At 53.2% G+C, this 249917-nt stretch overlaps 9 protein-coding genes and 3 long non-coding RNA genes across 59 annotated transcripts; 6 read left to right on the top strand and 6 right to left on the bottom strand.

Moving 5' to 3' along the window:
• Positions 1–25444: 25444 nt before the first annotated feature.
• Positions 25445–31644, bottom strand: LOC147650204 (maestro heat-like repeat-containing protein family member 7). Its single transcript, XM_086853046.1, has 15 exons — positions 30536–31644; positions 30179–30243; positions 29920–30069; positions 29598–29746; positions 29166–29313; positions 28732–28919; positions 28505–28642; positions 28120–28234; positions 27829–27966; positions 27450–27626; positions 27170–27325; positions 26910–27011; positions 26415–26517; positions 26095–26151; positions 25445–25803 (listed from the first exon to the last, which is right to left on the bottom strand). The coding sequence occupies exons 1-15, from the start codon at positions 30672–30674 to the stop codon at positions 25613–25615; spliced, it is 2016 nt and encodes a 671-aa protein (XP_086709172.1). The 5' UTR covers positions 30675–31644; the 3' UTR covers positions 25445–25612.
• Positions 31645–32745: 1101 nt separating this feature from the next.
• Positions 32746–38933, bottom strand: LOC147650203 (maestro heat-like repeat-containing protein family member 7). Of its 2 annotated transcripts, none has more exons than XR_015277060.1 (15): positions 37843–38432; positions 37481–37545; positions 37222–37371; positions 36900–37048; positions 36468–36615; positions 36034–36221; positions 35807–35944; positions 35422–35536; positions 35131–35268; positions 34752–34928; positions 34472–34627; positions 34212–34313; positions 33645–33819; positions 33397–33594; positions 32746–33105 (listed from the first exon to the last, which is right to left on the bottom strand). XR_015277060.1 is itself a non-coding variant. In XM_086853045.1 (15 exons), the coding sequence occupies exons 1-15, from the start codon at positions 37979–37981 to the stop codon at positions 32915–32917; spliced, it is 2016 nt and encodes a 671-aa protein (XP_086709171.1). In that variant the 5' UTR covers positions 37982–38933; the 3' UTR covers positions 32746–32914. The 2 variants fall into 2 exon arrangements, 1 of the variants encoding a protein (XP_086709171.1); XM_086853045.1 differs by having other exon boundaries at positions 33397–33453; positions 33717–33819; positions 37843–38933.
• A 13902-nt stretch (positions 38934–52835) lies between these two features.
• CHMP4B (charged multivesicular body protein 4B) lies at positions 52836–71936 on the bottom strand. Its single transcript, XM_023939970.2, has 5 exons — positions 71611–71936; positions 57843–58020; positions 56999–57113; positions 56376–56502; positions 52836–53660 (listed from the first exon to the last, which is right to left on the bottom strand). The coding sequence occupies exons 1-5, from the start codon at positions 71804–71806 to the stop codon at positions 53593–53595; spliced, it is 684 nt and encodes a 227-aa protein (XP_023795738.1). The 5' UTR covers positions 71807–71936; the 3' UTR covers positions 52836–53592.
• Positions 71937–76399: 4463 nt separating this feature from the next.
• ZNF341 (zinc finger protein 341) lies at positions 76400–96236 on the bottom strand. Of its 3 annotated transcripts, none has more exons than XM_086853040.1 (15): positions 95861–96236; positions 91868–91978; positions 90636–90823; positions 89408–89560; positions 88274–88507; positions 86806–87001; positions 86224–86308; positions 85024–85214; positions 83917–84110; positions 82756–82964; positions 81420–81516; positions 80404–80536; positions 79546–79657; positions 78702–78772; positions 76400–77487 (listed from the first exon to the last, which is right to left on the bottom strand). In XM_086853040.1, the coding sequence occupies exons 1-15, from the start codon at positions 95889–95891 to the stop codon at positions 76976–76978; spliced, it is 2517 nt and encodes an 838-aa protein (XP_086709166.1). In that variant the 5' UTR covers positions 95892–96236; the 3' UTR covers positions 76400–76975. The 3 variants fall into 3 exon arrangements, with proteins under 3 accessions (XP_086709166.1, XP_086709169.1, XP_086709167.1); XM_086853043.1 differs by lacking the exon at positions 95861–96236 and adding an exon at positions 94049–94417; XM_086853041.1 differs by lacking the exon at positions 95861–96236 and adding an exon at positions 92231–92548.
• PXMP4 (peroxisomal membrane protein 4) lies at positions 96168–103430 on the top strand. Of its 2 annotated transcripts, none has more exons than XM_086853044.1 (4): positions 96168–96505; positions 96800–96862; positions 97384–97582; positions 98476–103430. In XM_086853044.1, exons 1-4 carry the CDS (start codon positions 96240–96242, stop codon positions 98737–98739), a joined length of 792 nt encoding a protein of 263 aa, XP_086709170.1. In that variant the 5' UTR covers positions 96168–96239; the 3' UTR covers positions 98740–103430. The 2 variants fall into 2 exon arrangements, with proteins under 2 accessions (XP_086709170.1, XP_023795740.2); XM_023939972.2 differs by having other exon boundaries at positions 96222–96485.
• A 4101-nt stretch (positions 103431–107531) lies between these two features.
• E2F1 (E2F transcription factor 1) lies at positions 107532–111898 on the top strand. The gene is made up of 7 exons (XM_086853039.1): positions 107532–107895; positions 108529–108619; positions 109156–109375; positions 109741–109893; positions 110010–110124; positions 110229–110433; positions 110644–111898. Exons 1-7 carry the CDS (start codon positions 107701–107703, stop codon positions 110892–110894), a joined length of 1230 nt encoding a protein of 409 aa, XP_086709165.1. The 5' UTR covers positions 107532–107700; the 3' UTR covers positions 110895–111898.
• A 4579-nt stretch (positions 111899–116477) lies between these two features.
• Positions 116478–141793, top strand: NECAB3 (N-terminal EF-hand calcium binding protein 3). Of its 3 annotated transcripts, XM_086853038.1 has the most exons (14): positions 116478–117111; positions 117251–117587; positions 121577–121601; positions 122441–122549; positions 128068–128093; positions 128391–128488; positions 137056–137192; positions 137358–137479; positions 137895–137974; positions 138311–138364; positions 138804–138916; positions 140304–140381; positions 140634–140725; positions 141572–141793. In XM_086853038.1, exons 2-14 carry the CDS (start codon positions 117495–117497, stop codon positions 141598–141600), a joined length of 1056 nt encoding a protein of 351 aa, XP_086709164.1. In that variant the 5' UTR covers positions 116478–117111; positions 117251–117494; the 3' UTR covers positions 141601–141793. The 3 variants fall into 3 exon arrangements, with proteins under 3 accessions (XP_086709164.1, XP_086709162.1, XP_086709163.1); XM_086853036.1 differs by having other exon boundaries at positions 116483–117587; XM_086853037.1 differs by lacking the exons at positions 116478–117111; positions 117251–117587; positions 121577–121601; ... (1 more) ...; positions 128068–128093; positions 128391–128488 and adding an exon at positions 129543–135083.
• A 1866-nt stretch (positions 141794–143659) lies between these two features.
• On the bottom strand, positions 143660–201185 carry CBFA2T2 (CBFA2/RUNX1 partner transcriptional co-repressor 2). 41 transcript variants are annotated; one of them, XM_086853015.1, is made up of 15 exons: positions 189506–189532; positions 189174–189324; positions 187522–187599; positions 187189–187371; positions 179781–179984; positions 158905–159048; positions 155580–155821; positions 153943–154032; positions 153035–153216; positions 152156–152409; positions 151416–151501; positions 150341–150536; positions 148954–149025; positions 148441–148631; positions 143660–146092 (listed from the first exon to the last, which is right to left on the bottom strand). In XM_086853015.1, exons 6-15 carry the CDS (start codon positions 159020–159022, stop codon positions 145805–145807), a joined length of 1719 nt encoding a protein of 572 aa, XP_086709141.1. In that variant the 5' UTR covers positions 159023–159048; positions 179781–179984; positions 187189–187371; positions 187522–187599; positions 189174–189324; positions 189506–189532; the 3' UTR covers positions 143660–145804. The 41 variants fall into 41 exon arrangements, with proteins under 41 accessions (XP_086709141.1, XP_086709151.1, XP_086709148.1 ...); XM_086853025.1 differs by lacking the exons at positions 179781–179984; positions 189174–189324 and adding an exon at positions 172991–173067 and having other exon boundaries at positions 148954–149022; positions 189506–189622; XM_086853022.1 differs by lacking the exon at positions 179781–179984 and having other exon boundaries at positions 148954–149022; positions 189506–189588.
• LOC147650202 (uncharacterized) lies at positions 189808–192073 on the top strand. Its single transcript, XR_015277059.1, has 2 exons — positions 189808–190418; positions 190948–192073. It is a non-coding gene; the product is annotated as an uncharacterized LOC147650202 (long non-coding RNA).
• Positions 201186–209889: 8704 nt separating the features above from the next.
• LOC111938318 (uncharacterized) lies at positions 209890–216266 on the bottom strand. The gene is made up of 2 exons (XR_002868938.2): positions 214720–216266; positions 209890–210829 (listed from the first exon to the last, which is right to left on the bottom strand). It is a non-coding gene; the product is annotated as an uncharacterized LOC111938318 (long non-coding RNA).
• Positions 216267–216288: 22 nt separating this feature from the next.
• LOC147650201 (uncharacterized) lies at positions 216289–220198 on the top strand. 2 transcript variants are annotated; one of them, XR_015277055.1, is made up of 2 exons: positions 216289–216421; positions 219946–220198. It is a non-coding gene; the product is annotated as an uncharacterized LOC147650201 (long non-coding RNA). The 2 variants fall into 2 exon arrangements; XR_015277056.1 differs by having other exon boundaries at positions 216324–216499.
• Positions 220199–224419: 4221 nt separating this feature from the next.
• SNTA1 (syntrophin alpha 1) lies at positions 224420–237918 on the top strand. The gene is made up of 8 exons (XM_086852995.1): positions 224420–224738; positions 227028–227213; positions 234279–234477; positions 234569–234776; positions 234845–234975; positions 236315–236511; positions 236586–236773; positions 237045–237918. Exons 1-8 carry the CDS (start codon positions 224474–224476, stop codon positions 237135–237137), a joined length of 1467 nt encoding a protein of 488 aa, XP_086709121.1. The 5' UTR covers positions 224420–224473; the 3' UTR covers positions 237138–237918.
• Positions 237919–249917: the final 11999 nt, after the last annotated feature.

Below are 249917 nucleotides of genomic sequence, written 5' to 3'. Positions count from 1 at the left end.
TCATGCCAGCTCCAGTAAAGAGAACAGAGAAAGACTGAGCAGCATCCTTCCTTCTGACAACCTCCAGAGCATAACTGTGGCCCTCATCTGAAACCTTGCAGTGGCTCCTCAGAACATTTTTGAAAGACAAGGCAGTGTATTTTTCAATCTCTGTCTCAAGCAGGAAACTCAAAAGAGTTCCTTCTGCTGTGAAAAAATAAATGTTCCTCTATAAAAGAAGTAAATCCACATTTTTCAAACCCAGCCTCAACTCTGGCCATGAAGTTGGGAATACACAGAATAATGCCTTCTAAAGTTTTGCTCTGAGGCATTGGTGAGCTGGACTCAGTTTCTCCCTTTTTCCTTGGGAATGCTTTCACTTCCTTCCAGCACCTGCCAGGACGCAACAGGCTCCTCTGGGATGGGTCTTTGTAGGATAATGATGGGTTGCCATCATTAGGATGTCAGAGAAGTGGGGAGTGGCCTTTCCTCACTCAGCCTGGGTGTCCCTGCCCCAGTGAAGTGTCCCAACCTCCAATTTACCTGTGATGATGAAGAGAGCAGGAGGAAGAGAAGATCCCCTTGTAGTGATCCCACCTTTGGCTCTGTGCAGTGTCAGGTGCTCACAGGAGAGCGGATGGTTCAGGCCAACAGGAATTCCTCCACACTTGCACTGCACACACCAGGAATGGATTTTGTGTCCATCCAAACCATTGTCTTTGTTGCATCGTGGCAGCTGAGCTGTAAAGGGAGAACAAATGCCCAAAGTGCAGCCCTGCCCTGGGGAATCAGCTCCTAAATGCCCTGGATGCAGGTGTTTGGGGAAGGCTGGGGGGTCTGCAGTTTGCCCCTGTGGGACAGAGGGATGGAGTTCCCATGCCTGGGCAGTCCAGGGGAGGATGATCCAGAGCCTCATGGCTCTTGTCAAGTCTCTGTGTGAGGCGGATTTCCCCCAAGACCTCACTCCAGCCTTCCAGAAAGCAAATAGTTCTGTGTTCTACTTCCCCAAACCTGTGTCTCCTCATCTGCTCCACCCTCTGAGTGCACTCACAGCCTGGCCAAAAAGAATTAAAAGTTTTTTGTGGCTGGCAATTCAAAAACTATGAAAGCTCACAGACAAATTCTGTGGGGTTGGTTGGAAAGACAGAGTGAGTTTTGGAGGGTCTTTGTTCTCTTTGCTCTTCATCTGCACAAGTCTTCACACTTTCCATTACAAGTCCCAGCCAGAGCTCCTGCTGGGGGAAGGAAAAGCTCCATAGCCATGAAGTGGAGCATTCCCTTCATTCCAGCAGCCCCTCATTGACCAGGAACTCCACAGGTCACCGTGAGGCAGTTCATTGCCAGATTTCAGCAGGAGTAATTCATAACCAGGAAAAGGCATCCCTGGGACTCCCAGAACTCCTGAATAGTTCATTATCCAAGGCACAATGCCTTCTGAGCATCCTCCTAGCAGGGAGGCTCCCATGTGGATACACCAAAATCCTCTCCAGCATTCCCCAGCAAGGAATCCCTCAGCTGGCATCTGCTCATTGCTGCAATAGCTGAAATTTAATTTGACCTTAATAATTGAACCTCCAAATAACAGCTTTCACATGCCAGCTGAACCATTAAATTCCAGGAGTGGATACAAGCCTTTTTGCAGTGAGTGGAGTTTACTCATGTGGAAATTTCCTGGTGTGCTACTGGACTTGTTATTGATGCAAATTTTGTGGCACTGAATAAAAATGTTTCTTTTCCCTTTCAGACGACGATAGAATCCGTGAGTTGTTTGGTTGGGTTGGTTTGGGTATTTTTAATGCACTTGGCACAAAGAAACTCCTCGTTGTTTGAGCTGTGCCTCAGTGCTGATGCACAGGACCTTTTCCAGAGCTGGTTTTAGAACTGGAGTCACTTTGCAGCAGCCTCAGCTGGAATCTGTGGGGGTAAAAATCAACAGTGGTGCCTCCAGAACCCCTCTGAGAGTCTTCTGCAGGGCCTTGTCCTGAGCCTCACCCTCCAGGACACACCAGCCAAGAAATGCAGTGGGACCACCATGGCACCAGCACTCCCTGATAGACTCAACCACAGGAAATTACACCAGAGGGTGTGAAATATCAGATTTTCTCTTGTCCCTTGCTCTACTCAGTGCCCGTGGCTGTACAACACAGCCAAACATCCATCCCTGAGCTTGGCTCAGGAATCCTGGCAGCTTTGGAAAAAACCACTTTGCCACCACACGTGTAAGGCCAGCAGAAAGGCTTCCCCCGAGCAGCTCCTCCTGGATTCCAACCACAGACCTCTTCTTAAACCTAAATAATTTAAAAGGCACAAGCAAGACCTCTCTAGCTGCTCACACACCCATATCTGAGTATCTTTACTCACCGAAAAAGTGCACTAATGAAATTGTAATGTACATGTTAATTAATGTACATATTTTCTCTGTAAATTTTGCACAGCTGTAAGTGGCCAAATAAATAATGAATGCCGTGGAATAATTTATGTGAGCTCTGTTTCTTACTGTACATGTTTTAATTACCGATATGGACGCATCTCGATGAATTATTGAAAGTCAAAGAATAAATAATATTAAAATTAAAAAGTACACGAGAAGCAAAGTTCAAATAGATATTTAATTCTACTAACACGCTGTGATGTAATCCTTGCCCCATAATTGGCAGCAGGAGAGGAAATGTTCCTCCTGGCCAGCTTGAGCTCCGTTTCTTCTGGGGTTTTTTGTGCCTTTCAGTGTTGAAATTCATCAGCTGAAGCTACAGAGATGCTTTTCACCATTGGACCTTCAGAAGGAACTATGTTAGTTACATTAATTATGTCAATTCTTCCCTGTGAGGCTGCTGAGGCCCTGGCACAGGTTTCCTGTGGCTGCCCCTGGATGCCTGGAAATGTCCAAGGCCAGGCTGGATGGGGCTTGGAGCAGCCTGGGATAGGGGAAGGTGTCCAGGCTCCTTTGTGATGCCCCAGCACCAACTCAGGCAATATCAGCAGCTTGTCACACTCAGATCCTCCAGCAGAGAATCCCACAGCACTCAGGGGTTAATTGGGGAAGCTCCAAAATTCCCACGTGGAGCTACAAATTGTCATCCAACTTTTACACAGTCAGCCAAAGGCCAGGGCTGTTCTGGGCCTCCAAATGCAGCTGTTGCACACTGTGAGCTGGTTTTGCAGCTGGGACCAGAGGTGAGGAACAGCTGGGGGAAGTGGCCAGTAATTAACGCTGCTGGTCATTAGCATGCTTGATTACTTACTGCTTATGCACTGCAGAGTAATTGTGTGCAATTTGCTGTCAACTGTGGGTTCCTCAAAGGTGCTGCCTTTGCAAGAACTGCCCTGGATGCTTTGCCCAGGGAGATGTTGGCAAAACTTGGGCAGAAGCTGTGCCTAAGGGGCTCCCTCAGGAGGTGTTGGACACACACTGATGTTTCCTGAGTGGATGGGCGCAGCCACTGCCCTCAGCCCAGCAGGAATCCTCCAGCCAGAACTGCTGCTGGCCTGTCCATCCTCCCCTCACTCAGTGCACCAGGATGGGTGTCACTGCTGGACACAAAATGAGTCACAGGGACACAGCTCGAGGTGTGGTGAAACAGAGTCCTTTATTTATTCTCTCAGTATTTACAGGTTTTTGACCACCACCAGAGATTGGATAGCCAGGTTAACACCTTCCCATCCACACTGGCTGTGAGAGACATCCATCAAAAGGTAAATCTTTAATGGATTGTATAAACACCTGTGTTTATAGTTACTTTCCTGGGAAAGGGGCTGGAACTTGTAGGAAAACAATATGGAAGGCCTGATTCTCAGTGCACCAGGATGGGAACTCTTCATTCCAGCCCACTGCCTTTCCCTCCCCAGCAAACCCATGGAGTGTTTCACCCCAGCCCCTCCTGGCTGCTCAGTCTCTCCTGATCCCTGGTCAGGGAGAGAATGGGAAGGGTGAAGGCTGGAAAGCACCTGGGTTGAGATAAAGTCACTTTAGCAGTGGAAACAAAAGCCATGCATGCAAGGAGAACAAAATAAGGAATTCATTCACTGCCCCCATGGCTGAGCAAGTGTTCAGCACCTCCAGAAGAGCAGGGTCCCATCTCACAGTGACTGGGGAAGACAAAAACATCACTCCAAATGTCCTTCACTTGCACTTTCTTCTCCCCACTCTACATACTGAGAATGATGTCCTGAGGTCTGGAATATCCCTGGGGTCAGTTGTGGTCACCTGTCCTGGCTGTGTCCCCACACACCCCCAGCGTGTCCATACGAGGAGCAGGAAAGCCCTTGGCTCTGTGCAATCCCTGCTCAGCAATAACAAAAACATCTCCATTATCAACCCTGTGTTCAGCACAGACCCAAACCCCAGCCCCAAAGCAACCTCTGGGATAGGACTTAACCCCACCCCGGCCCAAAGCAGCTCTCCATGGCACCCTGAATGATGGATTAATCCACAAGATCCATCCTAGGTGGGATGTTCATGGTGGCACTGCCTTCCCCAGCCAGGAAATTTCCACTGGGCACTGCAACCAAGGCTCATTCATTTCCCCATGAGGAGCTCCAGGGCCACATCCCACAGCTCCCCCTGCTCCAAGGCGAGCACCCATGCTGAGCTTGGGCTGCCCCAGGTGCCTGGCAGGCACAGCTCAGCTCTGCAGAGCAGCTTTTCCTATCAGGAGCTGCTCCGTGATTGAATCATTTATTAAACTATTGGCACCTGTGGAAAACATCAATGAGCAGATGCTGGCTTGGAGATGCCAAGTCCAGATCCCTGCACTTGTGGGTGCATCCATGGGGATCAGGAGCTGCTTGCCCAGAAGGAGCTGGCCACCAAGCCCAGTCTCTTCTGAGGGACAAAATTCCCTCTCCCTGCTCACGGAGCCATCCCAGCCCAGCACAGGATGGGAGGCACAAACACCAGGGCAATGAGACCGACTGGAAGTGACATTCTTAAATGGTGTCACTTCCAATTAGTCTTTGTGCCTGCAGAACGAGAAGAACTATTTTTAAGTTATGTTGGAGATTTGTTTTCGAGCTTTTCCAAGGTATAGCAAGCATTTTTCTCTCCAAGATGTCACAGCTTGCGCTTTTGAGCCTTTTTATGACTTGTCTTTGCTTCTTTTCCTTTTTTCTCTCTCCTGTCATATCCCAAACATTCACCAATTTTCCCCACAAAGACAGTATCCACTTGTGCTTTTTTATAAAGGGGTTTTCTATGGAACTTCTCAGTGAACAATTAATTCTTTGGCCAGCTCTGCAAATGGAAAATACTTGATTGAAGAGCAGCAATATGTGGACAACTCAAGAAACACACAAAATATCTTTAAGACAAATTAATTTTCAAACAAAGATGCAAAAATAAATTGCAATTTGTAAATACGCTGAAGGTAAAATTCCCCCCCAGAATGGGTTGGGTTGGAAGGGACCTTAGAGATCATCTCATTCCTCCCCCAGCCATGGGCAGGGACACCTCCCACTATCCCAGGCTGCTCCAAACCCTGTCCAGCCTGGCCTTGGGCACTTCCAGGGATCCAGGGGCAGCCCCAGCTGCTCTGGGCACCCTGTGCCAGGGCCTGCCCACCCTCACAGGGGAGAATTTCTTGTGTATTTCTGACTTAAATTTCCCCTCTTTCAGTTTGATCCCATTCCCCCTTGTCCTGTCACTGCAGCTCCTGAGGAAGAGTCACTCTCCCACTTCCCTGCAGCCCCTTCACACCCTGGGAAGGAGCTCTGAGGTCTCCTCACAACCTTCTCTTCTCCAGGTTCAGCTTTCCCAGCCTGTCCCCACAGGGAAGGAGCTCCAGTTCCCTTGCCAGCATCTCCTCCTGGTTCCTCGTGGGACACAACTGATGGAACTGCTCAGGCTGAGCTCGTGGGCAAGATCCCAGCAGCCCCAAACCAGGACAACCCCAGACACTGCAATTCAGACCCAAAATGCTCGGGATGGTGAGGCTGAACATGGGGCAGCACAGCCCACATCTCAGTCAATATCCAGCATTTTATTCTGGCCTAGATCCTCCACTGCTGACATCCCCTTTCTCACGTGTCCACCTGCAGGACTGAACAAATCCTCTCTCCTGGCTGAGATTTCCTTGGCTTCCCCAGAGGGGAAGGAGATGGAAAACCAAAGCCCTGGAGAAGAGGGAGGTGGGAAACCATCCCTTTTTCACCACCTGGGAGCAACACAAAATTCTGCTGTTCCAAACAACACCTGGGGCTGTTTGCTGAAAAGGACGAGCACAACTCGGGGGCTGCTTAGCTCCAGACCAAAAATAAAGTCAAAAAAGCAAAGTCAAAATCCTTTCCAGGCTGTCCCCTGCCCCCTGGCCAGCCAGGTGACTGTCACTCAATACTGAATTTGTGCATCTCACAGGAACTTTGCCTCAAATGATAAATCAAGCAGGTTTTTTTAAAGCCCCACCTTATCACAGTCTCTCCTCCAGCACTTCCATGGGAAGGAATAATTATTTTGTGCTCACTGCATGTATAATGAATTTTCAGGCATACTTGTTTGATCTATAGCCTTGAAAATAAAAATCCCATTAGTCTAACAAGCTCACCAATTATTTCCTGGGATCACTGAGCCTATTCCAGCAGAGAAAGTTGCATAAAATTGAAAGTGAACAGGGAACAGTGCAATATGTTGTTTTACAGGGTAAAACATTCTAAAGCAGTGTTTCACATCGTGTTTGGGGGCAGAGGAAAGAGAACTGGAAAGAGCAGCAAGCTTGGGTCTGCCTTAGCTGGGTGGAAATACCTGGGCAGGGAAGAAACATTTAAAGTTGCCTGAATTTAGATATTAACTCCTCTTGTAGTTAACTGCTCTGTCCAAGCCAGCTTTTGCAGGTTCCATGTTTTAAAAAAAGGCTTTTCCAGGACACCCATTCTCACTCATTTCAGATATTGAAACCCAGGCTGGTGAATGGCACTCCAGAAAAATCAGTGTCTCTCTCTCAGCTCCAAAGAAAGCCTGAATAACTTGCTCAGACACTGGAGGTACACAAAGTTGGATGATGCAGATTTCCTCTCCCCACCCAACCTCCCTCAGTCCCCATGAGCTCCTGGGGGCTGTGGGGACACCACCGAGCTCTCTCCAACCTCCAAATTAGTCCTGCTGCCCTCTGGGGTCACCACCTCTCTCCACTGCCGTGGCCAAAATAAAAAATAATTCAAATTGCTCCCAGGAGCTGCCTCAGCTTCAGCTGGAAGCTGAACCCAGCACACAAAGGGATTCATTCACTGAAGGCAGCAAGGGGCCAAATCCAAGGCAAAGATTCCCAAGTAAGTCTGCAGCTTGGAATAAGCTGGGGGTTGGCATGGACAGGACACAGCTTCAGTTTGAGCATCTGTGTCAAAGCAGCAGTAAAACCCCCAAAGTTGGTTATTGCTGGGGGTTTCCATCAGGATTACACCCAAATCTTGCTCCACATTTGGCAGCTCACAGATCAACACACTGAGGAAGCACCAGGAAAGAGGCTGGACGTGGCAGGGGTGGCTGCAGGGTTTCATCAGCCCTTTCCCTGCCACTCTGAGTGTTGGAAGGAGAACATATCTGAATTCAAAGCACAATTTAAATCTTGTTTGCTCTTTAGGGATGTTGAGAGATGTTTTTGCTGTGGTTCTGGAGGGGCGGCAGCAGCAAAGGCAGGCAGTGATTAGAGAAATGCCTAAAATTAACAATGTTATACACACTGGCATTCCTGACTTCCAGCACTCCACACTGCACCCAGAAAGGTGGAAGTGGCTGCTCAAACACCCATGAAAATTACAAATTAGACAGAGCATGAAAACAGAACCATTTTGTGCTGGGGGATGGGGTCAGCAGCAAAAATGGACCTTCATGGACAGAGAGGATGATTTGACTTAATCTAACAGGATAATTGCAGGCCTGAAGAGTTTGGGGACTGAGAATGAAGAGTTTTGAGGGTTCCATGGCACCAAACCAAGCCCAGGGTTGTCCCCAACCAGCCCAGCCCTGGGAGAAGCCAGGGCCAGAGGCTGCAGGATCTTGTCTGGGTTCACCCAAACTGCTCCCTTCTCTTTCAGCACCAGCACATCCCCTTTTCCTGGGCCTTGGAGTATCCATCTGTGTTCCTGCCCCTCACCCTGTGCCTCCCTGCAGGTCACAGCTGCTCTTCTGCTCCTTGCAGCCTCCTCCTCCTCCTCCTCCTCCTCACAGCACTGACACGGAGAGGTGTCCCCAGGTGGAACAGGACGTGCTGAAGTGCTCTGGCTGAACAGATCCCACCAGGAATCAGGGGCTGCAGAGCAACACCAGCACAAATGGGCTCTCTGGGGGCTGGTGCCATCCCTGCCCAGGTAAATGACCATGTGCAGAGTCAGACAAGTTTATTTCTATTACAAAAGGCTAAAAAACCTACCACCACCAAAAATCCCACACATTTTCTCCCTGTTCCTGTCTCTGGAAAAAGATCCACAGCTAAAAACAGAACAAGGGAGTCTTCAAAACAACCAGGAATGATGAGAGAAAGGGCACAAGTGGAGTAACTGAGGCATGAAAATGGAGTTTTAGCTTGTCACATTCAGTACTGCCTAGAGGGCCCTGGAAATACTGAACCCCCTGTCACCTATGTAAACTTTAGAGATCCATCCCAGCAGGGCCATGAGCCACTTCTGGCTAAGCTGAGGTCTGTCAAGCACTCCTCAGGCACACAGGAGGACACCAGTGAAGGGTTTGGGCACCTCTGGTCACATCTGCTGAGGTGCAGGGTACCCCACTCTTCCCAGCTGATTCCCAGCACCAGCAGCACATCACAACCTCCCAGCTCCGAGCCACAGGTGAGCAGGGCTGGAGTCTGCCTGCTCCAAGGAAAGGTTTTTCCCAGCTGCAGGAGACCCCAAGCCCAGCCTGTGTTTGCCAGCCCTCCTGGCCGTGAGTGAAGTGCTTTCCCTGGGGGAGCAGCACAGTTTGATTCTCCCTCCAGCTGCCTTGGCTGTCTCTTACTGACCCCTTCAGCCGCAGGGCTCTTCCTGGAGCACGTCCTGTGCATCAGGATTGTCTCCCCACACCTCCTGGCCAGCACTCCTCAAAGCCTGGCCACCCAGCAGCTCTCCTGTCCTCCAGGACACAGCCTGCTGGGAACTGAGGGAGCTTCACCTGCTCACGTGGGATGGTCCAAATGGGATTTGTCCTGGACCCAAATCAGCCCAGGACTTTGCCCACATGGAAATTTCACTCCTTTGCAAAACAGAAGCACACTCTGACACTGAAGAGAAAATTTTGGCAGCCAAGCCTGCTTCTGCCAGGGATTAGCACTGGAGACCCTCGCACTGGGGATGGACACCTCCTTCATCCAGGAGCTTCAGATCAGGCCTCACCAGGGTCCAGAAGGTCACACAAGGACAAAACCCTGAAGTGGAAGCAGAATTCCTGGGCACAGCCCTTCCCTGGGGACCCTGGGGGTGCTGGCTCAATAAAGCAGAAGGATTTTGGAAAAGTCTGCTACTGGCCCTGAAACTGGGCTGGCTGCTAAGGCTGGGAGCAGAGCAGGGTCACCAAGAAAAGGGGGCTGGAATGTTCTGAGGCAGGAAACTGCTCAGTGAAGCTGGGACAGGGAGGTGGGACACAGCCTGACACAGCCTGACACAGCCACGCAGCTCCTCTGCCCAGGCAAGGGCTACACAGGGAATTTGGGAATTGCACACCGTGTGATCCCGCTGTGATGCTCCCAGGAGCCTCAGCCTGGGCTCCAAAGGAAAACTGCTGCTCCTGAGGAGCTCTTCAAGGACAGTCAGCAGTGGATGAAGGAGGCTCAGAGAACAGAGGGCAGCTGAGAGGCAGGGCCAGGGCTGGGGCTCATGGTGTGTCCTCAGAAAAAAAGGGAGACAAGATTTTCTCTCAGAGCTCAGGACCACTGGGAGCCTCTAAGGCATCACTTTTTAGGGACATCACAGAGAAGGAAAGGAACAGAGCTCTGGAAATTGGTCCACTTGGTCTTCACTTAAAAAAACAACACTGACAATAACTGGGGCTGAAGAGGAAAAATTATCACAGAAATGTTTGTGGTGGAAGGGACCTTAAAGTTCGTATTGTTCCTCCCCCAGCCATGGCAGGGACACCTTCCACTGTCCCAGGCTGCTCCAAGCCCCATCCAGCCTGGCCTTGGACACTTCCAGGGATCCAGGGGCAGCCCCAGCTGCTCTGGGCACCCTGTGCCAGGGCCTGCCCACCCTGCCAAGGAACAATTCCTGCCCAATACCCCATCCAACCCACTCTCTGGCACTGGGAGCCATTCCCTGTGTCCTGTCCCTCCATCCCTTGTCCCCAGTCCCTCTCCAGCTCTCCTGGAGCCCCTTTAAGCACTGGAAGGGGCTCTGAGCTCTCCCTGGATCCTTCTCTTCATTTCTCCTGGCCCAAGCAGTTGCTCTGCCCACAGAAACTCCCAGAGCTCCTGCCTGGTCTCCAAGAAACACAGCTTTTCACCTTTCTTTCCCCTTTAAAAGCCTGTTTATCATTTGCTGTCTATTAGGCTGTCTTCCATCATCCAGCTTTATTCCTGCCTGTGAGTCCAGCTGGAAATCTCCACATTTACTCTTGCCCACCCAAGACCAGAACCCCAAAACCAGAGAGCCCAGCCCAGCCCTCCCGAGCTCTGCAGCAGACTTGGTTTAAATGCCAAGGTGAGGCTGTTGAATTCTGTCCCAGTTTCAGATATATTATCCCAAACCCAAAAGGTTTCTTGAATGAAACATGAAAATCCAGAATGCCATCTGTGCAATATCATTGGGCTAATTAAGTTGATATTAAATACAATTTGTTTTACCCAACTCCTACATTTTTAATTTTAAGCGAGTTACAGAATATTCTGGGTGAAATAAGTGTTAGAGAAACTGGTACTGGAAGCTCCAGCAGCTGAGCTGGAAACACCTGGGCTGCACATGAAGGGGGAGTCTCAGCAGAATCTTCCTGGAGCTCTTGTTAGCAAAAGAAAAATGACAAAGCATCCCTGGTAAAAGTGACCCTGCCCCCGTGGGGCTCTGTTTGGGAAGAGCCCTTTGGAGCCAAAAGAAAATGATGTTTTTCCAGGAGCAGCCCTGGGGTCTGACTGAGGGAAAGCTGCCTCAGCATCCCCACCAGCCTGTCCAGCCTCTGCCACTTTCCTGGGGGAAAAAATAAATAAATCTTGTAATCCAGAGGCAGAGCAAGCAGCCCTGGGCAGGTGACCCCAGCAGCTCTGCCCTGTGCCTTGCAAACCTCAATGAGAAACATCTCCATGGGCTGCCCAGCCACCCCCCAGCCCCATGGGGAGAGGTGCCAGCCCCCAGATCCACGCTGTCCCCAGATCCACGCTGTCCCCAGATCCACGCTGTCCCCAGATCCACGCTGTCCACAGATCCATGCTGTCCCCAGATCCATGCTGTCCCCAGATCCACGCTGTCCCCAGATCCACGCTGTCCCCAGATCCACGCTGTCCCCAGATCCACGCTGTCCCCAGATCCACGCTGTCCCCAAATCCACGCTGTCCCCAGATCCATGCTGTCCCCAGATCCATGCTGTCCCCAGATCCATGCTGTCCCCAGATCCATGCTGCCCTGGGGAATTCCGTGCCAGGAGGGCACCAAGGGATGGCTGGGAGCTGCTGAGAGGGGACAGGACTGGTGGAATAACAATCTGTTGGTTTAAGGACCTGCACACATACCCAGAGCTGTGCAAAGGCAATTCCTACAGCCTGGGCCAGCAGCAGGAGGTCTGAGTGCCCCCAGGTCACCTTTCCAGGGCCAGCCAGCCCATCCAGACACCAGCTGCCCTTTCAGGAGAGGGAATATATCAATCATGCCCTTTGCTCTGACACAGGGGATGTGACATTCCTGCAAAGCACTCGCAGGTGAAGAGACTCTGGAAGCAACAGGCTGGAAAATCCTGCTTCTGCCAGAGACACCAACCCCTGCCCCTCTCACAGCTCTCTGGGGGAGAGAGATCTGCACCTCTCCATCAGCAGGGACACATGGAACACCTGCCCTAGCAGTCTCCATCCTCCCACTTCCCAGCCTGCATCCACAGGACTCATTGAAACTCGTGCAGGAGATGCAGCAGTGCAACTGCCTGCTGCTTAACTTGAGGTGAGCAGTGGGATTTGCATCAAATGTATCCCAGTAAACCCCTGCCACAGGCTAAGGCTGCAGGCAGCCCTGAGCAGATGGTGATTTTCCCAGTGCCACCTCTGTATCCCAAGGGCCACACAATGGGTGTATCACATATCCCAAGGGTATCACAATGGATGTGCTCAGTGCAGGGAATGCCTGCAGGATGCAGCTCTCCTGCTAAAATCCAGGACAGCTCTAGGAAATACTGGACAAGCCAGAGTGCTGTGCTCTCACAACTTCATGGGAGGATGGAATTTTCCATGGTTTTGGACAAACACTGAAAATGCTGAGAACTCGATATTCCCACCTAAAAAAACCCCAACCAAACAAAAACCCCTCACCCAAAAACAACAACAACAACAACAACAATTCAGCTCTGCAGAACAAGTTGATTTGTTACAGCAATGGCAATTACTGTACACATTCCTGTGCACAGGCAGGTTCTGAGCAGGGTGAGTTTAACCTGCAGTGCTGCAGGACCTGCAGGAAAAGCCTCCCTGGTTATGCAGGGCTGGGACACACCTCCTCACCTTCTCCTTGTGGATCTAACAGGATTCAGGCTCCCAGCTGCCATCCCAGCCCCAGCTCTGTGTGCTGAGCCCATCCCAAGGATCCAGCCGGGATGTGATGGAGCCCAGCAGAGCCAGGAGGCAGCAGCACCTCTGGAGGCAGCGCCAGCTGTGCTGCCCTGCACGTGTCCCCAGGCTGTGCCCGGCTCCAGGGCACACAGCAGAGCTCCTGGAGCCACCACAGCTCCGTGGCACTGGTGTCTGCCCGGCTCTGCCGCGTGGGATCGCTGACAGGGACAGCAGGAAGGGTCCCTGCTCCTCGGCCACCACCCCTGCACAGTGGCTGGGAAGGGACCTGGGCTGCTAGACACGAGCCCAGGTGGGCAAGGAGAACAATCCTGGCTTGTATCCAAAACAGAGTGAGCAGGAGCAGCAGGACAGTGATTGTCCCCTGTGCTGGCACTGCTGGGGCACCCCCAGAGCTGGGCCCAGTTCTGGGCCCCTCACGAGAAAGGCACCGAGGGGCTGGAATGTCCAGAGGTGGGAATGGAGCTGGGGAAGGGTCTGGAGCCCCAGGAGGGGCTGAGGGAGCTGGAAAGGGGCTCAGCCTGGAGCAAAGGAGGCTCAGGGGGCCCTTCTGGCTCTGCACAATCCCTGCCAGGAGGGGACAGCCGGGGAGGTCGGGCTCTGCTCCCAGGGAACAGCCACAGGAGGAGAGGGAACGGCCTCAGGCTGGGCCAGGGGAGGCTCAGGGGGGAGATCTGGAAGGATTTCTTCATGGAAGAAACTGATTTCTTCATTGTCAGGCACTGGCAGGGGCTGCCCAGTGCAGTGGTGGAGTCCCCATCCCTGGAGGTGTCCAAGGAAGGTCTGGATGTGGCACTCAGAGCTCTGGGCTGGGGACAAGGTGGGCATTGGGCACAGGTTGGGCTCAGTGACCTTGGGGATCTTTTCCAGCCTCAGTGATCCTGGGATTCTGTGAAGGGGTGCTCACGTCAGGTACCTCAAACACAACCAGTGTTGGTTTCACCTGTGCTTTCCCTCCCTCCCAACACACCTCTGCTCCTGTGGCCTCTGGGAAGAGCAGGGATGTGCCTCAACTCCAGCAAATCCCAGCTGTCAAATGGATCTGGGGCAGCAGGGAGGCGGCACAAAGAGAACCCCAAGTCCAGCCACTCACAGCCAGGCCTGCCATGACTGCAGCTGGTGAGATGGGCACTCCTGGACACACAGCAGCCACTGGGACACTCCTCACCCCTCCATCCTACACAGAACTCCAAGTTCTTGCTGTCAAAGGGCTTTCTTTGCTATGGATAGAGGGGAAAAATGCAGAAAAACAATAAAAGAATAAAAGCCAACCTGAGGATGTCCAAGCAAGGGTTGATCTGACTGAGGCTCAGGACACTCTTGTCCCCCATGATTCCTCCCAAAACCTGCTGAGCTTTAAAAAGGACACTGAAATAGGCTCAGTTTTGTGCCAAAGTCTCTCACAGCCTCTCCAGCACCAAGTTTTAGTGGATCAGCCATCAGGATCCCCACCAGGCTGAGTGAGAACTCCTGCATTCCCTGGCACCCTGAATTCCAAGGCCAAAGCCAAACAAAACAAGCAGAGCAAACCCTGCTCCTTCCCCTTCCCCCTCCCAGCCAGGTGGGCAAGGCAAACCATTCCTGCTGAAATACAGCTCTCAATTGGAAAGGGCTCCAAGATTGATGTGTCCCCTGAACGAGAAAGCTGACAAGAGGGGGAAAATATTATTAAAAATAAAATACATCAATCACTCCACAAATTATACTCCAATACGTCCTTCAGGCAGGAAGGTCCCTGCTTGGTGCTGTATTCTCTTTCTTTGGGATTTGCTTTCTTTAGGGAACACACGGATTGCAGCAGCTGAGTGGATCATTTAAGTGGATCCTGCACATAACAGACACAAAATGTGTGTGGGGCATCGCTGTGAGGTGTTCTGGGAGGGATGGGATCGTTCCAGAGCATCTCTGGGCTCATTTCTGCAGCACAACACACTGAGAACACCAGCAAGGGCTGGGGAGCACTGGGAGAAACCCCTGAGCCACTTTCCTTCCTCCTCCCTCCCTGCAGAGGATGCTCCTTCCTCATCCTCTGAGCCACAGGGCTTTTCCCTCCATTGTCATTCCTTCTCTTCAGCTGCATCCCAGTGCTTGTGTTTGGATTTGATACTGGGAATGAAAAATCAAAGCTTTCCTGGTGTTCCAGGAAAGGGATCCTCACAGGGATCAGCCAGGTCTGACACAGCATCCTCAAGTTAAAGCTCCAAATAAGATCTGTTCTTACCTCTGCTTTTTACATCCAGGTAACTTTTCCTTTTCCATTTCCAACTTTTACTATTTAAAGGTGAAACCTTCTGTGGTTTGTGTCTGCCTGAACTGTTTGAGAAGGAAAATGGTTTGAAGAATATTGTGTCTTTTTTGGGGATTTTTTGGGAAGTGAAAGATGCTTTCCCCAGTGATTTGAAAGGAAAATAAGCATAGATGCATTTTTCAGAACTGGAATAACACCAGTTTAAGAAAAAAAAAACAAAAAAAGCACAATCAACAGTTTCAAGTGAAACACTTGAAAATCAGATTAATAAATCAGGTCACTTCTGAGCAGGAGCAGCTGATCTCTGTCCCTTCAGTCAGCTTCTGTGTGATGCTTTGCTTTGCTTCTTTCTGTAGAGGAGCCAAACTAATTCCTTTCCCCTCCACTCCCCTTCTGGCACCGGTGGAAAATCTTCTCCCATCCCTGCTGGAGTGCTCTGCAGGAGGCTGGTGTGGCTTTGTCAGGGGTAAAAGCAGTCTGAGGAAGGTGCAAAGTGGGAGCCTGGGAAAGGATGGAAGGTCTGCAGCCTCTGTGCTGTGTAAAATGCTGCAAAAACTGCCCTGAAGACTGGCCAAAACCCCCCTCCCCTCTGTTAAACACAGATTTCTGTCAGGAATGAGGGCTCTGCCCTCAGCTCAGCACTTGGGGACTCCCCATGGAGCCACCCCAAGCATGCAGAGGGCACTGGCACTCCATGGGATGAGGTTTGTGTGGATACAGACCCCAACAACAGCAACCAGAGCTCCCTTCTTGGGTTCCATAAAGCAGATTTAGCTCCTAACCCATCTCTAATATGTCTGCTCCTCGTAGCCAGATGAATAATGAACAAATATAAATCACAAGGAATTTATCTGATGATGGCAAGGAGAGAAAGGGATGAATAATTTATTTGATGGATATTATTCATCCATCCATGGAGCCAGCCAAGTAATGAAAACATTTATTCACAAATCACTCTGTTGACAATCGAAAACTTTGTACAAGAAGTAATTCATATGTATGATTTGACTCCTGGAAAACCCAAACTAGAGAGCTGACCTTGCTGAGGAGCAAGAAGTGCTAAAGCTGGGCTTATCTTAGACCCACCCCACGATTTCCATCTCTTTCCCATCTCTGGGACTACACAAAACAGATTTCCAGCTCTGAACTATGGAAAACCTGACTTTCATCCACAGCCACCACCAAAAATCATTAAAACATGGCACATGACTTTCCCATGAAGGCAGAGATGCTCTTCCCACCAACCAAGCCCCACTCCAGACTGCAGGAGCTCCCTCCATAAATAAACCACTAGAAAAGCCTAAAAATAACTGTTTATTTTTCTTCCAGAGGACATTCAGCTGCTTTCCAAGCTCTGGGCAGTTTATTCCATTATCAGAACTCCTTCCTCCATCCCATCTTAGAGCTTCCAGACTGTTTAAATAACCCAAAGTGTCCATATTCCCTCTAAGTAACAGGAACAACAGTCAAGCAAAGTCAGAGCTGCCACAGATGGAAATATGCTATTTATGGCCCCCTGAATTTCAGTCACTAGTATATGGCCTCAGCTCCTCTAAAAAGGATCACAAATCTACACAAAGTCCCCACGTGCAGCTCTGTGCTTTTGGGTCCTCCAAGATATTTAAAATCCCATGGAGATGGAGTGCTCCCTATTGACCATCCAAACACAAAGAAACTATCCCAACATGACTATGGAATAAATCACCATCTGCTTCCAAGAAGGTGAGGAGGAAGAATTCCTGCAGCCACAGCTCTGGAGCTGGTGAAGCAGAAAACTCGTCATGGTTCAATTAATCTCACAAAAAGAATCAAAATCATGGCTGCCTCTCTGAAATAGATGCAAATCTCCATTCCCCTCTGGTGAGTGAGGCAGGGCTGGCAATCCTGTCTGAGCAGGTTGCTTATGAGATTTTAGTGCTTGTGGGAAAGCACAAGGGCACAATCCTGGGCATCTGGCATTTGCAAGGTGCTGTCTCCTCCCAGCTGAGGGCAGGAGAATGAACAGAAAAGCTCAGGCAGGGCAGACAGCTGGGGGCTCTTTGTAACAGACCCTGAAGACCTAAATTTGGGGGGAGAAAGGTGGGAGGGATTAGAGAAGCCTGGGATGATTTAGGACACAGAGCCAAGCTTCACACTTAATTCCCAGCAAAAGCTCAATAAAGGCAGATGTGCTCACAATTAAGAAACTGCTCTTGGAATCTCAGACTGGTTTGGGCTGGGAGGGACCTTAAAGGTCACCCAGTGCCACCCCTGCCATGGCAGGGACACCTTCCACTGTCCCAGCTGCTCCAAGCCCTGTCCAGACTGGCCTTGGACACTTCCAGGGATCCAGGGGCAGCCCCAGCTGCTCTGGGCACCCTGTGCCAGGGCCTGCCCACCCAGAGTAAAAGATTTCTTTGCCATTATCCAATCTAAGTTTGTCCTCCTTCAGTTTAGAACCATTCCCCTTGTCCTGACACTGTCTGCCCATATGAAAAGCCTCTCTTCCTCTGTTTCATAGGCCACTTCAGGCATGGGAAGTGGCTCTGAGGACTCCCCAAAACCTTCTCTTCTCCAGGCTGAACCTCCCCAGCTCTCCAGGTCTGTCTCTACACATCAGAGGTGCTCCAGCCCTCCCTCATCCCTACCTCCACCTGCAGCAGGATGGGATCTGAGCAGCAGGACCTCAGCCAAAGTCCCAGCCCAGGCACTCAGCTTTTGGTCCAAATTCAAAAACCCCTCTGTCTCTTGCTCCCCAGCAGCCAAAGGGAGATCACCCGGAGGGACCATCCCCTGCTCAGAGCCAGCTCCAGGGGTGACCAGCCCTCACCCCAAAGAGCAGCTCCCTCCTCCCCCATCCTCAGCCAGGGCATAGTTCCCATGAAAGTTTTCAGTGGCCCACAAAAACAGCCACAAAATCAGCAAAGTTTCATCTAAAAAATAACCCAGAGCTGGGCTTGGAGCCTTCCCTGGAAGCAGAGCTTTGGTTGAGACACAATTCCCTGTGGAATTCCCATGGGGAGTCTCTGATCAATTAGAGAACAAAAGCTGCTTTATCCAGCCCTGCTCTCCTGCTGAGGGGCCATACTGAATACCAGACAGTATCTCCTTAAACCAGAGAGATTCCCCATTCCAGCAGCAGATATCTGGGCAGCCTCTGTACAGCGCAACACCTTTCCCTAATATATAATGCTTCCATTTCTAGAGCCCTTCAGTAGCACTGTACTCAGAAGAGCTACTAAAATAATCACAGTCAATATTCTGGAGTCTTAACAGAGGCTTTAGTACCATTTATAAGTGGAATTTGTAGTAAACCACTCCTGCCTGGAGAGCAGGATCTCACTGAGAGCCCAAGAACTTCAGAAGTATTGAAAAGCTCCACCACAACCATTCACCTGCTGCATTTTAAATTTTGAATTTTCATTCATTCTCCCCTAATTACCAAACCCAGCCCTTCCTCTTAGCTCCAATTAAACCTCCATAGGCGTCTTCTAAGCCAGATTTAAGGGAAATGTGAACCACAAGAATTTGCCAGCAAATTTTATTTAAAGAAGCAGAGAAGTCTCTACCCTCAAGTAAATGTCTCCAGATTCAGCCAGCAGCAGGAGAGCTGAGGGCAAGGTCTGCTAGCACTTCTCTGTCCTCATTCCCAGGAGGATGGGATGGGATGCTCCTGCCTCAAGCATGGGGCTGACCAAAGGGATGGAAGAGGAAAAGAGGAGTTGGTATTTCACATTTTTGAGACTTTTTTTTTTGTTTTGCAGGCAGCCAAGCCAGCCTGGAGGCACCAAACAACATCAGCTAAAGGCATCCTGAGGGTTTTGCTGGGATGGGCAGGGTGGTCACTGATGTGCAGGTCACGTCCAGCAGCTCCCTGTGTCCAGTGCTGGGCAGGAGCAGGAGCTGGGCACTGAGGAGAGCCAGCTGTCCTGGAGCTCCATCTAGTGCAAGGCACCCTGGATTTATCCTGTCTCCACATCTGGGGAAGCTCCTGGAGCCACAGGATTTCCAGAGACTTTGCACTTCACGATTCCCCCCATTTGCAGCTGTTGCTGCTGCTGGTGACACCATAAAAACACAGTTCAGGTGCATTTACAGCCAGGAAGGTACCAAAAGGACAGGGATTCTCTCTTCTTTTAAATCCTCTGGTTAGTTTTCAACTTGGAAGTACTTGGGGCTGCAAAAAGTGTTGTTCACAAGCTCTGCAACCTCTGAAAGAGCAGAGCAGCAGCAGGGCTCAGGTGGCTCAAACACAGCTCTGGTTTTCAGAAGGATTCCGACTTTTCACGTCTTGACTCCTCCATTGTCTTTGAAAGCCTTCACCACACCAGAAGGGCTCAGAGCTTCAGAAAAAGGTGGTTTCCCCTGAAAATCTTGCTGGGAGCTGCCAGCAAACAGGGAACCACACCATGAGCGTGAGAGGGTGAGCTCCTGGTTTTATTTTAAACACCAGTATCAAAAAGGGGGGAGAAAAAATAAAAATAAAGAGGCCTATTTGGAAAAACAGAAATGTTAATTTTCAAAGGAATTACAGAAAAAATGGGATAAGATCCTTCTCATTGCTTTTTCGCCAGATACACTGAGCTGGACACAGAGACTGAGGATTTCTCTCCCCAGTGAAAATCCTTTTCCTAAAGCCCCTCTGCCATCCATGGCCACCACAACAGCCCCAGATCCCAGTGTTCTCCCCTCCTCCTGCACAGCTGCTCCTCAGGGAAGCCAAGACTTTGTGCACCTCATTATATTTTTAACCACACCCGCTATTCAGGCACTTTCAACTCCTGAGAGGGAGGGGAGATTTAAACAAAGAGAGATGTGTAAATACCTGAATAAGGACATGAATGATTAAGAGAAATAACTGTTAATAACTGTTAATTGTTTCCATGCCAATTGCCAAGATGCAGTAGAGGCTACAAGGGATTTCCAGCTATTAACAGGTGAGGAGGCAGTGGTGTTCAATGAAGGTCAAAGAGTGATTTATACAATGTGCTACAACACTTCTGCTCACTTTTTTATTAAATGTCTCTGCAGTGCTATTCCCTGGGAATTCCTGTTTTACACAACTTAAAACTGCTCAGCTTTCCATGACATCACAGGATCATTAAGGTTGGAAAAGCCCTCTAAGATCATCAAGTCCAATTTTTAACCAAACACCAGCATTCCCACTAAACTGTATTGCCACGTGCCACGAATACTTGGCTTTTGAACACTTCCAGGGATGGTGACAACAACATCTGTGGCCAAAATGTGATGGTTTGGAGCCAACAGTGGGATATCCCCTAATGCACAACTCCTGCTGGAGAAATCTCAGGGAAACTCCATGCTGCCAGGCTTGGGAGTTTGAAAACTCTCAAAACCAAAAAAGAAATCAAAGCACAAATGTGTTTGTTCCTTGGAATAAAATACCTGTGGTTTCCCATGCTGGCTGCAGCCCCCCATCCCAGGGGATTCTCCGTTTTGTGTGGGCCCATCAGCTGCTGGTTTAATTTGGCCATGAGTTCCACATGTCTCACAAAACCCTCTTTAAACAACTTCCAGAAATGCTTTTATTCCGAGGATGTTCTGACTTCATCCCCCTCCCTAAATGACCCTTTTACAGCACAGCCTGAGCAGCTGAAGGGAAGCAGAGTTGTTCTCTCCCTGCTATCACAATCAAGTTGTTTGGTATAAAATGTGGCTGAGGAGTGAATCCATAATGTTCCTGGCCATGTAAGGAAACTGCTATTACCAGGAGGAAAATGCAGGTAGTAACTCTGCGGGTTTTTCTCCACTGGAACTGTAATTAATGTGGATGCTGTGCACTAAGTACAGGGAGAAATACAGACTTCAGAGCAGTGAAAATGCATCTCATTAACACCGGAACTACTGTATCGTCCAAATGCATTATGTTCAGCAAGGAAAAGCTGGGTAATTGAATTCCCACCAAAGCACAGTTCATCTGCATCAAACAGCACCATGCTCATCGTGCAGCTCCTTCGGGCTGCTGCTGGAAATGAGGATTAATTAGGATACCTGCTCGTTACTCACAGAGCAGGCACACACACTGTGGTCAGGCTTGGGGCTGTAGTGAGAGGCTCTGCTCAAACCCCAGCCAGGCAGAGCAAGGCAACTCCAAAACTTTGGATCTTCTTGCACTCAAGATGCACCAAGAGTCAACATTTTTTTTTTTGTCCGTGAAGAAAAAGCTGGCAAAAAACCCCAACAATTCACAGGAAGACACCTCTGCTGCATAAATATTTCAGTAATAACTAATAAGTGATTTATGGAATTGGTTTTGAATTATTCTAGGCTGGATTGGCTCGAGTGGCAGGGATGTGCATAAATCATTCCATGCACAGCACCCCCCAATCCCAACATGCAGCTAATGAACCCTCCGGAGCCAAACACACTCCTCCTTCAGGAAGAACCCACTGATCTGCAGCATTTTAATGGGTAAATTATTATTAATTTAAATAAATACATGAAAAACTCCCAAATACATCAGAGGAGAGAGTTTGGGAAGGGGAAGGAGGCATCCAGACAGAAACAGCAGAGAGGGTTTGGAGGTTTGGAGCTGGAAATCTGTGCTTTGAGCAGTCTTTCAGTCAGATCCAAGTGGGACTAATCCATCCCTTTGCTGCAGAACCTCCCATCCATGAGCCCCAGCACTGGGGTGTGTAAGGGCAGCAGGAGCTCGTTAAATGCATTTTAACTCATTATCATCATGTATTCTCCCTTTTCCTCCCCTGTCACATGTTCACCAGAGCCCCAGCACACGGCTCTCTGGTATCCCACCGACACAACTTCCAGGCTGAGAAACCCCTGCAAAGCCAAACCCCAGAGTTATTCTGGGCAGAGGCATCTTGGAGTAAAGCAGCACACGGAGAGGAGGTCACCCCATCTCATCTTGGGGTCCTGGTATGATTTTCCTCCACATTCACCCCAGACCCTGATCCCCCCCAAAGCCCCCCACAGTGAGAAGGGGCCAGCCCCCTCAGCATGCCCTTTGGGTGTCATTTTGGGCTGTAGGGGAGGCAGTGGGAGCAATCCATCACCCTCAACCTTTGGAAAACCGGTGACTGCTGGGATATCATTTTAAGCTGCCACTTGGGTGAATTTTACTCCCTAGAGGTGCAAAGGATGCTGAGCTCTGGCTCATTCTGGCTCCCTAAGGTGGGACATGATCCCATCACTCCCAAGACCTCACTGTGCTCACCAGTGCCTCAGCTCCCATGCAGCCTGGCACACCCCATTACTTCAGTGCTTCAAATCCCATTATTCAGCTCTAACGAGGAAATCATTTTAATTAAGGAAATTAAAAATGTATTTGCTTTGGAATTTTAAGTAGGTGTTAATTTGAAGGGATGAAAAAGAGCCATGCAGCCTGTTTGTGTGAGGAGCAGCAGGGGATGGGGATGGAGGAGGGGAAGGGCCCTCTGCAGCACCTGGGGTCCCTGGGGAGCAGGGGCAGGGCACTAAGGCAGGAGCAGCAAAAGGCAGAGCCACCCCCCAGCTAAGGAGGGCTCCTGCTGATTCCATTCCTGCAGGAGAGTGGAGCCAGGTGGGAGTCAGGCTTTTCTCCCAACAAGTGACAAAAGGAGTAGGGCCTCCAGTTACACCAGGGGAAGTTTAGATTGGATGTTAGGGAAAATTTCTTCATGGAAAGGGCTGTCAAACACTGGAACAGCTGCCCAGGGCAGTGGTGGATCCTCCATCCCTGGAGGAATTTCAAACCCCTGTTGATGTGGCACTTGGGAACATGGTTTAGTTTAGCAGTGCTGGGAGAACAGCTGGCAGTCAATGATCATAAAGCACTTTTCCAACCTTAATGATTCCACAGATCTATGAAATACAGCAAAAAAGGTGTTGGAAAATCCTTCAGAGAAGCTCTGAAGCCGTGAGGCCACAAGGAGGGACAAGAATATTCCCAAAGTGGCCCTGGGTCCCCATGGGCTGCAGTGTCCTCTCGTGTCCCCTGGTCCCCAAGGGCTGAGGTTCACCTGGAGGTGCCAGGTCCTGCTTCCATTCCCTCCTTCACTTGTTGCTAGTCTCCAACACCACAAGACTCCATCAGCAGTGTCCCAGGCTTTCCACAGGTGCCACCAACCCACTGGGAGCTCAGCTGAGTGCCAGTGCCACGGGGGGTGGGGGGGGTGGCTTTTGGCCAGAAGGAAGGAGATGCTTCTCACTTTGTGTCCTTGCAGCAGAGACAGCCCAGAGAAGGCTGCAATGCAAGGCTCAGCTTAATGCAGCAGGGTAAGAGTCCTATCAAAAACAGCAGCTAATTAGTTAAGCAATACCCAGTGTTATTAATGCTGCAGCTCTGCCATCACCCATGTATTTATAATAATAGTGTTCCCACTGTAATAGCATTAATCATAATGGATTTACTAAGAAATTAAGGGGGAAGGGATATTATCTCTCTCGGGAACAGCACTTGACAGCAGCCCTATTTACTGTGTGGATTTGGATTGGTTTAATTCTCAATGTCTCGCTCATTAATCTGCTTTTCCAACAGCCCCTCACAAACACCCCTCTGGAAGCACAACCACAGGAGGAGGGAGGCAGGACAAGCACAGCCGGCTGAGGGGGGCTCAGGCAGAGCAGCCCCAGCGAATCCTGGCACAGGGTCAGCACAACCACCAGGGCTGTCTCATGGGGTGTGAGGGCACGGTCCTCTCCTGCCTTGGTGGGCAGTGTGCACGTCTGGGCATCACCCTCTTCTCCAGCCAATCTGCTATTCTCAGCTCCATGCTTAAAAACTCCTTAGCTTTACCTGGTGAGCAAGGAATAGTCAGCATCTCTTCCCAACATTTATAACAAGAGCTCAAAGGTTTTATTGAAACTTGTTTTCCCATATGCCTTTCTCCTCATCAGGCTTCTGGCTCGGGACACTTGGACCAAGAGCAGCTTGTCCAAGCCAGGGAATGCAGTGAGACACCCACAAAGCTCAGGCCCACCAGCCTAACCAGAACCCATTGAGCTTTCACCAACAGCTCCTGTCTGATGAAAATGAAAGATTAATGTATGTCCTGAAAGTCAGATGATCTGAGTAAAGTTAAATCCTGATGAAAATCAAAGCTTGGTAAAAATTAAAGCCTGAAGTCCAAAGTGATCCAGTGATTTTTACCAGGAGTACGGCTTTCCTTGGTTAGTTTATAGCTGTGAGGAAAGACAGAGACATTTTATCACAGCTTGCATTATGATGCCTTGCCTGGGAGAGTGGAAGTGGCCTGGAAGCTGTGCACCTGTCAGCAGGAAAACAAGCTGGAGGAAAAAGGCTCCCAAATCCCAGAAAGCCCTGGAGCCTCCTGGGCTGGTGTCCCCAACAGGGGCAGCTGGCTGTCCTCAGTGCTGGCCTCCAAGGAAACACTGGGATTCCACTGGATTTATTGTACCTATCCATTGCATCACACAAAGGATCTGAGGACACCTGGCTAATTTTTTCACCCCAAGTTCTTGATACACAAATAAACACACTTCCCCCTTTTCTTTGTCCATTTAATATTTTTTTCTTTCTATTTTCTGCTTGAGGAGAGGGCTGGGCTGAGATTCATGAGTGTTCAGGAACACCCCCATGTCCAGCCCCCAGCCAGGGAGGCCGCAGTGAAGCCTCCTCAAGGTCTTCTCTCCTCCTGGCTGAGCAGCCCCTGCTCTCTCAGCCTTTCCTCAGAGCAGAGGGGCTCCAGCCTGCGGCATCTCTGGGGCCTCCACTGCCTTGCCTCCAACAGCTCCAGCTCCTTCTGTGCTCAGGACCCCAGAGCTGGGGCAGGGGTGAGCCCGGGAGGGGCTGCAGCTTCATGGGCACCAGCAGGGAATTTTGTGTTATCCCTGGAGAGGAACTAAATGCACTCTGGTGTTGAGGGATAAAATGAAAGGAATCAAGCCTGCCCTGGGCAGGGTTGCCACCAGCACCAGCATTTCCTTGTGCAGTCTGAAGGGATCTGTCAGGGGCAGATCCCAGGGCTCCCCTTGCTCCGGCCCCCAGCCCAAAGCAGCTGCAAGGATGGCAGGGCTGGGCTGTGGGTCCGTGCCCAGCTCAGTTTGGAGCTCCCTGTGCCACCACAAGCACAGGCTCCAAAGCAAACCCTGCCCATGGGGACACAGCAGCCGTGCAACGCTGGCACCCTGCAGCTGAGGCCGAGCCTGCAGCACCTTGGGGTACCCACACAGCCCAGACTGTCCCCAAGGCTTCCTGGAGCCTGAGCCCGGGCTCAGAGGCCCCAGGGCTCCCTTCTGGGGAGCTCCAGAGGAACCGAATAGAGAGAGCCTCGGAGCCCTCAGCAATCCCGCCAGGAACCCACGGGCTGCAGGACACAGACGGTGCTTCCTGGCTGGGAGAAGCCTCGTGCCCATCTCCAGGCACCACAATCACAGCGATCCCCACAGCTCCAGCCCCTGCCCAGCTCCTCTGTGGGCAGCGTTAAGGCTTCAGCAGAACCACCCAAGGCCGAGGGCCTTCTGGCCATTTTCCCTTCCCCACTGCACGCCTGGGCGGCTTGCTGAGCACAAGCACCCTTTTCCCCTCTCCCCCTATGCCCTGCGCACACTGGACACCAGAGAAAGCACCTGAGACACTGGGTATGAGAACACATTCTATATTTCTATATATAATTCTATACCTATATTCTATATATTTCTAATTCTATATTTCTATACTATAAAGAACAACAAAGAAGGAAAAAAAAAAAAACCAAAAGAAAAATCCTGCCCGGCTCAGATGGCCCCGGCAGACAGAGAGCCTCTCAATTCAGCTCTCCTCAGAGCTCCAGCAGCACAGCCAGCCACGGGCCCACAGACAAGGGCGGTTCTTGCGTGCCCTGCGGAATCCATCTTGCCACCTCTGCCAGATGGAGCCTGGAGCTGCCCGGAGGACAAAGGCTGTTTCCAGAGCCAGACTTCTGATGGCAGGGCTGATGTCCTGTGCCTTGTCATCAAGGGCTGCAAGAGAGAGGAACAGAGGCACGGTCAGATCTGGATCTGTGGGGACCCGAGGAGAGCCCTGTGCAAGGGCCAACCCAGGTGGCTCTGGCCATGGCCAGGAGGGAGCAGGGACCAAAGGGATCAGCCCAAAGCCACTGGACACTATTGGCACTCGTGCCCCTGAAATCTCTGTGTGTGCCCTGGCCACACCAGGCCTGGTCCGCACAGGGAGCAGAGCCCTGGGCAGCCGGGGCAGGGATTGCAGCTCCCCTTGGCAGCCGGGGCTGGCAGCCCGCTGCCCTCACTCACCCTGACAGATGCTCTGGAGCTCTCGTTTGTTCCCCCGGAGGTGCTGCCCGGCCATCCCTGAGAACACAGAGCCTGTCAGGGTCCCAGCAGCACAGCTCCCTGCCAGCGGCGCTGCCAGCCCTGGGGCCACACGGCCTCCTGCCCCGGCAGGGCTCAGCCCCGGCCCTTGCCGCATCCTGACTCAGCCCAAGGGCCCGGCTGCCAGAGGCCGGCAGCAGCAGCCCCGAGGGCAGCCGGGGCTCCAGGGCCGGGGCAGCAGCCGGGGCTGGGGCCGAGCTGTGGCGGGGCAGGGAGGGAGCCCAGCCCGGTTCGTGGCTCACCAATGAACCTGATGGCCGCCGCTCGCAGGGGCTCCTGCGGGCTGTCCAGGTACAGCAGGGCCCGGTGCAGGTGCTCAGCCGCTCGGCTCCTGTCCTGTGCCAGCTGCAGAGAGCGGCGGGAGGGAAGGGTTGGTGCGGGCTCTGCCCCTCGGCCGGGCACTGCTGCCTGCGGCCAGCCCCGGCCTCCCGTGCCCGCCCAGCCCTGAGGCACCGGGCAGCAGCCGCTGGCGCCGGGCTCTGGAGGGGGCAGAGGGCCGGCTGCTGCCCGGGGAGCCGCGGTGCTGCCCTGCCCGACAGAGCAGCGGTGCCGGGGCTCCATGGGCACACGGCTCGGGGCCACAGGGGGCTGGAGTAGAGCCCGCGGGGCCCAGGGAAGGGAGCAGCGTGTGGGGCACAGGCTGGCGGCCCTGGGTGCGGCACTGGGCAGGGCACAGCTGCCAGCCGCACACACTGAGCTTCTCCAGCCTGGGGCTGGGGCTTCCAGCCCGCCCTTACCAGGCCCTCGCCGAACCTCCAGGTCTGATCCACCCGCAGCATCTTCTGGAGATCCTTCCTCTTCAGGAATCGGGCGGAACAGAGCAGCGTTTCCCGGGAGGCCTGGAGAGCAGCAGAGACCCAGAGATGGCACCACAGCCCAGGGCACAGGACCCACGTCCCTGGGCCAAGACCAGGAGGGAGCTGCAGCCTGCGAGGCAGCAGAGCAGGAGGCAGCCGAGTGCCCTGCCAGGGAGCCACGGCAGCTGCCGAGTCCTCACATCAACCACGCGCTGGTTCTCGTTGTGGCAGTGCAAGGAGAGTGGGAGCAGGCTCTGCTGCACGTGGGACTTCAGGGCCTTTTTTCCCTCCTTTGGTAGAAAATCCATCATCTCTCGAAAGATGAACATGGAGCACAGCTGCACCTGGCTATCGTCCTGTACGAAAGGAAGAAATAAAGACCTCAGCATCAGCTGCTTCAGGCCCACCTGGGCACAGGCCTGCAAATGCCCAGGGCACAGTGCCCAGGCAGCAGCCATGGCTGGAGACACAGAGCCTTACATTGTCAAAGAGCGGCAGGAGCGCCTCAGCCAGCTGCAGGCCCAGGGGGATGGTTATCGGGCCACCATTGTAGAGGAACAAACGGCTGAGGAGAGCGATGCTCATCCCAAGCACATGGCTGTCGTTTTCCCCCAGGAGCTCCACGAGCCTTTCATGCAGGCCCCACATTCTTTTGGCCTGTGTGGAACACAAGTGTGTGAAATGCCACCCTGCTGCCACAGGGCCCAGAGGCCAAAGGCCTGTGCCAAAGGCCTGGGGCAGGAGGCAAGAGGCAGGAGGCAGGAGAGCTGGCAGCAGCTGCCTCAGTGCCCAAAGGCCAGCCAAGCGCAAGCCACTGCCTTCCCCAGCCCCACGCCGGCAGCCGCTGCCCCCTTCTCACCATGGAGGAATTCTTGCCGAGCACCACAAGGCCTCTGAGTGCCAAGCGACGCCTCTCCCTGCACTCGCTCTGCAGTTTGTTTGATGCGATCTCCAGGACTCTGTCACGGTATTCACTCGAGTCCAGGCACTCCAACATCTGAAGGGCACAGGCCGGTGATGGGGCAGCAGCGCACAGGGCTGGGCCCAGGCAGCAGCACAGGGCGTGGGCACCGTCCCGGGCGGCTGCGGCACCGAGAGGGCAGAGAGCTGGGAGACAGCTCAGCGAGACAGCGCTGCCCTTCAGGCTCACCTCCACAAGGAACGCCATGGCGGCCAAATCCCCGCGTGCCGTGTCTTTGCTGAGCAGCCCGAGCAGGTAGAACGCAATCGCAGAACACAAGGGTAGGGACACGTGACGCATTGCTCTGACGGGAGGAAAAAGGAACCAAGACCCTGAGCCAGCGGGACAAACCTCTCCATGGACTGACTCCCAGGAGGAGCTTGGCCCTTCTCCACCACCCTGCAAGGGGACCCGGGCCCTTTGGGGGCCAAGCTGCTCTTGGGCACCCTCCTCTCCCTGGCTTGTGCAGTGTCCTTGGCCATCCCTTGGTGACAAGGCCCTCTGGCCCCTGACCACGGGGACTGTGTGGGGCACCCCAGGCACGGGGCACAAACGCTGTTTGGGGGCAGCTCACCTGGCCAGCACACCCACAGCACAGTGGTGCGTGCCAGCACACAGCAGCGTGTCCCAGCCACACTCGTCTTCCACTGCCGCCACCACATCCTCATAGTGCAGTCGGCAGAGCAGGGCCTTCAGGGTCTGCACTGCAAACCTGTGTGCACAGCAAAGCCCAGGTGATGCTGGGAGCACGGGCTGCTGCCCTGGGGACATGGCAGGGACAGGAGGACTGGCATGGAGCACCTGTTGGGGCTGATGGCAAGGCCGTGTTGCTGCTGGCATCTCTTCCAGAAAGTATCGACCTTCTCTGGCAGATCCAATGTGCTGAAGAGCACTTGCAAGAGCAGATGCACCAAGAGACGGGGGAAATACACTGTCACTGCATGTGGGACACAGGGCAGCTGGAGTATCTTCCATATCACCACAGTTGCCTGCGAAGGACAGAGCAGCCTGAGTCAGTGCTCAGTGCCCAGGTGTCCATGTGGCAGGGCCCGAGCGTGGCAGGGAGAGGCCAGTGGAGATGTAGGGACAGCAGCCGGCCTGGTGGCCCTGGAGCTGCTCCTAGGCCAGGTTGGAGCCCAGTGCCTGAGGCAGGGAGATGCCATGGGAGGAGGGAGGATGGAGACCTGAGGGAGAGGTGACCTTGGGGTGAGCAAAGGTCAGCTGCAGAAACTCACAGCCAGGGCCAGGACAGCCGTGTGGTCCCCGTCGGAGGTGCACATGCTGAGCTCTGGCCAGGTGCCCAGCACATCCAGGAGTATCAGCATGGCCGGCTCTGCAGCCCTGCACGAGCACATGATGCTCTTCCACATGGTGGTAGCAGCTCTGTGGGGACAGAGTTCTGTGTCAGGGGGGTCTGGGACACATCACTGTGGCCTGGGCAGCAGCAGGGAGCTGAGCTGGCTGCCAGCCCTGCCTCTGCCCACTGCCCCTCTGTGGCAGCCCAGCCCTGTGGGGACTGGCCCCTGAGGGCAGCAGGCTCGGGGGCTGCTGTGCCAGGGCTGACAAAGGGAGGAGCCACAGGGCCCTGGAATCCTCTGTTTGTCAGACACCTGGGCCAGGCTGTGCAGGGGGATGCCCTGAGCCCTCTGGGCACGTGGGCCCTGTACCTGTCACACCATGGGGCCACACGCAGGAGAGCCATCACCACGTCAGCAGGCTGTGCCTCTGTCAGATCCAGAAGGGGCCTGTACAGATTGTACTCAGGAAACTCATTAGCCTTGAGCCACTGGTGGATGAACCTCACCATGGGGAGCACCTGGAGAAGGCACAGGGAAACTTGGAAAGCTGCCAGCAGGAGTAATGTGCCCAGCTTCCCAGAGAAGTGCTTCCCTTCCCACCGCACTGCCGCGGCCTCAAAGGCTCGCAGTGAGCAGCTGGCGTGGCCAAGCAAATCCTGGGAGGATCGAAGCCAGGCCACAGGCTGCTTACTTGCTTTGGACTGGAAGGACCCTCCTCCACAAGCATGTCCAGCAGGGCAGCACTGGTCTTGGTTTTGAAGATGGGAGAGTATGCTCTGACCACAGTGCCTATGGCACTGGTCTCTTCCTCCCGAATTCTCTTCATGAATTTGCAAATCATCTGCAGCAGAAGGGCAAGAAATGAGGGACATTGCATGGAGTGCTCCAAGCGTGGTGCTGGGCTGAGCAGGGACAGCAGGCCCAGCCCAGGGGGGGATGGCTGCAGGTACCTGCGCTGTTGCGCGGAAGAGGCCACGGCTGCGTTCCTGCTCTCGAGTGCGCTCCATGGCTGCTCCTGGCAAAGAGCGAGCGCAGCTTGAGCTGAGGGGCTGCGGGAGAGGCCGGAGAACACAGCCCAGCCCTGCACTCCCCAGGCAGGGACAGCCCCGGGATGCCCCAGGGCACAGAGTACAGCTCCAGGGTGTCTGCCCCAGCCCCACTTCTGTCCTGTCCATGGGCGTGTCCCCAGGGGATGGGATGGGATGGGATGGGATGGGATGGGATGGGATGGGATGGGATGGGATGGGATGGGATGGGATGGGATGGGACGAGGCCAAGCTGGCTGCAGGCCCAGGTCTGCCGCTCACCCTCCTGAGGTGGCTGAAATTGCTCCAGCTCTCCAGGCTGCTGTGCTGGGGCAGTCCCAGGGCCTTCTTTCTCCTCCTTCACCCAGGTCAGCTTGGGGACACTCGGAGGTCTCTGCTCAACATCACTGCCTGGATTCATGGCTACTCGCAGCAGAGGTGGCTCAGAAAAGGTCTTAGTTGGCAAGTCCTGCAGCTGTGCCTGGAAGGCACCTGCAGGAGTGAAGTCTTGGCAAGGCTGCAGGACAGCCAGTCCTGCACTTGGGTCTCAGGGGCTCGTGCCACAAGGACAGGAGACTCGTCGTCAAGGACCGCGGTGAGGAAATGCCACGGTCTGGGCTCGAGCACACCTGAGAAGTGTGGTGCTTCACCTCACCAGAAGTGAAGCCTCGGGAAGGCTGCAGGTCACCGAGTGCTGTGGTCTGGCCTCGAGGTGACCTGCAGGAGTAACGCCTCAGAAAGGCTCTGGGTCAGCAAGGAATGAGTGCGCCGTGCGGGGGCTCCTCACAGCACCACTCTGTCCCGTCCTGCCCTGTCACGTGCACCAGGCACTGTGGTGTGGCTGTGTCACCGCCAACACTAATGTCACCCCATGTCACAAAGGGCCCTTGGACACCCTGTCCCGTTCCATTCCACGGTTACCATGCTGCACCGTGTCACCAAGGGCCGTTGCACACGCTGCCCCCTGCCCTGGGGCTCCACCCAGCCCGGCCAAAGTGGCCCAGCTTGGAAGCAATGCCTTGGCCCAAGTGTCTCAGACAGCCCAACAGGATCTTTAGGAACAGCTCAAACCTGTGGCTGCAGCAGGAAGGGTGGCAGAAGGTTTCCTGCCTGCTTTGCATTGCTGCAGGGGCTGCTCCTGTCAGAGCCCCCTCTCTGCTGGTGACAGCTTTGCTCTTGGGGACACCGCTCTGCAGCAGCCCAGGAACACGAGCGGTGCCCAGTGCCGGGAGCGCCACCAGTGGTTCCCCCCTGTGCACGGGGACCCCAGCCCCAGGGTGGCTGTGCCAGCACCCCCAGGGACCTCCAGCCTCAGGAACCCAGGGCAAGGGGAAACCACAGCTGTGCAAATGCTGCCTGTGCCCAAAGCAAATGCAAAGACAGCCTGTGACAAACAAGGACAATTTATTTACACAACAGCACCGCCACCAACAATGAACTACAGAATGTATTTATGTTATAAGAATCTTCATAGCAACAATCTATAAAATGTATTTACAATGAAAGGACCTCTATAGCAATTGCAATAAAGAACCTAACTACAGCCTATAGAACATATATACTGAAGGGACTGTGTCCATCATCTCTGTTATTCCTGCAAGAGAAGGAGGCATCTTGGCCACTCCAGCCCAGCCCTGAGGGCTGTTCCTGTGCACGCTCTGGTGCCGTTTCTGCTCTGTCCAGAGCCGCTTCAGCAGCAGCGACTCAGCAGCGCTGCTCGAGGAGACATCACCACCCTCCCCATGGAGGCAGAAGCTGTGCAGACACAGAGCTCTGTGTCAGGGGAGCCTCGGTCTCAGCACCGTGGCCTGGGCAGGTGCGGGGGCCCGGGCTGGCCGCCAGCCCTGCCTCTGCCCGCTGCCCTGGCAGCACCCAGTGGCTGTGCCCTGCCAGGGCCTCCTTGCCCTCCTTGTCGCCAGCCAGCCCAGCCTGGGCACCTCGGGGCTGCTGAGGCCCAGCCTCGAGGGCTTCTGCTGCAGGCATGGCAGTCTCTCAGGGGAAGCACCAGAGCAGCGGGTGACAGGAACAAGGCAACTGCCTGGGGGCTGCTCGTGGCCTCTGACACCCAATTTCCTCAGGGCTTCCACCACCCCGGCCCCTCTGCTCTCCCCCAGCCCGGCCAACCTGCCCGGCAGCGGCGCAGCCCCGATGGAGCTCCAGAGGAGCCGGATTGAGAGAGCCTCAGAGCCCTCAGCAATCCCGCCAGCAACCCACGGGCTGCAGGACACAGACGGCGCTTCCTGGCTGGGAGAAGCCTCGTGCCCATCTCCAGGCACCACAATCACAGCGATCCCCACAGCTCCAGCCCCTGCCCAGCTCCTCTGTGGGCAGCGTTAAGGCTTCAGCAGAACCACCCAAGGCCGAGGGCCTTCTGGCCATTTTCCCTTCCCCACTGCACGCCTGGGCGGCTTGCTGAGCACAAGCACCCTTTTCCCCTCTCCCCCTATGCCCTGCGCACACTGGACACCAGAGAAAGCACCTGAGACACTGGGTATGAGAACACATTCTATATTTCTATATATAATTCTATACCTATATTCTATATATTTCTAATTCTATATTTCTATACTATAAAGAACAACAAAGAAGGAATAAAAAAAACATCCTAAAGAAAAATCCTGCCCGGCTCAGATGGCCCCGGCAGACAGAGAGCCTCTCAATTCAGCTCTCCTCAGAGCTCCAGCAGCACAGCCAGCCACGGGCCCACAGACAAGGGCGGTTCTTGCGTGCCCTGCGGAATCCATCTCGCCAATTCTGCAAGATGGAGCCTGGAGCTGCCCGGAGGACAAAGGCTGTTTCCAGAGCCAGACTTCTGATGGCAGGGCTGATGTCCTGTGCCTTGTCATCAAGGGCTGCAAGAGAGAGGAACAGAGGCACGGTCAGATCTGGATCTGCGCGGACCTGAGGAGAGCCCCGTGCAAGGGCCAACCCAGGTGGCTCTGGCCATGGCCAGGAGGGAGCAGGGACCAAAGGGATCAGCCCAAAGCCACTGGACACTATTGGCACTCGTGCCCCTGAAATCTCTGTGTGTGCCCTGGCCACACCAGGCCTGGTCCGCACAGGGAGCAGAGCCCTGGGCAGCCGGGGCAGGGATTGCAGCTCCCCTTGGCAGCCGGGGCTGGCAGCCCGCTGCCCTCACTCACCCTGACAGATGCTCTGGAGCTCTCGTTTGTTCCCCCGGAGGTGCTGCCCGGCCATCCCTGGGAACACAGAGCCTGTCAGGGTCCCAGCAGCACAGCTCCCTGCCAGCGGCGCTGCCAGCCCTGGGGCCACACGGCCTCCTGCCCCGGCAGGGCTCAGCCCCGGCCCTTGCCGCATCCTGACTCAGCCCAAGGGCCCGGCTGCCAGAGGCCGGCAGCAGCAGCCCCGAGGGCAGCCGGGGCTCCAGGGCCGGGGCAGCAGCCGGGGCTGGGGCCGAGCTGCGGCGGGGCAGGGAGGGAGCCCAGCCCGGTTCGTGGCTCACCAATGAACCTGATGGCCGCCGCTCGCAGGGACTCCTGCGGGCTGTCCAGGTAGAGCAGGGCCCTGTGCAGGTGCTCAGCCGCTCGGCTCCTGTCCTGTGCCAGCTGCAGAGAGCGGCGGGAGGGAAGGGTTGGTGCGGGCTCTGCCCCTCGGCCGGGCACTGCTGCCTGCGGCCAGCCCCGGCCTCCCGTGCCCGCCCAGCCCTGAGGCACCGGGCAGCAGCCGCTGGCGCCGGGCTCTGGAGGGGGCAGAGGGCCGGGGGCTGCCCGGGGAGCCGCGCTGCTGCCCTGCCCGACAGAGCAGCGGTGCCGGGGCTCCATGGGCACACGGCTCGGGGCCACAGGGGGCTGGAGTAGAGCCCGCGGGGCCCAGGGAAGGGAGCAGCGTGTGGGGCACAGGCTGGCGGCCCTGGGTGCGGCACTGGGCAGGGCACAGCTGCCAGCCGCACACACTGAGCTTCTCCAGCCTGGGGCTGAGGCTTCCAGCCCGCCCTTACCAAGCCCTCGCCGAACCTCCAGGTCTGATCCACCCGCAGCATCTTCTGGAGATCCTTCCTCTTCAGGAATCGGGCGGAACAGAGCAGCGTTTCCCGGGAGGCCTGGAGAGCAGCAGAGACCCAGAGATGGCACCACAGCCCAGGGCACAGGACCCACGTCCCTGGGCCAAGACCGGGAGGGAGCTGCAGCCTGCGAGGCAGCAGAGCAGGAGGCAGCCGAGCGCCCTGCCAGGGAGCCACGGCAGCTGCCGAGTCCTCACATCAACCACGCGCTGGTTCTCGTCATGGCAGTGCAAGGAGAGTGGGAGCAGGCTCTGCTGCACGTGGGACTTCAGGGCCTTTTTTCCCTCCTTTGGTAGAAAATCCATCATCTCTCGAAAGATGAACATGGAGCACAGCTGCACCTGGCTATCGTCCTGTACAAAAGGAAGAAATAAAGACCTCAGCATCAGCTGCTTCAGGCCCACCTGGGCACAGGCCTGCAAATGCCCAGGGCACAGTGCCCAGGCAGCAGCCATGGCTGGAGACACAGAGCCTTACATTGTCAAAGAGCGGCAGGAGCGCCTCAGCCAGCTGCAGGCCGAGGGGGATGGTTATCGGGCCACCATTGTAGAGGAACAAACGGCTGAGGAGAGCGATGCTCATCCCAAGCACATGGCTGTCGTTTTCCCCCAGGAGCTCCACGAGCCTTTCATGCAGGCCCCACATTCTTTTGGCCTGTGTGGAACACAAGTGTGTGAAATGCCACCCTGCTGCCACAGGGCCCAGAGGCCAAAGGCCTGTGCCAAAGGCCTGGGGCAGGAGGCAAGAGGCAGGAGGCAGGAGAGCTGGCAGCAGCTGCCTCAGTGCCCAAAGGCCAGCCAAGCGCAAGCCACTGCCTTCCCCAGCCCCACGCCGGCAGCCGCTGCCCCCTTCTCACCATGGAGGAATTCTTGCCGAGCACCACAAGGCCTCTGAGTGCCAAGCGACGCCTCTCCCTGCACTCGCTCTGCAGTTTGTTTGATGCGATCTCCAGGACGCTGTCACGGTATTCACTCGAGTCCAGGCACTCCAACATCTGAAGGGCACAGGCCGGTGATGGGGCAGCAGCGCACAGGGCTGGGCCCAGGCAGCAGCACAGGGCGTGGGCACCGTCCCGGGCGGCTGCGGCACCGAGAGGGCAGAGAGCTGGGAGACAGCTCAGCGAGACAGCGCTGCCCTTCAGGCTCACCTCCACAAGGAACGCCATGGCGGCCAAATCCCCGCGTGCCGTGTCTTTGCTGAGCAGCCCGAGCAGGTAGAACGCAATCGCAGAACACAAGGGTAGGGACACGTGACGCATTGCTCTGACGGGAGGAAAAAGGAACCAAGACCCTGAGCCAGCGGGACAAACCTCTCCATGGACTGACTCCCAGGAGGAGCTTGGCCCTTCTCCACCACCCTGCAAGGGGACCCGGGCCCTTTGGGGGCCAAGCTGCTCTTGGGCACCCTCCTCTCCCTGGCTTGTGCAGTGTCCTTGGCCATCCCTTGGTGACAAGGCCCTCTGGCCCCTGACCACGGGGACTGTGTGGGGCACCCCAGGCACGGGGCACAAACGCTGTTTGGGGGCAGCTCACCTGGCCAGCACACCCACAGCACAGTGGTGCGTGCCAGCACACAGCAGCGTGTCCCAGCCACACTCGTCTTCCACTGCCGCCACCACATCCTCATAGTGCAGTCGGCAGAGCAGGGCCTTCAGGGTCTGCACTGCAAACCTGTGTGCACAGCAAAGCCCAGGTGATGCTGGGAGCACGGGCTGCTGCCCTGGGGACATGGCAGGGACAGGAGGACTGGCATGGAGCACCTGTTGGGGCTGATGGCAAGGCCGTGTTGCTGCTGGCATCTCTTCCAGAAAGTATCGACCTTCTCTGGCAGATCCAATGTGCTGAAGAGCACTTGCAAGAGCAGATGCACCAAGAGACGGGGGAAATACACTGTCACTGCATGTGGGACACAGGGCAGCTGGAGTATCTTCCATATCACCACAGTTGCCTGCGAAGGACAGAGCAGCCTGAGTCAGTGCTCAGTGCCCAGGTGTCCATGTGGCAGGGCCCGAGCGTGGCAGGGAGAGGCCAGTGGAGATGTAGGGACAGCAGCCGGCCTGGTGGCCCTGGAGCTGCTCCTAGGCCAGGTTGGAGCCCAGTGCCTGAGGCAGGGAGATGCCATGGGAGGAGGGAGGATGGAGACCTGAGGGAGAGGTGACCTTGGGGTGAGCAAAGGTCAGCTGCAGAAACTCACAGCCAGGGCCAGGACAGCCGTGTGGTCCCCGTCGGAGGTGCACATGCTGAGCTCTGGCCAGGTGCCCAGCACATCCAGGAGTATCAGCATGGCCGGCTCTGCAGCCCTGCACGAGCACATGATGCTCTTCCACATGGTGGTAGCAGCTCTGTGGGGACAGAGTTCTGTGTCAGGGGGGTCTGGGACACATCCCCGTGGCCTGGGCAGCAGCAGGGAGCTGAGCTGGCTGCCAGCCCTGCCTCTGCCCACTGCCCCTCTGTGGCAGCCCAGCCCTGTGGGGACTGGCCCCTGAGGGCAGCAGGCTCGGGGGCTGCTGTGCCAGGGCTGACAAAGGGAGGAGCCACAGGGCCCTGGAATCCTCTGTTTGTCAGACACCTGGGCCAGGCTGTGCAGGGGGATGCCCTGAGCCCTCTGGGCACGTGGGCCCTGTACCTGTCACACCATGGGGCCACACGCAGGAGAGCCATCACCACGTCAGCAGGCTGTGCCTCTGTCAGATCCAGAAGGGGCCTGTACAGATTGTACTCAGGAAACTCATTAGCCTTGAGCCACTGGTGGATGAACCTCACCATGGGGAGCACCTGGAGAAGGCACAGGGAAACTTGGAAAGCTGCCAGCAGGAGTAATGTGCCCAGCTTCCCAGAGAAGTGCTTCCCTTCCCACCGCACTGCCGCGGCCTCAAAGGCTCGCAGTGAGCAGCTGGCGTGGCCAAGCAAATCCTGGGAGGATCGAAGCCAGGCCACAGGCTGCTTACTTGCTTTGGACTGGAAGGACCCTCCTCCACAAGCATGTCCAGCAGGGCAGCACTGGTCTTGGTTTTGAAGATGGGAGAGTATGCTCTGACCACAGTGCCTATGGCACTGGTCTCTTCCTCCCGAATTCTCTTCATGAATTTGCAAATCATCTGCAGCAGAAGGGCAAGAAATGAGGGACATTGCATGGAGTGCTCCAAGCGTGGTGCTGGGCTGAGCAGGGACAGCAGGCCCAGCCCAGGGGGGGATGGCTGCAGGTACCTGCGCTGTTGCGCGGAAGAGGCCACGGCTGCGTTCCTGCTCTCGAGTGCGCTCCATGGCTGCTCCTGGCAAAGAGCGAGCGCAGCTTGAGCTGAGGGGCTGCGGGAGAGGCCGGAGAACACAGCCCAGCCCTGCACTCCCCAGGCAGGGACAGCCCCGGGATGCCCCAGGGCACAGAGTACAGCTCCAGGGTGTCTGCCCCAGCCCCACTTCTGTCCTGTCCATGGGCGTGTCCCCAGGGGATGGGATGGGATGGGATGGGATGGGATGGGATGGGATGGGATGGGATGGGATGGGATGGGATGGGATGGGATGGGATGGGACGAGGCCAAGCTGGCTGCAGGCCCAGGTCTGCCGCTCACCCTGCTGCGGTGGCTGGAATTGCTCCAGCTCTCCAGGCTGCTGTGCTGGGGCAGTCCCAGGGCCTTCTTTCTCCTCCTTCCCCCAGGTCAGCTTGGGGACACTTGGAGGTCTCTGCTCAACATCACTGCCTGGATTCATGGCTACTCGCAGCAGAGGTGGCTCAGAAAAGGTCTGAGTTGGCAAGTCCTGCAGCTGTGCCTGGAAGGCACCTGCAGGAGTGAAGTCTTGGCAAGGCTGCAGGACAGCCAGTCCTGCACTTGGGTCTCAGGGGCTCGTGCCACAAGGACAGGAGACTCGTCGTCAAGGACCGTGGTGAGGAAATGCCACGGTCTGGGCTCGAGCACACCTGAGAAGTGTGGTGCTTCACCTCACCAGAAGTGAAGCCTCGGGAAGGCCGCAGGTCACCGAGTGCTGTGGTCTGGCCTCGAGGTGACCTGCAGGAGTAACGCCTCAGAAAGGCTCTGGGTCAGCAAGGAATGAGTGCGCCGTGCGGGGGCTCCTCACAGCACCACTCTGTCCCGTCCTGCCCTGTCACGTGCACCAGGCACTGTGGTGTGGCTGTGTCACCACCAACACTAATGTCACCCCATGTCACAAAGGGCTCTTGGACACCCTGTCCCGTTCCATTCCACGGTTACCATGCTGCACCGTGTCACCAAGGGCCGTTGCACACGCTGCCCCCTGCCCTGGGGCTCCACCCAGCCCGGCCAAAGTGGCCCAGCTTGGAAGCAATGCCTTGGCCCAAGTGTCTCAGACAGCCCAACAGGATCTTTAGGAACAGCTCAAACCTGTGGCTGCAGCAGGAAGGGTGGCAGAAGGTTTCCTGCCTGCTTTGCATTGCTGCAGGGGCTGCTCCTGTCAGAGCCCCCTCTCTGCTGGTGACAGCTTTGCTCTTGGGGACACCGCTCTGCAGCAGCCCAGGAACACGAGCGGTGCCCAGTGCCGGGAGCGCCACCAGTGGTTCCCCCCTGTGCACGGGGACCCCAGCCCCAGGGTGGCTGTGCCAGCACCCCCAGGGACCTCCAGCCTCAGGAACCCAGGGCAAGGGGAAACCACAGCTGTGCAAATGCTGCCTGTGCCCAAAGCAAATGCAAAGACAGACAGCCTGTGACAAACAAGGACAATTTATTTACAGAAGAGCAGAAACAATAATAAATTATGGAAAGTATGTACAATATAAGAATTTTTGTAACAACAACAATCTATAAAAATAATTAAAGATCTATCTAAAAACAGTAACATAACGAACACATTTACAGAATAAAAGACATATATAAAATCAGCAACTTCAAAAATATATTTACAGTATAAGGGCCCTATAGAACACCTGGAATCTAATATACATATTTATAGAAGAACCTGATAATTCAAGTATCTGAATACAGAATACATCCCTGTTATTCCTGAAAGAGAGGAGGCATCATGGCCCCTCCAGCCCAGCCCTGAGGGCTCTTCCCTGTGCCCCCAGGCTGGCACACACTGGCACAGTGGGACTCTGCCACCAGCACTGAGCCCAGCTGGGGTGGGAGCCAGGCCCCAGGCGCTGGCACGGGGCTTGCGTGGGACAAAACAAGTGCAGGGCAGGACAGGGGTGGTGCTTGTGCCACCACAATCCAGGGACCCCCTGGGCAGCACCGTGTCCCTGAGCGGGGCCACCCAGCCCAGCCCCAGCCTGGCAGCAGGGGACCCACTCTGCCTGTGGGCAGGGCATGGCCAGCACCTGCCTGTCCTGTGCTGGGCTCGGTCTTCATCCCAGGATCATGGGCTCCTCCTCGACTTGTTCGCCATTTCCATCTCCGCAGTGTCATCCTCCATATCAACCTCCAGCTCCTCAACAAACTCTTCAACATCCACCTCCATCATTTCTTCATCATCTACCAACATAACTACTTCTATTTCTTCTTGATCTCTGTCAGACTCTGTGAGGCAGCCCGATCTCACGGTGGGATCCCTGTCCCACACCATCCCCACAGAGCTCCAGCCTGCCTGGGCAGTCAGGGGGTGCCCCCTCCCTGGAATGGCACTGTGCCTTCACTGGGACAGGAGTGCACATCCTGCTGGGATTTGTGCTTCAGTCCAGACAGCAGGAAAATTCCAGAAGGCAGGAACAGCTCAGGACTGATGGGCACATCAGGGAGCAGGTGACAAATGAGCACTGGTAGCAGGTGAAGGGCATGCTGTGCTCATTTCCAGCTGCTGGCAGTGCCATCTGGAGCACTCTGAATTATGAATGCCATCTGATACCACCAGAATTCCAGGGCTGCTCTGCAGTGGTGGATAGGGATCGTAGAATGATCAAACCCTTGAATGATTTCACTTGGAAGGGTCCTAAAGATCATCTCATTCCAACCTAAGCAACCTCCCACCAGACCAGGTTGCTCAGGCCCCACCAAAGCTGGCCTTGAATGTTCCCAGGGACGGGGCATTCACAGCCTGTGCCAGGGCCCAGCAGCCTCACAGGAAACAATTTCCTCCCATCATCAAATCTGAACCTACTCTCTCTCAGTTTGATCCCTTTCCCCCTTGTCCTGTCACTGCAGTTCCTGACAAAGATCCCTCTCCCACTTCCCTGTAGCCCTTTCACAGACTGGGAAGGTGCTGGGAGGTCTCCACACAACCTTCTCCAGCCTCAACAGCCCCAACTTTCTCAGCCTTTCCCCACAAGGAAGGTGCTCCAGTGACCTCAGCAACTTGTGGCTTTGTCTGGCACTCAACATCTTCCCTGGGAACAAGAGGGGTATCAGCTATGGGGGGTCCAACAACCCATGGAAGGCACTGGCCTTGAGATTGCAAATGCCTGGGAGCTGTGTGCTTCCCAAAGGTTTGGAGAGAGGGGACAACAGGAGCAGTGCAGGGGAGGCTGGTAATCCTGGTTGCCTGTGGAGTGTTTGTAGAGGGTGTAATGATGTCCCTGGTATCTCTTCCAGGCCCGTGAGGATGTTTCTGGTGGAGGAAATCCTGGCCAACATTTTTAATCAGGAAATGAGCTTTGGAAGAGGCAGAGATTGAATTGTTCTGGGATGGGAAAGGCAGGAGATGGTTCTGTTTCAGGAAAGGGAAGCTGAACAAATTGCTGCCCCATCGTGGTGCTCTGGGCAGCTTGTGGGGAAAGTGCAGCTCTGCAGCACGCAGAGCGTGGTGTTGGGAGCACAGGAGCAGGCCAGGCAAAGAGGGAGGTGAGCAGAATCCCTTGGCTTTTGACTTTATCTCCCATTCAAGGGAAAAGGAGAAAGACTTTTTGTTTTCTGGGGCTGTGAGAGACCCTGTCTCGGTGTGGAACAGGGCAGCCTCTCTCCAGGACTTTTGACTGTCCCTGTATCAAAAATAAGGTCTGGACTCTTGTGAGATGGTAAAAACAAGAGGCCAAATCCTTTATTTGATGAGAAAAGAAGTACACCAACAGAACCGGGAGCCAATCTAGCCCGAACCCTGCACAGACAGCCCAAGCAGGACGAGCTCCCCACCCCCGTTCCGCAGTCTCTTTTATAAGTGCTCTCCAGCCACCATTGGTCCATTTCCAATCCGCTCCCCCATTGGTTCGTGTTCGGGGCTCTCATTGGCCCTTCCCATGGTGCATCCTGGGCCAATCATTCCCTCAGCGCGTCCAATGATTGGTCCTTCTCTCCACCAATAGCTGTCCTTGCTGTGTCCGCCATCCTCTGGGAGCCTGTCTTCCAGAATGTTCTTTGCTTTATTGACTCCTTCGCCAGCCGACATCTCATCAACTTCCAACTGTTTCCATCCCTTCTCAGGATCCCCAACATCCCAATCACAAGTGAACAGCCTTCAACTCCCAGCTCAACACCATTCGTTAACTCATTAAAGTATTTATAACACTCATATATAATAAATATGTCATATATTAATAAATATATATTATATATAAATATATAATAAATATACAATAAATATTTATATTATATTATATTATATTATATTATATTATATTATATTATATTATATTATGTTATGTTATGTTATGTTATGTTATATTATATTATATTATATTATATTATATTATATTATATTATATTATATTATATTATATTATATTATATTATATTATATTATATTATATTTATTTTATTTATTATATTATATTATATATAATAAATATATATCATAACATATATAATATGTATCTATTTTTTTTAATTTGATATTTTTGTAAACTCTCATTAACGAAGCTGCAAGCCCGCTGTGGAAGCTGTGCCGAGTGCTGGGGGCTGTCCGGGCTGGATCCGCGGGGCGAGCAGCGGCTGTGGAGCAGCGGCCGGAGCGCAGGAGGCACCGGGAGCTCCCCGGGCTCTGGCGGAGCGGAGCCCGTGCGGGGCCGCTCGGGAGGGCCGCGGGGCAGCGCGGGGCGGGCGGGGCCGGCGCTGCCGCAGCCCCGGAGCCTCCGGCCGGGCCGGGCCGAGCCCCCGCAGCTCCGCCAGAGCCCCGGGGATGCTCGGGGAGAAGCCGCCCGGGAAGGGCTGGCCGGCTCCGGGCACCTGTTGGGCCACGGGCTTGCTGCGGAGCGGCCTCGGCTGCTGCGGGAGCCCCGGGCCCTGCGGGGGCAGCGCCGCGGTCCCGCAGCCCCGGCCGTGCCGGCATCGCCTCCCGCCGGGGCTCTGTGGCAGCCGGCACAGCTCTCCCAGCGACCCCGCAGCACCTGCGGCACCCACGGGGCACAAAGGGCCCGGCCGGCACAGCCAGAGCTGCCCCTGCACGGAACTCCTGGAGCCACTCCACTCCCGTTCCATCTTGAGCAACCTCCCAACAGACCAGGTTGCTCAGGATCCCGTCCAGCCTGATGCTGAATGTTCCCAGGGACAGGGCATCCACAGTTTGTGCCAAGGTCTCACTTTTCCAGCCACGCTGGAAAAATCATCTTCCTCTGACGGAACCTAAATTGCCCTCCCTCTGTTTTCAGCTGTGCTCTCTTCTCCTCTCCCCACAGGTCCTGCTGAATACTCTGTCCCCACCTTTCTTTTGGGCTCCTCCAAGTCCTCCTCAGCTGCTGTGAGGCCTCCCAGGCTCCCTCATCTCATCATTGCTGCTGCTCCTTTCCCAGAAGCCGCCTTCCTCCAAGAGTCCTTATGGCTTTCCTCTCCCAGGCTGGTATCACCCTTACATCTCCACAGCAGCTCCTCTCCATGTTTCTATAACCATGCAATAACACAGCCCATCTCCACCAGGCTGCTGGGTGTTAAATACAGAGCTGCCTCCATAAATAAATTCCAAAGTACTCCCTCAGTACTGTTTTTTACTGGTTTTTTGGACCTTGTTAGAAGAGAACATCACCTGTGGGATGGGAGGGTTTGTGGGGTGTAGGAGCAGTGGGTGACACCCCAATAGGTGGGAGAAGGTCACAGACAGATTGAGGGAAGCTTTTAAAGGAATTTAAGGAGAAGATTTAAATGAGACCTTAAACTGAGAGTGAACATCTGGAGATGAAGCCTCAGCTGCAGGGTCAGTGTTTGTGCCCATGCTGAGACCACCACGGATTGTGGATCAGGGATGGGAGGGGTGAAGGGTGGAGAAATAGAATTGATTGAGCAGGGATCGGCAAGATTAGCAGGAATGAAGGATTAAACTATGTAGAATGTATAGATGATACGTAAACTGTATAGATGCCACTTGTCCCCAGTGTTTGAGCATGGAACAGGCTGATGTGGGTTCCAGGTTAGGATTTAATGCTACCTGGAAGAGTTATCCCTCCATCAGGACTGGGGCATGGCATAGGTGAAGTACATGGAGCATGGATGGGATGCAGGGAAGACAGAGATGTGAATCAAACTGAGCTTTTTTTCCCACAGCTGCTTACTGAGTTCTGAATTTGTGAATTTGGGGCTGAGCACTGCGGTTCTGCTACTAAAAATGAACTGCCAGGTGCCACCAACAGGTCACTGACTTGATGAAGTCCTTAACCAGTCGATTGACACCGCCTTTGCTTTCCACTGCCATCCTCCTGCCAACTGCACATCCATCCATCCATCCATCCATCCATCATCCATCCATCCATCCATCCATCCATCCATCATCCATCCATCATCCATCCATCCCTCATCCATCCATCCATCCATCCATCCATCCATCCATCATCCATCCATCCATCCATCATCCATCCATCCCTCATCCATCCATCCATCATCCATCCATCATCCATCCATCATCCATCCATCCATCCATCATCCATCCATCCATCATCCATCCATCCATCATGCATCCATCCATCATCCATCCATCCATCCATCATCCATCCATCCATCCATCCATCCATCCATCATCCATCCATCCATCCATCCATCCATCATCCATCCATCCATCATCCATCCATCCATCCATCATCCATCTATCCATCCATCCATCCATCATCCATCCATCCATCCATCCATCCATCCATCCATCCATCCATCATCCATCCATCATCCATCATCCATCCATCATCCATCCATCCATCCATCCATCCATCCATCCATCCATCCATCCATCATCCATCATCCATCCATCCATCATCCATCATCCATCCATCCATCCATCCATCCATCCATCCATCCATCATCCATCCATCCATCATCCATCCATCCATCCATCCATCATCCATCATCCATCCATCCATCATCCATCATCCATCCATCCATCCATCCATCCATCCATCCGTCATCCATCCATCCATCCATCCATCATCCATCCATCCCTCATCCATCCATCCATCCATCCATCCATCCATCCATCCATCCATCATCCATCCATCATCCATCTATCCATCATCCATCCATCATCCATCCATCCATCCATCCATCCATCCATCATCCATCCATCCATCCATCCATCCATCATCCATCCATCCATCCATCCATCATCCATCCACCCATCCATCCATCCATCCATCCATCCATCATCCATCCATCCATCCATCCATCCATCCATCCATCATCCATCCATCCATCATCCATCCATCCATCCATCCTCCATCCATCCATCCGTCCATCCATCCATCATCCATCCATCCATCCATCCATCCATCATCCATCATCCATCCATCCATCATCCATCCATCCATCCATCATCCATCTATCCATCATCCATCCATCATCCATCCATCCATCCATCCATCCATCCATCATCCATCCATCCATCCATCCATCCATCCATCATCCATCCATCCATCCATCCATCATCCATCCACCCATCCATCCATCCATCCATCATCCATCCATCCATCCATCCATCATCCATCCATCCATCCTCCATCCATCCATCCATCCATCCATCCATCCATCCATCCATCATCCATCTATCCATCATCCATCCATCATCCATCCATCCATCCATCCATCCATCATCCATCCATCCATCCATCCATCATCCATCCACCCATCCATCCATCCATCCATCATCCATCCATCCATCATCCATCCATCCATCCTCCATCCATCCATCCATCCATCCATCCATCCATCCATCCATCATCCATCCATCCATCCATTAATCCCAGCTCCACACATCCATTGGCACACATCCCCCAGGCGCACCCTGCAGGAGGATTTGGGCAGAGTGAAGGTGCTGTGGGTGCCATCTGAGAGAAGTTCTGTTGCCTGGCTGCATGAGGAGCACATTTTTTGATGGAGAGGGGCCACTGGAGCACTCATGGTGCTGACAAATGAGCAGCACTGGCTGGGCCTGGTGGAGTTGAGGCTGGGGCAGGCCCTGCCCCTCTGCAGTTCCCCTGAGGCACACGGATGTGAGAGCAGCTCCACCACGGTCACCTTTGCTGTGGTGAGATGTACTGGAGCAGAACGGAGGAGTTGCAAATCCTCTCCTGCACGGGAAGCAAGGCAGTTGGTGACACCAAGCAGCCACCCCAGGAAAGAATGTCCCTTTCCTTGCAGTGATGCTGTGACACCCTGGGGACCCTCTTTGCCGTGAGATCCCGAGGATCCTGGCTGTGCCGTGCACCCAGCAGACTCCAGACTCCCGTGGAGCAGAACCACACCAGGTGCTTCCCAGTCGGGTGTTGGGGTTTCACCTGCAAGGTTCGATGCTAGCCCAGCTCTGCCCATTGGGTGCAGCCTTTGAGGTACAGAGAGTCCCAAGGAAGGACTCAGCCATTCCTGGTGCATCTGGAGCCCCAGGGTTGAGTAGCAGAGCCTGGATGCTGCTTTGCCCTGAGCTTGGCTGAACCAGACACCGGCTCGGCACCAACTGGTGCCAGCCATCAGCTTGGTTGGGATGAGATAACCTTGAAGGTCTTTTCCAACCCAAAGCATCCTGTGATTCCATGGTTCTGTAAAGCACTGAGCATCCATGACATCCATGAGGATAAGCAGAAAACAGAGGAGGCCTTCACCCTGCCTAAGCCAAAACCTTTGGTTCTTGTTCAAGGCAAGAGATTGGAGCCAGTTGATGCCCACAGTGTCACCAAACCCCAGAGCCCCAGCAGGAACAGCCCCCAGCTCCTCGCTGGCCACACAGAAGTAGTGGGAACCCTGTCAGCACGTGTCCAGGAGAAGCTGCAGCGCTCCCTCGTTCTTTATCCCGACGCTTCCATCGCTCTCCCTGAGCTGGAATTGTGGCTTGGCGGATTGGTAAAATAAAAACACCCCAAACTTTCCAAGCAATAACGTGAGCCCTGGTGCTGAGGAGCTGAGTTAGGACCTCCTGGCCTTGCTCAGGGATGGTTTGACAGGGGAGAATTGTGTCAGGTGAGGAATGGAAGAGGTGGGTGAGGGAAGATTTGTCACATTCTCTGATAGCAAATGTGTCCCGGAGGGTTTTGCAGCTGGACCGGGGCACTGGAGTGAGTCCCTGGGCACAGGGGATACCCCCACAGCCACCCTGTTGTGGGCAGACATGTGGGGAGAGCATCCCTGGTCCCCACAAGCCCTCCCAGCAAACCACACGCACACACAGCCCCTCTGCCCTCGTCCTTTTGCTCTTGCAATTGAAGTCTGTGCTCGTGTCCCTTGGCTCCTGGCCAGGGGATTTGGAGGTGCCGAGCTCCCTGCAAACAAAAGGAAGTTCTCCAGGATTGCTCGTGGGATTATGTGAGATTTGTCAATATTTGCTCAGGATTGAGGTGAAACTGAACTGAATGAGGCTGAAGAATGATGTCAGATATTGGATTAGGAAGTGCTGTGACAACCCATGGAGGTGGCTACTGAGGCATCACCAACAACTAAAAATGCTCTTTTCCTTTTTCTCCTTCTTTGTATTTTAACTTTAATTTTGTATTTTAACTTACATGCCAGGCAGAGCTGCTCCCTGTTGCAATAAAAAGGAGTGTTTTGCATTTTATCTCTGTGTCATTGCTGGTCAGGTGGAGCTGTTACCACACCATCCCTGGCACAAGTGAGGACAAGAGCCAGGAGAGGCCGTGCCTGACCCCAGGGATTCTGGCACTGGGGATCACAGAATTCCTTAGGTTGGGAAAGACCCCCAAAATCACCGAATCCAACCGTTAACCTGGCACTGGCAAACCCAGCCCTAGGCAGAAAGCCCCAGCCTTGATCTGTGTGAGCTGTCCCAACACTCAGCATCAGCCAGGATCTGCCCCAGCTTGGTTTGGGGTACCCCAACCCCGCTGCCCGTGACAGGAGGGTGGCAGCTCCCGGTGTCACCTCCAGCCCTCCCCGCGGGGACAGGGACAGGGATGGGATGGGATGGGCAGGTCCCCCCCGGCCAGGACTGAGGCACTTTCGGGGGCTGCAATCCCAGTATCTGTCACCTTCCTCCTCCCACGCTGGAGCTGTTTCAACACCCTGAACTGCGCAGGGAGGGAAACTCATCCCGGCATTGCCCTCTGCTGGCAAATCCCTCTCGGATAAGCTTTTTCTCCGCTGTGTTCTCCCAAAATATCCTGGGGACCAACTGCACTGGCTCTGGATGCGCACCTGGGCACCCACAGCATCCCCAAATCCCGGCGGCACCAGCAGCCTCAGCCGGAGGGGCTGGGCCAGGAGAAGGTTCCTTGAGGCTTGGTGCAGGCTCTGGGTGCCCAGGAAAACAGCTGAGTGACTGGAAACGGGGACTGGAGCCGTTCAGGGGCTGGGATTTCTCTCGGGGAAAAGGGAGCTGAACATTAAAGCGGGGAAAATGTTTTTATTAAAAGGCAGCAGGCAGTGACCCCGTGAGAGCAGGGAAATATTGGTCTCGAATTTGCAGAGGTTTGGTGGTGCTCAGGAGAGAGACACAAAGTGGTTTGTTGGGAGATGGTTTTCCAGAGAAGCAGGATGCTGGTGGTGAGCCGCTGTTATTTAGGGTGTGGGTGGCCTTGTCACAGCGGCCTCAGCAGTGTCACCTGTGCCCCAGCACCTTGGGCCCCCTGGGCAGAGCTGCCCGGGCCAGGCCCTGCATTCAGGACAAGTGGCTTGTGCCCAGGAGCTGTGGCCAGTGACCCCCGATCTCAGGGGAAGGGAGGGCAGGAGCCTCTGCTGTGGCACCAGAGCAGGGAGACATCCCGGTGTCCCACGTCTGTCTGTCCTGTTTTGCCTCCAAGTGTTGGAATGGGAAATTGCAGGGACCGTCCGGTGCTCCAGCCTGGCTTGGGGCGGTGTTTGTGTCCCTGCAGAGGCTGAGCTGGCCCGGGGAGGGGATACTGGGCAGGAATCCTTCCTGGGAGGGTGTGAGGCCCTGGCACAGGGTGCCCAGAGCAGCTGGGGCTGCCCCTGGATCCCTGGCAGTGCCCAAGGCCAGGTTGGACGGGGCTTGGAGCAGCCTGGGACAGTGGGAGGTGTCCCTGCCATGGCAGGGGGTGGAATGGGATGGGATTTAAGGTCCCTTCCCAAACAAATCTGAGGATTCTCCAAGCACAGCAGAGGTGATGGGCCAAGGCAGGGCAGCAGGACAAGCTTTTAGGGTGGGTCTCTGCTGGACAGCCCAGTGTAAACCCCACTGGTGCCTGGGACATTTGGGATCCTGACACCAGGGTGCTGCCAGCCCAGCACCCTAGAAAGCCCTAGAAGCCTCAGTTCTATCTCATCCCAAAGCCATTTCGGCCCTAATGCCCCACAGGGGAGTCCCAGGAGCTGCAGAAGTTTTGGAAAACTCACTGTGAATGGGGAAGATCTCCCCAAGCCCTGCACGTCATGTCCCTGTTTCCTGCTGACCAAACCCCTCCTGAACCTCCTCCCATCACACACGGAGCCTGTTACAGAGCAGGATGGGGCCAGGAGCAGGGGAACAGTTCAGCAGAGGGCAGGAGAACCCCAAGGACAGCAGGAGGTGACATGAGCCAGCCCCAGCTGGATCAAGCCCTCCCTCACTCCCAAGGGACAGCCAGCGAGGGAAGCTCTGGGCCACAGCTCTGAGGTGACACAGGGGAGGTCACCAAGTTCCCTTAGCACAGACAAGGAAAGGGAAACCTCTGATAATGCCCTAAAACACGGCCTCAGAACACTGCCAGCTGAGCAGACTGGGAGATGTCCAGCTGAGCTGAAGGCATGGAGCCAGGAGAGGGAGGGAGAGAGGGAAGAATGGGGCTGGGCCACCGAGAGCCACAAGATTTGGAAAGCATCACTTTGATTTAATGGACCTTGATGTTTGAAAATTGAGAGCTCTTTTCTTTGCCACAGGGCTGAACAGCAAGCAGGATTTAGAAGGGCAAGAACTTTCCAGATGGGCAGTGCAATTTTGTCAGAAGAACCAAAATAATGATAAAAATAATGAGCAGGGGAGGGAGGGAGTGCTGGGCTCACATTGAAATATTAACCTTAGGGTCCTCTCAGCAGAGCCCTAGTAAAGGGATTAACCTGTTCTCTCAATTAGTGGTGTTACATCTCCTGAGTGGGAATAAACTCATCCTTACAGACTAATTCCATAAACACGCTGCATTCGGGGCCTTCAGAGTGCTTTTAATGAAAGGAATGAGATTTCAACACACATCTGCAAAGGGATTAGAGAGTTGCCACTGGTGTTGGCATCTCTGCAGCTGGAGCCACGTTACCACAGTAACCCAACAGGGATGGCGAGTGCATCCCAGGGGAGCTGTGGGGGATGGAACCACCCTGGAGACCCCACAGCCAGGCAGCCCCAGTGCAGCCAAGGGGGCCCCCAGCCCCCTCTGCTCTTTGGATGTCCTGAGCTGTCAAGCCCTTACCTGGCAGCAGCAGCCCAGAGTGACAGAGGTGTCCCCAGCACCCCAGGATGTGGCACTGGGGTTGTGCCTGGGCACGGAGGAGCTGCAGCATCACCAGAGTGCCCAGTGGGATTCCTTGGGGGGGTTTAGCAGAGGGGGCAGGTCCGAGGTACGGAGAGCAGGAAGAGAGAAGCACAAGCAGCTTAGCCCAGGCTGTGACCTCCAGGCCACCAGTTCTGTCCTTCAGCCTCCCTGCAGAGCTGGAGACTCCAGCTGGGGCACAGCACATCCCACAGCCACCCACCGTGGCACCACCAGCCCTGCAGGACAGCCCAGCACTGGGACCCTGCAGGAAAACTGGGAGCAGCTGGAACCAGACTTGGGTGAGACAGAGTTGGGCAGAGCCAGGGGGCTGGGATGTGCTGCTGGGAGAGCTGCAGCAGGGCTGGGCTGGCACTGAACCCAGGTCAGCTGGCCCCAGAGCAGGACCAAGTCCCGAGGGTGAGATGTCACAGGAAGGGGGAATGTGGAAGGCACCTGATTTATGGCACTGGCAGCCACGACCTCTCACTGCTAAGGAAATGCCACGTCCTGTGTGTTGCTCCAGGGGACACTTCCCTGCAGGCAGAGCAGACAGGGAGCTGATGGCATTTTCTGGAGAAGCTGTGCTTTCCCTCCAATGCTTCAAGTACCAAATTGCAGATGATGGATTTTAGTGAGGACATTCCCTTCAGTGCATCCCGAGAGACCCCCTGGCACGTTCCTGTACCCACCTGCTTCCATGTGAGGCCAAAGGCCCTCCAGAGAGCTCTCAGCACCAAGCACCTTCTAACCCACACACACATTAACAACTCACCAGAGGGAAGCAAGTCAATAACAATGTTCCTCCCCAGTGGCTGATGGAGCCCCCCATTCCCTGCCTCTTTAACACTGCACTGAACTTTAATGTCCGTGTCTTAGGACAGTCCCAGAAGAGCAGGACAGGCCCACAGGAGAGCCATTTATGCTCCTGGAGATCAGTCTGACAGAGGGCAGTACTGGGCAGAGCTCTGGATTCCCATTATTCCTGGAGGGAACAGCCCCCCAGCTGCTGCACAACACAAAGGCTCTCCAGCCCCAGGGGTGAAGTCTCCTCAGGTTTATTTATCCTTGGTTTGTCCACCTCACCTCAGCCTCTCTGGCCCAGCTTTTCCAAGTGCTCTGTGAGTGTTCACCCTGCTCCCAGAGTACAAACACAGATCCTCGGTGTCAGTGGACTCTGAGCCTTGAGCAGCCACCAAGGAGGGATCTCCTTCCCAATTCCCCCGACCCAAATGTGCAGCTCAAACACCAAACACTTCCCTGTCCCTCCCAGGGTTGTGCTTCCCTTGGATCCCACTACAAATGCCATGTCCTGGCTTCTCCACCTGCACTACAGCCCCTCTCTCTGTCCTGAAAGTATTCCAAGGGAAAAGCAGGGATGAGACCCTTCAGCCCAGTCTGTATTTTCACAGATTCCCAGAATGGTTTGGGTTGGAAGGGACCTTGAAGTGCCACCCCTGCCACAGCCAGGGACACCTTCCACTATCCCAGGGTGCTCCAAGCCCTGTCCAGCCTGGCCTTGGGCACTGCCAGGGATCCAGGGGCAGCCCCAGCTGCTCTGGGCTGCTGCTCACCCTGCTTCAAGTGAATCATTCTGATACACACATACAACAGGGACAATGCTTTCCACCTTCCCCAGAGGAAAAAAAACAAGAATTTTCCATGAACTGAGAACACCTGGATCCCAGATTTCTGCTTGCCTCCTTTAACAGCTCCACAAGAAAACACTGGCACAGCTGCTACTTGAGTTTTTGAGGGCAAGTTAATTAAGCTGAGTTTCCCAACAGGAACTGGAGTGGCTTTCCCAGGAAAAGGGACTGAGTGGCAGCTACAGCAACTTCTCACAGGCACAGCTGCTCCCTCCTCCACTGCCCTGTGGGGCTCTGGACAGGGAAGTCCTGCCCTCAGAACCACTCTGAGCAAGGCAACAAAATGTTCACTGTAAACATTCCAGCTGGACATGGAATGGATAAGGAACTCGGTGATATCCAAAGCAGAAAGGTGATCAGTCCTCAGACACAGTGTTAAACTGAAGGATTAAGGAACCACCCCTTCACCACTGATTAAAAGGTTGAAGAAAGAAGGGGGGCTGGAGTTGCCATGGCTCAGAGCACACAGGCTCTGTGCTTGGGTCAGGCTGAGAGAAGAGCAAACCCAGCTCCCCAGGCACAGCTGGGCTGCCAGGGGCTGCCTCTGCCACAGCTCCCACACCAGGACCCTGCACAGCGTGAGTGCTGCTGATGGGCTTGGGACTTCAGTGCATCTCAGATGCTCCCCTGTAATTCCTAGAATAAAACAAAGCTGCTTTAACAACATCCATTAGCACAGAGCACAGCAGAGATCATTTCCATGATGGAAAACCAAGGGCCCCAGCTCTGTCCCTAAACCTCTTGCTTTGAACTTAATTCAGCTGATTTCTCTTTAGTGTGGGGATTTTCACATGGAACAGAATTCCAGGATCACTGAGGCTGGAAAAGATCCCCAAGGTCACTGAGCCCAACCTGTGCCCAATGCCCACCTTGTCCCCAGCCCAAAGCTCTGAGTGCCACGTCCAGACCTTCCTTGGACACCTCCAGGGATGGGGACTCCACCACTGCCCTGGGCAGCCCCTGCCAGTGCCTGACAGCTCCTTCCGTGAAGAAATTCCTCCTGCTGTCCAACCTGAACCTCCCCTGGCATAGCTTGAGGGTCTCTCCTCATGTCCTGCCCCTTGTTCACTGCGAGCAGAGCCCAACCATAGCTCAGCAGGTTTTAGAGTGGATGTCCCTCAAGTAGAAAGAGGCCAAACTACACCTAAAGCACAGCCACATCACTTAAACAGGACACAGAATCGAGCACAGCAGCCACAGGTGAAAATTAATCGAGATATTTAATACAGTGCAATCCATAGTAGTTTCTTAATTAAAATAATTGTGTGCATGTATCTGAATGGGTTATCAATTATCACAAAAAAGCAATAAACATTGTAGTGCTATGTAGAAAAATGTACAACTGAACTTGAAACCTTCCCTACTTCCAAGAGAGCGTGGATCAACTGCAGATCATTCTCACCAATTAAAATGGGCACAGTGACTACGTTGTTGCGGTGACAGACACAGGGCTGGCCACACAGCAGTCAAGGGATATAAATAGAACTGGCAAAGAACTAAAAACCTAAAGCATTCTTGCACCTAAAACACAATAAAGAAGCCGATGGGGGCTTACGACTTTTCCTGGTTTTTAAATGCCTTACAAGACTCCTAGACACACTTAAACTGACTTAAAATTACAGAGTGTTTTTCAGCTTATTTCAATTCAATATATGGCCCAAATTGAAGATGAAGATCCAGCAGTGGCAGGAGCACAGTCCCAAAGCTGAATGTTTGATTTTGCAAATACCTTTTCTACAGAAATTCAACCGTATCGACAGCAGGAAATTCCCCTGCTCCCCCTTCTCTCCTCTGGGCAGACTTTTTTCCATGCTATGCAGAAAACAGCAATGCAGTTCCCACTGCTCTGGGTTAAAATTAAAGATAAAGACATTTTGCTTATGCTTTCTCCTCAACAAAACACATTTGCACCCAGAATAGGTAACCAAAGTCTTTTTTCCAGCCAGGGGCTGCTGTGGTTACATGTTTCCTGCCCAAGCTTCCAGCTCTTTCATGTCATCATCCTCTTCTTCCTCTTTCTTCTTGGCTGCAAAATCACAAAAGAGAACAAGTGAGTGGGAATCCTGACAGAACCCAGTGGCCTCTGTGCCACTGACAAACCAGTAAATGAAGCACCTAAAGCCAGCTGTGGGCAAAAATTATACAAAAGCTTTTTGAACTATTTTTTTTTTTTTTTTTTTAAGTAAAAGGTGCTTTGCTGAAAGAAGCCTAAACTTCCTGACAGTCCAGCTCTGAGTGGAAGACACAGCTCCCACTTCTCTTCCCAGGAAGAAGGCAGTGGGCAGGAAAGTTAAAGTGTGGTATTTTTTCATAATTTTCAAGCCTCTTTCAGAGGAATACAGTTTCTTACAGAAACTCATCTGATGTCTCCAGTATTAATCTGTTCCCCATCAAAAATTAATTCCTTATTCCATCACTGAGTACTGTAAATGCAAGAAATGAGGTGTTTGGGTCAGGTATGGAATGTGGGAGGGCTGGGGAGCCCCAGGAACATCCCAGTCCCTTCTCCTGTGCTCCCTGGCAGCTGGGTGGATGTGGATGGGAGGGAGCAGCCTGGACACTGCACTCTCCTCACTCCTGGTTGTTCCAGGGCAGAAAATGCTGCTCTTTGACATAACCTGACATGTCCAGTTTCCATTAACTCAGCGAAAAAAGGTTGGAACCCACAAATACCTGCAATAATTTTAGAAAATGTCAAAAGAAAAAAAAAAGTGTGAAACAATTCCTGGTCCAAGTGGTTCGTGTCATTCCAAAAGAAACATTTACATCAGGAAAACTGAGTCAGCTCCAAGCTCCAGACCCTTCATTTGTACAAGGCTGGAATTTGGTTTTCTAGATTAAGCTGCTCCAGCCTCCATTAAACACAAACAGCTTCTGCCTGAATTTCTGCTGACACCACCAAAATTCCTCATTCAAAGCCAAAATCCAGACAGCTCCTGAGAACTGGAAAAGCAGGAAAGCTCGTGGTCATCTTTCCTTCAATGGATAAAAAGGAGGCAACAGAGTCAGCTCTACCTCAAGAGACACATTATTATTCCCAAAAGAGAATTACACATGAACCTGAACCGTTATGGACAGTATTCCCTTTGGAAGTCTGACCATGATAATCACAAGCAAACTTTTAATCAAGTTTTAAGTCAGTTTTAAGTGAAAAACAATTTAGGTTCAAAAAATAAACCCACACAAAATCTCCACCCAACACCACCCCAGAATCCAAATTTTTCCCCAAGTGCCAGCCTTGGAGGCAGCTTTATTGAAGCAAAAGGTGCTATTCAAATACATTAATGGAATTCATGGAATTCTCATTTCCATCCAAAAGCAGCTTAGCATAAATCCTGTGAAACACTGAGCTTTATGCCTGAAGCTTTTACTATCAAAATTGTACACAATTTCTATTACTTTAGGGAGTTTCCCTAAGTTTTATGCTGTGTAAATATGTCCACAATTACACCACCTCTTACTTGTGTGCAGTCACAAAATGCAGAGTAGATCTGGGTCCAAGACATTCTGTTTTAAGACTATTTAGGGAACAAACCTCATTGAACCAGCCAGACAATATAAAGGCAGTGCACTGCTTTGTGTAATCTATTTCTCCTTAATTTGATAAAGTCTCAGATTTCAGATGTTCTGATAGAACTCCCTCCCCAACTCTGGTCAGCAGTTCTGCCTGGCAAAACACAGCCAGGAACACACAAAATCAGTGGTGTCAATAAAAGCAGAGTAACAAACAAGGAGCAGTGGCACAAAGCAGAACCTGTTCTGGCAGTGCTGCTGCTTCCCACACCCATCCAAGCCTAGAAAGGCAGCAGGAGAATTACAGATACACTGACTAGTTGAGATTATTTTCATCCACTGCTTTTTTGGACTTTTTTTTTTTTCCCTTTTCCAAGTAAGGACATGGAATAGAGCTGCAAAGTCTACAAATTATTCATCATAGTCAGGCAGATTCAGCAAAATGGGTTTGTAAAGCTTCATATCCCATTAGTGCTGCCAGAGGTGTCCCAACTCAGCTGAATTCCATGGGGAATGTTCATACAAGAGGGACCAGTTCAGATTTAAGAGCAGCTTTTGAACCATGTGTAAATACAAACATTTCTTGTCCATCCTCCAGGTAAAATCCTCACACCAGCTAAAATTCCCTGGATATGTGTGCTGCAGGACTGGGATGACCCTGAGTTTGGGACTGCCTGGCCTGGGTGCTGCAGAGGAGCCCCCAGGAAGATCCTCCCAAAGGGCAGAAAAGCAGGGATCAAATGAAAACCCAAAGCAGCAGCAAGGAAGCATGGATCCATAGGGGAATCTGAGCCTGCCTGGGACTGGATGACCCTGAAGGTCTTTCCCAACTTCAATGACTTCATGAGTTAATTTACTCTGCCCTCCCTTTTACAACCTCAGGGTATCTTATTGAGATTTCTTCCTTGTTGGCCCAGCAGCACCTGGAAAAAGGCTCCCTTCTCCCACACCTCCACTGCACCCTGAGCATCATCCAGGCTGCAGGTTACCTGGATGAACTGAAGCAGAAAACAGCTGCTGCTGTGGCAGGGAGTGATTTTTGTGCTTCTTCTGAAAGGCAGGTGCACCTCATAGAGAAGTGGCACTGGGTGTGATTTGGGATTCAGGAAGCAATTTCAAGCAAAATGTCTGTGCTGCCTGCAGCCAGATCCCCAAAATCCAAGGAACTGGCAGATTAAAAAGCACACTTTTAATGATCCAGGATGTTTCAGTAAAGGTTGATCCATACCTGGCTTGGAGGGTATTGATATTGAGGGCACATTTGGTAGTGGTACTGTCTCCGGACCACTGATTTCCAGCAAGTTTTTGTCTAGTTCTTCTTGTTCTAGTTCCTCTAATTCTGCCATGAGCTCATCCTAGGAATTCAAGGAGAAAAAAGAAGGAACTTTAAGTCATATTTATTAACAATCAGATATAGCTGATCATACTATTAAAGAAAATAGCACTAATGCACAGGATGAGAGCAAAGTGAGGAGATGAGAAGTCTGATTCTGATGTGATTCCTGTACTTGATCTCCAGGAGGGTAAGGAAAGCAGAGGAGGGAAGGAGAAATCCAAATATTCTCTCAGGTCAGGCCATCCAGACCGTTCTAAGCATAAAGTCCAGGCCACAGACACCAACAGTTCCAGGAGAGATTTCACAGCCCAGTCCTGCACCCAGGCACACACAACATGCAGATCTCCTGAGAAAGATCTCCCAGGGGTCACAATTCCTGGAGGGATTTCAAAGCCATGCAGATTTGGTGCTCAGGGTTAGAGATGGGGCTGGGAGTGCTGGGTCAGTGGTTGGACTCCCAACCCAGAGGATTCCATGACTCACTGGTACAAACAGAAGCAGGTTGAAAGCCATACCTCATCAAATTCCTCCCCAAATCCTACTGGCTTGGAGATGGCTGTGGAGATCTCATCTGCCAGCTCTTGCTGTTCTGCAATGTCCTGCATTAATTCATCTACTTTATCAATGTCCCTGGAAAAGAAAGGAAAGAATTCAGTATCAGCAGGCACCTTCCCAATCAACACTATTTCCTGGCTTCTGCAGCAATGCCACACCACAGTTACATTTCCAAGGCCCTTTCCCAAAATATAATTTGCATGCAAGTCTGGGCTTTACCCCCCTGGTCCCAACACAATTAGAGATGTGTTTTTATAAAAACACAGTTATAGATGTGTTTTTAACTCCTCCCTGCAAGCTTAGTTCCCAGCAGTTACAGAGACACCAGGGAGAGGTTTTGTTCTGCACCACTGATATTAATAATAATCTGCTCTTTTCCCTGATTCAGCATTATTACATCCACAATATTTGCTTGTGGAGCAAGCACAACATTCCCATAATGCAGTTTTACCTTTAATTATTGCTACATACACCAGCTCTACTGCAGAACAACAAGTTTCAAAACCCCCCTTGAGACTTAAAATTCTTGCTGCTACGAGATGGATCTGTAACTGCCACAGGTTCCCATTTTCTTTAGACCACAGTGGTGATACCCAGCTTTTGGATAAATGTAGAAAATAAAACAGTAGTAAACTGAGGAAGGATCGACATTTGTGTATTTAGTTCAATTTTAGTTTAAGAGCCTTTCATAAGGAAGTTTTGCTGCTCCAGCTTTTCCTTTGGTTTGAAACACCTGGCATTCAGCAGCTCTAACAAATGCCAAACTACAGATCTCATGGAAAGATGCAGGAGGGAGTAACTTACATGTTGTCATGAGCAGCTTTCATAGCCTTAGCAGCAAAACCCATGTTCTTAAGCACTTCAGTGTTGGTGTTGGCATTCTCCAGGGCTTCCCTCTGGAATTCAATTGTTGATAACGTGCCATCTATCTGTGCCAGCTGCTTCTCATACCTCTTCTTGCGCTTCAGGGCCTGCAGGGCAGCTGTACAGCAAAGGACAGGGTAGGATTGATGAGATTTGTGCCCAAAACACAAATTCACACTTTGCAGTCACACTTTGCACCAAGTGCCACTCAGCACAGAGAAATATTTAGCATCTTCTAGTATTTGTTGTCCATTCTTCACAACTAAACTATGATGCCCAACCCTTGATTTGTCTCCTTCAACAAAGTTGTTCTGAGGTGGCTGCTGCCCTGTGGCCATCACCTGTCACAGCAGGATGCCAGCCCAGACAGAGACCATGCTACAACAAACAGAAAGCTTCAATATCCAAGCTCATTTCCAAAACCACCCTTGTTCACACACACCCCATCACAGGAAGGCAGCACTGCTGGTGCAGCTCCTGCCAGATGAGGTCTTTGTGCTGCTGCAGGTCCCCACCTCCTGCTGAACCCCTGGGAGAAGCAGCTTGTTCAAATCCAAGGAGAAATATTCCCTCAGCTTTGTGCTTAAATGTGAAATACACGTTCTAGAAATGCTGGTATTTATGGATGTTTTGTCTTACTCCTCCAAGGTGTCCACACAGCAGCCTGAGCTGAGAGAAGCCCTCACTGAAGGTGGTTTGAGCAATTTGCTGCTTGTGAGCACTGGTACAATGTGTGCTGTGCAGGAGGAGCCCACCCAGGACAGCTCCCACCCCTGAGGATCAGTGTGGGAGGACTGGTCCAGCCTGCTCTACCCACCCCACCCACACAGCAGAGCAGCCAGCAGGTGACAACAGCCCACAGTCAGCTCTTCCCAAAGCACCTGGACAGAAATCATGGGCAAGGCCACTCCTGAAACACTGACAGGGAACATGAGCTACCTTCACACAGAGCTCTACCAGATGTGGTCAATGCCACATCCCTGGAAGTGTCCAAGGCCAGGCTGGATGGGACTTGGAGCAACAAACACCTCGTGTCACATGGAGTAAGACACAAATACAGCTTCCCTTCGTGGCACTGCCACTCCCCCCTGCTCTGGACTGACCTGTCCTCTCCATGACAGCCCAGGTCATACAATAATACCCTGTGTACTTTAAACCTCACCTCAGGCCTGCTCCAGCAGCCTCGCCCTCAGCTCCTCACACACACACACTTCATTTCTTCAGTGCTCTGATCTCTGAGAGTCTCACAGCAGAAACCACTTCATGTGACACAGGATTGGCTCTGCTAAAAATCAGGCTTGGCCCTCCCAAAAGCTCAGTCACACACACCAAGAACAGTAGTAAATATAAGCTTTAAATCTTTAAATCTCTGAGAGATGTTATTTCCAAGCAGAATTTTTTGAGGAGAGCAGGAAACAAGGAGTAGGAAATCCTGACAAGAGACAGCTTCCCTTATCTCCCCTTCCAGAGGGTGCTAACTCAGGGATGTGATATTCCTGCAGCACACACACAGAGGCTGCTCTCCTAAAAACTGGAGCCCACAGGCACCCCAGGTGTTCTGGCAGGTGCCATCCTGAGATGCTGACAGTCCTGCAAGATAAAGTCCTAAATAGAGTTCCAGCTCTGCAACTGGTTATAAATATGCTGTATTTGGTTAATTTCAAATTAACTAGTGTGTTAGAGAAGAAATAAAGCACTTTTTTTATGGCAAGGCCCAGCTAAGGATGCCAAGTACATGAAGTAGCTCAGGATTATTTAGGAGAAGCCAGTAAAAACCTCCACTGTTCCAAGAGGAGCCCAGGACACAAAACAAACCTCTGCACTGACTTTCCCTCTAGTGGCCAGCAAATCTCCCCTGTTTTGGGACCAGTCCAACATCCACGTGTCTGACAGGAGTGAGAACAGGGGGTTTTTCAAAGGACAATGTTTGCTCTGCAGAATGAGGCACAACACAAATATCCCAAACATTCCAGCTTTATGCCAGATCATAAAGTGATGAGCAACACATTGCTGGGATATTTAGGCTGGTTCATTCTGCACTAATGGTTTAATTATGGATATAAGAAGTTTTCTTACTCAGAAAGATAAAAACTGTTAATAGCTGTGTTTATATAGTGACAGATGCTGGGGAAATGCCTGACAAGGGGATGTTCTTCATTGAGAATTTTGTGCCTCACGGAGAATTACTGGCAAAACCAGAGATTTTATAGAATTATAGAACATTATACAAAGCCAAGGAAAATGCTACAATTTATGTACAGCTCCCCACTCCAGCTTTCTCTGAGAACAATTACAGTTTGTCTGCATTTCATGTTTGTGTTTAAAACAAGCTCCTCAGACACCAAACATTGCAAGAATCATCGTGAACGATCACAAGTTCTTATCAGAATTGTTGGGTAACCCTGTCCCTGCCATTCCCACCCACACCACAACTGCACTGCCCTTAAACTTATCATGGATTTGTGGTGTTTTCTGTTCCCCTCCCCTTTAGCCCAAGGAAAATAAACTTTCTCCTCTCCGTCCTAAGGCCAAAGATCAGGAACCTACTGAAATATGAATTGCCAGAGTAACACGTATTTGTGTAGTTTTTATTAAAATCAAAGCCATAAAAACTTAATCTTAAGGGAATTACATTGGCTCTTTTTCTCAAAAAAAAAACCTTCCAAAATCAGAAATAAATAAGAACCAGAGACAGTGGGGTACAAATGTCCTTATGCTTTATGCACGTGCAAGAATTGGGTGTGTTGGAAATCAGAGTGGGACAGGGCCTCTCTCTGTCCTTCTCAGAGGCATCTATCACATCAAACAGCCAAGGCAAAGGCTCTCCACAGCACCCACACCCCGAATTATGCCTTTACTGCTTCCAAGACAGCAATTACAGAGGCAGAAATGCAATCTCTAGCCAGCTTTAATTGCTGTAGAACTGCTTCAGCAGGACCTGTGACCATACACTAAGTGAAAAGCATTTATCCCCTGGCCAGCCAGAGTTCACTCAAGCCCTAGAAGGTTTTGTAGAGATCACCCAGCAAAATTTTCTAGAAACAGCTGACCTCAGCTTTCCAGCAGTGGGACAAACTCCTTATCTTGGAGCCAAAAGCCAGGCAAGATTTGCAGATGGCTGGGCCAGCCTCTCCCAGCAGCTCCTGCACAGGGCCTGATATCCAGAGGTTCAGTGCCTGAGCTCACCCTCGAATATCCCTGTGACATAAAAACCAGCTCAGCAGCAGCTGCTGTAAGGGGGATTTAACATTTAATACAACCCCCAACAACAGCAAAAATATTTGATCATTCCAAGGGAAGTTTTCACAAGACACGAGCAAGAACCTGCCAATAAAGAGAGTTTTAGACAACCTTTACAACCCACACTTCCTTACCAGGCACAGTGGGTGTTTTAACTTGCAAGTCCAATGTGCAACATGAATTGCAAGCACTTAAAAGATCCTCTAAAAAAAAAAAAAAAAAACAGCAGATAACAAACCTTAGCTGCACTTTATCTGAATTGTAATAAAGCTTTCAGATAATACATATGACTGGGGGGTAACAGATATATTCATATATAATTATTATTATAATTAAATTAAATGTAATACATTTAAAACTACCTGGTGACTCCTGCTATCCATCAGGAGACAGTGAATAGGCTCAAAATGCCCTTCTCCATATGACATTTTGATATATTAATTGTCTTTATTACCAGCTATGACACGATGTTGGAGCCAGGTTTATTCATAAGTATTGCCCCCCAGAGCTCTGACCAGTTAAAATAGATATCAGTAGTTTATTACTTCTTTTTCACTGGCAAAGGAATGTAAAATTTCTCTGTGTTAATGAGCATCAGACTGTGAGCTCTGCAGTTCCTTTTTACAGAGAAAAGAAAACACCAGATTCCAGAGAGGAATAAAACTGCAGCTCAGTCCAGTGAGATCTGGGCTGGCTGCTTCCATTTCTTGAATGCAAAACATGCCTAAAACTACATTCAAACAACGTTTTTTCAAACTTCTTAACACATAAAAAAAAATTATTCCTTCCTCTGATTTTTGGTTTGGGATTTTTTGGGGGATGGTTTGTCATTGTTGGTTGGTTGGTTGGATTTTTTATTTCCAGTCTTTGACTGAACTAAAAAAATACAGTTTTAATTATCTATATAGTTGAATTTCTGTGGTAAATACTATTTTAATTGTCTATTTGAGTATCTGTGGTAACCCCCACTGCTAGAAATTCCAGCAGAAATTCTACACCTCCTGTTTGTCCATGGTGATTCCCAAGAATCCCACTGGGATGTCACCATGACAGGACCCAGCCCTCCAGCACAAGTGAGGAGCAGGAACTCGTGTCACGGTTTTCAGTCACTGCTCCTGATTAATGAACACCCAGAAATGAAAAGAGCAGAGTCATTCAGCCACACTCTCCTCCTCTGCCAGCAGATCAATCAGAAAAACATGATTGCTCACCCAGATCATTTCACTTTGTCCTCCACAAATGCTATCTGTAAGAATTGGATGTTTTAACCTGTGTATAGGCAAATTATTATTATTATTAAATGAACTGTTGTTAAGTCTAATGATTTTCTCTGCAATATTTATAGCAGTTTGTTAGTCAAATGAGAGGAAAATTCACTGTGATAAGCAGCTTGCAGGATAATAAAAATATAATTTCACTACATGGTATTGCATTGAGAGAGGAAGAGTTGACTGTGACTGTCAGTGGTTTTGTTAAAAATCAACAGCCCTCCTGCAAATAAATATTCCTTACACACTGGCAGGACAGGCAGTGTTCCTGGGATATTTGTGTACACAGCAATGCTGTGGAATTAATGCTTTTAAACATCATTAGTAGAAAAGAGAAGATCAGCAGATAAAAACCTGGGTGAGCAAGGCTTTCTCTACTTAATTGGAACTTCAAGTTTTGCTGGCAAAAACACATTTCAGCTTGAGAGGAGCAAAGAGCACTGGGAATAGAACTCAGGAGTTTCACTGAATTCAAAAACACCCCTGACTGAGGTTGAAGTGTTGATGACACCACAGGATTTGGCCCCACACAGTGCAGGTGTCTCCTGCCTCTTCAAAACCCTCCCAAAACTCACACTGCCACCTAAAATAAAGAGGCTTCTTCCCCAGGGGAAGACACTGCAGTTCACAGCTCTGATTACTCCAATTGAGGGGAAAAATAATTTCATCTCACAGCTAATTCTTGCATTCTCTCTGGCAGAAATGGCAGCAGCAGAGATGCCAGGGCACAGGGACAGCAGCAATATTCATATGGCATGAGAAAATTCCACAGCAGCCTCAGAAAATTATGTGCACCAAATGTCAGCCACGCCAAAATAATAGAGAGTGCAAGAGCTGCAGAGGAGCTGCTCAAATTGGGGTGCCTTGGCCCCTGGAGCTGCAAGCCCAGGCACTAAATGGGATTGAGATAATCAATTTAATAGTGTTAGAGCATTCCACGTTACCCTGTGCATCCATCTATAATTTGCTGCGCAGAAAGAAGCAGCATTATTTTTGCTGCTTCTGAAAATACCATTCCATCTTCCTGGCACTCGCCTCAGCATCAAATTTAATCAGGAACAACATCCTGGCTGTCCTTGGAATGGGATAAACAAGGGGCACTGGGAGGTGGAAGCAGTAATTGCCTGCCTTGCCTGCAGTGAGGAGCTTTATCCTGGGCAGCAACTGCTCATCTCTCACTACTGAGGACCAGCAAACTGCCTACAACATCTCAAAAAAAAACCCTAAGAAGGGAATTTAATGCCATTGACAAATTATCCCCCAATGCTACGAGCAGATAAAAAGACTGGTCACTACAGACTGAGCAAACTTTGAGTTTTGCCTTGAGTAAGAACCTTTCTGCACAGGTGTGATGGCTCCAGGAACTGTTAAACCGGGATTTGGTTCAATCCAAGGGCATCCAGGCCATACCAAGGAAGGCTCATCCCAGGTGAGTCTCAGAACACAAAATGTCACAGGTCCAAAAAGCCAGGTGTGATTTTAAGCACTGTGGTGTCTAAGTGGCTGGGACACAGAGGTACCAAATGATGGTTATAAATAAATCCTCATCAATTCCAGCGCTGATCCTGTGCACAGCACAGGAGTTCCTTCCCCGTGGGGATCACCTCCTGAGAGCTCTGCTGTCTCAGGGATATATTCAGATCTAAAAGTCATGATCCACATTTCTCCCTGTCTGCAGCAGCCTCCTGTGCCTTGCTTTTGGGAAATGGGCACTTTTAGCAGGGAATTGTGAGCAGTTAAGACTTGGTCTTTCCTTTGTCTTTCTCTGCCTGTTGATTAAATCTCTAATAAAGTTTCCAAACTCTGCCCTCAAAGGAAGGCAACTATTCCCAGCTCAGAGATTGTGACTGATTAAAACTACCTCAATAAAGTACCCAAACCCAGACACAGAACACAAGAAGGTTTCTGCCTAATCTTTTAAAATACGAGATTACAACTTCCTCTTGAGCAAAGCAGTGCCGGAACATTTAGTCTATTGTGCAAGAGATGAAACAAAACAATAAACACTCCTGCTCTAAAGATATATAAATGCCCAAAAGAAAAAACCCAAAGAGATAAAGAAAAAACTATCTGTAGAGGAGCAGTCAGGGCTGTGATACAGGAACACCCAAACACAGGAGGAAACACCATCTTCACAGCACCCTGGCTCTGTCAGAGCATCAGCTCTACCCTGCACCAGGGACTGCTGATGTTGTCCCATATCCACACCTCCAGCCTTGGAAGGTGATTCCTCTGTCCTTTGAATGTCAAGGCAATACTCCTCTGGTCAATAATCCTCTGTAAAATCATCTCCAGGCAACTCTGGGACAGTTCTGACAAAAAAAAAAAAAAAAAAAAAAAATCATCTACAGTGAGCCTTGAAGTTCAAATGAGAAAACCAGGAACAAGAAATCCCAGTTACAGAGACAGCTTTGTTCCACCCAGGAGCTGGAACGAGTCTAAGAAATGCTGCTTCAGCCAAAAACATCCAGGCCTGAAGCTTCAAACCATTCCTTGAAATGTGATCCATGCTCTGGAAGCAAAGCTTGCACTGCATTTCCCAGTTTTCAGTGTCTCACTGCTCAGGGTCCTGCATGTCTCTGGATGATGGCAGGGGATTGCAAAGCATCTGCAAAGCTGATCTACCCAAAACACATTCCTTCTTTCCAAATTAAATTACGGATTTTCTAAGGCTGCCTGAGTAAATTATCCTCTCTTACTCTTTCCAACTGCCACTAAATTTGCCAGTTAAAAATCTGCAGCTTCTCTGATACACACATAAAATTTTGATGTGAAATGAGATAATTATTCAGTATTCAACCAAAGTTTAAACTTTTAGGGTGAGAAACGTATGTTCCCTAAGGTGTCCCTGAGATTCTCACAGCCTCCAAATACTCTTTATGGGTTTTCTTCTTTAGCTTGTGGTTGCTGAAGGTACCTTGTTAAAGAGAATTCCAGTGAAAACTCAATATTCCTTTGAATCCCTGCCAGAAAGGCAATCAGGTTCAGCTTTGCAGGAACAGAAGTAGCTCTTAAGTATCTCAAAATGCTGTTTTTTCACAGGAATAAAACCAAACAACCCAGTTCCCTAAGCCGAACAGTGTTTTTGTAATTAATTTACAAAACTCAGAAGATCCCACCCTGAAGTGGCACACTTCAAGACCTTTTCTTGCTGGGGAATTAAAAGAGTGGCTGCCTGGGAATCCATCAGGCATTTTTCAGTCTTGGACTATTATTATTAGAGTGTTGCCAAGTCTAAAAATTTCGTTGATGCTGTCATAATATTTAGCATTTCTCTTAACAGCCTAACTTCCCCAGATGAGATATTTTGGGATGTGAAAAAGCACTTTTTTTGTGAATGCCAAAATTCTAATGCTGATGACTACAGGGGAAAAGTTCAGAACACAAGCCTTTAGAAAGCCAAAAGTTATAAAGCAAATAAGTCAAATAAAGCAAAGAAGTCAAACTTCTTGACTCAACCTCCAAACACTCCAGTGGCAACACTGCAGTACATTTTGAGGCTGAATTACAGTTTTTAATAGCAATCCCATGCTCTGAGGCTGGGATCAGCTCCAGAGCCACAATAAGCAATAAACTCTGTTCCTGCTCATGGGGCTGCCAGGGAAGCACTCACAAAAAATCCTTTCTGCCTCTCACTGTCCTCCCAGGACAGGGCTTGTGCAGAGCCCACCATGGAGAGGCTGCCAAGGCATTTTCAGGAGGTACCACCTTCACTGGAGATGCAGTGACTGCACACAGTTCCCAGGGAGCCCACAATGAAGTTTGCTTTCTATTAATTTGTATTATTTCATAACCAACCAAAATCACCTCCAAATGTTTGAATACCACTGATGTTCCTGTCACTCTGACATTTCTCTTTTCAGTTCCACTACATCTGAGCAATTAGTAATTAGGCCTGGAATTTAATGAGATACTATAATCCAATACCTAATACATTTTGAGAGAAAAAGTAACAAACACAGTTAGTAGCTGCAAACATGCCAGGTTTCCCTCCTGACAGAGAACAGGACCAGAGGAAGGATGTATTGCATCAAATACAGTTACCAAATCATATCTGCCAGAATCACAGGGTTTGGGGTTTTTTTTGGGCCACTTTTTAAAGCAGTTTTTAAAAAGGTGTTAGAAATCCCACCACTGCTCCCAAACTGTTTTATACCAGAAAGTCTTATCTCCAAAAACCTCTGCTAAACATAGGTGAGGTAGAGTCCAAAGGAGAATGTTCCTCTTGTTTTTTAGGATCTAATTAAAAAGAGCAATTATCACTTTTCCCAAGCCAGGTGGTGAATGTCCATCTAATTAACCTCGGGGGAAGATGAAGGACTCAGGCCTGCACTGCCATCAATAGCCCTGGGTTCTGGGGAAGCACCTGCAACTCAAATATCAATTTTACATTAGACTGTGACTTAAAACACAGAGGGGGCAGGCTAAGGGGCTAAAAATGGGCTGGAAATGCTTCAGGACTTGAGCTTCCCTGCAGCAGCACCTGATGATTCACAGAAACAAAACCAGGGTCACATGTGATTCTGGGAGGAGAATCACTTCTCTTGGCAAGCAGGATCTCTAAAGCATGCTCACAATCCACGGCTGAGGCCCTCTGAATCTCTGTCTGCGCCCAGAGCTGAGGCTGCAGCTTTCCCCCCCCTCCCTGCCAGGTCTGAACCACCCAGTGCTCCAAATGAAACCATCCTGGCCATCCTGCAGGCATTGCTGCCGTGCCTTAATTAAAGATTAATGATCCCTGTGTCCCTCGCTGGGAGATCCCACGTCACCCTCAGATGTTAAGATGTTATCACAGGTAGAGCCTGTGAGCAGAACTGCCCTCCCTCCTCCTTCCCATCAAATTCCTGCCTCCCTCTCCCAGCCAGCTCCAGCATTTGTGTGGTTAAGTGTAGAAAACAACTTTCTTTTTTTTTTTTTTTTTTTTTTTCTGTAAGACTTGGGTTTTGTCTGGCTCAGCAACCTAATCCAAGTCATGCCCTGCCCACACAAACACCAACAGCAGCACAGAGGAACAGGCAGGGCCTCTCCTGGGCAGCCTCAGTCAGTCCCAGCTGCACATTCCAGGCAGGTTCCCTGACAGGGGCAGTTCTGACACCAGAACCCTCCAGCTGCAGGGAAATCAGACCAACAGACTGATGGGACACCTTAAAAAACATAACGGGATGTAAGCAGTTAATTTCCATCACACACCATCACCCTGAGGCAGCACTGAGAGCCCAAGGTGGGCTTAAAGGACTTCAGCCTACGCCCAACCTCCTGGCTTGTTTGGTTTTGGTGTTGGGTGGAGAATAGGAGTGTTCTCTTTCCAGGAAAAGCCTGAATTATACAGCAGGAATCTAGCAGTAGGTTTGCATCTATTTTGTGTACTCAGTGCTGGGAAAAAACCCCAACACTGTATTTATGTACAGTGAAAAGGCATACTTTGACATCATGAAAGAAAAACTGCTCACTAACAGAAACCAGAGCGGAGGAAATCCATGAAATGTCACTCTCCTGCTAAAGCCTGAATGTATTTGGGCACAATATTGTCTTTTCACCCATTCCACTATTTGTGGCCCTAGTGCTAACTAACAGAAAGGTAACACCAGCAGCAGGCAGGCACAAAACTGCATCCACTCACTCCGGATCTGAACTCAAGCTGCTTTTGACACTGGCACTCTAAGGCAGCACCGAGTTTCTCTCCCTGCTCTAATCTTCACACCGAGACATAACGTGAGCTTTTGGGTTCCAGGAAAAACAGACTGTGGAAGTGTTATACCCAAGGTAGTCAGAGCTCAAGGAATTAACCCCTTGTTCCTCTGTGTGCCCGTGCTTTTCCTCTGGCAGCTCGGCTTGCGTGACCAGGCACAGCCACAGGAACAGAAACACCAGAGCAGCAATGATTAGGATCAGCTTAAACTCCCCTGAAACTGAGAACTGAACCCCAGAGCTCCAGAACCCTCGGAATAGATGGAACAGCTTAGTTTGTATCACGAGGTTTGAGCACTGAGGAAACATCCCAGATGAAATAACGCCGCGGACAAACTGGAGCGGAATAAAAGGAGGCAGCAGCAGCACGGGGCTCCCAGAGCATCAGGCTCACAGCTGTACTCTGCTTTTGTTAGAGCAAAGTTGATTTTCAGGGCAGATGTAAAATGCAGCAAGATACTGGCTCAAATTAGTCAGTATTGCTACCTCTTCTAGAAGTTCATTGAGAGGAGTAAATCCACCACTCGTGAGGTAGAGCTGAAGTGTGGGAAGGCTTCTCAGAGGGGTGGGGACAAACCCCAGAACACTGTTTTCAAAAGGTGGAACATTTCCATGAGAACACAAAACAAAGCACAAGCATAACCCAAGTTCCTCCCAGAAGAGGGAAGAGTAATTTGCTTGTTTTCAAAAAACCCTTCTAATGATGATTAATCTTGATAGTTTTTCATTCCATGGACAAAACACAGCAAGCACATTAAAGCCATCACTGCTGCTCTCCCCAGCACACTCAGAACTTTTCATATAACGTGAAAAACTCCCATGCCAAGAAACAACACAGACTGAGGAAATTCATACTACAAAGTTCCTTATTATAACCTCAGAATTTCCTGAGTTGTCTGGTTACACAGCCTGGATATCTTAAATGTGGACTACGAAAAATACACACGTAAAATAAGTTCATAAATTAACAAAACCCTGCATGTGCTTGGGGCAGGCACAGGAACCAGAAGCCTCTAAATTTCTTAGATTAAGCCTTCCTTAGACTCCAGAGGTGCTTCAGGAATGAGTGAATGAGCCTTTGGAAAGCTGCTCACTTGGCACCTGAACAATCACCCAGTGTGCTGGGGAGCAGAGAATGTTTCCTTTTGTTTCCTCAAGTGTGCCAAACACCCGGCTTTCCTCTGGGACAATAAAAACACCATTCCAGATTTTCCCAAGGTGGCTTTAAGCTTCCAGGTAAGCTCCCTGCCCCACTGTATCACCTTCTTTTGGCTGTCCCACAGCAGCTTCCAGGACCATCAGCAACACTGCCCAGCTGAGATCACAAATGTGCACCATCCACAGGAGATCCTCCAGGAACAGCAGGGATTCCAGAGTGAAGTGATTAATCTTGGAGAACTAAGCCTAAGGATTCTTCAAATTTAATTGTTTAAAAGTTGACCCAACACTTAAAATAATCTCTAGCTAACTTTCTTTAGTTCAGTTTTACTTGAAAGCATTTTAATTATATCAAAGTATTTCCATTAAAATAACACTTTCACATATAAAAGCAATATATTTTTATTTTTAGTTAAAATATGGATTTAAGTAACTTTGCATTAAAATCGCATAGATTATGGATTATAAACCAGCCTGAAGTCAGACAGGGGAAAATCCAGTATCTGTAGATAAAAAAAAAAAATGCTATTTGTAGGAGCTCAGCTGATGAATGACAACTTGAACTCAGAAAAACTGAGTGTGTCCTGAGGGGGATTCACTTCCCAGCCAGGCACAGACAATCAGCTGCCTTAACTCACAGCCCAGTAAGAACAGTTAGCCTCTCAGTTCCAGAAATGGAAAAAAAGTGGTTTAGTTTTCCAGCAGAAACCCATCCCTACCCTTCTCCTATTCACAGCTCTTTAATTACTCCTCAGGCTCCTGTGCTGCTGCAAGCCCTCAATTACTCTGACCCAGAACCCTGCCGGTAAATGGGCAGGTTTTCCTCCTTCCTCCACCTCCAAGGAAATTTAATCCCTCCCCTACTCGAGGTTCTGAAGCAGAGAGAGAGATGGCTTTACAGCAGGGCGACACAAAGACCTGAACAGAAAGTTTAGAAGTTCAAGAGGCCCAGTGTGACCGAGAAGATGACGAAACTGCAGACAGACACATTTTAGTTCTCCTTTTGAGCTCATTACCAAACTAGGCCAAAAAGCACAGCACAATCTCGCTTATTAGAACTGTTGCAATGCATCTGATTTAGAACAGACTTGGTTAAGCCTGAAGTCGGGCTTTGCTGAAGTCCTCTGATGCATCCCTGAGCCCTCGTGCGCCAGCTCCATCCACGTCACCCACACACAGGGAAGTTCTGGAATCTGGAAGGAGACTAAAAGTGCTGACTGAAGGAGCGACATGAAACTCCTAAGGGTAATTACTGCCAATTAACCCTTGCCAGATGTGTGTTTGCAGCTCCCTGTGCCACAGGCAGATCTACTCCTGCTCCTGCACACAGAAATCAAGATGTGCTTTCCTGAAAACTTTTAATGACCAAGCTAAAACAAGCAAGAAGTTTGTTTTCAGAGCACTGGAACACATAAGGTGACAACTGCCTTATCTCCAGACACACAGACACATCAAGCACTGCCTGGAAAACACAGCCAGGCCTGCCAGGGAAGCAAAGTTCCACCTGGGAAACACCAATTCCATTTATAAGCTTAAGGAGTGTGTGGGGAAGAGCCTCTTGGCAGGGGCTGAGGAGTGGGAATAAACTCCAGAACAAACACCGTTTCTAAAAGAATGAATATTTCCATGAGAACATAAAAAAAAGAACGAGCATAACCCATGTTATTCCCGGGAGAGAGAATATTAGCTTGTTTATTGTAAGGGTTTATTCCAGAAACTCTTTTAATGCTGGCCAGTTTTCTCCCTGGAAGTTCTTCATCCCACGGATAACACACACATTAAAGCTGTAACTCCTGCTCTCCCCAACACGCTCAGAACTTTTGGTAAAAGCTGACAAAAACGAACATAGATTTAACCAAAGTCTCACATCAAGCGGGTTTTGGTGAAGACTTTTGTTGGTCAGAAGAAACGCCAGCAGGGCAAACCAAGGCCTGACTGCACGGTGCTGCCCGGCTCTTCAGAGCTGGGATATTTCCCTGACCTCTCCCCGGAGTGAGAGGGCAGGGGACGGGGAGGGATCGCCACGGAGGAGCCGAGCACTATCGCGACATGGGAATGGCGAGGGAGGGACGGACAGCCGGACGGGGCAGCCCGCGGGGGAAGGGGAGCTGTCCTTCCCCTCAGAGTGAGGAAACACGGCTGGGGCGGGAATGCCGCCGGGAAGGGCGGCACGGCCGCGGGGAGGGCGCTGAGGGACAGAATAATGGCACTAGGTACGAAAGAAAAGCACTGAGGTATAAAAATAAAGGCTCCAGGTATAAAATACAGCAGCACAGACGCGGCTGCGCTGTCCAAGGGCCCTCCCGACCTGTTGCCCGGGTTCGGGGCGGCGCGGCCCGGCTCCTCCCGCTTACCGCGCTTGTTTTTGGTGCCGTGCTTGCGAGCGGCCGCCAGCTCCTGCTCGATCTTCTTTTCCAGGAACTCCTGCTTCTTGCTGAGCATCTCCTCCGTGTCGCGGAGCCGCTGGATCGCCTCCTGCGGGGACGGGCCCTTCCCGCCGCCCTTCCCGCCGGCGCCCGTCCCGAACAGCTTCCCCAGGAGCCCCGACATGGCTGCGCGGGGCCGGGCCGAGGCCGTTCAGCTGCAGTGCCCGCTCCCCTCACTCCGCTCCCCGCACACACCGACCCGAGGCCCGAGGCCGCCGCCGCCGCCGCCCGACTCCGCCCGCCCGCCTCGCCCCGCCGCCCCCGCGTCGCCTACAAGTCCCGGCGTGCCTTGCGCCTCAGCGCCGCGCGCGCCGGCAGGCTCTGTGCGCGAGAGCTGCTGGGAGATGGAGGCGCGGCCGCAGCGAGGCGCGGGGAACGCCGGGAAGGCGGTGTCTCCCGAGCGGAACGCGGCCGTGGCGCTGGGGCGCGCTGACGTCACGGCCCCGAAACGTCACGAGGTGATATGACGTCACGGGGCGGTTTCGGGCAGGGAAGGCGGGGCTGGGCTGCGGCCGGGGCTGGAGCGGGAGGAGCGGGGGGCGGCTGCGGCCGGGGCCCGGCCCAAGGAGGGGCTCAGGCGGGCAGGGCTTGGGCATGAAGGAGGCAAGAGCCGCGGATGAAGGGTCACAGAGTCACTGAAGCTGGAAAAGCCGGGCGGGGTCATTGAGGGGTTAACCTGTGCCCGATCCCCTCCGCCCAGAGCCCTGAGCGCCACGGCCAGTCCTTCCTTGGACACCTCCAGGGATGGGGACTCCAAACCTCCCTGGGCAGCCCCTGCCAAGGCCTGACAACTTTTTCCATCAATAAATTCTTCCCAATATCCACCCTGGGCCTCCCCTGGCCCAGCCTGAGGCCGTTCCCTCTCCTCCTGTGGCTGTTCCCTGGGAGCAGAGCCCGACCCCCCCGGCTGTCCCCTCCTGGCAGGGATTGTGCAGAGCCAGAAGGGCCCCCTGAGCCTCCTTTGCTCCAGGCTGAGCCCCTTTCCCAGCTGCTCCAGCCCCTTCCCCAGCTCCATTCCCTTCTCTGGATATGCTTGAAGTGACCAAGAAGTGGCCACAGGAGCCTGCCCAGGACCAGCCTGCTGTCCCTGCCAGTCGCCTCCTCCTCCAGCACCCATCCCCACTGCTGGGGTGACTCCCCTTGAGGTACCCTTCAAGCCTGCTCTGCTGCTGAGATAACGTGTTGGGAGAATTTATTCTTTCAAACTTCTCTTTCTAACGTGGCAACTGTACAAAAGTAAGTCTTTAAACCCACAGGCAGGGTTGTTAAATGGGTGGTGACTCGCTGTGAGCTCATTTCCTGGACACTTGAGTCACATACTCTGAACTGTGGGGATAGCATGGACATAATTCCATGATGTAATCCATAATTTCACAGTACCTATGTTCAAAATCCCATGAGGAAATTGAGACTTGAGTACCTAAGCCTGGTGCCAACCAGGTACTTTTGATTTCTTTTTCTTTGTGCTTGGCCTCAACCACCTGTAAAAGTGACAAACTCCTATCTTTAGTCACAGCACAAAGTTGTGACAGTTAATTAATAACAGACAATAATAATGTTTGTCATTGGAAATCACACAGGAAAATTAATCACTGCTTTGGAGCAGGGCTGGGATACCACACACCACATGGAAAAGAGGAAGAATGACCCAAACAAATGCTTGTTGGGTAAGAGAGCTTTTTTTGTGCCCTGAGTGAGAGGGAAAAGCAGTGTTCTGGAAAACACAAAGAACATCCTGCCTAGCAGGTGGGAGTTCAGCAACTGTAATGGCTCCTGCCCTGTTCCATCTCCAAAACACTGCAGGTAGGTGGGAAAGGCAAATATACAGGAAAAATCACTGAGGCTGATGGAAACACTGCCAGGGCAGGAAAGCTCCAGCTGACAGCACAGGAGGCTGAGGAGAACAGGGGCACATTTTACATGCCCTTTTCTTCCTCACGCACAAGTATCTGCTGTCACTGAGCACCACAGACCTTTGCTTTGATCCAGTTCTTCCAGGACACAGCTCTGGTTTTTGGAACTTCCAGAAAATGCCAAGACACTTCTGGAGCTGGGTTTGTAAAGAAAACAGCAGTGCCCAGGACACAGGATGGAACCAGGGAGAAAATCAGTGCCCTGAGCACCTCCAATCCACCCCAGCCAGTGTGCAGGGCTCTGCCAGGGAAACAGAAACAGAGGGAACTCAGGCAGAAATCTCCCCTGAAGGAAATGGGAGAGCTTGTAGACATGTGAGTTTGCAGGAGGTGAGGCAGCTGGACAAGAGTGGGGCAGGGACAACAATCATTCCAAGGTTTACTCTAAGAAGACAATCATTCTGCTCAGGATAAAACTTGCTCTGGTTCAACACTGCCCCATATGTAAACACTTATCAAACATCCAGGGTGGTATCTCTGCCCCACACTTATGTTAGGAGAAGTTGCCAGCCTTGTATCCCTCAGCAGTCACACTCGAGGCAGCTGTGTGGCTGTGCTCCCACTCCCCGAGTTACACCCAGTGTTGCCAGCTGGGTTCCAGCATCCCACTGAGCCGGGGGAAATCAGGATTTGGGAAGGGCAGGCCAGGTCTCCAGACAGGGCTTCTGAGCTCAAGGAGCTGCACCCACACATCATCACCTCAAAATAGACCTGACTGCATAGACCATGTAATGACACCTACAGTGTGGGACAGAGGGGAGGGAAACAGGAAAGGTATATTTAGCCAACTACTTCCTGATCTGATTCCACTCCTGGGAAAGCAGAGTAAAATAAACACTGTGGGTAAATAACAAAACTTACAGGTAAATAAACTCTGCCCTTCAAAGCAGACAGGAGCTTGCACTGAAGCACAGACATACCTAAGGAGGAAGGACCACTGGGATGTCCCTGGCCCTGTCAGCTCATGCCAAGCACATCCACTCAGGGCAGGATGTTCTGTGCAAATTGGTAGTGAGATCTCAGGACCACTCTCTGCAGCTTTCTTCCTTACACTGAGTCAGAATCACGGAATCAGAGTGGTTGGGATTGGAAGGGACCCCAAAAATCATCTCATTTCATCCCCTACCATGGCAGGGACACCTTCCACTGTCCCAGGTTGCTCCAAGTCCTGTCCAGCCTGGCCTGGGACACTTCTAGGGATCCAGGGGCAGCCACAGCTTCTCTGGATAACCTGTGCCAGGGCCTGCCCACTCTCACAGGGAAGAATTTCTTCCTCATATCACATTTAAATCTTCCAGCAGCTTGAGGCTGTTCCCCCTTGTCCTGTCACTCCAGGCCCTTGTGCAAAGTCTCTCTCCAGCCTTCTCACAAGCCCTTTTAAATACGGGAAGTTGCCATGTTTCAACACGTCCCTGTCACCTCTCTTGCCATCCCTGTGCACCTCTGGAGCCTGGCTCCACCTTCTCCACCCCTTCTATGAGGCGGGGCAAGACTTCTGCATAACCTGAGATAAGCCCTCAACAACCCCTTCTCCCAGCCTCCCCTGGAAGCCCTGAGCTCCATTTGGAGCTGGGGAACCCAACAGTCTGAGGTGCACAAACATCACCAAAAACATGAAATGAGCAGAAAGTAATTTAGGAAGTGAGTGAGCAAAGTGAACTGGTGGCAGGACTCATCCAGACTGGAACTGTGTGTCCCAGGAGTGACAGTGTAACCCATCATTACCTGGCACAGCCGGGGAGCACAGCATGCAGCCCTCTGCCAGCTGCTGTTTTTAAGATTTTAAAGGAAGGAGACAAAAAGAACATCTTGAGGTCAAACAATGAGCTGGGTCAGACCAGTCATGCTGGGCTGACTGCTGCAGTAGCTAGAACAGCCAGAGTCCCAGACACAGCCAGGATTTCCATACCCAGGACTGACTGAACCCTGCACTCCCTCTGGATAAACAGGCTGGGAATGCAGCACTTTGCACCCACAGACACCTTAGCAGCTCATCACACAAACTCACCTGGGAAAGCCCAGCTTGGCTTGCTCTACACTTGGAGCAGGGAGAAAGTGTGGGAGAGCAGAGCACAGGGACACTCATCCCAGGAGGACCTGCAGGCAGCAGGGATGTGCAACTCCCAGTCCAGATCCTTCCCCAAAAGCCAGTGCATCCTGTGGCAGTGGGAAACAAGAGGCTGAGGGCAGTACAAGAAGGAAGGAGCCTGGCAGGGCATTGGAGCAGGCAGCAGCACCCCTCAGCTGCCTGGGCTCCAGACCCACCCATGCACCTCCCTCACCAACACTGCACAATGGGAATTTTCACTTTCTGGGTTTGGTGCTCCTGTGCTGGCTTTGGGACTCCTGCTTAGGAAATCAGAGAAGCCAAGAGGACAACAAATGTCCCAGTCACAGCAGACTTCCTTGCTGCTCAGTGACACCAACTCCCCACTAAACCACTGACAAGAACTGAACTGAGGGAACACAGAGGCTGGGAAGCAGCTACCCGAGCTTCTCTGCAGCACCTGGCCCAGAGCTGACACTGGAACATTGGCTCCTGGATGCCTCACAGGTTTCCTGTGCTACCCTGGCCAGGTGACCTCACCCAGCCCTTAGTGCCCTTGCTGAACACAGGGGTCACATTTAACTGTTCCCAGGGATTGACTCATTGATGTCTAAGGCACTCAGAAATCCCTGGATTTGGGAAAATCCAATCCCTGGATGGGGAAAAACCATGAACAAACACTGTGGAGAGAACAGCACCCAGACAGAAGAGCCCCCCCCCACCACATACACAGGTTCCCACACCCTGACTCCACACATGAGGTCCAGGGTGTTTATAACGTGTAGTACAGACACGGTGATCTTTCTACTGAGACAGACAGAGAGAAGATACCAGACAGAAGTCTATCAGGGTATTTCTGAACAGTGTTCCCAAAGGATCTCAGGATGAACTTGCTTCCACTAGGAAGGATGTTTGCTCTCAGAAGGGCCACCCAAATACTGGGCAATACAGCTTTTAGGCCAGAAAAACCACAGATGGGACAGGCTGTGATTTGCAAAGCCACCTGATTTCAGCAGCTCTATTTGTTCCAAGTTTGCATGGTCCTTCTTCTTGCCCTGATTCAGGGATCTTTGTCTTTCTTGCCCTAAGCTGACCCGTGGTGCAGAGGGACAAGAAATAACGGAGCCACTCTCTTCAGTGCCTTGTAGGCATCAGTGGCCTCCAAGCAGTCCTCTGGCCAAGGATGGGAAGAACCAGTGGAGACGGAAGCCATTCTCTCCCATATCCATCCACCTCCCCAGAAGAGCTTTGGTCTTTTCCACGGGGATAAATTTGAGCACCAAGTTGGACAGTGCCAGCAGCACCCCCAGCCACACAGTGGCTCTGGGCATTGTCACTCCGAGGTCTGAATGTACACGGGGACAGCCAGCATGGTGCAGGGCCCGTCCGAGGCCGTCTGCAGCTCTGCCAGGGCCAGGTTGGAGGCCATGCTGTTGGGCTGCCCAGGGACCAGCTCCGAGTCAGCAGCTCCTGACCCGCCAACCACGATGGACAAGACGGCGTCTGACTCCTGGAAGGGCTCTTTGTTGGGGCCCCCCTCGGGTGGGCTCTCCCCGGCAGCGCTGTCCTTGAGCTCTGGCAGCCCCAGCGCTCCGGGCAGTGCCAGCCCTGCCTTGCGCCCCCGCGCCACCCGCTTCTTCTGGGCCTTCCTGAGCTGCAGCTCCTTGTCCTTGGGCGAGCCCAGGCGGCACTTGTGGTCCCTCATGTACTTGTGGCGTGTGAAGCCCTTGCTGCACGTGGGGCAGCGGTATTTGTAGTTGCCGGTGTGCGAGCGCTGGTGCTCCACCATGTGGGCGCGGCGGCTGAAGGACTTGTTACAGTACTGGCACTTGTGGATCTTCATCCCTGCACACAGAGGGAGAGCTCAGTGAGACCCAGCCATCCCCCACCAGGGAGAGCAGGACAGCTTCTCCTCCTCCTCCTCCAGGGAGCAGGAGGTGCTCCCTGATCAAAGGGAGGACACACTGTGCCACACACAGTAAAGGGTGGGTGGCTACAGCTTCGATGTCTCTGTTTAACCATTGTTTTAATCCTTTGTAAAGTCATAAAATGTCCTGAGGTAGAAGAGACCCACAGGATCAGCCAGTCCAGCTCCTGGCCCTGCCCAGACCCCCCAACAACCCCACCCTGGGCATCCCTGGCAGCGCTGTCCAAACGCTCCTGGAGCTCTGGCAGCCTCGGGGCCGTGCCCATTCCCTGGGGAGCCTGGGCAGTGCCAGCACCTCTGGGGAAGAACCTTGCCCTGACATCCAGCCTGAGCCTCCCTGGCACAGCTCCAGCCATTCCCTGGGATCCCATCTCCTGCTCACAGAGAGAGCAAAGATCAGTGCCTGTCCTTCCACTGCCCTTCAGGAGGAAACTGCAGACTGCAAATAAATATTCTTGCCCCAAGTAAGAGCATTAAAATATCACCAGAAAAACATGTCAGGTAATTGTGATGAAAATGCAAAACAAACTTGAAGTATTGTTTTTTTCAAGTGTATCTAGTAAATGAAAAAATTGTCACTTTTTTTCCCCTCCAAAATATGGGAATGTACAGTCTGAAAGAACCCATGACTGCACCATCAGCCCATCCCATCTAATTCCACTTCATAGGGCTTTGGGCACAAGGAAAGATGTCCAGTTTTACCCCAAGAAATAAAAGTCTGATTGTTCCCTGGGGCATGGGAATAAATTGTCCTTATCAGAATTGGGAGTATCATTTTTGGAACACAGGAAAGGAGTCTAATCCCATGAGATTTTCTTTTGCCTATGAGATGGGACTGGGGAGAAGTGGACAGAGCACTCTGGATATTCACTTGGTAGCAAACAGACCACATAATCCAGCTCAGCTCCCGAGTCTCACCAGCAGGCCCTGCCTACAGATTATATTGTCTTAGAAACCAGCCCAAAGCTTAGACATAATACTGAAGAGACACTCACTTAAACAGGCCTGCAGCAAAACAAAGACAAAAAAATCTACTGCTAGTAAATGATTCTTATTTCTCAGGCTTAGTCCTTCTATCACATCCCCTGCAGCACCCCAGGGAATCCCAGTCACTGCATTCCCAAACACTCACCTGAATGGGACAGAATGTGAGCCTTCAGCTTGTCAGGCCTGTTGAATTCTTTATTGCAGCCTGTGTGGCTTCTGCAACAACAACAAATGCTGGTGAGATGTGGGAATCAGCTGAGGAACAAGGTAAAGGCAGATCTCAGATCATGAAGAGATCCATGATCCTTCTCTTTAGCAGCACCTAGATGTTTCTCTGGGTGCAGCCTTGGCTGGAGTGGAACTCAGCAGGAGTTCTGGGGAGGGGCAAGGACTAAACAGGCTGCCACAGGGATATGTGGCTTTTCCTAAATTACTCATGGTCTGTGTCTCACTATGTCTGAAATGCAGCAGGTTCAAGATCCCAGCTGGAGACAGAAGTATTTTGGAAGGAGGTATGAGGCTGGTTGGAGCAGGGAGAAGCCAGTCAGCCTTGGCTATCTCAGAAAGTCCATGGTTGTGCCATGGATCTGGGACTGCACCTTCCAAAACTCAGTTCCTCTGGCTCATACATGAGGTCCTATGTTGTCACATGCTTTTGGAGACACGGCAGTGAGTGAGAGCCCATCATCCAGGGAACTTCTGTAGTCAAATAATGCCCCTTCTCTTTCTAGTGCTCCCCCAAGCCTCCCATGAAGGCAGGAGTTATTTTACAGGGCTGATGAAACGATGAAATGTGTGAAATGTGGCCTTACAGGAAGTCAGTAACAAAGAATTGGGACTCTTTGGTTGCCAGTTCAACAGCACACAGCATTCCAATCTCCCCAGGCAGCCTGGTAGGAGCCACAGCATCCCCTAGGATCCCTGCAGGGGACATTCCTCCCATCCCAACCCTGTTCAGATATATGGTCATGTACAGACACACTACATACGAGAAGGGGCATTTGTATTTCTTGAAGGGCTCGTGGATGAGCATGTGGCGCTTGAGCTTGTCCTTGCGATTGAATGCTGCGTCACACACCGAGCACTTGAAGGGCTTCTCACCTGGGGAGGAGAGAGACCAGGGCTCAGGGACAGTCCAGCCACACAGGCTGCTCTGGCCATGGACAGGGCACCAGGCCAGCTGTGCCACACTATAAAATTCCTTGCCCTATGGATAAATCACACAGAATTAGGCTGGAAAAAACGTTTGAAATCATCCAGTCCAACCTATACCCTAACACCACCTGGTCAACCAGACCATGGTACTGAGTGCCACATCCAGGCTTTTCTTAAACACCTCCAGGGATGGTGACTCCACCATTTCCCTGAACAGCCCATTCCAGTGCCCTTTCTGTGAAATTATCCTTGATGTCCAGCCTAAACTTCCCCTGATTAAGGTGGCACAGCTTAAGGCTGTGTCCTCTTGTCCTGTTGCTGGTTGCCTGGGAGAAGAGACCAATCCCTACCTGGCTACAGCCTCCTGTCAGGGATTTATAGAGAGCCTCCTTTTGTCCAGGCCAAACAACCCAACCCCATCAGCCACTTCTCAATAAAATAATAAATGGATGGGCATAACCCGTGCTGCACACTGCTCCTGCTCTCCAGGGCCAAATTCCTTAGCTCTGCCACCACAGCAAGTGGGGAAACCACCTGTGCCCCCCCATTTCTAACTAGTGCAGTGCCAGGCACGAGGCCGAACCAAACCCATCCATCTGAAACCACGTTACTACAAATGACTCAGAGCCAACTCTGTCATTCCTGCTGCCAGGGCACAGAGGTGACGAGCACTGGGAGCAGGGGACATGTACCCGAGTGGATGTGGGCGTGCAGCTTGAGGTAGTGCTCCCGCCGGAAGAACTTCTTGCAGATCTGGCACTTGAACTTGCTGCCCCCGCCGTGCGTGGGGATGTGGCGGCGCAGGTACCGCTCGCAGGGGAACACCTGCAACACACAACCACAGGCTCACAGGGGAATGAACACCTGCAACACACAGCCACAGGCTCACAGGGGAATGAACACCTGCAACACACAGCCACAGGCTCACAGGGGAATGAACACCTGCAACACACAGCCACAGGCTCACAGGGGAATGAACACCTGCAACACACAACCACAGGCTCACAGGAACACCTGCAACACACAGCCACAGGCTCACAGGGGAATGAACACCTGCAACACACAACCACAGACTCAGAGCCAGCACCACACATGGGACATCACAGAGCTCGCACGGGGGGTGTAGCTGGGATAGAAAACATAAGAATCATGGAATGGTTTGGGTTGGAAGGGACCTTAAAGACCATCCAGTCCCAACACCCCTGCTGTGAACCTTCCACTATCCCAGGTTGCTCCAACCTGGCCTTGGACACTTCCAGGGATGGTGCAGCCACAGCTTCTCTGGGCAGCCTGAGCAAGAAGCTCAGTCACTGTTTTCCCAGTAAGGAAGCACTGTGAAAACCTTCAGGATTGTATAAAGAAAGTACATATAGAGTTTTAAATACAAGCTAACAAAAATTCCAAACAGAAGAAGTGCCAAAAGTTTCTTAAGAAACACATAAACTGAAACCTTGCTGTCAATTGTGTAATGCCACAGTGCTGAGGAGCAGCATCCCAGAAGGATGCACAGTCTCCCACCAATGCCAGCAGTAGGATGGGCTGGACAGGGATCCCCAGGAGTTCCTACCCTCCCCACAAGTTAACTTCACTTTCTGCTTCCTCATAATCTGTTATCCAAGGCTCCTACTCGTGGAGCTGAGGGTTCCTGTTCCCCCTCAGAGCCCTTGCCAGGTGTCCAGGCCTCGCTCAGGCCGTGGTCAGCACTCACCTTCTGGCAGTGAGGGCAGGGGAAGTTGTGCGTTGCTGTCTGCAGATGGTGCTCCAGGGCTTCTGGGGTGGAGTATTTATTGACACACTTCACACACCTGAATGTGGAGGGAAAGGACAGAACCTGTGAGCAAGGCTACTGCAGCAAACCTCACACCACAGGCAGACCTGCCCAGCCCAGCCACCTTCCAGGGTGATCTTTGACAGGACCGATACAGAAAATAACCACTCAGGTGCTCTAAAACCTCAGCAACCCACGTGCCAGCTCACACTCACACTCAGCATCCTTCAGAGAGGGAGATGCTGGAAAACTGTGTGGAGGAGTCTTTAAATACTAGTGCACTTGCCACAGGCTGCCATGGGAGCACCCAGACCTGAGCACATACTCCACACTGCTTCCTCGTGGAGACAAGCCTTAGCTAAGGACTTCACTTCAAAAACCTCCTTCCATCTTCATTGTTTGAAGACATCAGCACCCAGAGAAGGAGCTGAGAGTGAGGACACAGCATGGCAGGGGTCACACATCCCAGCAGTGTTTCCCAGAGCTGATTGACAGCAGGCCCTGGGGACAGGCACTATCAGCAGTGAGGACAGAGGCACTCACACCCTGTTCCTGCTGGGAAACCCCTTTTCCCTAGGTCAGACTAAAACTTCCTCACACTCCAGCAGGGCTCTGATCTCAGGGATCCCCACTACCTAGCTGTAGAACAAAGCTCTGTAGAGCAAGGAAAACTAGAAACTATGATCTAGGCAAGAATTAGCAGATATTTATTCTGTGAAACTCCTAAATGACTCCAGTATCTCCTGGGCTTCCTACTCTTCCTGAATATCTCTGTGGGCATTCCAAAAGCTATGTGGAGTTCTTTGTGGAACTCCTCACACTTTCTCTCCACCCTAGTAGAAAAGCTTTCCAAGGAAGAGATCCTTTTGCAGCAATTTTTTTCCAGCCATGGCTTCTACAAACTACAATCCCTTTGCTGCAGGTGAAGAGTCACAGAGAACAGAGTCTGGGAAGGGTTTCCCTGGCTCTGTGACCCAACCCAGGGCACGTTCAGCTGTGCCCATCTCACTCTTGTCCAGTGATAAGAGGGATTGCAGTGATGGGATCTTCCCACATAACCAATCCCAGCTTTTCACTGTCATTCAAAGAGACGCCCTGCATTCAAACTGTTTGGCCCTTGCAGTCTGGTGGAGGGACCCCTCCCCATGTTCCACCTGGGTGTCCAAAAGCACCATGGCCACTGGACACAGGGCCCCATGTCCCCTCTAAGGCCCCACCAACCATGCTCTGCACCCACTCACTCCTACAAGCCTTGTGAGCAGCGATTGTACTGTACTTGTACACGGCCATGTCCTTCTTGGGGCTGTGCTGGGGCAGCAGGCTGTGCGAGTACTGGTGCACACCCAGCTCGTACAGCGAGGGGAAGTCCTTGCTGCAGAGGTGGCAGCGGTAACTCAGCTCCTCCTGGTGGCTCTTGATGTGCTCAAGGAAGGACTCCAGCTTCTGGAAGGTCTGGGCACACGTCTTCACCACACATTTGTACACCTGGAAGAAGAGAGAGCAACTGGAGAGGCTCACCATGGAAAGAAGCAGGGAAAAGCCTCTGCCAACAGGCAGAACTGACTCTCAGGGCACACCCCTGAGAAAGCAAGGTGGGACAAAGGGGTGTTGGTGTAAGGGCCTGAAACCACTCGAGTGGGTGAATGTCCCAGGACCCAAGAGCTGCCACTTACACCGAAAATTTCAGACTTCACAGAATTATAAAGGTTGGAAAAGACCTCCAAAGGTCAGTGAGTCCACAGAACACCACCTTGACAGAACACTGACAGAACACCACCTTGTCAACAAAACCACAGCACCAAGTGCCAAGTGCAGTCAGTTACTGAACACTTCCAGGGAGGATGACTGCACCACTTCCCTGGACAGCCCAGTCCAATGCCTGACAACCCTCCCAGTAAAGAAATTCTTCCTGATGTTCAACCTGAACCTCCCCTGGCACAGCTTGAGGCCGTTTCCTCTTATCCTGTCCCTTGTGGGAACAGAGCCTGACTCACCCCTGGCTGCACCCTCATGTCAGTGAGTTGTGGAGAATGAGAAAGTCCCCTCTGAGCCTCATTTTCTCCAGGCTGAGCCCCTCCAGCTCCCTCTGCCACTCCTCCTCTGCCTTACTCTCTAGAACCCTTCCCCAGCTCCACTGCCCTTCTGTGGACTCCAGTACCTCCACGTCTTTCTGGAAGTGAAGGGCCCAGAACTGGACACACTTTACTACTTTGCTTCCTATTTAGCCACCCAAACCTCCTTGTCTGAATTGTCACTCAGTTTTCAAAGGAGTTTTCAAAGCCACCCAGACCACACAGCTGCAGCCTTGAGAGCTGAGCTGCATGTGAAGAACTGGCAGCTCTAGAGACCAAAAGACTCAGGACAGACCCCAATAATGTGTGCATTATATGAAGCCAATCCAAATATTGCCACCCTCACAGACACCCTCTGTCCATACCTGCTCATTCTTGTGCTGTGTCATGTGTGATTTGAGCTGGAAGTAGGTGTTGAACTTGCTGGGGCAGAACTGGCACTGGTAAGAGCTGTCAATCAGGACAACCTGCTTGGCCTCCAGCTTGCCTGCCTCGCTCTCCTCCAAGGGGCTCAGGTCCTGGGGTGGGGGCACCACGTTCCTGGAGGGCTGGGACAATCCTGGAGAGAGGGAAAGTCACAGCCTGCCATGAGACAGCTCTGAAAGCTGCTCTGCAAGCACCATGCTGCCAGGACACACCAGGCCAAGCTCTTCCTCCTTTTCAAAGACAGACTCTTTAGATCAGATGAATCTCTCTAACATGGTTGTTTAAAATTTGTTGACAGATTATTAAGAGATCTGATTACTCCATCTTCCCCTCCCTAGCCCATTCTCTTTCTCCAGGCATATAACTGTGCTCTGTGGAGCAGCCAGAGAACAGGCCTCCAGCAGTGAACCAGAGACAGATTTACTCCCACCACTGGCAGAAGACAGGAGGTAAGATCCAGCCAGTGGTTTAGAGTCCATGATGCCTACAAAGAGCAGCTCCAGTTGTCACTTGTCCTAGACATGACATTGCCACTGCATTCCCTCCCCTGTCAGGTCTGGGACCACCAGCAGAAAGGGGATCCAGACACCAGCAAGGGGCTCTTCTCTGCCTCAAGTGTTTACAGTGGCCGCTGTGGCCAGGTCCAGCCTAGGCATGACCTGCACAGAGCAAAGCCAGAGCACTGGGCTATCTTAAACCAGCAGCTGTCTGTCCCCTAGGCCAGAGCTGTCAGGTGTGGCTGGTGCATTGCCAAAGCTGTAGTGCCAGGGAGTGAGAAGGGGAAGACACCTTGTCCTGTTTATGCACATACTGGGACAGAGTTTGAAGCCACTGTCTCCACCAGCACCTGAACCCACCATGGAGGTGTGGAATGATGCAGCTTCCAACTGGAGCTGAGCAAATTCCACTCTTAGTGTGAGATGCTAAATACCACTAAGGAATGCAAACAGCACATGCAGCTCCCCTCCCTCCCTCTGTGGAGGTGCTGAGACCTGCAGCCTCCTCACACCACTGCTCTGCCCCACACACACCATCCCCAGGCACACCTGTGTTCTCCTCATCCTCAGGCTGGTTGGGGTTCAGGGCCATGACCTGCACAGTGATGGAGTTGCGGGAGATGGTGCAGCCCAGCCCTGGAGGCCACACTTTATGGGTCTGCATGTGCTTCTTCACGTTGGACTTCTGGGCAAAAGCTCGGCCACACACGATGCACTGAAAGGGCTTCTCACCTGTGTGACTGAAGGGGAAGGCACCAGGTCAGCAGCTGGTGGAGAGAGGAGACAGCCCCCAGGCAGGGCCCATGAGGGAGTGGCTGCCAAAGGACACTGCTGGGCACCCGGTTTGGCAGATCAAACCTGGATCCACCAAACAAGGGCTTTGAGAGCTGATTCACCAGAGGTGGACTGTGAGAGGCCTGGGGAAACAAGGCTGGTGCACAGACAAAACACCTGTGGTCTGGGAATGACAAGGAAGAACCAGGAGAAGAAAACAGCTCTGCAGCAACACCAGGGTATTCACAGTCAGGGTCCCTGAACAGACCTTGGGGACCCCATCAATTTCTCAAGAGTACAAGCCTTTTCTTCCCTGTCATGCTTCTCTCTCCTCCACACATCTCTTCTAGCTTGCAGCTCCCTGCTCTGCCTGAATGTGTTCTCCTTTGTCCATAGCAAAAAGGTCTTTCTACTCTGCCCTTCTGCTTCAAGAGAAAGTATAGAGTGCAGGCTGGGAAGAGGTGCAAAAACCACTTGTTCCTTCCCATCTGTTCTGAGTTCAGCTGATTCCACTGGGGGAAAAAAACTCTGCTGATTTCAGCTTCCACCTGCCAGGGAAGAGCTCTCTGATTAGCGCTCCCTGTAAAGACACTGAGCTTGGCTTACACCTTGCTAACAGCAGCAAACAGGAAGGCTGCAGCTTGCTAGGGAGGGAAAGGAAAGGGCAGAGGCAAGCAGTGGGAATGCTGCTACTCCAGTGATAAGGTGACACAAGGTTTGGCTGTCAAGGTCTCATCAGCAAGGAAAATAAGCCTCCAGTCCCAGCACATAATCAGCACGAAGATTACATCCATGATACAGCCTTCACTCCAGTCCCTGGGGAAAAGGTATCCTGGGGTGAGAGGAATGAAGAATCCCTCCCACTGCAGCACAGATTCTGGGATATAACAAACTGGACTGCACAGACTCCCTCAGCAGAGCTGTGCCCTGCTCCAGCACAGCCACTCTGCAGTGTGCAGGGTAGGGCACTGTTACCTCCTGATGTGCTGCTGCAGGTCGAAGTTCTTGGTAAAGGCCTTGTCACAGTATGTGCATTTCAACTTGGGGGACTTGGGTTTGCCTGAAAGGAAGAGCACACACAAGAATGAGATCATGAGGCACAGCCCCCACTGTGTGGGGCCCTCACCCCAAGACATGACCATTCACATGACCAAGAATAAAGAGCTTATGGAAAGATAACATCTGCCTGGCCAGACTGGGGAGTGGTTATGGGCACAAACCTTCATTTAACACAGCCTGAGCCAACTCTGCAAGTCCTGAGCAGTGTAGTCTGATGGGGCAGGGCATCCCCCTCAGGGAACAACCACTGCCTTCCAGAGACCTTTCCAGCTACAAAGCACCAACCTAAAAGGTGCTTTGGGCATTGGGAAAAGACACAGCATGTGTGAGAGGAAGGGCCTCAGCTCTGCTCTCCTGTGAACCCACCAGGTCACCCACCAGTTTCATGCAAGGCCACGGTGTTCCCCCTCCAGAGCTGCACAGCCAGTGCCACCCCCAGGGAGCCCATGGCTGGGACAAGCCCAGTGACCCACAGGGCAGGTGCCAGAAGGGACTCACCTTCCTGCAGCCCACTCTCATTCTTGCAGCGGCGAGTTTTGGCAGCAGCAGGGGAATCAAAGCCAACCACAGAGCCTCCTCCTGCACTGCTCAGGGGGGTGGGAGCACCGGTGCTCTTGGCCTTGAACCCCTGCTTTCCAGGGCTGTACACAGGGGGAGAGGGGTACACAGGGCTTTCCACACACTGGCTTGGTACCTGTGAGAGGGCAATTCATCAGTGGAACAGGTTTGCTACAGAAAATTATACCATGCCATAACTTCCATCTCCACCCACACCAGGCTGCAGTTGGGTTGACTTTGCTTCTGCCAAACTAGATCAAATTTCTGGTTACCAGTCCAACAATGTCTCTCTAACCAAAACTAACACCCTGCACAGTGTGAAGCTCTGCTGCTGAACATCAAAAAGCATCCAGAAGTTATTACAGCAGGAACAGAGCCACAGAGAAACGCTGAGGGAGCTGTCTTGTCCCTTATCTATGTCTCATGCCTGGCAGAGTTTCTTATCCCTCTGGAGCAGGTTACCAGAAGGATTACTGACCCTGTGGGTTCACACCAGCCCTGAAACAGGGATCTCCAGGTCCTGCTGCCAGTCCTGGCAGGACTGCAGAAGGGAAGGAAGGCACAATGAAACTTCAGGTGCCAAAGCACGGCTGTTTATGTCAGCATCAAGATCAGCAAAGAATACTGAAGAGACACAGTGATCAGTTTGGGGTGATAGTTTAAGGGCATTTCTACTGCCCACCCTGATAAATTAACACAGACCATTACTTATCCAAGATCCCCAACCATTCCTGTCCACTGGCAGTTCCAGATCAGATGCCAATTACACAGGTAAGGAAGTCAAACCTCAGTCACATCCAGCAGCTCTCGTTGTGAAAAGTAGTGCAAATGTATAGACTGCAAACACCTGATCCACCAGTAGATCCACCTTGTCTGTGCCATTCTTTAGCAAAAGCCATCTTGACAAGCTCATTGAGATTTAGACTTTTTCTCTCCACATAAGCCTGAGGTGTGCAGTGTGATACTTTGTGCTTCTATAGAAGGTGAACCCCTCACCTCTAGTCCCTCTCACTCCCAACATACTCAGGTAGTTGTCATACTACCCAACATACTGAGGTAGCCCCTCAGCCAGAAACAAATGTTCAGGTCTCCTAAGCCTGTGCCAGGCCTGTGTCTCTCTTAGGTGTTTCTCCAGTTCTCAGAATCCTCATCATCTTACTGAAACCCTTCTGATTGCTACCTTCTCCCAGAGAAAATAACTGTTGTCAAATAACCTAGCCCACCTTCCCACACTACAATTCCACATCCCTCAAGGCCAGATTGGATGGGGTGTTGAGCAATTTGATCCAGTGGGAGGTGTCCATCCCAAAGGCTTTCATCCCAAAGGGATGAGCTTTAAGGTCCCTTCCAACCCAACCCATTCTGTGATTCTCTGAGGACCAATTCTTACGAGAAGCCCCGGCCTTACCTCCATGGGTGGGTAGGGCTGCATGCCCAGGGTCTGGATCTCCACGGTGCTGGATGCTGCCATGGGAGCAGGGGCACTGTACACCTCCACCACCCCGCTGCCACCGCCAGGCTGCCCGGGAGCTCCCAGGCTGGGCGGGGGAGGCGGAGGCTGCGGAGGGGGCGGCGGCGGGGGCGGCGGTGGCGGCGGGGGCTGGGACAGGTAGCCAGCCCCAGCGTGCATACTCATGCTGCTCTGCAACCAGAGAGACACGACACGTGTGAAATGCAGCAGCCAGGAGCTGGAGGGGCTGCTCCCTCACACACATTCCCCATCCCAATTCGCCTGCAGGAACAGTGGTGATGTCTTGGCACAACACAGCACATCCAACTGGCAGGCTGGACCAGGCTGTGCTGGAGGCCTGGCATGACCTGTGGGTATACACTGCCTCCTCCAAAACCCAAGCCCTCAAACCCCACTGCTTTTATTGCTTTGTCTTTAAAGTTTTCAATCCTTCTGGCTACAAGGAATATTTTCAGAACATGGAGAGTGTGTACAGCTCAGCCAGCTTGGGGAGAGCCCAGACAATGCTCCCAGGAGGAGAGGAATCCATGGAGTATGCTGACAAGGGCCCTGGAAGCCAATCTTTATATGGGGGCTCAGAAAACAGCTGGAGAGAGCACATTACAAAGATCTGAGCATCCAGCAACAAGCAAGTTTGTGAGCAACACCAAGCTGTGTGGTGCAGTCAAAAGACTGGAGAGAAAGAATGGGGCATCCAGAGAGATCTGGATAGGCTTGAGATGTGTGTCTGTGTGAACCTCAGGGAATGCAAATACAAAGTGCTGCACCTGGGTCAGGGTGACCCCAAGCACAGATACAGGCTGGGCAGTGAATGGATTGAGGGCAGCCCTGAGGGGAGGGACTCGGGAGTGTTGGTGCAAGATAAAGCCAACATGACCCAGCTGTGGGCACTTGCTGCCCTGAAAGCCAAACATGTCCTGGGAAGCATCTTCAGCAATGTGGGCAGTATCCCTGGAAGTGTTCAAGGCCAGGCTGGACAGGGCTTGGAGCACCCTGGTCTAGTGGAAGGTGTCACTCCATGGCCAAGGGGTTGGGATTGGGTGATTCCCTGGATCCACATGTGCCCCTTACCTGCACTGGGGGCTGCACTGCTGGCATGGGCTGGTCCAAGGAGGTGAAAGCAGACATGGCTGACATCAGCACCTCGTCACTGACCAAGATGTTCCCCTGCACCAGGGTCTGAATCAAAGGTGATGGGGGAACCGTGATGTAGGTAGAGATTTGCTGAAACAAAAGAAAGATACAATGTTAACCAGCAACAGGACAAATCAATACCCAAAAAAACAATGACACTGCCTTTTACTGAGCCTCAGGGTCTCTGCTTTCACAGCCTCCGGTCAGCAGTGAGCCACAGTAATTGTCTGCAGCTTTCTGCTGAGTCTGTGGGAGTTCTTAGCTCCACAAACATTCTTCAGAAAGGATGAAAAAAATATCACAGTGGCTCGGAAAGTGGCCATTGGCTGCACTTCAAATCAGGGGCTATTAAACCAGAGTTGCAGGACAAACTGGTCATAGACAAGTTCAGGCCTCTCCTGGGTGCTTGCCCCAGCAAGGGAAGGTGGAAAACTCAGGGAAGCTGCTCAGGCTTAGATGGTGAATGTCAGGCTCATCTCTTCACACTCAACTTGTGTTATAACAAGGGAGGGAGGCTGTTGAATTTTTTGGCAGTAAATAACCTGTGTTTGCAGTCCTGGGGAGAAGCACCATCCACTGGGACAACATTAACTTGCAAAAAGCAGTTGGTTTGAAAGTACTTTGGAAACCACAACTGCAGGCACATTACATGTCATGCACCAGGGACTCACACTGGAGGACTCTCTAGGGAACAAGAGTTGCTCCAGAGGGGATATTCCCAACATCCATCACACCACATTACGTGGGCTAATTTGCAAGAAAGAGAGAAGGGATGCAGGGACGAAGCTGCTCCACTTCTGCCCACGAGCCAGACCAAGGCCCAGGGGACAGCAAGAGCCACAGCCCCCTGAGCACTGTGAGAGTGCACCCAGGCTTGTGGTCAGACTCTTACATTGGGGCTCCTCAGTGGAGCCATGGTCTTGCTGCAGCACAGACAGAACACAAAACCTTTTGGCTTTTTTCAGCCTTTCTGAAAAAAGGCTGTCAGACACTCCTGCTGGAGGACACCTCACTGCAGAGGGCTCCACTTTAACCACAAGGTGAAAAGCCAACAAAGGGACAACATCTCAGCCTTCTAGAAAAGAGCTCAGTCATGAGTCACCACTGGATATAAAACCATCAGCCCCAAATCCCAGCAGCAGAGGCTGTGCCTGCAGCACGGTACCTGCCGGCCAGCACTGGGAGCCTGCTGCACCGAGGTGATGGACGGGGTGTACACGCTGTTGGTGGCCAGAGATACCGAGGAGAGGGACGGGGCGCTGCCCTGGCACTGCTCTCTCTTGTGGGTCATGAAGGCAGGCAGGGAGTTGAACTGCTTCTTACACTTCCCACACAGGAACACATCTTCGTCATCTGCAATGAAGAGCAGAGCTTCAGGCCTTCTGAATTCCCCAGTGCTCCACCCAGCAACCACGATGTAGGGCAACAGGCACCTTTGGATCTCAGCACCTCGAGGACATCATCACCAGGAGCGAGCAGCTGCAAGGGCCAAGCTGTCCCTCCTCCCCAAGGCCAAGCTCTCCCTCAAGCAAAGTGACGGGACTGAGCCCAGCTTAGCCCTGCTCCCATACACAAACCCCACTGTCTCCCTGGGACACACTGATCCCACTGTCTGTCTTCTCATCCCAAATACAGGAACAACCAACCTTGCTCCTGTAGCACCCTCTGCTTTTAGTGAAAGCAGCTCCTTCCAAAGCATCAGCATTATGTTGGCTGAGGCATATTTTATTACTTAGGTTGCACAAAGCACAAGAAGTACCTTGGATAAGGGCACAGAGTCACTGTCAGCTGGTGTCCTAAAGCCACCCCTCCACACCACTGCTGTTTTTTGGCACCTATGCCTGATGTTAGAAGCAGTAAGAAGACAACACAGTTACATGCCCCAGCTGAAATCTGCAGCATTAGCAAACCACACACCTTTTGCACTCCATCCAGGCAGACTCACAAGGCTGTTCCCCTGTCTGAGTCACAGCCTGAAAGTGACCATTTTTGGGGACTGTAACTCCTCGGGGCATAACCCCCCATCCACCCAGCAAGTTCCAGTCCAGTGCTGTGAGGGTCCACATGCACATAAATGACCAGCTCCCATATTCATTCACACCAAGATGCTCCAGGACTGGAGCACTTGAACGTCTCCAGAGGAGGAGTGAACAGTAAATAAAAAACATGAACACTAACAGGCAGTTAACTCTAACACTACTAGAGGTAGGGACAGTGGCTGTTCCCTCCCTTTGTGGGCACTTGTCCCTTCCTCCTGCTCTGTCTGGTCCTGCTGAGAGCTCACAACACTCATAGCAGCACCCTACACACCCAGCTGTTCTGCCAGCTGTGCATGCTGTAGGGGAGATGTGCAGCCCTCCTGCCCCTGTCCTGTCTCCCAGGGCCACCAGGACTCACCCATGGGCTGGATGGCGGCCGAGGAGTTGACATTGGGAGCAGACGGATCCGTGACACCTCCTTGCCCATCCAGTAAGGACTGCACAGCCAGCACTGTCTGATTATCCATCCCTGAAAGGAGACACAAGCATGGATGGTAAACTGAACACAGCCAGACAGGGCGTGTTTGGGCACTGGGAGCTCACTCCTGAGCCATTCTCCAGCTGCTGCTCTCTCCTCCCTGAGCCACTCTCACCTTCTCACCCTCTACTCACAACCACACAACAGCAACACTCCCACCTGTCTTCAGAACTCCTTTGGTGCAAAAAGAGAAGGGAAGAAGGGCAAGGAAAGCCAAAAGAGGGTTTGGTTCCAGGTACTTACTGCAGAGAGGAAGGATTATTATACCACTGGGTATGAAAAGAGCTGAGAATGTCACAAGGAGTGTGGGGATGTCCCAGGGGAGAAGCCTGGGTGGAACTGCCCAGGGATGCAGCACAGACACCGAGCTCAGACAAAAGCCTTGTGTGCAGCAGCTCTCCCAGCAGCAGTGTCACTAATGTCTCCCTGTTCTCAAGGCCAGCATTCCCAGCTCTGATCAGACACAGGGCATACACAACCAGTCAAATTTGTTGTTATAATCAGCTCATTTGATTTGGCAGAAACATTCTTCACTACAGCTAAAATGTTTTCAAATATTCCAAATGCAAAAGATTGGGATTGCTTATTTAGGGAGACAACCTGGCCAATAGCACGGGACTGTGGATTAAGCATGACACTCTTTCTTTTTAAAAACTGAATGATGCAAAAGACAATCTGATTTTGAAATAAAAAGAGCAAAAAAGGGTGATTTTTATGCATCACTACTTCCTATCACTCTTTTATGACACAGAACTCACAAAGGAAGTAAATGGCACAGCAAGGCTGTATGCTTTATCTTTCGGATTAGGGGAGGAAAGAAAGCTGGGGAGTTCTTAGGTGGTTTTTCACTTCCAGATCTTTGCAAACAAAACAGCAAAGCTCTGAACTCAGAATTATGTGCCACAGGAAAGGAAAATCAATTGGTCTGATCAATCCTAAGTAGTGAGGTGAGGACTGTGCTGGGATGAGGAGAGGTTGCTCAGCAGACAGCAGCAGGAAAGACAGTGCACCATAGCAGGTCACAGCATAAGGGATCAGCACAGCAGGAGCATCTACCACTCCACGCTCCTCTCATAAAATGTCTCCTGAACAACTGGAATGTTACCTTCTTGATGAGGAGTATAATCTACAGCCATTTAATCTACAGCCTTTTAAAGATACCCTAAATAATCCTGTCTTCTGCATTTCCACTGTGAAGTATGTCAGATTAAGAATCTGTGAACACCTTGTTCATCCTTGCACTGAGAAGATGCTGCAAACCCTGCTTGTGTCCCCGGGAGAGAGCAGAGCACCATCCTCCAAGGGCACAAGCAGCTGCTGGGAGGCAGCAGATCCCACTACATCACACATTCCCATCAAATTCCCACCGTGCCTATGAGAAGCCTTTCACACAGATGACAGAGGCACAGCAAAGCTGCAGGTCCAGTTCTACAAGCCTTGGATTGCAGGGAGAGCTGGAGCCAGCCCTGCAGCTCAGCCCTGCTGGCTGAACACCGCTGGAACAGTGCTGGGAGAGTCTCCTCGCTCCAGGCAAAGCCCTGCTCTAAAATACAGCTCCTCCTGCATGAAGAACATCTGGAGCTGCAAAGGGAGCACTGCAGGCTTCTGATGGCACAGCCAAAGCAAACAGTGGCACGGAGCAGCACCTCTCCAGCAAAATTAAGCTAGAAGGAAAAGAAGGATGAAAAATTCAGGTGAAGTATAGTATGGGGATAATTACAATTACACAAACAGTGCCACTCTTGATATGCCTGGCACTGGACAACTGGATTTCCTCCTGGCACATAATCAGATCTTCCAAGGAAAAAAGCCAAACAATTGCCTTCATCCCACTAGGAGGAAGAAGCTTGAGAAGAGGCCAGGACCTGAACACAATGATGCAGCAACATCATCAGTGTTGCACTCAGCTTCTTGATGGAGCAAAATGGCCCAGAAGAACAGAAATATTTGGCAATTCAGAGCACCTGCACATCACAGAGTAACTGCACACACTTCCCAGAGGGAAACCCCTGAGGACATGGCTAGCAACCCATGAAGACAAGCTGGCAGTTACTTGCTTACATGAATGCCCGTCACAGCCATCCACAGACTCCAGGAGAAAGCTCTGGATTGATCCTGCCCTGCCTCCAGCCAGCACCAGTCTGCAGGATGCTCTTCAGTCATGGAACTTTAAAAACCCAGCTCCCTCTCTCCTGGCAGCAGCTGGAGCTGAGATGCCCAGAGCCTGACAAAAACAGGGTGATTTGGGGAAGCCAAGATAAAAGCACAGGACTACTGATCTGTGCTTTTTGTCTTCCCTGTCAAATTTCTCTCAGCTGGAGATAAGACTGTCCATATTGCCCAGGTGCTAATTTGCTCTCGTGATAAAGTCTTTTTTTCTGACAGGAGGACCAGGTGCTTTAGTGACAGGTGAAGATGCACCTGTGTCCTGCAGCACCCTGAGACCAGGCTGCTCTAAGAATGCCAAGTCACCATCGACTTGTAATCCAATCAACAAGACAAAACAAACAAGCTCAGGCACTAAAAGCTGCCAATTGCTGTGGGCTTAAAAAAAAACCCCTCTCTTTTTCAATTTGCTAAAAAGCTTTGCTGTCCTGAATGCTGCAGGGAAGCTAACACAATGAGGAGCTGATTGCAGAGAGGAAATAGAGACCTGATTCTACACAGGATGCTGGCAAATGCACCAACTAACCTAACAAAATAGAGGGAAAATATTTATTCTCTGCTCTCCTCTCTGCTGCTTTGGTCACAGGTGATATTCAAAAGCACAGGTGACAATCCCAATGCCACGCCTTCCAGGCAGTGGTGTCTCCCCGTGTAAAGGAAAATACATCTGTAATCCAATTTAGGAAATCAGGAAATGACTCTGAAATAGTTTCTCTCCAAAGAGGCTGACCCCTGGCCCAGTGTCAGATTGCCACAGCGTTGCACGTCCTCCTCAGATGGCACCTGGCTGTAACAGTGTCCCCACACTAAAGTGACATGTATTTGAGCACAACCTGTGCACCCACACAACAGGCACTGCCCGGGCTGTGTCAAAGAGCACAGCGCCCCTCAAAATACACGTGCAGGGGCCAGCATCCACCCACGCACTATCCCTGGGGCTGGCACGGAGCATGGCACAGCAGTGGGACCGGCAGTGTGAGTCCTGGGGCACGGAGAGGATGGGGAACCCCAGCATGCAGGGACATGGGAGGCACAGGAGTGTTTAGAGCGCCCTGGGCATTGCTGGTGCTGTTTCCTGGGCACAGAGCCGGGGGTGATGGAAATGCCCTCATGTGCAGGGCACAGGAGCAGGGAGGGGATGAGATGGCCAGGAGCACCAGGGACAGGACGGGGATGGAGTGTCCAGGAGCACCAGGGACAGGGAAGGGATGAGGTGCCCTAGAGCAGCACGCACAGGGCAGGGAGGGCACGGGGCAGGGTAGGGATGCGGTGCACCGCGCACAGGGCCCGTGGTTAATGAGGGCTACCCGGTGCTCAGGGCACCGCGCTGGGCGGTGCGGGGACGCCGCGGCGCACAGGGAGGAGGTGGCACAGGGCCGGGGGACCGGAGGTGACAGCGGTGCCGCAGGGAGCCGCGGACGGCGTGGCGAGCCCCGGGCTGCGGGGACTGCCGGCGGGGACTGCAGCTGCATCCGCGGTGCGGGCAGCGGAGGAGCAGCGCGGGAGACAGCCCGGGGCTACCGGGAGGGCTACCGGGAGCGCCACACGCCGCGCCGGGCCGGGCCTCACGGGGCGGCCCCGCGGCGGCCCCTCGACCCGCGCGGCGGCGGCGCTGGACAGGGGGAGCTCGGAGGAGCGGAGGTCGCGCACCCCGGCTGTCGCCGCGGCACGGGAGGTCCCGGCGCGGCCCCGGTCTGGCCCCGTTACCTTCCAGCGCCTCGAAGATCGCCTGCGCCATCTTGGAGCGGTGGCGGCAGCAGCGGCGCCGCCAGGGGGCGCCCGCCGCCCGCAACGGGCCCACAGCGCGGGAGAGGCGGGGGAGGCCCCGGGGGCAGGGGGGTCGTGTTCAACTCGGGCCGCGGCGGAGCGGCACTGCGACAGCCCGCGCACAGCGGGCAGGGACCGCCCGGCGGCCGCCCCTGCCCTGTTCGGGCTTTCGGCGCGGCCGTAGCGGCCACGATCCCCGGCCCATGACCGGGCTGTGCCGCGCCGGGCTCACAGCGGCGCCCGCCGCCCTCACGGAGCGGGTGGGCGGGACGCCTCGCTCGACTCCTCCTATTGGCTGCAGGACAGACTCTTCCCACCAATGAGAGAGCGAGGTGCTGCCGCTTATTGGCCGAGAGCCGTGATTGACATGGCTGAGAGCCTATGGAAGCGGCGTGCGCGGCACCGCCCCCGGAAGCGGCGTGCGGCGGGGTGCCATGGCCGGCGGGGCCATGGCGGGCAGTGGGGATTCGGTTCGCGCTCTGCTCCGCGCCGCCAACGCGCTCCTGCAGCAGCGCCGCTACCACGCCGCGCTCGCCGTCATCAAGGGATTCCGCAATGGCGCCGTGTGAGTGCCGCGCCCGCTCGGTGGGGAGGCCGGGGATGCTGTGGCGGGGGTGCGGGGAAGGCGACTCCGCCTCCCTCAGCTGCAGTTGGGGTGGTCTGAGCTGGGGTTCGGGTCCCCTTCGGGCCTGGCTCGCTGAGGTGCGTGTGCTCTTCACCCTCCGGCTGGGCTCCTCCCGGTTTGTTGTGCTGCTGTTGTTGAGCAGTGTTAAAAGTAGTAGATATTTGGCTAAATAACCTTTTTCGGTTGTTAGGATAGAAATGTAATAATTTCATGGTGTAATACAAACTCTATAAAATGTCTACCCACCTTTACAGTTATGGAGCCAAAATCCGTGCCCCGCATGCCCTGGTGATGACTTTCCTGTTCAAGAGTGGAAGGTATGAACCCTAATTCTGCATTTCTGTGGTGCTGCTTAGAAAGTTTTCATCACAGCTGTCTTGTTTTTCACGTTTCCAGAGAGTTTAAAAAGTTGGGCCTTGTCCTGATAGTGAAGCAGACACAAATGTATATAATTGAGGGAGTTAATCACTCATGGAGTGGTTGATGCAAACCAGAGGACAGAGGGGGAATCAGCAGATGCCAACAGCAATGTTCTGTCCTGTGTTGAAATATGGGAGCTCAGGCTATAGCAGTGCCTTTCCCTTAGTGCCAGAGGTTTGCATTTAGCAAAAAAAAAAAAAAAAAAAAAAAAAGAGTTTTAAAAGGGCTGTTTGAGTAGTGAGAAGATGAAACACAGTCCACAGTCTGTACTCTGGTGGGTGAGCCTGAGCTGAGAGGATTTCTCCTCCTTCCTAAGACATTCCTGGGATGCCCAAGCCATCAGGGTAGGTCAGGGGTGCAGTGACCAGGCTGAGTGAGTGCTTTTTCGCTCTCCTGATTGTCTGTTTCTTTCCCTCAGCTTAAGGGAGAAGCTGAAATCCATTGCCCAGGCTACATACGCTCATTCCCGGAACCTGGCCTATTTTGTGTTCACCTACAAGGGGCTCCTGGCAGCACAGTCTGGGCTGCAGGGGAAAAAAATCCCCTTTCATTCTTTCCTTGCAGCCTGCATTGGGGGCTGGCTGGTGTTTGGTGACAACAATCCCATCAACAGCCAGGTAAAGGCATTTGCTGAAGGTTTCTTTGGGCAGGAAAACAGGTGTGCCAGGTTGGTGGTGCCTGTTTCTTGTGGTTCTGACCACAAAGCATTGCTCTCTTATCATATTCTCTGCACAAATTGCTGTTTTCACTGCTCTGCACCCACGTCCCAGCTGTGGTTGTGTGTCTCCATGAGCAGTGTGGGCAGTTGGTGTGCTGGAAGGCCAGGTTTGCCTCCAGAGATGTGCTGAGTCCTTGGGAAAGCAGTCAGGTGATCCAAAGCTGTGGGGTTATCCCACCTATCTCCTGAGCTGTTGTCACTCCCTGTGTGTTCCTGGTCTGGCCATCACAGGGTTAAACTCTTTACCTGAAGTCTTCTGAGTGTAGGCTGTGATTATTTAGATCTGTGCTGGACTAAACTGGCTAAACTGACAATTAAACTGGTTAAACTGAGGAAAGCTGCTCAGGGGGTGTTTGATTTAAAGCTGGTTCTTAACACACAGTCACAAACCAAGGAGTAAAACACAGAGCTGCAGATTAATCCAAAGTGCTCGGCTTAAGCTGGGCCTTCAGGCTGGTGTTAGGCTGTGTCCAGGCTCCTGAGCTCACACCTCTGGGTCTGTTCCACCAGCACCACCTGAGGTGGCATGAGCTGGGCAAAGACAGAAGTTGTGCAATTGCTCAGGAGTGTTGCATGAAGTGCAGCCTGGTGGTTGCTAAATCAGAGCAGCAGGACTTTGAGGGGTCACAAATACCCGTGCCTTTGCAGACTGCTTAAACAAGAAATTACAGCCTGTTTGCTTTGAAATGGGGGAATTGTTCCCACCCTTCCTGGCTGGATTGTCACTTCTGAATCCCTGGAGCTGGCTGTGCTCAGTACTCACCCCTGCTCTCTGGGTTTCTCCTCCTGCAGATCATCATGTACCTGCTGTCCCGGATCCTGTTCGGTTTGTCTCGGCTGGCTGTGGAAAAGGGCTACATCCCACAGCCCAAGCAGGATCCCTTCCCTCTCGTGGCTGCCCTGGTGTGGGGGACAGTCCTGTGGCTCTTTGAATACCACAGGGAGACTCTGCAGCCCTCCCTGCAGTCCTCCATGACCTACCTGTATGAGGACAGTGATGTGTGGCACGACCTGTCTGACTTCCTCATTTACAACAAAAGGACAGACAGCAAGTAGGTGTTTCACTCTAAAACAGTTCAGAATGGGATGGGAGCACCCAGCAGCTGAGGGAAAAGGTTATTCTGTTGCTCTTGACCTGTGATTTTTTTAAGTTAATGTCTATCAAGCAGAGTTGGCTCTTGTGTCCTGACCAGAATGTTGTGATCAGTCTTTTGGCTCCTTTTAGAGCAGGCACACGCCTCACAGAAACTTGGTGGAGTCTTTTTTAAGAGGCCTTATTTTCCCTACAAGTGTGGTGTTGGGGTTTGTTCTTTAAAAACTAAATATATTTATAAAATGAGAGCCTGACACTAAGTGGAGAGTATGAAAACATGTTCTAGGACTCATCTGAATGTTTACAAGTGGGTTTTTTTGTGCTGCTAAGCTCACCGTGGTGTGATTGAGGGTGAAGGGAGTGGGGGACCTGCTGAGCTCTGAAAGCAGGGCCATCATTTCTTCATTGCTGTGGATGGCTGGAAATCCTGTTTAAACTATTACAAGGACAGCTCCTTGGGAGAGTTCCTCTGCAGTTTTCCCTCAGGGAGACAATAAAGTGGGTGAGAATAGAACTGTTTGGATTCTCTTGTAGAAGCCTGGTAAATCAGGCTTGGAAAGACTATTTTTGCTTGGTTTCTTTCCTGCACTTGGGCTGAATCTGTGCCTCTGCACTAATGAATACCCTGTAATTATTTTTAACTTGTTTGTAAAGCTTTTAAAAGCTGCTTGAACTAAATAACAAAAAACAGTTACACAACTTGGGCTCCTCTATAACCAGGCTGGGGACTTTGTGTGTCCAGGGGAGCAACATTTACCAAGCACTTTTATTTTGGTGGAGCATGTCAAGGGTTTCTCTGAGGTCCAGAATCTGCCCTCCAAAGCAGTGGCACTTGTTGGCTGTACCCAGATTTGAATCTGATTTTGTAGTTTGTGCAGGCTCGTTACTGAGCCAGGCTGAGACCATGAATTCATTTATTAATTATCTCCCTCTCAAAAACACTCTGCTGAGCCCCAGGATAGGGCAGCACACCCTGGGCTGTGGCAGAAGATTGACTAGATAGCTGAGAAAGCACAAAAAGGGATTTAATTAATCAATTAATAAATTCAAACTCCTAATAGTTCAAGGCATTCACCTGCCATATAACACTGTACAGTTCACTCAATGATGTGCATTGAAATAATTCCTGCCACTCTGGTTTGATGTGTTGATATTTCCAAGAGAATCATGGCTCAGTTGGGACTATTTGGTTCACTTTCCCTGTATCCATCCACCTGCTTTTTCCTGACCTGCCCATGTCATTTCATAATCCTGCTGATGTTCTCTTCATCATCTTTTGAGCTCTTTACCCTCCAGGCTCTGGCAGTTTCTCCTATTCAATGGTACAGCTGAAATGGTACATTTAACTTCAGGGAGCTTCTGAGTAGAAAAAAGTTCTCATGTTCTTCTTAAGTAATTTTTCCTTGTCCTCCTAAACTCCTTTATTACTGTTGCTCATATTCAGAGTGCTGCTTTGCTCTTTATTTTTCCACTTTTCTTTATCCATGCAAATCCATGATGTACGTGGTGGCCAAAAACCAAGATACTTCTTTGTCATAATAACTCTCAATGATCCCTTTAACTTCTAACTTCATTGCTAACTTGTAATTAACTGTTACGGTCTGGACTGAATAATGGAATTGGGACATCCATCAGACCCCATGAAAGCTGTAAAATTAGGAATTTGGTTTCTTTCTTTTGGTTCAATATTTTTCTCTGTATAGAGAAGCATAAAGATTCAATACAAAAAAAACTGAAGCTACAGGTGAGATCTGATTCCTTTATAAACATCTTTATTTCCACCACTGCTGGGTATTTGAAGCATCACAATTTTTCTGTTGGAACCTCAATATTGTTCCAAATAAGAGCATTGGTATTCTGCTAAAATTGCTGAATTCCTGCAAGCTTTGATGGGATTTCAGAAAGCTGACAGCTGTGGCTTGGGAATTGCTCCCTAAAACTATTAAACTCACAAATCCTTGACCATGTGTAATTATTGCAGCAAAAGAAGCTGTGGGCTGGTTCTGTGAGCTGGGTGTCTCTGAGAAGGTTTTGATCTGTTAAATTTGTAGCTGGTATTTCTTTCTCTGTGAAAAGCTTGTGGTTCCCTTAGAGGTGGAATAATCTTGCTCTGCTGGGAATTGTAGCACTGTGGCTGCTGCTGAAGCACCTCAGTGTCTATGAGAAGGACAAGGGACCTTTCATGACCATTCCACACTGCTCTCTGTCCTCTAGAAAATAAATCCCAGCCAAAAAAACCAGGAATCAGCCTGGCACCAATGACCATGACTTCTCCTTGGTTGAAAATGCCCTTTTTCTCTTGGGAATCTCTCCCTTTCTAAGGAAACAGTGCCTGAGCTTCCAACCATCTGTAGTGGAGCTGCAGGAGGCAGCTGCCATCCCTGGAAGCCCAGCTCCTCCCGGGAGCACAGCCTTCAGGGCTTTGCTGACCGTTGGTTTTCCCGCTGTGCTGGGGCAGCACGTTAAGCTGCAAGTCACTGCTTTCCCCAGGGAAGTAATTGGGACAGCTCCTTAATGACATCAGCCCCCATGGCTGTCCCTGGGACCAGATAGCTGGGGATGAGCCCCTTCTGCCACCAAAGGTGTTGGAACAATGCAGGCGTGTAGTAGGGAAGTGAACTAGAAGTAATTTGTCTGAGCCAGACTTTTGGGATATGTAAGTGACACTCCCTGCCCTCCCCCAGGGCATTGTGTGGGGAATGGAGTGGCCTGTTTGGGTTCCCTTTTTATTAGCATTAAAAGCAAAAGAAATAAAGAGGCAGTTGGGAAGCCACCTGCGTATGGCCAAGTGTTTAAGGATCACAAAGAAGGGCCATTTTCTCCCCCCAGCCCCGACTGGTTTTGAATTTTAAGATGAGCATGGGGTTGTTTGCCTACAGCAACTTTATTTTCCCATGTTATTTCTTCCTTGACACCTGACTGATGCTGAGTGTCTCTAAGGAGGAGCAGAGTGTCTCAATCTTGGCTCAGTTTGTCAAAAGCGAGGAGGACTGGGTAAAATTGAGGTGTTTTAAAATGATGCTTCTCCCTCAGATTTTTAAGCTTCTCTTAGAGGCAGTTTTAAAGGTTAATGAATCAAACTGATCAAAAGTTTTCAGCCATCCTGAGCTTTTCAAGCAGACTGACTATCCTGGGCTATTAATCATTTATTTTATGAAGGAACAAAGCAGGCTCAGGGTTATTTACTGCTGCTGCCTGCTGCCCTGGCATACCCACTGTGCTTCCCTTCCCTTTGGAGGACAGCTTGTGTGCTGGGGCTGGGGCTGGGGATGGCTGGAGAACCCTTTCCGGGACAATTGCATTATTTAACAAAGGTGAAAATGAGACAGCTGCCTGACATTTGGGTTAGGGAAGGTTTTCTGGGCTGTGTTTGATGCTGGCAGTGAAGGAGAGGATATTTCTGAAAGCAGAACCCGTGTTTGGCCATTCAGTGCTGCAGAGAAGGGCTCGAGGAGGCTGGGGCTGCTGAAGGTGTGACCCTGTGTCTGTAATGGGATTTGTCCTGGTCACCATCCCTGTGGCTGTGCAATAAGCAGAGAACTGGCCCTGTTCAGGGCATTTATCATAGAATTGTGGGATGGTTTAGGCTGGATGGGACCTTAAAAACCATCCCACCCCTGCCAAGGGCAGAGAAGCCTTCTACTATCCCAGAAGGCTCCAAGCCCCAATGTCCAGCCTGGCCTTGGACACTTGCAGGGATGGAGCAGCCACAGCTGCTCTGGGCACCCTGTGCCAGGGTGGAGAGGCTGCAGAGAAGCTTTGATATTGGTGCTATGAGACTTTCCTGCCCTGCTAGAGTAGGTCAAGCTCTACTTTACACCGAGCTGGGTGTGGGTGGAAGGGCAGAGACGATCCCTGGCTGCTGAGAGAGACCCAAAGCAGAGTCTCTCTGTGCAGAGTGAGCTCTGCTGCCAGCTGGGAGCTGCTGTGGCTGACTGGTGCTACTGGAGCCACCAGAACCCTGTGCAGATCCCTCACCCAGGAGAAACTGCTGGGATTCCAACTCATTTTCCCTGCATCAGCACAAAGGTGACCTTTGGTTAATACCCTGAGCTGTGCACTGCTCCCTATTTGTCAGCTTGTGTTTGTCTCCCTGGCTCATGCCAGCCTGAAGCAGAATGTGTTTTCTGATGTTGCTTTTGAAACCCAGCAGATAAGGGAGGAGGGAAAATAAGGTGTCATGTCTGTCTGCCACTGTTAATATTTCTGGGGTGTTAATCTTGAGTTTTCAACCTGTGTGTTCCTACCAGATTGGTGGAGGAGGTAACTTTTTTCTTTACTTAGAAGAACTTCCATGTATTTGGTGATGAGGAGGGAGAAAAACAAACTAAAATCTCTATAATGCAGGTATGATTACCTCTGCTTTTATATATATATATTTTGTATTCATAATTGCTGTGTAATCCAGGCCCAGATTTTCTGACAGCATAGAATAAAGAACATAAACTCAGGTAACTTATGTGACACTGATCAGAATGCTTGTAGAAATATCTTGGGGTTTGGGTTTAAAACAATAAAAAGAGGAGGCAGTGGGTTGTTGACATGGCTCTGTCCCTAATGAATTGCCTTCTTGTGGTTGTTATTTCTGTATAATCACTCTTTGACTATTACAATACTGTGCTTTTTCTAAAAATAAAAATCCTAATTTTTTGTCTTTTTTTACTGTCGTCATTTTTAGGCTAAAATCTACAAAGCAGTGCTTGATTATTGCATGTCTGTAGTTCTGGATGTAGAGAAGCCATGCACAAGGTGCAGTTTTGGCATGGTTTGGGCTCTGGTGTTACCAGCTTGGGAACAACAGCCAGTGCTGTTTGACCCCACCATCAGATTTAATTCCTGCAGGGGTAAGGATGTCAGCTGCAGAAACAGATTGGGATGGCTGACACCCTGTTTTTTTTTGTTTTGTTTGTTTTTTTTAACATAACAAATAGAGAAAATAAGAATGCATATGGGTGGTTTTGCTGCCTCTTCCAAGCTAAAAGTTGAGAGGGAATGTGTTGTAGAGGTGACTGGTCTGGTGGTGGGGATGAAGCAATTGCTGAGACCAAACCTCCAGCTTTGTAGCTGTTGGAATGCTGGAGTGTCCAGCCTGGGCCCATGAGAAGCCAAATTAACTGCTCCAACCTGATGCCAGTCCTACCTTCAAGTGGTTTTTTTCTTTCTCCTCACAGAGTGTCATACTCTGAGCTCTTGTTCTGCTCCAGGTGAAGCTCTGGGTGACCTGTAGGTTTTGTTCTGACAAAAGCAAAAGTATTCCAACACTTGTGCTACGTTTTGGGTTCTCAGTGCCAGTGACCATGCTCTGAGTGCTGGGAAGTGAACCTGGAATGGCTGGAGACACTAAGGAGAGGTAGAGCCTGGCATATTCCCAAATCACCCCTGGGTAACCCCCCCAGGCTCCCCAGAAACACTTCAGCCTCTCCATTCTTCCATGGGGTTTGAGTGAAGGAAATGGAAGAGCCTTGTGGAATGGAGTGGCTTTTAGTGTTTGTGGTGCTTTAGCTCAGAGGATGAGAGCAGGCTGCCCTGGCTGGGTGTGAGGAGCAGAGCAGGAGGGGAGCGGGCTCTGTGCCCTCACTTCCACTGAGAGACACTGCATGATGTGAGCTTTAGAGACAGATGCCACCACAGGAGAGGAGGAGATTGCACTTGCTGAGTCTCTTGTGCCCAGCATCCAAAAGAAGAGCTGACCTGGTGTCCTGCGAGGAGAAGGGCTGTGTCATCCTCTGTAAAAGATGCAAGGGAACAGGCACTGCCTGGCTTTTGGGACTGGGATCTGAGAGGAGCCACCTAAAGCAGGGCTGCTCCCTTCTGCCACAGGCCAGCTTTAGACACTCAGTTTATGCTTCCAGAAAATCACCTTGGTTTGCACAGAACAACAGTGATGGCTCAGGTGGCAGAGGTAGGGGACTGTAGGGTCAGGGCAGCAGAACTGGGGGGGCTCTGGGCTGTCCCCAGCACAGGCAGACTGTGCCATGCTGCCAACTCACCATCCTGGGAGCAAATCAGTGAACTGGGAGCAGGAGCACTGGCAGGAGCCCCAGGGATGTCCTGTGCACATTCCCTGTGACAGCTCAGCACACTCCGTGTGGGAACTGCTGCGGTGACAGGGACAGTAAATGTGCTCTGGGACAGTAAATGTGCTCTGGGACACTCGGGAGCTGTCCTGTCGCGATCGAAGCCCTGTTGTGGCACCAAGTGTCTGAGCAGCCTTCCCGAGGCCCTGCAGGAGCGAGCGGGGCCTGCAGCCAGGATTTATCTGGGAGCAGCACCTGCCACACAGCTCATCTTGGGAGCAGGGCTGGGGGGAGGCTGCAGCTGTGCAGGAGACAGGATTCATCTGCTTCCCCTCATCCACATGCAAGGAAAGCCCCTGCCCGCCCTTCTCCCACCGCCGTTTGCCTTTTATTTGTCTCCAGGGCCTCCCGTTCTCGGGCCGCCGGCGCTGAAAGCCTTGGGGAAGTGTGAGCGCAGGCTCCGGGAGAGGGGCAGAGCTGCTCCCCCCGAATGAGCTCCTGCATGAATTAGGGGAGGGTGAATGAAGCCAGCCTTTGTGAGCCGAGCGGGAGCAGCTGGTGCAGCAGCTGTGTCCCAAACCCTGCCTCATCCCAGGAAGCGCCGGGCTGAGGCTCCCCAGGGATGGGCAGAGCCCCGGCAGCCATGCGCTGCCTTTTCCCCCCTCCCCAGATGGAAGAAGCATTAACTGTGTGCAAACATCTGGTCTAACTGTTGCTTATGCTTCGCAGTAATGATGATATTGCAGTGGAAGGGCTCTGGAGAGCGGGATCTGGAATATTAGAAGGGCTGAGTGTTAATTAACTGTATTAATTTCCTTTAAGCAAGGCAGCGTTTGTGTTTGCTCTCTGCTGATGAAGAAATGAGGCACAGCGAGTTGATTTGATTGGTCACGGACATGCACCATGTTACTGCCGTATTTAAGGATGGAGGGACCCAGGGAAAATCGCAGCCCTGCCCCGCGTTGGCTGTCCCCAGGGGAATTGCAGCCACTGCCGAAGTATCCAGCATAAAATCCTTTAAAGCCAGAAACCTGTTAGGCCGGCACAGGGACACTGCATGTCGGGATCTGCTCTGCAGCAGAGGAGTTAACTCATCCCTGCGAATGCCTCCTGCATCCCACGCACTTCTGGGAAAAAGAGCCCATCTCCAGCATCCCGGGCAGCTCAGGCCTGGCAGCGGGGCCGGGCCAGGAGCCAGCGCTGGCTCACAGCCCTGCCTGGCAGCAGCAGCGGGCTGGGGGCCACTCTGCTCGACCCCAGACCCCAGGGACACGTGGGGCAACTCATGGGGGAACACGGGTGGAACCCTGGGCTTGGCTCAGCAGGGGTTTGGATCAGACCCCACTTTCCTCATGAGCATCTGGGCCTTGTAAAAGGCCTAATCTTTATAATGCTTTTTTTTTTTTTTTTTAAGCAGGATGTACTTTTTTCCTTTTTAATTTTGCTTCCTTATGCAACAGAAGGTTACCAGTGTCCTGCAGGCAGGAGATACTGGCTCTGGGAGCCGCCTGTCCCGTGTCTCGTGGGTGGATTCGCATCTTTCTCAGTATATGGGGCCACTCCCGGCTCTGTCTGCTGTCCCTGTGTCCCTGCCCCTCCCCGGCCACACGAGCCCGCGGCCGCAGATAGCGCCTGCCACGGTCAAGTGCAGGCTGTGCTCCCGGCAGAGCTTTTCCTCTGCCCTGTAAAGGGTTATCAGCCAGTCCTGAAGGAGCTGCCGAGATCCGCAGCTGTTTGGTGTTTGGAAACACAGAACGCCGTGAATCATCCGCCAAACGGATGGAGCAGATTGCAGCATCCCGGTCCTTCCGTGCTCGCCGGACCCCTGGAGCAGCAGCTGAGCCTGAAGCCTCCAGACTTGCTCGACAGCCTCATCCATGGTCTCGGGGTGCTTTAAACAAGGCAGATGGACAAGCCTGAACTGATCCCTTCATCTTTTAGACAGAAATCCTGCCGACACCGCCCCACACTACAGGAGAGCCCCTGCCCCAGCACGCTGAGCACCCACTGATATCCCCCAAAGGCAAGGCATTGCTGCGGGGGATGCCACGGGCCTGGCCCACGCTGGGCTTGCTGTCACCCCCGGGGAAGGGAAACACAGTGGGGGCAGCCTGGGCCACCCCGCAGAGCCCAAAGCCGCCCTCTTCCCCACCAGTGCCACCCGTGGGAGGGTGGAGCCCGCAGGGCAGGGGAGCGATATGAACTTTGCTCGTGGGTGCGTGCCGCTGTCCTCCCGGGCCATCCGGAGCCGGGAGCAGCCGCGCCCGCAGCAGGAAGCCCATCACCCCGGCGGGGCTGAGTCCGGCCCGGGACCGGCTCTGCCTGAGGCTTGAAATCCCCAAGGGTGGGCAAACCGGGAACCGGGGCCGGTTCGGAGAGAGGAATCCGCGGCGGCACACAGGAGGGGGACACCGCCATGGGGGGCACAAACAGGGACACGGGAGGGGACACCCCCGGGGGGGGGACACAGAGCGCGCCGCACCCACGCGGCGCCCCCGCCGCGTCCCCGAGCTGCGCTCCCATTGGCCGCCGCCCCGGCGCGCCGCCGCTGATTGGCCGCCTGTCAGCGCGGCCCCCGTCCGCCAATGGCCGCGCGGCACCGCCCGCCGCCCCGCGCGCCGCGGCCAATGGCAGCGCGTCCTCGCCTCCCCGCCGCGGCGGGCGCAGCCAATGGGCGGCCGGCGGGGCGGCTCGCGCCGCTTTTCGCGGCAAAAAGGATTTGGCGCGCAAAGGCGCGCGGGGCCGGCGCGCCGAACAATCCGGCGGCGGGCGCGGAGCGGAGCCGAGCGGAGCCGGATCCGGAGCTGGAGCGCGGCGGCCCCGCGCCCGTCCATGGGCCGCGCCCCTGTCCGCGCCCTGCCCGCCGCGCCGCCCGCCGCACCGGCGGCACCGGCTGCCATGTGAGCCATGGCGGCGGCGGGCGGCGCGGCGGGGCTGGCGGCGCTGCTTGGCAGCGCCTCCCCGCACCTCCTGATCGTCTCCGCCGCCGCCGAGGAGCCCTCGGGCGGCGGCCACCCCGATTCCGACCTCCTGCTCTTCGCCACGCCGCAGCCCGCCCGCCCCGGCGCCGCGCCCAGACGGCCCGCGCTGGGCCGCCCGCCGGTAACCCCCGCGAGTGGGATGGGGAGGGGGCGGGGGCCCCGAGGACCGGCGGGGCCGGGCCGTGTTTCGGGCTGTGCAGTATTGGGCCTCGTCGAACCGGCCGTGTACCGAAGGGGCCGTGTACCCGATCGGGCTGTACAATGGGCCCGGCTGGATACCGGGCCGTGCGGTGTAGCGAGCCGTGCCACACCGAGCCGGGCTGTACAGCGAGCCGTGCCGGACACGGCTCCATGCCGGGCCGTGCCGCTCCGTGCTGTGCCATATGCCGTGCCCTGCTCCGTGCCAGCCCGTGCCCGGTGCCCCCGGCCGTGCCAGGCTGTACGGCCGGGCCGTGCCACGCAGCACCTGCCGGGCCGGCCCTGCCCCGCCGCCGCTCCGGAAGCCGGGCCGTGCTTTGCCTCCCCACCCACGGCCCACGCCGGCTTTGGGGCGCTCCCCGCTGCGTGGCCGGGCCCCCGCGGCTGGGACAGCCCCCCATCCCCGCGGGTGTGTGTGACAGCTCCTGTCAACCCCCTCCTGCCGGGATCTGGGGTGTCTGTACCCCACAGTGCTGTGGGGGGTTCCTCACAGAAACCCTCCATCATAGTGGGGCCCTGGGGGTGGCTGTCCCTCTGCTGACCCCATCCCTTGCAGGTCAAGAGGAAGCTGAACTTGGAGACGGATCACCAGTACATAGCGGAGAGTTTGCCAGTGAGCCGGGGCAAGGCCAGGAACCCTGCTAAAGGTATCAGCTCCACTCCCCCTGGCCCCTCTTTGCCAGAGCAGAGGTCCAGCAGCCCCTCTCTGCTCCCTGGTAGGTTTTTGCAGTCCCTTTGTGTCGGTCTGGATGGGCTGTCCCTGGGGCTGGCCTGTTTCTGTCCTGCACTCCCTGCTGTACCCTGTGCTGGTGCCATGGCTGTCCTGCTGGGCACCTCACTGGCTCAGTCCCTCCCTGTGGGATGGAGCTGTAGGTGCCAGCATGGTGTCAGTGCAGTGTCCCAGGTGGATCTGCTGTTATCTCCCCCCTGAGCCCTGCCTGGCACTCAGTGTCTCAGTCACAGCTGTGATCACAACGGAGCACAGGTGCCACAGCCTGTGCCAGCTGCTGCCTCTTACAGGGGCTTTGGGCAGCTCACCCCATTGCCCTGAGAAAACAGGTTGGGTTTGGGGTGCCTGTCCTGGTCTACAAGGCACCTGCAAGCGTGGCAGTTTTGTCACCTTTCAGCTTCAGCTCTGGGTTTCCCCTGTGGCTAAATGACACTTGTCCTCCATGTCTGGCAGGGGCAAAGTCTCCTGGAGAGAAATCCCGCTATGAAACCTCCCTGAACCTCACCACCAAGCGCTTCCTGGAGCTGCTGAGCCAGTCCCCAGATGGTGTGGTGGATCTCAACTGGGCGGCTGAGGTCCTGAAGGTGCAGAAGAGGCGCATCTACGACATCACCAATGTCCTGGAGGGCATACAGCTCATCACCAAGAAGTCCAAGAACCACATCCAGTGGCTGTATGTCCCCTGGCCCATGGGGCTGTGTCTGGCTGTACCCTGGGGAGGGGGAGGGTCTTACTTGGGTGAAGAATTTCAGGGCAAGGTCACCAGAGCTTCTGCTGCAAGCCAAGTGGTGGCCCCCTTTGGGAAGGGCTGTGCTCAATGGCACCAGGCTCCTGAGCAGCGTTGGTATCACCTGCGAGTCCCCCTGGGGCTCCCCAAGTCATGCAGGGGAGTGGGAGGCTGCATCCAGCCTCGGAGAGCGATCTGCTGCAAAATCCCTGCGGGTCTGGTTCCCTGGGTGTGGGGTGGGATGTGGCCTGGCCTCGGTGAGGCAGAGGAAGCTGTGGGGGTTGGCTGCTGATGGGCACGGTGCTCCCCAGGGGCAGCCAGGCCACGGTGGGAGCGCCAGGCCAGCACCGGCTGCTGGAGAAGGAGCTGCGGGAGCTGCAGGCGGCCGAGCGGCAGCTGGATGACCTCATCCAGATGTGCACGGTGCAGCTGCGCCTGCTCACCGAGGACCCCGCCAACCAGCAATATCCTTTGGTTCTGGGGTGGGGCTGGCTGGGTGGTGGCTGTGGTTGAGCCTCGGTGTCACAGGCAGGCTGTTTCTCAGCCCACATCCCCACATCCCTTCCTTGACCCGCCCCACCGCAGCCTATGTGACCTGCCAGGACCTCCGCAGCATTGTGGACCCCGCGGAGCAAATGGTGATGGTTATCAAAGCTCCCCCTGAGACCCAGCTGCAGGTCTCAGATGCAGCAGAGGTGAGTTGGGGTCAGGCTCTGCTCCTCTTCTGCCCCGCCTGAGCAGCCCCCCGTGCCCTGGGCATCCTTGTGCCACCTTGTCTCACTCCTGTCCCCTTCCCCAGGCGTTCCAGGTCTCCTTGCGAAGCACTCAGGGCCCCATTGACGTGTTCCTCTGCCCCGAGGACAGCTCGGGGGTCTGCAGCCCCGTCAAGAGCCCCTTCAAAGCCCCTGCAGAGGACTCTTCTCCCAGCCATTCACAGCCCAGAGCCTCCCTGCTCCTGCATCCCGCCCAGGATGTGAACATGCCGCTGCTGCCCGGAGAGCAAGGTGGGGCTGGGGACACAGGGAGCTGGTGGGATGTCACGGTGGCTCTCATCAGCCCCTCTGCTGTTGGCACAAGCAAAGAGCTGGCATGATGCTTGGGCACCCCAGCAAGGCAGGGAGGGGGGAAGGCAGGATCTCCATAGCCAAAAAAGCTTTTTTGAGGGTTTATTGGGAGATTATTATGGGATTTACAGCTGCTCTTCACCCCCACAGAAGCGCTGCTGCCAGGGCCGAGTGTGCTGCCTGGCAAGAGCCCGGAGGAGGAGGTGAGCCTGTCTCCACTGGCCTCCATGGACATCCTGCTGGAGCAGAGCAGGGAGGACTTGGCGGGTTTCTTGGCCGATGAGTTCATCAATCTGTCGCCGCCGCAGGCGCAGGACTATCACTTTGGGCTGGAGGAGGGCGAGGGCATCAGCGAGCTCTTCGACTGCAACTTTGGGGACTTCACCCCCTTGGACTTCTGAAGCTGTGCCCGCCCTGGTGCTTGGGGGAGCTGCCAGGGGAGGGGGCAGCCCTGGCAGGGCGGGCAGGGCAGGGCAGGGCAGCCCCTCAGGCTCCAGCGCCCGCCTGAGCCTCCCCCATCCCTTTTTGCAATATTTTCTCCTTATCCCTCCATCCCCCCCAGCCTGGTGGGGGCCGATGGCATCCTCAGCTCCAGCCCCACAAGGAGGGTGCCAGGGTGGGGTTCCCATCTTGGGAGACCCCCCCCACAGGGCCCTGATCAGGGGAAACTGCCCAGGGCAGAGCCTCTGCCCCCCAGGAGCCCATTCCAGAGCTTTAAGCAGTCCTGTGTATAGATTAATGATTTGATTAATTTATTATTGTCCCCTGGGGACAGCGTTTCATTTCCATGGGGGTTTGGGGGGGCTGTACAGCTGAGGGGGTGCTGAGAGTTTTTGTTGTGCTGGGAGGGGGTGGTGGAGGTGTGGGGGGTGCTGGGCCAGGGCTGTCCCCCTGCGTGGGGGCTGCCCACAGCCTGGCTGAGCGTGGGGTATTTATTTATTATTTATGGCGTGTGGAGCTCTCCCAGGACATGGAGGGAGCAGGAGGACAGTGCTGGAGGGACCCAGAGGGTGCCACCAGGGTCTAACCAGCACATCCTGGCTTTGCTTGTGTCCAAAATGGGGCTGGCAAGGCCATGGCTGTGGCAGGTGGCTGCAGGAGCGGGGATGGGGCTGGTGGCCCTGGGACCATGTGCGTGTCCCCTGGGGGCACAGAGGTGTCCAGGGGAGCGTCTCTGCAGGTGAGCACCCAACGCTGTCTCCAGGCTTTCCTTCCCCTCCCTGTGCAGCCATTCAGCCCTTTGGCTCTGGCTCCCCATCCCCAGGCCACGGGGGCTGGGAGAGGAGGGGAGGGGGGTCCTGGGGTCCCCTGGGCTGAGCTGGAGACGCACTTTGACTTTCACTGCCATTTAACAAGCTTGTGTTCCTCTGAGCTTTGTGTTCAATAAAGGTTTCTACTGACTGTCCTTTGGCTGTGCTCAGGTGCCTGGGGGTGTGAGGGGTGGTGGGGACCTCAGCTGAGAAACCAAGAGGTTTGGGCTTATTTTGTGGTCTGTTTTCTGCTTTGAATTTGAAATACACGACCGGGTATGTCTGTCCCTGAGGTGACAAGAGGTGCTTGGGTGGTCCTTGGTCCCACACAGGGTGGGATCTGGGGCTGATCCTGCCCTCCCTGCTCCTCCAAAGAGGCTGTGCTGCAGGAGGATGGGGTGATGGGTCTGGATGGGGTTTGCTTTCCTTTCAGCAGTCCCTGTCCCTCACTTGGCTCCTCTCCTGCCTGGTCTCTTACCTGCCTTCCCCCAGTTTTGGGGCAGTGTTTTCCTGGCTGTGGCTGCAGCTTGTGGCCATTGTGAAGACACTCCATCCACTGAGTTCCCACTGTCCCCTGTTCACCCCAGCTCTTGGTGCTGCCTCAAGGCACCTGCTGGCACCAGTTTCTGGCCCAAAGTTTGATGTCCCTGTGTCCTTGCTCTCTGGGGAGACACTGCCAGCCCTGACTCTGGTGTGCCTCTGCAGCACACCAGGACTGAGGGACACTGGGGACCCCAGGGAGGGATTCTTGCAGGTGCCAGGACAGTCAGGATGGGGCTCAGCAGGGCCATGGCCACTGCCCCAGTGGCAGCCAGGGGTGTGCTACTTCCTGCCCGTGTTTGTGCACTTTCTGCCCTCCTCCTGCCCAGCCTCCTGCCTGGTTTTCTTTTAAACAGCTTGATAAATATTTCACCCTGACCGTGTTGTGTAAACTCACCCTGCTCCTGCAGCAGCAGGGAATGGGATCCCAGGCTCAGGACAGGCTGCTGGTGGGTGCTGGGTGGCACACAGAGCTCATCACCACTGCCTGGCCTCCTCCTGCACCCTGTTCCCACCCCCGAGGCAGTGCCTGGCTGGCTGTGCTGCCCCTGCATTGCTCTTGCAGCTGGACACGTGGGGATGGCAGTGTGCAGGTGTGGGGTGCCAAACCCCACGGCTCAGCTCATACCATTCCCTCTCCCAGCTTTCCCAGCCCTCCAAAGCAGGGCAGCAGGGCCAGGCAGGGCCCAGCAGGGCAGTGGCACACACAGGCTGCCATGGGTGAGCCCTGTGCCTGGGTGGGAAGAGCTGGGGCTTGTCACACTCTCACCCCTTCAAATGGGGCTTTTTCAGCCAATGATGCTGGAACAATATTCCTGCTGCTGTGATCCATGGGATTCCTGCCCCACAGAGGCAGGGCACGCACCAGGTGGGAGGGCACACACCCAGCTCCCTGCCTGCCGTGTCCCCCACTGCAGGGTTGGTGTTTGTCACCTGAGGCAGGTGCTGGAGGTTTTATGAGTGCCCAGCCATATGCCAACTCCTCCTCATCCATCCCTCCTCCTCTGCTCTGCTCAGCTCCATCGTGATGGATGTCGCTGGTGATCTGCAGTGCTGCCAAAGGGGAGAGACCCCGGCACAGGAAAGGGTTTTCATGGGAGCCAGGAGGCACAGGGAGAGGGGAGAGGATTTACACTGACATCCTGAGCTCCACAGGGCTGCTCCCACAGCCACCCAAGCCCCAGCAGCGACACAGCCCTGCCTCTTTCCCCTGGGCAAACCTCTCTGATGGCATCCCTGGAACCTCCCTGGACCCTACATCCCTTGGCATTCCCAACACCCATGGAAGCATCCCCGGCAGGGACAGGGCCGTGCCCCACTGCGGCAGCACAGCCCATCCCTGGGGGCTGCATCGGCAGCTCCACGTGAGCCACAGCACCGTAAAAATAACCACTCTGCCTCCCAGGATGATTCACGATGCAGCTGAAGGGCTTCCCTGCTGCTATTTCGGATGGCTGGAGGGGGAGCTGATGGGAGCTGCTTTGGAAGAGCACACGGCAGCGTTGGGAAGCAGCCCCAGGCAAGCCTGGTTTTATTTGTCTGCTCCAAAGATGCTTTTCACGGTCAGGAGATGGGCACCTTGCACATATCCTGCCTGCTCCTTGGGTTCTCAGCTCTCATTCCCAGGCACTGTGACCCCCACAGGGACCACGTCCATCCAGCCCTGGCGTGCTGTTGGGCAGCAGTGGTGATTCCATCAGCCCTGGAACATGCTGTGCAGGATCTGGCCACAGTGCTGAGCCCAGCAGCCCTGGGGTGCCCTGTCCCTGAGCTGCAGGGTTGGGATCTGGGGTGTCCTGTCCCTGAGCTGCAGGGTTGGGATCTGGGGTGTCCTGTCCCTGAGCTGCAGGGTTGGGATCTGGGGTGTCCTGTCCCTGAGCTGCAGGGTTGGGATCTGGGGTGTCCTGTCCCTGAGCTGCAGGGTTGGGATCTGGGGTGTCCTGTCCCTGAGCTGCAGGGTTGGGATCTGGGGTGTCAGGAGAGCTCCGCAGTGGGATGAGCTCCAGGACAGGCTGGCAATAGGTGACCACCATAAGGGGTTTGTACCTTTAACCTAATCCCCCTCAGAGGGTCCTAGAGGATTTGGGGTCTCTCCAGGCAGGGCTGTCCTACCCCACATCTGCATCCCACCTCACACTTCCTGATTTCCACTTCCAAAAATCTCTCATTTCCTCCATGAGGAAGGACCTTAGGGAGGTGAAGAGAAGCATCATTCATTTCTGGGATGCTGTTGAGTGGGTACTTCCTTTAATTCCAGCCTGTTGTGGTTTTCTGGGAGCAGAGCAGAGCCCTGGTGCCCCCCACAGCCGGGGCCATGTCCCCCTTCCCTGCCGTGGTTTTCTGGGAGCCCCTGTGGAAGTTGGGAGCACCTGGCAGGAGCCATCAGCAGTTTTCTGAACTTCATCCTCACGCTCAGGCTGCTCCTTCCTGCATGGAAACTCACCCTGACTCTGAGGGATCCCACTGGACTCCAAGCATGGATTTTTGGAGCAGATGGGAGCATGGGAAGCCCTTGCAAGGGTTTAATCCACGGCAGAGCCCCACCATCACCCAAGCCCCTTCCATGCTCCCTGGCAAGGTGATTCCCCTGTCCCTGCTGCATCCCTCGCCCGTGTTTTGTCCCCATTCCCGTTTCAGTTGGATTTGATGATGGCCACACTCAACAGCTCCAGCCCTTGGGCCTCTCTGCCTCCCTGGGGACAGCCCAAGTGTGGGGAGTGCTCGTGCACCCCAGAGCCCTTGGATGCCCCTGCCAGGGCCCAGGTGCACTTTTTCCACCTCTTTTGCCTTGAACACACCTGGAACAGCTGGGAGATGGTAAAAATAGCTGAGATGCCGTGGGCTCAGCTTGGAGAGCGCTATCCCAGAGGGAGCAGGAGCTCCACGTGCCACAGATCAGCACGTTGGGGTGGGGAAGGAGCTTGGATCAGAGGCCTGGCTTAAGCAGAGCTGAGCTCAGCAGTCAGGGTGTCCTGGAGAGCTCCATGCAGAAGCTGAGGTGCTGAGGGAGGCAAACCTGCCCGGGATTCTGCAAAATCCAAGCAAAACTGGTTCATGCTCCTTTCTCAGTAAGAGAAATTCTGGAATGCAGGCCAAGTGCCTGTGCCAGGCAAGGGATGGGGACAGATCCTTCTCCTCCTCCTCATCTCCCCCAGCCTGCTGGGGCAGGGTGGGGTTCACATCTCTGGAGCTGTTGGGATCCTGGTGTGTTGCTCCGGAGGGAAGCAGTGCAGAGCAAAGGCTGCCTGGCACTGTGGGCATGGAGGAGCTGGCACCACCAGGAACTCATTTGGAACCACCCTGGGTGTCAGGGGACCTCTCCAGGACCACCAAAACCACGGTGGGACCACCTGTGGTCAAACTGGGGCCAGCCCAGGGCCAACTGAGGAAAACGGGATTTTCTCAGTGCCAAGAGTGTCCGTGTTGGGACCACCTGCAGTCAAACTGGGACCAACTGGGACAATCAGGGCTATCCCAAAGCCAACAGCGACTGCACTGGGACCACCTGTGGTCAAACTGGAACCAACTGGGGCCACAGTGGGACAACCAGGGCTGTGCTAGGACCAGCCACGACCACACTATGACCACCACGGTCAAACTGGGGCAGCCCCAGGGCCAACTTGGGCAGTCAGAGCTACCCTGGAGCCAAGAGCAACCACACTGGGACCACCCATGGTTCAACTGGAACCAGTTGGGGCCACATTGGTGTGATCAGTGCTACAGTGGGGTCAACAGCAACCACACAGGGACCACCCACGGTCAAACTGGGACCACTTGGGGCCTCGCTTAAGGCACTCAGGGCTACGGTGGGGTCAACAATGACCACACTGGGACCACCCATCACGAGACCAGAGCCACCCTAGGGCCAGCTGAGCCACCCAGCGCTACTGCAGGGCCAGCAGTGACCACACTGAGACCACCCGTGGCCACACTGGGATGGACTGGGGCAACCAGGGCTACTGTGGAGCCGACACTGAGCCGTGCGGTCACACGGGGACACTCAGGGATGGACACACAAGCCATGCGTGGGAGCACACCGGGCTCTACTGGGTCCAACCGGGACCGCCCCAGCGGCGAGCGGGCACCGGGACACGGCGCGGCCCCGCCCCCTCCCCTCCAATAAGCGCATTGGTGGTTCTTGGTGCCAATCACGGTTCGTGACCAATCGGATGGCGGCGGGGGCGGTCCCTCCGCAGAGCCAAAGTTGGCTGTGGCGGCGGAGCCGCTCGGCTGAGTCGGGATCGGCGGGGCGCGACCTGCGCACGGGCCGAGCCGAACCGAGCCGAGCGGAGCCGAACCGAGCCGAGCGGAGCCGAACCGAGCCGAGCCGAGCCGAGCGGAGCTGAGCCGAGCCGAACCGAGCCGAGCGGAGCCGAACCGAGCCGAGCCGAGCGGAGCCGAGCCGAGCCGAGCCGAACCGAACCGAACCGAGCCGAGCCGAGCCGAACCGAACCGAACCGAGCCGAGCAGAGCCGGGCCGAGCCGAATCGGGCCGAGCGGAGCCGAACCGACCGAACCGAACCACCCTGCCGAACCGAACAGAGCCGAACTCATCCCTACGGCACCGCACCGAACCCGTCCCTACCGCAGCGAGCTGATCCCTCAGGCACCGAACCAAACCCATCCCTACTGCTCCGAGGCCATTCCTTCCGCACCGAGCGCACCTCTACGGTACCGCACCGCGTCCTCCGGCACCGCACTGCACCCCGCGGTGCCGCACCGAACCCATCCCTACATCCCTGCCGTGCCACACCGCTCCACACCCGCTGCACGGCCCCGCACCGCGCCCTCCGGCACCGCACCGCATCCCAGAGCACCGCATCCCGGGGCACCGCATCCCGGGGAACCGCATCCCGGGGAACCGCGTCTCAGGGCACCGCACCGCATCCCAGAGCACCGCATCCCGGGGCACCGCATCCCGGGGCACCGCATCCCGGGGCACCGCATCCCAGGGCACCGCATCCCAGAGCACCGCATCCCGGGGCACCGCATCCCGGGGCACCGCATCCCAGGGCACCGCATCCCAGAGCACCGCATCCCGGGGCACCGCATCCCGGGGCACCGCATCCCGGGGCACCGCATCCCAGGGCACCGCATCCCGGGGCACCGCATCCCGGGGCACCGCATCCCGGGGCACCGCATCCCGGGGCACCGCACCGCTCCGCACGCCCCGCGCCCCCGGTGCCCGCAGCACCCGCCCCCGGCAGGACCATGATGTCGTGTGCCGAGCTGCTGGCCGTGTGCCTGCTCTCCGCAGATCGCGGCCCCAAGCCCCACCGCCAGCCGCTGCCCATCTTCCACGACGTGAGTACCGCGGGCGGGACCCCCCGCAGCCCTGGCCAGCCCCGGGCAGCCGCAGCACGGGTGGGTGTCGGGGTGAGGCTCCTTCCCGGAGGAACCGGCCCCAGGGATGCGCCAGAGACTCTGCTCCCCTGCCAGCCCGGAGCTGTGCATGGTCGTGATGGCTTAAATAATGATGTCGTGTCCTTCTGCTGAACGCTGGGCCTCTGGGTGGCTAGAAACAGCCCACGCCTCATCCAGAGCTGGCTGTCACGACTCCCGGAGCGGGAGCTGTGCCTGCCAGGAAGGCTGTGGAAGGTTCCCTGGAGCTGTTGACAGCCGTGGGATCCAGCAGCTGCAGCCCCCGGGTGCAGCCCCTGTCCCTGGCCGCTCCCGACGCGCCGGATTGGGGAGGAGGATGCTCCGTGTGGGTTGGGGGTCGCCCGGGCATCCTGGCGGCTGTGGGTGGCACGGGGGAGTTGAAAATGCGGGCGGTGGGTGTCTTTGTGTTCGGGGTGCTGGCACAGCTCCTCCTGTCACACCGTGTCCCCTCCAAGGCCGGGCTGCTCCTGTGAGAGCACCGCGGGGCTCCGGGGCTGCATCCCGGCCATCTCCCGAGCCCACCGCTGGAGCACCGGAGCTCGGCGTGTTCCGGGAGCTGGGCCGGGTGGATGGCGCCCAGATCTCCGTGGTGAGAGAGCCCTGGCATCGCCGTGAGCCCCGCGCTCCGTCACCCTGCGGGATGTGCGGGCGGAGGCGCTGCCCCTGCCCCGCCGCAGGGCTGAGCAGGAGAAAGGCAGCGAGGGTTAAGGATGGGGCTGGTGCTGCCCAGGTCGGTGCCAGCTGTCACCTCCCAGCTGTCATCTCCCCCTTGTCCCGATCACCTCCGTGTCCCAGTCCATCCCAGAGAAGGAGAACAGCACTTGGGGAAGGTGAATGGCACGTCTGGTCCAGTCCAAGAGCTCCTGGCATTCCCAGGGAGGGAAGCGCGGCTCCCGCTGCCAGCTGTGGGGTCAGGGTCTCTCTCCTGCCGGGGGGTTCGGGCTGCCAGGCTCGCCAGCCAGCATCATTAACCGCACTAATTACTTGGCTGAGGGAAGATGGGCAGGAGGGGGGCGGGTGGTGACAGCTGTGTTCCAGCTCAGCTCCTCGGGGCACTCGTTGAGTCGCACATCCATCCCTCAGGGTGTCATTAAAGCAATTAAAATGGGAAATGTTAACAACGCTAGCAGCTGCTTTCCGGGTTCTGACGGCTTCTCTTCCTCTGCCCTGTGACTCCTTTGCTGCCACCTTTGCTCCAGAGCTTGGCAGGGTGAGTTTAATCTCCGCACTTTTGGGTGCGGGCAGTTGGCCGGTGTCCAGCTGCCCCTCCTGCCTCCCCGGCGGCTGCTGCTTCCCCTGGGACCTGCCTGCTCATCCCTGCCTTTGCGAGAGCTGAGGAGGAGGAAGGCTTTGCGGTACGAAGCGCAGTGCTGCCATGGGGCTGTGCAGCATCTCAAGCCTCGGGGAGATTTGTCCCTCAGGCTGGTGCCCGGTGCTTGCTCTCTCTCCTGCCGGGATTCGGGAGCTCCGGGAAGGACAGAGTCCCGGTGCCTGGCCACAGCCTGCCTCAGCTGCCGTGGGTCGATGAGCTCGCTGTCCCCAGGGCAGCTGTCCCCTCCCCAACAGCCCCTGGCTGCCTGTCCAGCAGCTCCCAAACCTGCAGGCAGGGAGAAATCCGATCATCTCCTTCCTTCCCGGGGTACGTGTGGGGCTCATCCTGCAAATAAATGTTATTTCAGTGCCTCTTCCCTCAGTCCCGGCTTGTGTCCTTGCTTGGACACAAGCCCAAGGGCTGAGGGAAACATGCCGGGCTCCAGGCAGTGCCCCTGTGCCTCTGAGGCTTGTCCTGAAGCAAGAGAGGGATTGCTTGTAGGGCCCTCCAGCAGCCCACGAAGAGCTAACCCCGCTCCCAGCCTGGCTCTGCATCACTTGTCCCTGGCTTTGTCCCAGGGCTGCTTTCCACATGGGGACAGCGCTCACCTGCCATGGCTGAGCATGTGCCTGTGCCCAGGGAGGGGACAGCCCTGAAGTGGCTCTGTGCTGGTTGTGCTGGCTGGAGGGATGCTGGGCTCAGCCAGGGACTGCAGGACATTTGGGATGAGGCTCTGCCATTCCAGGGGCTCTGGAGCAGACGTGGCCTTGCCTCAGGGGCACTCACAGCTCCCTGCTTGTGCCATGTTTATTTTGAGCTGCAGGAGCTGTCGTGTGCGCACTGGCTCGTGTAACTCTCTGAGCCTTGTGTGTGAGGGAGAGGCATCCACTCTGGTTTCTGAGGCTCCTGCTGAACTCAGGGTGGGTTCACCCTGGGTTACACACCTTTTGAGCACCAGGGGATCTTCCCCAAAATTCTGTTCTCCCTCTGAGCCCACGGGTAAACCCTGCTGAGCAAGGCCAGCCTGTCAGTGGGAAATGTTTGCCCTGGCTCAAATCTGCACCCAGTGCCTGGGTGACACTTGACTGTCTCTGGGCTAGGTGGCCTCTGTGACATCTGGAGCCACAGAGGTGTCCTTACACGAGCCATGTGTCCCTCTGATAACACAGAACTCTGCAGGATGGAGCCTCTCCCTTGATGGAGACTCCACGAACATGTGGGACCCACGGGTGCTGCCCCTGCAGCTTTGGACCCCACAAGGATCCCATTAGCCTGGAGAAAGCTTTGCTTTAAAATCCAGAGAAATCACCACTGTTTGGGAGCTGCAGGTTCCCATCTCAGCTCCAAAGTGCATCCAGCAGCTGCTGTGCCCTGCTCAGGGAGTGCCTGCCCCGCTTTCCTGCCAGGGCAGCAGCCTGGCCCGCTGCAATCCCAGGGATTTGGTTGCCTAATGCTGCTCGGCCCAAGGGGCAGCAGGAGCTCACCTTGTTCAGAAGAGCATCCTCCAAGGAGCTGCCCTTGCTCCTGGTTTTGGTCCCAGGGAAGGAACCAGCACTAGGAAAGCTTCTGCCCAGTTGCATGCTGGAGGCTCAGGGGGTTTTCCTGGGCAGCTCTTCACCTCAGAGCAGTTTCTCAGGGAGATGTCAGGGCTGGATGTGGGAGCGTGGCCTCGGAACATGGGGCAGAGCAGGCAGAGGGGCAGTGGTGCTCCAGGGGCTGCGTGTGGGCAAGAACAGAAATGTTCTGTCTCCTTTCCCAGCCCTTTTTCTTCCCTAATCTTTCTTCAGACATGCAGATTTCTTCATCACATATAAGGGACAGTTGCCACACAGACAATTTTCTGTCATTGAGTCCATTAGGATGTGCTGGACAAAATGTGGGAAAACATTCCCAGGCTTTGGAAGTGATGCTATTTCCTCACTGGAGTCAGCCCCAGACCTGGCAGTAATTCAGTGGTGAAACAGATCCTGGCAGGGCTGAGCAGCCCCAGCTTTGTCCTGGGTCATGGGCAGAAGCCTCGTGGTTGGGAATCTGCGTTGGGACCCTGAACTGGAGCAGCTCTCCAACTGTGCTCTGTGGCAGAAGCAGTTACAGATTAATTGATTCATTAATGATTCATTACAGTGTGTGTGCATGCCGGGGTGCTGCAGGAAGGGCTGTGCTGAGGGGTGGTTACAAAGCTCAGGGCAGGAGCTGCTCCTCGGTACAGGTGATGGTGCTGGTGATGCACAAAGTGCTTCCTTACAGAGTGCATTTAAACCCAGTGTTCTTTCGTTTAAATGGGCTGAAAAATTAAACAGTTGCCATCACAAGGATGTTGCAAAGTCGTTTCTGCTTCGCCTCTGTGTTCTCTAAAAGGTGCTTGTTGTGAGTGCCGGGCTCGCTTGGCCAAGGGCTCTGTGCATTAGAGGCAAGAAATGGGTTTAATCATTGGCAAAGGGGAATTTCCCAGAGCAGCCTGTGCAGTCCCAACAGCTGGGGCTTCTCCACAGCTCTGTGAGCTCCTGGAGGAGATTTTCTGTGGTGCTGCCTGGCTCACTGTTCACCTGCCCTTCTCTCCCTGCTGCCACACTGAGCCTTGTTGTGTTTTGTCTTGCAGATTTTCCGGCGAGCCGACAAGAACGGTGAGTGCTTTGCTCCTGCTGCTGCCTCCCCCTCCCTGCCTGGCTCTGGCTGAAGCAGCGTGGCTCATTCCCATTGGGAGGTTTGGCTGGAAGAGGGAGGGTGGAAAATGCTTTTCTGCTTCATCTGGATCCCAGAGCCTGGCCAGGGAATGGGCTCCCCAGTTCCCCATCCAAACACCACACAGGACACAGCCCCTTCCAAGCCCTTCTCCTGCCCATGGGCTGTCAGGCTTCTGCTCAGTCAGACAGAACTGCTTCTGTCTCTGTGCTCAGGCCAGGGTTTTGCAGGTGCTCCTGTTTCTGGGTGCCCCTGGAGCCCCTGGCATTTGGGAGTTAGGCTCTGCTACCCGGTTTTTAATCCAGCACCCAGATACCAAGAGGTCCAAAATCACAAGTGGTTTCCCTGAGCCTTCCCACACTCTCTTGGGCTTCTTTCCGTCATGGTAGCTTAGGAGATGCTTTTATTGCAGATCACAGTGCAGCCCAGGAGCTGAAGTCCTCCACAGAGAGGAAGGAAAAAGCTCTTGAGTCAATGAAGAGCACTTTGTTTCCATGAAAATCTGGCGGTGCTGTTTATTCTCTGACATTCTGCACTCATGTCTGAGAACACCGCAATGGGGCCTTTAGGAAAGGGCTGGAATTCCCAGCTGCAGTTCCAGCAGCACTGCTGTGTTTTTGCAGGGCTGGTGGGGCAGGCTCTGAGGGAGATACGTGCTGTAATCACCATGCAGAACACAGCCAGCCGTCCCACACACCCGCTGGAGCGGCTGCGGCTCGCCGGGGCCGGGATGCTGCTTTCCACAGATAGATAATTATTCTTCCCTTTTATTTGAATGCAGATGATGGGAAGCTGTCATTTGAGGAGTTCAAGAACTATTTCTCTGATGGCATCCTGAGCTCGGAGGAGCTGTGGGAGTTGTTCAGTGGCATTGACAGGCGTCACTCAGAGTGAGTACCGTGGTGGCACGGAGGAGATGCAGGAGAAGCTAAAACTGCCTGACTGGAGATGGAGGATGTTTGGAGGCGGGTGTGATAAATAGTCAGGGTGAGACAAACCCACCCCTTACCACACGCAGGTGTTCAAGCCCAGTGAGCACCAGCAGCGAGCCCTGGTGCCGAGACATTTTGAGAGCAGCCACCAGATTTACTGCAGCTCTGGAAAGGGAGCAAGCATGGGAAATTCCACTCCTTTTGCTTTGGAAAATGTAGTCCAGGAGTACCTGGAGCAGGCTGTGTGTCTGCAGGAGCCTGTGGTGGTGTGGGGACATGGCACAGACTGTGAAAAGTCACAGACTTTGCCACTGCTGACTCAGGGAACTGCTTTTCACTTACATAAGAGCTGCTTTCCACCACGAGTGGGCCTGGTGCATGTAACGGGGAATTGAGGGCAGCTACTTGTAAAAAAAAAGAAAGCCCCAAAGAGCAGGAGAAGGAATTGTGTTTAGCTCTGCTCTCCTCATGAGTGGGGCTATCTAGAGGGGTCCCTTGGGCTCAGCTGGGATTCTCATCCCACATTTTTTGGGTATTTTTTGCCTCACTGGTTGCTGTGGGTGAGTCTGGCCTGGCACTGGGAGGAGCTGGTGCTGCTGAATTGCATGGCTGGGGTCTGTCCAAACATTGGGGCGCTGCTGGGGGACAAGGGGCTGAGCTTCTGGGTGGCAGGTTTGGCTTTCCCAGCACCCCAGCACCTCTGACACCCTTGAGCAGGGCACAGCTCCCTGCCAGGGTGAGGAAATTTGGGGCAGCCTGAGCTACACACGCTGGTCCCAGCGCTTTGCATGCAGCCAGGGCACTGGCACAGTGGGCCCTTGTCACACTGAGAAGCCACCAAATGCCACCAACAGCAGACACCCAGCGTCATCGCCCACTCAGGGCTGGGGCAGTGGCAGTGGTGGACTCCCAGTGCTGTGGGAGCTGGGTGTAGTTCCCACTGCAGAGAAGTGGGCAGGTGTGGGCAGCCCTGTGCTGCTTTCCTTGGAGCCTGCTGCTTGAGCTCGTGGATGTGGGCAGCAGGAGGTGTCTCCTGAAAACATCTCTGTCTCTTTGGGCTGTGATCCCAGGACGCTGGCAGTGAGTGCTCATTTTGGGGTGATCCTGGAGTCACAACACCCCTGGAAAACACAGGGTGCAGCAAAGCTGGGAGCTTTAACCCAGCTCAACACTGAACAGGGAAGGTCTCCTGCCTTCAGGTTGGGCTTGTTCCATCTGTCTGGAGCAGCTGAGGAGGCTTGAGTGGGTCTGTGCTGCCCGGGGAGCCGTGGCTGCAGCGGTGCCCCCACAGCTCGTTACCTAACGAGGGTGCTGTAGCCATGACAACGTGGCAATGGCAGCATCGAGCTGCTGACATCCAGCAGCAGGGCATGAGCCTTGGGTCTTTATTCTCTTCCTGCCACCAAGGGCAGAAGGGACCCTCAGAGCTGTTTCCAAATTCCTGCCTTCAGTGGCTTTCAGCAAATGTAGGAAATGTGGGGTTTGGGGTGTGCAGGATTTGGTGGCTCATGAGGGCTGTGCTGGTGTCCTGCTGTGCCCATGGTGGGGACAGCCCTTCTCCCCTGGGCTTCTTCCTTGCACTGGAATTAAGTTCCTTGCACTGTCAGGAACTTACTGTTTCAGAGAGCTGGCCAAAATTTGCTGCCAGCTACAAGCTCTCCAAGCAGATCTGGTATGCTGCTTCTGTGTCCCGAAGCTTTTGTGATGATGGGGAGGTTTCACCCTTAACCCTGCAGGTGTTTTTGGTGCTGTGTTTGTCATGTCTAGGCTGGAATTTGTGTTTCCTTGTCCCTGCCAGCCTGAGCCGAGGAGGGGCAGTAACAGAGACCTCCAGCACTGCTCAGAGCCATCCTGACCCTCTGCCATCCCTGGAAGCTGCAGCTGCTCCCCTGGGCCCCAGAGCTGACAGCTGGGAACATGGATATTCCAGAGGTCTCCCCCATTTCTTGTTCTCCTTCCAGAGAGCCCCCTGCTCTCCTCTCTCCACCTCCCACCCCTCTGGCTCTCAGGTGGGGCTCTGGAGCCTGTGCATCACACACCTCTGCTGGGATCACTTCTGATTCTACATTTCCACACAAAGCTGTTCTTGTTCTGCATTTCAGAAGATGGTTCTATTTTGGCATAAAATCAACTTTAATTCTGTGACATTTAAAAGTTTATGTTGAAACCAAATTCAGCTCTGGGTGGCAGCTGGTACACCAGCAGGTCCACAGTTTTGTTTGGCTGCTCCAGAGCTCCACACCAGCTCTGGCAGTGGCACAGTAAGGTTCATCTTCCTGGAAAAGAGCATTTTCGTCCTCTGAAACATCTGGGTGAGAAGAGACTGATGTTTTTGGAGTAGCTGCATCTAGAACTGCAGGTGTTGAATGCTTGCACTGTGAAACCTGCCCTGGGAATTGCTGTTTGGATTTTAGCTGGCCTTCTGTCCTGCACCTGCTGGGGAAATTTAGAGAAATAAGGTCTAGAAAATCCATCTTTCCATGAGAGTGTTTAGGAATTGGGTGCAGATTGCTCAGAGCCTTTGACCTGGAGCCACAAGGGGTAGAAGTGCTGACCTGGAGCCTCTTAAAGTGTCCATGTGGAAAGAACCTCAAGCCTGTGATTGTCTGGATTTGAGTGAATTCCCTGCCCTCTCTTTACTCAGAGACTCAGAGTCACAGCATCTGCCAGTCCCTGATGATGGAGAGTGACTGAAACACTCTGTGTCACATGAAAAGGGTTTGGAAACCAGATCTGTGATAGCACTGGAGGTTCCCAACATGATAAATGATTAAGAAAAAATAAAAATAAAAATCCCGTCTCCTTTTCTGCAGCTGATTGCTGTTTTCTTGCATAAATTCCAGGCACATTCTGACAAAATCCCAACAGCATAATGATGACAAGATCCTCCATCATCAGTTCAGGCTTAATTACAGTTAATCAGTGGTTTGAGCACAGTCAAAATACAGCTATGGGAAATGTGGAGAGTCTCAGGATGAGTGCTTTGGAGGCAGAGGATGGCTCTTCTCTTGGAGTGGGAATGGCAGAGAGGAGCAGAGGGAAGCCTGCTGCCCCTGGCAGCCCTGCAAAGTGGGTCAGGCTTTGGTGTGCACATTCTGTCCGTGAGCTCCACCCAGTTTTCTGTGTCAATTCGTTCTGGTGACATGAGAATGGCCCCAGCAGCCTGGGTTTTGCTACTGGGCTCTCTCCTGCCCCTGCCTGTGCCCTGGGGCTGCTGATGGAACAGGCTGCAGCAGGGAGGGAAGGGAGCAGATCTTCCCCTGGATAACTCCCAGAGGGATGATTTTTTGCCACGAGATGTCGTTGGTTGGTTCAATGTTCAGTGGTTTAGTGACTGATTAGTTAACATTTCTTTTTAAGCAGCAAACAGCTGAGATATAAAGAGTTATTAATAACTTTAGAAGCCACAGGGTGGGAGTTGATGGCAGCTCTTTGTCACACCTTGCTGGAGCTGAGCTGGGAACTGGCAGTGGGTTGAGCTGCTGGCTCCTTGTTCCTGCTGAAACCGGTCCCAGCCCCAGGTGCTCACTGGGACCAGGGCAAATGCCAGGGTAACATGGGCACGAGGTGTCCACATCCCCTCTTTGGTGACTTTTCCCCTTCTCTCAGGTGGGAGCCAGTGTTTCCCTGCAGTGACAGTTCTGGGCACGGCTCTGTGCTGTGGCTGCTGCAGTGCCAGGGCTCTTGCAGCACTGCAGCAGCTCTGCAGGCTCAGACAGCTGCCAGGAATAAAGGGGAAAACTTCAGAAGGAGCAAAACCTTTTCCCAGTGTACACTGGTGCTTCAAACCTCAGTGTCTGTCTAGCAGAGCTGCCCAGAGATGGGATCAGCAGAGATGGAGTGGAGCTGGCAGAGCGAGGGGCTGTGGCTTTGCAGGTTTATCTGTACTGAGTCTCAAGGGGAACACGGCTTTTTTATTCCCTTTAAGAAGTGCCTGCAGTGCCAGGTCAGTGCGCAGAGCCCTGCCTAAATCAGCTCCTGTGTGTTTAAAATAGCTGAGCTGAATGCCAGCCTCACACTGCTGCTGCCTGCAGGTGCAATTACAGAGCAGAGGGGCTGCAGTCCCCCTGCCCTGGCTCTGCCACCCCTCACACCAAACATCCCCATGCTTTCAAGCACTGCCCACTGTTAAAGTGCTCTCCATGGAAGCCCAGCAGAAAGTGAGAGACGGAAATCAGCCTTTGAAGTCTCAGGAAAAGCTGTAGGAAGATTTTTGTCTTAATTATTTCCGCTTAAATGGCATTTTGGACACTTCACACACTCTCCTCTAATTTTACATGGGGGTGTTTTTGTCTCTTTGGCCTGTGGGCAGTGTCAGAGGGGGGACAGGGTGATGTGGCTGTGGTTTCCCACCCCCTGGGAAGCAGCACTGCAGCATTCCTTGTGCTTGGAGCCTGGCAAACTCCAGGTACTGCCAATTCCCCCATGTGTGACAGCACTTAAACACTTAAAAAACACTTAAAAAGCTCTCTTTGGGGCTCTCTTCTACTTTCCCAATCAAGATTTAAAATGGTTGTAATCATCTGGGGGATTTTGAGGCAGCAGAATGCCTTGAGCAGAGGCTGATTTGAATAAATGACATCCTGGGGTCTGTCCCTGCAGGCTCTGGGTGATGCTGGGCATCCAGAGCAGCTCTGCCTCCGTGGCTTTGGCTGCCTGAGCAGGTCCAACAGCACCATGCAGACCCATCCCAAAACCTGGGGCTGGTTTTGAACGTTTCCTCCTCCCTCTCCCCCCCAGCAGCACCTTTAGCAGCTGAAGGAGGGATCTGCCCGAGCCCTGCAGGGATGCAGGGTGGATCCTGCAGGGGGGATCCTGCAGGGGGGATCCTGCAGTGCTGTGCTCTCTGATACTGAAAAGGGGTGGGGGCCTGCCTTCCACCAGAGCCAGATCCCTGATTTAGTGTCCTTCAGGGCAGGAACAGCCGCTCTGGAGGGCTGTGAAGCCCTCTGGGAGCCTGCAGACAGCCCCACATCACCTGGGCTCTGAGGGAGGGAAGAGGAGGAGGAGCTGCTGGAGGGGGTAGTGGGGAGAAGAGGGGGTCTGGTGCCACGGGGAGGACCTGGGCTGAGGTCAGGGATAAACAAGGCTGGATGCTTCCCAGCTTTGGGGAAGAGGTTGGGTTGAAGAAGAAGCTCCAGGGCTCAGCTGGCCAGCCAGGGGTGTAGGGCATCTCCATCCCAACCCCACTCTGTTGTCACAGATGCTTTCCCAGCACGCTCCAGCTCCAGGAGGTGTTGGTGGAGCAGATTTTCCTGCTCCTTCAGCCCCTGGGTGCTGCAGGGGCTGGGCATGGCTCCTGAGCTGCTGGCTCTGAACCTGTGCAGCTCCTTATTTTTCTGATAATTACAGCTTCTGAAAATACATGAACAATCAGTACATCCCCTGGGACTCAAACCCAGCCCCCAAACCCCCAGCACTGTTTCCCCCACACCAGCCCCACTATCTAACACGAGCTTTTTTCTGTTTCTTGCAGCAACGTGGACACGGAGAAGTTGTGTGGTAAGTGAGGGATGTTCCTGCCCTGGAGAGCTTCCCCTCCCCAGGGTGTGTGTGGTGTGTGTGTGTCTGTCCTGTGCAGGACTGGGTGGCATCCATCCCTGGAAGGATCCCAGCACAGAGGTGCTGTTCCCAAGGGCATAGGGAAGGACTTTTCATTTCAGTCCAAGTGGGAGAATGATTCTGGAAAAGAAGGGGAATGCCCCCCTTGCAGCTCTGGGCTGTGTGTGGGGAGCAGCAGCAGGGGAGGCAGAGCTGGAGCTGCTCAGGAACCTGACCACGGTGTTCTGTCCTTTCCAGATTATTTCTCGGCGTACCTGGGGGAATACAGGAATGTGCTCTCTGCCCTGGAAACCCTCAACGCTGCAGTGCTGGCAGCCATGGACAAAACCAAGCTGGTAAGGACGGGGCCGGGGGAGGGCAGCAGGGTGTGAAATCGGAGCTGTGGTGAGCTCAGCTGCTGCTGAGTGTGAAATCTAGGGGTCAGAGGCAGCAAACCCCTCAAATCAAGGGGTGGCAGTGTGTGCTTGGGTTGTATGCATGTGCAGGCAGTGCTGCAGGCACACAGCCTGGAGGATGGGGAGCCAAGCCAGAGGAGGAGAAGGGTAAATCCAAAGCTTTTGTGCCCTGGAGACATCACCCTCCCCTTGCAGGGCTCTGGCAGAGGCTGTTCCAGCAGCTCCTCGCAGGGTCCTGCCCACAGACGCTTTCTGGGAGCATCACTGAGAGCCCATGTTGAGCTCTGAGCCAAACCAAAGTGATTCCATCCAGCAGCGTGGCTCAGAATGAGCCCTGCAGGGTGCTCAGGACAGACGCAGCACAGGCTGTGCTCACAGCACCAGGTGCCAGCTGCAGGAGAGGGGCAGGAGCTGCTCTGGGGACTGCTGCTCTCCCAGCCTGCTGCAGAGCTCATTCCTGCTCCACTGCTCTCCCTCTCACCCTCCTTTGCTGATGGAAGCACTTTGGGGGCTGCTAATGAGGACAAGCTCTGAGCCCTGCTGTGCTGGGCAGCACTGGGATAAGGACAGGGGGGAAAGGCAGGGCTGGAAGGGCCCTGCTCAGGGACCAGCAGCCCCTTTTGCACCTGAGATCTATCAAAGCACTCAGCTGTGTGCTTGGGCTGGTGCTGAGCCAGGGGAAGACCCTTTCTTTGCCAAAGATGCCTTATTCCAAGCAGATGAGGGGCATCGTCCTTGTGAATGCTCCTCTGACTCTTGGTCAGACAGAGAAGAAAAGGGGAACCAGTCCCACACTGGTCACTCATCAGAGTGGTGTTTGTGCCTCTGCAGTGTCAGTCCCTCTCTGAGCTTTCCTCTGGCCAGAGCCAGCCTCAGCAGTGTCTCCCTGTATGTGTGGAAATTTCATGCCAGGAGAGGGAATCTCCTGAAAATGCATTTTCTCATTGGTTCAGGTCCCTGGCCCCACTCAAGAGTTATTAAATACAAGTCCAGAGGGAGAGGAGGGATCCTCTCCAGAGAGCTGTGCTTTATTTCAGTTCCTCTCTGTTCTGGTTTTTCGGGTAATGAATGTGTATAGTCATTTATTTCTCCAAAGGGCAGCACAGTCACTCTCTGCTCCGCAGTATTGGTGTGAGGCATTCACTCCCTCCACAGCTTCTGGTGCCACTGGTGTTCCCTGGAAAACAGAAGCAGGTTTTTCCTGTTGAAACAAATTTTGATGGATTCATTTCTCCGCCTGTTTGGATCTGCCCGGAGCCAGGGCAGCCCAGTGTTCCCAGCTCTCAGCCAGGGGGGCTCTGTGCTGATCAGGTGCTCTGACCCCAGCCCTGCTGTGCCCCAGGACAGATATTGATCCTCCTGGGAATCTTCTCCCTGCCCTTCCCTGCTGTGCTCTGATCTGGGGAGAAGGCAGGAGCGGGCAGGGCTCTGCAGAGCTGTGGGACACCTGCCACTGCTGGAGGCTGCTGGAGATGATAAATGCTGCATTCCTACCTGCTGGGACCTGAATATATTCCCACACTTGTACTTCCAGAGTTGGACTCGAGTTTGAGTTATGATGGGATTAGTGGGCTGGATTTTAGCCAGCCACCTCTGTGAGCCAGGGCAGAGAGCAGATGTCCCATGTTACACCTGCCCCTCAATTCTTTGGGTTCAAACACCTCTCTGAGGCCTGGGAGCCCCCACTTTGGCACGGGGAGCACCCTCATGGAAGAACCAGATAAATTTTCATCCCAGGGAGCTGCTTGTGCACTGAGAAAACTGGAAGAGCCCCGCTGAAGGATCTGCAGCCCTGCCTGTTGTTGCCAGGCTGAATTTACCAGGACTTTGCCTGACTCTGGAGCAGGCAGAGATGCCCAGGCTGGCAGGAAGAAGGAGGAGATCTCTGGCTTGAGGTGTGTCTCAGCACAGCAACTCTTGGTTAGGGCATGATCCATCTCCAGCAGTTCCTCAGGATCAGATCCTCAGGCTGCTCAGCCCTGCATCCTCCAGGGAACCACAGCTGGAATCTGAAAATGAGCAGGAGAACAGCTCTGGGGGGACTGCTCAGACCATGCCAATGGAGGGAAATAAGGAAAACAAGGCTCAGGGGGAATGTGCCATGGGGGTACTTGGGAGCTGTGGTTTGAGGCAGTGATGCCAAAAGCCTTTTTGGGATGGAATACTCCCAGCTGTGCATGTCAGGGCCAGGACACCTGGCATGGATCACTGGGCTGTGTCCCAGCTGTCTCCTGGCTGGCAGGCTCCTGATCTGCTCCCACGCTCCCTGTCAGGAGAAACCCTGGGGTGAAGTGTGGGAAGTGCAAGCTGGGTTTGTCCTGTGCAGTTTCTGCAGAAGTTTTGTGTGTGAGTGAGCAGCAAACCTGCTCAGGGTTGTTTTTGTGGATCTGCAGGTCAGCAGGAGGAAACCAAAGCATTAGGGGTTCCCATGCCTCCATCCTTCCCCACTGGGCTGCTAGGAACTTGCTGAAGGAAATATGCCTTGTCAAGAAGAGAGGGTTTTTCCTCCACATTCTGTCATTCCCACTTGTTTGTAAAGTATAACTTGATGGCTGTGCTGTAGTGTGCTAATTACACCTTATTTTGTGGCTGAACTTCATGTTTGCAATATAATTGCATCAGGGTAGGAAGTGAACAGTGGAAATACCTCAGAAAACAGCCTGATGTTTCTCACAGGGGGTCTGTATGCTAAAATCTTTCCATTCTCCAGTGTGCAAACACTGCAAACCCTCACATAAATACCTCTCCAAGCCAGGCAGCCCTGTTTATCCTTTGACAGAAATTATGTGGCCACCCATTCCATTCTGTCCTGAGCTTAACTATCATCATAAGAAACCAATAAAACCCCTCAAAAGCAGAGTTACAGCAGCTCTTGGCAACTTGGTGATTTTTCATCTGGGTAAGCAGAGCTGAAATACCAGTGCCCAACCAAAATTCCTTGTCCTGTGCTTGCTGGGTTATTTCTTTTGTGACTCCCAGCCATGGGGCTTTGCCATGAGCAGAAAATGCTGTGCTTGGTGAGTTTATTTAGCCTCTGATAACAGAGGGTTTGACTTCTGTGCAACATCTGATGAGAAGATTTTGGTACTTTGCCCCAAAATGAGGAGTGTGATGGGGGCTGCACTTTGGGTTCTTTCTCTCCCCTGGCATGCAGTTTTCCAAATCGATGCTGAAGGGTGAAGCAGCATTTGGAGCTCTCCTGAGGGATGGTTATTTCCATCCTTGTCCCAGCACATTCCCCTGGGTGTGCTGTGTTTGATGAGGCAGGAGGCAGCTGGCAGTGCTGCTGTGTCCCTGTGGGACCCTCTGGAGCTGAGTCCCCTCCAGGCACAGCGTGCCCTGCACTGGCAGTGGGGTTTTGGGGGCTGTCACCCCATACTGGTGCCTGTGTGTTTGGGGTGTAGGGACAGCCCTGGGTGAGCTGTGGGGTTCAGGGCAGCTGACAGAAGCTCAGCTCTGCCATAAAACTGCACCCATGGGGGATGTGAGGCTTAGGCCATTGAGGGTGGAAGCTGAGAGGATGGGGAGTGCTGGGGGGCAGGGTTGGTGCTTCTCCCAGAACCTGGCCCTGGCAAGGGGAGTGATGTGCTTGGGGAGAAGCCTCTGAGCAAGGGGGAGTGTCTGTGTGCCCAGGCTGTGGTAGGGCTGGAAGGACATCCCTGAGGTGGGAGCAGAGCCCTGAGGTGGGAGCACAGCCCTGAGGTGGGAGCAGAGCCCTGAGGTGGGAGCACAGCCCTGAGGTGGGAGCAGAGCCCTGAGGTGGGAGCACAGCCCTGAGGTGGGAGCACACCTCGTTTGGCTGCTTGCTGGGGGAACAGCCTCGTTGATGCCAGGGGGATGGCAGTGTTTGGGTTTTGGGCAGTGAAATGGACTGTGCAGGGCTATGTGGTGGGTGAATAATGCACCTGTTGTGCCCCCCCCCGGGGACGGACTGACTGACTGACTGACTGACTCCCTCCCTCCCGGTGTGTCCTGGGGAGGTTGGAGTGTCTCCTGTTCCCCTTCAAGCAGGGAATGAGTCTGGGCTGGCAGGAGTTGGGCAGGCACAGAGAGGCAGTGCTAGCAGGGATTTCAGTGCCTGCACAGCCTGGGATGAGGAGGGGAAGGGTGGGCAGGGATCCCCAGGCCTGAGCTCTCCATTTCTGGGGCTGTGGGCAAGGAAGTCTTTGTAGGAACACATGGGATGCTTGGCTGGGAGAGGCTGGAGATGCAGAGCTGGAACTCAGTTTGCTACAGCTGCATCTTGTCAGCGTTGCTGCCGTCCTCTTCTTGAGGCAGGAAAATGAGATTCATCTTCCAGCAGGGATGAAAACCCCCATCCCCCTGGTGCTGGGGGGGGCTCTGACCATCCTTTGCTGACTCCAGCATGAGCCCTGAGCTTGGGGGATGAGCATCCCTCCTCTCCACTCTCCCCACTTCCCTTCCCTTCCCACCACAGCTGTGCCCAGTCAGAAACAGCTCCTGGACTGGGCTGGTGGCACAGAGCAACCAGAAAACCATGAGGGGCTCAGGACCCTTCCCACTGCTCCCTTCCTTTGACACCAGCAGTGGAAAGGTTACAGTGAAATCCTTCTGTCTGGAGTTCTGGAATTCCAGATCCCCAGTGTGCTGGAGAGAAACACAGCAGGAATTGGAAATATTTGACCCCAGCAATGGGGAGGCATTGCTGGACATTATTTTGGACATGGTTCATGGAGCCTGGAGGGTGAGGGCAGCCTGGCTCAGGGTGCTGCAGCCTTGGGGTCACACGAGGACACCGTGGGGAAGGCAGGGATGCTGCTCCAGTCTCCTTGTCCTGTCGAGGAAAGGGGTGGACCTCTCCTGGTGGATGCTCTTGGGGAGCAACCAGCCCTCCTGCATCATGTGGAGGCTCCTTCCTCGACCTCCTGCTGCTGGTCCTGTGTCTCTCAGTACTCACAGGGACATGCTGTGGTTGCTGTGTCCCTTGAGGAGCTGGCACGGGGCTGGCCATGGGGACAGGAGTGTGCTGTGACAGCTGGGCTGTGCTCCCCAGCTGCTTCCTTCACAACCTCTGATCCCTTTCTAATCATCTGCCGAGCTGAGTCAGTTCAGCCAGGTGAGAAAATGCCTGTTCAGGGAGCTGAATCGGCTCCCTGAAGCACCAAACGACCTTTAGACCAAAATTACAAGGAGTGAATGGAGTTCCTTGGTTTGCAGCTCATCTTCCTCAGCCAGGGCTGACCTGTTCCAGTGTCAGGATGAGGAATCAGTAAGTGGCTGCAGTGCAGGTGCTCTGTGGACCTTCCCCTGCTCATCTCCTTCCTCCCACGCTTGTGGCTCCCCCCGGGGGGGTTCTGCAGTGCTGACAGCTGGAGAAGGTCCCTTCCTCATCCTGACAGCTGCATTTCCAGTTGGGAAGTGCAGCCTGGAGCATTAGGATTGACTGAATGTGCCCAGACCAGAGAGTCAGTGTGGCCTGGATCCCCAACACGAGCCCCAGTTGTTTTCCAGCCTGACTGCACACACCCTTGTTAGATGGTGGGAAGGAAATAACCCAGAGTGTCAGTGGAAAGCACTTGGTTTCTTTTGGGGCACTTTAATTGACTCTGCACCCCTGCAGCAGCACAGGAGCCACTCGGTCACCGCTGCTGCAGCTGGGCCCTGAGCAGTGTTTGAGTCACTCCTGTAGAGGCACACAGTGGGACGAAATTCCCTACTGGAATTTTGTGTGCACGTACTCGGCCCCGTGCTCCTGGTACTCGGCCTTTGTCATCCACGTGTGCTGGAAGGACGTGAGCGAGGCTGCCATGGAGCCCCCGGCCCAGGCTGCCGTGCCCCTCCTGGGGTTCGCCAGGACCTCGATGTGGACACCCGCATCTTGGAAAAGGAAATTCAGCTCCAAGCACATCCTCTCGGGAAAGCCGAGAAACATGGAGGAGCCGCCTGAGAGCACGATGTTGCCCAGAATGTGTCTCCTGACGTGCTTAGACATGGCCTGGAGGCTCTGCCCGACCAGCTGGTGCAGGCCGGGGCAGCTGTGCTGCAGCAGCTCGGGCCGGAACAGCGGCTCCGGGCAGCAGAAGCGCTCCTTGCCCAGCGTTATCCAGTGCCCGTCGGGGGTCTGGAAGCTGGCTGGGCGATGGAACTGCCGGAGGTCTCCCTCGAAGTCCAAGGACACGTAGCAGCACTGCTCCTTCAGCTGGGTCAGCACCTTCTTGCTCAGGGCCTGCAGCACGGCGGGCTCGGCGGGGCCCTCCAGCAGCAGCCGCCGCAGGTGCCTGGACAGGTGGTCCCCGGCCACCCCCAGGCAGCGGGTGCCCTTCCTCAGGGTCTGGCCCTCCCACACGGAGGTGACGTGGGACAGGGCTGCCCCGGCCTCCACGGCCAGCCCGGTGACCCTGCCGTGGGCACAGAGCGACAGGAAGCCGCTGTTGGCCAGGTGCAGGCCGGGCACCCCGAGGCCCTCGAACAGCACCTCGGCCGCCCTGGCCCTGTCGGCGGCGGGGCAGGACGGGGACTCGGCCAGGAGCACCGGGTGCTCCTCTGGGAGCACTCTGAGGCAGCAGCGGAGCAGGTGGCTCCACAGGGTTTTCATGCCGTCCCAGTCCTGAACGACGCCGAACTTGAGCGGGGAGGAGCGGGGGGCTGCGGCAGGGGGGCTCTCCGGGGCAGGGCAGTGCTGCCGGCCATCCCCCGGGCTGCAGGGATGCACCTGCACCGTCCTCAGCACACACTGAGGCCGCTCCTGGCCTGCAAAGCCACCCCGGGTGAAGCGGCTGCCGCTGTCGATGACCACGGCGGGCTTCAGCAGGGATGCCGGGCACACAGGGAGAGCCTGTGGTGGGACAAGAGGGGACTCGTGAGGGCAAACCAGGCTCGGGTGTCTGCCTCAGCCCCGCTGCAGGACAGCGCTGGCTGCTCTAGAAGTGTTGGGGTACATCACCCTCCTGTCTCCTCGCTCCCTGGCTCGCTGAGCATCCTCCCCTGGCTACCTTGTCACCCTTCTCAGGGGTTCTCTAACAGTGCAAGGACAGAAGTTCAGGTGGTTTTAAGAAAGGAAATGAAAACTGGACAGTTGAGTGGTTGGACCAAATCCTGGGCTGTATCTGAAGGAGAGGGGCCAGAAGGTCAAAGGAGGTGACTCTCCTCCTCTGCTCTGCTCTTGTGAGACCCCATTTGGAATATTGTGCACAGTTCTGATGTCCCCAGCATAAGAGGGACGTGGAACTGTTGGAGCAATTCCAGAGGAGGGCACAGAGCTGCTGAGGGCACTGGACCACCTTCCCTGTGGAGACAGGCTGAGAGAGCTGGGGCTGTTCAACCTGGAGAAGAGAAGGTTGTGGGGAAACCTCCCAGCACCTTCCCAGGGTGTGAAGGGGCTCCAGGGAAGTGGGAAAGTGACTCTTCCTCAGGAGCTGCAGTGTCAGGACAAGGGGGAATGGGATCAAACTGAAATTTATGCTGGGTATTAAATGCAAGAATTCAATTAATTAATAAATTAAAGAATTAATGAAAGAATTTTTACTGTGAGGGTGGGGAGGCACAGGGTGCCCAGAGCAGCTGTGGCTGCCCCTGGATCCCTGGCAGTGTCCAAGGCCAGGTTGGACAAAGCTTGGAGCAGCCTGGGACAGTGGAAGGTGTCCCTGCCTTGGCTGGGGGGGATTGGAACTGGATGATTTCCAAGGTTCATTCCAATCCCTTAATATCCTATGGTTCCATGAATGCTGCTGCCAGCAGAGCCCAGAACACATGGAGAGGGGCTGAGAGGATTTGTGATCCCAGCTGGCAGAGAAAGGAAGGAGTTTGGGGTGCCTCTGTGTGTGTCCAGGCCCTTCCCTGGCTCTCTGTGCCTCCCAGACCTGCTCCTGTGGCATGCTGTGCTTCTTGACCCATTCTTTGGGCACTCTCCAGGCCAGGTGACCCCTTTGTTCTCCCCAGAGCTTCTCATGCCCCTCTGGATGCACTTTTACACCCCCAGCATAAGCACACCTCAGAAATTGATCAGGGAATCTCCTGGAAGCAGACAGGCTTGGCACTGTTTTCCTGGGCAGAGAGGACACAGAGCCAGCCCCAGCCTAGGCCTGCCAGTGGTTTTCAGGTGGTTTTGGGATCCCTGGAAGGAGCTGCCAGCACCCAGGGGCCACCACAGGCTCCCAGCCCTGGAGTGAGCAGAGATGGGGGCACAAGGGATGCTGTGCCAGCCCTGCAGCCCTCCCTGGGGCTGGGGGCTGTCCCTGAGAGTGACCTTTACCTCGTGGCTTGTGTCCATCTGTCCTCCTGCATAGATCCTGGCGCTGGCAGTGCTGGGGCCGCAGTGCCCATGGAACTGTGGCTGCATCCCCCCTTGTGATCTCACAGGCAGTGCCCCCCCGAGGGTTCTTCTGCCCCACAGCATCACTGCTGCCCTGAGGGTTACTTTTGGTGATAATTAAAATTTGATTGAAATCCACCTCGTTTGGTTTATTTAAGGGACAGCCCCTTCCAGGTGTGGTTCTGCTGCCCCTGCAGAGAGCCAGATCTGACATATCCTCCCCCCTTTCCCCCAGAGGTATGAGACCTCCTCGAAGATGGAGCAGTTCCTGACCCGGTTCCTGCTGCGGGAAACCATGCACCAGCTGCAGTCCCTGCAGGCATCCCTCGAGTGCGCCGTGGACACCGTGGAGGAGCAGGCGGGACGGGAGAGGTACCGGGGTGGGATGTGCTGGTCCCCCTGTCCCCAGCCCTGCTCCTCACTGGGAGGGACAGCCGGGAGTGGGATCTGCCCTTTCCCAGCCCGGTGTGGAGCTGACACCTCTAGGAATGATTTCAACCCCTCCTTTTGCATTTTTTATTTTTTTTTTTATTCCAGAAAGGAGATCAAGAAATCTGAGACTTCTGTTGGCCTGAGGTCAGGGAGGCGATGTGGGCGCAGGGGACAGAAGAATGTCTGCCTGTCCCCAACAGACCCCTACTCTGGGATGCTGACAACAGGTACCTGCTGTTCCTCAGGTTGGTTGTGCCCTGCAGGAGCCTGGAGGGGGTGTGGGACCAGCACAGAATCACAGAATCAATAGGGTGGGAAAAGCTCTCCAAGAATGAGTCCAACCATTCCCCCAGCACTGCCCAGGCCACCACTAACCCATGTCCCCAAGTGCCACATCTCCAGCAGCACTGGGCAGTGAGGGCTCCTCCAGAATGGAGCCTGGAGCCTCTCACCCAGATGCCAGCTGGAGCTTCTGGAGGATGTTGTATCTCTCAAAAAAATCAGAAAAAAATAAATCAATTGAGTTTTGTGGGTTAAATCAGAGGTTTAGAAGCTTTTGTAGGTTTTGGGTTTTGAGCAAGCTTTGGCCATGACAAAACTGAGCTTTTTTTGGGTGACACCTCGGTGCCCTTTGCTCTGCAGGTGTTCGTGTCGAGGACAACAGCCAGTGGATGGCTCAGATCAACAGGCTCCAGCAGCTCATCGAGAAGCTGGAGTGCAAGGTGTGTGCCCAAGGGGGTGCTGGGGCCACCCCACACCTGGGACCCCCCTGTGCCATCAGCCCCCTCTGGCATTGTCACAGAGCTGCAGCCACACACCAGCCCCAGCCCTGCACCTGCAGAGCCGCCCCTGCCCCTCTGCTCTGCTGACCCTCTCCTGTTTTTGCCTGCGATGCTCACGGGTCTGTCAGGCCCCACTGACCCCAGAGACACAGCCCTGTTCCCCCACAAGTACCACAGGGAATGTCCCTGGAGCGGGACCCAGCTGTCCCCTGGGTCAGAGCCTCTCCTGCTGCAGAGCTGTCCCAGTAACTCCAGTTTCTCTCTCCCCTAACGCAGAGCCCACGCCTGGAGCCGCTGAAGGAGGAATCCCTGTGCAAAGGCCAGGATGCTGTAAGTGCCTGTCCCTGCCCTGTGCCACAGCTCTGCTGTGCCCTGCTGATGGAGCAGGGTGGCATTCAGGCTGTGGGACCATCCATGGGACAAACCCCTCCTGTCCCTGCCAGCCCCGGGCAGTGCCCACAGCCAGCCCAGAGGAAGGCAACTCCCTGCTTGTGAGAGCCCAAATCCCCCAGGAGTGCTCTGGGTGCCCCCAGGCCCAGGTGGAGGGGTCCCCAAGCCCCTTTCTGCTGGGGGAACTGCAGCAGCCCCAAAGCAAGAACCCCTCACTGGACATGGAGCATCTCCTGTTGGTCCTTGTGAAGTCAGCCAGGCCAGGGGGAAGGAGCTGCTCTGTGTCCCCACTGTCCCCAGCACGGTGGTGCCACAGGATGGCACAGCTGGGGGCAGCAGGGAGGGCAGGAGGGGACAGTCCCTGTGTGTCCCTTGGCAGCACATCCTGGTGGCCAAGAGGCAGATCTCGGTGGCCACGAGCAGCATCGAGGAGTTCCGGCAGGCGTTCCGCTCCTACACCGAGGGCACGGCCGGGCACAGCAGCTGCCTGCAGTAAGTGGGGTGCTTTGGGGGGGCTCTGGGGTGGCTCCCCCAGAAATGGGGCTGTTAACACCCTCGGGGGATACAGGGGTTTGTGTGGAGTGTTTTGTGTGCTGGCCAGGGCTCGGGTGTGGCAGGCAGGATGAGTGTCAGCAGTGTCTGCTGCTGGTGTTCCCAGGGAGAAGCAGTGCCTGGTGAGGAGTGGGGAGGGTTTATGCCAGCAGGAGTGGCCGTGCTGTGTTCCTGTGAGCTCCTCCAGCACTGAAGGACTGAAAAGCAATGGCAAGGTGAAGGGCAGAGCTCCTGCAGAGCACTGATTTATGGAGAGCACCTGAAGCTGGCCCTGGGTGAGGCCAAGGCTGTCCCAGAGCCCTGCTCTGCCTGCAGGGACGTGGCAGTGCCAGCCTGGCCCTGATGGCACAGCTGCCCCCTTCCCCTCTCCCACGGGACACTCCAGGCCCCTTCCAGCAGGGAATGTTCGTGCTGTTCCCATTTCAAGAGTCCTTTTTCAGCTCTTCACTTTCAACAGCACAAATTCACATTTTCAGTCCAAACAAAAGGAAGATGCTCGCTGTGACACGTGCGGTGGAGAGAATGGGAGGCTTTTCCTTTGGAATTGATTGGCTTTTTTGTCATCAGGGCTATTTGTGGAGACAGGGGGGTGTTGTTGCGTGGGCTGCCTCTCCACGTGAGCGGAAAGCTGGAGCTGAGCCCGGGGAGGCTCCACGGGCCTGGGTCACTCCAGGGAATCTCAAAGGCCCTCTGGGAGCCTCAGAGCTGTGCTGTGCCCGGGGGCTCGGCCCCCTCCAGCAGCCCTTGCCAGCAGCTGCAGGAAAGGCTGATCCTCAGCTGGAATTGCTGCTGCTGCAGCCCGGCACAGCTGCTTCCCCTGGCCCTGCAGCCCGAGCACTGCACTGCTGGCTCCTGCTGCCTGGGGAACAGCCCCAGCCTTTCATGGGTGGGAGGGAATGAGGGAAGCATCACTTTGGGGGCAGAGAGCTGTGGGTTTGTGCTGTGAGCTCAGCTCCCGTGCCTCAGTTTCTCTCCTGTGTGAAAGGTGGCAGGTGACACACACCTACTCCAAGGGGCTGGCAGGATGAGCTGTGTCAGTGCCAGGGAGAAATAATAAGCCACAGAATGTGCTGCAGCAGCAGCAAAGACCAGTGTAAGAGCTGTAAAGCTCCTCTGCCACCTGGACACAGGAGCTGTGAAGCAGGATTTGGGTTGGGACCCTCTGGAGCTGTTCACAAGCTGTGAATGCAGCCAGACTGTGCTTTGGGAGCCTTGTGGTGAGGCTGATGTGCACAGCTGTGCCCTGCTGTCCCAGGCTCATGCCAGGGTTGTGCCAGGGCTGTGCCAGCCTGCCCAGCCCCGGCTCAGGGTCACTCTGTCCCCACAGTGTCTCTGCCTGCAAGCTGACGGACGAGGCCTGCTTCATCCTGTACGAGTTCTGGCAGGACGTGACCTCGTGGAGAAGGTGGGACAGTGTCCATGGGTGGGGCTGGGGGCTCAGAGGGGTTGCCCACTGCTCCCTTTCCGTGCCCAGCCTGTCCCACTGCTCTCCCCTGTGTGCCCTGGGGCACCTGCAGCTCACAGGGGTGAACGCCCCGGTGAAGGATTTGGGGAGTGGGGCAGGAGAGGGGCTGGGGGGTGCAGAAGGTTCCCTGTCCCTGTGTGTGGGCAGAGGGTCCCAACACCACATCCCCTGAGCCTGCACCCTGTTTTACAGCCACTTGCAGTCCAGCTGCAGCAAGACTTTCCAGCAGTCCATCCTCAGCTTGCTGGAGTCCCCAGAGCTGCTGACCACCATGCTCTTCCCAGGTGAGGGGTGCCTCAGTCCTGCTCTGGGTGTGCTGCAGAGCCCAGGAGCAGGGCAGGAACAGGCACTGTGGCTCCCTTCAGAGCAGAAGATTGGTTTGGGGTGACCTAAATGAGGTTTTTCAAGCCAGGCTGAGGCCAGCTGAGCCCAGCAGGTTTGGCTGTGTGAGCTGGAGCGTGTCCCCTGCCCAAGGGTGCTCTCCAGCGGGGACAGCCAGGAGCAGGGACACTGCCCTGTAGCAGATAAACTGAGTCCTGTCCCAAAAACACCTGGTGCCTCATTTGGGTTTTCACCTGAGCCCTGAGCCTGCTCTGCAAAGTGGTGATGCTCCCAGGTCAGTCCCAGGGGTGCACCCAGGGTTACAGCTCAGTGCTGGGGCAGGGGGAGGCCAGCACAGGGAACGGGCACATTCCCATGGTACCGACAGAAACAGGACCAGGTGTGGGAACTCTGAACCCAATTAAGGCCCAGTTTGCTTTCAGGGATCACCTCAGGGTCTTGTAAAATAGTAAAATAGTAGATTTGTAAATTTGTAAAAATTAAATTTGTAAAAATTAAATTAAATTTGTAAAAATTAATCCATAAAACATGAATTAATTTGGACTGAACCCCACACTGCCAGTGCTGCCCCTGACCTGCCAATCCCACGGAGCACATTCCCAGTGCTCTCCCCCAGGGAGTTCCAGGGGATCACCCCTCTCCAGGCCATGCCATGGCCACACTCCCTGCCCAGGGTGGGTGCTTTAGAGCCAGGGACCTGCAGGGTCAGTTCCCCCATCTCTGCCACACTAAATGCCCATTCCCAGTTCCACACTGCCCTCACCTCCCTGCTTTCCCTCTCTCCCCAGCTTCCTGGTGGATCATGAACAACAACTGACCCGGGGCAGCCGTCTCCAGGACACCATCAGCATGCGGGAGGACATGGAGCCCCGGGCACAGCCGTCACCTTTGTCACCTCCCTGTCCCTCCATTCCCTCCTGTGGCCAGCGGGGGCTGCCTGCCCTCGGCCCTGCCGGTGTTTCACTCCTTTGCTCTTTTCATGTCAATTTATTTATTTATCCTGCTCCTAAGACAGTGTCTGAGCCGAGTGTGGGGGTGGCAGCCTGGCCCTGGGGGGGGGCACTGGGCTGGTGCTGCAAGCCAGGAGCCCTCAGTCCCTCTTGCTCTCAGCTCCTCTTCCTCCTGGCTCTGAGGCTGCCCAGGGGCTGGGATGGGCAGGGGACACGGCCCTGGCCAGCTGTGACATCCTGCCCGGGCAGCCAGGTGCCTGATATGGATTGTGAAGAGCGTTTTGTAGGGAAAAAATATTTCATGAAGGGATTCTGGCAAGCTGCAGCTGATCCTGGCCTGCCACGCTGGCAGCACGTGCTGTGGCTTTGGGACTGGCTTTGTGCCCCAGCAGCTGTGCCCGTGGCTGAAGCTGTCCCCAGCACATCCCACTGCCAGGGAAGGCCAGAGGGGCTCCAGTCCCTGTTGCTTCCTCAGCTCCCATAAACCAGCACTGGCACCTGGCAGTGCCACCAGAAGCTGGAGCTGAGCTCATGGGGAGGGGTCAGGGGGCACTAAATGAGGGGGGAAGGCTGGAGCAGATCCCACCTGCTCCAGGGGTGGAACTGGGGGTTTTCTTGGTGGATCCTGTGCTGAGGCAGGGAAAAATGCATTGTCACAGCCAGTGTGGAGGGAGTGGGAGGGCCCAGGAGGGACACCTGCCACCCTCCTGGCACAGGAAACACCATCCCTGTGCTCCTGCCTGCCCCCAGCACCAGTGTGGCCCCACGGGTGCCTGCACCCCCATCCTCACTCACCCGGGACCTGGTACCACCCCAAACCTCTTCTTCCACTCCCTGTGGGTGCTGCTCCACCAGAAACCTTCCTTTGAGTGTTTCTCCCCCAGCCCCTGGATGCAGCCAGTAAAATCTGTGCCTGAAGGGGCAGTGGCTGCAGCTCCATCCTGGGACCCCTCATACCCACTGTGCTGGCTGGGTCTGACCCAGTGTCACCCCTGGGAGGGTCACTGGGCTTTAGGGTGTTTGTTTTGCTGGCTTTGGGGTGCCAGGGAGTGACCTGGCTGATGCCAGGAGCAGCCTGCAGAGATGGGATCAGGGAAGCTCCTGTTTGGAGGAGCAGCAGCTGCTGGGCACAGACCCCAGCCCAGGGCAGGCTCAGCACCCAAACCACAAATGGCCCTCCCAGGAATGGGGTGTCCCTGTTCCCATGGGGACCCATCCTCCAAACACCCAGTTGTTTACCTGATAATCAATACCTGCTGCTTTCCCTGGCCAAAGCCAGGGTTTCTGTGATCAGGGCCACATTTCTGCCCCTGGGAGTGACAAACAAGGGATCCAGGGAAGTGCTGGAGCTGCAGCAGCACCACGGGCCAGAGCAAGGGATGAGCTGTGCCAGGGCACAGCCAGGGTGGGTTGGAGAGGGGCAGACACAGAGGCAGAGCTGCAGCAGGTGCTGCTTTGGGATTCCTGAGCTGCCTCCCCAGCCCTGTGTGGGGTTTACCCCTCAGCTTTGGGTTTCTCCATCACTGGATTAATGTTTGCAGCAGCCTGGAGACCAAAATCCTGAGATTTAGCCAGGGTGTGGGCAGGGGGCATCCCTGGGGGGCACAGGGCTGGCAGTGACAGCACCTGCAGGCTGCTCTGTATTCACATAAAAAAAAAAAAAAAGATCATTTAAAAAAAGCTCAGAAAACAACACACTGAACTATAAACTCAAAGAAATCACTGAGGATAGGGCTGAACTCCAGCTCTGCCTGCACTTGCTCCCAGGCTTTGTCCACAGCATCACCACCACAGGGAAGGCAAATGTTGTCCCTAAAAGTCCCCCGGCCAAGGCCAAGGTGTAGCAGCATTCCCCAAAAACCCCAAGAGCTGCCTGAGCATTGCTGAAAACCTCTGCCCCTTCCCAGAGAGAAGGGGGAGCTGGAGGATGAATATAGTCTTTTTATTGACTACTTTTGAGTAGAACAAACTAAATACATCTGTAACAGTTTGGGTTCCTTTATACAGGACATTAAATAAGTTATGCACAGGAATGAAGTAACAAATTTCTATTACAGAATTAAATGTCAAAAAAAAAAATATAAACTTCAACCCAATGTCTTCCCACACCCCAAGTTCACATTTATCATTCCATCTTAAAAAAAAACCAACAAAAAAAGGAAGAAGCAATCATTCTAATCATGACTGTTAGTATTTCATTCATTTACACTGGGGTTAATTTTAATACACGGCCATCAACGTTGCATGAGAATTATGGAAGACAATCTATTTACAAGCAATTCCTTCCAGCCCTGCTCTTCCCACCCCACCCTGCCACTGCCACCACAGCTTGAGGCTGGGCTGCAAGTGAGGAGGGGACATCACAACCACCCGAGGCTCCAAATGTGTCCCTGTGCCCTTAGGGCAGGAAATGCCCCCTGAGTGCCCTGAACACCCCAGGGATGGGCTGCTGCAGGGCAGGGTGGCTCCTGTGCCACCCCTCTGGGAGCTGCCTCAATGCCAGGGCTGGGCTCCAGCACCAACTCCTGGGGACACAGGGGAGACATCCCAGGGCCACTGGAGCTGTCTTTAACACCAGGAGACCTCGTGGCTTTTTAATGAGACCCTGCAGCCAGGGAATCACCAGCTCTATCCCACAACAGCAGCTTCCCAAGGAGCTCTCCCGAGGGGCCAGGCCTGGAGCAGCAGGTGCCCCGCTCGCCGCCGTGACGACTCATTACAGCTCCATTATTCACCTCCAATTGAAAAAGTGATCAGAAATAATTTGGGAATTACTCGCCTCATTGGGCTCCAGCCCAGCAGTGGCACACACACAGTCAGGGAAGCACAGCTCTGCTGAAGAGATGGATTTCCAGGGCCCCTGAGTGAGGCTGTGGGAGTGGGGAGCGGTTCCTGGAGGGCACGTGCCCTCCTCTGGGACCCTGCTGGGCCAGCCCTGCTGCAGGGCGGGCTGTGCTGTCACCTGCACTGCCCTGAGGCCCTCCAAGGCCTCCTTCCACACCACAGGGACTCTGCTGGACAGATCTCCCCAGGCTGTCCCCCAGCCCCACGAGACCTCGCTCTGGTCCCATTTCTGGGACAATCTCTGAAGGTGGATGCACATCCCTGGGCATGTCTGGATGCAGCACTGCAGGAACCCCTGGAATTGGGGGTAAGAATTGACACCAAGTCCTGCCTTTCTTTTACCAATGTGGCTGATACGTGTGGAGAGCACAGGCTGTAAACAACCCCTCGCACCAGTGAGGATCCCTGGGCTCAAAAACAACAGCAGGAACTCACAAACCAGCAGCTTCCAGGCAGTGAAAAACCAAAACAACGGCCCCCAGGTGGAAAGGGCACCTGCACCCAGCCCAGATGTGCTCTGCACGTGTTCCCCCAGCACAAGGAAACACCCAACTGTCTGTCTCACCACAGGCCAGGATGAAATCCAGGCCATTCAGCAGTACCTCCCTGCCACTGCCACTTGTTCTAGAGCAGACAACAAATCCTCTCCCTCTCTGCAACCCTCAGCTGCCAGCCTGGAGGAGGAGAAGTGGGCTCAGCTTTTGCCATTGCACAGAGGATGAGATATTCCCACTGGGAAATTGGCTCTGGTCTGTTCACAACAACCGGCCTGCACAGCCACCTGAGGCTGGGAGTAGGGAAAAAACACTGGATATGATGGAGGAAAAGTGGTGGAAGGAGGCAGTGGTGGCTCTGACACCTTGGGAAGCGAGCCCGAGCGTGCCACAAGGACAGGGCTGCCCGCTTGGGCACCACACTCTCAGCATCTCCGGCATGTGCCAGCGCTCTCCCCCCAGTCCAGGTCCCCCGAGTGGGTGCCCAGTGTCCCCCAGGTCCTGACTCTGCTCTGGTGTCCCCCTGAGGGGAGCAGAGAGATGCTGCAGGCGAGGCTCACCCCAGGTCAGGAACCACAAAGGAAAAGGCAGGATGAGAGGGCAATGGAGCGTCTGCGCTCCGAGGAGGCAGCGCGATGTGTCAAATAATGTCAAGTGATAACAGTTGCTGCGGGGAGGTTTTCAGCTTAAAAAACCCCAGGGATCTCATCCAGAGCAAAGCAAAGCCTCCCTCCTAGAGTCCATTTGTGTCTATGGCTGTCACGGATGCCGGCGTGGAGGAGCGCGAGGTGGTGGCCGAGGTCTTCTCGAGGGCCGGGCTGGGGATGCCATCGAGGCTCTTGGTGGCCGCTGCCACCCGGCCCGTGGGCAGGGCCAGGGGCTTGCTCTGCCCGTGCAGGCCTTGCCCACAGATGCGGTGGTGCCTCTCCCAGTCCTTGTGCTGGCAGAAGGAGCCGCAGTACCGGGCGATGTTGCAGCCGCTGCACGTCTCGCTGGCCTTGCGGCCGCAGTTCCAGCAGCTCTGCAAGACCAAAGACACTGTGCTTTAAAAAGGTTTAGTTTCCCTGAGAGCTGCAGGATGGTGCTGAATCAGCACTGGAAGGGACTGTTCATCCCCTCTGGCCCAGATTTGGGAATATCAAAATGAGCAATCCATTAATTCCTGCTATTTCCCAGCTCTTTGCCAACGGTTCTAACCCCCACTGCTCTTTGCCCACAGCCTCTGTCACACTGCTCCAGGCACATCCTCTCCCCTCGACCCACCTGAATGCAGAGAGGAAGCAGCAGGCACGGACTGAAAAACACACTGCAGATGCTGCTATTGGGCCTTTTTATTTCCTGTTTTAAGCAGCTCTATTTTGGTCTCGCTCCCAGCCAAGCGCTCTCCACAGGGATCACGGCGCGCTGCACAGGCACCATTTGCTCCGCACCCTGCCTCGCTGCACAAGAGGTTGGAGCAGGCCAATTTGGAAAAGCAAATGCTCATTTGAAAGCCTCCCAGCCAGGTGGAAGCACTGCCAGAGCCCAAGCTTCAATCTGGAAGCAGAGCAAAGCCCCTCTGGCCGCCGGGAGAGGTGTCAGCTGGTGGCTCCCGGCGTGCCACTGCTTCCCTGGGAGTGGGGGCAAGGGGCCAGCGCCGGAGCGGCGGCTGCAGCTGCTCCGGGGAGGGGAGGAACGGCGGAGCAGCTTCCCTGCAGCTGGACCAGGGCGTAGCAAACACACCCTGGGGAGGGCGAGCTCAGCTGTGGGAACGCAGCCGCTGTCAGAGCCGGCCTTTGTGGGGACACGGCTGCGCCGTGCAAGAGCTGTGGGAGCGGGTGCGGGGGGAGGCTGGGCTGTACCAGGCAGCCCTGGTGTTGGGAAGGGCTGTGAGGTTCCCACTGCCAGGCTCAGCACTGGAACCACCAGCTCACAGTGATGATTTATGGGCTGGCAGTGAAGCACCTGAGCGGTTCACTTAGGAGTGAGCTGCTCCAGAGCCTGTGTGGCCCCAGGGGTCCTCCACCTTCCAGGAGAAGCAGGACTTGTGGCCAAAAAGCCCCTAACCAAAGGCTGTGGTAGTTTTTGGAAAACTGGGTCACTGCTTCGTACTGTTTACACTTCAAGTGTTTTTCAACTGTGTTGCACAGGTCACAGGATGTGCCAGAAGACGGGACAGCTTTTACACAAGGGCTCTAAGGCTTGCACAGGGATGCTCAGCAGCTCCTGAGGTCCCAGGCTGCTCCTCAACACAGCTGGAGGAGAAGGACACTCCTCTGCTATTCCCCTATGGAGAAATCACTGCTTGCCTCATTCCTTCCATGGCTTCCTGAGCAGTTCCACCCACTCCCATCATGAGACTGGTGTGTTCAACCCTCAGCAATCTCATTGGGAATTGCAGTATGGACATAACTCTCTGGAATGACACCTGACAATTCTATGGTTCTGGCCCCATTCCTGAGCCCCAGCTGAGCTGAAACCCACCAGGAGGAGGGGATGGACCTGCTGCCCCCACATCCCAGCAGATATGAACAGCACAGTCCCATCAGATTTCTGCTCAGCAGACACAAGCCCTCTGCTCTTACATGAGTAGAGAAATATGGAGCAAAGCCCACATGGATTGGATGTGGTAGTTCAGGAATGAGCCATGTGATTCCCTTTGCCCAAAATCTCAAAAGCTCTACCAAGTGAACTTCCTGTTAAGCAACAGGGAGGGTAAGTGAAGAGCAGAGAGATTGTCTGAGGCACCCATTCAGCATATGTCCCTGGCTATGACAAACCAAGAGCCATCCCTTCTTTTCCAACATGCAAGTGTGGTACAGACCACCAGGAATGTACAAGAGCTTTTCCTGCAGCCCAGCTTCTGCCCTGCCCTATTTTCAATCCCACAAACAGCAATTTCTTTTCTGCAAAGATGAAGTATCCCACCATAATTTCTGAGCTAAACTGCTGCATGAACCAGCATCGTTTCCTCTTTGCTTCTACACCTCTTTCAACCCCACAAAATCTCTGCTCATTACAGAGTCCAGCTCAGGGTGCCCAGTGTTTGCACACACACACGTGTCCACAGACATTGTTCAGGCTGATTCCCTGCCAGAAAAACCTAAAAGGGATTTTTGTTGATATTGGTGCATTGCTATAATTATTGATTGGAGAGAGACTTCTAAAAGGAAAAGGTGTTGAAGACTGGAAGTTTGAAGATGGAGTTTGGAGCACCCTGGTCTAGTGGAAGGTATCCCTGCCCACGGCAGGGGCTTGGAATGAGATGATCTTTGAGGTCTCTTCCAACCCAACCCATTGTGCAATTTATGATTCTGCAAAAAGGGGTGGGGGACCTGCTTGACCTGGAGCCTTGGAAAGCCCTTCCCAGGCTGTCCCCTGGCACCTCACCTCGGTGGACTCCTCCTGCTCGTTGATGACGAGGAAGGCATCCTCGGTGGCCTGGCGCTTGGCGTCAGCGATGGTCTGCTCCATGCGTGCGCGCTCCGACGCGATCATCTCGAACGCCTTCTGCTCCGCCTCGGCCACCGCCTTCTGCACCTCTGACATGGCCTGCCGCTTCACCTCGTTCACAGCTTCTTCTGGAAGGAAAGAGCAGCCTCACCCACCCACCCAGGGAATGAGGGGAGCCTCCCAGAGAAACACAGTTCCAGCAGTGTGCTCCCAGCACCAGCACCCCGACTGCTCCCGGGAGCGGCGAGCCCGGCCTCCGTCCCACGGACTCCCTGTAGCATCCCAGAGGAGCAGAGGCCTTTGGAAAAGCCAGGGTGGGGATGCTGACAGCCAGATGTGCACATTCCTGCAGCTGTGCTCCTGTTGTTTCTGCACAGCAAATCCTCAGCACCCGTGTTTACCCCGAGCGGTCCGGCAGGATCCCCGGCCGGGGGCACCGCAAACACTCACCGGCTTTTTTCCAAATCTCCTCCGTGACGTAGCCCGTTCCCGACCTGCTGCTGAACTCCCACAGGGAATCTGCTGGAGGAAGGGACACAGGAAAGGTTGGCAAAGCCTCATCCCAGCCCACCTGCCGCTCACGTGCCCAGTGATACCTCAGGACATCACGGGGCAGGGAAGGATTGACCAGCTAAAACTCAAAGCAGAGGATTTCTATGGTTAAAGCCACTCCTCAAACACTCAGATGGTAAATTACAACACTTAATTAGCACCTTAATCATTAATCATAATTTATGATGCCATATAACCTATCTCCTGGTACTCTAAAACAACAGGCAATGCTTATAAATATATGTTATCCAACTTCTGCACTGTCCAGAGGCTGTGAGCATCAATCTGTGAGCAGTTTACACTAAGCACAGCACTTCCCAATCCCAGGGCAATTCAAAGGCTTGAACTGCTGCACAAACCGTCCTCCAAGACACCTGGAGATGCTGCTTGATGCTTAACTGCACCTTCTCACAAGAGAATAGAGCTTGAAAATTATTCTTAGGTCCCACAAGGGGAGAAAGCAGCAGTGTTCCAAATGTAAATAAAAGATTTTAATTATATCACCTTTAACAATACGGGGTGGAAGTGTATTAGTCATGATACCTTTAAATACAGAAGGGCTAAAAGCTGGCTGTGCCCCCCAGGCTGTCACACACACCCATTGCTCCTCAGGCTGTGTGACAACTGGAGCCAGGGGCACTTGGATTCCTTGCAGGAGGATTCACTCTATATTTTGTATACAAACAAGTAGAATATGTATCAAATTGACATTTTTTCTTGCTGGAAGAAATCCACTTTTATTACTGAATAATCAGAGGGTTTTTTTCCCCCAGAACTTGATTTATAGTGAGTTTGTTTGGATGGAAATCAGAATTGCACTGAAATATATCAACATTTTAGACTTGTTTTTGTATAGGGTCAAACCCCTGCATACTGGAGTGGGAAACTAATCAGCTTTGATAAAGTTGACTCATGATACAAAAACAGAAATAGTAAAACAGGTAGCCATTACACTCACAAAAGCCCTTGGCATTTTTAGAATAAAAAGACCTTGACATTTAAAATCCTTCAGGCTAGAGGGACTGGAAGGGGGAGAGTGGTGGAGACTAACACCTCTCCCCTGCCTTTTTACCACCAGTTTATCAGCTTTGGCAAAGCTGACAAAGGAGAGGCTCTCCCAGCACGAGCAAAGATGCCTTTAAGCTTTGACAAAAGTCGCTTTGCTGTGTTGCCTCTCTTCAAACCCTTGAGAAAAAAAACACTTCCGAGGTGCTTAACCAAACTGGACCCCGGAGTGGCACAAGCAGTGACCCCTCTGTGGCCGTGGCAGCCGGCCCCTGCTCACCGCTGCCCACGGAGTCGGCGCTGGCGGGGCTGTGCTGGCGGCTCAGCAGCTCGGTGCCCGCCTTGCGCGCCTCGGCCGTCTCGGAGCAGCGCCGCTTCCAGTAGTTGAGTTCCTCCCTGTCGGCCTCCTGGCAGCGCCGCAGCACCGCCATGGAGCGCCGCGTCTTCTCCACCATCTCCATGATGCAGTTCAGGGCCTGCCGGAGGGAAGGGTTCTGGGTCATCATGCCAGGCAGGGGAGAGGTGGTTTCCCAAGGTTTGGGATGGTGCCGTGCCCAAGGATACAGCACCAGGTAGCTCAGCACTTTCAGGCCACGCTCCTATAAGTGGAGAGGAAAACCCCACCCTTTTCCTATGGGATTAGGGGTGGTTATGGATCCTGGGGCCAGTGCTCCACAGTCACAGCCTCACTCCAGATACTCAGCTACGGGGCCTCTGCTCCACCCCAACCCCATCCCCTCCAAAAAACCCATTAGCTTTAGACCATGAGGTCTCTCTGCATTTATGATCAAAGCTGAATTTTAATCCCATCTCTTTGAGGGAAACAGCAGTGAAGTGCCTGGAGGAGCTGCCTTGCTCAGAAGGAAAAAGCTCAGCATAAAATCTGCCAGAAGCACCAGGTCTTGCTGTTGGTGCATTTTTTGGTCCATAACAGGCTGGCACCCCAGGGGAAAAAGGTCTTAAAATACAGTTCATTTTGTAAGTCTGTATCCTGACTGCACTTAGCACATCTGTGCACTTCTGCTGGCCAGTTCTGGGGCAGAAAAGATCCCAGTGAGGATAAGGCTGGGTTTGGTTGCTCAGCCAGCCACGGCAGCACTTGGCCATGCTCTGCAGGAGAAGCTCCCAGCTCCAGACACTTCATCCACACCGATTTCAGTTTCCACTGACCATGGGCAGAGAAAACCTGTCAGCAAAGTGCTACAGCTCCTCTCAGCCTTCCCCACCATCCACCTGCTTGTGGTGGTTTGTTCCTCCACCAGGAGAGCCTGGATATGGTATCAACAAGGAAATCACCAACTGGAGCAGGTGGAACACTGGGTGGGCTGCTTCCCACAGCCCCTGCCGTTCCTTACGTGATCGAGATGCTTCCATTCATCCGCCCACTCCCTCTCTGTCAGGCGGTGATCCACCAGCTCGTCCTGGTAGCCTCCATTCAATCCTGTAACAAGCCACAGAGGGATCAGATGGACCAGCAGAAAGAGAAGTGGCCCCAAAACAAGAATAAAGAGTTCTATTTCCAGCTCCACACAGCTGGGATTTTAAAAGACATCTCCAGGTGGCAGCTCTACAGGGGTGATTCCACACTGGTGCTTTTTTATCCCTGTCTGCTTCACTGTCTGGAAAGTGCTACAATCCACTTGTGGCTCCAGCTCTGACCTGCTTGTGGAGCTGGTTCTCCTGTTATAAACCCACAGCAGCTCAGAGTCTGTGATTCAGGCTGTTGTGTTGGAAACACATCATGCACCTCCCACACATCCCTTGGAGAAACAGGGCAGGGGGTCAATCTCTGCTCTCCTGCTTTGGAGATCTTGGAAAAGTTAATTTCTATTTTCCTGCCCTCTCTTCCTACCTGCTGGGCTGGCTACACTCAACTCACACACCAAGTCCTTCCTCCTTACCCTCAGTGACTCCAGCCTTCATAGAGGGAAATACAAACTCCCAATCTTCCTATTTTTAACCCCCCATGGGGAGCTGCTTCCTCTGAACTCCCTGCAAAGACTCTACTGTGAGGACGTGCCCAGCATCACACATCTTTGGGTACAAGTGGCCAAGCACAGACCAAAGCTCAACAAGGAGCCCTCCAGGCTCTCACCAAGCCCGCCGTGCCTGTCCCGGATCTCTCTGTGCTCCAACATCTTGCTGGGGTCCCTGTAGAGGTGGGAGGTGGCAATATCTTCCAAGGTGTAGTGCTGGAGGGGTGGTGGGGTGGGGTGGAACTGCCCGCTGGGGTTCATCAGGGGGATGGTGAGGGCAGGGCTGTGCCGGGGCGCGGGGCTGATGGTGCAAACCCTCTTGGCTGGAGGCTCTGTCGGCAGCGGCTCCCTCTCAAAGCTGCTGTCTTCCCTCCTGCAATCACACCAGCAGAGACAGGCATTCCTTAGCATCCCATAAATGTACTCAGAAAGATGCAGATTTAGAATCTGCAGGGTTTGGGCAGCAATGGTTTTACCACGGGGTAAATGCAGAGAGCTCAAACAAATGCGCTCGTTTTGTGAGGCGATGCACAAAGTGACCCCGTCAAAGAAAAAGGTTCAGGATGCCTGAGTGCTGTGATTCATCTCTCTGAGCATGACCAAATTAAAATTTCACAGTTTTTATAAATTTGAGGCATGCTCCACATAATTGCATAACAACTTTTATCTTGGAATAAAACGTGGTGAAAATGAAGCACATCTTTCCCAGCCCTGCCAATGCCTCCGTTCATTGCCTTGGGGGTGGGAAACTGCTCAGCTCTCTGGCTCAGGGCTTTACAGTGCTACCCTAAAGTCCCTCTGGGACAGAACCTGCCTGAAAGAGGAACCCAGCCTGAATTCACGGTGCAGTAGGAGCAGTCATCGGAGTCTTAGAATAGCCTGAATAGTTGTTGGGAGCGATAAGATCCTGCACGCTGCTTAAAGCTTTGTCAGCAGCAAAGATAAAACAAAAGTCACGACTTCAACAACTGAGCAGAGTGACAAAAGCTGTTTTTCACCTGTCTGGACTGTGCCTCTTGCCATTGCCATTGACCTCGATGAGCAGCTCGGAGGAGTCAGCAGGAGATGTGGTGTTGGTGTTGAGCAGGATGTGCTCGTGCTGTGCCAGGTACTGGGAGGGCGTTTGCTTGGCAGCACGGGCACAGTGCAGCAGCTCCCGCTGCAGCAGAGGGAGGTTGGCCTGGAAAACAAGCACAGGGCTGGATTACAGCAGGGCAGGGCTTTCCAGCTGTTCCAAAAGCTTTGTTCTTCATTAATATCTCAGAGCAGTAACACCTGTGGCCCATGACCCCCCACTCAGGATCCAGCTCCTGGTGTCTGCACTGTCAGATTTACCTGTATTTTCCCAGGAGCCTGATGTTGGTGGACCCAAAATCCAAGTGTCACAGGAAGCACTATGTGCTTCCAGCATCTAATTACCCAGAGATGTTGTGGAATCCCCATTCCTGGAAGTGCTCAAGGCTGGGTTGGGCAGGGCTTGGAGCAACCTGGTCTAGTGGAAGGTGTCCCTGCCCATGGCAGGGGGCTGGAATGAGATGGGCTTTAAGGTCCCTTCCAACCCAAACCATTCTGCGATTCTGTGATTTAACCATTCCAGACAGACTCCGTGTGCCAGCACTTCAAACATTCTAGATCTGAACATTTGCAAATAAGATTATAGGCTCAGAAGCTGCCACATGGAGCTTGGTTTGCCTCCTTTATCTTCAGCACACAAGCAGACATATGTGGCACACGGCACAACGTCAGCCAGTCCCACACGGCCAGCGCTACGCTCTGTGCAGTCTGTCTTGGACTCCAGCAGAATTGCTGTGGTGCCTGCTAGGAGAGCTTTCCCAGCAATGTCACACTGCCAGGAGGCACAGGCAGGCACAGAGAGTGTCAGCAAGCCCCAGCAGCTCCCTGTCACCTTCAGGAAGGGGATCACGAACGGCCGGAGGGGGAAGTTGGTCGCCTCTTGCAGCTTGCAGTGAAATTCCTCGATTGTCACCGTTGAGTTCTGAGAAAAGAAATTAAGAAATGAAATGGCAATTTGTTCTTATTTTTAGACATGTGGGAAATGGCTCCAAATGAACAGAACTGGGAGGGAGACAGCATCTGCTGCTCCAGGACTGACAGTGTTTGCATTGGATCCTGCTGGGTGCAGCCAGGGAGGCTCAGGCCAGCAGAGCAGGAATGCTGCACTAAGAGAGGGGTGGGAACTGCCTGGCTCAGCACCCTCCCAGCTCCTGGGTGGAGGCAGAGGCTGGCTCCAGGGCAGCAGGACCCAGCTGGCATCTGCTGCATGCTGGGGCAGACTGTGGAGAGTCAGACCTCAATCCCAGCTGCTCAGAACTGCACACCATCCTCCCCTTCCTCCCTTTCAGTTCTCCTCATCTAACCTATCCACGGAGTCTCATCGGCCTTCTGCTCACCGTGGTCCTCCCCTGGTCCAGCTCTGCCTCCCCCAGGGCTGCTCAGGCTGGGGAATCCCTGGGACAGCAACATTTGATAATCTGCACATACAAAACTCACCCCTATAGCAATAAGCATGGTCTGGGGTGAGAACAACAGCCAAAGGGACCTGGACAGCTTCTCTTTCCCTCCCCAGAAGGATGGGTTAAGGTACTACCCTATATCCATGGAATTAAATATGCTATGTAAGTGCAGCAGCAGCCTTTTACATCAGTGCTTAAGTCCTGGGAGTGACCCTGAGGACGTGGACAGACTCAGGTTTGCTGCCAACCTTGGAAGGAGAAATGCTCCAGGCTGCTGCAGTCTAGCTCCCTTCAGTGCCTCCTGAGCCTCAAAAGAAAATGTGCCAAGAAGCAGAGAGCATTGCAGGAGCCCCACGGGACCACAGCTGCCCAGGGCTCCAGGACCTCAGTCCAAGGTCACAGAATGGCCTGGGTTAGAAAGGACCTTAAAGCTCATTTCATTCCACCCCTGCCGTGGGCAGGGACACCTCCCACTATCCCAGACCCTGTCCAACCTGGCCTTGGACACAACCAGGGATCCAGGGCCAGCCACAGCTTCTCTGGGCACTCTGGGCCTCCCCACCCTCACAGGAAAGGATTTCTTCCTAATATGCAATCCAAACTACCTCTTTTTCAGTTTAAAGCCATTCTTGTCCTGTCACTCCATGCCTTCGCAAAGCATGTGGAGTATCATGTCTAATGCAGCATTTCTCCCAGTTAATCCATATAAATGCAAACACTGGATACAATTCTTCACCAAGACCTGTTCATTTGGGTTTGAAGGGTATTCTCATGGCAGAGAATGGGATGATCTTTAAGGCCCCAAATCAAACCATTCTGTGATTCCATGATTTATAGAAAAGCTTTGTCCAATTCCTTCCAGGTTTCCTTAAGTTTAGTTGCACACAAGCTCGTGCCTAAGCCACTGGACCAACAGCTTTTTGAAACACAGCAAAGGCAAGAAAAAGAAGTCATTGTGTTTCTCAGGAAACACAAACCCTAGAGTCTTGTTCAGCAATGATGTGAGCAGACAACATTGTGTGCCAGGACCTGGGAAAAGCCAGGCAGGCCGGGATGGAGCAGGACTTACCACGAGCGCCAGAACGAGGGTCCGGACCTTCTCCCCGATCTCCGGTGAAATGTCATTCCCAAACTGCTGCAGGGTGGTGAGGAAACGCTTCAGCTTGCTGAGCTGCCGGGCTCCACATGTGGCTGGGAGCTGCTGGTTGGTCAGTGAGGAGGAGGAGGATGAGGAAGGGCCGTTGCTGAACCTCTGGGGTGGGGACGGGGCCCCGTTCAGTGTCGGCGGGGAATGGTTTATTCCGTTGGGCACTGCAAAGGGGAGACAGAAGCGATGCTGAGCACCAGATGGGCACATCCCTGTGCTCTGCTGCTTAAGGGGATCCATCCTCCAGCCTGGAGACTGCTGCTGCTGCTGCTGAGGGGCAGCTCAGGTGGCTCCACCTCGCCCGAGGAGGGCTGACAGACCCTGCCCCTCCTTGGGGATTTACAGGGAGCTTTGCAAACACAGTTGTTTTTTCCAACCTGGTCCCATCTGCAATTTTGCCTCCTGTAAGTGGTGAGCATGTCGAAACAGACTGAAGGGCTGGAAGTTCGGGAACTCGGCAAGGGATTAGGATAAATTGTTGACATCCACACGCTGTGGTTGTGCAATGTTGAGCCCTGTCTGACGAGCAGCTGTGCACAGGGGCCCCAGCTCAGTGGAAACCCAGAATTTCAGAGTGAAAAGCACATCATTGGAAACAGTCACAGCTGATCCACTGGGTTTATCCTTAAAAACACAGCCCTGAATCCCTTATGGATTTAAGTGCTGACAAGGGGTCACAAGGTATAAAAACCATTTCAAGTGATGGTGTTCAGAGAAGCCCTGAAAGCACCTGGCAGAGCTGCCCCTTGGAGGAGCAGAAACTTGTGAGAAAAGATGCCAAAATTTCTGCTGCAGCTTCACGAGGATCATACCAAATCCTGGTGAACCCAGTGAGGGGTTTTTCAGAGAAGACAGGAGGTACTCGAACAGTTAAACCACTCTGTAGCATGCCAGAGTCAGAGGCTGGAAAAGCTCCACACACCTGGACCTTGGTGGTGAACACAGGAGGGAAACTTAACCAGAGTCAGTTAAGATGCAAGGAAAGATAAGGCTACAGAGACCATCAAAGGTGGTTCCTGCTAACCAAGGGGTGACAACCCTCACAGACAGATGATGAGATGAAGGTAAAGGCCGGCACTGAGAGGATGGAGGTACAAAGGCAATGTGAGCTCATGCCTTTTGTTATGGAACAAAGCAACCTGAAAATCTCCTGTTCACACTCCCAAAGCAGCAAAGCAACAGGGATGTCAGGATGTACCCACAGGTACAGCTCCACAGAGTACACCAGAGCCGTGTGAAAGGCGAGGCCTTTCTGGTAATTACTCATAAAGGCCTTTATTTCACTATGGAAGGGTTATAAGTAGGGTGGAGCTGCCAAGAGAGGCTCCTCTCAAACAGCAGAGGCTGTGCAGCTCCGTGCTCTCCGGCAGCCACAGCTGAGGCGCTTTCCCCCTTCTCTATTTCACTTCCTCTTATTCTTTCAGATGAAAGTCTGGGGAGAGCAACGGGCTCTATTTATACCTCAGGAGAAAGAGGGGCTGTGAGACACCCCTGGGGCTGGACCCTCGGGAGAGGCTGCCAAGGAGGGATGCTGGCAGACAGGGGGATGCCACGGAAGCGGCACGGGGCCGGGGCTGCCGTTAGACACGGCCCCGTGACCGAGCTCTGCCTTCCTGGGCTCACCCCTCCTGACCCTCTGCCAACGGCATCACCGCAGGGCAGCTGGCAGTTACTGATCCTGCACATCACCAGGAGCTGCTCCAGCACACACCACACAGCTGGGCTGGCACCTCCACTTCCAGGTGGAGAGCACAGCGAGGCAGTGTACCGAGACCAGTGGGACTGCTGGTTTGGGGACAGCAGGATCATAAAATTCCTGAGAAGAAAGTCCTCAGCTAAGGCTACTCTTAAATGCTGCCTTAGGTCCTACACAGTCAAAGGGTTTGCTGCTTCTCCAACCCTGTGTTAGTGATCCATGGGCAGGCATGGCTTTGTTCCAGCTGCACCACCTCACCTGCCCAAGCCATGGGCACTGACAGGGCAGGTCACACTCCCACTGAGTGACCAGGACCCTCTGGTGCAACTGAGAAATGAAAAAGCAAGAATGAACTTCACCACAGGTCGCATCTCTCATCTATCCTGGAAAGAGGCAATTAAGTCATCTGCAATCAGCAGATTCAGGCATCTTGGCCCTTAACAGCGTGCCAAGCATCCTCATTGGAAAAATTAATTTCTGTCACTTTGCTAATGGTCTTTTTCTGCCTGAGCAAAAGGAGAGCCATTAAAAACGCCTGAGCACATAAAGATGGGGACAATGCGTCTGGCGGGATAACCCAGTGATTAGTGCTGCTGCCAGCACCACGCAGCACATCACAGTGTGTCCTCCAGGAGGCTGGGCTGGAAATCTCTGAATCCCACTGCCAGCATGGAACTCTGAGATAGCCCAGACACCCTCATGGACAGCACAGCAACGCAGAACCAGCTAGGGAACACTCTGTGCAAGGAAAAGGGGTGAGGAGAGCATGGAAAATATGTACATGCCGTGTGTGGGGGTCAGATAACTCCATACCCAACAAAGTAAAGCAGCTTTGCTCCGGAACAATGCTTTTAAAAAGACATTAAATGGCTTAAATGTTGGCTAAAGAAGGAAAAAAAAGACCCTTTTTAGGCTGTGAGAAAAGGCTGAAGGTCCTTTCCATCCATGGAGTCACCTCTGAGAAACACTCAGCTAGAAGTGGGTGCAAGGCTGCACCACAACTGGGGAGGATCAGGACTGACTTTGGCTTAATAGGAAAGATTATAAAGAGAAGATGGAGAAAAGAGAATCTGGATGGACAGCAAGGAATTTTCAAGGCTGGGAAATTAAAAAAATGAAATACTTTCTAATCTCAGCTGCAGGAATGGTGCCTGCAAAGTGAGATACAGCAAAGTGGGAATTAACTCCTCCAAAAGATAAAGAGGAAAGCCCAGCTCTTGGCTTGCTTGAAGCTGCCCTGATAAAAGATTCAATTTTTTAAAGGAGTTTATGGTGGAAATCAACGCTGCACCTGCAAAGAGAAAGACTCAAGGCAGCACCAGGAGCAAGGCAGGAGCAGGCAGGGGGAAAAGGGGGATTACACACCCTATTTTATGTCCTGCATGCACTACAGAACTGCAGGAAAGCCCCGGTCCCCCCTCCCTCACAGGCAGGCAGCACCGTCTGCCATGCCCTGGCTGATGGCTGAGACACCCCAGTGAGTTCCATGAGGAGAGCCTTCCCTCCTGGCCAGAGCTGGTCCCAGGACAAGCAGCATCCCTGGGGTCTTACGTGCGGTCGGAGTGAAGGACACGGGCCGGGGGCCGCCGGGGTTGACGGGGGGCAGCGGCGGCATGTTGGGAGGAGAGGACCTGGACTGTATCTTCACTTCCACGGGCGATCCGGGCATCACTGGCACCCTCTTCTCACCAGCAACTGTACCAAGAAAAGGTGGTAAAGGCTTAGTGACAGTCACTGACACGCATTTCCCCGCCCAGCACGCCAGGAACAGTTGCAGGGGTGAAGATAAGAGCTGGGGGAAGTCACGCAAAGCTCCCACACTGCTCTGGAGGGGCCCGAGCTGGGGACAGGCACCCCCGGTCATGCCCGTGGTGTCTGGGCTCACCACCCCAGTCTCCTGACTCCATCTCCTCACCCTTCATATCCAAATATGCTGTTCAGGGTTTCTGTCAATTTGCTTTGCCCCTGTTTCAGATCTCTCTGAGATCCCCAATGTGCCCACACACACCTCACTGAGCCTTTCCAGAGGAATCACAACCTCTGGGAGCCACACAAATAATCTGGGCTAGGGCTGTGCCAGAAGTGACTGGAATGGGCCTGGGGCTGTAGAGATGAGCTGATATCAGCTACTCAGCCCCACTCCTAGTGCAGTGTCTGTTGTCTAATCTATCACCAGCTCAATCTGCAGCTTCCTTTCCATCCTTGAGGGATGTCCCAGCTCAGGGGAACAGCGTGACCACACTCCCAGCTCCAGGGGCTGGGATCAGCTTCACAAAACCAAAAAAGGAAGAAACATCCTAATGTAATTGAGGGATAGTTTGTTTTTTGGTTTTTTTGAGAGGGTGTTTTGGGGTATTTTTGGTTTTTAAAATGCAGACAACTCAGAAGACAAAGCCTAATGATCTCCAAAGTGCAGCTCCCGTGGGAGCCAGTCCTGTTCCAGGGGTGCTCTGTATTGCACTGCCAGCATCTCCAGTGTTCATGACCCCAAAGAAATCACCCATCTGAGATGCTGTCCCTGCTCTTCAAGCTGCCCCTCCCCTCAATCAATTAACTCACTAACGAGATGTGAGCAGCTTGTCCCACCCAGGAACGCGGCCGGGTCCCCAGCACGTCCAGCTGCACCCCAGCTCAGGCTGTGAGGGAAACTCAGCTTCCACTGTCCAGTGATGCAAGCTGGGCTTGGGACCATTATCATCTCATTTGTTATCCACAGTTCTTAGCAGTGTCTGTCAGCTGCAAGAAACTCAGCTTTTGAGCCTGGGCAAAGCAATTAAATGCTGCATTCCCATAGAGCGCTTAATAAGTGGCAAAACTCTGCACTGAAATACAACCCAAACCTGGTACTTCTCGACTCTCAACAACAAAAATGCTGCTTTCCAGAGCAGAGAAAACACAAACTGGCACCTGAGCCCTCGTGTTGCTGCCTGGGATCTGCTCTGTCAGCCCCAGCACCTGCTCTGCCACCGAGCTGCCTCATTTATTTTCCTTATGGCAAGTCATGGGGAATGCCAGCGAGGTAACAAATGAACTTCGTTATTCCCAGCATTTCTTTCTGCTGTTTGCAGGAAGGGGAAGCAGGGATGATACACACTAAAAATCCATGTTTTCCTGCCCTGTCAGTACAGGTGGAATAGCTTGGGTTGGAATGGCTACAAAACCACGTCCCAGAACATTTGTGTCTTCATTTATCTAAGCCTGCTTTCAAGAAAAGGAAAAATATTCTAGGTTTTACTTTCATGAAGTGGGGAAGATACTGAAGCCATGGAAACTACTATTAATTTTAACATATAATAACTACATTAATCCCATATTGCAAACTACTGTACATGTGATCCAGCTTCCACACAATTGAACCCTGATGTGCAGACTGTCCCTGTCACTCCCATGCACGAATATGATATTCAGATTAATAACCATGCATTGATATAGGAACATGACATCATTTATACATGTAGGTACCTATTCCAGCAGGTGAGTTTATCAGCAAGAACAGGGAAAACACCCTGACTTTCTCTCCTCTCTAAATAAATGCATCAAAACAGTGAGATTTTGTACACAAAGTGAGGTGTATTTCTACCACAAAAAGTCTGAGTTCCCTCACCCAGGCAAGCAAGGGACACATTGCTAAATGACCCAAATTTTTCTATCAAAACCTGTGCCTCTCCAGCACTTGGTGCCAGCTGCCTGATGGCCATGGAGGGACTGTCACCCACCTGCCTCCTCTTCTTCTCCCTCTTCCCATGAAACCCCCCTTCCCAGGTGTACATGGCCAACCTGATATTGCCATACTCTGGAGAGCATGAAATCCTTCAGTTTTCTCCTATTCCTTCCTAAAATGTTCCCAGGGCACATTAAGAAAGCAGAACTAATTTGGTTAATTTACAGGGAGGGAGATAAATTTCGCATAGAATTTATAACCCCAAAATAAAACCAGCTACTGTGTGAGACACCAAAACTGAAGCCCACAAGAAGCCAACACCTTCCTTTCCAAGCCCACTCCAACAGACAAGAAGCAAACAGGATTGTTAAATTTAAAAGCTTCCTGCTAATGACCTGGGGCATCTATAAATGCAGATAAAAACCATCTTTCTGAGGCTCTTCATTTTTAGCCTAAACATGTCCATTTAATGAGAATCAGCTGAGCAAACCAAGGGCTTGAGTCAGCCTTGAGTTGACCTGGGGCTAAAACTGAGCCAGTGAGCTGCTCCCTGGAGAAAGGCTGCCTTCCTGGTCTCATTCTTTCACTTCCACCACTCAGAAATATTTACTGGCTCAGAGCAGCTTTTCAGCACTGCCTCAGATGCACAGGGAGGATGCAGAGATGCTCCTCAAAACGTGTGCAAGTCACTCAGCTGTGTCATTCACCTAAAGAGTCAAATGCCATCATAGGTTTTGGATGATAATCTAACAAGAATAATTGATGTCAATGACTGAATGCTCCAAGCACCAGGTACCTGCCCAAACTGGAAACACTGCACTGTTTTCCTTCAAAAACTCCTCCTTCCAAACCTTACCTGGATTAGAAACACAAATGCTGTTGTTACTTCTCAAGCAGTGCCTGCAGGAGCAGGCCAGACATGTTTATGGCACAACACTTTGGCTGCCAAATGTCCAAACTTTGCAGTGACACGTGCTCAGCTCTGCACCAGGACCCGCTTAGGGTGACCTGGGAAAACAATGTGAACACCTGGGTGGGAGAGCTGCCTTCCCAGCCTCAGACACACTGGAATTTCCCATGGGAAGATGACTCAGAGAAAAGAAAACCTGAAGAGACCTTGTTTTAGTCTTGGCTCCATGCAAGAGCTCCCTCTCCTCCCAGCAGCAGCGGGTTGTGCAGGGCACGTTTGGCAGCGCCCAGTTCCAGATCTCAGCCTGGGCAGCTGCAGCCACAGACCTGTGCTCCTGCCCTAGATATTCCTGTGTCCCATTTAAGGAACCCAGGTGTGCAAGAGACCAGAAAGCCCCAGAGCTGTGACTACACCTGGAGCCCTCCCTCCCTCCCCGTGCGCTGCAAGGCCCCGGCTTCATCTGCCTCTGCTCTGGCTGTCGGTGTGCAGCAGATTTCCTTCGCTGCTCCAGTTCCCATCCTGGCGTAACAAATTAAAAAGGAACATATGTCAGCATTAAGTGCAGCTGATGGTTTTCCTTTCTGGAGAGGAGAAAGAGCAAAGTGAGACAACGGGACAAGACACCAAGAGAAAATCTAGGGTCTCAAGTGATCCTCAGAGAGGTCCCACTCCTGCCCTCGCAGCTCTCCAACACCACAGCACATTTCAGAGGGGCAGTTTCAACACCAACTCCAGACAGGTCTCATCCTATTTATTTTCTTTAAAGAAGTCTTCCACCTATGGTGTTTAGTACAAAGAGAGTGTTGCTGTGATGAGTAACCTCAGCATTTACTTGCACTGTAAACTGTATAAAGAAGCTTTATTAATCTCTTTATGCCTGTGGGCTTGGGAAAAGGCAGAAGAAAAAAAAAACAGCAACAAGTTAGGGAGTATCTCAAGTACATTGGAATTTAAATTAATCCTTAAATTCCTTTGGCAATTAGAGAATAAACTAAATGATGAAAAAGAAGTTAAAACTGTCCATGAGGAGAACTAGATGTCACCTTTCCCAAAAAAAGCAAGATAAGGAACTGGAGAAGAGTGACAGTGAAGCAGACAGACACAAACGGTCTCCTCTTCATCCTCTTCCCAAAGTTCAAAATAAAATTCAAGGCCATGGATTTGCTGAGTCCAAGGGAAGAGAGGGAGAGCCACTGCTACAGAGCAGAAAATGGAGCTGCTTTACATGAATTTACACTGGAGTGTCTGCACGGGCACAATTTAATCCAGTCACCTCCCTGAGTGGTATCTTCAAGCCATCCCTGCTGCATGGGTATGATTACCCTTGATTCCATGGCACAAGAGTTAAGGAGGAAGGATGAACCTGCCTGCCAAAGGATTTGGGAGCTCTCATTTGTAAATAAGCTGCAAAGAGTCAGAACTGTGTCTCACCAGCCCATGTGCCAGACTCAAGCTCTCCAGCTTTCTGTAGAAGTCAAACCATGAAATATCTTGGGAAAAATAAGAGAAAACCACATGAAACATGAAACAGCTGTGCAACACTGGCAGCTATGCCCAGGTAAGGCTTTGCTTTTCCCTTTGGCAGCTTGCAGGACAAGAGAACAGGCTCAAAATCAGACCTTGTCAAGGCTTTTACCACTAAGTGGTTACATTGCAAACCTGTAAATTAACAAAAGTATTTTTGAGTAAAAAGCTGTGTACAAGGGTTTTCCCAGTGGTCTGGTCTCATGAGGGAAAGCATGTAATGATTTCAGACAGAAAGAAGAGGTTTAATCAAAGCAGATGTCCTCAACGTTCATCTGGAACAGGAAGAATATATTCATAACCTAAAAAGCTTCTCCTCACCTCAAAAAGTTAAAAGCCCCAAATTCATGCCTGCCTCTTGAGAGCAAGGGACCGGAGAACTGTCCCAGTAACAACAGCCAAGGTCAGGTCCAGCGGGAGAAATTCTTTGGTCACACATGAGCCAAGTCTGAGCTTATTCCAGAGCCAGTGGACGAACAGACACCCTAAAGGTGATCCAGCCCATCCCAAAACATCCCTCAAAGCAAGGGAGATCAGCCACACCTCTCCTTCCACTAGCCCTGACACCTCGGGTGAGCACTCATCACATCGCCTGGGTTCCTTCCCCACCGTTTACACACGGATCAGAGTCCCTGGTTTTCGATAAAGCAACACCAAACTCGGCTAAATAGATAGAGAGCAAAGAGGGAAACGAAGGAGGGACAGACCTTTAACAGCCCCCTCTGACCCAAACTGCTCTGTAAGTCCACAAGCAGCTCCATGCCCCACGCTGGAGGGCAGGCCAGGAAAATGCCCGAGGCCAGGCATGGCAGCCCCGACGTCCCCAGCGAGGAGGACGCGCTGCAGTTGGCTCGTCACGGGGTCCCTGTTGATCGTCTGGATGCAGACGAGAGGCAGCATCAGTGTAACCTGACCTGATAATGTAAATAGGGTGAAATGAAATATGGTTCGCCACCTCCCCAGCTTTGGCGAATGTTTATTTTGAATAACATGCTTATCTGCTCCAACTGCTCACCATCTGTTTTCAGTCTCCACCAAGCTAATATTTTTCACATTTAGGAACTGAGAAATGGGAAGAATTACATTTAAATTTTATTAACATCTTTCCTCTGCTCCAAGGTTGCCTTTCCCTCCCCTTGATGGCTCTAAGCCATCTGTAGAGCACCTTTGCAGTTCTCCAAGGCATGCAGATGAGAGGTGATCGACATGCAAAGCAACAGCAACATTACTCAGGCTTCCAGAAGATGCCATTTACCGCTTCTCCACTGCTATTCCCTCCCTCACCTGCTTCCAGACAGCTTCCCCCAAGCTCAAACTCAAATCACTTCATCAAGGGAAAAGTAATATTTTATCTTGTTGCAGCATTGCTGCATCAAAAAGCAGCAAGAAGAAGGAAGACTTCAGGGAAGACTGAAGATAAGCATCAGGAACAAGGCAGCCAATACAGCAGCTTTCAGAAAAAAAGGATGGTTGGGTCTGTCCCAGTTTGGAGGAGAGTGAGACACTGGGAGGTCTGTAGCCAAGATGACTTCTCTCTACAAATATTGACATTTGTTTGCTTGTGGGGTGGTTTCTAGAGGTCTTTCTTTGCTTGAGTCAACAAAAGGCGATTTACAGCCAGCACTGGGGGACATGAGTGTGTGGCATAACCAGGTCACCAGCAAGGGCTGGTCACACGAGGTCCCTCTCCATCCTCCTCCCTCCACGCCATGGAGCTGGCCAAGATGCTACTACAGCATCAGTGGCAGTGGGTAACTCACACCACTGTACAGATATTTCCTCCACCCCATGTGATCAGCCTATTTTTACCCTGTTTAGCTGTGTTTTATGGCACATCCCGGCTCCTGAGCTGTAAGATGCTGTGGGAGTGGAGAGGACTCGGCCCCTCTCAGGAGAGCCTTGCATCACACAGGAGGGAGCTGCTGAGCCTGGGATAGGCATTTTATAAATCAAAAATAAACGCGTGTATCTCCATTGCCATCTAGTCCTCTCCCACACACAGCTGTTTCACTTTAAATCTCAATTCAATGTGAAACTCAGATAGAAGAACTTGAAAGAGCAAAGTATGTTATCGTTCGCAAGCAGTCCAGAAAGCAGTTAATAAGGGAAATAAGATTAATAATTTATTCCTGAAGGCAGACTGCAGATCTTTATCCATCCTGCCCTTCAGTGATTTTTATAAAATCCTATTAATGTGCCTGGCTCTCCGAACTCGGCGGTAGCACAGGTTGGATTTCGGAGCAGTTCCCAGCCAGACAAGGCGGCTGCAGCTCCAGCTCTGCCATGGCCATGTCAGAGCACAAACCTGCCTGCACGGCATTCCTGCCTCCTGAGCTCTGCTCTCCTCTGGGGCCACACTCAGGCCAAACCCTGGGTGTGGGATTCACCCCACAAACCATCACATCCAACACGGCCCAGAGCTGTTGTACATCAAGCCCCCAAATTCTGGTCATGTCACTTCTACAGGAACACAAACCATCCCCACTCTCCTGCTCTCCTTCCCATGAAGGAGGCAGGGAATAGTTACCCTGACAGCCATTTCCACCCAGGAGCTGTTGCTGCTGTAGCCACCACACCACATCACACCTTCCCACACTGCTAGCATCCCTATAAATGTTGGGGACCTCAAGTTCATCCCTTGATGTCCCTGGCAGCAGCTTTTGCTCATCACTGTCTCAAAGGGATGCTGTGAGCTCTGCCAGGGAGCCGGTGGTGCCCTGGGGCACAGAACCATCCTCATCCTCACCAGCTGATTGCTCTGCCCTCGTCACAGACAGCCACCCTGGAGGGAGGCATGCACTCCTGGAATATAGCCCAGGAGAATGCATTCCTGGAACCCAAGGCAGTTTTAGGATAGGAAGCACTTTGGGGACTGAGGGGAGTGATGTGGCCTCCCCAAACCACCCCTTTGGCTGGGTTATAACCTGGGACAGGGCACTCGTTCAGCGAAGCCAGAGTTGCTCATTAATTCATTTCCTTAGTTACTGCTAAGTATTTTGGTAATTTTTCATTAATTCCTTCTTCCATTTAACATTACAGAATCAAGACTAGTTTTTTTTTTTTTTAAATCACCCACTCCTGTAACAATATTAAGAAATATTTCCTCCTCCACATTATTTACTCCTTGGGCTAAAGCGCTCAAGAATGAAAAATGAAAGCAGTTACAGATATCAAACAGGCAATTATCACAATCATGGCAAAAAAATTAGTTCTTAAAAGTCTAAGCCTGCTGCACTGCTCTCCAAAGCCTCTGACTTTGAGCAGAACAACGGTGGCGGGAGCAAAGTTTCCAGATGGGAACATCTGTGTCTCATTTGCCGCAGGGAAGAAAACACCAGGAAGATTAACGGCTCCTGGGGCTGGTGGAGCCCAGACACAACACGTACAGAAGGGATACCATGGAGAAAGGCTTGGAGCAACAGCCTGCTAGCAAAGATTGGGCTTTTTTATTTAATGATTATTTTGCAGTGCTTTTGCCCGTGGGGAAATGAGGTGTTGGGGCAAAAGAGAGTTTGGGTTTTACTTGTAAATGCTGTGCAGAGTGGAAGCAAGAGTTGAGTTAATTATGCTTGTATTAAAAAAAAAAAAATTAAATAAAAGCAGCACTTTTACCATCTCAGCTCCTTTCTAGATAGAAAGAATTATTTTAAGAGTTGGCTTTAAGGGTCCCAAAAGGTCTGAAATTGCTCCCTGCCCAGACCATCAAGGCTATGGATTCGCCCCTCTGGGGTCCAGTGAACACCAGGTTTACACCAGAGAGTAAGAAGTGATCCAACAAGTGGGAAACTCACGGTTGAATGACCAAGTCTCCCCTGGCAAAAGCCTGTTCCCCTTAGGAGCATTCCTTAAATTCTGCCACAGTTTAGGGACCACATTTCCGAAGGTGGGCAGGCGTATAAGCCACAGGTTATACAGAACAACTCAACACTGTAATTTTGAGAGTGCAAATCTGTTTTTCATTCTGCTTAGGCTAAACACCATGGAGTAAATAAAGCTGGAACTTTTGTACCTGTAAAATTCTGGGAGGTCCAAAAGAGGGGAAACACAGTGAAACAAGCTCTAAGTTCAGAAAGCATTTTCCACCTTAACAGAGTCTTCGAGACAGCCTTTAGGACATGATTTTATCTAGCCCTCATAAATCCTTTTAAAACATGGATTGCTGGCTATTTAACAAGCAGCTCCACCCTTCTCCTGCTCTCCAGATGAAACACATTCGCACTGGGCTCCATTTTGTTCCCTCCTTCTCCAACCCAGCAGTACCAGCAAAGCAGCAGAGCCTGGGGAACCGTGGTTAATTGGCATCCTCTAATTACTAATTAGCTCCAAGGGGCTCTCTGCAGCTCCAAACAGTCAATAAGAATGCATCCACCGATTTAAACAGGCTTGGGAAAAGCAGAGCTGCTGGAGCAGGCTCCTAGGAGTGACCCAAGGAACTGCACAGGGAACCCACAGCTCCCCATGGAGGATCCAGCACGGATCCACCACCAGTGCTGGGCTTCTCAGGAAGGACTCTGGAGAAGCCTCAGGGAGGGTTACAGGGTTCTCTCATCCAGGGGGAGCATTCCCAGGGGGTTCTGGCTGCTCTGCAGCTTCTGCTGTACAAGAACCTCTCACACAGATGCTGCAACCAGAGGTGTCTGAGCAGCGTTTGTGGTTTAAACATCCATCATAAGAGATTTAAGCCACAAATTCATCCCACCACCACTCCACAAACTCCATTTAGGACTCTGAGCCTTCTCCCTGCCTGTCTTTACCCTTTACCAGAAGAGCTGAGGAAAGGGCAATGTGCACAGAGCAGATCCCAGCAGGAGCCGACAGCTGCCGGCACAGCACACGCAGCGAGGCCACAGCTCCCACTCTGCAGCCCTGCCCTTCTCCCTGCTGAGCTGCTCCAGGAAATCCAGGTGAGCACTGCAGGTCTGGCATTCCCATGGCTTCCCCAGGAGAAACCCCTTCCCAGGGGAATCCTGCAGCTTCTGCACTGTGAGTCTGGTTCACCCCAAAAGTGACGGTCACCAGGTCAGCGAGCCTCCCTTTCCACTGCCTTGTGTTTTATATCCCAGCTCTCAGTTTCAGTAGGAAGAGTTGTGGAAAAGGAGGACGTTTTCTAGCCAATCCCATAAGAAATTTAGGAGGTGCTGAGATGGATGCTGTTTCTGGGTCAGGACAGTGAGCCCCTTTGCTGAAGGCTCCCACCAGCAGTCGCTGCTGTGCTCACTGTGGGATGAATCCCTGCCTCTCCAAGGACAATCATTTTGGCTCTGAGAAAAGCTGCCCATCGAGCAGAGGCCACTGCACTGCCTGGCTGATTTTTAAACCCAAGCAGCTGAGGGTGGTGTGATACCCCCCTTATCATAGTGCCAGCTGAGCTCAGATCCCAATCCCACAGCTCCTGGCACTTCACATCCTGCCCACCCCTGTGCCTCTGCTCCTGTTTAGCTGCTGGGAATGAGTTTGGCCACACTCAGGACAAGCTCCTACAGAAACGTGCATGGTCTGTACAAAAGCTCCCACAGATTGTTAGGAGGGCAGCAAGGTTCACTCCAACTTTTGTCATCAGAGAACCCAGAAATCCTTCAGCCACAGCAGTTCCTTTGGGAGAGACAGCCTTGTCTGTGCAGATGTGTCCTTACCCCAGGCATCCCTGAGATCGGATTGGACTTCCACAGTGATCCTGCCTCACCGAGTACAACAAACACAGGCATTGTCCATGACCTGGACAGGTCCCCATCCCACACTGACACACCCCAGGGGTCTGCACAGCAGGGCAGACACAGCCTGGAGCACCTCGGAAGTTCAAGCAACGCAAGGGAAAAGGGGAACAGCCTGAAAAATCATTAAATCTTTCAAAAGAAAAGGATGAGTTCAAACCCACCTTAAAATCACCCAGTGACTGAAGATTTGGGAGCTTTAAAGCTGCTTACTAAAGACACACAGGAGGAGTTTAAAGTCAAGCTTGAAAACCATTGAAGAAGACATCCCTTTTGCTGACCTCCATGTTCCAAACTCTGCTGCTTGATGGTTTGGTCCCAAACACTTTAAATCAACCTTAAAATCAGCACTGACCTCAGGAGAACCAGCAGTGAGCAAATCTGGATTTCTTAGAGCATCACGAATATCACTGAGCACACAGGGACCTGGGCTAATGAGAGCAGGAGCAGCAGGTCTGGGGTTTAAGGGTAGGGGTATCCAGTGAGTAGGGAGTACTCCAAATGAGTAAAACACAAACTGGGATAAAAAAGTCTCTGCATACCAGGCAGACACAAAGCAGCAGTGCCAGCAGCTCAAGCACCACTACCAATAACTGTAAATAACAGCAATTAAAAAAAGCAAGGTCACTTCTGAAAGAAGTGAGATCTCAAGGCAGAAAACCACATTTAATCCATAACAACCAACGTGACCGCAGAGAGGCACAAATAATACCAAGGACACCCAAAGCTATTACAAAACCCTATATTAAACTAGAAAATAAACAACAAAACTAACAATAAACTTGTTTGTTAAGCACAGACCAGGTAGAAATCCTGACCATCTGGAGAAGGAAGCAGTCCAGAATAGTCATAGTCAGAGGGGCCAGTTCAGATGAAAACAATGGTCATTTTAGCAAAAACAAAACAGAAACCAAATCCAGTGCAAAACAAACCACTAACCAAGTTCTACCACAAAATGAAGCAATCAAGGAAGGATACAGAAAAACATCCCCCTTGGGTCCCTGAAGTCATACCATTTCCAAATATAAAGCAGAGTCCAACACAGTCTCCCTTCTCCAGATGGAGGCTGAAGAGCAGGAGCTCGCCACTGCCAGCCAGCTCCAGGGCTAAAGCTCCACCAGACTTTTATCCAAAACTGGGCGAGTTGTCCAAGAAATCAAGGAGGAACTTGGGAAAGATTTGGGAAATCTCTTTCATCTTCATTATTTACAACTTCCTGCAAGTGCCAGAGGGGACTCCATCCCTCTGCCAGCGCCTGCAGGGAAGGGTCAGAGCAGGGAGCAGACTCTGCTCTGTGGGACAAGAGGAACAGGCAGGAGCTGATGCCCAGGAAGTTCCACCTGAACATCAAACACTTCTTCACTGTGTGGGATTACTCAGGGAGGGCAAATACCTCCCTCACTGGAGGTATTCCAGAAGTGTCTGGACACAACCCTGTGCCACGTGCTCTGGGATGACCCAGCTGGAGCAGGGATGTGGGACCAGAGGCCCCACTGTGGTCCCTTCCAACCGGACCCACCCTGAGACTGTGTGACCAGGAGTGTCCCTTGCCCCAGAGCCAGGGTGGCTTTCCCAGGCAGCCCTGGCACGGTGCTGGCAGTGCTGCCCATGCCAACACCCCTCTCACTGCCCTGCTGATATTGCTGAGGTAGCCAAGCCTCACTAATGAGTCCCCAGCTCCCCGGCTCTGTGGAGAGCTCACTTCATTCACTTGGGCGCTAAGTGCATTCAGTGCTGCCCAGCTAATAGTCCCTGCCATCAATGGCACACACAGGAGCCCTGCCAAGATGACAATTCTGCCTCTTAAAAACACTCCTCACACTGCTACACAAATGGCTCTTCCTCTGTGCCCCAAGCCAGACCAGCCTGTGGGGAATTTCCACCATCCCCCGGAGCTGGAAGCACAGGAGGAACACATTTAGGGCTGTGTTTTGGAGGGGTGTAGGGGCCTGATTAGGTAAGAGGGGTCCCTACACACCTGGAGCCCCACGAGCCAGCATTGCCTGCAGAGTCCAGGCACAGAGAGATCAGGATGGACAGGAGAACCATCAAAGTTCACTGTTTAGAATCATGGAATGGCTTGAGTTGGAAGGGACCTTAAAGATGGATCTGTTCCAAACCCCTGAACGCCTTCCACCAGACCAAGTTACTCCAAGCCCTGTCCAACTGGAACATGAACACTGCCAGGGATGGAGGATCCACAACTTCTTGGTCTGCTCCCAGCAGAGATGGATGTACAGCAGTGACTGTTTCTGCTGTGCCTCCTTCCCCTCCCTCTCGTGGGCAGCAGAGGTGGAGAATTTCCATGGATAACCTCAGGAGATTCAGTGATGCAGAGACTGGAGAGTGAGGGCTGGCTCAGCTGCTGCTGCACTTGCTTTCAACCCATCACACAGCAACACAGCACAGACAAGCCTTTCCAATTCACCATTCTTAGGGCTGTCCTCAAGCAGTTACCAGTAACCTGCATTAACCTGCTCCCCATCAGCTGGAGCACAGGGGAAAAACAAAACCACAAAAAGCTCAATTGTCAAAATTGTGAGACCAGGGCACAAAACAACCCAGCAAACCCCCAAGTTTGTTTTAAACTGCCCTTTTCCTCCCCTGGCCACAGCAAAGCCTGTGACACAGTGCCTATAAATTTCCTTTAATGATGCAGCAGTGAGGCAGAGCCCCATCTGTGCCTGGGCACAGGTGAGACTTTTCACTATCGTGTAAGTGCAGGCTGCCTTTCAATTACACTCAGCAGCCCATTAGGCAAATTAGATTTGCATATGAGAGGATAACTAGAAAGTCAAGAAATAGGCCCTGAAGGAAAATACATTCTGTAAGCTACATGTCCCTGGGAAGATGTGGACAGGGAGTTTGCTGTTCAACCCTTCAGGGCTACTTTAGGTTTTCACAGTGTTCAGGTTCCTCTCAGCACTGGCGTGGGTTTGAGGACAGCCTCTCCACCAGGCAGAACTGCAGCCAGACAAAGACATCTGTGTTCCCTGCATCCCCACCTCCCTAAAAAGATGCCCATTTCTTCAGGGCTTTGCATCATTTACAGGTTCTGCCTTGCAGTATGCTGGAAAGGAGATTAAAATATTACTGGTGTGAGAAAATTTCAACTGATTCCACCTGGGTTTCAATAATACTTCACTGAACTACAGAATTATTTCCAGTACCCTAAGAAGGTCCAGAGGGACATGATACCCAGTGGTATGGCATTACACAGGTGTCCCATGTCACTGAGGACACTCTTGTGGACTAAACAGTTCTGCTCAGGTGATTCTGAAGAATTCATCCGCCTGCACACACTTTTTTTTTTTCCTGGTGAGTGTATGCAAAACAGAGACAACCTAGCTCATCTCCCAGAATCCAGATGGCACTTGCAAACCTTGTCTGTGTATCAAATGTTGTTTTTTAGATCAAGTGTCCCTGGTTGACAACACAGAACTTCACGATGCTATCTTTAGAGAGGCTTCTCTGCAAAGAAACACCCTTGGAGCATACGTTGCAGGAATATGCTAATGTGGCAGGGTGTTTTCAGCGACCACAAATGGATCTGTTCCTGGGAGCTCAGACACCCCACAACAAGCTGAGACTGGCTGGAGATGAAGGGTCACCCAGGCCCTATGGAAAAGATGCACCAATGAGTTAAAAATCTCAGAGGAAGGTTAAATTATACCACTGGAGAGATGCAGGATGAGCTCACATCAAGTGCACTCGCACATAAATTATGATTACTAAAAAACCCTACTAAATGAGTGAGGACAGCTCAAAACAGACAGCAAAATCCAAGACTTTCAATTCCTTGACTTCTCCTACAAGTTTAGAGATTCTTACCCTATTTCCTGTTCAGCTAAGTGCAAGGATCTTATAAAAACCCAATGATTTTTCTTCCTCAAGGTCTTCACTTCCTCCTCCACATTTCATGTAAAGATAAAAGCAGCACATGCAAAGTAAAAAAAAATCTTTAAAACCAGCCCATTAATAAACAACAAAACTATACAAAACTTGCAGTTTTACATATTCCTGAGATAGTCATGTTACCTTCAATGAAAAAAAATGGTGGCAGATGTTAAAAGAAAACATCAGCACCCCCCAAAAAAACCCACCCTGAGTTGTTTTCTATTCTCCTCAGCTCCAAGAACAAGAATCATCACCTGCATGTGAAAAAGCATGAAAAAACCCTGACTTATACACACTCCCCACTAAGCAGCAAAATGGCCTAACAAAAACCAAGAAAAAACAAAGAAAGCTGCAGAAACAGGTTATGGTACAGCTCAACCCCGGGATCAGAAGGTGACACCAACAGCACTGAGGTGGCAGAAATAACCCCTTGCGCCGCTGCTGAAAAGAACATTTCAGAACAGTGACATCAGGTAAAGCAGCAGCTCTTGAAAAAAGAAAGTGATCCAGGAGGTAGCTCCTTCCATATTGCAGGCGCTCACAGTAAACACCATATGGCCTGTTAATTTAATTAGGGAGAAGAAACCCCCTAAGTTTGAGATTTGACTTTGAAGGGTTTAAAACGAGTCTGAGGAAAATCGCTCGAGATATTCCATGAGGTTGACTTGCCTCCTTCATCCACCTTGTGACCTGCTGTACCTGGTACCAGGGAGTACCTGGTGGCTCTCCCCATGCTGCACAGCACCTCTAAGAGCTGGAATTTTTTCAGAAGTTCACCACCTTCCCCACCCCTGCACCTGCACAGATGCTTCCCAGGAAGATCTGGGTGGTCCATGCCAGGCAGCCAAGCCAGGAGAGGTCTGGATCAGGAAAGGACATGCAGTAAATAAACCAAGTAGTTCAGCTGAACACATCTTCTCAGATAGCAACCACAATTTTTATTTTAAATCCTCACAATCTACACTGGCAGGTCCCACCTGTCAAAGGGAGGATGGAACTTATGGTGAAGGTCAATGTGGCAAATGGTGGAGCACTAATGCCAAGACACAAAGGCAAGTCCACTCCCCATCCCTAAGTAAGTTTACATCTGTAATCTTGAGATCAACCAACCAAACTCCAGCTGTCCCTAAAGACTTTTGTATCTGAGCAAAGTCTCAAGTGCAGTGTCTAATTCCAGACTAGCCATGAGACTCTGCTGAATATTCATAATGCAGTGACATTTTATATCTTCCATGTCTCTTTGTGAGCAGAGAGGGACATCTCTAGGATCATTTCCAGCTAGAGGTTTGCTCTCCTGCATCTGCACCACGATGGGACACTGCAGCACCACTGCCACGCTGTGCAGGTGTCTGCACGAACTGCTCAGTGATTCTCCAGCAGGAGCAAGAGAGGTCCTGTGCAAGTGGCTGCTGGGGCACCACCGAGAGCACAAAGACACAAAAGGGGATGATTTCCTGAGGAACTGCCGCCCAAGCTGTACCTGCTGAGGCTTACGAGGCTCTGGTAAGCTCTCACCCTCAGCAGCCCCACGAGGCCCAGGCAGCAGCAGGAACATCTCTGTGGTGCTCCAAGGACCACCATCCCCTCACGAGCTGCTCTGCCAGGAGCCTCCAGCACAAAGCTCACCAGCACAACCCTTTAGGGCTCCCAACTGGGCAAGGGAAACCTGAGAGAGGTGTGACTGACCCACCTCAGGCTTGGGACAGGGCTTTGGCACCCGGGCTGCTGGGGCAGGGGCACAGAGGGAAGCTCTGCCTGATGCCTCCAGCGTGGGCACGAGCTGCCAGGCTCCTCTATTCCTGCCTGGCACAAAGTAGGTCAGGGCTGCGTGGGCCGATCCCACGTCACAGGACGTGACCCACCTGTGCTCCCACCGGAGATGCTCCGTGCATTTCCCAGGTAGGGCAGCAAGGGATGCTCCCCCCCTCCCTCCCCTTACCAACTGCAGCCCATCTTGTCTCCAGGAAAACCCAGGATGCTCCATGGCAGCACCACCCCAGGGGATATTTTGGGGGTTTTGGACTTTCATGGAACCTGCTGCCCCGTAGATAAATTGTACCAGGAGAAAATCACATTGTTCCTAGAAATGTGTAACCTCAGTTGGCATGGAGTTTCTCCTTGGCTCCTCTCAACAGCTGACTACGGTCACAAATTAACATCCTACTTGCTTAATTATGTTTTCCTTTTCTATCCAGACCCAGGCTGGGATCTGTGTGTCCCTTTAATAGGTGTGTCACAGCAGCATGCCCATTTTCTAGTAAAAAAAAAAAAAAAAAAGCCAAAAAACAATCCCAAACCCAAATAACAAAACATCTGAAGCCAGCAGACTTCTTCCTGCTAGCAAGGAAACCTCCTCTCAGGACACTGCAAAGATTTAATTTACTACCAATTGCCCTCTGGTTATTTTACATTTATGGGGTGGGGGCTGAAGAAAGGAAGAAAGCAGAGAGGGTGTAATTAGCTTTGCTTGTAAAACGTTCATCCCAGTTGTAACAGCAACTGGAGCCTATCGGGGGCTTAATAGATTTCAGGGTTTTGTTGAAGCTGAAGGGTCTGTGTGGGGTGGGAATAAAAAAAAAGGGGGGGGAAAATATAAAAAAAAAAAAAATAATAATAAAAAAATCAATAAGTGGCTCCTACATCTTGCCACAGCCCCATATGGAAGTAATCAAGCACAAGGGTGGCAGCTGGGGCCAATAACAGTCACCTGCAGTTGAGGGACGTGGGGGTTTGGGATGGGTTTTTAATGCTAATTTGCTGGCGGAACAATGCGGGCGCGGGCTCAATGGGAACAATGGCTGCACCTGGCGCCGCGGGCAGCGCACGGATGGGGCCGGCACATCTGTTCGCACAATGCAGCCTGCAACAGGTCCGAGCTGCAGCCTTCCTCAGCCTCTCCTCCGGGACGCTTAGCAGCACTTCCCAGGGGTTTTTTGGGGTTTTTTTTTTTTTGGTGGAAGGGATGGTTACGCGGCATCCCGCCGGCAGGTTGCGGCATCCCGCTGCCATTGAGGAGGCGAGGAAGGAAAACTGGCTCTTGGCTTTGAAGATCTGCAAGTGGTGGTTCTTCTGCACGGTCTTCTGGCCACCTGTGAATGTTCTCCTTCAATACCCCAAGTCCTGCTGCAGCCAGCAGAGATGGGAATCCCTCGGCCGGGAGCACGCCGAGGAAATTCAATACGCCTTATTCTAAAACCTTAAGCTTAGCTTACAAAAATGCCACTGCCCGGCCCAATAAAAGGCATGATAGTTACACTTTAAAATGCTTTGAAACCTCTGAAATCGCTATTGTCCTGTCGGACGCGAGCTGCTGACACACAAAGCCGTGCTAAGGTCAAGGTCCTGCTTCAGAAAATTGCTTGCAGAGCCAGGAACTGAACCCAAGCCTCTCCGTGCTGCACTTTAACTGTGGGATCACCGCTCACCATTTCTTCCTGGCTCCTGCTCCCACTCTAAACAAAGCTTTTTCCAGCCATTCCCTGAACGCTGCATGAATTAAGGCAGTCTCCATCATAAAAATAAAAGTTGAACAGACTCCCAGAGACCTGCAGTGACGCTGCCTCCAGGGACTGCTCCGGAGTGTCTGTCGAAACACATTTCATACCTAACTCCTAACGAGCAATCAGATATGGAAATAGTCACTAGATAAAGGCATGCTTATGATCCAGCCCAGAACGAGTAGGGATAAGCCAGCTCTTAGAATGGGAAAAAACCCAACAGGCAACAGATTACGACCATCTCCTGCTCAGATTTAAAAACTAGCCAGCATTGACTTAAATCTGCTGCATGTGCCCAAGTCCTCAAATGACTGTTCAGCTCTCCAGCTATACTATAAACATCACACATACACATCAAACAAATCTTGTTTTTTGTCCAAACCTTAAAAAAAAACAGATCTGGAGAAAACAAGAAGCCACCTGGCTCCCCCATCCCGTCCCATAACCGTGGGAGAGCGCTGCCTCCTGCTAAATGCTGCTGCTGGTTCCTGCATTTGTGGGTCAATTCGGGGACTGGAGTGCTGACTGACATGAAAGCTCAGCTCCTGCAGTCAAACCACACAAACCTGTCAAACCAGTGATAACCTCTACAAGCCAAAATCCACCGTGGGCGATGCCAGACAAAGCTCTGTGAAGCAGCAGTAAAATCATTTGGGACTCACGCTCGATGCGACAGGCGAGGCAGCATTAAGTGAAACCCCGCTCTCTTGGGGACACTGCTCCTGTAGGACTGAGAATAAACCAGAAAATAACCCAAACCCAACAGTCTGACCCAGGGTTCATGTGAGCAAAGCTCCCTTTGCTCTGGCGGGTTTAAACAAGCTCTGCAACATCGGCAGATGCAAGTTGCAAAAATAGCAGCATCTTGGAAGTGAGCAGGGGCTGTGGCTCCAGTCCCTGGGCAGAGCAGAGCCTGCCTTGGCAGCACTGGTTTGGCCTTTTCACTATTAAATGGAGTTTCTGCTCTTTTCCTCAGGGCATTCCCTGTGTAATAGAGTTCTCAGATTAACGATTTATTCTCCTTGCCTTCAGCAATTCTGCTCCTTCCTCAAACCCTTCAAATCCTTCCCTTGGCTTAGCTGCACTTTCCTGTTGGCAGTACTTGCTCAAACTGCCTTTGCTTTACTCCTTTTTCCTTGCTTCCCACACTGGAGTCTCTGAGATTTGCATTATTTGTGTGTTACTCTAACTGCTGGAGGTGCTGGGCTACCTGCCTGCGAAGGGCACACAGTCATTTCAGTGAAGTCTAGGTAGCTCCAAAAATAAGACTAAACATCTATTTTATATTAATAGTGAAAAATCATGTCAGCCAGCAGACAATAGTGGGGGGGAAAAAGTGTCTTTACTCAGATGTCCTGCACTATTTCTATAAAATTATTAGGACTGGCAACAGTTTCAAGCCACCCTCTTCCTCAAAATACAACCACCTCTCTCAATCTAAGCACTCAGCTCATCAGGCACCCTAAATCCTTTTTAAAAATAAAGGAGCCTGAGGAAAAAAAGTTTCCTGCAGGGCTTGAGCAAGACTGTACCAAATTAGATGTTTAATGGCCAAATCGTGCTGCCCTGATGCCGGCAGAACTTCCGTTCGCTTAATCAGGGCTCGCCCTGCAAGGAGACCGCAGGAGGAGCTGCTCCTACACCCTGCACTGCCCTCACAAATCCGGGAAGTGTCCAGGAGAGCAGCAGTACAGGAGCACTGCTCTTTGCTCCCAGATATTATCCCATAATATCCTAGATATTATGGCTTTGCTGGACATTTTTGGGGTTTCAAACTCCTTCGTGCTGGTGCACTTTGAGACACTGAAGTGCACGAACTCCTCTGCCTCCTCTCCAGGGACACACAGGAGGTGTTTGGTGAGTCTCTAGAAGCAGATTTGTAATACCCAGTATTTTTAAAAGCCTCTACCCAAATTCTTGCATGCTGCAAAAGAAGGAAAATCTTAAGGTGGCTCATGGAGTGGCCAAAGTGGCTGAGCACAGAGCTGCAGCCCAAGCACACTGCCAAGGAGCCCAGCCAGGCTCTCCCTCAGGAAAACCCATCATTTGGCGTGTTTAAAGCTAACCTGGACAAAGCAACACCAAAGGGAATCATCCTGCACCAGACAGCCCAGCAAATATTCCTCTCTTTCTTTTTCCAGCCTCACAACAAGCGATGCTCAGCCACATTTCAGCTCCCCAAACTTTGAGTGCTGATTTTGGTGCATCTCCTGGGGCTGGGCAGGATTTCTTCAGCAAAATAAAATGGACTGAGAATCATTGCACCGGAGCTGAGTGGTGTAGGGGTCAGAAAAAGCAGGTAATATTTGGGGGAACAGCATAAACATGCAGCAGAGGGATCTTTACAAGCTACACCAGAGGGTCAGAGGACTAATTTCAACTGCTGAACCTTCCCAAAAGACAGGGAAGGGGGGGGGAAAAGGGCAGGTTTAAACTAAATATGCAAGAACCAGGGATTACAATAGAAAAAGAAAAAATACAGCCTATCTACAGCCTGACAGTGAGAATACATAGGGGAGGTGTGTTCTGCTATCACAAGATTGATCTGGGAGATTTAGATGCTGGGAGCATCAGTTGCTGCTCAAGGAGTGCAAAGACAAAAAGGGAGCAGCCTCTGCCACAATGCAGAGAAGCCCTGAAAACACAGGGAAAATTAAGGAAATTTGGGAGCCAATGGAAGAAATCCACCTCTGCAGTTTACCCCCCGCCCCCCCAGCTTCAATACCAGCATGCAGAAACCAGAGTAAGCCTAGGCACAGCAGAAAAACACGTTCTGCTAAAATACACAAAACCCTTCCTGCTTTGCCATTTCCCCTGAAAACACCAAATCCCAGCCCTCTGCTCATGGAGGGGGGTGGGGGGGAAGGAAAAAAAAAAAATTAAAAAAATAACCATTCCATAGCAACCCAGAACGAGCTGTACCGCAGCTCTCCTCAGAGAGAGTTTAGTGTTTTTTCAGCTGCAGAATCCTCGCATGCAGCCGGCTGGGCTATTGAAGTTTTCCCCAGCACTGCAGAGGAGCGAGGCAAGGCTGGCAAAGCGCTGCGGCCGCCGCTCCCGGCCTCTCCCTGTACCTGATCCCGAGGTGGGGGCTCTCCCCAGCCCGCCTGCAACAGCCGAGGGGCTCCCCAAACCTTCCCGGCGGCTCCAGGGCTGAGCATCCCCCCGAGCATCCCCCCGAGCATCCCCCCGAGCGCCGCTTAAAAATAATCCCAGTCCTTGCTTACCCTACCCAGCGAGGTTGCGAGGATCCAGCTGCTGTGCAATACACCCCGTTTCTTTCAAATAGAAAGAAAAGCGCTCTTCCTCCTCCTCCTCCTCCGCCGCCCGTGATCTTCGAGCGCAGCCGGAGCCCAGCCTGCCTTCTCCTTTCATTAGCTGGACATGTGTCAGGTCCCGCACATCTGCGATTTCTCACTGCCTGGAGCCGCCTGTCCGATTCCAGGGAAACACAGATGGATCCCAGATGGGAAGGTCCTGCCAAACAGACCAGCTCTCCACCTTGCCAGAATACCCAGCTTAGAGGCACACACCCTCGGCTCGCTGCCTGCTCCCTGCCTGCGCCGCTGCTGCCAGGCTGCTCGCCAGCTGATGTCACCAGGCACACACCTACCAGCGCCTCGCCGCCCGCCTGACATTAACTTGTTAAATACACCCAATTTGTTTATGGCCGGCAGCAACAGCCAGGCACAGGCAGCAGCAAAAGAAGCCGCCGCTCTCCCCAGAGCAGCCCTGCCTTGTGCGGCACCGGGGGCACAGCAGCCTCAGCCCGAGCCCTGCCATTTGGAAACGGGGATGAGCTGTTGGCTAAAGCGGCCGATTCATTTCCCGAAGGTTTCCCCATGTGTGTAAATCTTCTCCGCGAACTCCCCCCAGCAAGCCCGGTGCCGGAGTTTGCGGCGCTGGAAAGCCGGCATGTGGTAGCAATTAGAAACAACAACAAGATAACAAGATACTGATGTTGCAAGGGTACCAAACGCGGAGTGCAAAATTCAAAGGAACAGCAATTAAATGTGTAACATACTACCCGGCTCGAAGAGGAAGTGTTAAAGGAAAACGTAAATCCGCAATGTTTTATACCGGGATGTCAGAGCAGCGAGGGGGGCTCGGAGCAGGAGCCCAGGGGCATTTCCCCCCCATGGGCGCACAGACCCCCCGGTAACGCTGCCAGGCTGCTGCTCCCCGAGGTGCGGAGCGAACAACACGCATTAACTGGAGGCCCCTGACTAATCCCATCAGCCCGGCACCATTCACCGCCAGCCGGGCGCTGGGCAAACACGGATTTACACGGCAGCATTCCTGGCCGTGTCCCGAGCGGGGACAGCCACCCCTGCTCCAGCATCCCAGTGCCAGCTCCCGGCAGGAGAGGCAGTGCTCGCATTCTGCCTGCACACCGTGCACAGACACACCGTGTAAGAGCTCAGGAGGGATCCACCGCTCCAGTCCGTACAGCTGAGCAGCGTCAGGTCTTGATCCTTTCCAAATCTCTGCAGTCAACAACACCCTCTCTGCAGGCAACACCGCCTTTCTCTCCAGCTACTTTTTTTGAGAACCAGGGACTTCAATGCTTTCCCAGCTCAGCAAACTAAGACCCTGCCACTGTCCAAGCTGGGGGATGCTGCTTTATCACAAGTCCAAAAATCACACATGCCAAATTGTCCACAGTAGGCATGATGGGATAGTTACTTGTTCATAGCAAAATGCTCCTTTTTATGAAATTCCCAGTGTTCTGGCAGGCTACTGCTAACTGCTCTGTCCATAAACCTTCTGGAGGTACTGCCCCCCGGCATCTCACCTAACCCTTCACCCTGGCTTCTCTGCTGCTTATTCCTAATTAGTTTGAGGTACCTCTGCTTCCCTTTGGGAGGGGAAAAGGCTGTAAAGGGAGAAAACTGCTTTAAAGGAAGCATTAAAAAGCATTCTCACAGCATGAGATCCTGAACACAGCGGCCACCATCTCCTCCTGCAGAGGACAGGCCTCCCAGTACAGGCAGGATGCTGCACGATAATGGGGCAGCGATTTGGGCAGGAGACTTTGGGTGCTGTAGGAGCACATGAAACTTCCCTGGCTGGGCAAACACATCACTCTGAGAAGAGCAGCCTGGCTGCAGGCAGAGGGGACACAGGTTTACAGCAGCTCTCCCTCCTCCAAACCTCACCCAAGAGCAGTGATTCCACATGCTTCAGTTAGGAAAAAAAGAAGTCAATCGCATTCAAGTATCAGCACACAAACATCTGGAGCATCCCATGAGATGCTCAGGCAGCAAAACAGGTTGGGAAGAGGCAGAGCCAACAGTGCCTCCCAGCACCCCCTTCCAGCACCCCAGTCCCCACTGGAGGGGCTGCAGGCAAAGGCACCTCAATAAAACATTTAAGTTCAGAAAGTTCAGCTCGCTGGGGCTTCTGACACTTCTGATGGAGGTTGCGCAAAATATTGAAGCTCTCAATATTTCATAAGCTGAGATGGAAAAACCATCTCTAAATTACACAGACAATGAAGGGAGGCACAACCCAAGCAGCTCCACCAACACCAGAACTAATAAAGTTATTTTCCTATGGACTCGCATCTCATGCTTGGCTCCCTGGCACCTCACGCTATGAGGTCCCCAACAGGAGCCGTCCCCGGCCGGGCCGTGGTGACAGCGGTGGCTCTCATGTGGATTCTCTGATGTCTTCTAAGCAAGCTCATGTTGCAGCTCTGTCCCCACTGGAGATGGTACCAGGCAGATGGATGCAGCCCTGTGCTCCTAGCATTAAGAATCCAGCATCAGACACAGCTGCTCCCTGTCCAGCCCTGTCCCAACATCTCCAAACCAGCCTGAAACTGGGCAGTGAACTCAAAAGCTGACTTAGGTCTGAGTGTGACAGAGGGGGGGGATGCCGAATGATGAACAGCAGATGCTCCAGAGATGCAGCCTGGGATCTGTCAGGTCTTTGGGTCAAAGCCAGAAGAGAAGTACCCTCAGAAGGCACAGGGACAAGTTTGGGGGGCTTTATGTGAAATAGGTAACCAGCACCAGGTGTTTCCTCCCCTCCTTTTTAAATTGTATTTCAGCTTAAGGACCTGAACGCTTCACACAAACAAAAGCTGTCCACAACTCTGACAACTGGGTTCTAACTACCCTTTGTCAACCCACGGCCAAATAAATCTCTTCAATGTTTTTACAACCTAAAGCACTTGGAAATGTCAAGAACTCAGGTCACTGCAAGTATTTTAAGTAGGACTTTTTAAACTTTTATGAAAAGGCACACATCTCTTTGTCATGGTGTCCACAGCCCAGCGTCTACCAAACCCCACCATCCTCAGGGGAGACATCCCCACTTCTAACTAGGGAGGCAGGAATATGCCAGACCTCATGGCTCATCACTGGAGTAAGGAAGATGGGTGTGTGCTTTTGGGTTCTCCAGGTATAAAAACTATGGACACCAGGGTGCCCTGAGTGGAAGTCATTGCCAAACCTCCTTTGAAAGGCTCGTGGATTGTGTCTCACACATGATCCATGTGCCTCAGCTCACCCAAACCGTGAGATATCCCTAAGCTCATTCCTGAGCTCACCACTGCCAGAGGCAGGCCTGTGAAGTATAGAACCACAAAATCCCACAGTAGTCTGGGCTGGAAAGGACTTTAAATCCCATCCCATTCCACCCCCTGCCATGGCAGGGACACCTTCCACTATCCCAGGGTGCTCCAAGTCCTGTCCATCCTGGCCTTGGACACTTCCAGGGATCCAGGGGCAGCCACAGCTTCTCTGGCCAACCTGTGCCAGGCCTCCAGGTTGCTCCAACCCACATCCAACCTGGGATGGGGAGTCCATGCACATGTCATCTACTGACCCCCTCACTGCTCCCAAGAGGTTTATCTGCTCCTAAATAGGTGTTAAAGCAGATTTTGTAGCCCAGACATGACGAGCACAGCGGAAGGAAGCAGAACTGCAGGCAGCATGGGGAGAACTGCTTTCCCCAGCTCACCATGCTAATCTGCTTCTGCTTTCTTCTCCTGGGAATGTTCCATGGAAAGAACGATGCAAGCAAAGTTTGAACACTGGGAGCTATTGATACCTGCTGCTCAGTGTGGTTTCTGAGGAAAGCGAGGAAATCTGAAGAATTTTTCCAGTTTGCAGTGGAATTTTTATGCCTATCACAGCCCATTGCCACAGCGAGCACTAGAGACCCGAACTGCTTCTGATTTCTCTGCTATTCCACAGATATTTCATGATGTGCCTCGGCTTTATTTTTTGCCTGCTGTGTTCTTACCTCAGAAAGAAGCTTCACTTGAATTCAAGGCAACCCTGGAAAGCCTTTGCCTTTTTAAGTTGACCACTTTCCATCACACAGAAAAATAAATCCAAATGCACTAAGGCAGCCAAAGCCATTTATCAGGCTAAGTAGAAACCGTAAATTCATGCTAACTGGAATCTGATGGAAACCAATTGGGATCCTCCTCCAGGCTCAGGTCTGGCAAGAAAGTCAAACATTTTATTGCCTTCTTTATGCCTTACAAGACAGTGGAGCCAAGAAGGGATTGCTCCCTTTGAAGTGATGCTGGTGGGGTTGCAAGGGACACTCAGTGACTTGAGTTCAAGCTCAACCCCCAAAACAGAGATCAGACCTCTCCATTCCTGGCAAATTTATCACATTTAACAAACATCCTCTTTTCAATGCATCCATTATTTGAATTAGCACACGGCAGATTATGTTAACAAGCTTAATTTGTCACAGAATCATGGGGAAAGGTTTGAGTTGGAAGGGACCTTGAAGCTCATCTCGTTCCAATCCCTGCCAGGGACACCCTCCACTGTCCCAGGGTGATCCAAGCCCTGTCCAGCCTGGCCTTGGACACTTCCAGGGATCCAGGGGCAGCCCCAGCTGCTCTGGGCACCCTGTGCCAAGGGCCCCACTTCCCTCACAGGGAACAATTCCATCCTAATCTCCTGTCTAACCCTGCCAATGCACACCCTCTTATCACTTCCAGGCCCTTGTCCAAAGTCCCTCTCCAGCTCTCTTGGAGCCCTGACAGGCACTGGAAAGGGCTCTAAGGTCTCCCTGGAACTTTCTCTTCTCCAGGCTGGGCATCCCCAGCATTCCCAGCCTCTCCTCAAAGCAGAAGAGCTCCAACCCTCCACAAAATCCAAATCAAATCACATTTTGCCTCCTTCAGGAGTGAACATGAACAGTGTTTGGCTTTTGTGCCATTTCAATCTTGCCCAGAGAGGGGGAAAACCACATTAGAAGTTGGCCTTAACTGAGCTGGAAGAACTTTACACCCAGAACATCCACAATCAGCCATTGCCAAAAAATCCCCAAAGCAATTAGGGGGAGAGAAGATGCAACAAGGAATTAAGCACAACTTGAGGAAGTTACTGAAACTACTCCTGGCTACCCCTTAAGGGAGGGGACACACATCACCTAAGCACATGGTGCTTTATTCCTGTGGCCACATAGGTAAAGAAAAAAACATGCAGGAACTAATGTCCTATGCAAAAATATCCCCTCCAAAACAACAAACCAATTCCTAAATCTAACACCCTTGCTCTGATTAGAAATCCAAGCTTCTGTAGCTGTCACGGGTATTTAAACCAAACACAGAAATATGGAAAAAATGAGTAATCCTATTTGGAGAGAGTAAAATCCAGCCTGCAGAGGATTAATTCTAGTCCAACAGCCCTGCAGCTTGACAGTATTTTCCAGATCAACAGCAGTGCCATTTGATTACAGAGATTTGTTCAAATACATACATCCACTCCCCTCCAATTGTCATTTTGGTGATTCTCAACTTCAGCTGCCCGACACACAGACCAGGAGATTCCTGGCACTGGAAGCTGTGTGGATGGAGCTCTGCTGCAGCTCCCAGACACCTCTCCACTACTTCAGAAAACCCAGTTTCCTGTCTAAATCTCAGAGCTCTGCCCCACTCCTTGCAGGACCATCCTCTTTAGCACCCGTTTATGGTGCAGACAAGCTTTGGAAGCCGAAATCCTCCCTTTTTCAGGTGAGGTGGTGGCTTGAGAGCTGTGTCCTGGATCAGGCACCCTACTCAGGGCTCCCAGTGCTCCTCACCACCAGATATGGAAGACCATTTACAACAAGCACAGGTTAAAGCCCAACACAGCAGCAGAATTTGGAGTTTTTGCCTCATCCCAGGGGCCACTGTGAGCACTAAAATGCATGTGATGGGTCCCAAGCCCCTTCCCTACACCAGGCTCACTACATCCCAGTTTGCTTCCAGCACCTCCCTCCACACTGGTGCCTTCCCTGCCACCAGCTCAGGCTCTTCCCCTGAGAATTGCTTTTCCTTCTTTATCTTGGGCTCTTTTAACAGAAGCCTTTTTTCCCAATTTCACCCTGAGCTCCCCTCTGCTCCAGGCCCTGCACTCCGTGAGAGCTGCTGGGGCTCTGCTCCTTTCCCTGTGCTTCTGAGGAGGAAAGTGGTACCTCCCTACCACGCAGCCACTCAAGGAGGGGTCTTTCTCATTAATTACATGTCACTGACCTGGTAACCTTGATTAAAAATATCCCAATTCCAGTCTCCTTTAAAAAAAAATAAATAAATCCCAAGTTGTTTTGTTCATTACACCCCGCAAAACCACCAGCTGAGGATTTTAAGGAAGGCTTCCCAGTAGCATCCCAGGTTGTTGGCTCTGCAGGTTTAGCACCGAGCAGGGTTCCCTTCCTTCCAGCCTCAACCAATCAAAAAAACCACATTTCAAACGTGTTTTTTTTGCTAGATTTTCCTACATTTATTTTTTTACCCATATTTTCTTTGCCAGCTCCCTTCTCCCGCTCCCCACTGACCCTTTAGACCTAACAAACTCTGGCTTTGGGGAGAGAAAAAAGAAGAAAGAGCGCAGCGCAGCCCTTTGCGCCTGGCCCGGCATTCCAGCGCCGCGCTCCCGGCTCCACAAAGTCTGATTTAGGAGCACTGCTGGGAGCTATTAGTTTACGAAAGGCCCAGCACGCCCACCCAGGCACAGGGAGGGCGAGAGGCTCCCCTTTCACCGCTGCCATGTGCCTCCCATCCTGCCCGGAGCGCTCGGCGAGGCTGCGCTCGGGGCACGGAGCCAAGGCTCAGGCAGCCCGAGCGAGACGGCCAGAGGTCAGCGGAGAGGGCTGGAGATCATCCACAGCCCCGTGCTGCTGCAGGAGAGGAGATTCATTAATGGGATGCTCATTAAGAGAGTTCTGCCTTCACCCAGACTCTCCTTTTATCCTGCCATTGTTCCTTGTTGCCACGTCCTGTAACCACTTCTTCTTTTTTGTATCCTTTTTCCGTTTCCACGCTAGCATGCTTTTAATCTCTTTTTATAATCTGCTTTTTTGTCTTATTTTTGCTTCCCTTCTCCACTCCCTGCTTCCACCATCTCCAGGCTCCTTGTCTGTCTCCATCCCTTCTCTGACAGCACAGAGAACCCCCAGCAGCCCCAAGAGCAGGTCCTGAAAATCATCCCTGTCCTCCCAACCATTGGAAGAAACCCTTGGAATGTGCTGAGCAAGCTCAGCCATCTGCCCAGGTGTCTGCTACCTGACCCTGTTACCCTCCCAGCACTAGAGCATGCATTAGCCTCCCAAAAATGTGTGGCATGGGGAACTTAATGGCATGTTCTGCCAATAGGTGCCAGACTTTGGCCAGCTCCTTACCCCAAAATGCCTGGTGTGGATGTAAAACAGAGTTAACGCCCCAAAATTGAAGATCAGCTCAGTGGTGGGAGAGGCAGTGAGAAAGGAAAGGGGAAAACAAGCAATGAGGCATCGTTTTGGAGTCATCAGGGTTTTGACATTCTCCAACTGGCTTCTATTAGCATTGCATCTGTGTTTGGGTGCCTGAAGGAGAAAAAAAAAATACAAGGAAAGACTCATTTCCAGAGGTACAGAGCTACCAGCAGGTTTTCTGTGCTGCCACTGCCTCTGGAGCACTTGGATGCAGCTCAAGGAGGACCAGGCACAGTGAACAAGGACCTGAAATTTTATTACCTTCCCCTACTGCCGGAAGCAGAGCCTATTTGCAGATTTACAGCTCGTGTCAACAGGAAGTTCGTGTTTACAAGTTTCCTGGAAGAAAAGCCAGCATTCCTGTCCTCCACCACAGCCCGGTGGGAATGCTGCCTCATGGGGGAGTGTTCAGATGGGTATGGGAGACAGGAATGAGTTTTAGCCATGTAAAACATACACACAAATTGATAAAGCTATGAAAAAAAAAATAAAAATCTGAAGGCCAGAAGGAGAACAGTAATTCAGCAATTTGGTGGAAAATGCACAGCAAGACAGCACAGCCGTGTCTGGAAAAATACTTTTGTAGCATCTGGGATTCACACTTCAAAGAAGCAGAAGAATTTTAAGAGGATGAAAAGCTATATTCAATCTAACATGAATTTTTCTCCTCTGGTCCAACTCTCCTGTCACTCCCATTACACTGTTCCTCCAAGAGTCACAGCCAAGCTCAGCTGGTCACACTGGGGTGGGGCCTCCTCTCCCAGTAAAGGCATGAATGGTGTGTCTGGTGGTGCTGCTGGATCCACCAGGACCCATCCATGCCCAAACTCAACCCCAGATGGAGCTGAGGACATTGTTTATTGCCTTCACAAACTGGAGCTCCGGGCCTATACAGCCCTATCTTGTGAAACCTGGATTTTAAGTCTTACCTTTTAATATGGTTATGAAAAGAACCCTGAAACCAAATTTTAAAATCCCCAATATTTGTTCCAAAATTAAACAAAAACAAGAGGACATGAGGACAGCCAAAGGTCCAGCAGCCAGAGCTCTACCAGGATGCCAAAGACCCAAACCAGTAAATATTTACTGAGGCTGTGCAGTTTAATAAAGACAGATACGGAGTGCTTAGGGGGATCTCCTGAGAACATAGTGCTCCTAAGGAAAGTTTCTGCCTTGACAGATGGACATTTTCCAATAGAAGGATGACCCAATCACAAGATCCCTCTGAAACAAACCCATTCAACATCACACAACAGGTACAGAAAACCAAGTCTCAAAAAGCCACACTTAGCTTCTCCCTAGAGAAAGAGCTGGAGAAAACCAAGCTGGCAAAGCACTCCACACCACCCAGCCTTACCAACTTCCAGCACTTCACATGCAGAAGTTTGAAACAACTGAGCTGAAGAGCAAACTCAGAACTGGTGCAGGTATCAGGTCCTTCCAACAGCTGTCCCCAAGTGTCCCCAGCACAGATTTAGGGTGACCCCCCTCACCCAGAGCTACACGTGTGCACTCATTCCCTGGGTATTTGAGCTCTTACCACATCAACCAGCAGCACTAAGAACAAAATTCCCAGTAAAATCAGAAAGATGAGGAAGAGAGAGTCATGCAAAGGTCCCAAAACTTGTTTTTTCACCCTAAGTCCTTAGCAGGAAACCATTACTGAGGAGCATTTCATTGCATTTCACACGCAGGTGTCACCATCGCTGTGCAGAATGAAGTTCAAAGGGAAGATTTTGCAATAGGCTGAAAGGAGCATTTGCTGAAAGCATCCCATCAAAGCAGGCAGGTGTCTTCTACCCCACACGGTGGACATACGTGTTCAGACAACTTCAAGAGCCAGAAAAACCCAAGCATCTGTATGGTGAACTTAATTTACATACACAGAGAGGAAAAAGCAAGAAAATAATTACCTTCCATCCAAACCTCAGATTTACTAAACTTGAAATTTCAAAAGTCATCAAAATCTTCATTTTCTACACCACGAGCTACATTAAAGAAAACTAAAAAACTACTCAGGGAGAAGAATAAGAAAAAGATAATTTAAAAAACAACAATAAAAACCTAGAGCAGGAGATAAAAAAGAGAGATTCATCAGCAAAACTCCTCTAAGGTAGGGTTGGAGTTGATGGCAGACACAGTTAAACTGCAGCATTCTGGAAAGAGCTAATTTGATTTGCCTGTGACTAGTAGGTGGGAAACAAAAACTCAAAAAAAAACTAAAGCATCTCAAACACACATTTACCTCCTCTTTGTTTCATTAATCCTAGCCAGGGCTGTGGCTGAGGTGAAGCTCAGTTTACTGCCCCTGAGCCGGCTCTGGGCTCTGCTCTGCCCAGGTGAGCCAGCACCTCCTGGGGCTGCTCCTAACTTCTCCCAGCTGTGTTTTCCCCATGTCCCAAACGTCTCCACCTGGTTCTGCAGATGGAGCAGCTGCAGTTGAAGGCAAACACCTGGTGAGCCACAGTCCTGCCCTGCCTTGCAGGGGGAGATCAGAGCTGCAGCAGCTCCTAACCTATTTAAAGCCCTTTCAGGGTTGTAAGTGTTGTGTTTGTGGTTAATAATCTGCCCCCTTTGAGCCCAGGGAATCTGAATTACTCAGCTGGGCAGCTTTACACCGACCAGCCACCAAAAATCTCCTGAAGATGTGGAAAGGAGTGCTAAATCCAGCACAGGCTACCACTGGCTGCTGCAATGCTGGTACCTTTACAACAGCTGCATTTCTGACACACCAGCTTTGGGCTGCACCAACCCAGCCAGCACAAGAGCTGCAGATGTGACCAGGCTCCCTGACAGGCTCCAGGCTGGCAGGAGGCTCCCCTGGGATAGAGGAAGGAAGACCCTCATCCCATTCACTGCTGGTTTCAGACCTCCTGAATACTTAGAAATTCCCTTCTCTAGAAAAATATTTGACAAAAACTCATCCTCCAGGGAATGCCGTGATGAGCAGAACAAGAGAAATGTTTTTTAAGGGATTTTTACAGCAGTCATGTCAAGTAACACCTCTGTTTAAGTCAATACTGCAGTCTGAGCAAGCTTTTAGTCCAACAGTTCATTCTTTTTGGAGACTCCTTAACACTGAGCAGCAGTGTCATACAACAAGCTGGTTAGCAGTGCTGCTTCTGCATTTCTTTGCACCATTTTCCTCCAAGTTCTTGGTCAGTGATGGCAATATTTATATTAAATACACAAGGGTATATAGCTATAAATTACAAACTGGAGAGGCAGACAGTACATTAAAAAAAAAAAAAACCCAAACCCACTTCCCAGCAGGCTCCAGATATTTATTGTCACTAAAGCACCAGCAAAATAAGTTGTTTTTTACTTAGCAGTAATTTTCAAGTGACTTGAATTGAATTCTGAACTGTAGTCACACAGGAAAAAAAATCCATGAGAAATGCTCAAGGCCAGGTTGGAATGGGCTCTCAGGAATCTGGGATAGGGGAAGATGTCCCTGTCCACAGCAAGGGTTTGGAACAGGATGATCTTTAAGGTCCCTTCCAACCCAACCATTCTGGGAGTCTGTGTAATAAAATGATGGGGAAAGGGAGATAATTTAAGCATTAAATTAAATCTTGCAAGGCCAAACTGACAAGAATCAGTTCCAGAAAGCCTGCAGGGTCAACTTGTATTGACTATAGAAGATCCTTGTGCAAATTAAAAGGTTTCCCTGCCTGTTTGTTTCAGCATATGGGAAAGCTGCAAATTCATTCCCTGAGGTTTGCATGGAGAAGGCTGTTAAATGCCAGGACGAGTCTCAGGACTGGGATATTTGCATGGTAAGGAGTGCTGGAGGTGCAGCCTGCTGCCATTCTCCCACGTGCTCAGGAGTCAAGTCAAATCAAGCTGACATTTGTAACAGCCCCTCTCGGGCCTCCTTTCCAAACACCTGCATCCCTGTGTCTCCTGCTCCCCCAGCTCCTGGTTCTCAGTGCATCTCTGCAGGCAGCAGCTCACCATGAAAATGCAGAGTGCCTGTCTTCCTCACCCATGCAGAACTGCTAATCCCAGCAGGATAATCCTGCTTTAATGAGAAAACTATAGAACCTTTGATAAAGCATATAAATCTTAGAAAAGCCCTACTACAACATTCCTTAGTCTCTGGGACTGGATGACCGACCTCTAAAATGAATTTTGCATGTGTCTGTCTCAAGCTGTGGAAGGTAACACGTGGCAGGGAGAGCAAACTGCTCCCTCTTGTTTGCAAGACACCATAAAGTCTGTAACAGAGCCGGAGGCAAATTTCCCATGCCTCTGGACACGTGTGCCACTCCATCAACAAAATACCTCATGCTCTGCCTGCCAGGAGCCAGGGGACACTGTCATCTCCCACTCCTTTTCTCCAGCTCACAGCACATCTCCCCTAATGGGAATGGCCATCATAGAGCTGACCTGCCCCAAGTCAGTGGCTCCAAAGGTCCAGACATTTCCTACAGCCCAACAAAGCTGGGAGATGGCAGGAACTGCGTCAGAGCCAACCTGGGCTGCAGCACAGCTGCTGAGCTCCAAGATAAACTTTGGAGCCTCTGCCAAACTGGGAATCTGTGTCAGGTTTTGTATGACAAAAAAAATAAAAATAAAAAAAAAAAAAAAAAAAAAAAAAGATTTGAGAACAATTCCTCATTACAACTAAGGTGTAGAAATCCACAGACAATTTTTTCTGACCTCACAAGACCTTGCTCCAGCACCAGAGAAGAACCCAATGAATTGACATTTCAACACTTTCTTTTGCCCTCAAGTACAAACACACAACTACTGAGAAAAAGCAGTGATGCTCTGACCTGACATGACCAGTTGTGTTGAGGGATAATTCCTGTGCTGTATCAGTGACTGGAATTACCAGGGCTTTGCCAACAGCTTAATGAGATGGAAACTCATGCTCCCACTGCCAGAATTTGTTTGTCGTGCTATAAACTATTTAGATGCCCTGAATATTTTGCTCCTGTGTTATAAAACAGGTGTGAAGAGGTGCATCTCCATTCAGGGAGCTGCTGCTTGGAGCAGCACGGAGCTGTCCACTGGCTTGTCCTTCACCAAAAGGGGCTCTCAGAGCCTGGATGGGGACTGGGTCACACCTGCCCAGAGTCCACCTGGAGCTGGAGCAGCTCTGAGTGGTGCTGCCAGGTTTTCCAGGCCTTTCTGAGCCACCTCAGCCCAGCAGGAGCAGCAGCAGGACAGCAGAAGTGCAGTGCTGGTGAAAACTGAGGCAATTCTTACACATGCACATGGGAAAAGGGAAGATTCTGTGCCAACCAAATGATTTTGATTTTCAGTCTTCTGTGAGACTGAAGGCAAGAATTCCTGCATGGATCAGATCCTGGTCTTTGGTGCTGAGCTGTCCTTATGCCCCTAGGATAGTCATCAGCACTGATGGAGGATTAAAATGTGGTAAACAATGTTCAGAAGCAGTGACTGAGACTTTTGGAGTATTTTTTCTGAGCATATTTTACCATAAAAACATAACAAATTTCATTCCATCGATTTTATCTCAAACTTAGCTTTCTTAATTAGAAGTAGAGGGCTCGAGGGAAACTGCTGTAATTATTAAATGAGAAATAAAACCTGATGAACACAGTAACTGCAGTGACTGAAAAGCTAAGTAAAACTGGTAGAAGACAAATCAAGAAATATCTAAAAATCACCTGCTCAACAGTTTGTGTGCTCTGATAGTTATTTACCTATTCACATCCCCAAAGAGAATTTATTCTCCCTCTTGCTAAAATCAATGTTACACATGGGAAAAAAAAAAGGGTTGTTCAAGGAGACAAATATATCCAAGAAGAAAACAGTGAGAGAAGAACCTGCTTTTGGAGTACTGCAGTGCAAAACCAAGACTTTCTCTCAGAAGATTCCATCAAATTAACTTCTAGGTGCTCAGCATGCCTAGATAAAGAGGGAAAATCAAGCCTTCATGGAAAAAAATCATCCCCTGGGGGTATAAAAGGACACCACCAGTGTATTCTGGAATGTGGAAACTCAGGTGGGCCGAGGGCAGTAATCTGAAGTCAGGAGATTTGCAGCAGAGGGGTGAATAAATGGATGCAGGTGATCCACCCCCAGCTCCAGTGAGGTGTGGGAGTGATAAGAACAAGGCACTGGCCGTGTGTGCTGCAGCACAGCTCCTGACCCGTGCTGCTCCAGGAGTGGCAATGCCTCTCTGGAAGAACGTTCCTGAGGATGACACAGTTTCCCAGCACCACGTAAAGTACAGCGTGTCTCCTTACTCACCACGGAAGGTGATCCATCAGCATCTGTAGTGTGAACAGGGAGACAAACAGCAGAAGGAAAGCAAAGTGCTAGAAAGAATTCCTGGCTAGAATTTGCTGCTTTAAATCTTCCCATGAACACGGGCTGTGAGCTGCAGAACGACACACTCGCACCGGGAAAGCAAAATGGGTACAAGGCTCCCATCCAACTCAGATTTAATGGCAGAGAAGATAGATCTACTCTTTGAGAAAAATCCCAATTGTTGATTTCTATTTTGTCTGGCGATGGAGCACAGTATTCCTCCTTCCTTCCTGCCAAAAGTGGTGGAAGTACGATGTGCTTTAAAGTAATTACAGCAGCTCATCCCAGAAGTGGCTGCATTTCAAACGAGGCAGGAGATGCACAAGTGGGGAGTGGCTGCTCCCAGCTGAATGTTGAACCTGCCTTCAGACCTGGGGGTGAAAAGGTTCTCTCCAAAACAAACCACTGCATTTGCTTCCTATACCTGTCCAGTTTGTGCCCTTCTGGTCTGCCTAACCCGGCTGCACCTCCATGGATGGCTGGAAAAACCAGGGCAGCACAGCCCAACGTGGAACCCATGGGCAGGACAAGTGTTCCTACAGGGATTTAGCTTGACCCAAGTTTTTTGAACTGGTATCTCTCTGACTCCTCAGCAAAACTGGCAAACATTTGGCTGTGCCAACCCTCTACCCCGCTAAACACTGCAGTATTTGGAAGTGTACAGTATTTTCATTATTGGAATAACAGCCATAATTATACAAATAAAGCTATTACTATACTGGTCCTTTGATCATAAATAGAACTTAATGGATTTTATTACATCCCAGGAAGTGAAAGCTACAGAAGGAAAAGTATTGCTAAATGTGCTTTGCTACTACCTATCAATTTCTTCTAAACACTCAGCACTTAAGAAATACCCAAAGAAACACACTGCTCTCACTGAATAACCATTGCAAGTTCCCCTCTGAGCTCTTCCCCTTTAGCCAGCTCACAGGGGATGTTTCAGCAGCTGAAAATTAAAGGGTCACAATATTGAGCCTTCAGGTATCAAGTTGACAATGGAAATAGCAGCTGACACAGAAAGGGCTCCGCTGAGCACGGCGGTGATAATTCTGTTGCCTCGGAGCTGGAAGCAGCTCACTTACACAAAGTTTGTTATTTAACTCAGCGAGGAACGAAATAAAATGCCACAGCCATGGATTTATTCCTTTCACAGCCTCTTTCAAATCATACTCCACACCAGAGACGCGCTAGCAGTGAGTCTTTAACTCTGGCCGTAGTATCCTCTTAAATCCAAACAATTCCCTGTCAAGTGCTGGGGAAGGCAGCGGTGGCCTGAGCAAGGGCTGCCTGTCCTGCAGACTCTTCTGTTGGAGCCCATCTTCCAGAAAGCTTCACTGGAGCCAAACACCACTAGATGCCACAGGTCCATGAGCAAGTGACAACAAATCCGGGATATCCGACAGCCACCGGTCCAAGTGGCCTCATCGAGAGGGGCAGAACAAGGAGGACTTCAGTGGGGCAGCCTGATCTGCCAGCTTCCCACTCACCCTTGCTCACATAATCCAGGAAAAGCCATCTTGCCACCCCCGGGGACTCCCCACCTGGCCCCGCTCCGCGGTGACAGCCCAGGCCTGCTGCTATCTCCCAAACAGATGCATTTATTCTCCTGAGAGCCTCCCACGTCTTATCTGGCTGGCAGTTTCCAAACGTCGAGCGCCAAGTCCGGCTAAAACCACTTTAAGCTCTTTTAGGCAACAATTCCTGAAAGCGTTTTGGCAGGGGAGCAGGGAGGCGGTCCGGCAGCGGGGTCCCCCCGCGCTGTCCTCCGGGATGGGCACAGAAAGCAGCCCCTGCACCCCACTCCAGAGATGCTGTAAACAGGACCTGGCACAGGGATGGATGTACAGTTTACAGAGATGCCTTGCTTCAAGCGAATTTGCCTCTCAACACATGGCCAAACTCTCACGCAATAAATTAACTATTTGGCAGCCACCGAACTAGCGCTGGAGCCAAACCAATTAGGGTTTAATGTGATCCCAATTTCCTATTTCTGAGACGGGGGTCGGGGAGGCAAGGGGAGAAGAGGAGGGAGGGAGAGCAAAGTAAATCCCCTCCTGGTTTATAAATCCTTGCCAATCATCCCAGATAAACCTGTCACCCACAGCTCTAAATCTGTATTTGCACTCGCGTGCTCCGAGGGACGCGGTGGGAAAAGGCGCATCGGACGCAGCCAGCCTGACTCCTGACATGTGTTTTCCATACTTGGGAAATTCAATCATTTAAAAAATATTTACCAAGCTTTGTCTTTAATTAGAAAAACATGACGACGGATAAGGCGAGTTATTGTTTCCAAGCTAGAAATGTCAGAGATCCTCATGATGTCAGAAGATAAACCCCATCAGCGACCCGCGGACCCGCTGCCAGGGCCGCAAATGTTTCGAGGGATTTTTTTCATCTCCCCTCAAAGTTCAGTCCTTTCCAGTCACAATTCATCGGTGGCTTCTTGGCCCCCAACAAAGCTAATCATGAAGGAGGAGGAGATGGAGGGAAGGCTCCTGCAGCAGATCTGCCAGACGGATTTGTTTTAATGCAAACGAGCTCGCACAACAGGGGAGGAACAGAGGAACATTTGACTTCTTTGTGTTTTAACATCCTGACTCTGGTACCTCCCCTGCACAAGTAATTACCTGCCCTCAACTAAGATAAGCAAATTAATCTCATCTGCACCTGGAAACGCCGCAGGCCGAGCTGTCCCCATACTTTGAAAAAGTGTAAAATTAAGTTTCTGCTTAGCCAAGACCCAGGCAAATGCTCCCTCTCGGGAATACAGACACAAAATAATGCAGCCCACAATACCCACCTAAGAAAAGGAAGCTGCCTGTGCTCCAAGCAGATAACCAGGAGTTCTGTTTGCCCAGGACCCTACAGCTGTACCCCCCAGTACAGCCCCTGTTCCACCTCTTTTTGATCCAACACCTGTGGCCAGATCCAGAGAGGCTCCGCAGGCAGGATGCACAACTTTAAAGTATAAAGCAAATATTTGTTGGCCAGCAAACAAAAGATAGCTGGGATGTAATGAGCTGTTAGGCCCATTTGTGTGCTCACCACTCCCGTTAAGGCGACTGAAGAGTCTTTGCTGACCAGGTGAGGGTCAGGAAGGGTCCCTGGACTGGCTCCTCAGCGCTGCCAGGCTGCTGTGTGCCACCAGCCCAGTCCCACCAGTGCCAGTACCTGCTCGACCCAACCACCCCAAACCACACACCCCAATCACCTACAGCCTCCCTGCTTTATCTCCTTCAGGGCTTTATCCCCCCTCCTCCTCCTCCTGTTGCCTCCTGGCACAACAGGCGGGATCAAACACACACAAAGGCCAGGTGGGAGCGTGTCAGGTGATGGATTTGGAGGAACTTCCTGCTGCAGCAGCCAGGTGCACTGCTAGGAAGTGAAAGCCAACTCCCACGAGATCAGGAGGATTAAAAAGTATGGATAAGCAGGGAGAAGCTGGTACTGATGCAAATAAACTAGCCTATCTATCGAGTCCAATCTCACAGCAATAAATCTGCAAGCATTCACTAAGTATTTTCTGATTATTTTATATCCACAGGCAAAAAAAGGCTAATCCTGCATTTTCTATTCAAAACTGTTCCTGTAATGAGAGAATTCTGTAATGTTTTTGAAATATTTTTTCAGCAAGCTTTGAAGCATCACCTATGGCCCCAAAGCCAAGCCAAGAGCATGCCAGTATCTTGTGAAAACACCCTTGCAACCCAAGGCTGAGGGCTACTAGCAATGAGTACCTTAAATACCAACATAAATCTACACTAGAGAAAACCTCTGCCTGAACAGTCTGATCCTTTAAATTATCCCAAGTGTGAAAAGCACATCACTGAGGAAAACACACTTGCAGAATTTGACCTCGAGGTCCGAGTGCCAGAAAAGTTGCTACCTGCAGAAGTTAGTGCTGCTCTCTCATAAAATGGAGTAAAGGACATTTTAATTGACTTCCAAGGTCAGGGTTGATTAACCTGGAGTGCACAAACACAGCAAAAAATGATGTCCAAGATACCTGTGAAGCTGAATCAAACAAGGGTTTGAACACACTCAGGATGTGGCACAGAGATGGGAAGGTGACAGGGACACAGGAGAAGTTTTAAGCCCCAGACACTGGCTGGATAAATGTCCTCAGGAAGGTGGTTTTCTGGAAGAGTTCCAGTTCCACCCAATCTGGGTGGAAACCCTTCCCCTGGGACTTTTTATATCAGAGAGGGAGAGGTGGATTCGTGTCTCACCTTTTTGAGTCTTACAGTCACCTCCTTCTGAAGGGGAAGAGTTCACCTCTGGTTCTTGCCAGCACGAGGGAAACCTGAGCAGTTCCCCCCCTCCAGTGGCTTATGGCAGCCTCTCGAGGTGCCTGTGACTCCTTGGCAGCTCAGGATGACAGAAACTACTCAGCCCACTATTCCATTCCAGTCCTGCTTCCAACAGAGTCAACTCCACAAACTCTTCCCCAAGTACAAGTACTCCTTTCGATCCTCAGAGAACCTGCAAATCAAAAAACTCTTTTTCTTTCCTCTAACTGCTTTAAAATGTGGATTTATTTCACTCTCCTGAACACTGGCACAAAGGAAGAGGAACACCTAAAGCCTTTCATTTTACAGCATATGAAAATCAAGACTATGAGAGCCTTACATAAACACCCCAAAATTTCAAAGCATTCCCACATTTCTTCTTTTTTTCCCCATTGTTAGTTTCACACTGAGCACTGATCCATTCCTCTGTAACACACACCCAAAGAAATCAAGCAACCTCCTGACATTGCCAGGATCTGTAAAATAAAGCAGAAATCATCGGGCTATGCAGATAATTAGATTTATAAAAATTATGAGTCTACAGCTGATTACTCAGTTTCCTGAGACCAAAGATAAACCCCAACAGCGTTCTTGGGCTGACGCTGGGCCCAAGAACTGAGTGAAGTTTCGTGCAAGTGTTCACAGTGTTCAATAGCTGGCACTAACAGGGCATCCTTACCTGATCTATCTACAAAGGTGCTGATAAGTACAGCACAAATCTATGTGCTTATCTTTATAAAGCAGCTCACCAGGCTTATCCTTAGCATTCTCCAATGGATGCTGGGCCACAGACACATGAAACTGAATAAAAAACACTTTAGCTCCCACTGAGTCACTCCAAGCTTTCCCCTCTCCTGCCAGGGGCGGTGGCCTTGCTGTCCCTGCTGCCATGGGGCCAGTGATTGCTTTCTCAGTTCTGTCAGCAGGACCCAGATGAAAAGCCCTAATCACAGAATAACAGAGTGTTTTGAGCTGTGAGAAACCTGAAAGGTCACCTTGTTCCATCCCCTGCCATGGGCAGAGATACTTTCCACTGTCCCAGGCTGCTCCAAGCCCTGGCCAGCCTGGCCTTGGACACTTCCAGGGATCCAGGAGCACCCACAGCTTCTCTGGGCACCCTGTGCCAGGGCCTCACAGAGAGGAGTTTCTTCCTAATTTCAGACATGGTTTAATATTGTAAAACTCAACAGCCACGTACAGATCCATACGTTCCTGCCACGATGCAATAAAATACTCAACAACTTGTCCCATGTTGTACAAAGTGTCACAGCTGAGCAGAACCAGTTTCACATACCCACCCTGAAGCTCTGATGGAGGCACAAGATCCCTGTCTCCCTTAGCTTCAAATATTTTTAGCAGGATTTCAAGGGTCTGACTCTCCTCCCAGTGCTCAGTTGAGGGAAGCAGGGAATCTGACCAGTGTCTGGGAGCACCACGAGCAGACACACTGGGTGGGATTTGTTTCATCCAGCTCCTCACTGCCAAAGCCTCAGCCAGCTCTCCTGGAGTCCTCTTGCAGTCAGTGAAAAAGCCCAGGCACCTCCAGTGCGGAATTGTCTCACTCAGAGGGGTGTCTGAGACCGGAGAGATGAATCACCCTCAGCAGCGCCTGTTTCTCAGTGAGACTTCAAAGGGACCTTGGGGAAAGGAGATTAGGCACAGACTCTGGACAGCAGGGTTAAAGCACATGATCTCACCCGAGCTCCTTCTGTGGGGTCTTTTCTTCAGGGCTGACAAAATGAAGGGTAGGAGCCAGGTGCCAGGGCTCTCCAAAGCCACGTGGACGTGGAGCTCTCCAGGCACCTGGGACACCAGCTGAGTAAAGTCCACACGCCTTGACAGACTCATATATTTCCAATTTCCTTAAGGGGTAACAGCCTCACCCCAACATCTCCCCACATCCTGCCCTAAGCAGCACAATAAAGTATAAAACCACCCTCTGCAACTTCTGTCACTTGGTAATTCCTTCTCCATATCAGGAATGCAGCTTTCAGAGTGGTTTCCACATTAGCATCAGCATCTATCTTTACACTGCTTCCCTATCACACTTCATTTTAAAATTCTTGAATTTCCTGAGCTTTGGGATGTGCTTTTAATGGCTTTTCTCCCTTTCCTGAGCAATGGCTCATCCACAGAGTCACCCTGAGGCCACGATCCAGCCCATGGGTGCTGGACATTGCTACACACAGCCACCTCCGCTCTGTCCGGCTCCTCTCTCCCCATCCCGGGATGGCTCCGCTTCCATCCCCAACTGCGGACAAAGGAGCACAGGCCACCGAAACGCTCAGGAGGCTGAAACACGGTGAGAGGCACAGGCTAAACACGTGCTCTCCTGCCAACCTCGGGGCTTCCAGAAGGCACAACACTTCTGGCAACAAACCCAGGGTTTTGGGGAAAATTAATGTTAATGCAGCCGAAGATATCCACCTTGGCAGCTGCACGCAGGAGAGGGAGCTGGGACAAGCAGGTTTGTGCCCACAGGGCTCACTCGCACACAGGTGCCGGGTGCTGCCCACCCGAGAGCCTGCAGCTCGCAGGATGGGAATCACTCGTGCCCAGCTCTGCCCTGGCTATTTCGCTGTGGCAGGGCTCCCCGGGACACCTCAGGGACGCGTTTTAGTGTGGGAAGTGCCGGGAGGTGCAAACCCCTGCCCGAGCTCGGGCACCGCCGCTGCCGAGGGCCGAGCGCGGGGACCGCCTGTCCCAAAAGCCCCTCCAGCCTGCAAACCCCACAGAAAGCCGGCTGGCGGTCCCCGAGGCCCACACTTGGGGCCATGAACCCGCAGGCTGAGGAGCACACATTAACCAAAGGCACAGTCAGAGACCGCGATACGAAGCGCCTGTCCCCCGCCCCGCTGCGGGGCCTCAGCCCCGCTGCCCCCGGCCCGGCCTCCCGCCCGTGCCCCGAGCCCGGCTCTTACACTGGCAGCTCCCCGGGATCCCCACCATGGCCCGGATCCTCGGCGCCTCCTGCCCGGCCCTCGCCGTGACGAGCGCGGGGCGCGGCCTCCCCCGGCCCGCCCCGGGAGCCGGGCAGGAAGGGCGGGCACGGAGGCTTTGGGGCTGGGTTACAGCCGGGCTGTGGGCTCCGGCCGGACTGTGGGTTACAGCCGGGCTGTGGGTTACAAACAGACTGTGGGTTACAGCCGGGCTGTGGGCTCCGGCCGGACTGTGGGTTACAAACAGACTGTGGGTTACAAACAGACTGTGGGTTACAGCCGGACTGTGGGTTACAAACAGACTGTGGGTTACAGTGGGGCTGTGGGTTACAAACAGACTGTGGGTTACAAACAGACTGTGGGTTACAGCCGGACTGTGGGTTACAAACAGACTGTGGGTTACAAACAGACTGTGGGTTACAGCCGGGCTGTGGGCTCAGGCTGGGCTCTGGGCTCCAGCCGGGCTCTGGGTTCCAACCGGGCTCTGGGCTCCGGCCGGTGTAAGCTCTGGCCGGGCTGCGGCCTCCGGCCTTCACACCCCGCCGGCCACGTTCCCCATCTCCCCGGAGCACTCCACCTCCCCTCAAGGTGTTAAAATACCTGTATGCAACACCAAAGGTGGTGCAGTAGCTCTATGCCCCCAAAAGGTGTAAAAATACCTCTACACGCAACCCCAAAAGTGCTACAATACGTGTATACCCCCAAAAGATGTTACAACACCTGTACACACAGCCCCAAAGGTGGTACAATACCTCTACACTGCCAAAGCATGTAAAAATACCTGTACACACAGCCCCAAAGGTGGTACAATACCTCTACACTGTCAAAAGATGTAAAAATACCTGTACATATAGCCCCAAAGGTGGTACAATACCTCTACACTGTCAAAAGATGTAAAAATACCTGTACATATAGCCCCAAAGGTGGTACAATACCTGAGGATGGATTGGTTTGTCCCCAGCCCAGCTCCAGTGCCTCAGGTTGTGTAACCAAAGTGATTTTGCTCCCTCCTGGCGCTTCCCACATTCCAAGCCAACCTCTAAACCACATACACAAGGTCTCCCAGGGAGTCTTGATGCAGCCAGATATCCTTGGCAAAGGTGAGATGTGTTTCCACTCCTACAAGCTAAAGGTACCTCAAAACCTGGAAATGCCAGAGTCTGGGATCACGAGATCTTCACTAATAGCCTGAGACTCCTATTCAGGGTTTCTCAAGGCTGCAGCCTCATGGAATCCTGGAATATCCCTGAGCTGGGAGGGACCCCCAGGATCCCCCAGCCCAGCCCTGGCCCTGCCCAGACCCCCCAACAACCCCACCCTGGGCATCCCTGGCAGCGCTGTCCAAATGCTCCTGGAGCTCTGGCAGCCTCGGGGCTGTGCCCATTCCCTGGGGAGCCTGGGCAGTGCCAGCACCTCTGGGGAAGAACCTTTTCTTTATGCTGAAGTCCAATTGGCATCTGAAAACGAATCACAGCTTTCTTCCCATCCTAGAGGGATTTACCATTTTAGGTGTTCTCTGGGAAGCTGAAAATATGCCAGCTAGGTCAGGAACATCCCCAAAGACTTGGGATTAGCTGTAGGAGGAAGATATGTGCTTGTAAATTGGGTTATAGCTGGGGTTTCCCTTCCCAGCAATAAAATATATGTGTAGTTCTGGGACCAGGGCCAGGACCCAGTCTCCTGCCCTAGGGAGATGTCCTCACCAAGTCATGCTGGTAGCAGTGTGGCTATGGATGCCCTGCTTCAGCCTAGGAAGAGCTCACTGCAGTGAAACAGAGCTCTTGGGATGTGGCAGGAGATCCAAACTGGCTGCCCTAGAGCACTGTCCATGCCCTCAAGTCACTGCCTGTTTAATCAAGGCATTGAGACCTGTGAGCCCTCCTGGGGAAATGAGGGCACACGGGTCAGGGCTGCTGTTTCCAGTAGGACACAGCAAACTGGGTTTGACCTGCCCCAGCTCTGGGCTGGTGGTTGCTGGCAGCAGCCCCTGGGCAGCCCAGCCCTGCAGCTCAGCAGTGTTTCACTGCTGATGCTCAGCAAGCCACAGGCTCCGTTGGAGTTTGCTGGCCAGGAACAGGCATCTCTTGGGCCCAGATGTCCCAGGATGGAGCAGATCCAAATTTGCTCTAAAACCACTGGACCATCCATCCAGTCCCATTGTCTTGGTTTCAACTTTGTGGCTTTGCCTCCTCCCTGGCCCCTCTCTGCCAGAGCCCACATCCCCCATGCCGCTCTTATCTCCTGCCACGCTGGCTGCAGCTTGGCTCTGGCCTGTGTTTGTCACCACTTCATTTCTGTGTCATCTACAGCCTCTCTGGAGCCAATTTGACACCGGTGAAGCAGAAAGGGCCATTGTGTGGGGTGCTGATAAGGGCTTTGTTTTTATTTAGCTGGTCCTTAAAGGCCGTGAAGCTCCTTGGAGAGTGGCAGGCTGGGCTCCATCAGAGCCCACCGTGATGGGAGCAGCTTCCCAAGACACCTGAGTGTGCCAGTCAGAGCCTGGCATCTCCCCAAGGCTCACCCAGGCTGGAGCCCTCTGTGCTGAGGGCACAGGAGATGGAACTGCTGTGGTGACAGTCTGGGGCTGTTGCTGTCCTGCTCCCTGTCCCATCCCTCCAGAGCACCACAGCCTTGAGAGATGAGCCCTGGCATGGAGTGTCACTGCTCAGATTGAGGTGAGGGTGATGAGGGTTGGGAGAGCAAAGCAGAGCACTGGGATGTGCTGGGGAAAGCTTTAAAGGAGCAGCAAATGTTTTCATCTTCCTTTCTCTTCCACAGCTTTGATGGTGCCCCAGGTGAAGGCATGGTGGGCACAGGGCAGCTCCATGACAGGGTCTGCATTGCTGCTTGGTTTCTAAAGATGAAACAGCTGCTTTGGAAACCCCAAACAGGAGAGGATGGTCTAAATAATACCCCTGGAATACCAGGAAAAGGTACACACGAAGCTTGGTCTGGCAGGCCTCAATGCTGAAGAAAGGTGTAGCTGGTCAGGACAGCAGTTTTGGGGACATTTCCATAAGTTTATGTGACTTGCCCACAGAAGCAGGGTCATGTTTGAAATGTGGCCATCCTGCTGCTCCTCCAGCTCCTCTTCTAGGGAGAGGAAATGGTGTGAGCAGGGAATGGGGGCTCTGTGCTCTTTGTCAGATGTGAGATAAGTGGTGCAAGGATGAGACGTGGGCATGGTCTTGTAGGGAGGATGAGCTCCAGACCCTGATGTTCTGTGAGCAAGGGGAAAATGTCATATGGAGATAACCCCTGCCACAGCCTGCCCTGCAGGGAGCTCTCCTTCCCCACCTCCACCCCCTCAGATTTTAAGCTGTACAGGAGAGCTGAGCTTGTCTTGTGGCCTGTGGAGCAAAAGCCATCAAATGAAGGTGTCAGATGCAATTTTTCCTCTGCTGGTACATTGGTAGACAGAGCAGGGTTTATTTGCTCCAAGAGAAAAAAACCCACCCAGCCTTTATGAGTCTGGATTTCTGTGCTGCGTCCAACCGAGCAACACCTGTTCACTCAGCTGATGCTGCTGTATGTCCTTGAAATAGGCTGGTGGATGAGAGAGGAGGCTCTCCAGGCATGTGGACTTCATTTGGAACCCTTTTCTTTTTATCACTTGAACACATCATGTATTTGGGGCAAGAAAAAGGCTTCTCAGCCCAGTGCAGTGAGTGGGGACACACATGCTGGAGAGGTAGATATATATGTCTCAGTATTTTTATACATTTATCACACCCGAGTGAGCAGCCACAGCTTTGCAAACAGCATTTTTAGGACTATAAATACACAGCCACGATTTGGGGTATGTATCTATGGCCAGTAAGCCACCAAAACATTCATACATGCCCTCCAAAAGTCAAGAGATGTTTAGAACATTTAATTGGATATCAGTTGGGTCACAGACACGTTTTCCGTGGTGAATTCTCTGTCAGGTGCACAGGGAATGGTGCTTGCTGTATGAGCAGGTACTTGTTGGCCTCTGCTCTGGTTATTTGCTGCCTTTCCACGCCTCAGCTCTGGCCATGCTGAGCGAGCTGTGCTCTGAGGATGGGTTTTTTTCAGTTCTGTTTGCTGTGCTGCCATGTCCTTACCCCTACCTGAGCACTGATGTGAGGCACCATTCTGGGTTTGGTGCTCCTTCAGCTCACACAAAAGTTCTGCTGAAGGGAAGAGGATGGGCAGGAGGGGCATGGAGCTGCTGGAGTGAGTCCACAGGAGGCCACCAAAGATCAGAGGGATGGATAAGCTCTGCTGTGAGGAAAGGCTGAGAGAGTTGGGATTGTTCAGCCTGGAATAAGAGAGGCTTCAGAGTGAGCTAATTGTGTTCTTTCAGTACCTGAAGGGAGCCTGCAAGGAAGATGAAGAGACTGTTTACAAGGGCTTGGAGGAACAGGGGAATAGAGAATGGCTTCAAACAGAAAGAGAATAGGTTTACGTTGGGATACTGGGAGAAAATTCCTCCCTGTGAGGGTGGTGAGGCCCTGGCCACAGAGAAGCTGTGGCTGCCCCTGGATCCCTGGAAATGTCCAAGGCCAGACTGGATAGGGCTTGGAGCAACCTGGGGCAGTGGAAGGTATCCCTGCACGTGATGAGAATGAGATGATCTTTAAGGTCCCTCCAACCCCAACCTTCTCTAATGAGACCTCATAACCTGGAGTCCCCCTCTGAATAAAACCAACATGACAAAGGTGGCTGCATGAGCTAGAGGGAGGGGAGGTCTCAGCTGATGACTGTGGCCCTGGATAGAGCAAGGTCTCTCAGGAAAAGATGTATGGCCAGCCTTGCTCCCCACAGCCTTGTCCTGCCTCTTCCTCACCTTTTTGCTGACCCCTCCCTGTTCCCACAGCAGCTCAGTCCTTCCATTTCCTCCACAGTGAGGGCACATCTGATGGCAAAGATTAATGACTTTGCCCAAAGAACAGCAAACACAAAAGCAAGAGGGAACGTTGTTTGGAAATCTCTCATCTCACAGGTATTTGTAGCTCTAAAAATGTTGAAAAAAAGATATTACTGTCATAGAAATGAGTGGGAAATGAGATAAAGGATTTCTCTCACAGGGCAGGCCAGAGTACCCTGCCTGCTTCCTTCACTGAGATGTGGTTTTCCAAACAAGGAAAACAGAAAGTTTAGTACAGGCATCATGAACAAGGGTGAGAACTGAGTGAAAGGAGAGTGAGGCAGATGGTGCCAGAAGGGAGGTCTGGAGGTCAGTGAGGTTTCCCAAGGTCAGTCCTGGTGTCTGGTCAGTGTTTCTCCTGGCACAGTGTGAGTGGTCAGCATTGCCTGCAGAGCACTGTGTCCAGGGGGAGGGGATGGGATCTCATCCAGCAAAAACTTCTGGAACAGGGGATGGGTGTGATGAGACCTGTTCAGCAGGTGGGAGGCAGAGCACTCGGCGGCTGTCAAGCCCAAACAGGCAATAATTCTATGACAACATCTTGGGACATTATTTACCATGCAGGTCCCTTTCTTCAAACACTAATGTTTGAGCAGGAAGGTGTCCAGCCAAACTTAGAAGCTGTAATCCTGTCCCTGAAACCATCTCAGATCTTCCTCGTTTGGATATTCAAGCTGATGGGTGCCTGCAGCCATAAAGAGGCTGATACTGTTTTGAATATCTTATTTGTTTTCTAGAGGCCATCTGTCTGCATTTCTTCATTGTTTGAGAAAGCAGTGACACTCTCAGTGCTGCATTACCCAAAAAAATGCCCTGTGCTGGGAGAGTGAGTGACTGGAGAGGCAGAAAAGAGACATGTGAGCACTCAGCAGTGGGAGCTGCACATCAGGGCTGTGCATCACATAATGAGATCTTTCAGCAGCCCACTGAGAGGAGCAAACTCGCTGCTCAGGACCCCAGGAGCCAGCAAGCAGCTCCTGTGCCATGTCACCAGCTCCTCTGCAATGTCATCAGCTCGTCCATGTCACCGGCTGGCCAGGCACCCCCAGCTTGTGCAGCTCAGGGTTTCAGCTCTGGGTGTCCCACCCAGTGCATGCAAACTGGGATGGCTGCTGGGATCCACAGATCTGCTCCATAGGGAGCAGTGAGAGAGCTCAGTGCCAGCAGGATCAGGCCAAGGTGATCAGACTCCAGAGCCTGGCAAGAGCTGAGGAAAGCCCAGCCCTTGCCCTGGCTTGGACTCATCAGAGGATGATTCCCTGCTTGCCTTGCGTGTCTGGGGGCAGGGACACCACCCAGCCTTGGGGACACAAACCCAAAGTGTGTTTTGGTGTCATTCAGGAACCTGCAGCCACAAAACTGCTCAAAGTTTTAACTTCGCAGCCTCAACCCAGCCCCTTGTCACGCTCGGAGCAGCCCCGAGCTGAGCCCTGTCTGTCCGTGCAGGCTGCCTGCCATCTGGCACGAGCAGGGCCAAGGAGAGTTAAATAAATGTTAAATACACACTAATGCCATGTGACACCAGCAAAAGGCAGTGAGTTCAAGCTCCAAGAGTCTGCTTATGTAAACAGCATCCTGAAATTAATATTTACCTTTTAAAACAAACAGATATTTGGGGTGTTTCACAGCCTTTCTGCCTAGCAGATGCCAAGAACAACAGCTTGGTACTGCAGGGAATTGGCTTGACAGCTCAGGGGACAGTAAACTCCCCACCAGTCTCCAGACTGCGAGGTCAGAGCCAGTCCCTCTCTTTTCAAGCAGATAAATTCGCACAAGTGCCAGATTAATCTTTGCTCAGGGGCTGCGACCTCTAATGAGGAGTGGGAGCCACCCTGACGTCGCAGCCGGGGAGCGGGACTCGAGCGGCAGATGGGCTGGGGATGAAGGATTTGGGGATGCTCAGAGCGGTCCCTTGTCCAGAGTGGCCCTGGGGAGGCAGAAGGGCTGTCCCATGGTGGCTCCTTGGGTGGCAGCATCGCCACCAGCCTGACTGCTGTGCTCCCCTTCCAGCCAGACCTGCACCTGTGGGGTAAATCCCATCATTTCCCTAAGGAGCCATCGTTTTGCAAATCACAACCACAGCCCCTGTCAGAGCACAGCCAGGCTTGGGAATGGTGCTCACACACCCCAGCTTCTGCTGCTCCTCCAGGAAGACAAAGTGGCCATCCCCATCCTCATGTGAGCACCCAGCACTTTTGGGGGTTTGCTATGTTATTTTAAAACATTTTTCATCATTTTCCATCAATGGGATGTGAGCGGCCACAGACACAAAGCAAAAGTCAGCTGCCACCGTGGAGGTGTTTGGCAGTAAACAGTGAATGAGTAGAAACTGGGGTAGGATTTTGGGTTTCATTAAATATTTTTTGCAGATGTCTGAAGCAGAAGGAATTTTTGGTGCATTTTGAAGATCGCAACTTCTACCATCACTCCCTGTTGGATTTTATTTCAGCCCTCTGCTCCTAATGCACCTTTATCCCTGGCACTGTGCTTCCATCCTCATCCTCCCAGCTCGGGATGACTCCTCCCTCTTGACTGTGGTGCTGATCCCCTCATCATCCTGTCTCTGGCTCTGGGTGCATTTTTCCCAGAGTATTTTGGGGTGGCTGTGCAGGGTCCATGCTCACAGCCACCATGTGCCTGTCCTGGTGCTCAGCTGGCTCCTACTTTCAATTTTCAACTCCCTCCAGCAGATTCTTGGTGATTTTTCAGCCTCCCGTGGAAGGGGAGAAGGGAGACATGAGATGCTGATGGGCCAGGGATGCACCAGGGCTTGGAGCAGAGTTGGGAATCCCAAATCCACCCTTCCAGGAGCACACAGATCCCACAAACACTGCACCCTGTGTGAGGGGACACGGTGCCAGCCACCGTGGGATGACAAAGTGACAGCGCTTTTGGGTTCCTTACCTGCCAGGCAGGACAAAGCAAACCCACGGACACTGTGTGTGGGAGGGAGGATGTGGTGAGGCTCTGTCACCCCCATAAAACCAAAGCCAACAACGCCAGCCTGGCTGTGATGGGGCCCTGCCACGGGCACAGGGGTGATGGGACTGATCAAACGGATGGCACCCCAAAAGTGACAGCCAGGCAGGCTGAGCTCACTCAACCACATCAAGTATAGGATGCTCAGATGCCATGGAAGGGCTGAGCCCAGCCTGGGCCATTCAGCGTTTCCAGAGTGGCTGTGCAGCAAGAACAGAAAAACGAGGGTGTTTGTGCATGGGTTCGTGTTGAATACCTCTTCCTTTTGAAATCGAATCCTGTTTGTGTTGAAACTGCTGACAGTGCTTGTCAGGGCTTGCAGTCACGGTGATTTAAAAGGTGATGGTGAGTGGTAAGAAATTCATCTGCCCCGCAGACGGGGAGCTGTGCTCAGTGCTGGGGAGCGGGGCTGCTGGTGCCACCAACGCGCTGTGACCCCGGCACCCCGGCAGGATGGGCTGCTGGGCTGGTCCCTGACTTCCCTTCCTATAATCTGCTCAGTTTGCTGATAAGGTCAGCCAAAGTTGAGCTGGAGAAAGAGAAGGAGTTTTTCTGCTGAGTGACAACTTCAGACTAAAACAGAGAGGATGTGATTGGGTCTCTGGCAGGTCTGTGGGGATGTGGGGACAGGACACCGTGGGTGGGTCTGGGGAATACCATCCTGCTTCCCACATCCAGCTCCAGAGGGGGTGTCCAAAACACCCTTGTGTCTGCACCACACCTCAGTAACCCTTTACAAAGAAATTAAAACTTAATTATGATGTTTGGTGCATGGTAATGGGTGCCAATTTTCTCTAAGTAGTGGCTGATATATGTAAGACAGACCTGTAATCTCTGCTATTAAAATGAATAGGTAAACTGCATTTTGTATGAAAGCCTAAAAATCAAGGCTGCAAATAGGCAGATTCAAATCATCCTCTCTGAACTGGAAAAAAGACATACTGGAGTTTTGAGGAAGAGCCATGCCCCATATAAACAGGGATGTTTTTAGAACTGGCAGGGAGCAGGACTCCATATTTCTTTAGGGAATTAATCACAGAGCTTGGTTAGGGGTAATGGATTAGAGGAAGGTTTCCTGCCTGCTGATTTTGTCCATGGACTTTAGTCACTTTGCCTTGCCCATGTCCAGCTTCACCAAGGGTTTTGTGTGAGGATTTGTACACCCTGGGGTTTCCAAGGAATACTTTTATACTCCCAAAGAATAGTATAAAATAAATCTTTATATATGAGACTAGAAAACATTTAAATATGACTATATAATTTATGTAGAATATATGCATGAGAGATTTAATTTCTCATCCAAACCAAACCAGAGAGCAGCAATTCTGTTACAGGTAGCAAGGGCTGAAAATGGTGATGAGGGAAGTGCTTTGCTGAAGGTGATGAGTTGGATATGATCCCTCCCAGGCTGTTCTCTTGCACTTCCAGCACCTGTGCCCTCCCTTCCCTGTGCCCCGGACACAGGAGGGCACGGGGCAGCTGCTGTCCTGGCTGGGGGGGTTCCCAGCCCACCTGCAGCACTGCAGTCTCTCTGTGCAGCCAGAAGGAGCAGTGGGAGCATCTCCAGGCTGTGGAGGTGTCCTGCAGAGGGGCATGGCAGCTCGTGGATGCTCTGCCCGGCGCTTGGCACATGCCGTGCCCACAGCTCCAGGCCTGGCCTCCTTCCCACGGAGATGCCTTTCCTAGAAAGCTGTGCCTGCTGCCGCGCCCTGGCCCCCTCACCAGAGATGCCATCAGCCTGAAGGTGAGCAGAGAGGAGGCCCAGCAGTGCCAGGGCTCCTTCCATCCCTTCCCAGGGGCTGGTGAGCACAAAATAAGACCTGCTGGAGTGCCCAGCTGTGTTTGGGTTTGAGTGTGAAAGGACATGTGGCTGTGCCTGTCCTGCCCTGCAACATCACCTGGCACTGCCAAAGGGCTTCAGGTGATCAGGGAATATCCACAACACAGTTTGGTTATCACTTCTTTTTCAATAGCTTTTGGGGTAAAAAATAATCCAGGACCACTAAAGAATTAACAACAGTTGTAATAGCTGAGCCTTGCAGGCAGCCTTCTCTCCCAGCCTTGTCCTGCCTGGAGTCCTCTGGCTGCAGGGCCATGTGGCACAGGGTGGCTTCAGCTGGAGCAAGGGGACATTCCAGCTGGGCAATGCCCTGTGTTAATTTGGATGAAAGTCCATTCTGAAAAAGAGGAGTGAACAAGTGTGTGACATATTCGTTCCAAAGTCAGGCTTCACTTTATGTGCTAAACTGTGGAGTTGGAGATCAGCAGAAATTGAAATAATGAATTTCACTGTTACTGACTTAAAAAAAAAAATAATAAAAAAATTCCATTAACTGGCAAGTTCTGAAATGTCACGATTTTTCTGGCTGTTCAGCACAAAAACCAATCTGGAAGTGTCAGTATCCGAGCCCCCAGCAGCTCCAGAGTCTCCAGTGGATCCCAGACAGGTCCCTGTTCACTTTGGCTTCCTCAGGGAGGCTCCTTGGCTGCACCCCACATCTCTTGCAGAAGGACATCAGCCTTCCTGCCATCTCCCAGTGGCATCTGGGGCTCTGCCCATAGCACCAGGAGTTTTTTTTTGGAAGTTCTCCTGGCTGGACCACCCTCCTCAGCAATGCAGTACCTGGCCCAGGATGGTGCCTTTCCCGGCCGGAGTCGGACCCCGGGGCAGCACAGGGTGCCCTGGGAGCAGCCAGCTCCACCCAGGAGTGGTGGGGAGCACAAAGCCCATATCAGCAATGATTTCCTGACAAACAGTGCGGCTCATTGTCTGTTCTCATTTATAAACTGCTCCACACCAGCCATCTGATATCCATTATTACAATTACAAACAACCCACAGTAACTCTCCAGCTGGTCAGCTCCATCCTAACAGCACTGCAGCCATTCAAGGATGCCATATGGTACCAGAGTTTCCAAAGCAGCATTGTCAATCAGCCTTATTAATTTCTGAGTTCATTTCTTTTCCTTTTAGGGATATATTTTTTCCTTTCTTTCTATATAAGACAGAGCCACTTCCCTGGCCTCAATTTGGAATATGCAGCTTGACAGAATAATTGAAACATCTACATCTCTCAGGCAGCTGGCAGGGAAAGGAAGAGCCTGAACTCTGTGAGCAGCCCCCCGAGTACTGGTGCTCAAGCAAGACCTCCAAGTGTCTCTTCCCATCTATACCCCAGTGCGTGCCACGAGAATATTAAAAACCCATTAGATCTGGAGTGCCGGACATGGCTGGCTCTTTACTGCAGATGGAGGGTTGCTAATGGCCATTTCCCTTCGATCTCTGAGTCTCCTTTGAGCTATATTTATTTTTTCCCCAACATTTTGGAGCCTACGGGTGGTGTCATTGGAGTCGGTTGGAGATGCTGAGACGCTGCCGGCTCTGCTCGTGCCCATCCTGTGGTGAGCAGGAGACTGGGAGAATCCCAGGGTGATTCCCAGCTGGATGGGCTCTTCCTTTGGAGTGATTTTTGGGTGATTTTTGGGTGATTTTGTGCTTGGCCACTTCCGTGTGGCACCACTGCATGGTGTATGTGTCACAGCGTTACTGTGGATGGTGCTGAGGGAAAGGGCTGGGCTGGATATGCCATTCCCAGCCCTGCAAGCACATCCAGGCACTGCACCACAGCCACTGGCTGCAGGGACTGCTAGGCCTTAATTTTTGCTTTACTTTTGTATTTTTAAGCACAATCAGAAGTCACCTGGAGATGGTTTCTTTCCTCGCTCAAGGCAGCAGGATTTTGTGTCTCTGAAATGCTCAGCTCCAGCTAAAGCTCAGCACCTGAGCTCCAGCAGGATTTCCCTTCCCTGGGGGTGGGATAGAGGTGATGGGAGGACTGGAGGTGGAGACCTTTCAGGACAAACCATGGGCACCCTCAAAGTGTCCCTGTGAAAATATCTCCACACTCTTTCATGTTTTTTCTCTCCCCAGCTGACTGTGTGGTGCTCACAGCTGGAGCAAAAGCTTCCTGTTGGGATGTGGGTGCCTCCAGCAGCACCCCAAACATGTGGGCTGTGGGTACCCACACCCGGGGGCCTGGCAGAGCTGCTCAACACAGGATTTCACTCCTGGCAGCGATACATCACCAGGGAAGAGGAATCAGGCTGAGTGGAGAGAGGAACCTCCAGCAGCTCCTTGTGCCGTGGCGGGTGAGAGCAGCAGGTTTTGGGGCCGTGCATTATGCAGATCATGTGGGATTATGTAAAACCTCTTTGTTCATCCTCCCTGTCAAGGGCAAAGAGCTCTGTGGGGCCAGGACAGTTTGGGGAGGAAATCTGCAGCCGCACAGATGGTGACACCAGGGCTCCAGCCACCAGAGGAGAACGTCCCCTGACTCCCTGTCCCACAGTCCCTACAGGCATTTCCTCAGTGCTTTTAGCTCTTGGGAGCCCAGTGAGGATCCAAAGCTTAGCCCAGGGGCTTTTCTCCTCCCCAGAGCTGTGGGCAGTGCCCAGCTGTGGAGGGAAGCTCTGGGAATGTGTCAGGCCTGTGGAGCAGCATCCCTTCCATGCCAGCTGTGCAGTACCACCCCTGCAGTGCCTTCACCCACGGGAAGTGCAGCTGATGCTGCGACTGCCTGTGCCTGCCCTTGGTGTGGGCTGGGAGCCCCTTTGACACAGCTATTCCTTACTGCCATCGTTTTTGTCTGATGAGTGCACACGCCCTGAAGGGTACACTGAACGGGGTGGATTGTTTGATTGATCCCTGATAACAAAATAACATTTTTTTGTTGCTGTTTCACACTTGTTTGGCTCCCAGAACAGAGTTCCTGTTCCCACCTGGGCCTCTTCAGCCATGGTTTGGTGCCCAGCTTGCATTCCCATGGGGATACACTGCCAAGCATGAGGTGCTGTCCCAGAGGGCTGGGAAGGTTGTGTCTCCATGGATCAATTCTCATCCCCAGATGTGCCCTGATCTCACCTGGTGTGGCTCGTGGTGGTGCTGTGATGGGGCAGAAGCCTGAGGCCCTGCTGGTGCCTGTGGTACCCACCTGGGCTGGGTTTATGTTGAGTTTCCGTCTGGCTTTTCCCTACCCTCTGGCTCTCTCCAGTGTGCAGGGGAAGGTTTCACTGTTTACATGGACACACAGTCAAAGTTCACTCTGCTGCCGTTTCTCTGCTGCTTGGAGTTTGGCTCTGTCATTTCCCTGCATTTTCACCAGGACTGTGCATCCCAGCCTTTGATCCCAGCTCCTCTCCTTGGTCAGGTGTCTGGGCCTTTCCAGGAGGGCTGGAGGGGTCGGTTTTAATCCCAGCAGTGATGGGCAGAACCCCTCTCCCCAATCCCACCACTCAGCACTGTCTCCCCTGAGCTTCTCTTCCCCTCTCAGCATCTCCCCACAGGACACAGAGACCTCCTTTTCCTTTGAGCTTCTGAACTTGTGACCTTTTGCTTGATTTTTCCCCTCTTTCCCCTCTGTCTCTTTGTGAACCACCCCATGCCTTCTGCAGGAGGCTCCTCACTTGCTCTGCATCTCTCTTGCCGTGGCTGTGGGGATGTTGGGCCCTCCTGGCTCAGTCCCTGCCCTGTCCCTCCTGCTAAAGTGGCACAGATGATTCTGTCCCTCACAAGGTGACAGTGTGTGAGCCAGGCATTTACAGAGCCTGGCCTTGGTTTCCCCAGATTCTCTGTGACACTTGTCCAGAGGAGCTCTATTGTTTCCCCAGATTCTCTGTGACACTTGTCCAGAGGAGTCCTCGTGCCTGTGACACTTCCCACGGGTTGGGAATGCATTGGGAGAGCCTCTGGGATCTCCTGTGTGTCCCTCCAGCCCACTGCTGTGGGGCCATGTGGGGCCCTGTGACTGTCCCACAGCAGAGACTCACTGCCCCAGGGTTGGTTTTCCTTTTTCCCCATCCCTGATACAATCCTGCAGTTATCCCTTTGCTCCCTGAAATGTATTCAGTTGCTGAACCCCTTCTCTTTCATGACTCTGCCCAGCACCGAGGCTCCAGGATCCACAATTTCTTTTGCTTGAAGGCTGTTTGGGATATTTTTCCCCCACATTTTTTTTTTTCTGTGGGATTTTGCTGATTTCTCAGCATTCTTCAATTATGATTTCACATACCTCCAGGAGCTGACTCACTGCTGACACCATCTTTCCTGAGGATCCGAGGGAAAGCCAAGCCAACACAACTTTCTGGTCTCATTCCTTGGTTCCTTTTTCTGCTCCAGCCCTTCCTGGCAGGTGTGGTTCCCTGTGTGCCAGCGCTTCCTTGGGAACACCTCACCACAGAGCACCCTGGTTCATGCAGCCCACAGCGCTCTGGGTCAGTCCTGGCATCACCTGTACCCATCTTTCCAAAGGGAGCACAGGCTGGACAGGGGAAGCTCCACACCTTCACCCCTTCCTGACTGTGATTGCAATTTGTGCTCAGATCAACTGAGGATATTCTCATATTTCCCTTTTTCTCCCCACATTCTTGAGTGTGTTAGAGAAAAAAATCCGCTCTGCCAGTTGCTCTGCCTGGAGCTTCCTGCACCAGGGATGGGGAGACAAGTGGGCAAGGGCGTGATGCCAAGGTCAGCGTTTGCTCCAGTGCCTGCCCCACACCAGCTTTCCAAGAAACTCTGCAGCAGGAAAGAAAAAAAAAACAACCACCTAATTTTTTCATTTGTAGCTGGAGCAAAGCCAGATTTTGCAGCAGAACATTTTTTTGGTGAAAATGGAGCTGTTGTCTTCTGGCCAGCACTTGTTGAATGGCCCCTGCCCGGACACCAGTGGGGAATGGCAGAGCCAGGGCTGGGACATTGAGCTGAGGGGCAGCAGCCACTGCCTGCTGGGTTTTGGGGCTGAGCCTGGACCCCAGAGGGTCCCCTGGGAGGTTCCACCAGGGACCAGCCACCTCTGCTGCGGGCTGCGATCACAGCTCCGCTTTGAAAACTCTCCAGTGCTTTGTTCTCCCCTCGATACAATCCATTTGGAGCAAATGCAGTCTCAGAGCATCTTGCCAAGCCCGCAAGCTTTGGGGAGGGAGGCTGCTGCGAAGCATTAGAGGCAGATAAGGCCTCCTCGGGGATGGCTGGCTGGGGAGGGAGAGGCGCTGGGGGAGTCTTGCCTTGCCTTGTCCTGGCCTGGGGACTTCACTGACCTGGCAGCTAGGGAATGCCAGCCTCCTTCACCAAATTCATCCTGTTGCTCTCATGTTCCTTCACCTGTGGTGCTCCAGGGCCTGACCCTGCTGCTCCTCACATCCCGTCCCCGATGCTCTCCTGCTTGCCAGGCAGCCCAGCGTGCTGCAGCATCCCCCACTGCCCGTGGGAGCAGTGCTGGACCAAACAAGGGGCAGAGAGATGTGGTGCAGTGGCAGGAGGTTGGGATGGAGCCCCTGTGCTGGTCCTGAGCCCTAGGGCTGGACTCGCCCCACCTGCAGTCACAGGTGTGTGGGAATTTTTTAAGCCCCTGGAGGCAAATTCCTTGTTCTGCCTTGTCCTGCCCATCCATGCAGACAGAGGTTGGAGGGGCAGGGAGGGATGCCCGGGATACCCTCAGGCAGGGTCAGAGGGGCAGGGAGGGATGCCTGGGTCCCTGTGAGGTGCCAGGGGTGGGTGAGGGATGTGATAAGTCCCTGTGGGATGCAGTCTGTCCCCAGCCTGGGGACCTGGGGCTGTTGGTGACAGTTGAGGGGGTGGGAGCGAGGTTAATGCCGTTATGAGCCGGGGCAGGGGGTCTCCAACAGACGAGGCCAGATGGGGAGATTCGTCTGCCGCCCGCCGGGGCCACAAAGGAGGGTCCCCTGGCAGCAGCTGGTCCCAAGGAAGAGGTTAAGGTGACACGTGTCAGGGCAAAGCCCAAGGGTGGCAGAATGGCCCCTTTGTGGGGGTCACTCCCATCTGACGGGGAGCAGGTGGGTGGGAGCTGCAGGAACCCAGGGCTGGAGGGGAGGTGGGATGGCTCTGTCATGGTCCTGCCGGGCAGTGGCATTGCCCGTGACAGCCACTTGCTGTCTGCCCTTGTGCTTTTGCACATAATGAACCTTTTCCCCCCCTTTTTTTCTCCCAGAAAGAATGGCAATAGACCCATGGCAGGAGATGCTGCTGGGGGTTACTGCATGGCCTGGCCTGGAGCTGGGGACAAGACAGGGGATAACGAGAGGGTCAATGGCTTGAGAGCTGGGGCAGGGCTGGCCGGGCATCCTTGCAGTCTGACAGACACTGGAATGGGTGTCCATCCATCCTGCTTCCCAGTTTTGTGTAACTGGACAAACCACAGGCAATGCTTCATCCCCGTGGGCACTGCTGGCCCCAGGACCCACTCTGGAGGCCAGAATCCAGCCAGGGGTCAGGGCTCACCCCCTGACACAGCTCAGCCCCCCCAGCCCCTCCGCTCCCCCTCGCCACGGGGCTAATTTCAATTATCTTCTCCAGGCCATATGAATTCTATTAATATCAAAGTAATGAGGTAGTTGCTGCGATTCGGAGGAACGGCTGGGGAATTGCTCGGGATAGGGTTTCGCCAGCCAAGAGGGTAAATTAAAACCTCCCTTTGGGGAGGAGCAAAGGGCTGTAGCAGAGGTGAGTGGGGGCCAGCCTGGGGCAGGGGGATGGTTACGGGTGTCCTTCCCCTGGGGGGTCACTGCTGCCATCCCTGCCATCCCCCTCATGCCAGAGGGCTCCTTTGGAGGTGCCATGAGCTGGATGGGGAGCTCACAGCAGGGATGATGCCCCCCATTCCTTTTCTGCAGCCCCTCCAGCCCCTGAAAAAGCCCTCTAAGGATCGTACCTGGAGCATCCAGCATCCACTCTAGAATACAGAGGGATGGATGCCCCTGCTCAGCCTTCCTGGAGCCTTGTGGGTTCCATCTGCTGCTCTGGTTTGGTTTAGAGCACCCCTCAAAGCAGCACTGAAATGGGCAGCATGTGTCCTGTGGGCAGCAGCACCCCAGGGCTTGGGACAGTGCTGGGCTCCCTCGAGGCACACGGGGTCCAGCAGCCAGGAGGGGATGGGGGGTGACCACAGACCCGTCCTGGCACCCAAATCCAAGGACCTGAGGCTTTTCCAGGTCCAGCACCCTTCCCTGACCATCAAAAAGACCTGGCAAAGCTGGCAGCACTGCTCCCCTGGGCAGCCCTGAGCTCACTTGAGAGACCTGAGAAGAGCATGAGGAAGGACAAAATAGCAGGGAGGGAAGGGGAAATAGCAGGAATCATATATATATATGTACATCCTCCTATCAAACAAGTTCCAGCTGGAGGTCGGGCTGGAAAAAGAGCTTTTTACGGGGCAGTGGATGGGCTCCTCCTGCATCCCTTCCCGGCTGCAGGGTGCTTGGGGACACAATCTGATCCCAGCTGCAGCGGGGACCCAGCCAGGAACTGCGGACACGGGGAGTGCACGAGGCTGAGCCGGGAGAACATGAATATTTTAAGGGTAAAAATAGCTCTTGTTGTGGAGCAGGGGGTGTCACACACGCCTGCCAAGCTGGGAGGGAGCGGGAGGTGCCTCCCAAGTCCTTAGGAGAGGAATTGAGTGAGGAAGGGGAGGTGGGTAAGAGGAGGGTGGGGTTTGTGCCCTGGGTGCTGAGCAGAAAGCCAAGGCATGTGGGAGGATCCTGTTGAACACCGCCTGCCAAAATCCGGCGCTGGGGCCAGCCCGGGATAACTGAGCAGTGAGAAGAGGTGAGGATTCCTCCCCAGTGCCCTCTTAGCCCAGATAAAGAGGGAATATTTGTACAGTGGCGGTAGTGACACACAGGACAGGGTTTCCTAGAAAAGATGTGCATGCCCCTGAGTTGGGACATTAAGGCCAGGTTGGATGGGGCTTCCAGCAACCTGGTTTAGCAGAGGCGTCCCTGCAGGGGGGTTAGATGGTTTTTAAGGTCCCTTCCAACCCAAAGTACTCTGTGGCTCTCATAACCAGCAGGCTGAGGGGCAGCGTGTCCCCTGCCCCCCGAGTGGCACGAAGGATGAGCCAGAGGGTCCCGATCCTCTGCTCGGTGCCAGAGGAGCGCAGTTCTGCAGTTCTGCAATTCCTCGTGAGCTGAGCCTGGGGGCTCTCAGCTGGTGGCAAAGCCCCCCCGGATCCCCGCAAGGCTTTGTCCCCCGGCAGGCAGCGCCCAGCCGGACGGTGGGGTGGGGGCAGAAGGTGCCCCAGAGCCCAGGGTGGGGGTCCCCGGTACCCCCAGCCCGCGGCAGCGCCGGTGGCTGCAGAGCGGCTCTTTGCTGGCATCTGCTGACAGCGGGAGATCCTGCAGCTCTTCCCAGGGAGCGGCACCGAAACCTGGGAAGGAGCAGGGCCCCGGGAGCGGGGGTCTGCCAGCAGAGCCCCTGCCAGGAGCGCCTCGCAGGGATGTGGCTCTTGCAGGGAAGGTGAAGCCCCAAAGAAGGATGCACTTAACTCAAAACCCTGATGCTGAAGGTGGCTTTCCAGCTAGAAGTGGGAAAACATCCCTCAGGCTCCAAACACAGCCTTTTCCTGGGATACCAGGTTCTTCCATCCCTCCTGAGCCTCTGTTATGGGCTTAGTACAGGAAGCTCTTCCTGCAGCATCCCCTGAGTCAGGGAATGAAATCACATCCATCAAGATCTCCTTGTGCTCAGGACAACCTCCTGGAATCATAAATCATAGAATGGTAGGAAGGGTAGGAAGGGACCTTAAAATTCACCTGATTCCAACCCCTCTGCCATGAGCAGGGACACCTTCCACCAGACCGGGTCGCTCCAAGCTCCATCCAAGCTGGCCTTGCACATTTCTGGGGATGGGGTGTCCACAACCTTGGTGGTGTCACATTGACAGGCCATCAGAGAGAGGTGGCAGCAGCGGAGAGAAGTGACATTTTTCAAAGCTCTACCTGATGAGAGCTTTGAAACAGCTCTCAACAGAGCTGTTGAATCTCTGTCAGAGAGAGCTGCAGAATCCAGAATCGTGAGCACCAACTCTGCAGTCTGAGAGATGCTTATTTCCAGTGCCAGGCAGGAAGGAAACAGCATTTTCATTTGCAAGCTGTGAATTAACCGAAAAATGGCCCAGTCAAACTGCAAACACGGCAGTGGATTTTACAATCTGCAGTTCATGTGCTGATTTTAATATTAATTTATGTCCATTATCTGATTGACACCCATGTCACTGATACCACTTGGTCTTAGAGCATCAGAGAGCCAAAGCTGCAGGAGGTAGTGGCTAGGCTTTAATGTGTGACAAATTTTGCCTTTCCAAAATTATTTTAGCTTCTGGGTGCTGCTTTTTCCCATCCACGCTTGTTCCTTGATTAAATGATCCTGCCCTGATAACATATGAGCTGCCAATAAGCATTTTCCCACTGTGAAAGCCCAGCTGACTGTGGTTATCTTACAGGGATCCCTAAGGGAAGAGCCTGCATGAGATGGAAGAAACTTTGTAGGGACTAATTATGTCCCAAAGCAGACAGAAACACTCTAAAGGACTTGGAAATCCCAGTAATTCTAAAGTCAGATAGACTTTAGACTTTTTTTGCTGTGTTTCCTGCATAGTGAAGGATGAATCCATCTGTTAAGTACATATTGCACATCTAAATCTGTTAATATCTAGAGTAAAATCTATCTAGATAATAAAAGCTATTTCCCTTCCATCCCCTTGTAGGGTTTCACGAGTCTGAGCTCTGCAGGGCAGGGTTGGTGTCATCCCCTTCCATGAATTCCTGGGAACACTGAGCAGGGCAGCCTTTCCCTGGTGTTAAGGGCTAAGGATTATCAATGGCCTGAGATGCTGCCTGGATCCCCACAGTTTGGGAATGTTGTCCCAGGGACTGAACTTGAGCTCTTCAAGTATTTTCTTTTCTTCAGAAGGGATTAATTCAATTAACACAAGTAACAAAACAGCTCACAGAACTCTATAAATAGACTGGTGGGCTCTGACACAACTCCTGGCTATGCCAAGAAATGGGACTAATAATAGCTGCTTAACGATGGGGTTCAGGGGACTGGAGAGAATAGGCAGACAAAATGCCAGGATGGCTTAAACCTGCCATGAAAATCATCTGGGGAAGTGTGGAATCCCAGAATCTCAGAATGGTCTGGGTTGGAGGGAACCTTAAAGCTCAGCCAGTTCCACCCCCTGCCATGGCAGGGACACCTTCACTATCCCAGGTTGCTCCAAGCCCTGTCCAACCTGGCTTTGGACACTTCCAGGGATCCAGGGGCAGCCCCAGCTGCTCTGGGCACCCTGTGCCAGGGCCTGCCCACCCTCTGTGCTGTCCTGGCTCAGAGTGGGGAGCACGGAGCCCATCGCTGCCACACTGCCAGGTCCTGCTCCTGGGGACCGTTTGCAGGATGATGGAGCCAAGAGATGCTTTTTCCAGCTAAAAAAGCAGCAATTTCCCCCAGAGCCGAGGTCAGAGCCCTGGCAGCACCCCCAGTCCTGCACCTCAGCCTCCTGCACTCCCCAGCCCCTTCACCTCCCACTGCTCCTGCTGCCAGCAGAAATTCCCAGCTGGGCTTTTGTCACCGACGCACGCGTGTTTCTGCGGGAAGTTTCTATTTCTGTGAATAGCAATTTTTCAAGCAGCTCCTCCCCCGCCTGCTCGCTTTCACGGGAGCCCTGACGAACGCCGCTGGCATGCCTGGAAGCTGCGGTTCACTCCAGTGTGCCAGCCCCGGCCGGAGCCTCTGCCCTCCGCCTGCCATCCCAGCGCCTCTCCTGCAGCTCCACGGCACGGGAATTACGCTCATGGTACCTTGTGAGGGTCAAATCCAGCTGGGAGCACTCTGTGTGCTGGGCTCCTGGTGCTCACTGTGTGCCCTGGGACAGGAGAGGGCTGAAAAGAAGTGGGGAAGCCAGAGGGAGGGAGCCAAGCCTGCAGGAAAACCCCAAAACAGCAGCACCTCTGCTTGAGGGGCACTGAGACTTCCAAGAAGGAGGCATGTCCCAATTTCTCAGGCCACAGCTCTTGCCAGGCCCAGCTGTGCAGAGGAGCCAGCAAATGATTTCTGTCTTTGATTAAATCTGGAGCCAAACCCCAGTATTTCACCAATCTGTCAGCCCTGTTTGTCCCCTCCTGATGGACCCTCTGCTCAGAGTGAGCCTCCCAGTTTGGGACCAGGATTTTAAGGGCACTTTGGATTCCCTGTTTCCATTAGAAGACACCATCTGTAGTACTTGTCTGGAGTCTCTATCCCACAGAAGTTGTCATAGGAATATTAATTGCCGAAGCAGGGGGTCCCACAGCCAGGCAGAAGTGCTCTCTGCTGGGTTCCCTGAGCATCAGCCCCGCAGCACTCACAGGGTGAGGCTGTTTCCCCAAAGGAGATGAAGTCAGAGTGCTGTGACCTGGATCCAAGGACCATGGTGCTTTCTCCATCCCAGCAGCAGGACAGGGAAAGGCATTGCAACCATCTGGATGGGTTCCATACATCCAGGCCATGCTTATCAGCATCCATGCCTTGGGGCACAGAGCTGAGAAATGAAAGGGAACAACCCAAACGGTGCCGTTCTGCTGCACTGAGGGCAGTGTTTAGTGATCCCACTGCTGGCTCAGATGGGAATGAGCCCTTAGAGGCTGCAAAATTATCAAAAGCTGTTCTTGGGAATGAAAAAAAGCTGGACAAATTGCTGATTGCAGCTGCCTGGCTGGAACATAAAGTGAGTGCTTCCCAGGGCATGTGGCACAGGGGGAATGAGCTCTGTGTCCACTCAAGGACCAAAGGACCAAATTCCCCTTGCTGTTCACAAACCGAGGGGCACTGGCAGCCAGAGTGGGGCTGGACAGGGAATGGGATCAGAGGGAAATATCCCTGGGGTGCTGTAGAAGTGCTTGTCAGCATCACCACACTGTAAAGTCAAAGTGTCACTTAAACCCTGGACATTTTAGTGAAGAGAAAATCAGGAATATGTAAAGCATCTGTTTTGTAAAGAAAACCTTCAGGGTTTCCTCTGCTGCAACCTCAAGAAATTCCACAGCTGCTACTGCGTGGGAGGGAGCCCAGGGAGCATTTTTCTCCTCTGTGCGAGGCTGATGCTCAGGGCTGCCCCTGGCTGGGAAGGGCTGTGCTGAGCTGCACATGCTGCAGCCCCCCTGCCTCAGGTGCTCAGAGCCTCTCTCCATCTCCTTTCCAGCCAGCCAGAAAGAATTCTTACAAATCTTACAAATCCTTGTGCTTTCCAGAGGGGCTGAGAGCTCAATAGTTCTGTCCCAGAGGCTCCTAGAGCTGCTTGAAGCACTCTGCAAGGGGCAGAGGGGATGTGCCAAGAGTGATTTGCTGCTCCTGGAGGTATTTCTACTCCTAATTAATGCAGTAAAAATGGGTGTCTGCCAAGGAAGTAAAAATATTCCCATTTTCAAGATCCAGGGCAAGTAAAGAAAAAGCAATGCAGACTCTTCTGAATGTCTGCAGACACTGTTTCCCCCTGCCTGGCTCCTGTTTACACCCGTTGGCACTGTTGGGAGATTCCTGCCCTGGCTGTGGCTGCTGGGATGAGCCACAACTCTGTGCTCAGCTCCCTCTGCTCCTCCCGTGACAGCCCAGCCCAGGCACACCCAGAATGTCCAGGGCCAGACCTCGGACAAGCATCACAGTACTGGGGGACTGTGTCTCTCCCCATGCCGGTATCAGGATGGAGCGGGAGCGCTGGGAAGCGCCAGGTCCTCCTGGGGCCCTGTGTCAGGCCAGAACAAGGAGCACTAGGGAGCTGTGTCCCTGCTGGTGCCCCATCCCAGGATGGAGAGGAGAACCAGGCTCTTCCAGAGTCCCATCCCAGGATGGAGAGGAGAACCAGGCTCTTCCAGAATCCCATCCCAGGATGGAGAGGAGAACCAGGCTCTTCCAGAGTCCCAACCCAGGATGGAGAGGAGAACCAGGCCCTTCCAGAGTCCCATCCCAGATGGAGAGCTGTGTCCCTCGCGAGCAGGCATGGGGAGCTCTGGAGAGCACCATGTCCCTGTGGTGCTGCTCCATTCATGTCAGAGAAGGGAATACTGGGGAGGATCGTGTCATCCCGGTGTTTGTGCCAGGATGGAGTGGGGAGCACCTGGGAATTGTGCTCTTCCCTGTGCCCCATTCCATAATGGGGAACACCGGGGAGCCGGGTCCCTTCCCGGTGCCCCGTCCAGGGCTGCTGCGGGGAGCGCTGGGATCATCTCGGTGCCCCGTCCCCGGAGGGAATGGGTAGGGCCGGGGTCCCGGTCTCTCCCAGGGCGGTGCGTGGCGGGACGGAACGGGGCGCTGAGAGGCGGTGCGGAGCGCGAAGAAACTGCCGGCTGTGGAGAGGCGGTGCGGGGCGGTGGGCGGAGTGGGGCGGGACAGGGACAGGCGGTGCGGGACAGGGAGAGGCGGTGCGGGGCCGTGAGGGACAGGGACAAGGAGAGGCGGTGCGCGGGGCCGTGAGGGGCGGTGTGGGACAGGCGCTGAGGGGCGCTGAGGGGCGCTGAGAGGCGGTGTGGGACGGGGACAAGCGGTGCGCGGGGCGCTGAGGGGCGGCGCGGGGCGGTGTGGGACGGACGGTGAGGAGCGGTGTGGGACGGGCGGTGTGGGGCGGTGAGGGGCGGTGTGGGACGGGGACGGGCGGGACGCGGGGCGCTGAGGGGCGGCGCGGGGCGGTGTGGGACGGGCGGTGAGGGGCGGTGTGGGACGGGGACGGGCGGTGAGGGGCGGTGTGGGACGGGGACGGGCGGTGAGGGGCGGTGTGGGACGGGGACGGGCGGGACGCGGGGCGCTGAGGGGCGGCGCGGGGCGGTGTGGGACGGGCGGTGAGGGGCGGTGTGGGACGGGGACAGGCGGGACGCGGGGCGCTGAGGGGCGGCGCGGGGCGGTGTGGGACGGGCGGTGAGGGGCGGTGTGGGACGGGGACAGGCGGGACGCGGGGCGCTGAGGGGCGGCGCGGGGCGGTGTGGGACGCGGAGCGCGCGAAGATGGCGGCGGGCAGGCGCGCCCCGCGCACCGGGCTGCTGGAGCTGCGCGGCCCCGGCGGGCAGTGGCTCCGCGTCCTGCTCACCCTGGCCGAGGACGTGCTGGGGGTCAGCCCCGCAGACGGCCCCGGACCCGGCCCCGAGGCCCCGGCGGCGCAGCTGAACGGCGGCGAGCCGGGCTCCGCCGCTCCCGAGGCGCTCGCCAACATCAGGCGCACCGTGCGCGTCGTCAAGCAGGACGTGGGGGGGCTCGGCATCAGCATCAAAGGTGAGGCCCGGCGGTCCCGGGGCGGCGGGGGGCGAGGGGCACCGGGACCTGTTGCTGCTGCCGTCCCGCGGCTCGCTTGGAGCGAGCCCCGCGGTGACCGGGGCTGAGATCGGGGTTCTCACATCCCCCAGCCCCAGCTCAGGACGGGGAGGGACACACGTGGCAGTGACGGGACCCGAACCGTTCCCAGCCTACGGAAAGGGCGATGATTTGGGGTGCGGAGTGACCGGGCAGTGCCGGCCCGCCGTGCCCCGGCCGGGCTGAGGGGCCCCAGGGTTTGTGAGCCGGAGGGGGCTCCCGCGGTGCCCCGCACCCCCGGGTACGGTGCTGTCCCACGGGGCAGGTGGGGTGCAGGGGGACACCCGCTTACGCGGAAGTTGCCCTTTTGCAGCCAAAGGGAGGGCTGGACCGGCGTGTCCTTGTCCCACCGTGTTCCTGAGTTGGGAAATGCCCCTTTAATACTGTCAGCAGAACGAAGGGAGCGATGTAAAGGCCCTGGAGATCTGCCGGCGCTGGGTGGGGGGTGTTTAACAGCGCACTCGGCTTTGGAGATGTGTGCTCCCGAGAAGCGCGGACAGCCTCCCTGTTAAATGTCTGTTCTCCCTCCCGAGCTGTCCCGCTCCTTGGTGACTCGCCTGAACTTCAGGCTGGAAACTTCTTGGGGAAGCGATGGCGTTCCTGCCTTTCTGCCTGCCTTTGATTTTCACGCGGCTCCAAGCGAGCTGTGAAAGCGGGATGAAAAGGGCAGCGGGGACCAGGGACGGGGCTGTCACGGAGCGTGGCTGTGAGAGGCAGCGGGCTCGGCAGCCCCGGGCGCAGTCACAGGGCAGCTCTCGCCTCCTGACGTGGCTTCTCCCAGCTCGGAGGGGACACAGCCTCAACCTCCGGCTCCCTCTGGAAGTGAGGGGGATTTGCAATGTGAATGTGCGGGTGCTGGAGCTGGATCGACACTGCTGGCCGTGTCTGCGGGGTGCCCCCTCCTGTCAGCCCTTTTTTTGGGAAGGACAAACCCCCTTTCGTAACTCCCCTTGGCTGCCAAGTTATTGCTTGCTCTGTGGCTCTCCCAGGAAAGGAGAAACTTCCCTTGGTTCAGTTAAAACTTTATTTTTGCAGTGACGTATGTGGAAAAAAAGTAGTTGCCATCAAAACCGGGCAGTGGAAGCTGCTGTGGAGGGTGGGGCAGCCTTGGTAGGGCAGGACATCACTGCTCACCGGGCTGATGGCATGTCAGTGTTCATGTGCGAGCCGTGTTTCACACAGGGACACTGGGTGCCACCCGCAGGTGAATGTCCTGCCACGGGACGTGGCTTGGAGCTGGCAGGACAGCGGGGAGCCGAGCGAGAGCTGGGCTGGCAGAGGTTCTTAGCCTGGCAGGGCTCTCGGCGCTGGCAACCGTGCGAGGAGCCGCTGCCTCAAGGACGAAGCAGCCCCCGCCGGGGCCTCTGACAGCTGATAACCGGAGCCCTCGCAGGGTTTGGCAGGCGGCTGAGCGAGGAAATGCCTGTGGCACTGGCTGGGAGCAGCCCGGGGCGGGCAGTGACAGCGGGCGGGGTTCAGCATCTCCCTCTGGGATGAGGATCATCTCTTGGGCACTCCTCGGGACAGGCTGTCCCGGGGCGCAGGGCACATCGGGCACTGCTGATCCCTGGCTGCCTCGGGCAGTGGCTGCTGCATCTCTGCGCCCTGGTACGGAGGCAGCTCGGATCTCCCTGCGGGTTCAAAAGTCAATGTGCAAATTGATCTCCTGAAGCCGCCGGGGGTTTGAATAGCATTCTTTTAGTCGGGACAGTGGGGAGCAGCCAGTAAATGGGGCTGCTGTGTGGACAGGAACACACAGCCAGAGTAGTTCACCTCTCCCTGGCTCTTTGGCCTCTCCAAAAACATTCAGCTGTCTTATCTGTTGAGATCATAAAGTCCTTGGAGCCAGGATAGTTGCTCAGCACACATGATTAATAATGCAAATAACGATACACTTCCCTGCCAAAACCGATGGGGAGATGGCCATGTTATGTGTTCGCTCTGTGAATAATCTGTGACCAATCTGAGTGGTTTTGGAGCAATCACTTCATCAGCTGTAAAGCCTCATGGTGCTTTGGCTGCTGTGGTTGGTACAGGTGTCCTGTGGGTATCTGGGGGAGTGGGCAGTGGGCTGACCTGGCACAGTGCATTGAGTGCCAGCAGAAAGGCTCAGCCTTGCTGGGACCATCTGCTACCAGAGCATCCCCCTCCCCACCCACGCTTCCAAGTGCTCCAACAGCCACAACCGCTCCCTGTCTCTTCTGTTTCAAGGTGGCCGAGAGAATAAAATGCCCATCTTGATCTCCAAGATCTTTAAGGGGCTGGCAGCGGATCAGACCGAGGCGCTGTACGTGGGGGATGCCATCCTCGCTGTCAATGGCACCGACCTGTCCGAGGCCACGCATGATGAGGCCGTGCAGGCCTTGAAGAAAACGGGCAAGGAAGTGATCTTGGAAGGTAGGAGACAAGGATGTGATGGGGGCAGAAGGGTCCTCCGGTACTGGGATGACACAGGGGTGGCATATCATCTGCAGCTGCATTTGCATACTCTTTCAAATGGAAAACAACATATGCAGAGTAATTTGTCTGCTCATCCGGAGAGCTGGAGGTAACTGCTGGGATCTCCCAGTCTCCTTCCGAGAGGGAGGGATGTGTGTGCCAGTGCTCCATGCCCAGAGGCTCTGTCTCCCCACTGTGGGACCTTGGGCAGGCAGCAGTGGGAGGCGTGGGATGAGTTTCTGGGATTTGGGATTCTTTCATTGCACAGCATCACCCCCACGTCTGCAGTTCCTGGGGCAAGAGAAAACATTTTCTGCTTTTCCCGTGTTTTTAATTTAAACCCACATCCCTGGCTGGTGTAGATTTATGCCAGCAGGGAGGGGGTGCACTGGCCCCCCACTCCCACTGAGCACCTTGGGGTTTGCTGGGCAGGTTTTGGGCAGGTGGAGGGTGAGGCAGGGCCTACTCAGGAACTACCCATCCAGGGGATTGCTGCCCACCTAGGGGATCCCTGGAAGCCGAGGCCACAAACATCCCAGGGATGCAGCCTTCACCACCCTGGAGCAGGCTGTTCCATGGGAACAGGCTTCCTCTCGGTACCAGGCAGGTGGTCCCTGGCGTCTCCCAGCCCTGAGGGGGCTGGCACACTGCAGGACCCCTCAAACCCTACTTGGGTTGGGACCATGGGAGTCCTGAGGGAGACACCCCATTCTTCTCTGGTTACCCTTCACATCACATCTGTCCATGTTTGCCCACCCTCTGCCAGCTTGGCCAGGCTGGGATGAGCATCCCAAATCTCAGGAAAAGAGCTTTCCCCTCCCCTCACTTCCAACCAGTCCCTGGGGTCACCCTGCTTAACAGGGGGGGTTTGGCACCAGAGACCCTTCCCAGATCCCAGAGGGAGGTTTGATTTGGGGACAGTGCTTGGGGCTGTCCTTGGACAAAGCAGTTCCATGTGCTGTGCTGCCAGCAACTACTGTGATTCTGGCTTTCCTGTGCCTTCCCCAGATTGTCTCAGCTCCAGATTTTCGTTTTTAGCTTCGCTCAGCCCTTTCTGCTGTGGGTTCCTCCTCTCCTGAGAGCCTCAGGACTACGGTTCAGCTGGAGGAATGTGCTGCTCTGCACAGCTGCTAGGAGCAGATAGGGTTGGTCGTGGGGTGGTTTTGTTGTTTTTTTCTGACCAAAGAGAAATACAAGAGCTTCTTTCTTTGTGAGTCTGCAAAATTCCTGCCTGGAGCCGCTGCTCTCAGACCACCCTCCCTCTGTTATTTTCTGTCCATTCTTTAGTGTGGGTTTCCTTTCTGACAGAGCTCCTGCCAGAGGTGGAGAGAAGCTGCCCTTTCTGGAGAGAACAATTTCTCTCCCTGCACCCCTCCTCCATTCCCTGGGATCCAGGTCCCCCTCCTGGGAGGCAGCTGCAGGCAGGGACTTTGCTGTAGCTTGCTGAGCTCAGGTATGACCTGCTGGGCTTCTTAATTATTTAAAACTCCCAGCAGGTACCCTTGGGAGGAGGCTGGGGCTGGGCTAGCTCCTGCTACAGCACTCTGGAGCTCTAGGATGAGTTTGTGTCTGATGTTGTTGGGGTCCACCCAGAGAAGGGAAGGAATCTCAGCTTCTCATCTGATCACTGATGTCACTGATAAATGTGGTACATCTCCATCCCTTCCCTGTTTTTGGGTGTGCTGGCACAGTGCAGCACTGTTGTGGGGGTGGTGGGGCTGGCACTGTGCCATGGTCAGGCTGTCACTGCCTTGTGGAGGTGGTGGCCCTGCCTTGTACCTGCCACTCCTGTGGTTCTCCAGGAGCTGGCTGGCCAAACACCCTGCCCCAGGGAGAGGTGGCAGGACTGAGGGGCAGGGAGTGGCTTTAAAGTGCCTGAAGGGTTTTAAACCAGGGGGTTCCCTGCTGCCTTCTCCTGCATAGAGAAGGCAGAGCTTAAAAAAGACCTCTTACTTAGACACTTTCTGGTCCCTGCATGGTGCATGTTTTCCTTATGGTGCTCTGAGTGCTAAACCAGAATGTTTGGCACAGCCAGTGGCTGTTCATTCCTTGCTGCTCCTGGCTGCAGTTATTCCTGGGATTTGGAGACTTTAGGATGGTTTGCAGGTGGCTTTGCAGCAGGTAACAAAACTGGCAGAGATGGCACCTCCTCACAGGGCAGTGAGCTGGGCTGAGACTTCCCAAAGTGGCAGAGCTGGGAGGTGATGTGTTTTAATGTGAGTATCAGCAGTGGCTCCATGTGCCAGATTTCACCCTGCGCTGCTCAGCTTGGCTTCAGGCTCCTGGGTGTCATTGCTGCCCAGGCGTGAGGACACGCAGATACCTCTCTGTGTGTCCTGCCAAGATTTTTTTTGGATGTGCCAAACTACTCTCTTGGTATTTGCAGGAGGAGTTGGACTGTATTTATATTACATTGTTATTTCGGGGAGAGTTGCTCTCCCTTGCCTTATTTTTCTCGTTGTTTTTTTTTATTTTCATTGCTTGGAATCCAGAGACTCTCCATGGCAAGGGGAAGGTTGATAAACATCCTTCCAGCTGCCTTGGGAAGGGTTCTGGGGACAGGAGTGGTTTTCCTGGTGAGGCTGTATTGTCACGGGGGGAGAACTGGAAGCAGTGGGGAGGAGGAGTTGGGGTAGCTGTGGGCATCTCACATCCACAATTTATTTGCCACAGGGAAGCTTCGGGGGCTGGCTCTGCTCTTTAGGACTTGCTTAGCTAAGTAATTGCTTGGAAGTTTGAAATTCAGAAAAATGGGTGCTGGGAGAGAGTGGAGCTGGGGATTCTCTGGAGTGCTGGTTTCCATAACCGTGGGAAGGAAGGCTTTGGATCTGCCCTGGGAATGATGCCAAGAGGTGATGGGGCACATATGCCACCTCCACACCTTTCTGCTCTGAAGCTTTGCTTTCTCTGGGGAGTTTCCTGGGTTTGTTTCTCCTCCCTGGAAACACGGAGGGTTGTCCCATGATCTCCCTGCTGACAGTGCAGCACAGGGGAATGTTTAGCAAAGAGCTGGGGCATGGAATGTGGCACTGAGTGCTGGGATGGGATCCTGCAGCAGGAGGGACAGCAGTGGTGCCTCACCCTGCAGCATCGCATGGTTTTCCTCCCTGGGGTAGAAGGACTTGAGCTGAGGCAGCTGGGACAGGAGCTGCTGTCGTGCTCATGCTTGGAGCCAGGGGCAGGACATGGTCCCAGGCTGGGGTGCTGGGGACTGTTACCTGTTTTGGAAGCACATCAGAGCATCGGGTTGGAGCTGGCAGGTCATTTCAGGGTGTCTCTTTGGGAAGTGTGTTTGCTCAGCCCCCCAGTTTAACATGCCAGTTTTGCCTCATTAACCCTGAGGCAGAGAGGGACCAGCTGGAGGTGGGATTAGCATCTCTGTAGGGCCAGCACTCAGTCTCCTGGAGCTCTCTGGAAGGTTTCCTGATGGGGTGGCCTTGCTGAGCTGGGTAGATGCTGCTGGGAAGATTTTGTCAGGAGAAACAGCAGCACAATCCTATTCCTGACCAGAAATGGAGGCTGGAACTTCTTGGAATCCACGCTGGATCTCCAGGCTGAAGCAGGGTGTGCTGGTGAACCCAAGCAGTGGGAGGGTGTTCTTGAAGCTGCTCTGGGTATCCATGTCTGTTTTCCCGCTTGGAGGAAGCGTTGTGGCTCCTCAGTGAAGCTCTGCAGGGTCAGGCTTAGCTCTGAGCAGTGGGATATGTGGGATATGACATATGGGGGTATGTGGGGCAGGTTGTGCTGACTCAGGATCCAGAGTGCCAGGAGCGGTTTGTGATTGTTCTCCAGCCTTATCAGGGATGGGCTGTTGGAGAGGGAGAATTTCTACCCAAGAAATCAAACCACAAAATTTTGATGGTTTTGCCCGTTTCTGGAATGCTGGGGAGGAAAAAACCAAAACAGCTGCAACACAGAGGCAAGACCCAGGACCTTTGGTTAAACATGTCCCTGGTACAGCTCACTCCAGGGTTCAGGACACGTGGGATGCTCCAGTGATTGGGAGCCCCTGTGCCACCACCTGGCCCCCTGCAGAGGCACTGCCCTGGCATGGGATGGGTGGCCACACACCCAGAGACTTTTGCTGTTCCCCAAAACCCTAAAAAATAAAGTTTTCCTTAGTGTAAAGCCGTGAGCAGTTAGAGGTCCTATTTGTCCCCTGTGCTGGAGAGGTTCAGTGGGACAGGTTCTTTCCCTGGAGAGCCCATGTGGCTTTGGAGACCATGTGGATTAGCCCAGCAGCCACTGAGGGCTGTGTGCCTGCTGTAGGTGGCTCTAAGGCAACAGCAGCCAGGCAGTGTTTGCTGCCCAGTGGTTTTTGGAGGGTGCAGGCTGCCAGGAAGCAGGCAGGAGCCCCAGCACTGCAAGGTGTTAATTAGAAAGAAAAAACAGTTCAAGAATTACAGTTACCACTAGCAGAGGTGATGCATGATACTGTCTGAGTTGTTGCTTTAAAGAGATGGAGGTAATGAATTCATCCATTCAATACCAACTGTAGTGAAGGGACTGGCAGAAGTGTAAGTCACCGCTGTGAAGGCAGTGCTGGGGTCACTGGAGGGAACAGCAGCTCCCGTGGGATGGTGACCTGGCCTTGGCTGGGGAGCATCACAGACTCCAGCACCTCCCAGCTCCCCGTGCTGGCTCAGGAGCCCCCGTGCTTCGCTACCAGCCTGAAAACCTCCTTAAAGCCACGTACCCGAGACACACACCCTGCCTGTTGCCTCATTCTCCGTGCCCTGTCCCGGACTGGGCACTGCTCCCGTGCTCCGCGGCTCCCTCGGGACGTGACCCCGCCACCGCCCCGCTAATGCCGGTGACGTCCCCCGCGTGCCCGGGGAGCCAGGGGCTGGCGCAGGGACGCCGCTCGGGTTTCAGCGGCTCAATGGCATCTTTCTGAACTCCAATTAGTTCCCAGGCACCGGGATAATGGCAGGTCCCCGCTGCCAAGATTAATGGCTCGAGTCAGATCCATCGCGGCTCGGATGCCTGCGGGAACGTGGCTATTTTTGAAGCGGGAGGTGCAGGGCACGAGGCTGGTGGCCTCCCGCCGCCTCCTTGGCCCCGGGGCCACCGCGGGGTGACCCGGCCCGTGTGGCACAGCACCGTGGCCATTTATAGCCCGTCCCGCAGAGCACCCACGGGGCTCTGGCTCCCTGCAGCTCCTGCCGGGCTATCAGGATTTAGGGGTTTTAGGGGCCTCACTGGGATAGGAATGAAAGGGGAGAGCACAGAATAGTTGGAAGGGACCCGCCAGGATCATCCAGTCCAACCCCTGGCTCTGCACAGACACCCCAACAATCCCACCCTGTACATACATCCCTGAGAGCATTGTTCAAACACTCCTGGAGCTCTGGCAGCCTTGAGGCAGTGACATCAGGGGAAGATGGGTAGGAGATGGTGGTGGTGGCCAGGTGAAGTTTGGGAGTGGGTGGCTCTTCGTGCAGATTCTTTCCTGGTGGGAAAAGGGCTCCTTTCTGGCAGCACATCAGGCTGCTGTGGCTTGGCTGCAGCAATGGAGCTGGACCCATCCAGCCACCTACAAGTGTTGGTTGCAAAGCCAAGCTCGTGTCCCCCGTCCTGCCACCCACTCTGCTGGCTTGGACCTGGAGTGGAACCAGCCAGGATGACTGGGGACGTGGCTGCAGGCATGTGTCTGTCCTGAGGTGTTTTCCTAAGGGCCTCCAAAGGGAAGCCCTTCCCTGGAGTCAGTAGCTGGTCCCGTGCTGCCCCAGGGCAGGACCAGGACTGGCATCCCGTCTGCTCAGCCGGAGTGTTTCAGCGCGCATTGCCAAACTCATTTTCAGGATGTGGTTGTGGGGCCCCATCAATTTGTGGTGCCTTTCATCTCCCCCTTCCCTTCTCCTAAACCTCTGGAGTCGGCAGCTATCGCAGTGTGGCTCTGAGGGCTCTGGCTCTGAAGCCAGGCTCACTGGGGACTGATTTCTTGTCCCTGGTTTGAGGCTTACAGGGCAGGGCTGTGTGAGCAGAGAGCACACTCTCCAAGGCTTTTCCTGGGGCCAAGCCAGGGTATTTGAGAGCTGTTCCTCAGCTGGCAGCAGGACTGGCTGTACCAGCACAGTTTGGACTGTGTAATTTTGGCCTGGGACTCTTTCCCATTCCCCACCCCTGGCTGTGTGTGCTGCCCCAGGGAGCTGCTCAGGTCTGCAACTGTGAAATGATCTGGGTTAAAGGGAAGGAAAAAGGGGGAAAAGGCTGGGTTTTTTTATCCCTCTTGTAGAGCTCCCCAAGCTGGGATGGTGGGGCTGAGGTACTGAGAGGGTTCAGGATGTCTGTGAGGGTGATGAGGCCCTGGCACAGGGTGCCCAGAGCAGCTGGGGCTGCCCCTGGATCCCTGGAAGTGCCCAAGGCCAGGCTGGACGGGGCTTGGAACACCCTGGGACAGTGGGAGGTGTCCCTGCCATGGCAGGGGGTGAATTGAGATGGGCTTTAAGTTCCCTTCCAACCCAGACAATTCTGTGATAAGCAATGTTCTTCTGTTCCTAAAGCAATTGCTCTTATCACTGAGGCCACAGCCTCCCCTAATTGTGTCTACCAGCAGAACCCTGAGCACTCCTGGGCTTAGTGTCCAAATCCTCCATCCTCCCAAGAGGCACACAATGCTCCATCCCCCTGCACCCTGCAGGAAGGCCCCACTGACATCTGCACAGATCTTCCTCTTGTGCCCTACAAGCTCTGGCATGAATGTGCCAGCATGAAGGTCCCTTTAATGCTGCTTGAAGTCCCCAGTAAATGCAATGAGGGGGTTGAATGGGCTGATCTTTAAGGTCTCTTCCAACCCAAACCATTCTGTGATTCTGTGTCACTCCTTGTGTGAGCCCCCCACCAGTACCACCCCTGCACCCACAGGAGCAGGGGACCCACAGCAGCCATGGGTGACAGCTCTGGGGAGCTAATGGAGGGGTCACCAGCCCTGATGCAGAGAGAGCACTGGGGGTTTCAGGGGGCAGGATGAGGCTGCCCTGGCCTGTGCCATGTCCTCAGCGGCTGCTGTCTCTCTTCCAGTGAAGTACATGAAAGAGATCTCGCCCTACTTCAAGAACTCCTCGGCGGGTGCAACTGTTAGCTGGGACCCCTCTCCTGCTGCCCAGCAGAAGCGATCATCCCCGCTGCTGTCCCCTCGGGAGCTCCGGGAGAGCCGGAGTGTCCCTCTGAAGATGTGCTACGTGTCCCGCAAGTGCCTCCCCACCGACCCGGAGCACAGGTCAGCACGTGGCACCGGGGCTGGCAGCGCCACCGCGGTGCCCCGGGGAGCCGAGGGCGGGCGGGGACTCATCGGGGCCGTGTCCCTGCAGGTACCTGGAGGTTTGCTCGGCGGACGGGCGAGTTGCCCTCTTCCTGCGGGCGAAGGACGAGGCCACGGCGCAGTCGTGGCTCGGCGCCATCCAGGCCAACGCGGCCGCGCTGCTGCCGAGGGTGAAGGAGGAGCTGCGGGCACAGCTGGCGGGGGCTGGCACGGTGGCCGGACGGGATGTCAAGCATGTGGGCTGGCTGACCGAGCAGGTACCCCCTGGTCCCCCGGCACCCCGTGCCACCGTGCTGCCGGTGGCCCTGACCCAGTCCCTTTGCAGCTCCCCAGCGCCGGCACCAGGAACCTCCTGGCCGTGCTGACAGAGAAGGAGCTGCTGCTGTACGGGAGCCTGCCACAGAGCCGGGACGCCCTGGGCAAGCCCACGCACAGCTACCCCCTCATCGCCACCAGGTAGGGGCCACCAGCTCGCTGCCCTCCTGCCCCGCTCAAGGATGGGGTGGTGGCACTCCCTGGGGGCAGTGGTAGGGTCTGGGAGTCAGGGCAGAACCCAGGGCTGGTGTCAGACCCCCAGAGTTGTGACGGTGACCAGGGGTGGTGTCAGGGGCTTCGGGTCAGGACAGAACTCCAGGATGGTGGCAGAGGCATTTGAAGTGATGGTAGAGCCCAGGGGTGGTGGCCGGGCAGTGGGGATGGTGGCAGTGTCCAGGGGTGGTGTCAGGGCAGTGGGGATGGTGGCAGTGTCCAGGGGTGGTGGCAGGGCAGTGGGGATGGTGACAGTGTCCAGGGGTGGTGGCAGGGCAGTGGGGATGGTGACAGTGTCCAGGGGTGGTGGCAGGGCAGTGGGCACAGTGGTGCTGAGTGGCAGGGTTGGGGTGGGGGTTTCGGGCGGGTGGCGGGGCGGGTTTTCAGGGCGGGTTTTGAGGGAGGGATCCGGGCGGGGTTTCAGGGTGCAGGCCGTGGGCTCGGGGCGGGGTTCGGGCGGGGTTTCAGGGTGCAGGCCGTGGGCTCGGGGCGGGGTTCGGGCGGGGTTTCAGGGTGCTGGCCGTGGGCTCGGGGCGGGGTTCGGGCGGGGTTTCAGGGTGCTGGCCGTGGGCTCGGGGCGGGGTTCGGGCGGGGTTTTGGGCCGGGGGCGGGTCCGGGCCGGCTCCAGCGCGGGCTCTGCGGGGCCTCATCCGCGGGGCTGCAGCGCCCCCTGGCGGCCGCGGAGCGGGGTGAGGCGCTGGGGCTGTGCTGGGGCTGTGCGGGATGTGCTGGGGCTGTGCGGGATGTGCTGGGGCTGTGCTGGGGCTGTGCTGGGGCTGTGCGGGATGTGTTAGGGCTGTGCTGGGGCTGTGCGGGATGTGCGGAATGTGCTGGGGCTGTGCGGGACGTGCAGGATGTGCTGGGGCTGTGCGGGATGTGCTGGGGCTGTGCTGGGGTTGTGCGGGATGTGCGGGATGTGCTGGGGCTGTGCTGGGGCTGTGCGGGATGTGCTGGGGCTGTGCTGGGGCTGTGCGGGATGTGTGGGATGTGCTGGGGCTGTGCTGGGGCTGTGCGGGATGTGCTGGGGCTGTGCTGGGGATGTGCTGGGGCTGTGCGGGATGTGCTGGGGCTGTGCTGGGGATGTGCGGGATGTGTTGGGGCCGTGCGGGACGCAAAGCGGGGTTGAGCTGTGTGAGTAACGCCGCTGAGGTGCGGTGCCGAGGCGGTGCCGAGGCGGTGCCGATGGGCAGTGCGAGGTGCTGGGACATTGCGGTGTGCGGTGCCGGGGCCGTGCGGGGCGCGGTGCTGAGCGCTGGCCGTGCCGCAGGCTGGTGCACTCGGGGCCGGCCAAGGGCTCGGCGCTGTACGAGGCCGAGCGCTCCTTCGCGCTGCGTGCCGGCGGCCGCCTGGGCGTGCAGACACATCTCTTCAGCCTGGAGAGCCCCCGAGAACTTGCTCTGTGGACGCGCCTGCTGGTGGACGGCACCCACGGCGCCGCCGAGCTGGCCCAGGAGGTGTCGGCAGGTCAGCGGGGGCCCGGGGGGACCGGGGGGTGCGGTGGGATCCCCTGCTCACCCCTGTCCTGTGTCTGTCCCCAGCCTGCACGTGGAAGGGGCAGGACTGCACTCTGACCGTCCACATCGACAAGGGCTTCACCATCTCCACCAGTGAGCCTGGGCTCAGCAGGACCATCCTGCTCCAGCAGCCCTTCGAGAAGCTGCAGATGTCCTCGGATGATGGCACCAAGATGCTCTACCTGGATTTTGGTGGTCCAGAGGGAGAGATTGTGAGTTGGCTTTGCCTTCAGCAGTCCCACCCACGCTTCTGGGGGCAGGGGAGGAGCAGAGCACCTGCCCTGCTCATGGCACCCTTCCTGCCTGGCATGGGGGATGACACATGGCCCCGTCTGCCCACCCCAGCCAGGGTGCACAGCCCTTCCCAGGGCCCCAGTAAAGCCGTGCTGGGTTTGGGGAGCTCTGGGTGGTCCCTGGCTGAAAGCTGGCTGCTGCAGGAACAGCCCTTCCCGTTACAAACATCCCTCCTTTCGTTTTTTGCAGCAACTGGACCTTCACTCCTGCCCCAAGACCATTGTCTTCATCATCCACTCCTTCCTGTCGGCCAAGGTGACCCGGCTGGGGCTGCTGGCATGACGAGGGAGCCTAGCACTGGCCAGAGAATCCCGAACCCTGGGCCCATCTATGCACCTCCCTCCTGGCCAAACCCAGCCCTGAGCCATCCCAAGGAGACTGCAGCCCCCATGGGATCACATCACCTCCACCAAGGAAAAGCACCATCCAGCCAGGAAAACCCCTCTCAGGGTGTTTGGGGGCAGCGGTGGGGTGAAACCCCCTCTTGGATGGCAGCACCAGGACTTCTCCGGTGCTTTCTTCCCCCTCCTTCCTCAGCAGCTGGAGAAGCCCGTTGGGAGCTCATGAGTGGACACATGGCCATCACCCCAGTGCCTTGAGAGATGATATTTTCTGTACAAAGAACCCATTTGTATCCACGTTTTATATTTATATTGCCCACTTCAAAATGCTGATGCGGCAGCTCTTCTGCACCTGGGTTGGTTCCTTCGGAGAGTCCCCAGGTCCTGCAGCACAAGGACCTGTGTCTGTGTTCCAGACAGACAACCCAAGGGCTGGAGGCCAAACCAGCTCTAAAATGCTTAAGGGACAGGAACTGCAAGATCAGCTGTATTTGCCAAATTTTTCTGTATTGTATGGAATGACAGGAACCACTTTTCTCTGTTGGAGTTGGACGGTTCATTTAGTTTTGTGCACTCTGGGGTCACTTTATTTCTCAGTTTGGGGGAGGATTGTCAGGTGGCTGCTGCGGAATGACTTCTTTTATGAACCAAAAGATTCTGCATGAAAACGCCTTGTTGGGAGGGTTAAATAAACTGTGCAGACCACAACCAGCAGGAGCCAAGATCTGTCTCCTGGTTTCACTTTGCTAAGTCAAAAATCAGTTTGTGGGTGCTGCCTGGGCTGAGCCTTGGGGTGTTTTCCACCAGGGGAAGGGAGGGATTTGTCTGGAGGCTGCTGTGAGCTGGTGGTGATGGGGACACTGTGAGGGGTTCAGGTGGGGACAAAAAGTCTTTAAGGTGCCCAGCACTGCTGGGAATGGCACAGAGGGACAGGCTGATGCCAGCAGCAGCTTTGGTTTGGATTCCCTGCACTTTAGGATGGTTAGAGGAGGGTGAGCATCATTTCCAAACTCCAGAAAGTTGTGTTTTGTTTTTTATATTTTTCTAGCAGCAGCTGCTTGGCTGAGCAGCAGCAGAGTCTTGGAAAGTTATTGGGACAACAGGAAAAGTCTCTGTTTGCATCACTGCAGTGCCGAATTCTGGGTTAACCTTCTCCTTTTGCACTGGCCCTGTCCATGGGGCACCTGGAGTCTCCCAGGAAAGTCATTAGCCAGGGACTAAAACACTCAGGCTGCAGGCAGAGGAACAACAAGTGATTAGCAGCAAAATAATGTCAGAGCAGCTGTGGCTGCCCCTGGGTCCCTGGAAGTGTCCAAGGCCAGGTTTGATAGAGCTTGGAGCAGCCTGGGATAGTGGAAGGTGTTCCTGCCCATGGCAGGGGGTGGAATGAGCTGGGCTTTAAGGTCCCTCCCAACCCAGACCTTCTCTGATTCTGTGGGTTTTAATGATGTCAGGTATCCTGCTGCCCTGTGAAAGGTGGAGCCTTGAGGGAGGTTTTGGGGTGACACATGTGGTTTTTCCATGTGCTGTACTGCTTCCCAGGGCAGGGACTCTGATGCTGTGGCAGCCTTTGGGGTGTAGGGGGAAAAGTTGCAATAAAAGGAAGGAAATCCATAGAAATTGAGAGCAAAAAGGGCAGTGAGTGAGGTGTGTGTGGTCTGAGGGAGGAACCATAGAACCATAGGTTTGGGCTGGAAGGGACCCTACAGCTCGTCTCATTCCACAGGCAGGGACACCTTCACTATCCCAGGCTGCTCCAAGCCCTTTCCAGCCTGGCCTTGGACACTTCCAGGGATCCAGGGGCAGCCCCAGCTGCTCTGGGCACCCTGTGCCAGGGCCTGCCCACCCTCACAGGGAAGAGGCAGCGCAGTAAGAGTTCATTTGGTGTAAGAATAGTTCCTATGGGGTACATCAGCACTCAGCTGCACAGCTCCTGGCAGGACAGGGTGATGGAGAGGAAGGGGATGTCCCGTTCCTCCCAGCACAGCCCCATGGCTGGCAGCAGGAATCTTTTATGATGAACAAGCCCTTACTTTTTATTGCACATAACTGTCAGATTTCCAGGAGACTTTGCAAAATGGATTTGCAAAAGAAAAAAAAAGAAATCCCCTCCACCCCCATTCCTAACTGTTAAATCAATACAACAAGTAATTTAGAAACAGATGGTGTATTTTTCTATGATCAAAAGCATGTCAGCACAAGGAAACACATTATTACTGCAATTTACCTTCCTCTTCTTGCCCTGCAGCCATTACTCTTTGGGGTTCATTGCAATAAAAGAGGGAATCGCTCCCAATCCAGAGCAGATTTCCTATTAATCTTATGGACCACAAACTGCTTTGACTTTCCCAGTGCTGCTGCTCCATGCCTGAGCTGGGGAGGAAATAGCTCAGTTTGGAGTTGGATATTTCTTGGCTTTCTTTGCATTTGGTGATGGTGTTTGGATTTTTTCCCCTTCTACATTTTAAAGTGGTTTCTCTTCACCCTTCTGGCACCGTCCATCACTTAACAGGATCCTTTCCCCAGAGATGCTCCTGCAAAGGAGCCTGTGAATAAAACAAATGCCTGCTATAATGAGGCTCTGGAGCACCAGGAGGGGCTGAGGGGGCTGGGGGGGGGCTTAGCCTGGAGAAAAAGGAGGCTCAGGTAGCTGGAGATCTCTCCCTAAGCCCAGCAGGATCTTGGATTCTTGAGAAGGAGTCTGGAGAGGTGCTGTGAGCACCCTGGGGACCCTGGCAATTTTCCAGGCTGGTACCATAAAATCGAGGCCAGTGCCACCACAGACCCCAGAGTCTTGGGGAAAAGACATTGCAATTATTCCCTAACACTCCTAATTTTCCTAAATTTCCAATGCTCATTGATGTAAATGTCCAGAAACATTCAGACATCTGGAATCACCGAATTTCTCTGCCCTGGGAAGATTTTGGGGTTGTCAGCAGGGACTGGATCCCGGTGCAGGATGGCATCTGTATGGAGTGATGAACATTCCTGCTTGGGACCACCACTCTGTTCCCCTGGAGAGGAGTAGAAGCTCCTGAAGGTTTTATTCTGCCAGGCAGATGGACTAATATTTTTAAAAGCAGCTTTAAAATAAATAGAATGAATTCTGCTCACAGAGTAGGAATGATGGGAATGGGCTCAGGTTAAAGCAGATTTCCTCAGCTCGGTCACTTTGAGGCAGCTGGAGTTTTATTTGGTCACCACAAGTGGAACAGCTCAGGGGAAGGGGAATTCAAAGGTGTGTGAGTGGTGGGGAACGGGAAGGGAGAAGGGAAAATAGCCCTGTTCTGCTCCCTGCATGGAGCTCTTGGGATGCTGCTTGCCAGAGCAAAATGGGGAATGGAAGTGGAGGCTCAGAGACTTTGGCATCAAAGCCCCAGCCACGCATGGAGAGAGGTGGGTGATGCCAGTGGGGGTGACAGCAGCCCAGTTCTGGTGCAATCCCTTTCCCTTTGGGAGGAAATCCAGCCAGGCCATGGTGAGGTGAGCGTTTCCTCCACAGGGAAACCCAGCGCTGTCAGCATCCCCAGCAGCAACGTCACGAGCAGGAATTTTCCCCAGAAATGGCTTTTCCAGGTTGTAAAAGCAGCCCTGACTGAAGGAGCTGGAGAGGGAAGAGAGAGATGCAGCGGGAAGAGTGATTAGGTTGTCCCCAGGTGTTTGCTCACCCCCGGCAGAACACAGTTTCCCTCCCGACACCGCTTGTACTTCCATTAGCCAGCTCTGACCTTTCAGTGCCGTAATCAAACAAGACAACCCAACACTTAAATCTGAGTGTTTAGCACTGACATTTACAATTGGTTCTCGAGTTGGAGAGACCAAATGAAAATTTCCTGGCAGACAGCTTGCTGCAGGGCAGGGGAATCAAATAATTCCTCTGCTGGACCGCCGACACGCCGGCCCCCTTTGGCTGCCCTGTGCAGCGGGTGGTGTTTGGGCTAGAACAGTGTCATTGGAAAGTCAATATTCACCTGGAGTTTGTGTGATCCCACCCACATTGCCCCATCAGGCCATGAGGAAACGGGATTTGGCATTTGATGGATGTAAACAGGAGAGATCTTCCCCAGGAGGGAGCCCTGGGGGAGTGGGGAAGCTGTGTTAAATGTTAGGGATCTGAGGCTGTAATGAGGATGTTTTCTCTCGTTCAGCCTCGGCTGAAGGCTTGCCTGGAAAGTGAGCAATTTCCAGTGCTCATCCTGTGGCACATCCCTCAGTGCATCCCGTGGAACATCCACAGCCCCACATGTGCCCCACGGTGGCAGTTTGGCTGTGCCATTCTTGTGCACATCCCTGGACAGGGATGGGCTTTTCCAGACCTTTCTCCAGGGGAAGCAAGCCCAATGTTTGCCTGGTGAGTATAAAAGCCTGTGGGACATTGACAAAACACCCCTGGGAGCCCCCAGGTCCTGCATCCATCCCCTTGTTCTCAGTGACAGCTCCATGGGAACAGGACATGATGTGGAATCTCATGGACAGCAGGAGAAATGAATCATGGATAACCCTCTTCTCCTGCTGAAATTAGAGGTAAAGCAAATTGGGGGAAGATGTTTGAACCTATGACATTCTCAGGGAGACTCTTCCCCCAAAATAACAGGGCAGCTGCTGGGGGAAGTTTTCAGCCGTGTCCTTGGGTGGGAGTCTCCTTGTCAGGGGGACACCGAGCAGGTTGGTGTGAGCAGGGAGAGGCTGTGCCCAGGTGGGATCTGTGTCCTGCTGGGGCTGTTCTCAGTCCCTTTGAGCAGTGCTGGCATGTCCCTTTGCCTCTCCCTGCCTCCCTTCCTGGCAGAGCTGGGCTCTCCACAAGGCTGAGGTGGGAACAGAAACACCCTTTACCTCGTTTCCCATCACATTCCCGTTTCTTCCTGGGCTGGGCCCCATTTCCCTTCCCCAGCTGCCATTTCCTTGCCATCAGACACTCTCCAGGAGCTTCACCTCCCCTCCCAGGACTCTCCCATGTGCTCCAGCTAAATCCACTCACTACCTCACTTCATCTGCTTCCTTTTAAGATCTCAGTAAGAAACCTTTTGCCTTACTGTAAGCAAATCTTTGAGTTTCTGGACAATTTGCTTTCTCTTGAGTTTCTATGTGATGTTAGTCTGCTTTCACTCATTTCTACTATTTTTAGTTAAAAATAAAGTAGCAATAAAAGCTGAGCGAGAGAGGGAAGCAAATGGGTCTCATGCAGCATCCCTGGTCCTGATGAAACAGGGAAAGAACCCACAGCTGACACTGGATCATCCTTCTCACTAGGAAACAAGGAGGCAGTGGTTTGGATGCTGTTACTAAAAACATTGAGGAAAAATTCAGCAAAAATTCAGATGTTTTCACCCCAGATCTGTGTCTCTGGGATCTCTGTGTCTCCCAGATCTTCTCTGGGAGCAGGGACGGGTTGGCTTTGTGCCTCAGTTTCACTTCCTGTATAATGGACACATGCCTTCCCTCCCAGTGAATGTTGACAGCAGAAGAAGAGCACAATCCTGCACCATGAAATAGCCCAAGGAATGAAAATCTTTGGGAAAGTTCCTCTAATGTCCTTGCCCATGTACAATCCCTTTCCAAATGTAAATGTTACGGCACTTGTCTGTAAGGAAATGCTGGAGTAAAAAACTGAATTATTCTATCTATCTATCTGTCTATCTATCTATCTGGAGTAAAAAACTGAATTATTCTATCTATCTATTATCTATCTATCTATCTATCTATCTATCTATCTATTATCTATCTATCTATCTATCTATCTGGAGTAAAAAACTGAATTATTCTATCTATGTATCTATGTATCTATCTATTATCTATCTATCTATCTATCTATCTATCTATCTATCTATCTATCTATTATCTATCTATTATCTATCTATCTATCTATCTATCTATCTATCTATCTATCTATCTATCTATCCATCCATCCATCCATCCATCCATCCACCTATATCTCAATTTAATACATCCATTTAATTTCCCTCTGTGTGTTCTCCAACAGATGAGGTTTCAAGAGGCTCAGGTCCGGAGTGGGGCTCAATTGACAATCAGAAGATAAAGGTTTGTTTTACAGCAATGGGATGAAAAGCACAGAAAATTTGACTGGGTTTTATAACACTCATTCAGGAGTCCAGGAATGGGATTTAATGTTTGATGTGGTGAGATATAGATGAGACCTTTTCAGAGTTCCCGTGTTTTTGTTATATTATATATTATCAATGCTGCATGGGAGACTTTTTCCTCCCCAGAATAATTCATTCTGAAAGCAGAAGGTTGTTTCTGAAGGCTTTGCTGTAGTGGTGACACATCCATATGCAATATAAATGACCTGTTGTTTCAGCAGATGATAATGGGAATAAATATCAAATTAAAATAAAATAAAATCAAACCATGTAGATCAGGAAAAATTGCGGAATTTCCAATACCCAGAAAGCTCCTGCTCCAGCAAAGGGCATGTAGCCATGGCAACAGGAGCCCTCACTGTCACGATAATAAAAAAATATATTATTCTAGGAGAGCTCTTAAAAGGGAAATATACATTTCAGTGGGGTGGATGATGAGATGTTGTGCAGCAAAGTGAAGAGCAAGGCAGAGGAGCCCAGAAAGCGATGCTGGCAGTTCTGCCACCTTCCTCAGGTAGGGATGGGGACACAGCCCTGGCAGGAGGATGGGGAGACATCCCACGGCCACCAGGAGCTGGCCTTTGCTGTCCCTTTGGGGTCCTTCCAGCTCGGGATGTTCTCTGCTCCAGGACTCGGCTGCCTGCAGCTCCTCCACGTTCCTGTGCCGAGGGTGAGCTGAACCCTGCTGTGCAGCTGGGGCGATGCACATCCACTGGAAAAGGCTGGAGATGGAGGGGCTGTGCTGCTGCAGGGCAGGGTGGGCTGCAGGGGAGCCCCAGGACCCTGCTGGGGTCCAGTGTCGGCAGGAACATCCTCATGGCATCACATGGAGGGACACATGCAGCCCTGTGAGCTGCAGCAGCTTTTGGGGAAAGCTTTGAGCTTCTGGCAAAGAGAAAATCGTGGAGAACAAGCATGTTGGCTGAACTTTTCCTGGGTTTGAATTTTGTAAACGGGCTGAAAAACAGCGCTGTCAAGTCAGCATTTCCCCAGTGGTGAAAAAGGGATGTGTCTGCAGAAAACTTTGGAAAAAGAGAGAGAAGAAAAAGCTGTATTTTTCCCTTCAAGATACCCAGGGTTTTGTGCCCAGAGAGAGGCTAGGGGTGACCTCCTCAGTGGAAAAGTCCAGGTGTCTGAACCTGCCTGGGGTGGGAGGCAGGACTGGGATACCCTGGGAAAACCACCTTGCTCCAGGTGTGGAGCACCTGGCTGGACCTCCCTGTCCCCATGTCCTGGTGGCTGCAGGACTGTCCATGGAGGAGCAGATGTGGAGCCCAGGGCAGGGAGGGATATCCTGGCAGCCACAGGAGCCTGTGCTCAGCGCTTTGGGGCTGTTTCATGGCTCTCTCTGGCTTTGGGGTTCAGGCTGGGCCATCTCAGGGTCCTGCCTGCTGACAGCACTGAGATGTGGGGTGAAAACACCCCCTTGGGGTACCCCAGCCTGAATCCTTCTTGTGGGTGCTCTCTGCCATGTGGAGGGGGGGACCTGACCTAGGAATGGAGAGAAAAAGGGAAAAAATTGACCCCAAACCCACAGGCTGTGTCCTCCCTGCTGTGACCTCTCTGCTGCTGGGATGCCTTAGTGGGTCACATGGTGGGATTCTTGGAGTTGTTTTGTGCAGGGTTAGGAGCTGGACTTCTATAACCTATATTATAACATTCTAATAATATAATATATTATAATTCTATAATCCTGCTGGGTCCCTTCCACCTCAGGATATTCTGTGATTCTGTGGATCTGAAGTGTTGTTTCTCCCTCCTCCTGCACACTGCCTGTGCTGACCCTGCCATGCTCACACCCATCCAGGCAATCCCAGGAAATCTCTCCTGGCAAAACACCTGGAAATATTTCTGGGTTCACCTGAGTGCTGAGGGGAGGGAGATGGCATCCCTGGATGCTGCCAGCACTCTGTGGCACAGACCTGGGGCAGAAATAATCTGCTGCCCAGAGAAAACCCATCCTTGCAGCAGGGAGAAGTCATCCCCTGGATATCTTGGAGGAAATATCCCAGATCTCAGACGTCCCAGAGATAACACAGGACTTGGGCACTGCAGTATCCCACAGCACATCCCCATGCCAGGGATGCTATCCCAGCTCAGGGCACTGAGAGTGGAGGGGATGTTAATTCCCAGAACCTTCGTGTTTAGAGGGCAGCAAGAGAAGCAGAAATTGCCTGCAGAGCCCCTGGCAATGCCACTGCAGCCGGTGGCATGTCCAGCATCCCCTGTGCTGCTGTGGCTTTGCTCATATTCCCACCAAAACACCGGGACCAGGGAGCTGAGCAATCCCAGCCCTATAACCTGGGCTCCAGCCCCCTCCTCCATGTCCTGCAGCCGAGGGGGGATGTCCTCTGGACACAGCTCCAAATCTCCTCAGCCCTTTTTCCCTTGTGGGGTGATTTCCATGTGATGATATCCATGTCATTTTAGCCTAAAGCAGGAATTGAAGTTCTTGGCTCCAGGATGGTGTTAATGCCCAGCACAGCCCAGCAGAGTTATAAATATATAAATACATAAATAGCTCCCCTCTCCATTAGAGAGCAAATCCAAAATTATATCCAAAGCCACCAGCAACGGGCCAGAGCTCAGCTCTCAAGCCAAAATGCTCCCAGGGCTCTGGAAATTTTGGAAAGGTCTTTTTCAGGCATCCCAAAATATCAGTGTGGGTTTTTTTCCTTCCATTATTTCTATCGACACAGAGTGCAGTTTACAAGAATGTTCCTGGCCCGAGCAGAAAGGTGGGAGCTGGCTGCTGGAGGCAGAGGGGGATGTGGGGATGCTCTGTCCCCCTGCCACCCTCGCTGTCACCCCCAGCACAGCCCGCAGCTCTGGCTGCTCCTCTCCTTTAGATGCTGCCAAAAAACGGCCACGGGAAACGGGATAAGAGGGAGAGGAGGGACTGGAGACCCTCCGAGCATCTCCCTGCAGGCGGTGTGAGTGGCGAGGGGCAGTTTTTGGGCAGGGTTTGGAGGGATGGCTGTGCCGGGCGCTGCAGGGGGAGCTCGTGTTGTGCCGCAGCTCCATCCCTCTCATCCCGCCGGGATTCGGCCTCTGCCCACGGGAAATCCGCTCGCCCAGCCCCGCTGCGGTGGCTCGCAGCTGCCGGAGGGGAACTGAGGGTGCTGAGGGCTCCCTGCCAGCGGGACAGGCGGGAGGGGAGAGGAGAGGAGAGGAGAGGAGAGGAGAGGAGAGGAGAGGAGAGGAGAGGAGAGGAGAGGAGAGGAGAGGAGAGGAGAGGAGAGGAGAGGAGAGGAGAGGAGAGGAGAGGAGAGGAGAGGAGAGGAGAGGAGAGGAGAGGAGAGGAGAGGAGAGGAGAGGAGAGGAGAGGAGAGGAGAGGAGAGGAGAGGAGAGGAGAGGAGAGGAGAGGAGAGGAGAGGAGAGGAGAGGAGAGGAGAGGAGAGGAGAGGAGAGGAGAGGAGAGGAGAGGAGAGGAGAGGAGAGGAGAGGAGAGGAGAGGAGAGGAGAGGAGAGGAGAGGAGAGGAGAGGAGAGGAGAGGAGAGGAGAGGAGAGGAGAGGAGAGGAGAGGAGAGGAGAGGAGAGGAGAGGAGAGGAGAGGAGAGGAGAGGAGAGGAGAGGAGAGGAGAGGAGAGGAGAGGAGAGGAGAGGAGAGGAGAGGAGAGGAGAGGAGAGGAGAGGAGAGGAGAGGAGAGGAGAGGAGAGGAGAGGAGAGGAGAGGAGAGGAGAGGAGAGGAGAGGAGAGGAGAGGAGAGGAGAGGAGAGGAGAGGAGAGGAGAGGAGAGGAGAGGAGAGGAGAGGAGAGGAGAGGAGAGGAGAGGAGAGGAGAGGAGAGGAGAGGAGAGGAGAGGAGAGGAGAGGAGAGGAGAGGAGAGGAGAGGAGAGGAGAGGAGAGGAGAGGAGAGGAGAGGAGAGGAGAGGAGAGGAGAGGAGAGGAGAGGAGAGGAGAGGAGAGGAGAGGAGAGGAGAGGAGAGGAGAGGAGAGGAGAGGAGAGGAGAGGAGAGGAGAGGCTCCAGGGAGAGCTCAGAGACCTTTCCAGAGCCTGAAGGGGCTCCAGGAGAGCTGGAGAGGGACTGGGGACAAGGGATGGAGGGACAGGGCAAGGGGGAACGGCTTCACACTGCCAGAGGGTGGGTTAGATGGGATATTGGGCAGGAATTCCTCCCTGTGAGGGTGTGAGGCCCTGGCACAGGGTCCCTGGAAGTGTCCAAGGCCAGGCTGGATGGGGCTTGGAGAAGCCTGGGACAGTGGAAGGTGTCCCTGCCATTGTAGGGGTGGAATGGGATGATCTTTAAAGTCTTTTCCAATCCAAACCATTCTGGGATGATTCTGTGATAAATCCAGAGCTTCAGTCAGGCTGGGGCACTGCTAAATCCTGAAATCAGCCAGAACCAGCTGCAGTTTCTGGGCTCAAGATACTCAGGCATCATCTGAGCTGATCTCTGGTTTTCTGGGTTCTTGTGCCCATTTCCAGAGCATTTGGCCCTTTGAGTATTTGCTGACACTCACAAGACACCCCAGACCCTGGGCTACCCTTTATGGGACGAGCTCTCCTCCTCACTCCAGTAAAAACTTCCCAGGAGATGGACACAGGGTGGAGGGGGCAGCACAGGGTGATCCCAAGAGTCCCTTTGGGAGAAAATCTGGATCTCAGGCTCTCCTCTGCTTTCCTTTCCCTCCTTCAGCACCAGCTCTGTGCAGGGGGGAAGGTGCCAGGATGCTGCAGTGGGGCTGGAGTCAGTGGGACACCCACAAACCCCCAGCTGAGAGGTGTGAGCATCCCACCCTCCTGTGCCCAAGGAACATTCAGCTCAAGGAAAATTCAGCTCGAGGTCTCCCTGGGATGTTTTAATTCCTCTTAGCCTTCACCTCCTCTGAGGTAACCTTATTTTCCTCTCATAATTCCAAGGTTTGCTCTACGTTTTAATTCCTTTCAGTCTTCACCTTGTCTGGTGCATCCTTATTTTCCTGCTCTTAATTCCAAGGTTTGCTCTGGATCAGGACCAAAGCACCAGCTCCTGGGATAACCACAGACTCCTCTTGGCATCAGTGCAGGTATCCTGGATACAAACCCCACGAAGACTGGCTAAACAAGGAGGTTAAATAAACATGTGCAGACTTATTTATGTATCTCCCACTGCTTGCTCTGGGGAACAAGCAGAAAGAAATTAAGGAATTAGGAGTGACTTATCCACCAGGAAGGCTCTTTAGTCTTTTATCTGTATTCCTCATAGGTGCTGTTTTCATATTAATATGAAGACTGTATGTACATAGGAACTTAAAGCACATAGGAGATAGAAAGGGCATTGGATAAATTGGAGATAATTCAGCTTTTATATGTACACAAATATAGATACACACATCATTACCATTTGATTTATGCGGGTGTGTTTACACATACAGATCTTATATTTACATATTTATAGAAATGCTGAATGTATTGCGTCCTGTCAGAGACAGCTTTCAGATAAAAGAAACCCAGGGAGCTAAATGGATGTAAAAAAGGAGCAAACAAATAGAAAATAATGATAAATCAATAGCCTCACCTTTCTCTTCTGTTACTAAAAGCAAATTACATTGCTGAATAAATACACTTTTTTACCCCACAGGCTACTGTAGAAGGTGGTCACAAACAGCCTCCCCTCTTCATCAGCTTGATGAGTTTCTATTTTTGAAACAAAAAAAAAATAAATAAATCACAACTTTCCTTGGAAACCAAGCCACAGGTATCACTTTGTCCCAAATTCCACTTTTCCACCTCATTATCCCCCTTGGAGCTGGGGATTGATGCCTTGGTGTGGTGAGGCTGGGATGGGAACTGGAGAGGGGACATTGTGGGACTGTGATTGGAATCAGAGCAGCTTTCACCAAACCTTGCTTCCCAGTGGAACCAGATGGTTTTGCCCAGGAAAATACACCCAGATCAGACATCACATGCTGCTCGTCCCCTCAGTGTGCTCATGGAAGAGGCTGGAGAATTGGAAAGAGGAATTTTTGGCACTGAAGTGGAATTTCACACCTTTTCTGAGATGATATTTTTGTTCTTGCTTTCCTTCCCCCCCTGCTTCTTCCTGCTAATGGCTCTTGGTGTTTCTAGACTGAATCGAACATGAGCTCTGAACCCTGGATTGTCTCCTGAAAGGCAGGGTCTGGACCCTCACCCCTAGGATTTGGCAAAATAAATGTGAAATCACTTAGTCTGTGCAGGTGAAACTCTCCCAGGCAGTGTTCAGACACTGGCTTTTTGGAGTGGCTTCTCTTCTCTAGACAAGACAATGGGAGATGGTGTTTGGAGACAAAAATATCACGAGAAGAGCAAAACCCAGCCCTTGTTGGGGCTGCTTGTGCCCTCTCTGCAGCAGATGGTGCCTCTCGGCTCCCTTTGAATTGCTTTCAGTGCATTACTTGGTTTTCAATTTCATTCCCTTTCCTAGGAGCAAGCTCAGCTTTATGTTTCCCTTTTAAGCTGATTGAAATAAAGTATTTGAACAAATGTCATGGGCACTTAGAAATCTCTCCTCTGTTTACTCTCCTTTGCTTCCATTCTGTCCACCCTCTGCAGCACTGGCTCTTAAAGCCTTGAGTGCCGTCAATTGAAATTAATGTATCTTGCAGGCAGGATACCGGACAAATTCATTAATTTTTTTGTATACTGGAAATGT

The sequence above is a fragment of the Cyanistes caeruleus genome, chromosome 16 (assembly GCF_971803275.1).
Source record: "Cyanistes caeruleus chromosome 16, bCyaCae1.hap1.1, whole genome shotgun sequence".
Taxonomy (NCBI): domain Eukaryota; kingdom Metazoa; phylum Chordata; class Aves; order Passeriformes; family Paridae; genus Cyanistes; species Cyanistes caeruleus.
This window is presented reverse-complemented; position numbering and strand designations above follow the sequence as displayed.

Bases quoted from the DNA above. Each gene is read 5' to 3' on its own strand.
- LOC147650203 (XM_086853045.1), bottom strand. From the start codon at position 37,981: ATGAATCCAGGCAGTGATGTTGAGCAGAGACCTCCAAGTGTCCCCAAG. The intron at 35,945-36,033 runs GTGCTCCATGCC...CTGTGCACACAG, and splicing joins CTTGCCATCAGCCCCAACAG to GTTTGCAGTGCAGACCCTGA. The intron at 34,628-34,751 runs GTAAGGCTCTGT...CCTTTTGTACAG, and splicing joins TCCTGCCGCTCTTTGACAAT to GACGATAGCCAGGTGCAGCT.
- SNTA1 (XM_086852995.1), top strand. From the start codon at position 224,474: ATGGCGGCGGGCAGGCGCGCCCCGCGCACCGGGCTGCTGGAGCTGCGC. The intron at 224,739-227,027 runs GTGAGGCCCGGC...TTCTGTTTCAAG, and splicing joins GCTCGGCATCAGCATCAAAG to GTGGCCGAGAGAATAAAATG. The intron at 236,512-236,585 runs GTCAGCGGGGGC...GTCTGTCCCCAG, and splicing joins GGCCCAGGAGGTGTCGGCAG to CCTGCACGTGGAAGGGGCAG.
- E2F1 (XM_086853039.1), top strand. From the start codon at position 107,701: ATGGCGGCGGCGGGCGGCGCGGCGGGGCTGGCGGCGCTGCTTGGCAGC. The intron at 108,620-109,155 runs GTATCAGCTCCA...CATGTCTGGCAG, and splicing joins GGCCAGGAACCCTGCTAAAG to GGGCAAAGTCTCCTGGAGAG. The intron at 109,376-109,740 runs GTATGTCCCCTG...GGTGCTCCCCAG, and splicing joins AAGAACCACATCCAGTGGCT to GGGCAGCCAGGCCACGGTGG.
- NECAB3 (XM_086853037.1), top strand. From the start codon at position 134,649: ATGGAACTGCCGGAGGTCTCCCTCGAAGTCCAAGGACACGTAGCAGCA. The intron at 137,193-137,357 runs GTACCGGGGTGG...TTTTTATTCCAG, and splicing joins GAGCAGGCGGGACGGGAGAG to AAAGGAGATCAAGAAATCTG. The intron at 140,382-140,633 runs GTGGGACAGTGT...CCTGTTTTACAG, and splicing joins GACGTGACCTCGTGGAGAAG to CCACTTGCAGTCCAGCTGCA.
- PXMP4 (XM_086853044.1), top strand. From the start codon at position 96,240: ATGAGAGAGCGAGGTGCTGCCGCTTATTGGCCGAGAGCCGTGATTGAC. The intron at 96,506-96,799 runs GTGGGGAGGCCG...CCACCTTTACAG, and splicing joins GTGAGTGCCGCGCCCGCTCG to TTATGGAGCCAAAATCCGTG. The intron at 96,863-97,383 runs GTATGAACCCTA...TCTTTCCCTCAG, and splicing joins TTCCTGTTCAAGAGTGGAAG to CTTAAGGGAGAAGCTGAAAT.
- LOC147650204 (XM_086853046.1), bottom strand. From the start codon at position 30,674: ATGAATCCAGGCAGTGATGTTGAGCAGAGACCTCCGAGTGTCCCCAAG. The intron at 28,920-29,165 runs GTGAGTTTCTGC...TGTCCTTCGCAG, and splicing joins CGGCTGTCCTGGCCCTGGCT to GCAACTGTGGTGATATGGAA. The intron at 28,643-28,731 runs GTGCTCCATGCC...CTGTGCACACAG, and splicing joins CTTGCCATCAGCCCCAACAG to GTTTGCAGTGCAGACCCTGA.
- CBFA2T2 (XM_086852996.1), bottom strand. From the start codon at position 167,524: ATGCTTTCTGAACTTAGAGCTTGTTTCACTGTGTTTCCCCTCTTTTGG. The intron at 153,217-153,942 runs GTGACAGGGAGC...CTTGTTTTCCAG, and splicing joins TCGTGATCCCCTTCCTGAAG to GCCAACCTCCCTCTGCTGCA. The intron at 148,632-148,953 runs GTGAGTGTTTGC...CTTTCCTTCCAG, and splicing joins GGAGATTTGGAAAAAAGCCG to AAGAAGCTGTGAACGAGGTG.
- CHMP4B (XM_023939970.2), bottom strand. From the start codon at position 71,806: ATGTCGGGGCTCCTGGGGAAGCTGTTCGGGACGGGCGCCGGCGGGAAG. The intron at 58,021-71,610 runs GTAAGCGGGAGG...TTTGCTGTACAG, and splicing joins CGGCACCAAAAACAAGCGCG to CTGCCCTGCAGGCCCTGAAG. The intron at 53,661-56,375 runs GTATGGATCAAC...GTGATTTTGCAG, and splicing joins ATCAATACCCTCCAAGCCAG to CCAAGAAGAAAGAGGAAGAA.
- ZNF341 (XM_086853040.1), bottom strand. From the start codon at position 95,891: ATGGCGCAGGCGATCTTCGAGGCGCTGGAAG. The intron at 91,979-95,860 runs GTAACGGGGCCA...GTCTCCTTTCAG, and splicing joins GATCTTCGAGGCGCTGGAAG to GGATGGATAATCAGACAGTG. The intron at 81,517-82,755 runs GTACAGTACAAT...CTCCACATTCAG, and splicing joins AAGGACATGGCCGTGTACAA to GTGTGTGAAGTGTGTCAATA.